At 43.7% G+C, this 288,358-nt stretch overlaps 2 protein-coding genes across 6 annotated transcripts; one reads left to right on the top strand and one right to left on the bottom strand.

The window, feature by feature from the left end:
* Window positions 1-155,223: 155,223 nt before the first annotated feature.
* Window positions 155,224-214,743, bottom strand: Aldh1a2 (aldehyde dehydrogenase 1 family member A2). The gene is made up of 14 exons (XM_069995326.1): window positions 214,578-214,743; window positions 184,676-184,780; window positions 184,391-184,531; window positions 181,838-181,967; window positions 175,954-176,015; window positions 173,013-173,141; window positions 172,790-172,903; window positions 163,816-163,918; window positions 161,684-161,868; window positions 161,428-161,592; window positions 160,647-160,804; window positions 159,680-159,754; window positions 157,009-157,097; window positions 155,224-155,867 (listed from the first exon to the last, which is right to left on the bottom strand). The coding sequence occupies exons 1-13, from the start codon at window positions 214,692-214,694 to the stop codon at window positions 157,025-157,027; spliced, it is 1,557 nt and encodes a 518-aa protein (XP_069851427.1). The 5' UTR covers window positions 214,695-214,743; the 3' UTR covers window positions 155,224-155,867; window positions 157,009-157,024.
* Window positions 214,744-235,999: 21,256 nt separating this feature from the next.
* On the top strand, window positions 236,000-269,580 carry Aqp9 (aquaporin 9). 5 transcript variants are annotated; one of them, XM_069995321.1, is made up of 10 exons: window positions 236,001-236,161; window positions 236,348-236,591; window positions 236,692-236,806; window positions 237,942-238,043; window positions 238,303-238,477; window positions 253,540-253,666; window positions 258,946-259,083; window positions 260,615-260,733; window positions 263,363-263,580; window positions 267,489-269,580. In XM_069995321.1, the coding sequence occupies exons 5-10, from the start codon at window positions 238,367-238,369 to the stop codon at window positions 267,664-267,666; spliced, it is 891 nt and encodes a 296-aa protein (XP_069851422.1). In that variant the 5' UTR covers window positions 236,001-236,161; window positions 236,348-236,591; window positions 236,692-236,806; window positions 237,942-238,043; window positions 238,303-238,366; the 3' UTR covers window positions 267,667-269,580. The 5 variants fall into 5 exon arrangements, with proteins under 5 accessions (XP_069851426.1, XP_069851422.1, XP_069851424.1 ...); XM_069995325.1 differs by lacking the exon at window positions 236,348-236,591 and having other exon boundaries at window positions 236,000-236,161; window positions 238,308-238,477; XM_069995323.1 differs by lacking the exon at window positions 236,348-236,591 and having other exon boundaries at window positions 236,699-236,806.
* The last annotated feature ends 18,778 nt before the right edge of the window (window positions 269,581-288,358 follow it).

Here is a 288,358-nt window from a genome sequence, read left to right as displayed (position 1 = left end):
TTCATTGGAAACAGGATCGTTTTCTCTCAGCCAAGTGTGGTGGTGCACACCTGTAATCCCTGAACCAAGGAGGCTGACTCAGAAGAATCTTGAGTTTTAGGATAGCCTGAACCATACAGCAAGGCTTTGTCTCAAACAAACAAACAAAAATCTGGGCACTGGTGGCTCAAACCTATAATCCTAACTACTCAGGAAGCTGAGATAAAAGGCTTGTGGTTCAAAGCCAGTCTAGGCAGGAAAGTCCATGAGACTTTTTTTTTTTTTTTTTTTTTTTTTAATCTCCAAGAACCCACTAGAAAACCAGAAGTTGAGCTGTGGTTCAAAGTGGTAGAGCACTATCCTTGGGCAGAAAAGCTCAGGGACAATGCCCAGGCCCCACATTCAAACCCCACAATTGACAAAAAATAGTTTGCTCTTTCAGTCTTCTGAAGCTGATATTATAGAAGAAGGCCTATCTATTTTCTTTCTCATCGAGCTGAGGAGTTGTCTAAAGCAAGACACAATTGGTTTGATTGGTTGCTCATTCAGTCATTCATGACACTAATGTTCACATACCTAGTACATACCGTATGCTAGATTGCACCTTTAGTACCTTTAATAATTCCTTGGCCCTTTACGTGAAAAGTCTAGTGTTCTAACACTAATAATTATGAATATGGATGCATAATGAAAGCTAGTCATCCCCACTCCACACAAAAAAAATTAACTGATCTTCACTTCCTTCCAAACACCATTTAGTGTTAAAAATCACTTGAGAATCCTGTATGCCCTCAAATTGGGGGCTTAAGATTCTCCTCTTTGTGTTCAACTTTAAATAAAAATAAGTCTGTTAGCAAGAAAGCAAGTGAAGTGCTCTGAGGCTGAGTTCTGTGCTCCTGGGGACAGGAATCAAGATGAACTGGGTGATGAAGATGGAGATGGGTTAGGGGGTGAAGGTGGAGGGTGGTAGAATTCTTGCTCCGCTATTAACAAATGAAATAATTAGCCAAGGCAGGTCATTTAATTTCTGAGGGTTCATATTGTCCATTGTTTAAAATGTAGGTATTAGAACTGGCCCACACAATCCAAAATGTGTCTATTCAAACAAACATCCAGAGATAAACAAAATATGGTGGCAATAGAACTTTGGAAAATACAGCATAATCACTGTTCCTTCTCAAAATGCTTGAGCATATTATAAGTTTTGAAAGGTCTGAAGGTAAGGAGCCCTTTTAACTTTGTTTAACCAGGCATTTCCCAAATGTATTTGCCCGAAAATCCAATTTTAGGTAATAGCTATTAATATAGAAATGTTGGACTGTATATTCCTTGCAAAGCCAATAAACATATATTGAGTGACTACTTTGTGCGAGGAAGTTATCTCTTGGACTGTGTTACATGAGTTTATGAATCTTATGATTTAATCAAACCAACAGTAGAGCTGGAAGTTTTCCTGGAGGTCACATTTTCTGATTAATCTGTCCATAGTTTCCAGAACTAACTTCCTTCCTTTCGGAGTGCACTGTTTAGCATCATTACTGGTTTTTCGATCCAGTGCCAAAGTTTTTCTTCACTTAGTACTGGAGTTCAGGTTCAATTTAATTCTTTGTAATGAACCTGGTGAACAGCCAAGAATAAATAGAATTTATCTCCAGCGGTCCTTACCCTCCTCCCCACAATCTGCTTGTAGCTTTGAAGATGTTTTTTAAAAAAAAAAACAAAAACACAAACAGACAGTCATTAGACTGTTCTTGAATATCCATGAATATTCATTCTCTTAGGGACTTTCTTTTCGTTCTAGGTACTTTATAACAATGTGGATACATATCAGTTCGTTCTGGGAAGGAGGAACTCTGGGTATATATTTCTTTTTGTGCAGCTGGTCCCCTCAAAAAAAGAACTCAGTCTGTCTTTTGCTATTTTCACACAACGGGAAAGGACGTCATATAATACACCATTAAAATGTTCTCCTGGGTGACTTATTCTGCAGAAAATATAGGAAGTGATTTTTTTTTTTTTTTGCAGAGAGCCTGGTTTTCTTTAAAGTCATTTTACCTCAAGTTTTCAAAAGAAGACAGGGTATGTTTGTGTGAGAAAGAGCTGCACCTGTGTTCATGGTGAGAAAAATCCCATCAACTTCTCCTAACTTTGCTTAGCTACAGTTAGCTGGAGCAGGAGTTAAAAAAGGAAAAAGAATAGACAGGAGGTTAGAATGTATAAGTTAGGCATGCTAAAATCAAGATTCTGGATTCCTTTTATTCTCTTAAGCTGACCCAAGGCTAGGGTTGTGATGCTAAGTGATAGGTGCTGATAAATATTATCTTTGTGGAGATGGAGGATATCATTGTATGTCAAATCTGCAGATTAAAATTTTATGCCAGCCCAGCAGATTTCTGCGGATAGGGGCCAGGAATTTTAATGAAAGCAAACATCAAAGATGTGGAAGAAATGAGAATATTGGTCAGGGAAGATACACGGCGATGCTCCCTGATAACCCCTCGTATTGACATTAGAACTCTGTGGGAGAAACTTAAATAAACATCTGGACACTGAGTTTAGACATTTTCAGTGACAAACCCCAGACAGATCTTTTTGACTTGCAATAATAAATATTTCAGAAGGTATATGAATCAACTGAAAATCCTGTTTTCAATTATTCCAGTTTTATAAATAGGGCATAGTTAATTATTCAAGTATAGAATTTCTTTTTTTGAAGATTAGGTGAATTTTATATTTCCTTTGTCCATGTTATACTTCAGTTTTATTATTCATATCAAATGTATGTCTCTGTATTCAAAAATAATATAGTTAGCTTGCCAGATACTATTAAATCAGAATCCAGCTGAGCTTGATTTTTATTATTATTATTTTATTTTCAGGAAAGACTCTTTTACAACACTCAGAACTGCAGTCTCGTGATTCTGTTCAGTGTAGCCAGCCCAAACTTAAAAACCTCAGTAGAAGTAAAAGGGAAAGAACATATTTCCTATCTCCCCCGCCCCCCAGCCCACTTTTACTTTGTACTATCTAATTCTGATTGTTTAGAGTAGTCTGGCAGAACACTGGTAGGCTGGGGGTGGTACTTCAAGTGAGCCTGGCTTCATATAAAACTTGATGAAGTAAAAATACATATGCAAGGCTGGGAAGTTGGCTCAGTGGTAGAGCGCTTGCCTTGCATGCATGAGGCCTGGGTTCAATTCCTCAGCACCACATAAGCAGAAAAAGCCAGAAGTGGTACTGTGGCTCAAGTGGTAGAGCGCTAGCCTTGAGCAAGGTTGCTAAATAATTATGCTTATAATGTCATTGCTTCATTTTAAAAATAGACATTGTCAGTAGGCTGTGTTTTTTTTCCCTCTTGTCCCATCATTCCCCATCCCTTTCCATTCCTCTCCCCTCATCCTTCCAAATTTTAATCCAATATTCACTATTTTTCTATTGACAGCAGTTTCAAAATATCACCCATTCCTCAAGGTACCGGTGGCTCGCACCTGTAATCCTAGCTACTCAGGAGGGTGAGAGCTGAGGGTCACAGTTCAAAGCCAGCCCAGGCAGGAAAGTCTGTGAAACTCTTATCTCCAATATGCCACCAGAAAACCAGAAGTGGCACTGTGGCTCAAGTGACAGAGCACGTTCCTTGAGCTGAAGAGCTGAGGGACAGCACCCAGGCCCAGAGTTCAAGTCCTATGACCAACCAAAAAATAAAATAAATCACCCATTCCTTTCTTTATGTGGCTCTGCTTTGTTCTAGAATCCAGACATTTCATTCATTTGCTTCATTTCTAGAAGATGATACATCAGCTTTCCTCACAGAAGCATAAGGTTTCTCTCCATCTAAGTCAAGCAAACTGTCATTCTGTCTCCTCTTCTTGGACACAGGGTGACAGAGTCCTGCTGGAAATTGTCTCCACTTCAGTCCCACATCAGGACTGACTTCTGCATCCCTTTTTCTCTCAAGTGTTGGTGGAATGCATCTCCCATCAAATATGGAGGCAGCCCCAAGGAAGTATAAGAGATGAGTTTTTTGTTTTGCTTATGTTTTTGTTTTTAATACCTTCAGACAATCCCACTGTCTACACTTCTGAAACTCATAGTATGTAAGGGGTGTAAATCCACTGGCTTGTTTTGGATTTCTCCCTTTTGTGGGTGATTCTATCATTGGCTTTTTCTATTCTAGAGAGTGGGATTATGAGTGAATACAAGTGGACAAGTTTTATCTTTCCATCATTTCAGCAGAGGGTTTCAGTGTGTGTGTGTGTGTGTGTGTGTGTGTGTGTGTGTGTGTGTGTGTGTGTGTGTGTGTGTGTGTGTGTGTGTGTGTGTGTGTGTGTGTGTGTGTGTGTGTGTGTGTGTGTGTGTGTGTGTGTGTGTGTGTGCGCGCGCGTCAGTCCTGCAGCTTGAACTCAAGGGCTGGGTACTGCTCTTGAGCTTTTGTGCTCAAGGCTAGCTACTCTACCATTTGAGCCACAGCTCCACTTTGGGCGCTTTGTGATAGTTAATTGAACATAAGAGTCTCATGAACTTTCCTGCCTGGGCTGGCTTTGAACCTCAGTCCTCAGATCTCAACCTCCTAAGTAGCTAGAGAAACAAGCCATGAGCCAGTTGCCTGGCTCCCACACACATATTTAATCTGCAGTGGAAGTCTTAAGCAGTACAACCACCTTGTACTGTAGGAGCAGCAGGTATCCCTGGCTTCACAGATGGTAAAAGACACTCAACTTGGGCATGTCAGATTTTAAACCCAGCTCAGTCTCATCCTCTGCCCCAGAGGACCAGACTTTGGGATCACCTAAGCTGTGGTTCTTCACTGACATTAAAATCACCCAGGGAGCTTTAAATATGCTAATACTTAGGCCACGAGGTAACCAATTCAATCAGAGTCTGCAATGGGGGGCTCCGTGCATAGCTAAGTTTTAACAGCCCCCCTGAGAGGTTTTAATGGGCACAGGGGAATGAAAACCCCTGCCCTGAATCTTTCTGGGGATCCAGGATTCTCTCATTTTTCTTTTAGACAGTCTGCATCTCTGTGAATCTCCTCAGGCCCATTTCTCTCCAACTTTCTAGCCTTCTCCCTTTTAAAAAACAAACAAACAACCACAAAACACTCCAGTTCTATTCACATATAATTGCTAGAATTAGTAAATTAAAAAAAAAAATACAAGACACACTGTCAAGACACACTGGTAGCTCACATCTGAAATCCTATCTACTCAGGAAGTTGAGATCCACTTTTGTCAAGGCCAGCCCTGAGGAAAAATTAGCAAGATCCCTTATTCCAACAGACACACTGGAAGTGGTGGTTCTATTTGTGATGTTCGCTGCATAGGAGGCTTAGGAAGGAGAACTTCAGTCTGAGGCTAGCCTGGGAAAGAAAAACAAAACCTGTGAGGCCCATTTTTTAAAAGAGCTATAGCAAAAAGGACTGGAGGCATGATTCAAGTGATCGAACACTGGCTTAGCAAGTAGGAAACACACACACACACAGAAAACCTATTTAAATGAGAACTTCAGTTAAATGGCAAATGCTTCTATTCAAAAACCATCTCCTGATTTGTTTTGAAATTCAAATGAAACCAGTGTCCTGTGTTTTACCTACACACTTTATTCAGAGCCACAGCTATAGCCACGGGGCTGGCTGTCTGTTCATCTGGAAAGCAGCCCATTGGTCGTCCTTCCAGGTCTCCAGGCACCTGCTGGTTTTTGCACAAAGATGCTTTGGAACTGCTCCTTCTCTTAGGCTTCCTACCACCCCCTCGATTTGGCAAATCTCCTCTTTGGGTAAGTACAGTAGCCCAAAAGGGACTAAGGTAAACTGTGGTTTTACTTTATCCTAGCCTAGCTCTGACACTGCAGGACTCAGCATTCACTCAGGCATTAGAGCATCTAAGAAGCCTCGAGTGCTTGGCCTTTGTCACTTGGCTTACCCACAGCATGTGGACACAGAGGCCTGGGTCCTGGCTCCATAGGGTGCCAGTACATGCCAATACATGACAAGCATGGTTGTGCCCTGAAGGGTCTTCTAAAGCCTTCCTGAAAGCTGCGGACACTAGGAAAATGGAGTAAATCAATTCTTGCTTTCAAGTGGTCTCTGTTGGGTAAGTATCTTAAGTTACAACTGTATGTCTCTATTCATAACAATATTTCCTCTTAAAAAGAATCACCAATTCCTTGTGCAAAGTCTTTGGTGAAAAGAAGGTTGTTGATGCTATTTGACTGGCCAGGTTGTGGAAGGAGGCCCCGTTTGTAAGATGACAGGGACCCTATAAAAACCATCTCCAAGACCCCACTGTATTTTAAGACTTACAAAGTTTCTCCATCTGAGTATTTCATTTCCTCCTAAACTAGAAGTTCTCTCCAATGAATTGACAAAATGATTTCCATTTTGGACATCTTTCTTGGTTGATCACTTCTTTTCATATAGTTCTCTATCTTACCACACTGCTTTGTCTAAAACCCATATTTAAAAACATTTTTTAAATGCAATTTATCCTTTATAACTCTTTTTCACGTCCCATAAAAATGATGGATAAGGGAAGCTAGATATAGCTACAGATCAATCTTAGATTCTGATAATCTAATAAATGCTTTGGGCACCAACCTCGCAGTTTATGACCTCTTGCCAATTGATTTATGGCCTGGTAGTAAATTTTCTCTCCCACTTACCCAATATTTATTGGAACATCTTGTTCTTAACAGACAAAGTACTGTATAAAACATCTGTCCAAACAAAAGCCAATTCAATTAAATATCTTTTACTTCCAAATCTTACTTTTCTCGTTCTCTCCAGCACTCTAGTGGCAAAACAACATGTTATACACAACCTTAGAGAAGAGTTTAGGAATGTAAAATATACTTGAATGTCATTAGAAGATAAATTATTCTGAAGGAGGTGGGAAAAAAAATCCCTATTTACTCCACTTGAAGGCCTGCACACCCAGTGTTAGTGCTTTCTGTTACTTATTTTCCCCTCATTGATTCCATCGTGAAAAGATTGTCTTGAGAGACAAATTTTATCAACTCAGACTTGATAGCATTCCAGCCTAAATGAAATAAATTTACATGTAATTTTTTGAAAGCGTTTTGAAATAGTAACACAATCAGAGTCAGGTGCTGGTGGTTCATGTGTATAATCCTATACCTGTTAGTAGCTGCACCAGGTAACTGAGATCTGAGGTTTAAGATTTGAAGCCAACACAGGTAGATACATCCAAGAGACTCTTATCTCTGGTTAACCAGCAAAAATTGGGGAATGGAGGTGAGGCTGATGTGGTAGAGCTCCAGGCTTAAGCAAGAAAAGCTAAGGAAGAGTATGAGGCCCCGAGTTTAAGCACCAGTATTGGTGTGCGTGTGCACATGCACGCGCGTGCACATGCCCCCCCCCCCCCCCAGTCTATTACTGTCTTTGAAGGAACCATTAAAGCAAATGTCAACTGAGAACACTTGCACTCATTTGGATCCTGTTTTTATTCTGCCCTGAAGTCTCACAGGGAGTAGAACCGGCCAGTTCTTGTAGCAAAGATTCTCACATCTGTATTTCTCCTAACATTTTACTTGTAGAAGAGTGAGAAGCGCTCAGATGAGTGTCCCCCAATCCATTCTCTCTCTAACCTGCAAACCTCTGAGCTCCCTTTTGAGGCACAGTTTGTAGATGCTTACCCTGTGGGACTTAGGGAGCTCCCACTCAGTTTCCCATACTTGAATGTTCTCTAGAATTCAATTTCATTGTTGTTGCTCAAGTTCCCCACATGCCACACAGGTTGATGACATATTGAAATCATATATATGGTTATCTCCATGTGGCTGTCATTTCCCATAACACCAGGAATTGTAAATGCACGAGGGTGGGGTAGGAACGGGCAGATCTAAACAGCAGAAGCAAATGCCAAATGTATTCCAGGAGTGGACACTGTAAGCTGTTGGATGGTAAGATGAAACTGGGAAGAGATGCTTACTTTAAGGGAGAAAAGATGTGGCTGAATATGCAAAGTGGCCTGAGCCATTTTCTTTTCTGTGTATGCATGTGCTTTTTTTCGTAGGCAGTGTTGGAAAAGATCTTAACTAGAGACTCCTATGAACAGCTTACAGAGGTGACTACTTTATGCCCAGACTGAAATTCAATCCTGACATCTCTACATTCACAGGAAATAGGGACAGAATCAATGACTCTACTCAACAGAATCTCAATCTTAGCCAGGTGCTGGTGGCTCATGCCTATAATCCTAGCTACTCAGGAGGCTGAGTCCTAGAGGATCATGGTTTGAAGCCAGCTTGGGCAGGAAAGTCTGTGAGACTCTTATCTCCAATTAACCAGTAAAAGTCAGGATGGGAGGTATAACTCGTAGGTTAGAGCACTAGTCATGAGCAAGCAAGCCAAGCAAGAATGGAAAGCCCTGAGCTCAAGCCCCAATAGGACAAAAACAAACAAACAAAAAACCCCAAACAAACCCACAAAAAGCAAGGAGAAAAATCCCCACCACCGCTAACAACAACAACAACAAATAAATCCAGAATCTTTTGGTCTCTTCTTGGTCTTTTCCATAAGTTCCTTTAGTGACAGATGAAGGGAAAAGAAGGAAAAACGCAGAACAGAATAATAAAGGAATGGTGTTTTACGAATGATTGATTTTTGCCATCTCTGGCCTGGAGGTTCCCATTTCCTCGGCGGACTGAGTGCCTTTTAAGTCTCATCTTTAAAACTCAGCCAAGGGAGGGTCCAAAATAGCTTTTAAAACCTTGCAAATTGCCCTTGCACATTTATCATTTTAAATAGTAGCTCCGAGGGCTGAGAATTAGGCTTAGTGGTAGAGTGCTGGCCTAGCATGCATGAAGCCCTGGGTGAGTGTATCCAATACTGAAGAAGAAGAAGAAGAAGGAGGAGGAGGAGAAGAAAAAAAAAACTGCTCTGGAAGTAGGAAGACCTACAGGGGTCCCCCGTTTGCCTCACATGTCCCTCCCTGCCAGTTGTCAGAGCAAGGCTACACCAAAACCATAAGGAAGCTGTTAATGTAGGGAGATTCCCCCAAACCATGACTTGCTATGTCCCTCATGCCTCATTTCCCTGCCTTCTTCAAGAGTAAAGCAGTATATGGAAACACATAGTTTTACACATCAGTCTCCTTGAATTGGCTTTGTGCAGATAAAATGATAGGACGAATGCAAGCATTAATGACAGGGCTCAGCAGGGTACAGGTTTTTTGTTTGTTTCGGTTGGGTTTTGGGGGACAGTATTGGGGAGTGAACTCAGGGCCTTTCACTTGCAAGGTAGACGCTCTACCACTTGAGTCACAACTCCAGCCAGGTGGGTCTGTGAGTTCAAAGTCATAGCATTGATTACTTGCAATAATGTCTGGCTTTATGCCCCAAACCACTTGGGCTTCCATCTTTCTACTGACTTGTGTTCCATGTATGGCTGGAGATATCTCACTCTAGTACCCAAACATGATGCTCCCCCCAAAGCTGGAAAGAAGGTTGTGCATCGCTGTACCCAGCCATTGAATGAGATGGAGTTTCATGAACTTGTATGCCTGGGCTGGCCTCTAAATGCAATCACATTCTCTACCAATCTCCCAAGTTGTTAACATTATAAGCCTGAGCCACGTGGTTTAGTCAGTTTTAATCAGGCTTCAGAGAAAGTGAGCCAGTGTGATAACGCCTGAACAATTGCCTTCCCATTTCTACCCCTTCCCCACCTTGATTCCCACCTTAAATCCCGGGTGGAAGGCCTGAGGCTGGATGGTTGAAAAGGGAAGGCGACCTTGGTCGCCTTTGACAGCCAGAGCTGGAAAGGCCACAAGATGGCGGTGAAATCCACCAAAGAGCAAAGTCTCAGGCAGGTTCCAGTAGCTGTTCTGGGTGCAGTGCGTGGGGACACAAAGGCTCAACACAGAACCCACTCTGACCTCAGGGTGCCAAGGGAGAGAGTTACAGGCACATAGCTGCTGCCCCCTAGGCCCCCACAGAGGTGTGTTTGGTTTTCTCTGTGTTGCTGGCTACACAAAGTTGCTCCAGGGGCTGGGAAGGTGGCTCAGTGGTAGAGTGCTTGCCTTGCATGCCTGAGGCCCTGGGTTCGATTCCTCAGCACCACATAAGCAAAAAGAAAAAAGCCGGAAGTGGCACTGTGGCTCAAGTGGTAGAGCACTAGCCTTGAACTGAAGAGCTCAGGGACAGCGCCCAGGCCCAGAGTTCAGGCCCCACGACTGGACCCCCCCCCCAAAAAAAAAAACCCAAACAAAGTTGCTCCACTCAGCCTAACCCTGGGCTGAATTCTGGACCATTTCTCATGGTTGTCTCCTGATCCTTCTCTATCATAGGCCCCCTACTCTTTGGCTATGACCTTGAACTCACAGACCCACCTGACAAAGCCTGGTTCTGGCAGCTAGCCTGCAGTCACTTAGTATCCAAAGAGCAGAGAGAATGTGTTTGGTCTGGTAGATACTTTTTTTTTTGCCAGTCCTGGGGCTTGACCTCACGGCCTAGGAACTATCCCTGAGCCTCTTCATGCTCAAGGCTAACACTCTACCACTTGAGCCACAGCACTGCTTTTCTGAGTAGTTTTTGGAGATAAGAGTCTCACGGGATTTTGCTGCCTAGGCTGGCTTTAAACTTCAATCCTCAAATCTCAGCTTCCTGAGTAGCTAAGATTATAGGTGTGAGGCATCCAGCAACCAGCTAGTCTGGCAGATTCTTTTTTTTTTTTTTTAATTTTTTTATTGTAAAGATACTATACAGAGGGTTACAGTTACATGAGTGAGGTAATGAGTACACTTCCTCTTGAACATTGTTACCCCCTCCATTGTTTCCCTCCTACCATCCCCTCCCTCCCTCCCTTTCTGGCAGATTCTTAATGAGATATCTCAGTCTGGATAGCCTGGTCTCTTATGATTAGGGCCCAGTGTGGACACTCCTGTCTCTGGGTGTTCTACTGATTCACAGTAGTTTCTGCAAATTCAGATGACACTGATTGAATTATTTGTTAACGTTTCCTGTTAACAAACCAGACTCCCTTAGTTCTTAGTTGACCTTCTAAATCTGCATTTACAGATACCCTGATTTTATAGATGAGGAAACTGAGATTTTCTAAGCTGTCTTCCAGCAGCAGAGCTAGGATCTGAACTGATTCATCATCTCTCTCCTGCTCCACACAGCTTCTGTGAAGATTACAGGTCCTTCTTCCCTGGCTTGAAGTTTCTCCTTGTTCTGTCTTCTAGCTTATCCCAAGCCTCGTACTTTGTGTGATATTAAAGGCCTTCCTCAACCACAGACCAGCCCAGCCCCTTAGAACCTGCTGTTTCCTGCCCACTTCCCCTCAAGTCATCCCAGCCTGTCCTCCCACTGGTTTCTTGTGCCTGGCTAGAGGCCCAGATCCCACCTCTACCAGATATGTAAGCGCATGTCAGCGCCTCAGGAGACTTTCAGCACTGCACAGTGAACTGAGGCAGTGGGCCCATACCAAGATTCCCATCCAATCTTTTGGACCGGGTAGAAAAGCTTAGCCATGTGTAAGCTAGCGATCTGGCCGTGCTGTTACTGCTTGCCTGAGTTTCACACATTGACCATCCAGAAGACAAGTATCCCAAAGAATGGTTTTCATACACTGCGGCATGATACTATCTTTAACAAATTACATAAATGTGCACTATGTGTTGATTGTGTTACCTCTTCTTTTTTTTTTTTTTTGTCAGGCATGGGAGTTGAACTTAGGGCCTGGGTACCATCCCTGAGCTCTTTTGCTCAAGGCTAGCACTCTACCACTTGGAGCCACAGCACCACTTCTGGTTTTCTAGTGGTTAATTGGAAATAAGAGTCGGACCCTCAAATCTCAGCCTCCTGAGTAGCTAGAATTACAGGCAGGAGCCACTGGTGCCTGGCAATATTAACTCTTTTCATTGTGCCTTTGTGAGCCCAGTGAGCTGTCCCCCATCTTTCAGGGCCTTCATTCATCCTCGGATGTAGCCAAGTGACAGACTTCATCTTGTTCCAACTGGACCCAAATCCAAAAAAGTTCCATGGAGGGACTGAGGCACCCAGGGGACCCAAATTCACCCCTCATGTTGATATTCTCTCCTCTAAGAGATGATTTTCTGCAGAAAGCTCTCCAGATGAGATCAGATGGGTTTTCCTGGGTCCCTGGCTGGTAGACTTCCTGTGCCAGCTGATAAATGTGTCTGTCAGCCACCAAAGATTGGGTCGCCCCATAGCCAGCCAGCCCTCGCTCTTCTCCCCTTACCTCCTGAGCTGCTGCAGCCAGGCTCCCCTCTCCTTCCTCACCCTCTCCAACAATGGACTTCTTTCAGCCCCAGCCCAGTCTCCTGCCATTCTCCTCTCTCGAAGGAAACTCATCTCTTCTCATGATTCCATTAGCACCTCTTTGCACTTGACCTTTTCAGCCATGACCCGGTCTCTTGCCCCAGACTGCATTTTCTCCCTGCTGACAGGACATCTCCGCTCTCACATCCTGCAGGCCTCTCCTGCTTCCGCTCAGCGGGCTTCCACCGTTGACTCCCTCCAAGATGGCTGCCTTCTCTGGTGTCCATAGCAAACATCAGCTCCTGCCCAGGCTTTCCCGATTTCCCAACAAGGACTTTGAGGATCACATGCTTCATGTTGGGCCGAGAGCTTGAGCTCAGGGTACAGAGATGAGTGAAGTGGCCCCCAAACTTTAAGAGCTCATGTTAAAAAGAAGGGGTGGGGGAGGAGGAGATGCATCAACAGTTCAAGCCAAGCGTGAGATGAAGAGGAGTGCTGGGTGCTGTGCACGGTAGTGCTGCCTGGCACGGTCTCCATCTTTGCTCGTGTTGTTCCTTCTTGATCACCTTGCCACCATCTGGGTTCAGCCTGCTGTCCCCATGGCTAGATTGCTCTGCCTGTCCCCTGGCCCTCTCTGTCTAGACCCACATCCCTCTCTAGCATCTCTCCCTTTCCCAATACTACTCTCATCAAGTTACCCCAACTCTTAAGGAAAAACAAAGAAATCAGCCTGTCCAATGCTGTATCTGAAGAATCATTTTAGCAAATTGCTTAAGTACATAGCATCTAGCACCAGGCTAGATGTGCTAGCAATCTGCTAGCAAACTCTGCAAACTTTGGCAAGTTACTTAGTCTGTCTCTGCTTCAGGTTCCTCATGAGTAAAATGGAAGTAAAGTGGCCCAGAATGAGCAAATACAAGCAAAATTTGTAATAGTACTGAGCAAGCCATCAACATTACTACAGTGTTCTTCTACATCTTGCAAGTGCTAAGAGCTCTGTGCTCCTCTGAGCACTTCTCTCAGGCCTTGGTGATTTCTCTTTCCGATGTTGACACACTTGCTTGAACTGAACCCCTTTAGCTTTTCTGGTTTATGTCTCTCCCTTCTGTAATCAACTCAACTCTCTTAACCAGTACTGAGTGTCCCTCTGACACCCAATCCTAATGACCTCTCTCTTTTTCTCATCTGGGCTTAGATCACAGATAGAGGTTTTTGAATACATTTCTGGCCAAGCCTGGTAGTACATGTTCATAATCTCTGCACTCAAGAGGCTGAGGCTGGAGATTTGAAAGTTCAAGGTCAGCCTGGACTATAAGAGTGTGACCCTGTCTTAAAAAGAAACAATATTCTTAATAGCTTCCCTCTCTAATGATATCACTCTTCTCTCTAGCAGGTCAATGTATTGTCCCATATCCCACTGCTGTCTCCTCAGATCTCTGGGATGGACAAACTTTTCTTGTAAAACACTGTGTAGTAGAGGCTTCGTGGGCCACAGACCTGCCAGTCTACTTTCCGTCTCTCAGCTCTGCCCTTGTGTGCAGAAGCAGCTACCACCAATATGTGACCATCTTCCAGAAGTTTCCATCTCAAGAACACCTGGCTGGCCAGATTCAGTGTAGAGCTGCGGTTCACCAATTGCTGCTCTGAGATGAGACCGATTTCCTGGACAAACCCCCACAAACTCCAGAACCTTTCCAGGTTTCCCTCCCAGATCAGAAGGTTTTGGTGGCCATCAGCAATTGTTCTAATTGTTTTAATGTCCTCAGGGGAGGGAGCAGTCAGGGACTGACAGCGTTGTTTCTGAGATCAGCCAGAGCACAGGAGGAGAGGACCCCAGAGACGGCAGACATTTCAACAAAAAGAAAACCAGAAAATTCTCCTCATCCCTCGCTTCCTCCCCAACCCACAGTCCATTCATGCTGCCCCTCAGCCTTAATCCCAGAGGTCCATAAATATACATTTTATAACTACCTCGGACAGATTTTTGTTATTAGGAAAGGAAATTAAAAGTCTCTTAAGTATAGATAATATTGACAATAGCCAGGAAATGTGAAACGTGGTGCTTGCGTGAGTACATCTGATGTGTGATGGGAAGGAAGGTCTGGCTTCAGGGTGTGGTTGGGAAAGTCTGGAAAGTTCTGTCAGTATCTGTGGGCTAGTCTCTATTACCCAGCACTAGTTTAGCATTTGTGAGGATCTTGCTTGAGGTTCTGGCCTCCTCTTTGCCTCCTAAGGATGAAGGGGAAAGTAACCTGTTCCTCAGTCTTAACCATTAGCTCTGGATCACCCTCTCTTAACAGAATACTCTCTTCAGGGAGAGAGAAACGTTTGTCTAGGGACTGTCCTTGCCTGTCAAGCTCCACAACCCCTGAACTGTCAACAGGGGAGTAATTATAATTTAAATCGATGGGTACTTGAGAGAAGGTGAACTTTTTGCCCTCTCCTAGCACTTGAAGACAATGAAAGGTGACTTTGTTTATTTATTGAGCTATTATGGCTTCGTGCTAAAAGAGGTTCCTGCCAAGAACTGAGAGAAACCTCCATTTTTTTTTGAGGGTGGGGGAGGGTTATATCTTTAAGCACAAATTGCTTTTGTTTCTGGTCAATATTCGTGGGGGGGGGGGAGAAAAGAAAAGAAAAAAAAACCATACAGTGGAAGCCATATTCATTTGATATTGTGTACATTCTGCTCTATCTCCATGGGTATGCCGAAAGAAATCCTTTTCCAGTATTTCCAACATCTGGTCTTAATATTGCAAAGGCTTTGTTACATAGACTTTTGATAGACAACATTTGTGTGTGTGTGTGTGTGTGTGTGTGTGTGTAGCATTTTGTTATTAGACTCTATGAAATGTTGATATTAATCTGAGCTGACCCTGTCTTCATGGAACATGAGGGCTGTCGGAAACTATTCTTGAGAGCATCGTTGGGAGAGTATTTGGGGGATCAAGCTGTGTATTTTGATATCCTTTCAGCGACGTTTGACTTTTTTTTTGTGTGTGGGAATATAGTGTCTACATTGAACCCAGGGGACCACCAGGCAGGCTTGCTGCCCATTCCAGCTTTCTCCAACTAATGAACCCACTGCTGCTCCCCATCCAGGGCACTGGCAGGTAAAAGGAGAGCTGTCCAGACTTCTACTCAGTGTTCCTAGACCCCAACGAACCAAATGATGTTGTAATTAGAGGGCTGAGTTATGTTTCCAAGGGCCTTCAATAGTTTCTGCTATAATCCTAGCTACTCAGGAGGCTGAGATCTGAGGATCATAGTTCAAAGCCAGCCTAGGCAAGAAAGTCCATAAGGCTCTTATCTCCAATAAACTATTAGAAAAGACTCAAGTGGAGCTGTGTCTCAGGTGGTAGAGCACTAGCCTTTGAGTAAAAGCTCAGTGCTCAGGAGGACAGTGCTCAGGCCCTGAGTTCAAGCCCCAGGGCTGGCACAAAACAAAAACAAAAACAAAAAACAACATCTTCCCTCCCCCCCAAACCTAAATAAAGCCCAAATGGAAATCATTAGTATGCCCCCTTTTCCCAAAACACCCATTGTCTAATAGGATGGCCCAGGAATATATTAACAGACAAAGCTACTCTTATCTATAAACCAGGTCAGGCCTGATGACACAGGGCTGGAATGATGGTAGAGAATTTAGAATAAGAAACTGAGGCCAAATTGCAAGAAGGAGAGCTCAGCATTTCAGACCTGGAAAATCTGCGATTTGCCTAAGGCCACAGCACAAGTTAGTATTATGACATCATGAATCCAAAGTTGATGTCTCCACTCACAAGTCATCTGGGGATGGTACAGACTCCATTTTCCTCATGAGAAATGTTGGTTGCATTTACACACACCCTTTTTTTTTTCTCTTTCTCATCCAAATAAATACAGCATCAATAGAACTTTATAGATTGCCTGAACAGACTCTAAGAACCTATGAGATCTAGTCATGTACCAAAGTGATTCTTGGCTCAATCTTTTCATTTGTTGGTTGTGGGGCTTGAACTCAGCTTGGGTGTTATCCCTGAGTCTCAAGGCTAGTGCTCTACCACTTTGAGCCACAGTACCACTTCTGGATTTCTGGTGGCTTATTTGAGATTAGAGTCTTTCAGACTTTCCTGCCTGGGCTGGCTTTGGACCATGATCCTCAGATCTCAGTCTCCTGAGTAGCTAGGGTTACAGGCATGAGCCACCAGTGCCTGGCATTGGCTCAATCTTTTTTATAGCACCTGCTCTACTCCCAAGAAGATGTATGCCACAGGCATTTGCATTCACCTACAAGATTTTGCTGGGAACTAACTCTGACTACTGAGTTTTCAGACCAAGGTGCTTTCTCTTTCCTCTGAAGTTCACTGGAGAAGAAAATTCAATTGAGATCCACACAATGCGAAAGAAATTGGTCATCCAATCTAATAAATGAGGATAGAATTAGAAACTGTGGATGAGAGACATCCCAGAGCATTCCCAGACACAGGCCTCAAAAGAGAAAAGATCTTTTAATCCTGGGAATGAACATTCATTTTGGCAACTACTTTGAAGGCTTATAAGGTTATGGGGGGTTCTGGGAGCTGCAGGGGGGCTTGTCTGCTTTCTTTAGATTCTCCTTACACCAACAGAAGGATTTCCAAGATATAGCAGAATGATAGATGAGCAAGTTGTAAGGACAGACAGGTTATAGATTGTGCTGTTGTGTGGTAGAACAACTGTGGGTATGTACAGAATAAATCTGAAAGGAAGACACTGTGTTAGGGAAGATGTGCTGATTGTCCAAGGTCTGGAGTTAGGAGAGGGATTTTTTTTTTATTGTAAAGTCTCGAAGAATTTTCTGAAATGTATATGATGTGCATGCATTATCACTTCAAATTTTTCGTTAACATAGGTAGCCGAAAAAGTAACAGCTGGCACTCTATTCAGTATCGTCAACCCAGATATCTTAAAGAAAACAAAATGTACTGAACCAATGTTTAGAAATAAGTATTTTTAGCCCCTGGCTCCTTTCTATCCCACTGGCTGACCGGCCCTCAAAATCTTCCATGTTGGTGTTTTTGTTTTTTAATGGTAGAATGGAGCTTGATATAAGGGCCTAGCACTTGCTAGGCAGACATTCTAGCATTTAAACCACACTGATGGCTCTTTGCATTCATTTTTTAAAAAGTAGAATCTGCTTTTAACACCAGGACAGAACCACAGTCCTCCTGTTTATGTTTCTCATGTAGCTGGGATGACAGGTGGGTCCCACTGTGATCAGCTTTTAATTGCTTGAGATGGAATTTCAAGCGCTTTGTACACTTGCTGATGCTGAATCTCAGTCTTCCTAACCTCAGCCTCTTGAGCAGACAGGATTGAAGGTGAAGGTGTGAGCCACTGTGCCTAGGTCCACTACCATGATTTTTTTTTTTTAAAGAGGTAAAATCAGATGGTCACTGGCAGCTTGTTCTTGTAATGCTACCAACTCAGGAGGCTGAGATCAGAGGATCATGGTTTGAAACCAGCCAGGGCAGAAAAGTTCTGGAGACTTCATCTCTAAAATAACCAGCAAGAAACTGGTCTGGAGCTATGACTCATGTAGAAAACAACTAAGCCCAGCAATCACAAGGCCATGAGTTCAAAAGGAAAAATCTTTCACAATTCCCCTAGCTCAACCCCTCTTTTATTTTAAGGGAGGGAAAAGAAATAGTCCACAGGATGACAGCTCTCAAAAACAGATTTGCATTTTAAGCTGATGGTTTATAATATTTATAAACAGGAGCCTGTGAATTTGAACAGGAGATTTGCTCAATTATTGGGGGTTTCTCTGCTGTGGGACAAGCTTACTACAGATGATTTTAACCTACGGGCAGTCTGCATTGAAGACCAGGGTTAATGCATGTGGCTAATGATAAAAATAGATGGTCATGATTTTCTAAAAATGTCACGGGGGAGAAGGAAACAAGGGTGGAGGGCAACTAGCCTCTGTAATCTCTTCATATCCCAAGTATAACTGCCATCTGACTCATCTTCTCGAAGGTAACAGGGCAGAGATGTGTGTGTGTGTGTGTGTGTGTGTGTGTGTGTGTGTGTGTGTGTGTGTGTGTGTGTGTGTGTGTGTGCATGTGCATGTGTGTGTCCTAGCTTTGTCACCAAATACATAATAATTTGGAGGAAATTATTTCACCCAAGACTCTAAATTCCTCCGTGACTATCTCATTTTCCTCCACAGACCCATAGATATCTCCTAGGAGTGAAGCAGAATCAATGTATTTCCTGACTTTGCATGTTGGAGGTGGGGATGGGGAGGGGAGGTCTGGTTTATGTCTATCACCTTGCTCTCTTGGCGACAAGAACTATGGACAGGAACATGAGCACAGAGGCAGGCTGCTCAGTATCCTTTCCTTGTTCTACCCCTGGTTGGTTTTGAGTTTTGGTTTTCTCAACTGTAAAATGGAGTTGCTAACTCTGACTTGGAAGGGCTGCTGTGCGCATCAAATATAAAAATGGGCTATAGTCAGCACAGAGAGCTGTGTGGTTACAGACCACTGTTCGTGTACCACAGCCCCCTTCATTTATTTGAGGGAGGGGGGAGTGTGCCAGTACTGGGACTTCAACTCAAGGCCTGGACACTGTCCCTTAGCTTTTTCTATTCAAGGCTGGTACTCTACTACTTGAGCTACACCTCCACTTCCAGTTATTATTATTATTATTTAATTCTTTTGCTGGTTAATTGAAGATAAGAGTCTCACAGTTTTTTTTTTTTTTTGACCTGGACTGCTTTTGCTTTGAGCTGTGATCCTCAGATCTCAGCATAGCTAGGATGACAGAGGTGAGTCTGACTCTCTTCATTTTGTGGGCTGCCCAGGCAGGTGTCCCAGGCTCTTATTTCCAGAAATGCTATATCATACTTGCTCAGTAGGTGTCAGCAGTACAGCAAACATCTCTGTGTCCAGTGAGGTAGGAGATTGGCTTGGAAACAAACTTTTCCAATTAGAAACAACAACAATGAAAATAAATTCTTCCCTTTGCAATTCTCTTCTAAGTTCCAGAATCAAAAAAGGTGACATCTATTGGCCTCAAACTGCCAGTAAATTCTTTCAGAGGGTTACTAAGAATGGGTTTGCATTTAAAGACAACCTTTAATTCTCTGTAATGAAAACATCATCTCTTGAGAAGTTAGGGATTAAAACAGCTTTTTTTTTTTTTTAAAGAATTTTCTACAAATTTATCTCTGTTTACCCTCCAGGCAAGAGTGAAATAATAGATGTCCAATATTTTTGCTTTTTTTTTTCCCTCCTGTAAAGTAAATCAAAACCGTGGGAATGTTTCCTTCCAATTTAATTTACTGCTGTCTCCTCAAATATATCTTTAATAATCCTGTTCAGTTTAACCCTCTGATCGCAGCCACTGACCTTCAGTGAGGTCAAATACAAGAGTTTTCTTGTTAGAATAAAAGTAACAATAAGCCAGGCTCACTCCTAGAATCCTAGCTACTCAGGAGATCTCAGATCTTGAGATCTGAGACTCACCATTCAAAGACAGCCAGGCAGGAAAGTCCATGAGACTTTCATCTACCATTAGCCAGCAAAAAAAGTCCGAGGTGTACTTGTGGCTCAGGTGGTAGAGTACCAGTTTTGAGGGAAAAAGCTAAGGGACAGTGCCCAGGCCCTGAGTTCAAGCTCCAGTACCACCCCTCCCCAACTCCTCTCCATCCCACCCCCCAGACTGAAAGAGATGATTCAAATTTGTGGCACAGCAATATTGTTACATGGACATCAAACAAGGGCTTTGTTCAAGATATTCACTATCTCAACCAACTCTTTCCCACACTTCATTCCATTCTTATCTGTCTATCCCAAGTGACATGTGAACAAGGACAGTTCTGCTAAGATGTGGGATATCTGTTTATTTACCATTTTGTACACAATAATATATATATACACATATAAATTATAAGTAAAATAAAAATTATAAATAAATAAATATTATATACACATGTATGTATACATATATACACACTTTACTTTCTGCAACACTCTACTCCAAACCAGATTGGTTAGTGGGGTTTATATTTGCCTTGCTTCCTTTCCCTTAGCTTACTACCAAAGCTGAAGTCAACAGCGATTTCCTGTCACCCTGGAGTCAGCCTAGGTTTGGGTAGAAAAGAAAGAGGTAGGGGTAGGGGTAGGGGTGGAGATATATAGCTGACATCTTTAAGTGGCAAGTAGTTATGTGATTAAAAGTATTTGTTGGGTGGTTGTTTTCAGCCAACACTGTACATGGGGAAGCAAAGATGAGGGTAGCCAGTGATTCCAAGTAGCCCAGGACTCAGTGGTGATAGTGGTTAAAAACAAACAAAAAAATCCCATGTCTTAGGAGAACTGTTCTGTTCTGGGCCAAGCGAGATGCTTTACCACTTCAGGATGCTGCGTTCCTTTCCCAGCGTTATTCATTTAAGTGAGCCTTGGAATTCCTTAAAAAAAAAAAAAATGTCCTGAGTGTATCTAATGTACAGCCGAGATGTAGACCAACCAAGCTTGAGGTCCAAGGACTGAGGGCAGGAATGTTCTCCTGGGATGGGGCTCTGTGCTGCGTGAGCAGTAGGAATAGGTGGAATTGGACATTTTCTATACCTGTCAGAGAGTTCCCCTGGGATGTCACATTGTGTCCAACACAATGCTTTTGGCTGTACACGGGACCATGTGGGCAAACCTCTGTGATCTATATTAGAAGGTGTGTGTGTGTGTGTGTGTGTGTGTGTGTGTGTGTGTGTGTGTGTGTGTGTGTGTGTGTGTGTGTGTGTGTGTGTGCGCGCGTATGCTGGTCCGTGTGTGTGCGTGTGTGTGTGTGTGTGTGTGTGTGTGTGTGTGTGTGTGTGTGTGTGTGTGTGTGTGTGTGTGTGTGTGTGTGTGTGTGTGTGTGCTGGTCCTGGGGCTTGAACTCAGTGCCTGGGGACTGTTCCTGTTTCTTTTGTTCAAGGTTAGTTAGCACTCTACCACCTGAGCCACAGCTCCACATCTAGAGGTTTTTTTTTTTTTAAAGTAGTTTATTGGAGATAAGGATCTCACTGACTTTCCTGTCCAGGCTGCTTCAAACTGTGATCCTCAGATCTCAGCCTCTTGAGTAGCTAGGATTACAAGCGTGAGCCACCAGTACCTGACTTTAAAAAGAGACATTTGAGACAAAATAATGGCATTTGCAGGGAAATGGATGGAGCTAGAAGGAATCATGTTGAGCGAGGTAAGCCAAGAACGAAGAGACAAACAGTATATGGTCTCCCTGATAAGTGGATGATGAATCCAAAATGTTAGGTGATATGACAAAACTAACAGGACTTAAGAAACAAAGAACTCCCACTCATCTGGTTGAACCACTACTAAATATCCCCATGCTGCTGATCACATATATGGTATATAACATATGAGCACCATTATATATTACAGACTGTGATAGACAATTTGCTCCAGGAAAGTTAGAATGAACTTGTGACTTTAAATGAGCATCATTATTCCACAATACTGTGAATTTCTGGAAATTAAGTAATCACTTAATCACAATCAAAAAAAAAAAAAAAGAACCTTGGGGAAGGGAGGGAGGGAGGGGATGGTAGGGGGAAAACAATGGAGGGGGTAACAATGTTCAAGAGGAAGTGGAAGTATACTCATTACCTCACTCATGTAACTGTAACCCTCTGTATAGTATCTTTACAATAAAAAAAAAAAGCCTAAAAAAAAAAAAAAAAAAAAAGAGACATTTGACATCATCTTTTCAAAAATAATAAAAAAAAAAGTCGATCCACACTGAGGCCATGGTTAAACATAACATGAATCCAGTCTTAGAAGTTTAATCTTTGGTTAGTCACTGCTTTTTTTTTTTTGGGTCCGGTCGTGGGGCCTGAACTCTGGGCCTGGGCGCTGTCCCTCAGCTCTTCAGCTCAAGGCTAGCGCTCTACCACTTGAGCCACAGCGCCACTTCCGGCTTTTTTCTTTTTGCCTATGTGGTGTTGAGGAATCGAACCCAGGGCCTCGAACATGCAAGGCAAGCGCTCTACCACTGGGCCACCTTCCCAGCCCCTCACTGCTTTTTGTATATTAAAATGTTACATTTAAATCATATGTATCTTGATTACTGAGGTTTATTATTATTTTTTAAGTTGTTATGCTCTGTATCTTCTGTTGACCCCCGAGGAGGAAGCCTGTATTCCCTTCCCGCAGTCCTAGCCCTGGAAAAGATGTACCTGCAGGGATCTTGAAGCCAGAGTGAGACCCCTTGGGCTTACAGATGGGCAGTGCTGTCTCTCTCCACTACCATCAGAAGGGAGGGGGCTTCCTGGGCGTGAGGCTAGAGCTCCTGTGCAGTCCTGAGCGGGTAGAATTCCCAGAGCCCTGTCAGGGGGCCTGGAGTCTGTGGTGCTTCCGTTCATGAACCAGGGTAGCAGGCAGGTTCAAATCACCCACTGAAGGAAATGCTAGGTGACTTGCAGTTTTCAGGCAACTTAAAACTCCTACATAGCCTTTGTGGTAAGAAAACAGAAGAACAGGGGGGGAAAAAAAGTATGTTTCTCTATTTCCAACATTAAAATTAAGCAAAACCAGATTTTTTTTTTTAAAGTAAAACTTGTCTGAGGCAGCAGAAATGGGGATCGAGAGGAGCTTGCTGGCAGCTACTCATTGGCCCTAGGCCAGGACATGTCCATGCTATCAGCAGGGAAAGAGCTGAGTCAGCTCATGATGCTAGAGATTGCATTCAAAGGTCTCTACAGGGGCTGAGACAGCCGACAGGGAGGGATGCCTCCTCCCTTCTTCCCTCCTTCCTGCTCCTCTAGATCAGGAACTGCACAGAGCATACTTCTTGGAGAGATTTCTTTTTGAAAAAGACCCCAAGGTTTTTAATGTGAACAACATGGTCCAGAGAGAAAGTCAGACCGGATTTGATTCCTTCCAGTGCCTTGAACAAGTCTGACTCTTGTCAAACTCTGCGACTTCCTTTCTTCATCTGAAAAATGGGCAAGTTAAAATGATATATGCTCAATACTACTTTTTTTTGGGGGGGTGCTGATCCAAAATTCAGGGCTTCAATTCAGGACCTGGGCACTGTCCCACTTAAGCTACAGTTCTACTTCTGGAATTGTGGTGATTAATTGGAGATAAGAATCTCATGGACTTTCCTATTGGGGTTGGCTTTGAACTGTGATCCTCAGATCTTAAGCCTCCTGAGTATCTAGGATTACAGGAGGGAGCTCCAAGCCCCCAGCAGCACTACATTTTCAAGTTTGGATAGAGGAATCATTCAGGGGCATATTAAAAGCTTTTTCCTTTTAGTCGTCATTATTTTACTATGCTGCTAGTGGCTAGGATAAGACCTGCTCTTTCCTCTTCCTTTCTCTCCCCTCCTTTCCCTTCTCTTCTCCTCTCCCGTCTCCTTTCCTCCCTTGCCAGGGGTCTTCCATTGTGTGAAGGATCCAGCATGCATATTACACTGTCAGTAATCATCTTGTTCCCACAGATATCCATTAAACGAAAAACATTGTTTTCAGCACTCTCTCCACTTCCTCTGAACTCTCAACCAAGTAAAGACCTTCCTTAACCCAGGATCAATTTTGTTTGGGCTTAGATGATTCTGGTAATGTATACACAGTCTGAACCTCCAAGAAGGGACGCTGGCATGTTACTAATCCTCCTCAAAATGTGTAATGTCACATACATTTTCCAATTCATAATCACATGTGTCAGTTTATGGATTGCTGTGTGGCATGTGGGATTCCATTTGTACTTCTCAGCCATGTCTTTTACCGGGTCGGGAGTCAGGATGAATTAGGTTTGATTTGATGATGCTTGCGGGAAGGGCTCGGTGATAAATGAAAGCTAGACCATCAAGATGACTCTGATTACATGATTAAGGCAAATGTTATTCTCTTCTTTTTAAATTTTTGTTGGTTGTGGGGCCAGAAATCTGGGCCTGGCCGCTGTTCCTCAGCTCTTAAGCTCAAGGCTAGCACTCTACCACTTGAGCCACAATGCCACTTCCGCCTTTTTTCTTTTTTCTTATGTGGTGCTGAGGAATCCAACCCAGGGCCTCAGGCGTGCAAGGCAAGCACTCTACCACTGAGCCACCTTCCCAGGCCCTCCTCTTCTTTTTTAAATGGGTATTTTGGAATCTATAATATTGATTGATCTTAGTAACTAGGGTTGGGCACGGCATGAAAATTTCCATTTCATAGCAACATGTTCTTTTTTTTTTTTTTTTTTTTGGTCGGTTGTGGGGCCTGAACTCTGGGCCTGGGTGCTGTCCCTTAGCTCCTCAGCTCAAGGCTAGCACTGTACCACTTGAGCTACAGCACCACTTCTGGCTTTTTTTGCTTATGTGGTGCTGAGAAATCGAACCCAGGGCCTCAGGCATGCAAGGCAAGCACTCTACCACTGAGCCACCTTCCCAGCCCCATCATAGCAACATGTTCTATTTATAAGATATCAATGAAAAATAAAGAGAGATGGAGCCATGTTACCAAAGATCATTTGAAATTGCTGACTATGGAGGATATGTAGTGGGAAGTAAATCTGAAGGATGTCCATAGCATTACATATGTTGTGCAGGGCTTGAAATCCTAGGCCAACTACTGATGCTTTAGCTCATGATCAGGGATCACCCATCTGAATTTCCTAGGAGCAGGCAGAATCATAAAAACCAGCAGAGCGATTTACTATCAGAATGATATCCGTTTTTTTTTTGTCAGTCGTGGGGCTTGAACTCTGGGCTTGGGCGCTGTCATTACGCTCTTCAGCTCAAGGTGAGCGCTCTAGCGCTTGAGCCACAGCACCATTTCCAGTTTTCTAGTGTTCTAGTGGTTTATTGGAGATAAGAATCTCACGGACTTTCCTGCTGGGGCTGGCTTTGAACCACAATCCTCAGATCTCAGCCTCCTGAGTAGCTAGGATTACAGGCATGAACCACCAGCACCTGGCAGAAATGATATCCTTGATTGTCCTTTTTTCTAATCTGACACAATTGGCTCACAAAAAATATGTTAGAAAAAGTTTCATGTTCACAAAGCACAATGCACTCATGTTTTTTTAAATGTGACCTTTGTAAATTCTATTTATTCGTGTTCTCTCTTTTTCATTGGTGGTACTGTGGCTTGAACTCAGGACCTTGTACTTGCTACGCAAGTGCTCTTGCTGCTGAGCTATGACTCCAGCTTTGTTTTTTTTTTTTTTTTGAGTAGAGTCTTACTTCCTGTCTGAGAATGTCCCTCACTGCCATCTACTTATGTTTAGGCTACAATCATAGGCACATGCCACTGAATCTGGCTCTGTATTGTCTCTACCCAGAAGCAATAGATGTAGCTGACCATGAATCAAAACAAACCTTCCCTCCCTTTAATTGTTGTTCTCAGGTGCTTTGTCATTGTGATGGAAAGCTGAGTAGCACGCATGTGGATCACTCACATCTGGAAGCTGAATTCCATTCTAGAGGACTGCCAGTTTGAGACCACTGCCAACCACAAAAAGAGCTTTAAAGATGTAAGTGATACAATCAATTTACATCATAGGAAGACACATGCATCTGCATCTTCATTCAAAGGGTGACCGTGGGTTAAGGAAGTCTCATGAGCATCTTTATTTTTAAACCATGGGTATTAGCAAATACCCATATGGTGTTAACTGAGGTTTAGAAGCTGTTTTAAATGCTTGGTCAGCATTTCCCTCCTCTAACAGACATATGTGATCAGCCTGTGATTCGCATGTGAGGACTGAGGTACAAGGTCACACCCGCGGCCAAAGCAAATGGCTGGGATTTGAACTCAGGCAGTGTGGATCTCAGATGTGGCATTTAATTACTATGTCACACTGTCCATTAACAAGAACTAAAACGTATTGGTAATATGCCCAGAAGATTGCGTATGTATATGGGTGGGGGGAATGAGTACAAATTTTGACACATTTTGATTGAGGGTTAAGGAATTCACTGAGGTACCTTGGTTAAAAACTGGTTACAACCATTTCTAAAGGACAGTAACATTGGTCCAGCCAGAGCAATAAATATCAGTTGAGGTATCTTCCAAGAGACAGTAGGAAATAAAGTTTTAATAATATGTTCACATGTTCTTCTCCACTGGTAGTTATTCATAAAATTCCTTCAATTAGCCAGGTGTAGTGGCTCACGCCTATAATCCTAGCTACCCAGGAGGCTGAGATCTGAGGATCCTAGTTCAAATCCAGCCTCAGCAGGCAAGTCTGTGAGGCTCTTATCTCCAAGAAATCACAGAAAAGGCCAGAAGTGACCCAGTGGCTCAAGTGGTAGAATGCTATCCTTGAGCATGAAAGCTCAGAGAAAGTTCCAGGCCCTGAATTCAAAAAGTGATTTTAATAGGCTTCATTATTCTGTGCTCATACATACATGTAAATATTTAGATCATACTTAGCTCCTGTGCCCTTTCCTTTCACCCACTACCTCCCTCCTGGTCTTCTCCCGACAGTCCTCTTTAAACTCTCAATTTCCATAGAGACCCACCCTTGATTTTTATGGTAAGGGCAGGAGACGTGAGCAGGGAGGGTTTGGGGAGTGGATATAAAAGCTCAGGTGGTCTGTGCCTTTACCTTGGTTGTCTGATGAAGCTCACATTCTGTGGAGTCATCACAAGTAGATCCAAATTTATGAAGAATTCAAATACAAGAGAATAGACTTAACACTGAACACATAGACCAGACACAGTCAAAGGCTTCCTTGGTGGTTCAGAAAGCATTGGAGATTCTTCAGGATCCACATCACAGGCACCAGTAGGTGTGGGCAATACACAGAAGCCTTGGCTTTCCTTCTTGTCTAAAAGGAACAGAACGTCTTGATTTCCGATCATCTATCTGGCTGGCCTTTCGGTGGACTTCCATTAAGAGATTATCACGGCCATCATAAATAGGGTACAAATGACCCCTGTAACTGGGCCCTTCAAATCTTCGCTTCTTACTTTTTAATCCTTCACAAGAATCTGTATGTAATCATTTTTAATGAGGCACTGGCTAGAAATGTTCCAAGCACAGTAGAAAAAGAGGGATCATGATTCCTCACCAATGGGCTGGGCATGTAGCTTAGTGATAGAGTGCTTGCCTAGCATACATGAAGCCCTGGGTTTGATTCTTAGTACCATATAAGTGCTAGCCTTGAGCAAAAAGAAGCTCAGGAACAGTGCCCAAGCCCTGAGTTCAAGCCCCAGGACTGGCACACAAAAAAATGCCTCACCATGCTGGGCAAAGATTCTATCTAGGTTTATCTGGGAGCAGAAGATGGGTTGAGTGAAAAATGGGTCGTGACCCACAGGGATGAGCTCACATGGGAAATGTGGCCCAGTAAGTGTGCAGGCATGATTGGAGAAAATTCGTGTCTCCTTTTCTTGGACAGGAGAGAGAATCTGGAGAGTGGGACAGAGAGAAAGAGAGAGAGAGAGAGAGAGAAAGAGAGAGAGAGAGAGAGAGAGAGAGAGAGAGAGAGAGAGAGAGAGAGAGAGAGAGAGTCCCTCTTGGCATCTTGGAAAAGCTGCTTATAAACTTTGGCTTTAGCTCTGCTCCCTGCTGAATAGCTCATTCATTATTTGTACTAATTGCAATAGGATTGTGATTAGTAGTGTTTTCAGCAAATGTTTTAAAGTTGAAGAAGACAGATCTGTATTGCACCCAACAAGAGGGATGGATACAACCTTGTATATCTACTACAAGAACACTACAGAGATAGCACAGAAAAAGCAACAAATAGAGTTTATTTCTCTATGGTCCATACTTCACTTGGATTTATGTCCTGCACTGCAACACAACTTTTATTTATTTGTCAAGTCAATGATTTTTTTAAAAAGAGATACTAAGGTTCGAGCTCAAGGCCTTGTGCTTGCTAGGAGGTGCTCTATCATTTGACTTACATCCCTAACCCTTTTTTATTCTTGATATTTTTCAGGTAGGGTCTTGTGCTTTTACCTCTGACTACCTCTTCCTCCTGCGTAGCTGGGATGGTATGTGAAGGACATCACATCTGGGAAAGCCAATGATTTATTGAGAGCCTTTTATGAGTCAGGCTCATGCTAAGCACTAGAGTCTATCCACAATGAATTGTAGCTGTGGGGCCTACCAGCAAATGACCTTGATTGTCATTGACTGCAGTGGAAAGGGTATGACTTATACCCTTCTCAGCCTGGACAAATGTGGCCATCTCTTTTCTCCCCTCTAACTTGAAGAAGAATTCCTCTCACTTGAAGGAGAACTCCATTCTCTTGATTGTCCATCTAGCAACATTCTTTTGGAACTCTGTGGATCATTAGGTCTTGTAAATTATGTGGGAATTTGGGTCTTACTTTTACAACTATGTAGGTAAATTGCCACAAAATTACTAAGAACTGAAGCCTGCTAAATGACAGCTTGAAGTGCTTGGGGCGGATTTTTTTCCACATCCCCCAAGTCTCAGATGGGGGGCACAGTTTTCAGTTCACACGAGTCCTTTTTTATTCTAGCTAATTAGGGCCCAAGTGACATATCCAATGTCACGGTGAAACTCATCCAGATAGGGCACATTCATAATCCATGGTTTGAAGGCACCCGTTGAATCCCAGCCCTTATTTCTTCTCTTTGTTTATTCAAAAAACATGAACACAATGTCTGAAAATACCCTTAATCCTTTCTTTGGTCCCACTGTTCACATTCAAGAGAAAACCAGATTTTTTTTTTTTTTAGGAGCTTGCACATGTGGACCATTCCTGAGAGTCATTTTCTTGATGTATCTTTTGAATCGAGCCATGTCCACATTTCTTTAGGGAAAATTCCTTCACATTAGTGGATTCTTGCTGGAGAGCTCGTGGCGAGCGACATAAGTACTTCCATTCAATGTTGCTCTAGGATTGTAGGTTTTACTGTGCAGTTTGGGATGAGATGATTTTCTTTCCTCAGGGAAAGCTTCTGCAGCCTCCGTGTAGGAAGTTAGTAGAGGATTCCATTTCTCTGGAGGATAACTGAGAACACTGCTCCTAAAGGTGACTAGAAGCAAGCTCAGTTGGTCACTGAGATTATTTCACTATATCCCTGCTGCTCACTCATCCAGTTCACCACTTGGGGCTTTTGTTTTTCTATTCTTTTCTTTGTCAAACATGTCTTCCCATTTTCCCAAAGCAAGCTCAAACACTGCCTTCTCTGAGCAATCCTCTAAATATATGTGCTCTGTTTCTTCCTTATCCCCAGTTCCTTCTATTTGCCCTTGCCTCTAGGCACTAACCAAGATGCTGAAGACGCAGGTCTCACTCTGTGTTGGTATATCAAGATACCAGAGACTGGATAATTGATAAACCATAGAAGTTTATTTGGCTCATGGTTCTGGAGGTTGAGAAGGCTAAGAACAGGGTACATTCTTTTATCAAGAGCTTAGTCTTGCCATGGTGACAGGAATACGTTCATGAAAGCAGAAAGATGCCATCTGTCAACATTTGCACTGGGACTAAATTTCCAACATATGAATTTCTTAGGGTATTCAAACCATGGCCATGACAAGCCACAAATGTCACTAGGCACTTGCAGGCTTGGAATATGGATGTGGTTCCATCAGTAAGAATACTCGCTTCTGGTTAACTCCAGACCCTACCTGCTTGTGAAAAAGAAGAAAAGCCTACATCTCACAACATCTCTCGTCTTATAGACTCCCTCTACTAAGGATAGCAGGTAGTAATTTGTCTTACATAGTGCCCCCGTGGCACCAGGAAAGGCAGCCATGTACTGTCACACTGGATTCCACTCTGTGAGCCTAGCTTCTGCTGGTCCAAATAAGGCCAGAATGGTTTTGTCTTATGCTGCATGGGCCTCCTAGGGTACTGAGACTTTCCAGCTAATCTGACTTGGCCTGACCAAACACTCAGCTCTCTGCTAAACACCAGGGCACAAGCCCAGCCAGGAGAGCTGGGTAGGATCAGGTTCAAAGTACCCTCATTTCCCATCAACACACTATCCCCAGACCCTTAGATTCAGCTGTAGAATCGGGCTCATATAGGATTTTTTTTTTTTTTTTTTTTTTTTTTTTGTCAGTTGTGGGGCTTGAACTCAGGGTGGAGGCACTGGGCACTATCTCTGAGTTCTTTTGCTCAAGGCTAGCACTCTACCACTTTGAGTCACAGTGCCACTTCTGGTTTTCTGGTGGTTAATTGGAGATAACAGTCTCATAGGCTTTCCTGCCTTGGCTGGCTTTGAACCACAGTCCTCAGATCTCTGCCTCTTGAGTAGCTAGGAAAGGTTTTCTCCCATTCTTAATCCTTCCATTTCTCTTCTCCACGTGCATGGACCTGGCCATCTCTCTCTCTCCTTCTAGCTGTCTCTTTAGCATATATTAGTTGTATAAGGGGTTTTTACTGTGATATTTTCAAATATGGATAGAATATACTTTGACCAAATTTGCCTCATTTATTCCTCATAGTCCCTCTTCTCACCCTTTTAAAACATGTTGTAATGGATTTCAATATTCTTTTTTTTTTTTTTTTGTCTGTCATGGGACCTGAACTCTGGGCTTGGATGCTGTCCCTCAGCTCTTCAACTCAAGGTGAGCACAATAAGAGCTCAAGGCAAGCACAATATCACTTGAGCCACAGCACCACTCCTGTTTTTTCCTGCTTATGTGGTGCTGAGGAATGGAACCCAGGACCTCATGCATGCAAGGCAAGTGCTCTACCACTGAGCCACCTTCCATGCCCTGGATTTCAATATTCTACTCTAATACATGCATATGAAGAATTTAGATCCTAGATACTCACCCCTTCACCTCTCCTTTGACTCTCCCCCTTCCCACTCCTAAAGGTATTATTATTATTATTATTATTATTTAGATTACATGTACAAGGAGCTATGTAGCAAAATGACAATGCCTTTGGAGAACAAAATCAGTTTCAGAGCAGGCTTTATTTTTGTTACCATGCAAAGATGCTTTAAAGGGCCAGCAATGCAGCAGGGCTATGTTCTATTTTGTAGCAATAGCCTATCAGACAGAGACTCAAAATAACCTGACTCAAATGCCCTAGCTCAGTTTTTGGGAGGTTTAGAATATATATTTTTTTTCCTGCTGAAGGTAAAGTTCTATTCTCTAAGCATCTTGCTCATTTTTCAGAGGTGAAAGCAATGTGGGCTAGATCAACCAGGATCCTGACAAAGCCCAGCATCCCTGAGCTCAGAGCCCTATGTTTATTTTAAAACAATTAGAAGCACACAGGCTCCTTTGCAGACAGGTTAATACATCAGGCAAACTTGTGCAATGCCCTTACTCAGACATGCCTGGTGCAAGGACCTGGAACCTAGCTTTACAACTTACCTTGCCAATACCATGTTGAGAGGCACTTTTCCTTATTTTTTAAAGAAACAGTCATGAAGGCCCTATACTGGGATTTTGAAAGAAAGCTCCCCATCACTGGAGTTAAACTGCCTTCTAGGGCTTCCTAAGGGGCAGGGCTCGCTAACCACAGCCAATCAGCTTCTCTCTTACCCTCAAGCAGAGAAGTGAGGAAAATGGAGAAAGATCCTTGGTGCTCTGGAATTGTACTTGCATAGTTGGCTGCTCCCTTCCTCTGCTCACCTTAAATATAATGCAAGTAGTTAAAAGAAAAACAAGGAGAGACCAGCACCTTGTTATTCAGTTGTATATCTGCTTGGGCAACCAGCCTTTGTTAGTATCTGGGGTCCTTTTTTGATTGTCATCACTAGAAGATCCTCTAGATATTTCGTGTGTAGAGGCCAGGGATGCTACAAAGCATTTAACTGCGTGTAAGATGGTGAGCCGCTATGAGGAAGGACCTGGCTCCCAGTGACAGCAGTAGAGAAATCCTGGTATAAAATGTCTATTGCTCAAAAGGAAAAGGACATTTGTTAATGTATTTTTAGGGGCTATCACATTCTCATTGCATCCTCTGTGTGTCTGTACTCTTCTGTAAAATATTCAGGCTGTGACCCCACAGCCTAGAGACTTGTAAGATCTTTACACATTTTCTTACACAAGAATCACTCCAGGCTGGGCACTCGTCACTCATGACTATAATCCTAGCTACTCAGGAGGCTGAGATCTGAGGATTGTGGTTTGAAGCTAGCTCAGGCAGTTAAGTCCATGAGATTCTTTTTTTTGGGGGGGGAGGGGTCCGGTTGTGGGGCCTGAACTCTGGGCCTGGGCGCTGTCCCTCCGCTCTTCAGCTCAAGGCTAGTGCTCTACCACTTGAGCCACAGCGCCACTTCCGGCTTTTTTCTTTTTGCTTATGTAGTGCTGAGGAATCTAACCCAGGGCCTCATGCATACAAGGCAAGCGCTCTACCACTGAGTTACCTTCCCAGCCCAAGTCCATGAGATTCTTATGTGCAAGTAGTCACCAGAAAACAGGAAGTGGCAATGTGGCCTCAACATAGTAGAGCACTAGCCTTGAGCAAAAGAGTTCAGGGACAGTGCCCGGGCCCTGAGTTCAAGTCTCATAACTACCACCATCAACAACAACGAAAAAGAAATCACTCCAGACCAAGGTTTTTCAAATGTTAAACATGACTTGGGTCTTGGGAAAATGGGGGTTCTGATTCAGTTATTGTGGAGACAAGCCCAAACACGGGAAGGGGACAGCACTGAACAGGCAGGAACTTGACAATCCTCTCCCCTAAGTTTCCATTCCCTTAGCGGATAAGACAAAGAATACATCTGATCCAGTGTTTGTTCAAGGAAAGAGCATCATGTTTGCAGGGTCAGCTGAAATGCTTGACCAAGTGAATGTGTCTCCCCTTAATGAAGTTATTCTATCTTTTGGGCCAAGGTTTTTGTGTTTGACAAGTACCAGGGACTTTAATTGAAAATTACTTCGGGAATCTTGCCAGACATTACAAACTGAAAATATAAAAACCCTTCTGGGTCAGAAGTACAACCAGCCCCATGTCAAATGTCATTACCCAACATGCATTTTAGGACTGTGCAGGTGGGAAGCTAAGTGTTGATTGCATATTTTAGCCCAAGAATAATTTCCTGACCGGCAATTTGTTCCTTTATTTGATGAAACTGAGGTTTTCAACAGCAGTAAAATGCAATCTTTCCAAAGTATATTTCCGTGGGTTATGAAGATTGATTATGCTGCTTTGTGAGAGATTCATTATTTGGTTATTTAGACCATAATTTATTTTTTAAAAAAAGTAAAAGAAGAAAAAAAAAAAAAGCTAATGATTTCCAGTTAGAAAGATTTCTCCCCTGAACAGTGGTATTTTGTTCATCATTGCTACAAATGGATCATCTGAGGCCTGAGGGAGGAGCTGGGGAAGGGGGGAAAAATACCCAAAAGGACTAAGCCTGTTTGAGGCTGGACCAATGGCATTTTCATGGACAAAAATTCCCTCCTTTCTCTGGGTTTCAGGACTGCACCTCCCATCCCATCCCTCTCTCTGCCCAAGCCCAAGGGAACGAATTTTAATGATTGTGCAATCAAGTAAGTGCACAGGACAGGGAAAATACATAGCCAGAGGCAAAACAGGGCCAGAGAAGACCAAAAGCATGGGCAAGAACTCTTGGAAACATTAAGGGCAAATAGGTGTGAAGAAGAAAGGCAAGGAAATTACCCAATGCTTCGAGCTGGACCAGCCACTGGGCGGGTGGGTTTGGAGAGAGAGAATCTGCTCATCTCACTATAGGTGGCCATCTTGGGCTCTTGCATGTCTGCGTTCACTCCCTTTCTCAAGGTTTCAAGTACGCCTGTGTGAGTCTGGAAGTTGTAGAACTCTGCCCAGGCATACATCCTTGAACAGACACTTCCAGGGGCAGTAACCCTAAGTAAATTAAAAAAAAAAACCCAATACCCCGAAACAAGAGCATGGAAACTTGAGAAGACATGAACACAGGATGGCTAGATTAATAGGTCCCTAGCCATTCCTCTGAGCTGATAATATATCCCTGTTCATGCTTGTCATACTCCAGACACAGGCCCTCTATGGCCACATTCATGTTGTCTGACCCTAGGGGGACATGGGAGCCTAGAGGCAGAGCCTTGTTCCTGGAGCCTCCTCTAAGGAGGCCTCTACAATGGCCACAGGAAGTCCTTTGTCTTGTGATGGGAACCAGGCTGAGGTAGAAAAATTCTAAGAACACTCCCAGAGAAGGAGCTGGATGATGATCATGGTTCCAACCAGACTGTCTTATTCCCTTGTCAACTTTGTAGGAATCAGAGACAAGTGGCCTCATCCACAGATGAGGAAACCAAGATGGCAGAGAGAGCTAGGATGGTGTCAAGGCCTCCACCCTGGTTGGTAATGAGCCACGTGGGCTCTAAATCCTCTTTTCTCCACACCTTGGGGTCTTCCAGTCTCTCCAACCAATCTCTCCCCCCGCCCCACTGAGTACCCACATGGAAATGTATTTAAATCAGATGTGATATCTACTTACCAAGACTATATACCAAGGCTTTCACCTTGGGTGGAGCATACTTGGCATCGCCATGCCAATGTGTGAGAGGAGTTTCAGGAAGGAACTAAATGAGATCTCAGGAGTCTGGACACCTATGGCTAGCTGCTAAATCTCAGGTAGAATACCTCAGACCCTGCCCTATAACGAAACACTGGGATACTGTTTGAAGAGGGGAGCTTTTATTGTGTTCCCACTAGGCTACAAGAGAGCAAATAAACCATCCATGTTCTTCTAGAGGGGGAAAAATGGCACATGTGGTGGGGTTCTACTAGACAACTCCCCATGGGAACTTCAAAGAGATCCACAAGAGGAAAAGCACAGTCAGTGTGGGGGCTGAGGAGGGCAGGGGGACCGTCCCTCACCGTTCCTTTGGAGAAAGCCCCAACCCAGTTTCCACAAAGTCATGTTTCACATTCTTTCAGCATCCTTACATTTCCTTATTATCGTGTCTCCTGGGATCTCATTTCCAAAGATTTCAAAGATACCCAGTCATAAAGCCCATTCCAGTGGTTCTTGAAAAAAAAAAAAAAGAAAAGAGAGAATTGATTTTCCAAAAATAGTACTCTCTGCAATGACAAATTAACACAAGTCCCCGTTTTGTCACATGCCTCTCTTAAGATTCACAGTAAATACATTCTTTTTCTTTTTTTAAAGTCCACATGGGATGGACAGATTTTTTTTTCCCCTGCATCCTTTATGACAGGTTATCGTTTACTGTGGAGGAAGTGGATTTGAAGAAGAATCCTTTGGATCTGAGAAATGTGGAATTTTTACTTGGCACTTGACACCAGGCAGTGATAATATAGTGATGACACTTTGTTGTGTAGTCCCCGTCTGATTGTGTTTCATTAATTGAACTGTAATTGGGAGACGTGAATTGCAAAGCACAGAGAAGGAGAGAATGTATCTTGCAATGATTTCCAAAATTGTGTCTGTTTTATGACCTTTGTTAGCTAGGTGGTTAAGACCTGATTAAGAACTGAGGGGCTGGACATGGGTGGCTCATGCCTGTAATCCTAGCTACTCAGGAGGCTGAGATCTAAGGATCGAGGTTCAAAGCCAGCCCAGGCAGGAAAGTCCATGAGACTCTTATCTCCAATAAACCATGAGAAAATCAGAAGTGGCGCTGTGGCTCAAATGGTAGAGCATTCGCCTTGAGCTGAAGAGGTTCTGGAAAGCGCCCAAGCCCAGAGTTCAAGCCCCATGACCGACAAAATATTGATGCAGGCTAAGACTGTGACCTTTTGGGAGCATTGTTCTATCCTCCTAAGCCCTGGCACTTAGGCCTTCTTCTAATGCTGGACAGTCTCTACCTGGTCAAAGAGTTGGAAATGCTGCTTGGCTTTCCAAGTCAAGAGGTCTGGGTCTTCCTTCTTGAATCTAGCTCATGTCAGTCTGGTTTAGTGGAACGTCTGCCTATCATAGCGTACATAGTATGTGGCACTTGAATTATTCAAAACAATTTTCTAGCTGATCTTGTACAAGCTATACAGACCATCTCCCATCAATGAGATTTGGGTTTTCTTTTCTGTATGACTGATACTTAAGTTTATAGGATAATGGTGAAGTTTAGATGAAAACAGAAGTTTTTATTTTATTTTTATTTTTGCCAGTCCTTGGGCTTGAACTCAGGGCCTGGGTACTGTCCCTGAGCTTCTTTTACTCAAGGCTAGCACACTACCACTTGAGCCACAGCACCACTTCCAGCTTTTTCTGTTTATGTGGTACTGAGGAATCAAACCCAGGGTTTCCTGCATGCAAGGCAAGCACTCTATCACTAAGCCATATTCCCAGCCCAGAAGAGTTTTTATAAAGTTCTGTATGAGGACTAGGTAACAAAACATTCAAGGCCCCTGGCATATCAATGAGCTAATCGACTATCTACACATTCTCAACACTTCCAGCTCCATGTATGCCCAGAACTTTTGATTATCAAGGAAGAAAGAGGCCAAATTCCAACCAACTCACCTATCAGTCCCATTAACCAAACCCATAGGCCATTGCTCGTTCTTTTCTCGTTGTTGTATATTGCTGGTGGTTCAAGTTGGAACTCTTAAGGCCAGCTTCTCTGAGACCATTGCTCCGTTGCCATATTTGAAATATTTCAATAGTGAAAGCTTTGGAAAAGCTTTACCTTTTAAATACTTAAACCAAATAATAAATAAGCCCTTGTGATTAATGTTTCCAGAAGGGACGATTAACATTATCCTCACAGCTGTTCATGATATAATATCAAAATGAAAACCATGCATGGGGGGAGGGGGGTAGAAGGAGGGGGGGAGGTCGGGAAGCAGCAAACCCATGCTGGCTTTGTGTTGCTTCCTTTTCCAGAGACCTCTAATGTGGAGACATCCTTGGTTAAGACTCCACCAGCGATATTTCATCTGGTCATCATTTAGCCAAACCACAACAATGCTCCTGAGGCCTCTTCAATTTCACTGACAGTGTGTGTCATTTCGGCTAGGACACATGGAATCTTTTGTCATGATACTAGCTGAGGCTCTCTGACTGGCAAGGAAATTAAACAAAGTTAATGTTTTCTTTTTAAAGTAGGAAGAGAGGTGTGTTCCTTTGATGATGATGATGATGATATTTTAGTTTTTATTTTTTTGCTGGTTTGTAGTGGACACGGGTAAGTGCATGTGTTCTTGATTTAACTATGGACGTGAGCTTCTAAATGGCAAGAATGCCTGTTTACATCAAAGGTGCTTTAAAAGAACAGAAGGTAGAACTATAACTTAAAAAAATCCATAATCTTAGTAGCCAATAATTGATTGGCAGAATTCCCCAGCCACTTATAATTTTATGAGAATAATAACTCCCAGATGTAGCAGCTTGCTCAGTGCCAAGCTCATTGGTTAGGTGGCCTTAAATTTAGCTTAATCTGACATGGTCCTTGTGACCATCCCCTGAAGTGTTATTCTTCTGATTTTGAAACAGAGGAACCTGAAGTTGGTTTTGCAAACCAAACCTGAAGTTAGGTTTTGAAGTTGGGTTGCAACACTGAGAAGAATACAGGCTCAAGGTGCCTGACTATTCTTGTTATCCCTAGAAGTTTACATGGCACCTCAAGAATGTACAAACAAGCTAAGGGCTGGTGACTCATGCCTATAATCTTAGCTACTCAGGAGGCTGAGATCTGAGGATCACTGTTCAAAACCACCCTGGCAAGAAGGTCCTATTAACCACTAGAAAATCGGAAGTGGAGCTGTGGCTCAAAGTGTCTACTTAAGAGTGCCAGCCTTGAGCAGAAGAACTGAGGGGCAGTGTCCAGGCAAAAACCAAACAAAACAACAACAAAAGATTATAGAAAGAGTTGGTGATGACATGGTTAGCTATCGCTATCCATAGGGTTAAGTAGTGAATATGAATTCCTCTTCTTAGTGCTCCTTGACCCATTGCTTTCCTTTGAAGTGGGTCTTCCTATGTGGTGGTCTAGGGTGGAAGGTGAAAATGCTCTCCTGACACCTAGCAGTTGTGTTTCACCTTCCCCCAGATTCATTTAAAAAAAAAAATGGCATCCCCCTGGGAATCAGCCCATTCCCTGGCTCCGATTGGCTAACAAACCCCTGCTAATCTAGGAGTGCCCTTTGATTTTGGACAAATGTGCTGTGATCGATGGGCTTGGCTCACACACGTTCCCCACTTGGGCTCCGAAGTGAGAGGGAGAAAGAAGGCTGGAGGTGCCAGCTCCAGGCAGGTGGGGACACCTGGAATGTTAGCTCCTGTCAGCTGCTTCTGTCACCCCCTTGACATATCCATTCATCAAGTGACATGTGGAGCTCCAGGGGTGTGGGAATGAAGGACTTGCCTCCTATCCAAGAATGAGCGAGTTCTCCTGCATTGGGGGTGGGAGGATGGCAGGAATCAAGCTTGCTAACTACCACCTGAGCATCCATGCCTGTTTATGCAAGAGAATGCTCTCAAGTGATTCTGGTCCACATAGATCCCCAAAGGGAGGCAGGGCTAAAGTCAACAGAGATGTGAAATTAAAGGATGGAGATGAATGACAGCCCTCCAGAGGCACTAGATTTGTGACAGGCTATCATTCATGCTGTCTACTGCTTCTAGAATTCTTCCCAGACTTTCTGATTTTAGGAAGCTTCCTTCTGAATAATGAAATATCTGGATTCTAAGCCCTCCAAATCCCCTGTGTCATTAGCTCAGTCTAATTTATGGTTTGGAACGTACACACCATTCCTTTCCTGCAGTCTTCCTTCAGCCCCCAGTGCTGTGTGAATTCTTCCACTAATAGTTGCTACACAGCCGGGCACTGGTGGCTCACACCTATAATCTTAGCTACTCAGAAGGCTGAGATCTGTCCCTAAATTTTTTTTTCCTCAGGGCTAGTGCTCTACTACTTGAGCCACAGATCCATTTCTGGCTTTTGGGTAGATAACTACAGATAAGACGATTATGGACTTTCCTGCCTGGGCTGACTTTGAACTAAGGTTCTCAGATCTCAGCCTCCTGAGTAGTTAGGATTGTAGGCTTGAGCCACTGGGGCCTGGCTCAAAGTCCAGGTTCTTTAAAGACACTGTGAGGAGCACCAGGAACAGAAAATGTAACAAGAGTGGTTTTGAAGCCGCATCAAGACGCACATGGCTGGAACCTTTTGGAAATGGGAGTGTCCACATTCCCTGTAGGGCTTTGTAGCTCATATATCCCTCAAGAGTAACAATCTAGAAGCTCACAGTCTGTTAAGCACAGTGAGAAGAATGAAGCAAGACTTCTATCATATAGCTATTTTGCTGTCACCCTATAAGAGAACAAACAAAGCAGACCCCTGCAGGGCAGAGTTATATTTTCCCATGTGTCCATGATAGAGAAAGATATCCTCCTGGTCTTTTGATTGTTAATAACATTATACATCTTAGGCAATTGCCAAAGGAATTCTGGAATAGTAATAATACCTCCTTAAGAAAATGTACACATACATGAAAGCAGTCACACCCATTCATAATACCCCTCGAAGAAAGTACTCTTAGCTTCTTACATTTCTACACTTTACCCTGTTGCACAACTATGTGAATATCTGTGCTTTCTAAAAGTGAAAATTAACTGGTTTCCTTTATTCATATGTTTTTTTTTTTTGTTTGAGCTTCAACTTACGGCCAGTATCCTCATTTCACGCATGCAGATCTGTTACACATTGGAATAGCTGAGTGAGGTATTAAGTCTCCTAGGCCTAAGTTCCAGCGACATTTCACTTAAACAATACTGAGGTACATATTCTCACTGTTGGTCTGGATGGGTAGGGAGGGCTGTGGCTGATGAGGGTAGGAGACAGTTTGGGGGAGCCTTGGAACCTGAGAACTCAAGCTGGCTGAGCACCTCTGGGAACCAGTCAGTTGTAAGGCCAAACTATGTGTTGAGTCAGCGCTGGAGAAGAGCTGATGGGTGTTGGAACTGCCTTCATCTCCAGGGAACCTTTATGAGTAGAAATGACCTCAAACTAGGACATATTTCCTGGAACTGTGTATTTCCAGTGAGCTAAAGCTCCAGTGTCTGTCAGACAACTGATACTTTACCCAAAGAGCAAAAATGACTCCCTTTGGAACTTGAGAACTTCTTGCATAGGAACACAGTGATGTTCTCATGTTTGGAGTCCATTAGAGCCAGCTCTTTATGCTGAAGCCTTCGAGGAGATGCGGAGGAGAGGAAGGACTCAGAGGAAGCCATCTGAGGCTCAACCTTTTGAGGAGAAGCTGCTTGGTGGTGGGAAGAAAGGAACCCAGGACTTGTGGAATGTCCTAGCCGTTTTATGCCCGTTCTTTCAGAAGAATTTTTATTAGCATCAATTAGTTGTACCAAGAGGTTTCATTATAACATGTCCATTGACGTAAATAATACCTCTTGATCTGGCTCATCATTTTTCTTCCTTTCCTTCTCCCTTCCCAAAGCAATTTTCATGGTCCCTTTTCATGTATGTACATAAAGTCTTTTGATTATCTTCATTCTCCCTCCCCTCCTATTTGTCCACCCCCTCCCACTAACAGAACCCTGAGTCATCAAATTCAGAGAGACAAAGAGTCCAATGAGGGTGTCCATGAACTAAGGGAAGAAGAATGGAGAATGACTGTTTAATGGACACAGAGTTTCCATTTGGCAAGTCTTGGAGACAGATGGTGAAGAGGGATGCACAACGATGCAAATATACTTAATGCCACCAAACCATACACTTCCAAATGTAACACGGTGAATTTTGTGTATGTTTTACTACCACTAAAAATTAAATGGAGCCAGGCATTGTTGGCTCATGCCTATAGCTACTCAGGAGGCTGAGATCTGAGAATCATGGTTCAAAGCCAGCCCAGGCAGGAAAGTCCATGAGACTCTTGTCTCCAATTAACGAGTCAGAAAAAGTTGGAAGTAGAGCTGTGGCTCAAATGGGTAGAGCCCTATCCTTGAGCACAAAGATGTTCAGGGACAGTGCCAAGGCCTTTAGTAGAAGCCCCAGGATTGGTGCAGGCAAGGTGTGCACATACATGCACATGCATGCATGTGCGCACACACATATACACTCACAGAGACTTGTGTAGAGCTTTAAGTTAATGGGTGGACATTTAAGATCCAGGCCACTCAGAGCACAGCCCCCCAGAGCAGCCGTCTGCCCATACTCCCCAGTGCTCCTGGGAGCTGAGTCCACGGCAGCTTTAGCTCTCTAGGATCCTGACTTCTTATCTGGTGATTTTGCCCCTTACTCTCTGAAGAACAGAAAAGTGTCTGGAAAAATAGATAGAAGGAAAGGAAACAAAACTGTATTGAGTGCTCTCCACAGGCCAGAACTAGGCAACATTTTACCCCTACACAGAAACTTTAAACTAGAGATGGCAGTATATCTGCTTTAGGAAAGAGGAGGGAAAGATGGATTTCGGGATTGGCAAGATCCATTAGCCGGATGCAGCAGGAATACAGGGCAGATCACTCTGGGCGTGGCTGGGGGAATAAATGCCAAACCAAGCAGGCATACATGGTGATTTGGGGGTTGTGATAAATCCAGCAAGTGGGGGTGGTGGTGACGGGAGACACAGGGTGATCCCATAAAGAGAGTAGCCTGAGTAATTAAATAGATCTTAAGGATGTGATAGTTCAGTACTGATCCAAGAGAACACAGATAAAGAGCAAAGGGGGAGAAGTCCCAGGCAGGGACATCAAATGCATGTGACCTCCTGCTGGACACAGCATGGAGAGAAGGAGGCCAGTGTCCCTGCGTGGAGAGGGGCACTGGCCCCAGAAAGGGAAGCCTTGCAGGCCATCGTTCAGAGTTTATGGGAGCAGTGAGAATTTTATATGTGTATAAGGGTGACGGGTCCCACTACGCTGGCCTCCAACAGCTCAAACCTCACAAAGGAAGCTGAGGAAATTTCCCTGGTCTCTGCTTTGTTCATGGACACGGGCCAGCTTATCCCCTCTCCAAAATATTTCTATTACCCATATGGAAAAAATCTAATCAGCATATTTTAGGAGTTATGGGATGCATGCATTTTTTCAGTATTGTTGTGTGTTTTTTTTAGGGACTATAAACCTTCAATTTTATGATGAGTTAATATTGATGCTGAACTATAAACAGAGCTAGGCCTATTTGATTAGAAAAGTAGTGACTTTATGCCAAATAGGTAATGAGTTCTTTTGCCTTCCCTTCCCCTTTCCTTTCCCCTTCCTCCTCTCCTTTCCTTTCCTTTCTTTCCCTCTCTCTTCTTCCCTCCCCTCCTCTCCCTTCCTCTTTCCTTTCTTCCCCTCCTGTCCTTCCCTTTCCATTTCCCCTCTCCTCGTTTCCTTTCCCCTCCTCTCTTGTTCTCTCTTCCCTTCCCCTCCCCTCCTCACTCCTTTCTTTCCTTCCTTTTCTTGTAGGTATGATTGAATGTGTATGCTAGGGCAGGAGAGCTATCTGTCTTTTGGAAGTCACAGTTTTCAGTGTCTATTGGACCCTGCGTCCTGAAATGTGGGGGCAAATTCCAATTTATCAGTAGCCAACCTGAGCAAGGCACTGCCTATCTGGGAACATGGCCCATTTGGGGCTGCTTTGTACAGCACCCCATGGGGGAAAGGCTACAAAAACACACCACTAGTGAAGAAGTCTGTCGTCCCCGCCCCCCCCCCCCCCAGCCCAACACTTCTCCTAGAACAGAGGCTTTGCTAGGACCAGCAACAGGAAGGCAGGCAGCCCACCGTGCCAAAACCTGGGGAAAGAAAAGATGATGAAAAATAACTTCCGGAAGAAGTGAACTCACGTTTGAAATAGAAACTGTAAAGAAAAATAGAGCCAAAGAAATTTCCCAAACATTCTCTCCAACAGGAAATTACTATCAGCTTTAAGAAATTCCATGGAGAGTACTCTGGGACAGTTGAAAAATTGGCATGAAGACATTAATTGGGCTGAGGAAGAGTTGAGGATGGGTTGACAAGCCTTCCCACCCCTTCCCCCAAACATCTGGGGAGAGGGGGTGCACCTGGAACTTGACACTCCCCATTATTCCCTGACATTCTGAGGACCCCTAGGATGTCAGTGGTACATAAGAACAGCCTGGTGATGGTGGCTTGGACATTGCTACATGGTCTCCTGCTGTCGGTTGATCTTTACTATGCATGTCCTACGGGCCAGATGTCCTTCTAGGCACTGGGTATACTGTATGAGCAACAAGCCTGAGTCCCTTACATGGTTGCCCATCCATGGCTTGGGGAACACTGCCTTGCAAGTGGAGGTGCCAGTGATTGGGGCACCTGCCCTCCCCCAGCACGGGGGAAAGGAAAACAATCCAAGCTGCATCATTGGATATACCCATTCTGAAAATCAAATGCTAAGGAGCGAGGGAAAGGGTAGGAGCAGAATTGTTTGTGGTCTTCCGACTCCCCCACAATGATTGCCAATTACTTAAAGCCTTATCACCATCATTATTCAAAGCTAGCTTTTTGTAAGCTGCTGAAAAGCCACAGGACAAACTGTAGTTCTGCCCAGATTGGTCAGTCATTGTCTTTGTGACTATTAACTACTACCAGTGATCCTTGACTAAGACCAGGTAGCCAGTAGGAAGGACTAGGGGCATAAATGAAAGCTTAGAAATGGACATTGGCTACCAGCAAATTTTTTGTTTTCCTATCTTCCATGCTCTTTCCTAAATCGTTCAAAGACCTCTTCTAGTCTCCTTACCTTGTTCCCTCCCACCCTTTCCCAGGATCTCCTGGGACTTCCATCCAAGGAATTACTTTCAAATATTTCCTTAATTCTTATTGGCCTCTTTAGCCTGGTAGGCTAGCCCTCCAATATCTGGTCTTTCCAACTTCCTAGCTTGTTCCTAACCTCCTTACATATACAAAGTAGGGGTAACTAGTCATTTCCTAGTACTCAGTAGAGAGCCTTGCCTCGGTGCCTTTAAACCAGCTCTTCCCTCAGGCAGGATTTTCTCTCTGTGTGGGAGTCAGTCTTGTAGCTTGAACTCAGGTCCTGGGCGCTGTCCTTAAGCTTTTTGACTCAAATCTAGTTCTCCACCACTTTCAGTCACAGCTCCACTTCTGGTTTACTGGTGGTTAATTGAAGATAAGAGTCTCACAGACTTTTCTGTCTGGGCTAGGTTTGAACTGCGATCCTCAGATCTCAGCCTCTTAAGTAGCTAGGATTATAGACGGGAGCCACTGATGCCCAGCACTGGGTTCTTTCACTTAGAGGAGTCTTCAACATCCAGCATCAAGGGAGAAAGGCCTCCACAGAGACTGCTACCTCTGCACTGGGGGCTTTGCTATCCATCATTAAACTAGATGGAACCTAGCAATGGTAATCCAGGCATGCCATAGGTGAACTCAATTGAGGTCTACACTCCACTGTGGCCACCACAGAGAGAACAAGAAGTCCCAGGCAATGGCCTTTGCAGACATGAGTTTAGTCATAGAGATCTAGAAGCTCCTTTCCATTCATGTGATTTCACCATGAGTCCAGGGTACTTCAGTGCTCCTTCTCCAACCCTTCCAGGTAGGTAAAGGGGAGGCCTGAAGGCCCACAGCATTCTTGTAGCTCTCTGGGCTGAGCAAAAAAGCAGCGGCTGGCACTTTAAAGGAGGCAGGAGATGCCCCGCACAGAGGCTCTCAAATGGGGCTCCTGCAGACAGCTGTGACCAAGCTTTTGAAATCTTTCTAGCCTCTGTTTTCCTGCTGTGAAGTCTTTGGAGAAACAGCTCAGGAGCAGGAGCTGTTTGCTTTCTGGGCAGTGGGTGTGCAGATGAAAGGGCAGATGGGTGGGGGAGGATCCATTCCCCCCCAAACGCCCATAAAATTTTTGATCTTTGGCCCCTGCTGTAAAGTGACTCTGGGAAATGTGGGAAGGCCGAGCTCCACAGCTTTGGAACCTTCTATGAGACCTGTATGTCTGTCCAGGCACCTGGGACACAGCCTTTGTCACCCAGGGCAACAAGATGGAGCCTTGTAGGATCCTGGTACCTGGGAGAATTCAGAATACTGTTTTAACACATAGGCCCAATCTAGATGATAGGTGTAAATATGGAAATATTTGACCAGCAAAGCAAAATGTTGCCAACTGGTTCAGCTCAGGAGAGCTGGGATGGTGTTAAATCTGGGCTGAGCCGGTCACTCACTTACCACTAGGTGACCAGCCACAAAATGAGCCAACTTTGTCTTACTTCTGAACCCTGGAAAAATGGGGGCTTTGGACCATTTGTTCTAGGAATTACCTTTCCAGCCCAAGAGTGGTATTTACCTTTGCAGACAAAGAAGGATCTGGGAAATTTTTTTTTTCCCTCATGTATTCTCTGTACTGAGTGACTTCCTAAGTTCTATGTTTCTTTAATTGACAGTAGCTTTTATTTAGGGCTGGAGATTTGAACTTTGCGAGTCAACGTAGATTGAAGTTCAGTCCTAGCTTGGTCCCAAATGACCCTATGACCTTGAGTGTGTACTGGTTAGCCCACTGACCCTCAGTTTCCAAATCTATGATAGGGAGAATTAAATGAAATAATGGGGCTTGAGCCAGCTCAGGGAGAACCTCCACAAGCAGGAACTGACTGACTTCTCTCTGGAGTCTCCAGAAGCCATGGCTGGGGCAGGCACAGACTGCAATCCTCTTTCATGGGAACTCTGTGTTTGGCAGTGGGTGAAGAAGAAGGACAAGGCCTAGTCACGATGACCTGAAGTAGCTCCACTGTGACCCAAGAGCAGGCCTCCGGCATGTGGGGTGGGGTCAGAGGCAGAGTGGTAGAGGTTATTATTACTTCCATTTGGGAGACAGCTGTGGTACAATGGGAAAGGGGCTGGATTTGCAGTGTGGTTGGACAAAGACTCTCTTTAATGTGACTTAATGGCCTAGGAGTGACTGAATAAATATGTGTTTAATGAACAGAGGAAGGAAGGAAGGAGGAAAGACAGGAGGAGGGAAGTTAGTTAGTTATGGCTTATGAGAAAGGCTGACACAGAAGCAATTACAGTAGTGGAAACTGCTCACATACTAATTGTTTGGTTGATTTTCAGTAATTATGCAAAGGAGATTCTTTGGGGTTAACTATGAAATAACCCACCAGGGAGGAGGAGAGAGAAGGAAAGAAATGAGGGAAGAAAGGCTAAGCATGATTCCTTGCTTTGTCACAGAGAGCTGACGTGGGTGATAACATTTACTGCAGTTTTTTAAAATGAGGATTCACTGTAATACAATGTTTTAATGTATAAAGCCTTATCTGCCTATCTATCATCTATTATTAATTATCTAGCCCTATCTGTCTGTCTGTCTATCTATCTATCTATCTATCTATCTATCTATCTATCTATCTATCTATCTATCTATCTATCTATCTTCCATTCATCCATCTAACATCTTCTAGTTAATAGCAGGAACAACAAACCCAGAGCTGATAGTTGCAGGAAATGGTAAGAAACTGATTCTGGAAATCAAGACAGATGGCAATTACTGTGGGTTTGAAAGCAATGCCATCTTCATGTTGTTTGGCCAACTACAAAAAGAATTCCCAACTGTATTTTCATTTGGCAGGGATATTGATCCTTTGGGTTCATTTTCTTGCCCTGTTGCTTTTGTTTGTTTGTTTGGATTTTCTCTGGAATATTATGACTCTGCCTATTGATTCTCATGTATCATAAAGATGCTGAAGTGAAGACTAATTTGACTTCATGGCTTTGTGATTAGTAACCTGTCCTTTATCTGGGACTGAGATTACGCCATGAATAAGACCCAGGTTTTGCCCTGAAGAGAGTTACAGCCTAGCAAGGGAGACAGACAAAGACATTCTAATAGCTGCGATTTCTCCCATATGAATTGTTTGGTTGTTTTAAATCATCATTAAAAGAAAATTGTTTTGGGATACCTAAGAAATAACTCACAAATACAATTAAGCAGCCCTTTTTTGAGTAGTGCCTATGTATTCACATGTATCATTTTAGGCCCTTCCTCCTCCTCAGCGCTTCAGAGAGACAGCAGATTGCCATTTGGCAGCAGGGATAATCAAGACACAGAGAAGTTTGGTGCAGTGGTCCCCCCACTTTCCACAGGAGATATGTTCTAAGGACCCTCATTAGATGCCTGAGACCTTGGATAGTGGCAAACCCTACATACACACACACACACATATGAACATATGTGTATACACATTCACATATATACATGTGTACATATAAATATGTATATAGACACGTACTCAATGATAATAAAGTTTGATATACAAATTAGGCATGCTAAGATATAAGCTAAAGTAATGTAACAGAACAGTGATAAGACTATAGCACTCCTGCAACAGTCCATCTGATCAATAACGTGCCTACTCAGTGGGTAAGAAGTAGTGCTACAGTTTGGGTAGGTTTTGAGTCCTCCCACCCCCACCAAGACTTTGTGTGTTGAAATGTAATCTCCAGGTAGGCATTTTGATGTTTAGAGGTAGGGCCTTCAGGGGAGGTGATTAGAATTAGGGTAGAGCCCCCATGATTGACTCCTGGTGGATTTCTAAGAAGACACATTTAGAGTTGGAGGTGTAGCTCAAGTGGTGAAGTATCTGCCTGGTAAGCACAAAGCCCTGAGTTCAAACCCCAGGACCGCCATCAAAAACAACAACAACAAAACACACCCCCACCCACCCACATACAATACACACACATGCTCTTGTCACTTGATCTGCTTTAAAACTCTGTAATGTCGATCAGGCCAATCAAATGCAGCCCTATACTTTGCCCCTCCCAGAACCACAGCCAATGAGGCCTGAATCCCAACTGTGGTTTTATGTCATTAGGACAGAAAATAAAGTCCTATGGATAGATGGGTCATAGAGTCCAGATATACTAGAGAAAATGTTGGTTCACGGTCCAGGTGGGAGGAAGTGAGATGGTGTTAAGACCTTACTTAGGCTCAGAATTGGATGCCATTTAATGACCATGAATTGCTTATTTCTGGAATCTTCCATTTAATAGTTTGGGACTGTGGTTGACGACAGATAATGAGAACTGTAGAAAATAAAACCAGGAGTTAAGGAGAGAACTCATGGTTACTACACTTACAATGGCGCTGTACACTCAAATTTTGCTGTGCCTATTATTCCATAATACAGTTGAGCAATGTGTCCATAAACAAAAGATTTTGTCCCATCCCTTACATGACTTAGGAAATTCCTGAGGGCATAGTCAGGATGCTTTGAAGGAGGCATTTGAGGTGGACTCAGTCTGGAGCAGAGCCTGGCCACCATGCTCTGGCTTTTTTTGTGTGTGTGCAGTGGGTTAAGAGTGTTGTCTTTGGAGCATCAACCTCTGATGATGTTGATGTTCATGTTCTTGGCAGTAGGAAGAAGTAGTTAAGGCCACATCTGGCTTCAACAGTACTAACTCTAAGTTCCACATCTGCCTGTGACTCAAGCAAATTCCCCATCAATAAACCAGACTGCAACTCACAGGATCACTGCATTAAATCAGATAATATCTATAAAGTGCTCATCAGGGCATGAGACCCAGAAATGGCTATTAGTCTTTAAAAAACAAAACAAAACAAAGGAGCCTCCAGGCATTTTCAAAGACGGGAAAGGCCATCTCTAGATTTCTTTAGTGTTCATTTCGCAGTGCCTAGCAGAATCACAAAATAGTACTCATAAATGACCAGCTAGGAATGCACGGTGCTATCTATGTACCTCAATGGAAATGAAAACCACGCCCCTTCCACTATGACACTGCCTTAGGAATGCCAATTTAGCAGCTTACAACACTGGCAAGATGCAGGACAAGATCGGCTAGGCATCCTAGGGGTTGTCTTAGAAAGTGGTTCACCCTTCTTTTTAGGGTATACCCCAACAGAAGTCAAGATCCTAATTCCATGAAAGGATCCATGAAAATAATAACATCCCTACTTCTTCCACTCAATTCTGGCTTCCGTGACTCTACCTGTCGGTGTGAGTTGTGCTTGAACAGAGGTGCACCCCATCAGCACCCCAAACATCAGGAATGCCTCTAAGGAGCCAATTCTCGAATGCCAATTATGTCCATGAAGATGCTCTCCATGAAGAAATCTGTGACGCAGATGTTCTCATTTACTTCTAACATCAAGTTACCAGTCTTATCCTCTCTTTGTGTCCCATCCCCACCCCACTCCATCTGCTGACATGCCTGATTCATTGTTTTTAGAGGGTAGTATGTTTTAGGAGAAGTTATGTGTACTGAAGGTGCTTTTGATTGGTAGGCAAGACAAGGCAGGATGTAACACTGGCTGGGATGGTTTGGGTGTGTACTCTGTCCCATCACAAGCTCTAGCAGCAGGGTGGGACCCAGAGCCCATTCAGCCACTCATGATGGTGACATCCTTGGGGATTCCAGCTCTCCAGGATTGCTCAGCCTCTATTACTTTCTGTGAGTCAGCTTTGATCTCCTCATCTGGACAAGATAACAGTTGGAGGAAGAAGAAATGGATGTCTTTGTGCGTCAATATTTTATGGCTCAAGTAGCTGGTAGCTTCCTTGGCACATGTATTTGGCTAGGATGGTGTCTCATGCCCATTCTCAAGGAAGTGGGATGGTGGATGATCATTGGTCTGGACGGATGGACTGGAGTGAGGATAGAATGGGGGTCAGACTGGGAAGCCACAGATGATCCCATGCCATTGTCAAGGCATGATTTCAAACTTGCCATATTATGTTGGTACCTACCCTAGTAGCATGCGGGCAATAAGGTTTTTGTTGTTGTTGTTTTTTACACTAAGCTAACCTAAAAGATTTAGGTTTTCCCCCTCAAATTTGTTTATTCCTACTGCTGTAGGTCCTATAGTCCAAAAGCAGAAGTGACCCCAAGCTCCACTCTGGTTTGTCCTATCTCCAGAAGTTCTGGTCCACATCCCTCCCTGAGGTCCAGGATGGAGTTTGAGTGTGGAATTGGCTTCCTCCATGATGGAAGTCCCAAGATGCCTTGCTTCTCGCAGGCCTTGGTTTCTGGGGCTTCTCTTGCTCACAGGTTAACTGTGAGTACCAGATGAAGCCCAGAGGATATGCCACAGCCATTTGAATAATAAAAGCAAGTTATTCCATCATTTCACTTTTCCCTTTGAGGGAGGAAAAAAAAAACCACATTTGGAGCACAAGGTTCCTCAAGACCTTTCCTGATGTTTCTATCACAGACGTGGCTGCAAAGATTAAATGTTTTGGATGACAAAATGTACATTATATGGGGGTCTTCCTATAAATCAACAAGGCAGGTATGTTAAACACAGAAAAATATCTACAGCTGTTCTCTTACTCATCCTGCTTGTTATTGAACTCAGTCTGGGCCCTCAGGAACATTTTTAGTTGTACTGACAACAGTTTCAAAACAAAGAAGAAACTGTAACAGGCAAATGAGGAACCCAGCTGGCCTTGTGTTTAGACTCCCAGTGCATATACTTTAATCCTGACACCTGTAAGCTATTTAATCAGGATTTACAATTGAACATGAAGGATGAGGGGTCCTCAGGGCTGTGTTCCTAGTGTTTGGATAGCAAATGATGGAGAAAAACTTTGTTATCGGATGTTGTAGTTATTTGAAGTTGGATGCCCTCTAACCCATGGCGAACCCAGCATCATTTATCACTTCCCAGAAGGGGGAAAAAAAATAAAAAAACCCTCAACTCAGGCACCCGCTGCCCCTTCCAGCTTCACATTCTATTTTTGCTTTTCCTGTATTCTAGAGTAAACAAACTTGGGACTTAGGAACAATGAAAAAAAACTCATTTCCAGAGCGCATATGGCAGGGCAAAAAAAAAAATTGCAATTTGAAGGGAAACAATGAAGCCACCTTTGTGATTTAGACACAAAGCAAAATGTTCACAGGGACACTGATCTACAAGGTGTGCAGGATTTGTGGTCTCTACGTACAGGCGTAACCTACTGTCAATAGCACAGAGCAAAGCTGGGGAATTTTGCCCAGTACAACAGATGGAATGAATGGATGGTTACTTGTAAATGAACAGATCAGCCAAATAATTTTTAAAAGGCATTAATTTTAGCCCTAGGAAAAGCAGTCCAAGTTTAGAATGGAAACTTTCTGTAAGTTGAGGAGCTTCTGTTATTACGGGATTAATTCAAAGAAGCCTACAGAAATGTCAGCCTATTAGTGCTTACTGAGGGCTCTCTGGACTGAGTGTTTCAGGAAAGAAGAAAATGAAAACTGAGTTCCTGATGCTCATTTGAGAACCTGTAGTCTACTTACTGTGTATTCTAAATTGTTGTCTAGTCTACTGGGGGGAGAGAAGGCCTCAGTTAGACAATAAGCAAATGGGTTAGAACAGTGCACAATAAAAAGAATTTGGGGGCCCAGTAAAGTGTCCTCATGCCTGTAATCTCAGCTACTTGGGAGGGGGTGATAAGAGGATCACAGCTCTAGGCTAGCCTGGAGGAAAAAGTTAGCATGATTCTATCTCAAAGAAAAAGCTGGAGGTGATATTACATGCCTTTAATGGAGCTACTAGGGAAATGTAAAAAGGAATATTGGAGTCTCCAGCTGGCCTTGACAAAAGGTATGAGACTCTGTTTAAAGAATACCTAAAACAAAAAGGCTAGGAAGGTGGCCCAGCAAGCACAAAACCCAGAGTTCAACCCTTAGAACCACCAAAATGTTTTCTTTTTTTTTCCAAAGAAGAGATGATCACTGTTGAATAGAGGCGTTATGAACAAAATAAAACTTTCTGAAGGACTCAGAGTTCGAGCTGAAAATGAAAGAAATTTTGACAGTGGCTCCCCAAATTAGGGAGTACAAAGAGATCCAAAGGATGGCAGTCACTGCACATCTGTCTTCAGACTTCATTAATTGAGAAATACTCATTGAAAAGCTACTATGAATTCATTTCCATGGAAAATTAAATAGGTTTACATTTTTCTCATGCATTTGGAAAACGGGACAAATAGGTACTGGCTCTTCCAGCCAGTGTTGAAGATATGCTCTGTCAGTAGGCTTCATTGCTTATGCTGGTAACAGCTTTATGCTTCTTAATTGCAGTGGCTTAAAAACAAAACAAAACAAAACCCAAACCGCTGGCTTAAAAAAACAGGTCTGGGTGCTTGTGAGATTGGACCTGAGAACTGGGAGTGTGGCTGAGTGGTAGGACGTGTGGCTCAAGCCATAGGAGATGTGGCTCGAGTTGTAGAGACCTGTCTAGGATGTCTAGGAAGTATGAGGCCCAAGGTCCTGCATTCAAAGCCCTAGTATTAAAAAAAAAAAAAAAAGTAAAATGAAAGAGAGAGAAAGAAGAGGAAGAGAAAGGAAAAAAAAAGGAAAGGGAAAAGAAGAAAAAAGAAAAGAAAAATGGAATTAGAAAAAGTAGATGAGGGGCTGGGAAGGTGGCTCAGTGGTAGAGCACTTGCCTTGCATGACTGAGGCCCTGGGTTCGATTCCTCAGCACCACATAAACAAAAAGAAAAAAGCCGGAAGTGGCGCTGTGGCTCAAGTGGTAGAGCGCTAGCCTTGAGCTGAAGAGCTGAGGGACAGTGCCCAGGCCCAGAGTTCAGGCCCCACAACCGGACCCTCCCCCCAAAAAAAACAAAAAAAGAAAAGAAAAAGTAGGTGATAAGTTGGACTGATAGTCCTATGGCTAAAAAGGTTTTGGCTAAGGCTTGGCTGTAGCTTTAGTTAAAACCTTTATGAGAAGTACAAAATGTCATGTCAAAACCAGCTTTACAATGTCGGTGGGGGGGGGGGAGGGGGGTATGATTGGGTGGGGGGGAGGGGGGAGGCTGGGAAGGGAGGTGAAGGGTAAACAAAGGAGGAGGCTGCAATGCTTGGTAAGAAATGTATGCATTATCCCGCCCATGTAATTGTAACCCCTCTGTACAGTATGTTCTCAAATAAAATAAAATAAAATATAAAAAATAAAAATAAAACCTTTTCTCCTATATCTCAGTAAGTCAACACTGCCAACAATGTCGTTCTTCCCATTCACTATTGCAGTGTATTCAAGCTGGTGCATGGCATAAATTAAAAAGAATCCACCATGCACGACAATCCATTGACTCTTATTCCCCCCAATTAAACACACACACACAAAAATCCAGAAGTGGTAGAGTGTCACCCATTATCTAAAAAGCAAAGGGACAGTACCTAGGCACTGAATTCATGACCTGGTACCAGCACATGAGCCTGCGCGCGCGCGCGCACACACACACACACACACTCTCTCTCTAGAGAGGTAAGGCTAAGAATGATGGAGCAAGATATTTAACATCTATTGGCTCTAAAGCAGTTGACACCAAGAATTCCTTGCCTGCCAAAACCCCATGTGACCATAAAAGACTGGCAGAGAACCAGACTTAATAGTCCTTCTCAGAAACTCCTTATCAAACTAGAGGAAGAAAATGTGCTATTTTTTCTAGTTGTTAAAGTTACATATGTTTATTTAGGTTTATACATATTCAAAATATAGAAAAATATATATTATTCCACTCTGATTATTTACTTTGTGTGGGTCCTGGGACTTGAACTCTGGGCCTGGGCACTTTCCCTGAGCTCTTCAATTCAAGGTGAGTGCTCTACCACTCTACCACGTGAGCCATAGGGCCACTTCTGGTTTTCTGAGTGGTTTATTGGAGATAAGAGTCTCATGGACTTTCCTGCCCAGGCTGGCTTTGAACCATGATGCTCAGATCTCAGCCTCCTGAATAGCTAGGATCACAGGTGTGAGCCATTGGTGCCCCAGCTCCACTGTGATCAATTTGCCACATAGTAGCATTTTATAATCTATTTTTTGGTGGGGTGGTTAGTTTCATTGACAGTATATACAAACTTTCTAACTCATGAGTTTTGATGGCTGCCTATTGACTTTCCCATATATGTTTAATCCCTTTTTGTTACATATCTGGGTTGTTTCCTTCTTTGTGAACTTTAATAAGCTATGCAGTTGTGAGTATTTAATAAATAAATCTTTAGTAAGAAAATGTAACTTCATTGTTCAAATGTACTGAACTTTATTTATTTTTTCTGGTCCTGGGGCTTGAAATCAGGGCCCAGGCGTTGTCACTGAACCTCATTGTACTCAAGGCTAGTGCTCTACCACTTGAGCCACAGCATCACTTCCAGTTTTCTGGTGGTTATTTGGATATGAGTCCCATGGACTTTCCTGCCTGGGCTGGCTTTGAACTGTGAGCCTCAGATCTCAGCATACGGAGTAGCTAAGACTTTAGGTGTGAGCCACCAGTGCCCAGCTCTCCTGAACTTTAATTTGGGACATTTAATTTCCATCTCATTTTGGCTTCTCACTAGTTTTAATTTTCTCTTTTTTTCTAGCTTTATTGAAGAATAATTTACCAGTAAAAATTGAAAGTGATGAAGGTATTACAATGTAACTATTTGATAGACCTACATATTCTATAATGCCAACCACAACCAAATTAACATACCCATTATCATCTAAGGTTACTGTGTGTGTATGTGTGTGTGTGTGTGTGTGTGTGTATGTGTATAGGACACCTAAAATATACTATTCTTAAAAATCAAATTTCAAGTAAACAGTCTAGTATAATTAGCTATAACACATGTTAGGTCTTCAAAACGTACTCATAAATTATACCCTTTCATAAAATCCTCTTCCCAGACATTGGCAATCTCCATCCTATTTTCTGGTTTTTATGACTTCAACTTTTGAAGTCCCTAAATGTAAGAGCAATCATATAGTATCTTTCTGTGTCAGGCTAATTTCACTTAGCAAAATGTTCTTAGCTCATCAATACTGTCACAATGATGAGATTTCCTCCCTTTTGTGGCTGAATGATATCAATATTATATATACATGTATATGTATATACATCACTTTTTCTTTATCCATGAATCTGTTGATAAGTGTTTAGATGGTTTTCATATCTTGGCTAATGTGAATAATTCTTCAGTGAACATGGTGATGTGGTATCTCTTCAAGATACTAATTTCATTTGGAGACAGCTGGCTGTAGGACTCTTGGATCATATGGAAGTTCTAGTTTTGATTTTGATTTTTTAGAACATTTTCTACAGTTTTCCATCATGACTGTGTCAATTTACAAGCCTACCAGTAGGGAAAAAAGGTTTCTCACCTCCTGTGCCCATACCTTTGCTAACACTATCTCTTGCCTTTTTGATAATAGCCAGCTTATCAGGAGGCCTGAGGCTGAGTTTTAGCACCTAGAAAGATCCCAGAAAGAGCATCACAGTGAACACACCCAGCCCTTTTCCTGTACCTCAGTAGAACTATTTTATAGGTGCCATATTTTATTGTTTTTGGAGGTAGGTTACATATTCCATTCCTGAGAGCAGGAATGGAATTGCATAGATCTTTATTATCCTACACCAAGCTAAGAATATAGACTGTACTGAACGTTTGTACAGGCTCTCAATATCTTTTTTTTTGGGGGGGGGGGTCCAGTCGTGGGGCCTGAACTCTGGGTCTGGGCGCTGTCCCTCAGCTCTTCAGCTCAAGGCTAGCACTCTACCACTTGAGCCACAGCACCACTTCCGGCTTTTTTCTTATGTGGTGCTGAGGAATTGAATCCAGGGCCTCGAGCATGCAAGGCAAGTGCTCTACCACTGAGCCACCTTCCCAGCCCCTCTCAATATCTTTTGTTTTGAGTATATGAATAATAATGCGTGGAATATACATATAGGCATATGTGCATATGTGATACATATGTATATATGTGATATGTATATGTGATGTGTGTACATATATGTGTGTATATTACACATGTATTTCCATATAGTGTAAAGAAGGCCGATAAACAAAAAGAGAGAAAACATTTTAAAATAATCACTTCCTTCCTTGCTAATTAGCATTTAACTCTTGTAGTATACATACATACACACATGCATGCATATATAAAATACCTGTGAATTAGGAAGAAAGGCGAGGTCATATTTCACAGGCTTCCCTGTAAGTTATTTTTCTCATTGGACAATCTATCTCATAAATGTGGTCTTAAATTGAAAATGATACAATTAAATGACTTGCATTTATTGGGCTCACGTTGCACTATATCTGGAAATGCTGGTATGATCCACAGCTGTATCAAGTTCTATAGCTTGGCATGCTACCCACTTTGTGTAATTGACCGGTTGTGTTTTCTTTTTTGAAGTAAATGCAAGTGATATAACTTGTTCCAGAACACAGCCAAAGAAGGGCAGCTACCTGGCTCATAACATAAAACACACATAGTTCAAAAACATATTTCATAACACAAAGCATGATAACATTTCAAAACAATACATTTCTACTTAAAATCAGGTTCAAAGCATGGAATTTTCACTCTCACCTAGTAGTAACCAAATATATAGATCACCTCAGCATGCTATTTTTGAAATAACCAGCAAAAAGCAGGGCTGGGGCATGTCTCAAGTGGTAGAACACCAGCCACAAACAAGCAAAGCCAAGCAAGTACAATGCCCTGAGTTCAAACCCTAGTTACCACCACCACCACCACAAATAATAATAATAAAATAAATATAATAGTTAAAGCACTAACCACCCACATTCATTTCTAAATTGTGTTCAGAGAAAGAGAAAAGGTCTTTCCATCAGCTGATAAAGCCTCATGTAATTCAAGGATGCAGCAACCTCTTCCTCCCTTCTTTTAATGAAATGCTTTAGTTAAACATCTGTATACAAATTTGCTTGTTCATTTCCCACAAGGCCTTCTTTTCCATTTCCACAGTGAAGGACCCAACAGTCACTAGCTATGTTGTCCTTACGCTTCATTTCCTCTCTCCTATCACATAGATATATTTTCCTCTGTGTGCTTTAAAAGCACAGCTAACTTTTAGAGGAACAGACTGGCACACAAATCAAGGATACATGCAGAATGGAGGAGCAGCTTCATGCAGCCAGGGGAAATTGTGTGATTTTTAAAGGACTAAGGACTATAGGGGTGAGCTGCAGTGTGGCTAGCTCGGCTGTGTTAAGAGTTTGCTGCAGCAGCAGCAGAAGGAGAAGGAGAAGGTGGAGGAGGGGGAGGAGGAAGAAGAAGAAGAAAAAGCAAAGAGACCCTGAAACTCAGAATATTTTTAAATACCAGGGATTACACTCTTTCCTGGCTGCTCTTGTTTGAAACCTGCTCTCAAGGACACTCGGTCAGTGAATGAAAACACAAGTTCATTTGCCTGAGCCCATTTGTGGGGAATTTCCCACTCTAATGCTGCTTGACAGGCATTTTCATTTAAAGAATAATTTGAAAGAAGGACACCAGCAATACATAATGTATATGTATATGGGGGGGGGGGGGAGGGATACAGACCGAAAGAGATAGAGATGGAGACAGAGATCGACAAGACAGAGAGGGACAGAGAGATAGAAAGAGACAGAGAGTGAAACAGACAGACAGAGGCAAGGACAGAGAATGAGAGACAGACAAAGGGACAGAGAGATAGAAAGAGACAGAGGGAGAGAGAGAGAGAGAGAGGTTCTTACACACAGCAAGCAAACTAGTTGGCATCAACACCCAGGCTCTGAATTCAAAGCAAGAGCTTCGTAGAGTTCCTACTCAAACCCACTTGAAGAGGACTCTGGCTCTCTTTGAAGTACTTCCTTGGAAGGTCAAGGTGAAGGGGCCAGGTTGACTCAAGAGATTTCTAATCTGGCTGGGTACCAGTGGTTCATGCCTATAATCCTAGCTATTCAGGAGGTTGAGCTCTGAGGATCACGGTTCAAAGCCAGCCCAGGCAGGAAGGTCTATGAGACTCTTATCTCCAATAAGCCACTAGAAAACCGGAAGTTGTGCTGTGGCTCACTTGGTAGAGCGCTTGCCTGGAGCTGAAGAGCGCAGGGACAACGCCCAGGCCCAGAGTTCAAGCCCCATGACCACCACCACCAACAACAACAACCAAAAAAATTCTAATCTGTAGAAGAAGGTGGCCTTTACTCCATCACACATTTGTAATGTTCACATGAGATTAACAAAATGAATGGTTGTGACTGTCACGTCTAAGCTGGAGCCAGGCTTTCTTCCCAACTTGTCCCTGACACAAGAATATTTGTCTAGAATTAGGAAGGATGTAGGCTAGGAAAGAACCTCTAAACCATCCCTGAGTTTGTTTCACATCTTATCAATGCGAATGGCCATTCAGTCATTTGCCCAGATGATGCAAAACTGGACTTGGGGTTGTAAGACCTGGCTCCTCACTTCTTGTCCCTTCTTTAACAGTGTCACCCTTGGCCAGTCTCCTCAAAGTTATTATTATTATTATTATTACTTTTGTTAGTCATGGGGCTTGAACTCAGGGCCTGGGCACCGTTCCTGAGCCTCTTTTTGCTTAAGGCTGAAGCTCTATCACTTTGAGCCACAGCTCCACTTCCAGTTTTTTTAGGGAAGTTCATTGGAGATAAGAGTCTCAAGGACTTTCCTGCCCAGGCTAGCTTCAAGCTATGATCCTCAGATCTCAGCCTTCTGAATAGCTAGGATTATAGGCGTGAACCACTGGTACCCAGCCAGATTAGAAATCTCTTGAGTCAACCTGGCCTCCAAGTTATTCTTCTTAACCTGCCTCATGCTAATTCTGGCCAAAGCATCTCTTCAAACCAGTTTAGAACAATGGGAAAAAAAAATCCCAATACTTTCTGAAACATTTTTGGATAATGGAGGCCAAGAAGAGGAGGAGTTGCTAAATTCTAATAGGTAGATGGAGTCCATGTATAGCAGACTTACTTGTAATAACAATAACAACAACAACAAACCAAATCAAAAGCGAAAAACCCTCTCTCAATGAGGTGACAAACTTCACTGGGAATATTTGCTACCAACCTGTCATTTTATTTGGCTATTTCTCATACCTAACACTGGTCTGAGCATCCAGTGTTAGTTGAATCTAGGAGTTAGAAATTGTATCAAGGGTTCTTCACACTCATTCCTATCCCTGACCACATAAGTACTTAGGCCTGAATTATAGTCAACTAAAAATGTGCTTCCTTTGGAGCAAATGGGATCCCGTGAAAGAATCAGAAACCTGGAAATAGTATATAAAGAACGTTAATCAAATGTTTTGTTTTGGGTTTGGTGTGCAGGTAACACAACTCTCACCACCACCTCCTCTCTAATAAGGTCCCTCTTGGTATCTGGAATGGATGATGCATATGGCAGCCACCAAATGGCCTGCCTCAGAGCCCAAAGGGTCATCTGTTTGGATAAAGTCCCTCCGGCCTCTCTGTTGTTGTTTATTTCGAGTCCTAAGTCAGAAGGCTCCTTCCAATCTCACTCCTCCCCCCACCTCCCGGAAATGCCACCCAGAGAGCTGGAGATCAACAGCAGTGTGTGTTTGGGGGGGGGGGGTGGATGGGGAGAGATGGTGCCATTTTCAAAGGGTTAATGAAGACACAAGCTGGGCGCTAAAAGAGTTGATTTTTGACTCCTGTCAGTTAGGACTTTGTATGCAAATATGAATCTTGAGAAACAGATATTATATATACAAACATATCCACATACAACTCAATCTATCTAATCTATATCAACTATCTATTAGCTTTATCATCTATCTGTATCTATCATCTATCTCTATTAGCTAGATCTACATATAATCTAGTATTATCTATAAGTCTATTTTATCTATCCCTATTCTCTATATCTATAATCTATTATCTCATCTATCTATCTATCTATCTATCTATCTATCTATCTATCTATCTATCTATCTATCTATCATCTATCCATGCTCCTATATCTGGGAATAGTCTTACGGAGTTTAGAAATTACATTTTTACAGCTATCTATGTGGTAGGCCACAAGAATCCTATTTTCACCCTATTTGTAGTATTTTGTAAAAAAATCTTCTCAATGCACTAAGTTCACTTCCTCCAAATCGCATCCCCTATGAGTAGCTAAGCTAGTATTCCTGCATGACTTTGGCGAGACGGAATCTTTCCTCACCCAGGAATACACTAGCCCAAGCCAGACAGAACATCTCCCCAGCCTCCTTGAGGAAGGTCGAGAATGCCCTTTGTCCCATTCCTCCAGATGTTCTCTCAGGTGGGCGGTGGGCTTGACACCCAGCAGCCTTTTCGGGCCCTCATGTGAAGGAAAGCCCCGACAGAACTCTGAGAGCTGTCAGGAGAAGGTTGCTGAAAGCCAAGGGTGGGTGCTGGGTGTGCCAGTGATGTGGCCACCATTTGGTCACCTCAAGAGATGTTGGTTCAGCTGCTTTGGGATGGGGATAGAGCACCCGAGGCCCAGATTGTTTCTGAGGCATAGACTGATGATTGTGATTAATTGGGGAGACTGAGTCAAAACACTTTTTTTTTTTTAATTTAATTTAATTTTATTTGAGAACATACTGTACAGAGGGGCTACAATTACATGGGCAGGATAATGTATACATTTCTTACCAAGCATTGCAGCCTCCTCCTTTGTTTACCCTTCACCTCCCTTCCCAGCCTCCCCCCTCCCCCCCACCCAATCATACCCCCCTCCCCCCCCCCACACCGACATTGTAAAGCTGGTTTTGACATGACATTTTGTACTTCTCATTGTTGCAACAGGTCCACCTGAATCCTTAAACGACTTGTTTGTCCCCATCTCCTCCACATGTTATACTGACATCAAATATAGTGAAAGCAGGGGTTACACTGTGGGGGAGGGACATATAAAGCAACAAAGAAATAATCTTATAAATGCGTTAGAAACACATGCATGAAAGAAACGAAAACATTAAAATACATATTTAAGGGTTCATTTTCCTAACATCACATTATCTGACCTTTTCCGCTTGACTCATACCTATACTAGATATTGCAAATAAGGGAAACCATGGGACCTATGCTTCTTTGGGCCTGGCTTACTTCACTTAATATAATTTTTTCCAAACCTTTCCATTTCCTAACAAATGGGGAAATGTCATTCTTTCTGATGGAGGCATAGAATTCCATTGTGTATATATACCACATTTTCTTGATCCATTCATCTACTGAGGGGCATCTGGGTTGGTTCCATATCTTAGCTATGGTAAATAATGCTGCAATAAACATAGTTGTGCTGGTAGCTTTAGTGTGGTCTTGTTTGTAAACATTTGGGTAAATGCCCAAAAGTGGGATTGCTGGATCATAGGGGAGATCTATGTGAAGTCTTTTGAGGAACCTCCATACTGCTTTCCAAAGTGGTTGAACAAGTTTACATTCCCACCAACAATGAAGTAAGGTTCCTTTCTGTCCACATCCCCTCCAGCATCTGTTGTTGTTAGAGTTCTTGATTTTTGCTGTTCTAACTGGAGTGAGGTGATATCTCAATGTTGTTTTGATTTGCATTTCTTTTATGGCTAGGGATGTTGAACATTTCTTCATGTGTCTATTGGCCATCCTTCTTTCTTCTTCAGAGAAGCTTCTCTTTAAGTCTTTCGCCCACTTATTTATTGGGCAGTTGTTTCTTTGAGGATTTGTTGTTGGGTGGTTTAATTTTTTGAGTTCCAAGTATATTTTAGATATGAGACCCTTGTCCATTGTATGGCTAGTAAAGATCTTCTCCCAATCGGTGGACTTTCTATTGATCTTGCTAGCTATGTCCTTTGCCATGCAGAAGCTCTGCAATTTCATGCAATCCCATTTGTCCAACCTTTCTTTGATTTGTTGTGCTTCCGGGTTTCTATTCAGAAAATTTCGGCCTGAGCCAAGGAGACCTAGGGTTTCTCCTATTCCATCCTGTAATGTTTTCAGAGTGTCTGCTTTGAGTTCAAGGTCTTTGATCCATTTGGAGTTGATTCTGGTGCAGGGTGATATATAAGGATCTAGCTTTAGTTTTCTACATGTAGTTAACCAATTTTGCCAGCACCATTTACTGAAGAGGCTGTCTTTCTTCCATTCTATTGTTTTAGCTTCCTTATCGAAGATTAGATGGCTATAGGTCTGTAGGTTCATTTCTGGGTTTTCAATTCTATTCCATTGGTCCTGAGGTCTGTTCTTATGCCAATACCAAGCTGTTTTGATTACTATGGCTTTATAGTAGAGTTTGAAATTTGGTATTGATATTCCTCCAGCAGTGTTCTTTCCGTTGAGGAGCGTTTTTGCTATTCGGGGTCTTTTATTGTTCCATATGAATTTTTGGATTGCCTCTTCTATTTCCTTGAAGAATGAGGGTGGAATTTTGATAGGTATCACATTGAATTTGTAGATAGCCTTGGGAAGTATTGCCATTTTCACGATGTTAATCTTGCCAATCCAGGAGCATGGGAGGTTTTGCCATTTTTTAAGTTCTGTGTTGATTTCCTTTTTCAAGATTTTAAAGTTTTCATCATAGAGGTCCTTTACTTCTTTGGTTAAGTTAATTCCTAGGTATTTTATTTTTTGTGGGGCTATTACAAATGGAGTTGCTTTCCTAATTTCAGCCACACTTTTCTCATTGTTGGTATATAGAAAAGCCATTGATTTTGGGGGGTTAATTTTATAACCTGCTACTTTGCCAAAGTTTTGAATCAGCTTGAGTAATTTGGGAGTGGAGTCTATGGGATTCTTTAAATACAAGATCATGTCATCTGCAGAGAGGGAGAGTTCAAAACACTTTTGTAGGAGATAAAGGGGCTGATGTCTTAAGAGGCCTGGGAAGGTAATAAGCAATTTGCTCAAACTTTCAGCATTAAAAAGGAATATTCACTAGTAGAACACTTGTCTAGCACGTGTTAAGGTCCTGGGTTTATTCCTAGCATTGCAAGAAAATTAAGCCACACACACACACACACACACACACACACACACACACACACACACACACACACACACACACACACACACACACACACACACACACACACACACAGAGGTTCCATAGCAATTGTGCTTTATGCTCCCATTCTCCTTTTCTTTCCATACTGCAACTAGAAACAAGAAGCCAGGTATAGTGAACAGTCTTTATTAGAATCCTTCAGTAGGGGAAGATAGGAGAAGGAATATTCTTTAGGTAGTAATCAAACACTGGAGAATTTCTCTTCTTCTTCTTTCTACTCGTCTATTTCTTTTACATATTGTCGACAAAGACCCAAGTAAGTAGTTATTCACAATATTTGAAATGGATTATAAAAGAAATCCTCTTACATATTTCTTTGCTCTTAGGATACAGTGTGATGCATTTTTCACTAAATGTGTTTCTCTCAGGGAGTGACATCCATACGCCAGTCTAAGCAGGACTACTTGCCACCTCCCCTTCCTGTCTCTCCAGCCTTCCTTCTTGGACTCTTGCCCATGGGGTTTTACACAGAAGCACTGACTCCTGCATCTGCCTGGCTAACCTTTCTCATCTTCTACATCCTTTAATATATACCAAGTATTTCCCAATTAATACCAATTCTGTCTTGAGTGGCAGGTGCTCAACATAGCCCATGTTTGCTACAAGGTTGGTTCTGGTGGCATTTGTTCCCAGAACCCAGTCTTACCCTCAGACGTTGTTGATACTAAGCTATGATTCCTCCACCCTGCTCATGGGCAATGTGGAGCTCACATGTACATTAAGTCCCAGAGAACTTTAGTAAAACATTTCCCCTCCCTATAGGACCTGTCAAGATCTATGTATCGAGAATCTACTCCTGCCAATTACCAAAATTTGTGGTGACTTGCAGATTTCTTTCTTCTATACCTTTATGCAAGACATTAATTGAAGATAACAACAACCAAACCCTTCCCCTAGTTTAACTTCTGTCCATTTACTATTCATGTTCAATTCTTTAAACATTCTAATTGTTTGTTATTCCAGTTGATTATTCTCCTATCTGTCTGTCTGTCTGTCTGTTGGTTTGATTTGTATCACTATGACAAAATACCAGAGGTAATTAACTTATAGCAGGAAAAGGCTTATTTTAGCGGACAGTTCTGGAGAAGCTCATTCGTGATGAACTGCTGTATTGGGGAGCTCATCAGTGACAGACCTCATCTTTCAGATCTAACTTCAGGGCTCTATTCATTATCTTTCCTAGGTTCCCATTTTTGCCCATTCAGTAGATACTGAATGTAAAAAAGGAATCACCTAGGAGGGGCTAGTGGGAGTATGGGGGGAAAGAAGGAGTGGACACTGAGCAGTGATGAGGATAGAAGGGTATTGCACCCTCATAGATACATATATACACGTGAAGATAACATAATGAACCCCACTGAAAGTTACTTGAAAAAGAAAAGGACAGAGAAAAGAAGGGAGGAGAAAGAACAAAGCAAAGTGAGCTAGGTTGTTGAAAGAGTACTGTGTGCATGCCCATAGATATGACAGTGACACGCTTTCATAATACACGTGTATGATCATTCAAACATAAAATAAAAATGAAATAACAATAAAATCCACAAACACAAAACTTTGGGAAAATAAGAATGGAGGATATTAAGGTGTTATAATGGACTTATGAACAGTGTGATTCTGGTTCAAAAATCAGATCAGTAGAATAGAGGAAATGGTTTAGGAAGAGGCTTTCGATTATTTAGATTATTAGGTGAAGACAATATGTCAATAGAAATGATCAGTGATACCATAAGAATTGATAGTTACGGGCTGGGAACGTGGCTCAGTGGTAGAGGACTTGCCTTGCATGCATGAGGCCCTGGGTTCGATTCCTCAGCACCACATAAGCAAGAAAAGAAAAAAGCCGGAAGTGGCACTGTGGCTCAAGAGGTAGAGCGCTAGCCTTGAGCTGAAGAGCTGAGGGACAGCGCCCAGGCCCAGAGTTCAGGCCCCACGACTGGACCAAAAAATAAATAAATAAATAAATAAAAAATTGATTAGTTACTTGAAAAATGTGAAAGTTTGGAACCTACAGACCTATAGCCATCTAATCTTTGATAAGGAAGGTAAAACAATAGAATGGAAGAAAGACAGCCTCTTCAGTAAATGGTGCTGGCAAAATTGGTTAACTACATGTAGAAAACTAAAGCTAGATCCTTATATATCACCCTGCACCAGAATCAACTCCAAATGGATCAAAGACCTTGAACTCAAAGCAGACACTCTGAAAACATTACAGGATGGAATAGGAGAAACCCTAGGTCTCCTTGGCTCAGGCCGAAATTTTCTGAATAGAGACCCGGAAGCACAACAAATCAAAGAAAGGTTGGACAAATGGGATTGCATGAAATTGCAGAGCTTCTGCATGGCAAAGGACATAGCTAGCAAGATCAATAGAAAGTCCACCGATTGGGAGAAGATCTTTACTAGCCATACAACGGACAAAGGTCTCATATCTAAAATATACTTGGAACTCAAAAAATTAAACCACCCAACAACAAATCCTCAAAGAAACAACTGCCCAATAAATAAGTGGGCGAAAGACTTAAAGAGAAGCTTCTCTGAAGAAGAAAGAAGGATGGCCAATAGACACATGAAGAAATGTTCAACATCCCTAGCCATAAAAGAAATGCAAATCAAAACAACATTGAGATATCACCTCACTCCAGTTAGAACAGCAAAAATCAAGAACTCTAACAACAACAGATGCTGGAGGGGATGTGGACAGAAAGGAACCTTACTTCATTGTTGGTGGGAATGTAAACTTGTTCAACCACTTTGGAAAGCAGTATGGAGGTTCCTCAAAAGACTTCACATAGATCTCCCCTATGATCCAGCAATCCCACTTTTGGGCATTTACCCAAATGTTTACAAACAAGACCACACTAAAGCTACCAGCACGACTATGTTTATTGCAGCATTATTTACCATAGCTAAGATATGGAACCAACCCAGATGCCCCTCAGTAGATGAATGGATCAAGAAAATGTGGTATATATACACAATGGAATTCTATGCCTCCATCAGAAAGAATGACATTTCCCCATTTGTTAGGAAATGGAAAGGTTTGGAAAAAATTATATTAAGTGAAGTAAGCCAGGCCCAAAGAAGCATAGGTCCCATGGTTTCCCTTATTTGCAATATCTAGTATAGGTATGAGTCAAGCAGAAAAGGTCAGATAATGTGATGTTAGGAAAATGAACCCTTAAATATGTATTTTAATGTTTTCGTTTCTTTCATGCATGTGTTTCTAACGCATTTATAAGATTATTTCTTTGTTGCTTTGTATGTCCCTCCCCCACAGTGTAACCCCTGCTTTCACTATATTTGATGTCAGTATAACATGTGGAGGAGATGGGGACAAAAAAGTCGTTTAAGGATTCAGGTGGACCTGTTGCAACAATGAGAAGTACAAAATGTCATGTCAAAACCAGCTTTACAATGTCGGTGTGGGGGGGGGAGGGGGGTATGATTGGGTGGGGGGGAGGGGGGAGGCTGGGAAGGGAGGTGAAGGGTAAACAAAGGAGGAGGCTGCAATGCTTGGTAAGAAATGTATGCATTATCCTGCCCATGTAATTGTAGCCCCTCTGTACAGTATGTTCTCAAATAAAATAAAATTTAATTTTAAAAAAAAGAAAATAATAAAAAAAAATTGATTAGTTACTTGAAAAATGTGAAAGTTTGGAATTTTCCACGTCAACCAAAAAGAATGCTTAATAAAAGAGTTATATATATATATATATATATATACACATGTATATAAACATATTTAATGTATATATATATTCTTTTTCTGACATATTTATATACATATGTATGTATGTCAGAAAACAAAACCAGAAGAAAACACATGTAAATAATTGTTGCTATGTGATTGAGAGAAGCTTGCAAGCCCGAAAGTAACAGGACAAACTAATTTGGAAGATTATATAAAAAGAAAGTCATGGCATACATACAAATTCAAAATTCAGTATATGGAAAAAAAAGAAACTAAAAGACAAACTGAAGGAAAACATTTGCAGCAAATGACAAAGGATGAAGGACCTCAATTCATTTTTTAAAAAAATGTTCTTACAAGAAAAAAAAAATCAAAGTCACAAAACGAAAATGATCTAAAGACATTTGGTGGGAGGTGGAGAGGAACTCTTAAAAATACACAGAGATCAAGAAAATGTCTTAAGCCTCACTTTGGAATCCAAGAAATACAAAGACAAGCTGTGGGGTACCACTTTTAATTTATCAATTGTCACAATTAAAACAAAACAAAACAGGACTGTACTAACGGAGGGAGGGTTTTGTGACAACCAGACAGATCCTGCTGGAACCATTCAGACCAGCATCTTTTTCCTTTGTAGAGGAAATTGACAATATACACCCAGAATCTTAAAAGGTTTGTTTTCCTCTGACACATAATTCATCCCCTTACAAATAAGAAATGACTTAGTAAAAAAAAAAAAAATTGAGGCAACAGAAATACTTAGAAGGAAAGAAACAAATAAGCTAACAAAAGCACATGGTGGAACTCTGCCACATGGATCTCATGCCTGTAGTCAAATAAAAATATTCTTTTGCATATATATACATATATTTATTTATTTATTTTTGTCGGTCATGTGGCTTGAATTCTGGGCCTGAGCAGTGTCCCTCAGCTTTTCAGCTCAAGACTAGCACTCCACCACTTGAGTCACAGCACCACTTCCAGTTTTCTAAGTGATTCATTGGAGATAAAGGGTCTCACAATTTTCATGCCCGGGCTGGCTTTGAACGGCGATCCTCAGATCTCAGCCACCTGAGTAGCTAGGATTACAGGCATGAGCCACCAGCGCTGGGCTAACACATATTTCCTTAGAAGTGAAAAAAGATGCCACAACTTCAGTGGTGACATGTAGTGGATTCTTTTTCTACTTTAAGTTGCTTTTAATTTAAGTACTTTTATAATCATTAATTTTATAATCAGGAATTAAAAAAATAATAAAAGATAGACCAATGGCTAATATCTACCAAAGTTCCCATGTATAAGAACATCAGAAACACATGTGAAAAGAACAAAATAATCTATTCAAAGGGTCACTAGTATTATACACATTAAAAGTGGCTGATATCTAACTTTACTAGTAATAAAACAAAATACAAGTTAAAGTAACTCAAGGCACTGATTGGTGACTAAATTAAAAACAACTTGAAATCACCTCCAGTGTTGAACAGCTTAGAGTGAACCTAGTTGCATGCATAAAGGACAGGGTAAATTAATTGAATGCTCATGTAAAAATCAATTTGGACTGACATATCCTGATGGCAATAATGTACATAAGCTTTGAAAAGTCTGATCTCATATGAGGATAAGTTCCTAAGGACATTATTCAAAAGGCAAAAGAAAAATGAAGATATCCTCTGTAGTTTAATTAGAATATTAAATCAGAATATATCATAATGCACAGAATCCATCATGCGACATCAAACTCCTGGGATGCTTTGGAAGAAAAGGCCAATGGGTGTTTCTCCCTTGAGTAGGGAATAAATGTAGAAGGCAAATTGTGTATAGACTGTTTGTGGTACTAAAAAAACAGAAATTTCTGGGGATCCAGCTATATGAAGATGGTGAAATTATGAATGCATTTCATTTTGTAAGTATGTAAAACAATGAAATACATGCATTATAAATGATCATTGAATAATGCAACATATACATCTTACATATGAAAATTATGTGTGATTGTTATACCAATGCATGGAAATTAAAGGGAAAAGTATTAAAAGAAGAGAACAATGAGGAAAATAGTATTTGTACATTAATTATGTGGCAATTGAAATTAGTTGTAGATACAGCTGAGACACACACACATATACATATATAAAATGACCTATATCATGATTATATACATGACATGTGATATATATCATGATATATACATTTATACATGATATAGATCATATGTTATCTATAGATGATCTTCCTTCTTATATTATGATACATTTCATATAAATGTTATATACCATGGTGTATGTGTGTACATGGTATATATAATGGTATATCATATATATGGTATACATGATGTATATCATAATATACCATGATATATATATCATATCAGAGTATCAGAATATATTATATTTTTCATGTATATGTGTAGATCTATACATGGAGTGCTCATTCATTACCTGAGTATCCACACAGAGCCTTTGTCTACTAAGTATGATTCTGGTGTTATATTGACCCCTTTATTTTTTTAATTTTTTTTATTTTTTGTCAGTTGTGGGACTTGAACTCTGGGCCTGGGCGCTGTCCCTCAGCTCTTCAGCTCAAGGTGAGCGCTCTACCACTTGAGCTACAGCACCACTTCCGGTTTTCTGGTGAGTTATTGGAGATAAGAGTTTCACGGACTTTCCTGCCTGTGCTGGCTTTGAACCGTGATCCTCAGATCTCATCCTCCTCAGTAGCTAGGATTACAGGTGTGAGCCACCATCGCCTGGCAACCCCTTTATTTCAGACAATCAGCAAGACTGGTCAGACAGTGGGAGGGTGTCTCTATTCCCTCTGACTCCATTTTTCCTCTTCTTTTATTGTTGGTATCTTCATTTACTAATTCAAAGACAATTGCTATAGATTTGAAGATGGAGCCACACACAAGCCCTTTCTGAACACGGAGACTGGGTGGGAACGTGCAGATTGTATGCCCATGAATCCAGCTTTGGCAAAGGCATAAAACTAGTAAAGTACTTGGCTCAAGGACATGATTAATCTTGTCTATCCTAAGGGATAAGATAGAAAAACCTAAAAAGAATAAGTTGGACCAGATTCTAGGGCACCTCAAATGCTGTAGGCTGGAGTAGGGGCTTTACTTTATATTGCAAAAGTAGAAAAAAAATAGTAACACTATATGCAATGGTGTGGGTAGAAGGTGACATGACCTGCCAGGTACCTTAGACAGTAGCATGTAGGATAGACTGTAGAAGGCAATATTGATAAATAGGGGGAAAATAAAAAGAACAGAGGAGAATCTAATTCTGGACTGTGCCTAGAGGAACAAAGAACAGGTCCCAGACACACAGACACACTTTGATGTTCAATTTTGGAGTAGATCTTTTCTACTCTGCTTGTCTGGTTTTGTTTTCGAACTTAAAAAAAAAAAAGTTTATTTTAAAAATAAAGCTCTCTTTTCCCGTCGGATTTCTGAAATCTCACATGTCTCTGAAAAGAAAAAAAAATTACTTGGGTTTTAAAATTTTACTTTGGAAGCTTAAAGCTGTCAATCAATGTACAAGCTCTATCCAAAGGCCTTGCTATACTCCACACTGCTCTTCCCCAACTGCCATGTTAATGACATTCCCTGCACCGGTGATTATCTTAAAAGGCTATACATGTTACAAGTGAGATTTAAATGTTTCTACCCCAAGTACACTCCTTTTGTCTCTTTCAGACCATATGGAAATAATATTATAAGGGTAAAACAAAAGTCTAACTGAAAAAGTCCTTTGGGGCATTAAGAGGATTAAGGACTACCTTCAACCAGTCGTAGCCAACTTTTGGAGGTGACCCTGGGAAAGTGGACCGTGTTCTGCAGAGATCTAGGTGTAAGTTAGTGAGAGGAAAACTTAGCATGGCCTTGACTTAGATAAGGTAGAGTCACATCTGCATTTATTTAATGCATTGAAAAGATACAAGGGAGGAGGTGGGCAGAGTTTTCTAGTTCACACCTTATCCGGAATATTCTTTGATGATGGGTGGGTCGAAACAAGAATGATGGACAGTCATCAAATACCCAGCGAGGTTTGCTCTAGAAACTCAAAACATTTGCCAAGACCCAAGGGCCAGCTACTTTCCAACATAAAATGTGCTTATTGTCAGGACAGAAGCCAATATTTCACCCTGGCTTTGAGGAAGGGTAGGTTTTCTTTTGCAAAATATGTCATCCATGACTTCAAGCAAGGACAAGAAACCTGACAAGAAATGCAACTCACAACCAAATTCTTTGTCTAAAGATACTCTATGGCTCTCTATTCCTTTGTCTTTCTGGAACCTAGATGACAGGATGTCATTTCTTCCTCTTATGTTCCAGAACAGTCTGGTTGCTCTGATCTCTCCATGCACAAAGAGGCACAGGAAAAGCTGTTGTGTAGCTATTATAGTCCTTCCAATGGAGGAAGTGTCCAGTGTGTGTGTGTGTGTGTGTGTGTGTGTGTGTGTGTGTGTGTGTGTGTGTGTGTGTGTGTGTGTGTGTGTGTGTGTGTGTGTGTGTGTGTGTGTGTGTGTGTGTGTGTGTGTGTGTTGAATTTGCTTAGCACTCCAGTACACAGACACTCCAGGCTAGAAAGGTGGGGTCAGACAATGGTAAGGAGTAAGCAGAGTACAGAAAAGAGCTGACACAGCAGGTTGAGGGTGTCCACTGCAGTGTATGCAGGGCCTTGAGGCCCTTGGAGTTGGCATGGTATGACAGAGCATCCTTATCTTGTACAAACCAGTGACTCTTAACAAGGGATGGCATTTAACAGGGCCTGGACATATTCCTGATCGTCAAGAGTGAAGTAAAGATGGAGATGATACTGGCAACTAGTGGGGAGAAACCAAGGAAGCTGCTGACCATGCTACCTGGAGTGGAGCAGGCCCTCACCTGCCACAATGAAACAGCCATCCCCACATGTCCACAGTGCTGAGATTGAGAAACTCTGATCGAGATGCCTAACTATGGCATTTGGTTCTAACAGCTGTGGCACGTACAGGAACTGATGTTCTGGATGACGAAAAAGAAACTGACTTCTAGAAGTATAATGCACCTTCCAGAAATCTATTCTTCCCCCTTGTAGGAAAATGCATTTTTGACTGACAACTGCAGATGTCTTTGTAGCAGCTCCCTGTTATCTTTGTCTGTCTATTGTCCTTCTTTTTTCCCATCTGGGGCTGACACCTGGATTAGGAATGACTTCTCTTCATCCTGTCCACAGTAGACAGCTCAGTCTCCATCCCAGAAAGTAAATGGATGAGCCAATTCATTCCTAAAGCAATGTCCCTTGTGATGTAGCAGTGTAGTTAGCTTTCCAATGCTGTGACAAAACACCTGAGATAAACACCTTGGAGAAGGGAAGATCTATTTGGGCTCATAGTTTCAGAGTTTCCAATCCAAGGTTACTTGGCCCCAGTGTTCTGGGCCTGTGGTAAAACAGCCCATTATGGTAGGGAACATGTGCACCAGCAGAGCTACTCACCTCATGGCAGCCCAGAAACAGAGGGAAGAAGGACCCAGGGTCTTAATAGCCTCTCTAAGGGCATTTCCCCTAAAACCTATCGTCCTTCTACTAGACTCTAACTCCAAAAGGTTTTCACCACCTCCCAGATGCCCCATAGGCAGGAGACTAAGTCTTTAGCAGGTGGGGGCGGGGGGCGGGGGGGAGGGAAGAAAGATCTAAGCTGTTCTAAGCACTTAGATCTCCAGAGCAGCTCCTTTGCAAAATCTGTTAGCATCACTTTTCTTGTATTTTTCCAGTGAATTTCTGCTACAGATTGAATGTGTGTTCCCTAAATATTTGTAAAATGCCCTCATCTCCAATGTGGAATAATTAGAATGTGGGGACTTGTGGGAGGTTATGAATACCTTTATAATTAATATCCTTTCCTCCCTTCTCTCTTTCACTCCTTCCTTCCCTCACCCCTTCTCTCTCTACTGTGTAAAGATAGAAAAAGGTGACTATCTGTAAACCAGAAAGAAGAAGCTGGGTGCTGGTGGCTCATGCCTGCAATCCTAGCTACTCAGAAGGCTGAGATCTGAGGATCCTGGCTCAAAGCCAGCCCAGGCAAGAAAGTCCATGAGACTCTTGTCTCAATTAACCACTAGAAAACCAGAAGTGGAACTGTGGCTCAAAGTATTACAGCACTAGCCTTAAGCAGAAAAAGCTCAGGGATAGCACCCAGGCCCCGAGTTCAAGCCCCATGACTGAATAAAAAGCAAAAAAAGAAAACAAGGTCACACTATACATATTTTAAGCACTTTTTTTACCCCCCCACCCCAATCTCCCTCGGACATCCTTTTATGTCAATGCCTATACATTTTATCTCATCACATTTAAAAAATTGTGTACACATATATGTTTTTCTCAGGATGACTGCTTCATTTCTGAATCACTCATAAGAACTGATTCCAAAGTAATAGTATTTCCAGATCACCTCTGTTAGTCTGCATTTCCCTTCTGGGTGGAGATACCTTGGCCTGCTGCCTATGCTATGTGGTTGCTCTTGTTACAAGAGACCAGAAATGTGCTGCAGTTATTTCCTTCCACCCTCAAACATCAGTGCAAGAGGAAGGTCCTGAGTGAATGCTCAGTAAAGGAAGGCGGAATGTCCTAGAAATACAGTCCTGCACCAGAAATAACAAGGAAGCCAATTTCACCCTCACATCCCTTCCTTAAGCCTGCAATCAGCTATCATTTTGAAAAAAGGAAAGCAAATGGATGGCTATATTGCTACACATCTACTGCACTTGTGTCTCCTCTGTAGGACCTACTCAGGACCAACTGTATGGCAAAGAAGAGTTGGCCACAGTGTTTCCCTCCCTTCCTCCCTCCCTCTCCCTCTTTCTTTCTTTTTCTTTCTTTCTCCCTCCTTCCCTCTTCCTTCCTACTTTCTTCCTTCATTTCTTCTTTCTTTCTTTTGCTTTCTTTCCCTCCTTCCCTCCCTCCCTTCTCTCTTTCTTTCTTTCTCTTTTTTCTTTCTTTCCTTTCTTTCTTCCCTCCCTTCTCTCCCTTTCTCCTTTCCTTTCCCCCTCTCTTTCCTCTTCCTTTATCTTCCTCTCTTCCCTTCCCCTTCCTTCCTTGCTTCCTCCCTCCCTCTCTTTTCTTCCTTCTAAAAATGCTATTCTGCTTCATTTGCAAAATAGAAGAAAAAATATATCCAACCTCCTTCCAATAAAAATCTTCTTTGACCAAAATTTCCAACTTATTTCTCTATTTACTTGTTTATTTATAGACAGGGGTTTGTGCTTTGCCCATATGTAGTTACACATGCTGAATCCTCTTTATAAACCACTGAGGTATGAAGAAAAGAATTTAAAAGGTAAACATTTAAAGGCCTATTTTCTTCCAAATGAGTGAGTCCTTTGCATGGGGATTAACTCTGGGATTCTTGGCTTTTGAGGGTTCAGAGCCCTGAGCGGGTTCCCAGACTGCTTGTTTCCTCAGAGGTGAATTCCCATGTGGGCCCACAGCATTACCACTGATTATGACAAGTGTTTCCCAGAGTCTGCCTCAGTGTTTGGGTTGAGCATGTACAACCTTGGCCTTCCTTTCAGTCCCTACAATTGCTGGCTTCTCTTCTAGCAGAGTAGTAGCAGGCATCAGGTTACAGGGAATTCGGTCTGTATCTTCTGAAGTACAGCTGGCAGTGGGGCCCAGTTCAGCCTTTCTGCCCTCCAGCTGCATTGGAGCTCAGAGAAGAGCAGGCCAACGAGAAGTCACTTGCCTTGTCTCAGTGTTGGACCTTCTCCGTGTATAATCATCACCTTCCTCCCTGCCCTCATATCCTGGCAAAGTGCTCGTTCTTCAAAGATCAAGGTCTCTTTCATTCTAAAAAATGCTTTCCACAATTTTTTCCTCTTACCTTTCCTGGGCAGAATTAAGTAACTATCACCAAGTATCTCTCTCTCTACATATATATGTATGTTTATAGATACTTATACACACATATATGTATAGGTGTATATATGCATACACACACACGCACTCACACACACACACACACACACACACATATATATACAGTATTGGGCCTCACACTTGCTAAGCTGGTACATTACCATTGAGCCACACCTCCAGCCCTATTTCTCACTGGTTATGTTATGTTTAGGATAGCCCCGGATGAAAGGCAAACACATCACTCTACTTGAGTGGCCACCCCTCCCCCATCCCTGTTGCTTTAGTTATTTTTTCAGATACAGTCTTGTGTTTTTGTCCCCAGGCTGGCCTGGGATTTGGACTGTTCCACCTCTGACTCCCACATAGATGGGATTACAGGCAGGTACCACCATACCCAGCCCTTGAGACCTGGTGGCCTGCTATGATCATTGGCACCGAGCCTGACATAGAGCAGGTACCCAACAAAACACAACTGAATGAACTCATCATACCTTAGAAGCCAAGATGGATTTTTAAATCTCTGGCTGTTAGAACACCAAAGTCCTCATGTACTTTGCATGTTTTCTGAAGTAAGGAGGGATTTGAGTGGTAATTGGTCCTCATATCAGCCAAAATCCAATACCTTCCCCCCTCCAAGGTTAAAATCTAATTGCTAAAGTACTTTTAGTATCATCAAGTATGAGAGATGAATGATTTTGTATTAAAAACAAAACCACCCTGCGTTTTGTGGTAAACTACATAGGAAACTTTCCAAAGCAAAGTTGCTTTCCTTAGGAAAGCTAATAATTTTATACCAACTCTTAAGCAGAGCAAACTTAAGCAGGAAAGCCTCCCGTGTTCAGTCCTTCCTCCCTGGAGGCAGAAGGATTCATACCCGGATTTCTTCAGGACTAAACAACCATCATCACCTTGTTGAGCCCTTCAGGGCTATTTCCTTTCAGTGTCAGGGCATCTGTTCATTTGGGGATCTTTATTTTATGGCTTGGTTTTCTGGGATTCCAGGTGACCCCCTTCTACACATGCACAAACCAAGTTGAATTTAGTGATGATAACATTGTTCTTGGTATCACGGAGGCCCTAGTGTTAATTCATTAAAGACACAACTGAGCTGGAGATGAGCTAGGTAGTTGTGGAGCTTGCCTGGCATGCTAGAGGTCTTGGGTTTGATCTACCTCACAAAATGAAATAAAATAATACCATCACCACAACCTATCCTGTACGTCTGCAATTGCAGATATTAATTACCCCTTGGGTAATTAATTACAAGTCGGACTTGATTTTAACAAAACACTTGGCTGAAAAAATATATATATACATATATGACTTCATGAGTTGGGGGAAGGGACGGATGCCCTAACGATGAATTTAATTGTCCACATTTTCTATTCCATTTTCGTGCCAAACACTGCTCGTGTTTTCCATTTCCTTACCTTGCGCTGCCAAGGCTCATTGAAAGGAGTTTGTGGTTTGGGTGAATGACAGCGCGGGTCATGCCAGCCATGAGCTCTGATAGATGGTGAGGGATGTGACATCGTAGGATAAATGATGGATGACAGAGAATTGCTTTTCTTGACACCAATTCTAAATTGGGAAGAAATTCGAACCCTGGAGTACTCGGTTCTTACATGCCTTCTCTGAAGGATGTTACTGTTATGAAGGAAGCCTTTGAAATGTTAACTAGATGCTTGTGGTTTCCAAACATTTTCTCCTTTCTGGTGCGGTCTCTCCCAGCTGTCTCTACCACCGCTCCTTCCTCCAGCCCTTAAGAGTTTGCTCAACATTGGCTCTTCCTCCAACCACTCCACGCCCTGCACAGCAGCAACAATCATCCCACTAACACACTACGGAGGTCTTGAAGCCCAAAAGTTCTCAGGATCTTAGACATCTCTGTTTAAAAACCTTAGAACAAGCAGGTATTGGTGGCTCATGCCTGTAATCCTAGCTAGTCAAGAGGCTGAGATATGAGGATTACAGTTCAAAGCCAGGTTGGTGAGGAAAATCTGTGAGACTCTTATCTCCAATTAACTACCAAAAGCCAAGTAAGTGGAGCTGTGACTCTACTGGTAGAGCTCAGGGACAGCCCCTAAGTTAAAGCCCCAGGACCAGCACAATAATACTAACAGTAATAATAATAATAGAACTGTAGAACAACTTCTTACAGTTAGACAACTGTTGACATCATTAATATCTTTTAATTCCCATTCAGAGATAATCAGTTAAGACCCAAGATAAATATAGTTCCTTTTTCTCCACATCTGACCTTAGGAGTTCCTATCTTTTGAGCTCTCCTCCAAAATTATATAGCCTTTGTATTTTTCTCTGTCCAGAAGGGAAAATTTTTCTAAAATTATTTTTAAAAACATAATACTTCCAACTCTAATAATTAGTTTTTAGCCAGGTACCTGTGGCTCATGCCTGTAATCCTAGCTACTCAGGAGGCTGAGATCTGAGAATCACAGTTCAAAACCAGCCTAGGAAGGAAAAGCCCTTGAGACTCTTATCTCCAATTAACCACCGGAAAACCAGAATGATGCTCAAAGTGGCAGAGTACTAGCCTTGAGGGAAAAAGCTCGGGGATAGTACCCAGGCCCTGAGTTCAAGCCCCACAACCGGCCAAAAAAAGTACTAGTGTATTAGAAGATAGATGATATTACAACAACTCTAGCCTTTTGATCAAGCTCTGGAACCCTGACAGGAATTTCTTGACCTTTTTACAGTTGATTTCTTTATTTAAAAGATAGAGTTAATATAATCTCTTTCTTTTTTTCATAGTTACTGCAAAAGTTAAATAAGGTACTATATTTAAGATGCTTATAGAAGTCTTCCAGGCATATAGTGATACTTAGAGATCCCCTGGTTCGTGTGTGTGTGTGTGTGTGTGTGTGTGTGTGTGTGTGTGTGTGTGTGTGTGTGTGTGTGTGTGTGTGTGTGTGTGTGTGTGTGTGTGTGTGTGTGTGTGTGTGTGTGTGTGTGTGTGTGTGTGTACATGTACCAGGCTTGAAACCTTGCGTTCTTGTTTTTTTCATTCTTGGCTTGGTGCTCTACCACTTGAAACCACACCTCCATTTCTACCTTTTTGCTAGTAACAAAAGATAGAGTTTCATAGATTTATCTGTCTGGGCTGACTTCAAACTGAGATTCCCAGGCTCCTGAGTAGCTAGGATTATAGGCATTAAGACACCAGTACCTGGCCCAATTCTTAATTTCCATTCAACTCGTGACTTTTTATTTTGAAATGGGCTCGTACATATTCCTCAATTAGCTTTCTTCATGTTAACATTTTTTAATACCTAAAATCAAGCCCAGAAACTTATGAACTAAATAATGTTTAATGTACAAATCTTATTTAAATCTCACCAGTGTTCCCCACTCATGTCCTTTAATAGGTTGAATCCAGACTCCTGACTCTATGTTTAGTTGTTATGTCTCTTGAATGTGTATCAATGTGTTTCTGTCTTTTGTGTCACTTTGAAGAGTACTGGCCGATTATTTTTCATAGTGTCATTCAATCTGGATTCTTTCTATGATGCCTTAGGAATGAGGCCAAGGTTATACATATGTGATGAATATCATAGATGTTTTCTTTGATTCTTCCCAGTGTATCATCTCTTGATATGTCTTGATCACGTAACCTCATTGGTTAAGGTGCCACTCAGAGTTTTTTCCACTACAAAACTGCTTTGTCCTTTATAAATTAATATGTTTCTTATGGGGGAGATATTTTGGGACAGTGCAATGATTTTATTTAATTCACTTATAATGGATTATCAAAACTTGTATACAGGGAGAGGATGGGAAGGGATGGGAAGAGGAAACAAAGGAGGAGGCTACAATGCTTGATAAGAAATGTACTCATTATCTTGCCCATGAAATTGTAACCCCTCTGTACAGTATTTTCACAATAAAAAAAAAAACTTGTATCCACTAATTTTGACAATCACTGTTGGCTCTTGCCAACACTGTACCGTTATTAAGGTATTTGCTTCATTTCTTATTCAATTTTCAATATTCCATCTATGTTTACTAATTGGAAGTGTACTATAGGAAGAGTTGGTTTTAGCTGTCTATGTGACTTCAATCAGTCAGATTCATGGCTTTTCTTTTATAACCATTCTTATATATCCTGTTGCTCAGATGGTTCTGGCTTTAGTTACAGAGAGTTCTTGTTAGTTCTTTCCAGCATTCTTCTTTCAACATGCAGTCAACTATTTGTATGTATGTATATATATATATATGTATATATATATATATATATATATATATATATATATATATATATATATATATGGTACCATGAGATGTCTTCAGCTCATCTTAGATATATTTTTTACTCCAACCCTGGTGTTAACTACTTCTTGAAGGAATTCTGGTTTTTTTTTTTAAATGCCTATACTCAGGGTTTGAGTTCAAGGCCTGGACACTAGCCCTTAGCTTTTTCACTCAAGACTGATGCTCTACCACTTGAGTCATAGATCTACTTCTGGTTTCTTGCTGATTAATTGGAGTTAAGAGTTACTTGACTTGGCCTGCCTAAGATGGTTTCAAACCACAGTCCTCAGATGTCAGCCTCCTGAGTAGCTAGGATTACAGGCATGAACCATTAACACCTTTTTCTTTCTTTTTTTTCCTTTTTATTATTGTGAAAATTCTGTACAGAGGGGTTACAATTCCATGGGCAAGATAATGAGTATACTTCTTATCAAGCATTGTTGCCTCCTCCTTTGTTTCCCCTTCCCATCCCTTCCCATCCTCTCCCCCACCCCTACCAAAGTTGTAAAGTTCGTTTTTGACATAACGACTTGTACATCTCATTGTTGCAATGGGTCCACCTGTATCCCTAGTTAAATGATTTGTTTTTTCCCTTCCCCTCCACAAATTATACCAACATCAAATACAGTGAAAACAGAGGTTATACCATGGGGGAGGGGCATACAAAGCAACAAAGAAATAATCTTATAAATGTGTTAGAAACAATCGCATGAAAGAAAAAAACATTTGAATACATATCTTAGGGTTCATTTCCCTAACATCACCTTATCTGACCGTTTCTGCTTGTCTCAGACATATACTAGTTATTGCAAATAAGGGAAACCATGGAACCTATGTTTCTTTGGGCCTGGCTTACTTCACTAAATATAATTTTTTCCAAGTCTTTCCATTTCCTAACAAATGGGGCAATGTCATTCTTTCTGACAGAGGCATAGAATTCCATTGTGTATATATACCACATTTTCTTGATCCATTCATCTACTGAGGGGCATCTGGGTTGGTTCCATATCTTAGCTATGGTAAATAATACTGCAATAAACATAGTCGTGCTGGTAGCTTTAGTGTGGTCTTGTTTGACCAACAGCTTTTTCTTTTAAGTATTTAGTAGCTGAGATATGATTCTCGTGTGTGTGTGTGTGTGTGTGTGTGTGTGTGTGTGTGTGTGTGTGTGTGTGTATGCTTTCTATTGAAATATCATTTACTTCTAGTTCTTCTCGGGGTACAGTTAGAAAATTCATGGATGTAAAATTGAACACATTTGGACACATTTCTTTGAATTTAGATACTTAAGAAGAGATTTAGCTTTGTATGTCCCTCCCCCACAGTATAACCCCTGCTTTCACTATATTTGATGTCAGTATAACTTGTGGAGGAGATGGGGAAAAAACCAGTTGTTTAAGGATACAGGTAGACCTGTTGCATCAATGAGAAGTACAAGTTGTCATGTCCAAAACAAGTTTTACAAAGTTGGTGTGGGGGGGGGGGGGGGGAAGAAGGAGAAGGATTGGGATGGGGGGGAGGGGGAAAGCTGGGAAGGGATGTGAAGGGTAAACAAAGGAGGAGGCTGCAATGCTTGGTAAGAAATGTACGCATTATCCTGCCCATGTAATTGTAACTCCTCTGTACAGTATGTTCACAAATAAAATTAAATTAAATTAAAAAAAAGAGATTTATTTTATGTCCTTTTCTGAGATATTCTGCAAACTGACACAGAGTAAGGGCCAACAGCTTATACGTAGTTCTACATATTTGCTTATGGCTTCAGTTATGAGAGCTCTTCAATGGCTCAAGAAGAATTAATGCTGTTGACTGGAGAAAAAAGGAAATGAAAAGGTTTTGCTCCCTCTAGCGGTCCAAGTGGGTAACTTGCATGAATCATGACCTTGGGACAAGAGTTGGATGTTATGAATGGCATATCAAAGTAACAAGCAATGTGTTACACATACTGTTCTATATAATCTTATAGAATGATCACATGACTGTCCCGTAGCATGAATGAACCTAAAGGGGCTAATATATAGCAAATGCTTAGCTAAGGTTACTTAAAAATCCTAATATAAACAATGTTGTACCAAAAATGCAGACACCTAGGTCATCTCACTGGAGCCCCACAATAATCTAGAGACAGCTGGAACTGATTTTTATGATCACAACTTTACAAACAAGGAACCAGTCTCAAAGAGGTTAAAGAAGTTGCCTCGGTTAATTTAAAAAAAAAAAAAGTGTTTGGAACAGCCCTGGAGTTTGGATTGACTTCATGTGGTAAGGAAGAGTGTCTGTCATTATTTGCACTTCCTGCTAAAGGACGTTTAAAACATGTTAAACATTTCATTACAACTGGGAAGGAGGGGGTGAAGGCCAATGAAACAAGAATCCAGAAAATCTTCACCATCTCCACCCCCAGGTCACTGCAAAAGGAAGGCAGGAAAGAAAGCAAAATGTCTCCCACATTGGGACTCTTGGAAATATTTTTAACAGTTCATAAAAGTGAGAAAAAGACAATCCTGACTATCAGTAGAGTGCTTTATCAAGTTAACACCTAGTTAAAACAGGTAATAGAAGACTTATAAATACGAACTCCAGACTCTCAATAAACTTCCTACCACCAGATGTGAATGGAGATAGACCAGTCTGGGAAGCTGGTCACCATAAACTCTCGAGGGCCAGGGAGGAACTCACATAACCACCTCTCTCCACACAATCCCTGGGCTTTGTATTCTTATCCTTGCTGGAGCTGAATAGAGATATCACCATCAATCGTCCCCTCACTAAAAGGATATCTCTTCTCGCTTTCATTTAGACAGACTTGAAAATAGGGGAGAGATTGATCAATATACTCATCTTTCGGCAATCATCTGAGAGACCAAAATGGCCTCGCGGATGATGTACAACCCACACAATGTGAATCCCTAAAAGCTTCTTTCTCAAGGTCATTATGGTGACAACCATGGGAAGTAATAAAGCTTGGCGTTTATTTAAAGTGAGGGACTTCATCTTGTCTCCCTGGTACTTTCTTTGTTATTTTTTTTTTCTTTCCCTATTTTGAAAATGCTGACTGGGCACTTTGAAAGCAAAGAAAGGTGTCAATTTCAAACCCTCAGGAAATCCATTTGGTGAATTGATTCTAGGAAGAGAAAAAAAATCTATCAAATATTTGACAAATGTAAGTTGGTGTTAGGTTAACTTTTGAACCAATGCCAGACTTAAGGCTTGAAATGTGCCATTTATTATTATTATTATTACTTTTTTTTTTTTTTTGCCTATCATGCAGCCTGAACTCTGGGCCTGGGCTCTGTCCCTCAGCTCTTCACATCAAGGCTAGTGCTACCACTTGAGCCACAGCGCCACTTCCAGCTTTTTCTGCTTATGTGGTGCTGAAGAATTGAACCTAGGGCTTCATGCATGCAAGGCAAGCACTCTACCACTGAGCCACCTTCCCAGCCCTATTATTATTTTTAATCCAAGCTATCATGCAAGGGTGACACAGAAAAATGTCCCCTTCTCTCCCACTGGGGCCTACAGGATTCCAGGCAGAGCTGTTGCATTATTTGAACTGAGTTGGTGGTTTGCATGGAGTTCCCTAGAAACGCCTTTGTATCTCTAATGTACTGTGAAATGCAATTGCTAAATCTGGTTTGGAAAACCAAAATGAATGAACTATGCCGTGAGATAAAACTTCCAAGGCTATTTGAGAAAAAGGAAAGAAAAAAAAAGAAAAAGAAGAACTGCGAAAACACATGTATCGGATTCTCTTTGAGGTCAAGGTTGTAAAGGGAACTCACAGGTTCTATAAAGTTCTTCTCATTGTCCCTTCCCCCTGGTCCTCAGCTAGCCAGCGAACAGACAAAGAGCAGACGCCTGTCAACATCTGGCTAGAGTCTAGCATATGAGCAGCCATCCTCTCCTCCCACATGCAGGTGTGGCCATGTGAAGCCTGGTGGCCACATGGCACAAGCTCAAAGAAGGGATCCCGGAAGAGAATGGGTGTGCCCTCTATTATGGTCCACTGCACTGGCACTGGACACTGGGCATGGTCCCCAGAGTGACATACAGAATGAAGGAAGCTTGTCTGCAGCCAGTTCTATGTATCGAGAAACTGGCTACAGCCAGTTTCCCTCGATACTGGGAAAGCAGTAGGAGAGTGTCTTTCATTCAAATACCACCCCCCCACACACACACACCAATCTGTAGATCATGAAGAAGTCACCTTCTGGGGTGAATTCATCTAAAACACAACATGGATTGGATGAGAAGAGCTAACCTCAGGAGGAACCACACTATAATATGGCCAGTAAGCTTGCTGGGCCATGGGACCTGGCTTACTTTTCCTCATCACTTTCCTTATCATCTGGTTCAACACCAATCTCCAGCTTCTGCTATTGTGTGCATTCTGGCTTGTGCATGCACAGTCCAGAATACATAAACCAAGTTTCTTCTGCTCTGAGACTTTGCCACAAACTCCTCCTTTAAAATCATGTCACCTAGCTAGGTGCTGGTGGCTCACGCCTGTAATCCTAGCTGCTCAGGAAGCTGAGATCTGAAGATCCCAGACCGAAGCCAGTCTGGACAGGAAAATCTGAGACTTTTATCTCCAATTAAGCACCCAAAACTAAAGCCAGACCTGGAGCTGTGGCTCAAGTGGTTGAGTCCTAGCCTTGAATAACATAAAACAGGGACAGCATCTTGGCCTGAGTTCAAGCCCTAGGACTGGTACACACACACACACACACACACACACACACACACACACGTCACTTGACTTCTCCAAGTCCCTATTCTTTAACTATTAAAGTCAACAAGAATCAGATTTCATAAAATTGCCATTGAAGTTTCTACATACATGTCATAGTACTTAAACATAATGCTTAAATAAAGAAGCTCATATTCAGCCTGGCCATGGGCACATTATATGTGGCGGAATTTGGAGACACTGGGTTTGCATCCAGGGTCTGTGACCACAAGGCCTTCTTTTTTTTTTTTTTTTTTTTTAATTTTTTTATTGTAGAGATACTATACAGAGGGTTACAGTTACATGAGTGAGGTAATGAGTACACTTCCACTTCCTCTTGAACATTGTTACCCCCTCCATTGTTTTCCCACTACCATCCCCTCCCTCCCTCCCTTCCTCAAGGTTCTTTTTTTTTTTTTTTTTTTGATCGTGATTAAGTGATTACTTAATTTCCGGAAATTCACAGTATTGTGGAATAATGATGCTCATTTAAAGTCACAAGTTCATTCTAACTTTCCTGGAGCAAATTGTCTATCACAGTCTGTAATATATAATGGTGCTCATATGTTATATACCATATATGTGATCAGCAGCATGGGGATATTTAGTAGTGGTTCAACCAGATGAGTGGGAGTTCTTTGTTTCTTAAGTCCTGTTAGTTTTGTCATATCACCTAACATTTTGGATTCATCATCCACTTATCAGGGAGACCATGTACTGTTTGTCTCTTCGTTCTTGGCTTACCTCGCTCAACATGATTCCTTCTAGCTCCATCCATTTCCCTGCAAATGCCATTATTTTGTCATTTCTAATGGCTGCATAATATTCCATTGTGTATAGATACCACAATTTTTGGATCCATTCATCTGTGGTGGGGCATCTAGGTTGTTTCCATATCCTAGCTATTGCGAACAGTGCTGCAATAAACATGGAGGTGCATGTGTCTTTGTATATTGGTTCCCGTTGTTCAGGGTAGATGCCTAGAAGTGGTATGACTGGGTCATAAGGGAGGTCAATCTTTAGCTTTCTAAGGACCCTCCAGACTGCTTTCCAAAGTGGTTGTATGAGTGTACATTCCCACCAGCAGTGTAATAGCGTTCCTCGTTCTCCACATCCCCTCCAGCATTTGTCGTTGGCTGATTTGTGGATGTGGGACATTCTGACTGGGGTAAGGTGGTATCTCAGGGTTGTCTTTATTTGCATTTCCTTCACCACCAGGGATGATGAACATTTCCTCATGTGTTTCTTTGCCATTTTTATTTCTTCATTTGAGAAGTCCCTCTTTAGTTCCCTTGCCCATTTAGTAATTGGTTTGTTGGGTTTGGGAGGGATTAGTTTCTTGAGTTCCCTGTATATACAGGATGTTAACCCCTTGTCTGATATATTGCTGGTAAATAGTTTTTCCCAATTAGTTGGTTGTCTTTCTAGCTTGGTTGCGATAGCTTTATCTGTGCAGAAGCTTTTTATTTTAAGGTAGTCCCATTTGTCGAGTCTCTCTCCAATTTGTTGTGACCCTGGGACTCTGTTCAGGAAGTTCCTTCCTGTGCCTATTAGTTCAAGTGTCTCTCCTACTCTGTCCTGCAGTAGTTTCAGAGATTCAGGTTTAATGTTAAGGTCTCTAATCCATTTTGAGTTGATGTTGGTGCATGGTGATAGGCTGGGGTCCACTTTTAGTTTTCTGCATGTGGCTGCCCAGTTTTCCCAGCACCAGTGGTTGAAGAGGCTGTGTTTCTTCCATTGTATGTCTTTGGCTCCTTTGTCGAATATCAGCTGGCTGTAGGCCTGTGGATTTATTTCTGGATCTTCTATTCTGTTCCATTGGTCTTCAGGTCTGTTTTTGTGCCAGTACCATGCTGTCTTTGTTATTATAGCTCTGTAGTAGAGTTTGAAGTTCGGCATGGATAGCCCTCCCATATTGTCTTTATCCCCTAGAATTGTTTTGGCTATTCTAGGTCTTTTGTTGTTCCATATGAATTTTTGGACTGTTTTCTGTATTTCAGAGATGTACGTCATTGGGATTTTAATAGGAATTGCGTTGAATTTGTATATTAGTTTTGGAAGTATTACCATCTTTACTATATTAAGTCGGCCTATCCAGGAGCATGGGAGGTCTTTCCATTTCCTAGTGTCTTCTGCAATTTCTTTCTTTAACTTTTTATAGTTCTCATTAAATAGTTCTTTTACATCTTTGGTTAGGTTAATTCCTAAATATTTTATTTTTCGGGAGGTTATTGTGAATGGGGTTGCTCCCTTTATTTCCCTCTCTTCCTGTACATTATCAGTGTATAGGAAGGCAACTGATTTTTGTGGGTTTATTTTGTATCCTGCTATTTTGCCGAAGTGATTTATGATTTCTAAGAGTTTGGGGATGGAGTTTTTGGGATCTTGGAGGTATAGTATCATGTCGTCTGCAAAAAGGGATAGTTTAACTTCTTCTTTTCCTATGCGGATCCCTTTAATGTCTTTTTCTTGCCTTATTGCCCTGGCTAAGGGTTCTAGGACTATATTGAAGAGGAGTGGAGACAGGACCACAAGGCCTTCTTTAAGGGAACATGGTCTCCCTTGTTCAACCTGTTCCCTGTACTCTCTCCATTTTCATCTCCAGAAGGGAGGCTGGTAAGGAAAGGTCTACTGGGGGGACAGGGGGAAGGTACCCTCTTCACCCACTCCCCAGTTAGCCCACAGTAGAATAAAAAGGATCCTAGTGACAAAGCTGGCAAAATGCCAGAAATGATTCCTCCAGGAAATGTTTCTGATTTCTCCGCCCTCTTCTATTCCCTCTGTGCCACATAGTGGTCCCCATGTCTCTGCCCCTGAGCAAAAATGGTGGAGTGGAACTGGAGACCCTAACTGCCTCTTTCCTCCTCTACCCAGACTGGGACCTCAACCTCCACAAGCCACTGGTGTACTTGATCGCTCTGATCTGAAATGAGTTCAGGGCACCCAGAAATGCTCATGGCCTTGCAATGGAGGTGGATGTGGCATGCAGAGCCCTGGCTGTGAGGATGAAGATTTACATTTCCAGTCCTTTGGAAGTGGACCTGGCCTGATGTCAGCCCAGCACAATCATTCTACAGATCACGATTAAGTACCACCCTCCATGGCAAGCTGAAAGGAATGACAGCTCAGCAAATTTTGGGACTTTCCCTGAAATCCCTGTTGAGGAGGGAAAATCTGAGTTGGATATGACAAGAGTGAGAATTAACATGCACCCTTATTATGGAGCTTTTTTGTTTTTAAGGAGGAGCCCAAGGCACATACAAGTAGTCACTGCTAGCTTCCCAGATCTCGATCGCAGCAACAGAATGTGTGTGGGATTAATAACAAGCATTGGCTGTCAGATGCAGGTAGTCTGGCGTGAGCGCTCACATTCTTACATAGCATATGCGTACTGCCTGTGTTGCCAACCATTGCTATCTTTGTGGGCACCTACAATCTGTGAGGTCCACTGTGGAATGCTCTTGCATGTATGAACTTAGAATCTGGTGCCAAGAAAGATCTAAGAGGTGAGGCAGGAATTCTGAGAGGAGGGCCATTTTTCAGAGACTGCTTCATAGACAATTGGTTTTTAAATGGTTGTTTCACATGTTAAGATCTAACTCACAAGCCCAAGTTTTCATGGGGTGTTTCTGATTAAATCCATCTGATTAAACTCCAAAGTTGGAATCCCAGCATAGAAGTGATTACATGAAGGTATGTGCAGGCTCGTTTGAAGCACTGCTTGACAATTTCAGAAGCAGTGAAGAAACATAGAAGCCTAATGATACTTTTAACTTGAAATCCAGCTAGAATCTTTAGAGTTTCTGGGCTAGAGCTCTGGAACGGATAGTATAAAGAACACTGAAACTTTTTTTTTCCTGGTCATGGGGCCTGAACTCTGGGCCTGGGTGCTGTCCCTCAGCTCTTCAGCTCAAGGCTAGTGCTCTACCACTTGAGCCACAGCGCTACTTCCAGCTTTTTCTGCTTATGTGGTGCTGAGGAATTGAACCCAGGGCCTCATGCATGCAAGGCAAGTGCTCTACCACTCAACCACCTTCCCAGCCCCTGAAACAGATTTTTTAAAAAGCTCCTAATTCATCTGTGAACTCTCAGGCAAGCCACTTAAGTTTGATAGGACTCAGTCTCTCATGTATAAGCTAAAAGGAGCTGGTGGCTCACATCTGTAATCCTAGCTATTCAGGATGCTGAGATCTTAGGATCATGATTAGAAGGCAGCCTGGGCCATAAAGACTGGGAGACTCTTCTCTCCAAATAACCACCCAAAAGCTGGAACTGGAGCTGTGGTTCAAGTGGTAGAGCACTAGTCTTGAGTGAGAAAGCTAAGCAAAAGAACAATGCCCTATTTTCAAGCCCCTGTATCAGTCCAATAAAATAAATAAGTAAAAAATGTAAAGGGAGTTTTCTCTAAGACACCAGTATAATTTGTTACAATACTCTGACATATTTCTATCCTTGGAAGAAACAAGACAGAACTGCTGTCTAACTCACAGCCTATCTTGTCTAGGCTGCAGGCTTTCAATCTAAGCACCAGCCCTGTGCCAAGTATGTGGCTGCTATTCATCTTTGTTTTTGTTTTTGGTTGCAGTTCTGGAGCTTGAACTCAAATCCTGGTAGCTGTCCCTCAGCTTTTTTGTTGTTGTTGCTCAACATTAGCACTCTACCACGTAAGCCACAGCTCCACTTCTGGCTTTTTTTTTTTCTGGTTAAATGCAAATAAGAGTCTCACAGATGTTTTCCTGCCCCAGGCTGGCTTTGAACTGCAGTTCTCAGATCTCAGCCTTCTGAGTAGCTAGGATTACAGCCTTGAACCACTGGTGTCCAGGTTTGCTATTCATCTTTATTCTATGTCTTTAAAGGCAGAGGTTAAGGGATTGCTGGGCTGGATGATCTTCCAGGCTCTTTCTGGGATTCAGTTTGCATTTAAATGTCTCTGTACTGGTATCTGACAGGACACCTGCCACACCCACTTGGAAATGGTTCCTTCTCCAAAAATCACTATCATGAAAACCCAAATATTACCAGAAGGTGGTTTTGATTGTGTGTCATTCCCAGGTTTGTAGTGTCTGGAACAAAGAACTGAGCGAAACACATACCGTAATGAGAGAAGTATAGGATTACAGAAAGCACATAGAAATGACAACAGGGATGCATATTGTGGGGTGGGCCTGAGTGAGGCCACCAAGGAATGGTATCTGGCACCATTGAAGGCTGAGAGGAGTTGAGAGGAAGGTTAAAACATACAGGGTTGTGGATGAATCTTCAGCGTGAAGAAAGTCAGTCCCCCTAAGTAACATACATGCATTTCTACAGCACAGTTGAAACTGGGTGGCAATAGCTCATGCCTGTAATCCTAGCTACTCAGGAGGCTGAGCTCTGATCACAGTTCGAAGCCAGCCTGGGCAGGAAAGTCTGTGAGACTCTGATCTCCAATTAAATCATATAAAAAGCCAGAAGTAGCAATGTGGCTCAAGTGGTAGGTTGCTAGCATTGACCAAAAGGAACTCAAGGGCAGGGCCCAGGCCCAGAGTTCAAGCACCAGGGCCACCACAAACAAACAAACAAACAAAAAACAACCTGATAGCTGTAGAGCATAGTCGAAATAGCAAAATTATAGATATGATGACCAGATTAGTAGTTGCCAGGAGGTTACAGAAGGGTGTCATGATTGTGTCTATACAACAATACATAAGGGCTCCGAGTGGTGATGGAAATACTGTGTATTTTTTGCCATCCTCACATCCATATCCTGGTTGTGATGTACTAATTATTACCATTAGGAGAAGCTAGATGAAGGGCAGCTGGAATCCTATCTGAATTCTTTCTTGTAACTGTGTGTGAATGCAAGGCCCCTGGTTTGTTCTCCAGTCCATCAAAAGAAAAATCAAATTAAATTAAAATATAATATAAAGGCATCTTGCAAAAAGGTAGGGAAAATGCTAGATGAGGGAGAAAAAACTTAGGTCTGGGCCTAAGCTTTGCTCTAAACTCACTTTTTTGGCTTCCAGCCATGAAACAACTCTGAACCTGAAGTTTCCCATGGTAAAATGAGAAGAATGAAGTTGCCCTTCTCTCTCTCCCTCCTTTCCTCCCTCCCTTTCTTCCTTCCTCCCTTCCTTCCTTCCTTCCTTCCTTCCTCTTTTCTTTTTCCTTTCTTTCTTTTTTCCTTTCTTTCTTTTTTCCTTCCTTCCTTCCTTCCTTCCTTCCTTCCTTCCTTCCTCTTTTCTTTCTTTCTTTCTTTCTTTCTTTCTTTCTTTCTTTCTTTCTTTCTTTCTTTCTTTCTTTCTTTCTTTCTTTCTTTCTTTCTTTCTTTTTCTTCCTGTCTTCCTCTGAACTGTGGAGGGCTAAACCCAGCTTGTGTTTGTACTTAACCATTTGAGCTATACCCAAGCCCTTGATGCATCCATTTTCTCTGTAGCATTTTCCTTAAGCACATATACATAGAAAAAAAATTAAGTGTATACTTTTACACCACACACACACACACACATACACACACACGTATTTTCTATAGTTTGTGTGCAATTTGGCCCCTGACTTTCTTACCTGATATAATATGGTAAGCATCTTAGAGATTAAAATTGGTCAAAAAGGCAATTCTTGACGATTTTATAATATTCATCAAACGGAAGATCTGTACTTTACATAATCTGGAGCCTCATCCTCTGAGCGTACCTCTTTGTTATTCAGAAGGAAATGGCTACTGATTTGTGCCTGATGCATCAAACAGCAATTACAGGCTTTTTGTGGGTGCCTGCCCCAACACCTCCCTTTGCTCAGGGTTAGAACTGAGGCGAGAAGAGGGTCTGACCTGACAACAACCCTGCTACCTCCCTAGAGCCCAAGGTCCCAACTGCTGGCAGAAAATGGGCTCATGGATAGATGAATGCACATTTCCAGGCCACAGGCTGCAGCAGCAGCTGAGAGAAGCAGGAGTCCCTGAGGAAGGAGAACGGCAGAGGGAGGGAAGGCCTCTGTCTGGGCATCCACTGGGGCTTCTCATCACTCACCTCCAGGCTTTCCAAAGGCACCTTCACCTACCTTCTGCTCCCCAAGACTTCCTTGGGTATGCACCACCACCTACACACACACACACACACACACACACACACACACACACACACACACACACACACACACACACACACACACACACACACACTATTCAACAGGTGTGCTCAGAGAACGTAGCATCAAAACCACAGACGGGATCCATGGGGGAAGATGGCCAGGTGTAGCAACAGTCAATCCCCCTAGCTCTCCCTGATCAAATGGGAGATGTGGGGTCCTAACGTGCACTTTACCTCTCGAGAACAACAACATGGAAAAGGTAAACAGAGAATCACAAGAACGAAGAACTTATACTGACGGCACACAAGGCCGGAAAACTCCCTCTCTCCCCCCCACCCAGCGAAGCGGCCCCACGGCTCTGCCCTGACCCACCTGAAGCTCCAGTTTCCAAACAGGAACGTGAGACCCCAACATCCAGACGTAGAAAACTTTCAAGTGTTTGGCCCAGATCCCCTTCCTTCCACCTGAGAATGGGCGCCATAGTTGAAGAGGGCAGAGAAGCCAGATCCCTTTCTCCCACCCCTTCCGTTTCCCTGCTTCCTGCAGAAGACAGAACACAACCTCGCCCCTCCCACTCCCAGCCAGAGGACTACAAGGTCCAGCAGCCACCGAGACACAGTGCTCCCCCCCACACATACACCAAGCCAGAGAACTACAAAACCCAGCAGCCACCGGGCTCAACTCCGCTTCAGGCCCTGCGTTCTTACCACCACTGTTATGGCCGCGGACCTGCTGGAAGTCAGCATGGACAATCTCCCTGCATAGCCCAGCGGGAACCCACCCCCGCTCTGGGACTCCCACCTGGTTCAGAGGCTGGAATGAAGCAGACGCCAGTCCAGGACTTGGCATGGGCTGACCTCCCCGGTAAGGCTTGCAGGAATCCTACTCCAGATGCAGATTTGGGCCTGGACACTGTGCCCCACATAGCAGGAAGCCGTTGGGCCTAAACCCAGGCCAGGACACCAGACCTCCCCGTCCCCCATGACACTGTTTGCACCACCCTGTGCTGAAAGCTGCCACAGGCAAAGTCTGACAGAGATCCATCCAGTGAGCCACACCCCGGAACTTAACACACAGTCTGAAATGACCCCTAGGATTCCCGGACCCAAATGTGTAAATCACAAGGAGAGATTACAAAATTTGCAAACAAGACAACATACCAAATTCAAAAGCCAATAACGATCTAAGGAAGGCGCTTAGTGAGAGCGAAGAAGAGGTGGAGAACAAACGGACCATTAAAGCAATGATAAGGGAGTCAGCTGATAGAAATAAAAGAGGTGATCCCAAAATAAAAAATAGAAGGAGGACATGGACAAGAATATATAGGACGGTCGAAAAGATATGGAGTGAAAGATAGAAACGCTATACTCCTCATTAAAGATGAAACTAATGCCCTGAGAACTGACATTAACTAATAACTTGGAAACACAAAAGGCTCTATTTTCCTAATGCAAGCTATAGTCGAAAGGGTTGACAATAGAATAAGTGAAATTAAAAAATAGGGTACTAAAGTCAAGGAAACACAACATTAAACAAGAATCACTAGAGGGCTAATTTAGTAAACACAGAAAGAGGAAAGAAACAAACTACAAGAAATCAAGAAAATGTCAGGAAACATGACACAATTCTTCATAGTAAACTTAAACATTAACATTAACAGACTCAACTCTCCAACTAAAAGACTGGGCAGCAGATTGGATCAAAAAACAAGACCCAACCATTTGCTGTCACCAAGAAACCCATCTCTCAGACAAACTCTGAATGAAGTGATGGAAAAAGATCTTTCATGCAACTACATCCCACAAGAAGGCAGGAATAGCCATTTTGTTATCTGATAAAGTAGACTTTTCATTAAAATCAGTATGAAGAGATAAGGAAAGTCATTACATATCAATAATGGAAATGATCCATGAAGAAATCACAGTAATTAATATTTGTGCACCAAACAATGGAGCACTTAAATACATTAAGTATTTAAGTATGTTTACAGAACATAATATACCCTAACAATAATAGTGGAAGATTTTAACATGCCACTCTCACCAAAGCATAGGTCAACCAAATGAAAAAAAGAGCAAACAAGTCTCTGAATTAAATGACATCATAACCCAAATGGACTTATTAGATAGCCACAAAATACTTTGTCCAACAATGACCCAATTCACATTCTTCTCATCAGCCTATGGAACATCCTCCAAAAGCAATCGTATCATAGAAGATACAATGAACCTAAGCAAATTCAAGAGGAGCAAGATAATCCTTGCATCCTATCTGACCACAGTGGAGTTACACTAATTCTCAACAACAAAACATACTGCACAAAACACTGAAACACATGGAAGCTAAATAACACACAGTCACCAAAGAAATAAAGGAGGAAATTAGGAGGTTCTTACAATTCAATGAAAATGAAAACACATCACATCGGAACCTCTGGGATACAGCAAAAGCAGTGCTGAGAGGAAAGTTCATACCCTTAACACACACTTAAAACAGAAACTGCTCAAGTAAATAACCTCATGATTCAACTAAAGCTGCTAGAAAAACAAGAACAAACCAAACCTAAACTACTAGATGAAGAGAGAGAGCAAAGGTTAGGGCAAAAATTAATAGAGACAACAATCATATACATAAAATTAGCGAAACAAAAAGCTGTTTCTTTAAAAAGAAATCAATAAAATTGGCAGACCACTAGCTAGACTGACAAAGGAAAGAAGAGAAGAGATTCAAGTGAACAAAATCAGACATTCCAAAAGAAACATTACAACAAACATTCAAGAAATCTAAATGACTATGAAGGACTACTTTCAAAACATATACTCAAATAAGATGGAAAACCTGGTAGAAATGGACAAATTCCTAGAGACATACAAACTGTGTAAGCTGCGCCAAGAAGATATAAACCAATTACACAGGATAATAGCATGCAACAAGATTGTTGATGGTTCTATTTTCATTTGAGTGATGGCTTCAGGAGGGTTGTGGGGAGGGCACAGGTCTCAAGGGAAAGCGGTGAAAAAGTGCAGCAGTGGAGCTCACTGGACACAGATGAAAGTGAACTATATACCTCGTGGGTGGAAATGGGAGGGAAGGATTGGAAGGGAATGAGGGAATGAAAGACACTGTACAAAAGGGAATGTACTTATTACCTGACTCATATAATTGTAATCCCTCTGTACATCACCTTTATAATAACAATAATGTAAATTAAACAGAATACTGTTCAATATCAAGGTAAGACATGCTTTCTATTTTAAAAATAGCGAAGAGACAGGAGCCAGTGGCTCACACCTATAATCCTAGCTACTCAGGAGGCTGAGATCTGAAGATCATGGTTCAAAGCCAGCCAGGGCAGAAAAGTTCCCCTGAGACACTTATCTCCAATTAACCACTCAAAAACCAGAAGTGGCACTGTGGCTTAAGTGGTACAGTGGAAGTCTTGAGCACAGAGAGGTTCAGGGACAATATCCAGGCCCTGAGTTCAAGCCTCACAACTGACAAAAGAAAAAACAGAGAAGAATGTGCACCTAAAGCTGAGGAGCTAAGCATGTATATGTCATATATTTATTTTTTAACCCTATGTACAGATAATTGCTATTTGCTTTAGACAATGTATTCCCAGAAAGACATCTACAAAAACAAGTATTATCTTTTCTTAAGAAATCAAAACTCCAAACACCAACAGTTTTTCATTTTTCCTCTTTTTAGAAGTACATAGATCATGTATGCTGCTTGAGATTTATAAACAAAATAAATTAATACAATACCCTTCTGGGAAAAAGAAAACCCACAGATGGAGGCCCCAACTCAGCAGATGTAGGGGTACAGCACACAGATGTGCAGGAGATGATAGTGCACTCATGAAAACCACTGGAGACCCTTGTTCTCACAGGATGCATCTGCCCCCACAGACTATATCTGCCAGGCCTACTGCAGGACAGAGATGGCCCATGTTGTGTGCTGCAGGGATTCAGTGTGTATGGGGGGAGGAGGCAGTAATTGATTTTTTTTAAACTTCTAACATTCAAGTTTCTAGTACCATTGTGTGTGTGTGTGTGTGTGTGTGTGTGTGTGTGTGTGTGTGTGTGTGTGTGTGTGTGTGGCTGGAAATCAGGGCCTATGTGCTATCCCTGAGCTCTTTTTGCTCAAAACTAGTGCTCTTCCAGTTGAGCCACAACTCCACTTCCAGCTTTTCTGGTAGTTAATTGGAGATGGGGCACCGGTGACCCACGCCTGTAATCCTAGCTACTTGGGAGGCTGAGATCTGAGGATCGCATGTCAAAGCCAGCCCAGGCAGGAAAGTCAGTGAGATTCTTGCCTCCAAAAAACCAGAAGTGGTGCCGAAGCTCAAAGTGATAAAGCACTAGCTTTGAGCAAAAGAGCTCAGGGACAGTACTCAGGCTTTGAGTTCAAGCCTCACCACTAACAAAAAAAAGAAAAAAAAAGAGAACCTCATGGACTTTATTGCCCAGGTGGGCTTCAAACTTGGATCCTCAGATCTCATCCTACTAAGTAACTGAGATTACAAGTGTGAACTATCAGCACCCAAGTGTTAATTGTTGTTTTTAACTTACTTCTAACATTCACATGGCCAGTCCCATTTTATGTTTTATCTTTCTGGGAAAGAAATCCTCACAGATTCTCACATGCCCCTGCCCTCTAGGGGACCCAAGTCATCCAAGATCTGCACTTTTGCATCCTTCTTTGTGGGAGGCCAAGGAAGAAGAACTCTTCCTCCTTCCATTCCTACTAGCAGGATGCCAGCAGCATTCCAAAGACATCTTTCCCATGAGCCCACATTCCTCTCCTACTCTTTCATTGCCTTCTTCTTCTTCTTCTTCTTCTTCTTCTTCTTCTTCTTCTTCTTCTTCTTCTTCTTCTTCTTCTTCTTCTTCTTCTTCTTCTTCTCCTTCTTCTTCTTCTGCCTCCTCCTCCTCCTCCTCCTCCTCCTCCTCCTCCTCCTCCTCCTCCTCCTCCTCCTCCTCCTCCTCCTCCTCCTCCTCCTCCTCCTCCTCCTCTTTTGTTGGTTGTGGGGCTTGAACTCTGGGCCAAGGTGCTGTCTCTGAGCTCTTCAGCTCAAGGTGAGCACTCTACCACTTGAGCCACACTGACACTTCCAGTTTTCTGGTGGTTAATTGGAGCTAAGAGTCTCACAGACTTTCCTGCCCGAGTTGGATTTGAAGTGGGATCCTCAGATCTCAGCCTCCTGAGCAGCTAGGATTACAGGTGTGAGATACTAGTACCCAGCCATATTCTTCTTGTTTGAACATTTACCTGCAGATATTGAACTTCCTTTATAGCTCTATTAGCTTCATTCACAGGTTGATCTCCAGCTATGCCATAATGTTTTAATGTTTTTGTCCTTCCTATTTATGTGAGCAAGCTCTCTATTACATTCTCAAGTAATTCCCAGTTTTAGAGGCATGCCCACATAAGCTTTCTGCACCCAGGGTCAGCTTCATGGGGGAACATGAGCTTCAGAGTTGAACAGAGCCTCAGGAATAGTTTCATGCGTTTGTGATTTTGCATTAAAACCATATAAAATTTCTAGTAAAGGGTATGAGATTTTCACAATGCATCACATACTGAAAATTATGCACTGGTATTGTGTAGAGACAGTCAGAGATAGTTATAAAACAAAAAAAAAAAACTCTAAGTAAATAAATCATCCAAGTAGAATTTCTCTTCAGGGCCTTACCTTTTCTGGAGTGGAAAGCATCTCTTTTTCTTTTACTTTCTTTCTTTCTTTCTTTTTTTTTTCTGGTCCTGGGATTTGAACTCTTGGACTGGGCACTGTCCCCAAGGATTTTAAGATCAAGGCTAGTGCACTACTACTTGAGTCACAGCTCCACTTCCAGCTTTTGGATGGTTAATGGAAGAGTCTTACCAACCTACCAACTTTCCTACCTGAGCTGGCTCTGAACCATGATTCTCAGATCTCAGCTCCCCTGAATAGCTAGGATTACATGTGTGAGCCACCAGTGCCCCGCTTGAAAGTATCTCTCAATTAACATGTTGGAGCTATATTTTTATCCTCCTTCCTAAAATGCATTACATAAGACTTGATTTGTTTTTTTTTAAGTCCTCTTATTTCGGCATTAATATGTTCTAAGTGACTTTGTGGCTGAGTCTAAAATGCAGTGGACTGTGAGACACCAGTTTTTCCAATGACTTCAGAGATCAAGTCATTCCAGTTTGGGTCTTTAGTAGAGGAAAATCAAGATGGCGAACATGGAAACCATTGCAGAAGAGTCTGTTGGTCAATGATTCCCTTTGCGAGCTTGAAGATCTCATGGATGCTCACCAGCATATTAATTCTTGTTCCCTTTTATTGGCTTCTGGGAATCCAAGGGAGTTAATGAAGTGAGGCTGCTGTCTCTGCCTTGGGGCAGTCCTAAGAAGCTCTGCGTCCTCATTCCTGTGCCATGTTTATAAGATTCCTGTGAAAAGTTACTTCCAGGAATGATGTTTGCTTGATTCTATGAGACATTGGGGTGGGTCTGTTAATGATTTCTGTAAGGGAAGAAGACTTATGGCCCAGGGGAATCATGGAAGAGACCAGAGCTCCATCTCTAGGCATTTGGCTGACCCTGGCATGGAGTTTGGCTGACAGCTGGTAGCTGACCCCTCCTTGGAATCCACTTTGCACAAAGGTACAGAAGCAACCTGGAGGGCTGCCTCCTCTCCACTGGTCAAAGGGATGCCCACCACTAGCAGAGGGTGGAGGTGGAAGCCCTGGATAGGATCAAAAATGAGAGTCTGTTGGTGGTGGTTCATGTTTGTCATCCTAGCTACTCAGGAGGCTGAGATCTGAGGATTGTGATTTGCAGCCAGCTCAGGCAGGGGAGTCCATGACACTCATCTACAATTAACCATCAAAAAAAAGCTGGAAGTGGAGCTGTGGCTCAAGTGGTAGAGCACCACTAGGCGCTGACTAACCTCAGGATTAGTACAAAACAAAACAAAACAGAAATGAGGTGAATAAAAACAAAAATTCGAACCAGCTGACAAGAATCAACTTAAGTCCTGTCCCATGAAGAGGACTCTTCTCTGCATCTTGCAGTTGTAGAACAAAGACTAGATCCCACCAAGAGGGACTGAGGAGTTATGAAAGCTCAACATACAACACAGGATTATTCCTGCCTTAGGTACTAAAAGGAAAGCAAAGGGCCCCAGGACAGAAGGCCCACATGCTCCAAAAGCCATTTCCCAGAATCTAATGAAAGAACAGCCACCCAGCATCAGTAGCTCATGCCTGTAATCATAGCTACTTAGGAAGTCGAGATCTGAGGATTGTGATTTGAAGCCAGCCCTGGCAGAAGCTAGACTCTTATCTCCAGTTAATCACCACAAAGCTGAAAGTGGATCTGTGGCTCAAGCACTAGCTTTGAGCACAAAAGCTCAGAGACAGTGCCCAGGCCCTGAGTTCAAGCCCAGGACTGGCATAAAAAGAAGGAGGAGGAGGAAGAAGAGAAAAGAAAGGAAAGAAAGAAAGAAAGAAAGAAAGAAAGAAAGAAAGAAAGAAAGAAAGAAAGAAAGAAAGAAAGAAAGAAAGAAAGGAAGAAAGAAAGGAAGGAAGGAAGGAAGAAAGGAAGGAAGGAAGGAAGGAAGGAAGGAAGGAAGGAAGGAAGGAAGGAAGGAAGGAAGGAATTTTTGGAGACAGCCCAGACCTCTTCTTAAATAATCATTTCTACTGAGAAGGGTTGAGTCCCTTGACTTGTTTTCTGAGAGATTTTGAAAAGAATCAAGAAAGGAAGAGGAGGAGCTTAGTAGCAAAGAACTTAGAAGCAGAGAAAGAACATCCAGTTTGCCCTTGCCTCTCAGCTACGGCCTTAAGCTTAGACCTTGCTACCTCAGCCACCTCCCCACAAAAATCACAGGCTTAGCCTTGACTCCTCAGATTTTGCTCAGAACTGAGGGCCCATATTCCCCAGGAGAAGATCATAGACATGTTTCCTTCACCTTCCCCTGGGGGGGGGGGGGGGCTGCCACCTCTCCCCTGACTTCTCTATCTGGATTCTCAGTCCGATCTTTTCCACCTCTAGCCCTCCTCCCTGCAACCTCCTTCTCTACTTTTCTCCAAAACAAGAATTATTTTGCACATTTTTTTTCTTTCCAAATCCAAAAATAGGAAAAAGACGGGAACAGCTAATCTAGCCCAGCTGCTGGCTTTGCTACTTAACAAAGATGTTTTTCACAGTCATTTTTCTCTCTGGTTTTTGTTTTTTTGTTGTTGGGGTTTTTTTTTTCCTTCTTCCCCTCACATCTAAATAATCTCCCACCTCTCACTCCACACATAGACCTACCTTTTCTAAAACCACCCTCTCTGGAACCCAGAGACTGTTTCCCTCAGCTACCCATAGTTTGGGACTCACCCCTACAGAAAGGGGCTTTGCTTAGAAGTGCCAGCCTAGAGGCCTACTGGCCTCTGCTCTCCCTGTCTGTGTATATTCTGTCCCATTGCTGCTGCTGCCTATGAGTTTCCGCACAATCTCACCCCTTGGGGGTGTCCTGGCCTTCTGATATCACAGGAAGTCTGAAGTGAAGGCAGAAGTGGCAAAAAGAACTCCCTCACCCCCAACCCTACCCAACCACCACCAAAACACAGCTTTAGGGGAGCAGGCCATCTGGGAAGTGACTTTGGTTTCTCTGTGCATTTCCATATCCTAAAGGATTCATGTGTCCATTCATTTTTGCAACCTCCGGCTCCCAAGGGTCTAATGGATGGCAGGCTTGGTGCTGGGTGTGGATGCAGACATGGCCGCCATGTTGCTTGCATTGAAGAAGTTCATGCTGGAGGCTGGTAAGAAAGAGAGCTTTCAGGATCCTATTCTATGATCACCCACTACAGAGCGCTTCCAGGAATAAAACGTGCCATGGACAAATTATGGGATGGCAGGCACGAACTGGAACTATTCTGGCCAAGTGGGGAGTATCTCTAGGGGTAAGAATTTTACTCATCACCTAGTGGCTGTGGACATGGAATTCCCAGGGTCCTCTGAACACAGTCCCCTGTCTGTAACCAAACTCATAGGTGAAAAGGAGAAAATTGTGGTCATAGGAAAGCAATGTCCAATCCCACTTTCTCCAGCAAGTAGACTCAGCCTCACCTTCTGCCCTGCCCTCAAACCTCTGTCTTCCTCGTGCTGGGTCCAGCGCAGGTGAGGAGGGAAGAAAGCTACTCTCAGCTGGCAGAGTCACATCTGTACCACATGAGTGATCCGTAGGTCACTTACTACTAAGGTTGTAGATGGAAGCTTGGTCCCCAAATAGTTCATTAGATGTCACATGGTCTCTACGCATGTGGACTGTTTTCAATGAAGCGGCTGGATTGCTTTTTAAAAGTCATGCTCAGCCAAGCAGCCTTGGGAAGGAAATTTCATATCCAGGTCCATGTCACACTTGCCTGAAAAGCTTATAGGAAGGGATTTTTCTTCTTTCTTTTCTTTTCTTTTTTTTTTTTTTTTTTTTTTTTTTTTTTTGGCCATGAGGTTTGAACTCTGGCCCAGGGCACTGTCCCTCAGCTCTTCAGCTCAATTTGAGCCACAGCGCCACTTCCAGTTTTCTGGTAGTTTCAAGGACATTCCTGCCCGGGCTGGCTTTGTACCGCTATCCTCAGATCTGAGCCTCCTGAGTAGCTAGGATTACAGGCGTGAGCCACTGGCACCCAGCTGGGATTTTTCTTTAAGAGAATTGTCTCTTTTTTTTTCTTTTTGGTAGCAGAAAATGTAGTGCCAGGATCTCTGTCTCTGTCTGTCTGTCTGTCTCTGTCTGTCTGTCTGTCTCTGTCTCTGTCTCTCTCTATCTCACACACACACACACACACACACACACACACACACACACACACACACACACACACACACACACACACACAGAGATCATCTATGAAGCCTTTTCACCCTTGATTTTTGCTCCAGATCTGGTAGGAGAGAAAATCCAGAAAGTAAATGAAATTGCATGTGGAGAGAATAATTCTAAAGTCAGTAAGTTCTGAAAGAGGGTTACCTGCTTTATTTACCTGTGTGTCTCCTATTGTCAGCATCTTCTAAGTCTCAGTGGGGAATGAAGTTGGGGTAAAAGAAAAGAAATCAGGCCGGGCGCTGGTGGCTCACGCCTGTAATCCTAGCTACTCAGGAGGCTGAGATCTGAGGATCGCGGTTCAAAGCCAGCCCGGGCAGGAGAGACCGTGAGACTCCTATCTCCAATAAACCACCAGAAAACCGGAAGTGGCGCTGTAGCTCAAGTGGTAGAGCGCTCGCCTTGAGCTGAAGAGCTGAGGGACAGCGCCCAGGCCCGGAGTTCAAGCCCCATGACCGACAAAAAACAAACAAACAAAAGAAAAGAAATCAGATTATTTTTGTTTGGTATTTGAGAAGCACCAAGAAAAGATAAATCCTTTAAAGAAACTTTTTTTTTAATGTTGGAGGATGCCCCTCAAATAAAGGAGAGAATCCATGGTTTCTTGGATTGGTTTTTAGCCAAGGGGCTGCCATATAGTCTCTATGCATCAATATGGTAGCCACAATGAAGGCTTGCTCAGCAGCTGTGGAAGGACATGGGCTTAGACTTCTTTGTAGCATCCACAACTGGTGATTCTGAGAATGTATCCAAGGGGGAGAGCTATTGCCTGCCAGCTCAGGCTCTACCTCATCTTCTATTGCTAAGGTCTCATCAGCCTTCTCCTAAGGATCCAGCTCCCACTTCTTGGAGCTACCTACCACTGGTCACGTGATCTAGATACATCCACTCCAAATTATAGTGATTTGTTTAGAGATGGGGCAATGGTCCAGTTTGACTCAGTCTCTGTAACTTTGCTATAACAATGAGCAGAGGCCTCACTACCATTCTTTTGCAGTTTTCAGGCTGCCTAAGGACCCCCATGGGTCATGAAATAGGAAAAGTCAACTAATGAGCTGTTATATTCTATTTTTGACTTTTTGTCTTTCTGTTCTGAATACAGTGAAGTTGGTTTAGTGCTTCTTGAAGAGATCTATGTCTAGGATGTGATTTCCATGGACGTAAGATCTGAGGATTGCAGTTCAAAGCCAGTTTGGGCAGGAAAGTCTGTGAGACTCTGATCTCCAACTAACCACCAGAAAACCGGAAGTAGTGCTGTGTCTCGGAGTGGTTGAGTGCTAGCCTTGAGTAAAAAAGTTCAGAGACAGCACCCAGACCTTGAGTTCAAGCTCCATGACCACCACCACCAACCAAAAAATGTGGCTCAAAGTATCACCTACCTCATAAAGAAAGTCTTTGGACAAAAAAATAATTTAATGATATGGTTGTTTTCTATGATACCACAAGTTCCTTGAGGATCAGTAAAGAGAAAATTCATGGACTAGCAGTGTCCTGACATGTAAATGAACATGTTAAATACAAATTTACTTGTACACTTGTATGTGAAGATAGAAAGAAGGCCTCTCAGGAAGTTTCAGACTTTTTCTTTCTTTCTTTCTTTCTTTCTTTCTTTCTTTCTTTCTTTCTTTCTTTCTTTCTTTCTTTCTTTCTTTCTTTCTTTCTTTCTTTCTTTCTTTCTTCCTTCCTTCCTTCCTTCCTTTCTCTTTTTTTTTTTTGGGGGGGGGATAGTACTGGGACTTGAATTCAGAGTCTAGGCACTAGTGGTACTTGAGCTTTTTGGCTCAAGTCTAGTGTTTACTCTATCACTAGTGGAGTCACAACTCCACTTTCCCTGGCTTTTTGATGGTTAATTGAAGATTCTCATGAACTTTTTTCCTCAGGCTGGCTTCAAACCATGATCCTCAGATCTCATCTGAGTGGCTAGTATTACAGGTATGAGCCACCAGCACTTGGCTAGTTTCAGACTCCTTAAATTTTATTTTAAATTTATGTGGTACTGGGAAATCAAACCCAGGGCCTCATGCATGCTAGGCAAACACTCTAAGACACATTGCCAGGTCCATTTCAGACTTCTTGACAGGGATCATTGACTCTTCTCTGCCTCCATGCCCTTTCATTTGAAGAGCTCATACTTGCTAAAGGCCATCAGATAACAGTGGCTGGATATTTTCTTTTTTTTTTTTTTCTTTTTTTTTTAGTCCAGTCGTGGGGCCTGAACTCTGGGCCTGGGTGCTGTCCCTCAGCTCTTCAGCTCAAGGCTAGCACTCTACCACTTGAGCCACAGCACCACTTCCGGCTTTTTTCTTTTTGTTTATGTGGTGCTGAGGAATCGAACCCAGGGCCTCAGGCATGCAAGGCAAGCGCTGCTCTACCACTGAGCCATCTTCCCAGCCCCTGGATATTTTCTTTTAAAGCCAGCATTGTTAGCATTGTTTTGATTCTTACAATGAACATCTACTACGTTAGCCATGACAAAAGAAAAGAGAACTTAATCTCTTATTCCTATGAGGATCCTCAGGAAAAACGGGGAGATAGAAACAAAATGTTCTGCCACAAGACCATTGTCCCTCAAAAAGTGCCTGGTTCAAAAAAGAAAAGATTGTGTATACCTTTAACAAGTAAAGAGACTTGCAGAGTTGTGATCATTGTTGCTTGGCCTTATCTCTTTCTGAGTCCTTGAGCTCAGTTTCTAGCTCATTTTGCAGACAACCCCATCCAATATGGAGACAATGAGTAGAATGGCAGTTCAATTATCTACGTATCCTTATGATTCTCTCCTCTGTTGCTTCAGGTTCTCTTGTGGAAGTATGGTGCCGGTGCAGGGACTTGAACTTGTGCACTGTTCCTGAGATTCTGTGCTCAAAATAGCATTCCATCACTTAAACCACAGCTCCATTCCCAGTTGTTGTTTTTGTTTTTTGTTTTTTTGTAGGGTTTTTTTGCTGGCTAATTTCCTACTCAGGTTAGCTTTGAACCACAATCTTCATATCTCAATCTCCTGAATAGCTAGGATTACAGGTGTGAGCCCCCAGAGCCTGGCTTTCTATTGCTTGCTTCACTGGCCATTCTTCTTCTTTTTTGGGGGGGGGGTCCGGTCATGGGGCCTGAACTCTGGGCCTGGGCACTGTCCCTCAGCTCTTCAGCTCAAGGCTAGCACTCTACCACTGGAGCCACAGTGCCACTTTCAGCTTTTTTCTTTTTGCTTATGTGATGCTGAGGAATTGAACCCAGGGCCTCGAGCATGCAAGGCAAGCACTTTACCACTGAGCCACCTTCCCAGCCCTGGCCATTCTTCTTTAGTCTCTGATCCCATACCCCCTCATCTCATTGACATCTCAACATTAATGAACTCAGTTTTTGGAATTCCTCTCTGGTTTTTCTGCACTCTCTTGGTGGTCTTATTCAATTTCATAGTTGTCCTGTCCCTCCTCCTTCAAGCCCCCCAAACTTAGCCCATGGAATTTTTTTTAACCATACCTACTGCTATCCTCTCCTCCACACTTTTATCACCTCTTGCCTGGATGATCATAATAGCTTCCTAATAGTATTCATGTTTCTATCTTTGTCCCCTTCCAGTCTCTTCTCAACAGACCAGCCAGAAATATCCATTTTTAATTGTGAGTCAGGTCATGTTTACTACTCTGCTCAAAAGAAAGCCATGTTTCCCCAATGCAGAGTGTGTTAGATTTTGTTTCCCAAAGATGGGCCCAAACAGTATTTTAGCATTGGTAAGAAAGATTGCCTGGGGAGAGCAAGAAAATGCTGCAATTGATTGGTGATGCCTGTGAGGGGTGGGAAAGTAGTTATGAAGTTCTGCTTGCCACATATTTGCCTCCTTGATTTGCTCCTTCAGACACATCTTTCCTTCAGACACATTTCACATGGTATCTCCCTGAACCAACGTGGCCACAGAGGCTATATTTTGTCAGAGAGAGCAACTATGTATTTCCAGATAGAGCAACTCACATGGTAATTTAACACTCACCACATTAGGGGAAAAACGGTTCTATATTGCTAGTTCTCAACCTAAGCACCAAGATTCAATTTGTCTGTTGGCTCCTTGTGTTCTTCTGCGGAGGGAAAGCATAACTGGTTACCATTATCTTTGAGACAGCTCTATATAAACCACAGAAAATAAACATTAAGTCCTAAGAACCATAAAGCTATACAGTCAGGGAATTTTAACCTTGAAAATTGTCCAGCAATAGAATTCAGAGATTGTGTAGGAGTTTGAAAGTATTTGCAAAGTGAGTGAAATAGTTACGCAGCCCATGAGAATTCCAGCGGCTCTGCTAAGAAATTGCAAGATGGAATGTAACCTTCCCGGATGTTAAATTTGCAGTGTTGCTCGGTCCCCTTGGAAAACATCACCTTTGTCTATCAATTGAGCCTTTTTATTTTCTGGCAGCCTACTATGTGCTGGACATTGCTTTAGAATACTGGGAATTCAGCAAGGAATTAAACAGAGTCCTTGCCTCAAACCCTTTGCATTCACTTAAAAAATAGCATGATTTTTTTTTTTCTGGCTGGCAAAGATCCCACCAGCTTGACAGTAAGGACCCAAGGGCCTAAAAGATTTCCGCATTCAGCATCATCTCTTTCTCTTCCATCACACAACCAGAGAATAAGAGAATCTGTGTAGTATTCTTCAGCCACAGAACTATTTTATTGGTTGTCTTCATATCCAGTGAGCCTTTTTTCTTTCATGACCAAGACCAAAGTGATCGAATTTTCTATTTCGACGTCCAAGCCCAAGCATTCTTTTTGCAGGATCTGGATTTTTGTTGATCATTTTTTTTAAAAAAGGAAATAATTATCTAGTTCTTCATGGTGTACACCAATGAGTTCAAAGCCCTACTGCTCAGATTGGACCCTGAGTGCAGCATAAGTATGAATGGCAGGTTGGGGTAGGTTCAATTTTTACTTTATTTATCATAACTGGAAAAAATCCATTTGGCAGTAGGAAATGGTCAATTGATCAGTCATTGATTAGCATTTGCATTGATTAGCATTTGCAATGATTAGCAACCTATCATGTATGATGTCAACAGCTGACATGGAAAGATGACAGAGGCTGGAATCCCCAGACATTGTCTCATTTAACCTTCATAGTAACCATAGCTATCATGCAGAAATAGCGATTGCTGGCATCTTCTTTGAGGGGTGAGAGGAAAGAAGCTCTGAGAAATTGGGGGTTTGTCCAAGGTCTCATGGACTTTGCTGTCAGGAAATGGCCCTGAGGGGCTTTCTTTGGAGACATTATTATTCTATGATATGGCTTTCTAGAGGGAAAGACGTTGTTAATATAATCAAACTTTTGTTCCTTCTACATTCTTGATGGCCACTCTGGAAACTTCCATCTGTGACAGAGAGGAAAAAGTTGCAGCCATGTAGATTTCCTTTGCCTGCTGTAGATGAAGCCCACGAACACATATGTATCTAACTTCACCCCCCCCCGCAGTAGACAGCCCTCCATCTCTAATCTCTTCTCCACTCTACCCTTATATCCACGCCAGAGACATCCAAGCCAGCTGAAACTCTGATAAGTTAAATATACTTTGTGTAACAGAGTTTCAGACAAAGATGAATAGATTTCAGCAAAAACAACTTTTTTTTTAGTAAAACAAATTAGAAGTAATTTCTCCTTCGCAAATGCAGAGCTTCACCTCTGTGTGCCTTTTGAAATTCTTTGGCAACAGGTTTAATTTGTGGGGGGGGGGGCGGGGGGAATCTGAGTTTATGAAAGGAATGTTGGGAGGAGACAGTTTACCTGCCCTTCTAGCTCAGAGGTTCAGCCAGCAAAGTCTGCCCTTTTGTTGGAAATGTCATAATAATAATCAGATATTCCAAGGGCTTGTGTGTCTCCCTAGTTTATGCTTATGAAGACTGAAGAATAAGGTGTTTGTCTTTTTGTGGGGTGCTTTTGGTTTTGTTTTGTTTTGTTTTTTGTGCCAGTCCTGGGCGCTATCCCTGAGCTTCTTTTGCTCTACCACTTGAGCCAAGTGCCACTTCTGAGTAGTTTGTTGGAGATAAGAGCCTCATGGACTGACTCTGAAACATAGTCCTCAGATCTCCACCTCCTGAGCAGCTAGGATGACAGGTGTGAGCCACCAGTGCCTGACTTACATCTTCTTCTTCTTCATTTTTTATTTTTCTTTGTAATTAATCCACTTTATTGTTGTCATAAACGTGATGGATAAGGTTTTCTTGTCTTTCCAGTATGCTTCATTACCTCCTAAAAAATACAGTTCTTAGGCTGGGATGGAGCTCAATGGCAAAGTGCTGGCCTAGCAAGTGTAACATCCTAGGTTCAATCCCCAGGACCAAAAAAAGAAAAGACAAAAACAATACAGTTAAGAAAACATGGAGCCAGGCACTAGTGGCTCATGCTTATAATCCTAGCTACTCAGGAGGCTAATTTCTGAGGACTGCATTTGGAAGCTAGCCCCAGAAGGAAAAGTCCACGAGACTTTTTATCTCCAACAAACCAGCAAAAAGCTGGAAGTAGAGATGTGGCTTAAGTGGTAGAATAGTAGCTTGAGCAAAAGAAGTTTAGGGATAGTGGCCAGGCCCTGAGTTCAAGCCCCAGGACCCAAACAAAAAGAAAGAGAAAGAAGAAAGAAAGAAAGAAAGAAAGAAAGAAAGAAAGAAAGAAAGAAAGAAAGAAAGAAAGAAAGAAAGAAAGAAAGAAAGAAAGAAAGAAAGAGAAAGAAAGAAAGAAGGAAGGAAGGAAGAAAGAAAGAAAGAAAGAAAGAAGAAAGAAAAGGAAAGGAGAGCGAAGAAAGGAGAAAAGAAAAGAGAAGAAGTTGCTCTAAAGAGGGTTTATGGACATCTGAAAGATTTTTATTAAAATTATGAAAATGTGACATTCGTTTTTACTTGCTGTGTATATGACTAGTAGAATGCATGACCCATTTATTAGCTGGTCAATGTTTATGCCAGAATACAATCTCCCATGAGACTTTTCTCCATTTTGTTCAGTGCATTTGTCTGGACACTAAGAACAATTTGAGGGCATCGTAGATGTCTGATTAACAGGTGATCATGTGTGCTAGTTTTTCCAGAATCCTCTTATGACCTAGTCCTCTTCCCATGCCGTTTCACTGTAAGCTTGGAGTACCCGTATCACAAAGTTGTGAATAAATAATTTATGAAGGTGGCTATGGGTTTGTGTTTATTTTCTTCTTACTGATTCATCTGCACTTTCTAAAATTTGAACAAGGAACTTGTTTCTCTCTGTGATGGGAAAATGGATGTTTTGTGGGTGTTTTTAAGATTAAACAACCTAAAATTTGGATGTTCACCTTCAGCTATCCAGAATATTGGGTTAAATAATCCTTTTTGTTTCCTGATGATAATCTGCACATGGCAATTTATCTCCAAGACACAGAATTAAAAAAAATTAGTTTACATGTAAATGTAAACTATAGTTTAGAACACTATAGTAAAAATGCAAGTTGCAGGGTTTTTTGGTTTTTAGACTGCAAATCACACCTCTTCTCTTTTACACTGTAACTGGGCATCTCTGCAATGTATAACTAAGCAAGCTTGTTAAGTATATTGATGTTTTAGGTTAATTTTTGGTTGTGAATTATGCCATAGGAGAGTTCAAAACACAGTCTTTTCTCATTCGAATTTAGCTTTAGAAATGAAAATTATATTTATTTATTTATTTGCCAGTCCTGGGGCTTGAACTCAGGCCCTGGGCACTGTCCTTGAGCTTCTTTTGCTCAAGGCTAGTACTCTACCACTTGAGCTACTGTGCCATTTCTGGCTTTTTTTTTGGTTTGTTTATGCGGTACTGAGGAATTGAACTCAGGGCTTTATGCATGCTAGGCAAGCACTCTACCACTAAGCCACCTTCCCAGCCCATGATTTTTTTTTTTAATTGTATTTTATTTTATTTGAGAACATACTGTACAGAGGGGCTACAATTACATGGGCAGGATAATGCATACATTTCTTACCAAGCATTGCAGCCTCCTCCTTTGTTTACCCTTCACTTCCCTTCCCCGCCTCCCCCCTCCCCCCACCCAATTTTACCCCCCTCCCCCCACCCAATTATACCCCCCTCCCCCCCCCCCACCGACATTGTAAAGCTGGTTTTGACATGACATTTTGTATTTCTCATTGTTGCAACAGGTCCACCTGAATCCTTAAACGACTTGTTTGTCCCCATCTCCTCCACATGTTATACTGACATCAAATATAGTGAAAGCGGGGGTTACACTGTGGGGGAGGGACATACAAAGCAACAAAGAAATAATCTTATAAATGCGTTAGAAACACATGCATGAAAGAAACGAAAACATTAAAATACATATTTAAGGGTTCATTTTCCTAACATCACATTATCTGACCTTTTCCGCTTGACTCATACCTATACTAGATATTGCAAATAAGGGAAACCATGGGACCTATGCCCCATGATTTTTTTAAAACAATAATCATAACACATTTACACTGTGAGAGAATCACATGGAAAGGAGAGAAAAGGACAGTGAATGTTGAGAAAAATAAAAGCAGAGGAACAAGAGGGAAACTATTTATTCTCCATCCTCCTCAGAGAACCTGATACAATGGAAGAGAAAACACTGTTGAGCTTTGGATGACATGGAAGACTTCTTCAAGAATGGAGCCTAGAATATTGTGTCCCTCCAGATACTGTCACCTCCTGACTTCTGGATTCTATGTTCTTTGATCCTGCAACTCATCAAGCCTGAGTTCTGTCCTTACCACCCCCTCCCTGAGCTTAGTCCTTAGCATCCTTGCAGTCTTGGCTCTTAAAGGCTCCTCCTTCCCTGGAGTATCATATTCCCCTATTGGTTCAGTCATCTGTCAGTAAATCTTCACCTTCCCCAGCCCCACCCTGAAAGCATCTCATGTTTTCAAAGCCTTTGATGACCTTTGTAGACCTACCACACTGGCGCTGGATTAGAAAAAGATTAAAAATGGAACCATGCACACCTACTATGTGCAAGCTGCCGTAGGCAGATGCATCTCGGTCCTTTTACATCATCACAGTTAATTGGAGGAAATACAGACCAGTACTGGCTCTGTGAGGGGCTGAGAGTGGACCGCACCTGGACAGAGCACATGTGCATGGGACCCATTTACTGCTTTCATCACTTGCCTTCGTGGGACCCAGCCACATCTGGATCCCATTACAATTACCAAAGGTGCAGGCTTCATGCTTGCTCTAAAGCCGGGCTCTGATTTCACAACCAGCTTGGAGAAGCAGGAGGCAAGTAAATACTTCCTGTTCCAGTTGTAATCAACATGCACTTGACATCAATAAACTGGGATAATTACATTATCATTATCATTACCATCATTATTATTGGACACAGTTGAGGAGATGTTAATAGAGATTTTTGCAAAAAAAAAACAAAACAAAACAAAAAAAACAACCCAACAACTCATAAACTCTTGGGACAGATGGGACTAAATTTGGCAAGCAGCGGGTAGAGGGGAGGTGTTATTTGTTTCTTTCCTTAGCCAGGTTAGAGGAGGTAACTTTAATATTATTAGTTTTTTAAAGGACATTTCCTAGAATTCTCCTGTCTCTGTCTCTCCAGAGGCAATGGGACAGGGTGACCCATGGCACTGTGAAAAATCCCTCTTTCTAGCAAGGATCAATGAGAGAATAGAGCTGGGACACAGATGCTTTTCCTATCCCCTGGGAGAATTTCTGAGTTACCATCACCAAAAGGATATTGGTGGTGGTTTTGGGGATAGGATCCTGGAAGAAGGGATTTTTGTAATCCTGAATGGGTTGGATCGTATATCTGCTCCAGTTCTCTTGTCCCAAAGATTGAAACAGAAAATCAGTGTGGGCTGGCAGTTCTGCTGGGTAGCTCTCAGCCAGATAGCCGAGATAACATTTGAAATTGCTTCTCCAAGAGCCATGATTGGAGACAGAAGTAATAGGATAGCAATGGGAAATGACAAGATCTCTAGGCTGGACTGTTAGTCGAAGAGGAGGGCACTTTTAGAGATAGCAAAGCCCATATTGATCCCCGCTCCTCTCTCTGTTGAGGATATAATGGAAGCCCAAGGAACATGTTGGCATATTAGCTGGTAGAAATCTAACTTTGACCTCTCCATTTTCTCCCTTCCCTGGTGAAGAAGGTAATTTCCCAACTGGCTTTGTATTTCTCAATGATTCAGTAGTCTTCATTTTGGCCCTAATTATGCCTTCTTTCTACAATCCCTTATCGAATGTAACATAAATTTTTGGGAAACAGATCCTTGACCCCTTCTCTGAAGACAGAATTGTGATGAGTAAACTTGATTGAAAAAAATCCTCTAGGTAGGATGACTTGAGGAAGACTGGAAAGAATTGTAGAGTTTTCTTTTTCCTTTTTGAAAAAAAAAATTGATGTATTAGATGAAATACAGTTGACTCTTTCGTATATGGTTTCCTTGACATGGCATAAACTCCAAGGTGGCGTTCATTGTCTGCCTCCATTTCCCACTCAGTCATTTAAAAAAATGTACACACACAATGGTCACCTGGGACCCAGTAGCTGGAATTAACCTGGAATATATCCCTAACCTTTTGAGGCTTTGATTACTAATTTTTGTTGTTGTTGTTGGTTGTGGAGCTTGAACTCTGGGCCTCGGCACTGTCCCTCAGCTCTTCAGCACAAGGCTCTTCACCACTTGAGCCATAGCACCACTTCTGGCTTTTTCTGCTTATGTGGTGCTCAAGAATCGAACCCAGGGCCTCATGAATGGGAGGCAAGCACTCTACCACTGAGCCACCTTCCCAGCCCCACTATTGGTGTTTTAAAATTATTTAAATTCTAATTAGAAACCAAATATGGTTAACAAATAGTTACTTACCCAGTTACTTACTTCTTAAGTCACTGCTCTAGTGAGTGCTTATTGTTATGATCATTATGTATGTGGTACTGGGTTTTGTTTTTCTAAATAGAATTCTATTGTTATTATTAAGGTATCATACCAAGGGGTTACCATTTCGTAAGTCAGGTAATGAGCACATTTCTTACTTGGGACAAGGTCACCCCCTTCCTTCCAGCTTTTGCTTTTCCCCAGTTTCCCCCTCCTATTCCTACCCACAAGTTGCATCCTTTTTTTCCCCCATAGTGTCTACTGAATAGCATGGTTGCATTTTTGTTCACCCTCTCTCCCTCCCTTTCTTCCCTCCTCCAAAAAGAAAAAGCAAAAACAAATACCACCACCACCATCACCAGGTACTTGGTTTTGAACAAAAGGCCTTGCCCTTGTATTCTACCATTTGAGTCATGTGATTTTTTTTTTTCAATGGAGAACCCATGCCTTGGGTGGCCTCAGACCATGATCCCTCTACCAATGAGTCTCACCTCGCTAGGATTACAGGTATGCACCACTGAGCCTAGCCTGGCAACTGTTTTTGTTGTGTGTGTGTGGTTTGTTTGTTTGTTTTGGTCTGGTCTTGGGGCCTGAACTCTGGGCCTGGGCGCTGTCCCTCAGCTCTTCAGCTCAAGGCTAGCGCTCTACCACTTGAGCCACAGAGCCACTTCCGGCTTTTTTCTTTTTGCTTATGTGGTGCTGAGGAATCGAACCCAGGGCCTCAGGCATGCAAGGCAAGCGCTCTACCACTGAGCCACCTTCCCAGCCCTGTTTTTTTTTTTTTGAGAAGGTTTTCTTTTTTTTTTTTTATTGTGAAAATATTGTACAGAGGAGTTACAATTACATGGTCAAGATAATGAGTACATGCCATGCCACGTACACTTGGTTGAAACTTTTGGAATGAAAGGTTCTGGACAGGAGTGGAGCCTGGCATAGACTCAAGCCCCAGGCATCCCCCAGGAGTTGGTGGAGAACTGGATTCCCTAAAAAAGACAATCTGGTCAGAATTAACCCGTTGTTCTCTGAGAAAGAGAAGTTCCAGTGTGACTGCTGCTCACCACAGTGACCCAGGGCCCAGTGGCAGGATGCCTGCCCTGTGCCCTGACAAGTCCCACCTGGGAGAGCGTCTGTCCTGCCTCCAGGCCAATTCAGGCCTGCCATTGTGTACAACTCTTGTTTTCTCCTCTAACAAGCAGCTCAGTATCCAACCACTATGGGAACCCAGTCCGAGAGGCACAATGGAGAGGAAGCTGCCGAAGCAAGCGTTTGGAAAGGAGCAGAGATCACAGTAGGCAAAGCAGCCATGAATATGTGTCTACAAGGAGTCCTTAGCTGGGTTCAGCAAAGAGAAGCCAGCGCAGGTGGGCGGAACACTTCCATAAAGCTGCCTGTGGTGGACGGATGGCTTCTGATTTGACCTCGACAACAAAATAAGGGACTGCAAGTTCAATAAATAGTCTCTGGCCAGAGAAACAAGGTCAAACACTTAAGTTTCTTCATTTCCAGTGGTTCCTGGTATTTCCAGCTGAGTGGACATCTTTCTGTGACCAATGGGTGCCACGTCACCTTCTGCGGAGTCTGCGTGAGAGATTGTGTTGGACAAAGAGCTTCAAGGAAGCATGCCCCCAGGAAGGGGGTGTTGGTTCAAGGCTTCCCATACACTTGGCTGCACCTTTATAGCCTCTACCTTTATTCTTACTATATTCTTCTTGGCTGTACATTCGTTGTCTTTATTCTCATTTTGGCTATTTTTCCATTGATCCGTGAACAGAGCATGTTGTATTTTTCCAGTCCAATAGAGATGGCTTCTCTAAGTAATAAAGACTAAGGCCAAAGATTAAATGTGGGCAATCCCCCAATCAATCTATCATCTGATGTGACATTGCCTCCAGAAACTCCTACAACTTCACAAGCGGTTTTGCAGCTCATGAATAGTAAATATAAAGACTTAAAATTTCTAGATATGTCTAATAGACAAAATCAATGAACTAAACTAAGTTAGAAAGAGTTATCCCAGTAGTTTAGAGAGTTCTAAAAAGAAGGGACCTCTGATTATAAAAGAAAAAGAAAGATTCTCCCAACAGTTATGATTAAGTTTAGTCCAACTTACATTATAGGGAATAGATGGTGTTTTCACACAAAATATAAAGTTAGTAACATATTTCCTGAACCAACCAAGAACCATTTCCTTATACAGGAGCTTATAAAGATGAAATTAGTTGGATAAAATTAAAAAGAGTATAATGTAAGTACAGCCCTGTCTTAGGTTTGTTAATTATTAAACATAAAAAAGGCTGAATAGATGACGTATTCTATTAAACAATATGCTAGACTTGTTTCGCACCACTTAGCTTAAACAGTTGGTGGGATAGTCATTAATTTTCATGTAATTCATCAATGCTTTGCCTTTAAAAAATTGATTACGTGCTTAAATAAACAAAGAATCTATGTCACAATCACACACTGTATAAAAATGTTAATTCTCCTCAATAAAGATACACTCAGATGCAACTCTTTTGAGTCTGTGTCTGTTTGTCACTTCGCCGACTCCTTTGCCCACCTATCCCGAGATCCCTGTCCCGTCGGTCCCAGTGCTCCGGCCGAGCTGGTCCGTCGCAAGTACATTTCTTATCAAGCATTGTAGCTACCTCCTTTGTTTCCCCTTCCTATCCTTTCCTATCCTCCCCACCTCCCCTGTCTCCTCCCTTCCCCCCCCACCGCCAAAGTTGTAAAGTTCGTTTTTCAACATAATGACTTGTACATCTCGTTGTTGCAATGGGTCCACCTGTATCCCTATTTAAATGATTTGTTTTTTCCCTTCCCCTCCACAAATTATACCAACATCAAATACAGTGAAAGCAGGGGTTATATTGTGGGGGAGGGACATACAAAGCAACAAAGAAATCATCTTATAGATATGTTAGAAACAATCACATGAAAGAAAAAAACATTTGAGTACTTATCTTGGGGTTCATTTCACCTAACATCAACTTATCTGACCATTTCTGCTTGTCTCAGACATATTCTAGTTATTGCAAATAAGGGAAACCATGGGGCCTATGTTTCTTTGGGCCTGGCTTACTTCACTTAATATAATTTTTTCCAAGTCTTTCCATTTCCTAACAAGTGGGGCAATGTCATTCTTTCTGATGGAGGCATAGAATTCCGTTGTGTATATATACCACATTTTCTTGATCCATTCATCTACTGAGGGGCATCTGGGTTGGTTCCATATCTTAGTTATGGTAAATAATGCTGCAATAAACATAGTTGTGCTGATAGCTTTAGTAAATGGTCTTGTTTGTGATCATTTAGGTAAATGCCCAAAAGTGGGATTGCTGTGTCATAGGGGAGCATTATGTGGAGTCTTTTGAGGAACCTCCATACTGCTTTCCAAAGTGGTTGAACAAGTTTACACTCCCACCAACAATGCAGTAAGGTTCCCTTCTGTCCACATCCCCTCCAGCATCTGTTCTTATTAGAGTTCTTGATTTTTGTCATTCTAACTGGGGTGAGGTGGTATCTCAATGTTGTTTTGATTCGCATTTCTTTTATGGCTAGGGAGGTTGAGCATTTCTTCATGTGTCTATTGGCCATCCTTCTTTCCTCTTCAGAGAAGTTTCTCTTTAAGTCTTTAGTGCGTTTATTTTTGGGGAAGTTCTTTCTTTGAAGATTTGTTGTTGGGGGTTTTAATTTTTTGAGTTCCAGGTATATTTTAGATATGAGACCCTTATCCGTTCTATGGCTAGTGAAGATCTTCTCCCAATCTGTGGGCTTTCTATTGATCTTGCTAGCTATGTCCTTTGCCATGCAGAAGCTCTGCAATTTCATGCAATCCCATTTGCCCAACCTTTCTTTGATTTGTTGTGTTTCTGAGTCTCTATTAAGAAAATTTGGGCCTGTGCCAAGGAAACCTAGGGTTTCTCCGATTCGATCCTGTAATGTTTTCAGAGTGTGTGTTTTAACTCCGAGGTCTTTGATCCATTTGGAGTTGATTCTGGTGCAGGGTGATATATAAGGATCTAGCTTTAGTTTTCTACAAGTAGTTAGCCAATTTCTGGCAACTATTTTTTAAAAGCCATCCTTGATGTTTGTATAGGTCCACTGCAATGATGAATCATGGTCCAATGATGATTATTCTTTCAAAAGCAGTTTTTCCACATCAGAAAAAGCGGCAAAAAAGATAGTTCAGGGTAGCTGTCTGGGCAAGAGGAGAAATGTGTCCTTCTCCAAATTTGAATCTTGAGTTCATTGCATTCAGTTTGATTACTTTTTTTTTTTTTTTTTGGTGCTGGTCCTGGGGATTGAATTCAGGATACTGTCTCTGTTGTTTTTTTTCCCCTCAAGGATAGTGCTCTGGTACTTGAATGACAGCTCCACTCACGGCTTTTTTCTGGTAGTTAATTGGAGATGAGAGTCCCATGGACTTTTCTGCCCAGGCTGGCTATGAACTGCTATCCCTAGATCTCAGCCTCCTGAGTAATTAGGGTAACAGGTGTGAGCCACCAGGACCTGGCTACTCACTTTCTCTATATGAAATGACTTTCTGATTTTCTTCAGTATCTTGGTGATTTATTGTACCTAAAGGTTATTTATAAGAAGAACCTCTTCTAGAGGAATAGCAAAATTATATCATGGCTTCTAAGAGGCCAGCTTGACATTGCTGCTCCCTTTCCTCCAATTCAGTACAGAAGTAAGAAATAAAACCCCAGGAAACTATTTATTTAACCCAAATAAACTTGACTCCAGGGCCTTCCAAGGTTTTACAGTGCCAGAGGCAAGAGGGTAGGAAATAGAAAGGGAAGGGAGGAGAGAGATTTGTAAGGTGAGGGGAAGTGAGGGAAAAAATAACTCGCAAAGCCAGAGAGCTTCCTGCCTCCTCAGACTGTGAAATTGGAGCTAACACCTGGATACAAAATGGATAGAAAAGAAAAATATAACCTGAAGTCACTTCCTGATTTCTCCACTGTGTTCTCACCTTCTTCTGGTGGGCTCCCTCATACTGTGTTATTTCCCAGCCCCTTTTGTTCCTGAGTTCAGAGGAGTTATGTACAGGAAAGGATTCCCCCTTCCTACCCACAGAAGATCATCTGGTTGACCTCTCTACCTTTAGGTAGTACAAGGCCTAAACATTGAAGATTGCATATTTTCTTTTTGGAATATTCCAAGCACAAGCTCTTTTGGTAATCTATTTCAAGATTGAACCATTTTGCTTCCAAAGATTTTCCCACTTACTAACAAGAAAGAAGGAATGCTATTAAATAAAAGCAAGCCACACTTTATATTCCTTGCTCATGCTCTTCTGTACATTGTCTCAAGAGTTTATTCCCCATTCTCCCAATCTTATGGGATAAGTAGGACAAATAATGACACTGTTTATGCTGTGGTCAAAGCCCATTCCAATTATATCCTTTCTGGCTACACAGTAGCAGACAGACCACTAGTAATCATTAGGGCTTATTACAATGCAGCAGGCAGTGCCTACTGGTGCTGTAGGTTAACTGCTGGTTGCTGCCACTGTGGCCATTTCAGGTTTTAAATGAATGAGGTCTACAGACAACAAAGGGTGAGTATAAACAACTTCACTCCAGAGACAAATGTCTCTTTGTTAAAGACTGTTGATGCTCTGCTCTTCAAGTGGCTGAGTCTAGGGGTTTTGATATACAGGACTGTGCTCTGATTGGTTGTCTGTAAACAAATGAGGCATAAGACAACTGACCAATCAGAGCACATCAGTTCTTTCTCAGTAAGGTCTATCTTGAGCATCCCAGCCCCAAGACTATGCAGAACTAGTAAAGATGAAGGTGGAAGATTCTTTTCTCTGCATCTGGCATATTTGAAATCATCTTGCATTTTCCACAGTCTGATCTCTACCTATTCATCAGGCTAGCAAAGCTTTCCACTGTCTACCAAACTTACAGAAACTTTTCAACGTTCAGTAGTGTGAATTTATTACATGGAGACTGGGGTATTAAATGGTTTGTCTCAACAGGACAGCTCTAGGGTTTATGTTTCCTAGTTTGTTGATGTTTCATTTTGTTACTTCTACTTACCTATAGCAAATTCATAGAGGAGAATATGAGACCCTGTTAAACTGAACATGACAACTGGATTTCAATGATGAAAATGAAGAGAAGAACGGGAAATCCAGCCATTTTCCATCTAAGCAGCTATGCATGGCCTACTGTCAACCCTCCTGTATAAACAATAAGGTAAGAAATGATATATACCATGTTCATGGATTAGAACATTTATAATACCATAAATATGTTCATTCATTCCAGATGGATCTATAGACTAAACTAAATTAAATTAAAATTAAAATTTCTTAGACGTAGGCTACTTAACAATCTATCCCATACTTAATTTATCTAGGTAATTACTGGTGTGAAATAATGATTGCTGTTCACACAAGTAATATATATGCAAATGTTTACAACAGCTTCATGCATAATTGACCAAAAAACTGGCAAATGAATACACACACCAGGAAAGACCACTGCTGAGTAACATAAGGAATAAGTTACAGATAGGAGAGTTGGAGTGGGTCTTTTGGTGTTTTATTTCAACTCAAACTCAACACTATATAGTGTATGACGCCACCCCTATGACATTCTTACAATAGAAAATTACAAGGATAGGAAATAGTTTAATGGTTGCCAGGAACCAAGATTCGAGGAAGAGTCAGCTATACTAATACGGAGGGGCAGGGGCGGGGGGGGAATCTTTAGAGTGGAAAGACCTGTTTTATATTCAAATTACGGTGGTCTGAACTTGTGAACATATACAGAGCTGTGTACTAACGAGGATTCATTTATTATATGTACAGTATGTCTTTCTTTAAAAACGAAGCAAGGCAGAGAGGTTGAGTTGTAGCATTTGAGTGCTATCTGATCTCAAAGTGGGCTCTAACCATCATGGCAGAGACAATTAGCATTCCCACACCAGGTCCCCCAGCCTTTCTTATTTTAATGAGGCCATGATTGTGCTACAAGATCACACCACAATACAGTCTGAGCCTTTATCAGTCTGAGTTCCCATAAGGGCTAAATAACAGATATGGGACAAACACTTGCTCATGAAGCCACTGGAACTGTGGGGCTGTTTGTTACTGCGGCATAACATATCCTATGCTGAATGATACAACCACTGTCCTGCATTCCTTGGTAGCTTCTCTTTCCAAGACCCAAGGGTCTATGGAAGAACTTTGGGTTATCACCATGCAACTATAAAGGGAACTATAAAGGAGAGACTTGTTAAGGATCTTACATCCCAGACTCAAGAGGATTAGATTGCACTGAATTTGGTAAATGGACCTTCTCCACAGCTTGACAGCTGGGATGCAGTCTTTTTTTTTTTTTTTCAGTCGTGGAGTCTGAATTCTTGGCCTGGACACTGTCCCTCAGCTCTTCAGCTCAAGGCGAGCACTCTACCCTTTGAGCCACAGCGCCACTTCCGGCTTTTTCTGCTTATGTGGTCCTGAGGAATCAAACCCAGGGCCTCATGCATGCAAGGCAAGCGCTCTACCACTGAGTCACCTTCCCATCCCTGGGATGCAGTCTTAAGGCATGGAAAGGCAATGGTGCAGTTGTAACACTGTGCTGACTCAGACTTGGCCCCTATGGCTCTGCCCAACAGCCATTTTCCTTGGTATTAAAAAAAAAAAGCTACATTCCTCACCAGCAATCTCTCCAAAGCCTGGGCCCTTTGGGCCACAAGCGCATCCAGAGCCTTCTTGTATGAGACCTCATGCCCAGGCTAGCTCTGCACTTGCAGACAATATTTTCCTGTGCAGGTTGCAGTGTTCTGTGGAAAATGTGAAGCAGAAATTGTTGTGATAAGCCCAGAGCTTCGGGGGCCTCTGGGGAACAGACCCTGTAAGCCGGGTCACCTCATTTCATGAGGGCCAGCCCTGGGGGAGGCTCCACAGGCTTAATTAAAGCCAGCAGGAGTCGGTTGGAATCAAGTAGAGCAAAAGAATGAGTGTAGAAAAGAGCAGATTCCGACAAACCCACCTCCTCCTGCAGGAAACCAACCTGGGGAATCTTACAAACTTGAATCCATTCATAGTCAATGGGACAGGATGTGTGCATTGGCAGGGGAGCGAGGGAGATGGGACAAGGGCATTCTGGGTAAAATGCCATGTGCCATTAGGAAAGCAGAAAGGCAAGAAGGATGACTTGTGAGGAGATTCAGCAGCTCTTCTTCTGGAAACTCTTTCCTGGGAAGAGCTGACAGTTAATCACCAGAGTAAGCAGTGAAGGCATGTGGGTTGAGGAACACAGGCATCCCAAACAAATGTGCTCATCCTCAAAGGAACATTTTTAAGTCAGACACTTATCACCTTTTGAGAGGTTTTACTGACCTGGCCCTCTCTCCCTACCCAGCCCAGATAAACCTCTTCTTTTCAGGGGAGAGTCTTTCTGTGGTTGGCAATTCATGGACTCCTGAGCAAATGGCTAGGTGGCAGATTCCTGTGTATCCATCCTTGAGCATGGTTGTTCCAGACCTAGCAGGTCCTGCCTCTCTGCCACACACCATGGGAGCACAATAGACAAAGAAGTGAGATGCTCATTGCGCTAGATAGGCCTGATCCTCGACCTCTCATTCACACTCATCCTGAGGGTCTCACTCAGTTCTCTGAGCCCCCAACACAACACCAGGATTAGTGCTGTGCACACGGTCCCAGAGAGGTGCTCCACATTTAGGATAATCAATATTCAAGCACTGGTCAGTCTATTATCATGTATTACCTTATTGTGCTATTTCCTCATATAATGTTCCTGTTGTAATGATATAGTTATAGATCTATAACATGATGATATGATGATACATGGTTATATGTTATGCTACTACACGTGGAGCACCCATAATCAAAAGTCTGATATCCTGGCTTGGTGCGGAAGCTCATAGCTGTAAATCTCAGCTTCGTGGGAGATGGAGGTAGGAAGATCACATTGGAGGCTAGCCTGTGTAAAACCTTAGTGTGGCCCTATCTCATTACGCAGGTGGTATGTGGTATGACATGAATGTAACTCCAGCCTTACAGTAGGCAGAGGTAAGAGGAGGATCATGGTGTGAGGCTCACCCTGGGCAGAAATGCTGGCACTCTATCTGAAAATTAGCTTAAGTGGCTCAAGTGATAGAACACCTGCTTACCCAAGGAGACCTTGAGTTTAGAACCCTAGTATGGCCAAAAACAATAACAATAATCTGATATCGAAATGCTCAAACACCTGAAACTTACTGAGACTTGCCACGACAGAAGTGGAAAATGTCATGCATTAGACTTTGTTCCACGTGCAAAATTACTAAAATATCATATAGAATTGCCTTCAAGCTATGTGTATAAGATGTGTATGCAACACAAATGAACTTCATGTTTAGACTTGAGTCCCATACCCTAAACACCTCATCTTAGCAATACAAGTATCCTCAAATCTGAAAGAAAAAAAAAAGTCCAAAAGAAGAAACACTTCTGATGCAAAGTATTTCAGATAATGGCTACTCAACTTTTATTATATTACAGATGTGGGGGTTATTAATTGACTTGGTTAATACATACCAACATCCCTGCTCATTTGTGGAGGTCCAAACCTCAAAGGAGACAGAAAAAGACCTTGGGTAATATATTCTTTAGAAGAAAGAAAGCTAAATTTCAAGACTATTTCCCCTGATGTTTTTTATTAATTTTATTTATTTATCTAGTCCATTGTGGGGTTTGAACTTGGAGCCTGAGCTCTGTCCTTGAGCTTTTTTTCTCACGGCTAGCACTCTACCCCTAGTGGAGGCACAGTGTCACTTGGGTTCTGGTGGCTCATTGGAGATAAGAGTCTCACGGGAGCTTTCCTGGCTGGGCTGGCTTTGAACTGTGATCTTCAGATCTTAGCCTCTTGAGTAGCTAGGATTACAGGCATGAGTCACTGGTGCCCGGCTGCTTTTCATTTATTTCCTTTTTTAAGTCTCCAATACTTTAAAGACTCTTTAGAACTCTCTTTCTCTTTGGTTTCCTGAACCCGTTTTTGATCAGCTAATTTATGTTTATTTTTTTAGTGCTGGTCCTGTGGGTAGAAACTCAGGGCGCTGGGCACTGGGCACTGTCCCTGAGCTGCTTTTGCTCAAGGCTAGCACTCTACCCCTTGAGCCACAGCACCACTTCAGTCTGAAAGGAATTTTTGAAATGGAAACATACAAGCTCCTGTCATGCTATAGAAGAACCTCACCTACAAGATTCTGCTTCCTGGATAAACCAAACAGGCACCAATGGCAAGCCAGGGGTTAGCTGGGAGCATCGGTCTCAGTGTTCTGCAAGAATTCTACTTGGAAAATCCCCCCCACGCCCCCCGAGTGTCCAAGGGCTAGAAGGATGAGCACTAGTAAGGTCTACCTCTTGCATCACCCCTTTTATGAGTCTCGATTGATTCACCTGCAACAGGGCACTGAAATCATTATTCCTCACCTCGGGCCTGTGAGAAACAATTAGGGAAACATCGCACCATGTTTGCACGCACGAACTCATCGGAGAAAACCCCTTGAATGGGTCTCTGGGGAACCACAAAGAGCTTTTTTTACAAGTTCACAGTTACTTAGCTAAGATCGGGTGATGATATTTTATTTCAGGAAAAAGAAAAACACCATGTGTTCAGCCGAGTTGCTCATGCATGGGCCGGGTGAGGACCAGCTGGGGAGGAGGGTGATGAGGGCTGCCCTAGGTTAGCCCCAACTTCTAGAGGAGAATAGTAACCCTTCCTGGTCAGGTACTAAGAGAGTCCTTGCTGGTACCCTCCCAGAGTCCCAGGTGGTTGGCTTTATCTTGATACTTCTTTCCCTTGTCTCCTTTTAAATAATTATCAGAGGAGGGCAAAAATGTATCACAAGAGCTCAGTATTTAACTCTGATGTAAGGTGGGAGCTGCCTCAAAGTCTCCTCTTCTTCATTTTACATTTTCCAGAACATTCTTCGGCAATAAGAGAATCACTTGTCCTAGTTAGAAAATGTGTTTTTCCCCCTTCCTTAGAAAATGTGTTTTTCCCTCCCTCCCCTTTCCTTTTCCCCTCCCTCCCCCTCCCTGCTTCCTTCCTTTTTGTTTCCTTTTTCTTTCTCTCCTTCCTTCTCCCCTCGTTCCCTCCCCTTCCCTGTCCTCCCTCCCCTCCCCCTCCCTGCTTCCTTCCTTTTTGTTTTCTCCCTTCCTTCTTCCCTCCCTCTCCTTCCTTCCCTCCCTCCCTCCCTCTATCCCTCCCTCCCTTCCTTTCCTTCCTTCCTTCCTTCCCTCCTTCCTTCCTTCCTTCTTTCCTTGCTTCCTTCTCCCTCCCTCCCTCCCTCCCTCCCTCCCTCCCTCCCTCCCTCCCTCCCTCCTTCCTTCCTTCCTTCCTTCCTTCCTTCCTTCCTTCCTTCCTTCCTTCCTTCCTTCCTTCCTCTCTCCCTCTGTGCATTGTGTCTAGCACTGGGTCTAAGGGAAGTCTATCTCTAGAGCGTGTATCTGGGGGTGGCTTTGTCACCCCATCAGTTTAGACAAGAATATTAACCACGTTTATCCAAGGGCATTTGACCATTGGACTCTAGACCTGAGAAGGAATAGCTTTATGTTTTGGAAAGCCAAAACAGGCCTTCTGCCTTAAGTCGTTGAGTGTGAGAGCCAGAGGGAAGGACAGAGATGAGAGGTTCACCCCTCTTCCCAAATGAGCTCATGTGATCCCCCGCCCTCCTATCACAGGGAATCTAAGTGGGGGAGGGGTGTCTGAGAACCAAGGAGGAGCCCATCAGCCATGGCTGTGTTATTTTGACTCATCAGTCCACTTCCTGAGGCCTGAGTGTATTCATAAATAAAACATGAAAGGCTTGGCCTACCTCGGTGGACCTCACGTTCTTCTTGATTTTTTAAGCCATGGGATCCTGTCCTCAAAATCTGGCAACCATCACCTCATTGTAGGAAACACACTAGAGGGCTTGAATTCCCTGGCTCCAAGGGGTTGAGACATTTGCTCCCCAAACCTTCTCTTGGGCCCAAGCAAAGGACTGGAGGGCGACGAATTGGAGTGGGGCTCTGCTTCCACTCTCGATGGTGTTGGCACCCGTGGGCACACAGGCCCCTGGTTCCACTTCAGGAAGCAAGCATGGCCAGGCCTGCTCACTCCTTTGTCCCAGCCTTCCCAAATGGTCTTCTTGGTAGACCAGTAGCTGGTTGGAAATAGGAACCTTTGATGCAGTGTGGCATCGTGTAAGAGCTGGGCCAGTCTACCCCTGCTAGCCTTCAATCTCTCAGTCTCTCTGCTTCCCAGCCCCTGGTGAATGTGCCGGCTACCCTGGGACCTGGGAGAAGGCCTTGTGCGTGTGTGTGTTGGGGGGGGACTCTGGTGACCACACAGGGGAGGATCCAGGTTCTAGGTCCTACCTGATTTCCTTCCCCTACCCTCTTAGTTCTTTTTTGTGTCAGTCCTGGTCTCTATTTCTGAGGTTGTTTTACTCCAGGCTAGCGCTCTACCCCTTGAGCCACAGCTTCACTTCCTCCCCTTTTTTTTTTTCTGCTAATGTGGTGCTGAGGAATCAAACCCAGGGCCTCATGCATGTGAGGCGAGCGCTCTACCACTGAGCCACCTTCCCAGCTCATTCACTTCCCCGTTTTTTACTGGTTCATTGGATGTAAGTATCTCACAGACTTTCCTGCCCAGGCTGGCTTTGAACTGTGATCCTCAGATCTCCATCACCTGAGTAGCTAAGACTCCAGTGTTTGTTTGGTTTGGTTTTCTGCTTATGTGGTGCTGAGGAATCGAACCCAGGGCCTCATGCATGCAAGGCAAGCGCTCTACCACTGAGCCACCTTCCCAGCCCTGTTTTGTGTCTTATCACTGATTTCTCGCCCTGTCTGCCTCTCCCACCTCCTCAGACTTTATAGGAAATCTGAGTTATCCAGCACACCCTCTTCCTCTCAGACTGTACCTCATTTCTCACATTCCATTTCGGGGCCTGGGTTCACTAAGCCTGCTGCCCCAATTAACCTAGGTGAGATATTAAACCCACCCCTGGGGCCACCCAGCATCCTCTGGGAGCCCCAGCTCCCTCCTGGTAAGCCGGAGGCGATAACAGTTCTCATGCTATTTTCAATTAAAAATTCCTGAAATGTTTCCAGCCTCCGCCCGCCAGAGAGGAGGGTGGCAGAGAACTAATGATGACAAGGAGAGAAGGAGAGCAGGAGAGAGGAAGAGGGGAGGAGGAGGGGGAGAGCTGGGGGAAGAAGAAGCAGCCAGAAGTGAGCAAGGAATGATGGAGGACAGAGCACAGATCCCCCAAGAGGGAGAAGGGATACCAGGGTTGCTGTTCAGGGAGAATGGGGGACAGCATAAAGAATTCGGGTGCAGAGTTGGAAAAAGACAACAAAGTTAGCTTGCACTTATTAGACATTTGTTAGACAAGTTCAATGTAATGCTTTACATTATTCTTCCGTTATTACCCTCCCCTTCCCTTCCATCTTTCTTTCCTTCTTCCCTCCCTTTCCTCCCTCCCTCTTCTCCCTCCTTTCTCTCCCTTCCTTCCTCCCTCCCTCCCTCCCTCCCTCCCTCCCTCCCTCCCTTCCTTCCTTCCTTCCTTCCTTCCTTCCTTCCTTCCTTCCTTCCTTCCTTCCTTCCTTCCTTCCTTCCTTCCTTCCTACCAGTAATAGAGTTGGAACTCAAAGTTTTTCACTTGCTAGACAGGTTCTCTACCACTTGGGCCTTGCCTCTAGCCCTTATTGCTTTAGTTGTTTACTTTTTTCCCAAATAGAGTCACATGATTTTTGCTCAGTGCTAGACTGAGACCACAATCCTCCTACCTCTGTCTCCCAAATAGCTGGGATCATAGGTGTAAGCCACAACTCCTGATTATTGTAACGATGATGATGATGATGATAATGATGATACTGGGGTTTGCACTCAGAACCTTATACTTGTTAGGCAAGTAACTCTACTGTTGAATACTTTTTCACTCTGTCCCCCCACCCCAACCTGGTCATTTTTGAGATAGAGTCTAACCTAGCATGGGCTTGGACTGTGATCTGCCTATTTTAGGCTTCCCATGTAGCTGAGGTGACAGGTAAGCACCACCACACTACACTGAAGATTGAGAAGGAGTCTTTAGAACTTTTCACCCTGAGCTGGTCAGAATTCCTGATCCTCCTACTATCAGCCTCCCAAGTAGCTAGGATCAGAGGTGAGAGCTACAGGTGCACAATCTTGGTTATTTTTTGTGTGTATGTGTATGTGCTGGTCCTAGAACTTGAACTCAGGGCCTGAGAGCTGTCCCTGAGCTTCTTGCTGGAATTCTATCACTTGAACTACAGCTTTTTCCCAGCTTTTCCTTCCCTTTCCTTCCCTTCCCTTCCTTCCTTCCTTCCTTCCTTCCTTCCTTCCTTCCTTCCTTCCTTCCTTCCTTCCTTCCTTCCTTTCCTCCTTCCCTCCTTCCTTCCTATCTTCCTTCCTTCCTTTTCTTTCTCTCTCTTTCTGTCTGTCTGTCTTTAGTTCATTAGAAGTAAGAGTCTCACAGTCTTTCCTTCCCAATCCTCAGATCTCATCCTTTTGAGTAACTAGCATTACAGACATGAGCTACCTGCACCTGGCTATTCATTAGTATAGTTTTATTATTCTAATACCCATTAGAGGATCTGAACTGAAACTCTATCTGGGATCCTGTGAAGGAGCCACAGAGTAAAGCCTTTTTAGGAAGGAGAACTTTTCCATGGCCAAGTCTTTTGAGCAACAGCAGAGAACTAAGCCCAGCCATGCTCTCTACGTCAGATACCTAGTACATTTGTTCTGTTGAATCCAAAGCATGCATCCGTCCTATTGGGGAAGGGAAACCATAGGCACAGATCACTGTGAATGAGATGAAGAAGGGGTGCCATGTCACCTTCCCAAACACAACTTGAGAAAGCATGTGGAGGAAGGAATGAGCACCAGTCATTTCACAAACAAAAGTGCAACCCAGAAACCCTCCAGGAACCCTCTTCCATACAAAACCACCCAGAGGGGCAGTCACTGACTTAAGCAAGGCCACAACCTACAGAGGGCTGTGTGTGTGTGTGATTCTGCTGAGGTAAAGAGCCACACACATGACATACTCTGGAATTTGCCTCCATTCTAAGAGCTAAGGGGAGACACGGAGACTCTAGGTGTGGGGTGTCCAAAGGAAGAGAAACAGAGGCCAAAGGAAGAAGAGCAGCATAACCAGGCTATCCTTTTATAACAGAATGGTGGCTGCACCATGTACAATGGATGGTAGAGTCCAATGTGGATGTGAATAGATTCAGAAGCCATCACGACAAGTAGAATTACTAGTAGACATATCTGCAGAAAATGATGGAAGTAGAGCTGGGGGCACTGGTGGCGCATGTCTGTGATCCTAGCTACTCCAGGGGCTGAGATCTGAGGATCATGGTTCAAAGCCAGCCTAGGCAGGAAAGTTCATGAGACTCTTACCTCCAATTAACCACCAGAAAACTGGAAGTGATGCTGTGACTCAAAGTGGTAGAGCACTAGCCTTGAGCAAAAAAGCTCAGGGACAGTGCTCAGGTCCTGAGTTCGAGCCCCATAACCAACGAAAGAGGAAGAGAAAGGAGAGAGAGAGAGAAAGAAAGAAAAAGAAATTGATGAAAAGAAATCTATTGGCAACAGAGAATGAGGTGCGAGAAGCTTCTAGATTTTTGCTTTTGGTTTCTATGCTGGTAGGGCAGAGGTTGGATGAGCACTGTTGCATTCATCATTATATTTGGGTAACTTTGTGTTTAGTATTTGAATGTCCAGGAAAGTGATCCGTTTCACAAGGGACCTGAGTTTGTTTAATTCACCAGGAAATCTGCAAGGCTGGACTTGCTGGCATCCAGCAAGGGTTTGTGGAATACATTTGTGACCATCTGCCTTGCTCCATTAGCCCCTGGGACTCGCCATTTGAAACCTCCAAGCTTCACACATCCCAAACAGAACTGGTTACTAGGCTTCTCATGCTGGAATTGAAAAGCACTGGGCTTGGAATCAAAAGATCTGGGTTGAAGTCCCGCTAGCTATGTGCTGTGCCAGCAAAAGCCTACAAATGAGGAAGAGGCATTTAGAAGTCTCTTTGCTCTGAGTTTGAGGCCACGCCGGAAAGCTAGGCCATCACAAAGCAACCCAACAAACCGAGCCAGCAAGTGTCATTCTGAAGGTGTTAGCAATAGTAGGCTCAATAATGGATCATTTTATTTTAATTTTATTTTTGTAGGTTGTGGTGCTGTCCCTGAGCTTTTCTGCTCAAGGCTAGTGCTCTAACACTGAGCTACAGCACTATTTCTGTTTTTCTGGTGGTTAATTGAAGTTAAGAGTCTCACAGACTTTCCTTCGAAACAGGATCCTCCGATCTCAACCTCCTGAGTAGCTAGGATTACAAATGTGAGCCGCTGACACCCAGTAATTTTATGTATTTCATTTCATTTTATTTGTTTTATTTTAAATGGGCCTGAATTCTGGGCCTGGGCACTGTCCCTCAGCTCTTCAGCCAAAGGCTAGTGCTCTACCACTTGAGCCACAGCACCACTTCCAGCTTTTTCTGCTTATTTGGTGCTGAGGAATCGAACCTGGGGCCTCATGCATGCAAGGAAAGCACTCTACCACTGAGCCAACTTCCCAGCCCTGTATTTTATTTCCTGTATTTTATTTATTATTTTGTGTGTGTGTGTGTGCACATGTGTATACTGGTCCTTGGGCTTGAACTCTAGACCTGGGTACTGTACCTGAGCTTTTGTGCATAAGATTAGCACTCTACCACTTGAACAACAGCTCCACTTCCAGCTCTTTTTTGGTGATTAATTGTAGTTAAGAGTCTCATTGGACTTTCCTGCCTGGGCTGATTTCAAACCATAACCTCAGAATTCAGCCTTCTAGGATTACAGGTCTGAGCCACCAGCGCCTAGCTGCTATTCTAACTTTTTTTTTTTTTTTTTTTTTTTTTGCCGGTCATGGGGCCTGAACTCTGGGTCTGGGCGCTGTCCCTCACTCTACCACTGGAGCCACAGTGCCACTTCCGGCTTTTTCTGTTTATGTGGTGCTGAGGAATCGAATCCAGGGCCTCATGCTTGCAAGGCATGCACTCTACCGCTGAGCTACCTTCCCAGCCCTATTCTAACTTTTATGCATAAAAAAAGCTCTGGAAGCTGGGTGAGCCAGATGGCTCACACCTATAATCCTAGCTATTCAGGAGGCTGAGATCTGAGGATCATAGTTCAAAGCTAGCCTGGGCAGGAAAGTCTGTAAGGCTCTTATCTCCAATAAACCACCAGAAAATAGGAAATGGCACTGTGGCTCAAGTGGTAGAGCACTAGCTTTAAGCTGAAGAGCTGAGGGACAGTGCTCAGGTCCAGAGTTCAAGCCCCACAACCAACCAAAAAAATAAAAAAGGTTTGGAAATATTAGTGCATTTCTAAACTTTGCCTTGGGACACTAGCTATCACTCCATTCCTGCAATAAATTTGTCAAGATCTTTAAGACCACTGTGGCTGACTACTGTTTCCTAAACCATTCATCTTCCCAACTACCCAGTGCAGTGATATAGACACTATTTTCCCCCCATTTCTCAGTCACGGGCACAGAATGATCTTGTCCAAGCTCACACAAACAGCAGTGGGCTTTAGATTTGCATCCAGGAACTCTTTGAGTATGGAGACCATGCTGGTAACTAAGGCTATAGACTTCCTCTTGTCCGAAGGGTCTGTTCTTTGCAGCCTCCTTGTGCTCCAGCTGTGAAGATTTCTAGGCGAAGACTCATATTGAGTACCCAAATGATGCCCAGTTGCAAAACAGGCTATGTGGAGGGGGTGATTGTGTCCCGGGGAGAGGAAATATTTTGATTGCTTTTTTTTTTTTTTTTTGAGTGCAAATGGTGCATACAAGTTCTACAAATTGTCCTCTGGGGGCTGTAGGCTGTGTTTTCAGGAAATGCTTAAGTTGTCCACTCTGGACTCAGACTCCATCCAGGGAGGAGGGGCCAGTACTCAGTTCCTATCTGCCAGGTTTGTTGGGTAAGTGGTCCAGACAGGGGCAAATCCCAGATCTTAGCTCCCTCCACACAGAGCCGATGCTGCTGAAGCTCTAATTTGGCAGAACTAAGATCTCTTTCAGCAAATCTCAATCTTAAACAACAAAAGTTAAAAAAATAAAAGTATGCAGAATTTAGGAATGAAATTTCAAAGTGTGCTACGCCGCCAGCCACCATAGATAGAGGATCAATAATCAAATCCTGCCATAACGTGTAACAGGACCGCTTCCAAGTTAACACTTTGAAACCCTCTCCCCCTCTTTTTTTCTTATAAAATTGCTTGGATTAAAATCAACTTTCAAGCAAGCCTGGACCCAAGATGCTGTTGTTTCTCCTGTTTATATCAATTTTACAGCTGTTGCTTTGCTCGGATTAATTTGTCTCTGAGGGGTTTCAACACCATCCTCTCTGGTGTATTTTCAGAGACCGTAATGTCATGTAATCGGGACCATGTTATTTTTTTGTCCGAATCTCTAAGAGTGAGGTAAGAGGAAAAAGGAAACTAGTTAACTCCCAGCCATTTGACCAAAGGTTAAATTAGTCTTGGCCTTTTTCCCAGCTGGACAGAACATTTCTCAAACATTTATTCCATCCAGCCAGGCAGAATGGAAAGCCAACTTCCTTTCTTCTTGAATTGTTTTCCCTAAGATATCTTTCCCCATCGTGCCTTCCAAAGAATGGACCAGTCCCTCCAGCCCTCTCACACCCCACCATCTCTAGACGGCTCTGTATGGATCTTTTAATGCAGAGGAGAAATTCAGAGAACCGTCACAGTGGTGAAAGTTGAGTGTGAGGAAGGAATTGGAGATGTGGAAAAAGAATTCATCTGGTCAGTGGATGTTTGGAGAATGCACTGTTTGTGCCTTGGCCTCCTCATCAATGCAGATGCTGGGTGTCTCTAAAGGCTCTGTCTGTTTGTTCCCCTGAACTGTCACACATCATAACCCCAAATCCCTGCCCAGCTCAGTAGCTGCCCTCCTGGAAGACACTAAGGCATTCTACTATTTCTCTATCCATCCTGGCTTCTGCCAAGAACACAGCACAAGGCTACGTGGGACCCAGGCAGGTGTCATAAAAATTGCTCTCTCTGCCAGGTGCCAGTGGCTCATGCCTGTAATCCTAGCTACTCAGGAGGCTGAGATCTGAGGATCATGGCTTGAAGCAGCTCAGGCAGGAAAGTCTATGACTCTTATCTCCAATAAACTATTCAAAAAAAACCCACAGAAGTAGCCCTGTGGCTCAAGTGGTAGAGTACTAGCCTTGAGCAAAAGAAGCTCAGGGACAGCATCCAGGCCCAGAGTTCAGACTCCAGGACTGGCAAAAAAAAAAAAAAAAAAAAAAAGACACTATTCAGTGACATTAACTACTCTGTATATTTTAGGTGTATGCCTGTCCCAGGTTTTGAACTCATGGCCTGAATCTGTCTCTGGGCCATTTAGCCCAAAGCTAGCACACTACCACTTGAGCCACAGTTCCACTTCTGGCTTCTTGGTGGCTAATGAAAATAAGAGTCCCGTGCCCAGGCTTGCTGTGAACCATGATCCTCAGATCCCAGTCTCCTAAATAGCTAGGATTACACGAGTGAGCCACTGGCAGCAGGCCTCTGTATTTTAAGTAACTTCAGTTGTGGCTATTAGATGACATGGCAGGCTTGGCGAACAATTCTGTTTCATTTGGACATTTCCTCTGTCCCAAGTGATCTTTTTTTTTTTTTTTTTTTTTTTTTTTTTTTTTTTTAAATTTTTTTTATTGTAGAGATACTATACAGAGGGTTACAGTTACATGAGTGAGGTAATGAGTACACTCCTCTTGAACATTGTTACCCCCTCCATTGTTTTCCCCCTACCATCCCCTCCCTCCCTCCCTTCCCCAAGGTTCTTTTTTTTTTTTTTTTTTTTTTTATCGTGATTAAGTGATTACTTAATTTCCGGAAATTCACAGTATTGTGGAATAATGATGCTCATTTAAAGTCACAAGTTCATTCTAACTTTCCTGGAGCAAATTGTCTATCACAGTCTGTAATATATAACGGTGCTCATATGTTATGTACCATATATGTGATCAGCAGCATGGGGATATTTAGTAGTGGTTCAACCAGATGAGTGGGAGTTCTTTGTTTCTTAAGTCCTGTTAGTTTTGTCATATCACCTAACATTTTGGATTCATCATCCACTTATCAGGGAAACCATGTACTGTTTGTCTCTTCGTTCTTGGCTTACCTCGCTCAACATGATTCCTTCTAGCTCCATCCATTTCCCTGCAAATGCCATTATTTTGTCATTTCTAATGGCTGCATAATATTCCATTGTGTATAGATACCACAATTTTTGGATCCATTCATCTGTGGTGGGGCATCTAGGTTGTTTCCATATCCTAGCTATTGCGAACAGTGCTGCAATAAACATGGAGGTGCACGTGTCCTTGTATATTGGTTCCTGTTGTTCAGGGTAGATGCCTAGAAGTGGTATGACTGGGTCGTAAGGGAGGTCAATCTTTAGCTTTCTAAGGACCCTCCAGACTGCTTTCCAAAGTGGTTGTATGAGTGTACATTCCCACCAGCAGTGTAATAGCGTTCCTCGTTCTCCACATCCCCTCCAGCATTTGTCGTTGGCTGATTTGTGGATGTGGGACATTCTGACTGGGGTAAGGTGGTATCTCAGGGTTGTCTTTATTTGCATTTCCTTCACCACCAGGGATGATGAACATTTCCTCATGTGTTTCTTTGCCATTTTTATTTCTTCATTTGAGAAGTCCCTCTTTAGTTCCCTTGCCCATTTAGTAATTGGTGTGTTGGGTTTGGGAGGGATTAGTTTCTTGAGTTCCCTGTATATACAGGATGTTAACCCCTTGTCTGATATATTGCTGGTAAATATTTTTTCCCAATTAGTTGGTTGTCTTTCTAGCTTGGTTGCGATAGGTTTATCTGTGCAGAAGCTTTTTATTTTAAGGTAGTCCCATTTGTCGAGTCTCTCTCCAATTTGTTGTGACCCTGGGACTCTGTTCAGGAAGTTCCTTCCTGTGCCTATTAGTTCAAGTGTCTCTCCTACTCTGTCCTGCAGTAGTTTCAGAGATTCAGGTTTAATGTTAAGGTCTTTAATCCATTTTGAGTTGATGTTGGTGCATGGTGATAGGCTGGGGTCCACTTTTAGTTTTCTGCATGTGGCTGCCCAGTTTTCCCAGCACCAGTGGTTGAAGAGGCTGTGTTTCTTCCATTGTATGTCTTTGGCTCCTTTGTCGAATATCAGCTGGCTGTAGGCCTGTGGATTTATTTCTGGATCTTCTATTCTGTTCCATTGGTCTTCGGGTCTGTTTTTGTGCCAGTACCATGCTGTCTTTGTTATTATAGCTCTGTAGTAGAGTTTGAAGTTCGGCATGGATAGCCCTCCCATATTGTCTTTATCCCCTAGAATTGTTTTGGCTATTCTAGGTCTTTTGTTGTTCCATATGAATTTTTGGACTGTTTTCTGTATTTCAGTGATGTACGTCATTGGGATTTTAATAGGAATTGCGTTGAATTTGTATATTAGTTTTGGAAGTATTACCATCTTTACTATATTAAGTCGGCCTATCCAGGAGCATGGGAGGTCTTTCCATTTCCTAGTGTCTTCTGCAATTTCTTTCTTTAACTTTTTATAGTTCTCATTAAATAGTTCTTTTACATCTTTGGTTAGGTTAATTCCTAAATATTTTATTTTTCGGGAGGTTATTGTGAATGGGGTTGCTCCCTTTATTTCCCTCTCTTCCTGTACATTATCAGTGTATAGGAAGGCAACTGATTTTTGTGGGTTTATTTTGTATCCTGCTATTTTGCCAAAGTGATTTATGATTTCTAAGAGTTTGGGGATGGAGTTTTTGGGATCGTGGAGGTATAGTATCATGTCGTCTGCAAAAAGGGATAGTTTAACTTCTTCTTTTCCTATGAGGATCCCTTTAATGTCTTTTTCTTGCCTTATTGCCCTAGCTAAGGGTTCTAGGACTATATTGAAGAGGAGTGGAGACAGTGGGCATCCTTGCCTTGTTCCTGATTTTAGGAGAATTGGTTGTAGCTTTTCCCCATTAAGTATAATATTGGCTATTGGTCTGTCATAAATGGCTTTTATTGTTTTTAGAAATGTTCCTTCTATTCCTATTTTCTCCAGAGCTTTTAGCATGAATGAATGTTGAATTTTGTCAAAGGCCTTTTCTGCATCTGTAGCGATAATCATGTGATTCTTGACCTTGGCTCTGTTGATATGTTGGATTACATTTATTGACTTACGTATGTTAAACCATCCCTGTGTCTCTGGGATGAAGCCTACCTGGTCATAGTGAATTATTTTTTTTATGTGTTTCTGGATTCTGTTAGCTAGAATCTTGTTAAGGATCTTTGCATCTGTGTTCATCAAGGAGATTGGCCTGTAATTCTCCTTTTTGGTTGGGTCTTTGCCTGGTTTGGGGATGAGTGTGATATTGGCTTCGTAGAATGAGTTTGGGATAGCTCCTTCCTTCTCTGTTTCTCTGAAGAGCTTGAGGAGTATGGGTATTAGTTCTTGTTTAAAGGTCTTATAGAATTCTGCTGTGAATCCATCTGGTCCTGGGCTTTTTTTTGTTGGAAGACTTTTGATAGCTTCCTGTATCTCATTATAGGATATTGGCTTATTTAATTGGTTAACTTCTTCTTTGCTCAGTTTGGGCAACTTGTATTTCTCTAAAAATGCATCCATTTCTGCCCGATTTTCTTCCTTTAGAGAGTATAGCTTTTGAAAGTAGTCTGTTAGAATTGTTTGGATATCTTGGGTACGTGTGGTGATGTTTCCCGTGGCATCCCTAATCCTATTAATATGGGTTTCCTCTCTTCTTTTTTTAATTAATCTAGCCAATGGGCCATCAATTTTGTTTATTTTTTCAAAGAACCAGCTTTTTGTTTGGTTTATTTTGGTTATGGTTTTCTGATTTTCTAATTGGTTAATCTCTGCTTTTAATTTGGTTATCTGGCTTCTTCTAGTAGCTTTAGGTTCCATTTTTTCCTGTTTTTCTAGCTGTTTTAATTGCAACATGAGATTATTTACTTGGTCTGTCTCCATTCTCTTGATGTGGGCACTGAGGGCAATAAATTTGCCCCTCAGGACTGCTTTTGCTGTGTCCCACAAGTTTCTTTGTGAGGTGTTTTCATTTTCATTGAGTTGTAGGAAATGCTTTATTTCTTCTCTGATCTCTTCTGTTATCCAGGCATTGTTAAGGAGTGTGCTGTTCAATTTCCATGTATTGGAGAAATTTCTGCGGTATGCTTTGTTATTGAGAGCTAGCTTGATTCCACTGTGGTCAGATAGGATACAGGGGATTATGTCGATCCCTTTGTATTTGCTTAAGTTCCTTGCATGAACTATGATATGGTCTATTTTGGAGAAAGTTCCATGAGCTGCTGAGAAGAATGTGTACTGTGTTGTTTTAGGGTGAAATACTCGGTAGATGTCAGTTAATTCCGCTTGCAGCATGGCCTCTCTTAATTCGGTAGCTTCTTTGCCAATCCTCTGGTTGGTAGACCTGTCCTTTGGTGAGAGTGGTGTGTTAAAGTCTCCTAGTATTATCGTATTGGGATCTATTTTATTCTGTAAGTTTGAGAGCATTTGTTTGACATATCTGGGTGCACCAATATTTGGGGCATATAAGTTGATGATGGTTATATCCTCCTCTTGGATTGTTCCCTTTATTAATATGTAGTGTCCGTCCTTGTCTTTCTGTACTGATTTTAATGAAAAGTTTATTTTGTCAGATATCAGGATAGCTACACCTGCTTTCTTACTGGGGGCGTTTGATTGGTAGATCCTTTTCCACCCCTTCACTCTGAGTTTGTTTGTATGTTTGGCTGAGAGGTGGGTCTCCTGAAGGCAACAGATGGATGGGTCTTGTTTTCTTATCCAGTCCTCAGTTCGTTTTCTTTTAATTGGCGAATTCAGCCCATTTATATTAAGAGAAAGTATAGAGAGATGCATTGTTGTCCCTGCCATTCCGTTTTCCTAAGTTTTTCTTTTTTCCTTTCCTCCTGTGCTTGCTCAGTTAGACTTTGAGTAATGCCTGTTTGGGGCAGGCCCCAGTTCCTGGCTGCTTTCTTCAGGTTGTGTCCCCCCTCTTAGAATTCTTTGTAATGCTGGCTTAATGTTTATGAATTCATTTAGTTTTTCTTTGCTATTAAAAGTTTTCAGTTCTCCATCAAATGTGAATGCTAGCTTTGCCGGGTAGATCAGTCTGGGTTGGCAGTTATTGGCTCTCAGGGCTCATATGGTGCTTTCCCAGGCTTTTCTTGCATTCATTGTTTGTGTGGAGAGATCTGCAGTAATTCTTATTTTTTTCCCATTGTAGTATAGCTCCTTCTTCATTTTTGCTGCATGCAGGATTGTTTCCTTATTATTCAGATCTATCATTTTTACTATAATGTGTCTAGAAGTGTTTCTCCTGGGGTCTTGCTTGTTGGGTGTTCGATAAGCTTTTGTGATGTAGTTAAGATGGTCGTTTTTGAGGTGGGGAAAATTTTCATTGATTATCTTGTTAAATAGGTGTTGCATTCCCTTGCTCTGGAATTCCTCACCTTCGTCCACTCCAATTATGCGAAGGTTAAATTTTTTAGCATTATCTGCTTGCTCTTGAATATCCCTTTGGTTTAATTTGAGTAATTTTTCCATATCTGTCACTTTTTGGTCCAGTTGGTGTATTCTGTCTTCTGTATCTGACACTCGACCTTCCATTTCATTCACTCTGTTGACAGTGGCTTCTATTGTGGTTTGCATGGAGGAAATGGATCCCTTTATGGATTCAATGTTGGTTCTCAGAGTACTGATCTCACCTCTCAATGAGGTATGCATTACCTCTAATTTGGCGTTTATCTCACTTCTTATTGAGGTTTGTGCAGCTTCTATTTTTGCATGCATCTCTTGTTTGATACCCTGTATCTCTTTGGATAGTTCATCCTTGTGCTCTTTCAATTTCTGATAAATTTCTCGCTTTATTTCTTGAGTCATTGCCTCCAGCAACCCTTGGAAGTAGCCTTTGTCTTCCATTCCTGCTTTGCTCCCACTGGGGCTCTCCCCTGTGTGGCTGCTGGCTTTTGAGGTGAGCTTGCTGTCCTGGGTGGTAGTAAACCTTGTGATTTTTCTCTGTGATTTTCGCATGGAGGTTCAGGAGACTGCTCTTCAATTTTGTTTTGGTGTGTCTGTCTTTGCTTGGTTGCTGATTCTGTATTGGTAGAGAGAGTCTGTGCCTGATCTGGGTTCTGTTGGGAGCCTATTTCCAGCTGCTATTCTGACTTACTTAGGATTCTCAGCTCTCTGCTGTAGATTGCTGACAGTTCCCGCCTTTGGAAGGGTTGAGCAGCCTAGACTGCTTGTGTTTGCTCCTACCGGTGCTCTTGTGAAGAACAGATGCTCTGGATGCACTCTCCCAAATGCTGGAGTCTGCTATGGGCTCCTGATGTGTTTTTGTTTATTTGTTTTGGGCTGGTTGTGGGCTTGAACTCTAGGTTTGGGTGCTGTCCCCCAGCTTTTCAGCTCAAGGCTGGCACCCTACCGTTTGAGCCACAGCACCACTTCTGACCCTTTTTGCTTTTGTGAGGCTGAGGAATCAGATGCAGGGCCTCATACATCCAAGACTATCACTCTATTGCTGAGCCGCCTTAACAGTCTGAGCTCCTGCTTACTATCAGGTGCTGGCAGCCTGTGTTGCCCAATTCCCAGTCTAGGGTATATGGGTGGAGTTTTGGTGGGGTTTGGGCTTCTCTTGTCCTGGGCCTCCAGGTCTTTTGTTGTCACAGGCGTGCTTCCCGGGGGAGTGTTGTTTCCTGGTTTTCTCCCCTCTGTTGAGGCGTATGCTCAGCTTTTTACTTCAATTGGGAGGAGTTGGTTGTGTTGTTCAGGCTCCGGATCCCCGGGCTTGGTTTCGGCCCCAGCCTGGAGCGCGCTTGTTAGGCCTGTGCTGATGTGTATACCCCCTAGGTTATACAGCCTGGGGGACACAGTTCAAATTTCTTCTACTGTTGGTAGTCTTGACCCAGGGGCGCTGTTCCTGGCTTGGGCATTTAAGCTCCCTTCCAGGGGTGCTCTTGCTCTAGCCTGGCCAGCTGAGTGTGCTCCACGGGCTGGTGGAGCTCTCAAACAGTTCCCAGTTTTAGTGGGTCCTGTGGTCCGGGTGCTGGGGTAGGGAGTCTAGGTCAGGGTCTGGGGATTCCCTCCAGCTCTGGTCTCCCTTGAGGGATACACTTCCCCTGTGGGGTACTCACCCTGGAGCTGGTTGTTTCTGTGTGGTGTAGGTCGTCAGTTGTTGTTGCAATCCGGGCTGGGTTGGGCGGTGGTGGCTCTGTGTGATTCTTTTCTGTCTCTGCCTCTGTCGAAGCTGTTGGGTCAAGAGTGTCCACGCTCAGGCAGCTTCTTCTCGGTACCTCTGGGGCCCAAGTGACCCCGCCGGGTTGTTGCGATCGTGATCGGGCGGGCGGGTGGTCTGCAGACAGGACCCTTTGTCGCGCCGAGCGGCTTTGGCGGGATGGAACCTCTCTGCTCGGGTGGAGAGTGCTGGATCGTTGCGATCGCGATCAGGCAGGCCGGGTGGTCTGCCGCAGGTCCTTTTGTCACTCTGCTGATGCCGAGCGTCTTTGGCGGGATGGAGCCTCTCTGCTCGGGTGGAGAGTGAGGGGTGGGGGTGGGATCCTCGTGGAGACTCCCGGCTGGTAGGTTTCTCTGTTCCTGGCGATCTGCTGTTCTGCAAACCAGTACCTGATGTTCTGAAAGTGGCCCCCTGTGTCTCTGCTGTTTCTCTGGGGCTCCCACAGCCCCCGCCGGGCCGGCTGGCCGGCGGCTTGGCGCGCTGCCGCGCGGCCAGTAAAGGTTGGGGGAGGGGTCTTCGCTTTTCTCTGTTTTGAAATTCTTTTCCTCTTTCTTTTTTGTTATTCTCCGCCTCTGGTTTTTCTCTGAGTGTTCGTCTTTTTGTTGTTGTCGGTCTCTTGGGGAGATTAAGCGTTGGAACTCGAACTCTCTTTTTGGTTGGAGAGAGCTGTGGCGTTTCCCTACTGCCCCGTCGCCATCTTGGTCCCCCCTCCCCAAGTGATCTTAAGGCAAATACAACCTTCTGAAGATAAAATCTCCTCTCTGGGGCAAGAGACACTGTAACACACAGGATACACTGGGATTTGGGAGCTAGAAGAACTGTTACAGCAGTTGTGGGCATTTATTGAGACTTCTCCATGTCGGAGCCAAAGCCCACAAGGCAAATACTTTCATTGTCCCAATTTCACAGGCGGAATCCACCCAGGGACAGTTGGGGTCCAGAGGATGTGGGTGGGAAACCATTGTGGGATGGGCAAGTCTGGCTTTAGAGGCTGATAGATAACACTTCCTTAGCTGTGGGCTATTTCCTCTCTGTAAAGGAAGCATTGGTCTTCTCCGTGGACAAGGGTAGTTGTGAGACTTAAAGGAGAAAAGGCTTGTTTGGGCTCAATGGTTCAGGAGGTTTCAGTGCATGATTCCATGATCTGTTGTATTGGGTCTGTGGCAGCCCATAATATAGTGAAAGAATTTGGTAGAAGATGCCTATTCACCTCATGGTGGCCAGGAAGTAAAGGACAGAGGAAGAGACCAGTGTTCTGATAACCTCTTTCTTTCTTTTTTTTTTTTTTTTTTTTGCCAGTCTTGGGGCTTAAACTCAGGGCCTGGGCACCATCCCTAAACTTCTTTTGCTCAAGGCTATCACACTACTACTTGAGCCACAGCACCACTTCTGGCCTTTTCTGTTTATGTGGTACTGAGGAATTAAACCCAGGGCTTCATGCATGTTAGGTAAGCACTCTACCACTAAGTCACATTCCCTCCCAATGATCTAACTTCCTACCACCAGGCTCCACCTCCTAAAGGTAGCTCCACCTTCCACTGGTATCACAGGCCAATGATCATACCATGGAAGTGATGGGGGTGGCTCCAGATTTAAACTACAGCACCTCGTAAACTCTGATTTCCCCCTGCAAAATCCAGTTCACAACTGTTCCTCTGTATATTCTCATTGTCTCATGTTCAAATTATCTGATAACATTGCCATTACTTATGACCTGACACCTGTTCTTCGGGATGCCTTAGTTTAGACTAGTCATCTATTAATCCCAAGTCTTGGTGTCTGATACACAGAAAACACTTATGGGCTGTTTGAAAACCTGGGTAACCCTCTGTGTGGAACTGGACTCAGTGGCCAGCTGAGTTCTGAAGTTGTCATGTTTGACAGCCACAGAGATGGTATTCTTTGCCTCATGGCATGGTATAGCTACGTCTGATTTCTTCCCAAATTGGAGAACTGGTGTGGTATGTAAAACAGCTGATGGCAAGCAAACAACACATTTTCTTCTCTTTCAATCTGAAGTTTTTATTCAAGCAAATACTTTTACTGAACCCCTGAGAACCTCAGAAAAGATTGTGTTTCAGTGCAGGGTTTGAACAAGGTCTCTGCTAGCAAATGAATCCAGAGTAACAAACCTCCACACCTCCTTATTCTGCACTTCTCATTGGTTCAACAGAGAGGATTGGAATGTTGTAGACAATATCTTATTCTTCAAAGGAGTAATATTGAGAGCTATCTTTTTTTCAATGCAAGTTCGGCAAGCACAGGCATATTTCCATTATTATTATTTTTTTCAAGAAAACCTCCAATTTAGCAGAGTTAACCACAGCTATTTGGGAGATATGCTGTATTAAGTATGCAAACTCCAAAGCCAAGATGTCATAGACAAATCGATTATTGCAATTAACTCGCCTTTGTTGATTTATATATTTATTTTCTAGTATATATAGAGCCTATATATAGGAACTGATTTTACTTATTTTTTTTAGTAGACTCATTACAAATGGGGATTCATTCATACAGGGTTAAAAAGCAACAGAAATAACTAAGCCAAGTTCAAACGAAGAGTTTCCCAGAAAGCTTCTCCTTAGAAATATTTCTTGGGCTAAGCCCAGATTTCTAGAAGAAGTCAACTTGTTTTCAGAATATTACTATGCTAAGAATAATGACCCCAGTCAATGGTTCCCTTACATAAGGACCAGTATAAGGTTTGCGGCCTGTGGATCTCAAAAGACGATGTTTGAAGTGTTATCCTAGACTCCAGCTTAAGTAGACTCCTGATAAGAAGAACTACTAAGGAGATTTGTATTAATGGTAACTATCATTTCAAAACCTCCCCCACCCCAACTTTTCCCTATCCCAGATATTTCTAGAATTATATAGATGTGTGTTCAAGAGGCATTCATTCTTCTAGGCAAAAAAAATGCATCTTTTTTTTTTTTTTGGTCAGCTGTGGGGCTTGAACTCAGGGCCTGGGCACTGTTCCTGAGCTCTATGTGTTCAAGGCTAGCACTCTACCGCTTTGATCCACAGCACCACTTTGGTTTTCTGGTGGTTAAGTGAAGATAAAGAGTCTCACAGATTTTCTTTCCTACCCAGACTGGCTTTGAACCTCGATCCTTAGATCTCAGCCTCCTGAGTAGCTTCAGGATGACAGGCATTGAGCTACCACCACCCCGGTTAAGATGAATCTTGCTGGCAAGCTGCTGTCATCCATCCTTGAGTTTACAGAGGAGATGCCAAAGCCCGGAGGAGTTGTTTGCTGTCTCCTGCCACCAGGTGTGTGCTGGCTTTGGAACTTGGGATGGCATCAACACACCTGTGCTCTCCTCTTCTTCAACTGTGATTGGTTAACCCTGGAGCAAGACATGAAAACCCTGCCCAAAGCAGGTATCTGTGTACCTGACCTGTGCTATTGCCATGCACTTCTCTTCAGGGTCTCGAGGCTCACCTCCATCTCAGAACTTAGCCATTAGCTCTTGTCTTATACCATATTCATATCTAGTAACTCTCCAGATGGCTCCAGTGAACTAAGGTCTTCCCATGAGCCCCATGACCTGAAAGGTCCCTTATCTCCCAGTCGCAATCTTAAAAATCTAGTCTTTGGGAGACATTCAATATTGAAGCTATAGTACTTTGTCACTCCCTCTCTCTCACCTTTCCTTCTATTCCTCTCTCTCTTCTTCCTCCCTTCCACCTTTCCATAAGAACCCCCGTGAGGATATTTATCCATTTTCCCCAGTCTCCACTCTGTCCACTGGACAAGACCTGTTTCTTTCACAACTTCAGACAGCTCATGGTTTTCTTGGGCTGCTTTTAGAACACAGACACACACACAGACACAGACATACACAGACACACAGACACACACAGACATACACACAGACACACACACAGACACAGACACACAGACACAGACACACACACACACACACACACACACACACACACACACACACACACACACACACACACACAGAGTCTTCCTGACTGCCTGTGTTACTCAGCTCTCCATCACTGTAACAAAATATCTGAGGCAATTATCTTAAGAAGTGAAAAGCGTTTGGGGACCATGGTTTCAGAGGCTCCAGTCCACAATCAGGTTGCTGGATGGCAACAGAAGGAAATACATGGGGCAGCACAATGCTTACCTAATTGGCAGAAAGCAAAAGAAGGTCCTGCGGTAGGGGGAAACATGGTCTTAACAGTGCTTGGGAAGGACATGTCTGCAGAGAATGAAGGACTTCACAATTGCCCCTGTGAACTAAGCTTCTGGTAGCACCCAACAGCCCTACCATGGCAACTAAACCTTCAACATGTATGCCTTTGGGAGACATTTAACAAACAAACTATGGTGCTTCTTGTCACCATTTCTCTTCCTTCTGTTCACCACCATTCTCCCTTCCTTGTTTCTCCTACAACTCAAAAGTACTGACAACTAGCACTAATCAGGTACCAGTGGCTCATGCCTGTAAATCCTAGCTAACTCAGGAGACTGAGAGCTGATGATCCAAGTTCAAAGCCAATCCTGGGCAGGAAAGTCCATGAGCATCTTGTTTCCAATTAACCACCAGAAAAGAGAAAGTGGAACTGTGGCTCAAAGTGGTGGAGTGCCAGCCTTGAGCACAAAAGCTCAGGGACTATACTTAAGACCTGAGTTCAAGCTCCAAGACAGATTTTTTTTAAAAAGTACTAGCCAGGCACTGGTGGTTCATGCCTATAATTCTATATTAAGGAGGCTGAGATCTGAGGATCATGGTTCAAAGCCAGAGCAGGCAGGAAAGTCCATGAGACTCTTATCTCCAATAAACCACCAGAAAACCGGAAGTGGCACTGTGGCTCAAGTGGTAGAGCTCTTGCCTTGAGCTGAAGAGCTTAGGGACAGCGCCCAGGCCCAGAGTTCAAGTCCCATGACCACCACCACCACAAACAACAACAACAACAGTACTAACCACTATGTAGTCATGGTGAGCCACAGACCTGGTAGCCCTTCCTTGTCTCTTTCCTTCACTTCCTTTATTTCAAGAAAGACAGGTATCCGAACCTCCAGTATATTGGATGGGCGCCATATGCACGGAGGTAGCTGGAGGTTTCCCTCACCTCATTATTTCATCTTCCGCCGGCCACAGTGTGGACCACAGTTCGCCACTATCAGGACACGTTGCCAGATGAATTTCTTGTCTAGAGTTGACAGCGTGAGGTAAGCACTCTGTCTATGGTGAGATTCCATCTGTGGTTGTCTTAGCACACATTTTCCTCCACACCCTCTGTACTGTACTCTTTCTTTTTGCACATTATGTGGTGATGGATTCCCTCATAGGCCCTGGTGTTGGGATGTAAGCCACCCCCAGAATGTATGAGTTCTTCATCAGGCCCAAAGAGAATTCACTTCATTAACAAGCTTCTAAAATAGGTACTGGCCTTGATGGCATTCACTGGTTATTATTACAACTGTATATGGTTTTATTTTTAATATTTAATATTTTAATATTTTGTATTAATATTGTTTAGTAGTTTTAAATTGTCTTTAAGTAGTCAGACCAAGGGGTTTCAATTCAACATATCAGTTTATGAATACAACGCATCTTCATCAATGTCACCCCTTTCTTCATCCTCCCCCATCTCTCCCAACCTCTCCCATCCCCTCAATTTTCCTAGGTCCATTTTTGTATACACAGAATACCATGACTGCATCCTCCTAGCCCGACTCTCTCCATTTGACTGCCTCCTTCCCTTGACCCCCTCCATGATACCACAGGCTCCAGCTTTGTGGTATTCATTTTGTTAGACTGTGAGTTCATTGTTCAAAGGAACAACAAATAGACCATACGTTAGCTGATACATTTGTACATCTATGAATACACCCCTGTGGATGTTTGCAGAAATATTTATAATTTGTATCTAACTTCCATGAAAACACAGACCTTTTGTTTCTCTGAGTCTGACTTACTTCACATAATTTTCTGTAGGTCCATCCATAATATCAGTTTTTGACGGACGAGCAACATTTACATATATATAAGTGCATGTGTGTATATATACATGCACATATAGGCCTATATATGGGTACATTTGTGTATATAAATATATATTATGCACATACACATATGTGTGTATATATGTGTATGTGTATATATAATACATATATGTGTATACAATACATATGTGTATATATGTATATACATGTATGCATATATATGTATATATCCCATTTTCTTAATCTATTTGTCCATTGAAGGACATCTATGCTATTTCCATAACTTGGCTTTGGTGAACAGCCCAACAATGGACGTGTTTGTGCAAGTCTTTCTTACAGCAACCTTTTTTTAAGATTCCCCCTGAACATATCTACTGATCTCATCAGTTAAGCACTCTGAATTGAGGGGAGCGATGTGGGCAGAACACCATGCACCAGTGTGTGCACTCCACCATGCCTACAAGCCCTGAGACTTGGAGGAAGAAAGCCGTGCCACTTACATGCTCCCAGCTGTGCTGAAGAGATGCTAGAGCTAGAAAAATAACAAAACTGCTCAGAGGCAACTGTGAGAATCTCACCACCCCAAGTCCTCCAGGAGGCAGTTGGGAGTCTGGCGCTGGCTGGGCTGAGAGCCTGGACTCCATCCATCACCTTCAAAGCCTAGTCTTGAGCAGGGGCTCTCTCCTGGGGTGGGCTGTGCCCAGGCAAACAGACATGCCATTTGCATTTCTTTGTTGCAATGTTTGCATTTTGCACTTTACCACCTGCTGGGCCCAAAGGTAAGTGTTTATTAAACTATGCCAGCCAGGAGCGCATCCTTCACCAAAGACCCTCCTGTTTTCCCACAGGACTCTTCTCCCAGATCCAAGCCTTCCTCAGGAGAACAAGGGTTAACCCAATCAGCTTTGCTTCCTTGGATACCCACTTGTTACTTCTCTCAGTTTAACTTTGTGAAATGCCTGACTTGAATCACGCAAGGTTACAGATGGACAATGGGCCTGCGTGGACCGAGTCAGGGTAAATCCACACGTCTGTGCAGATTCACATGGCCAGCATTTGAGAGTGGAGGGGTTTTGTTCCCAAAATCTTCCTTGAGGCAGTGAGCACCGACTCCCATGGAGAGGAGTATTTTTCTTTAATATTTCTATGTCATCTCACGCCATATCTACAGAGGGACCCCCTGTGTAGTTGGGCCCCAGACATAGCTTTTGGGTTGTTTGGATGAGTTTTTGAAGCTTTTCTTAAGAGGTAGCCAGGCCATATTTATCAAGTTAGATTTTTCTTCCACCCAAAGTATAACATTGTAAGTTGCTTTTAACTTTTAATATACTTTGAATTAAAACTTTTTTTTAACAAAAAATGGTATTTTTTGGAACAAACATCAGAATGCATGCTATGTAATAAGAGAAAATGTTTGGGAGTGTGTTTTTGATGGAATATTTTAGATAGATGTGGCGGCTGGACATACATAATCACAATGGCTCTTTGGATCTGCCTGTATTCTAACTCCAGCAAAGCAAGGGAAATAATATTTTTTTAATTGGGAGGGGAGAGGGCAAGACTGGGATTTGAACTCAGGACTTTGTGCTTGCTTTGTTCGGCTAGAGTTTGACTAGTTGAACAGCACTGCTTTTTGCTGGTTTTTTTTTAGGGATGGAATTTCACGGACTTTTCTGCCCAGGCTAGTTTCAAACCTAGATCCTCTGGATCTCAGAAGAGTAGCTAGGATTATAGGCATGAGCCACTGGGTCTAAACTTGTTCAACTGTTAATTTTTTAAATTGATTTTCAAGTTAATAATTCAATTTAATTTAAAAATAGAACAACTAAGCTCTCTCTAAAACCATTGGGCAAGCTCCTTAAGCACTCAGAGTCTCTATTTTGCTCTCTGATCCTTTGAGATAAAGAAGAAGACTTAGCTCATCAGGTCTTGGGGACCCATGAAATAATGTATACAAGTTCTTTGAAATACAAATGATAGGTGTTAGTGATTTGTCCCCCCTTGAAACACTGGGCTGGGCTCTGTGGCACTTTTCTGTCATCTCAACTAAGCAGGAGGTTGAGATCAGAAGGGTACATTTCCAGACTAGCCTGGATGAAATATTTATGCGTCCCCCATCCCCCCCTCATCTCAACAGAAAATAAAATTGAGTCTGGTGGTGTGTACTCTTCATCTCAGCTGTGGTGGAAGGGTAAATAGGAGAACCGCAGTCCATCCAAGCTGCTCAGATACAAAACAAGGACACTATCTCAAAAATAGCTTCATGTGGACTGGGAATATGGCTTTAGTGGTAGAGCGCTTGCCTAGCATGCATGAAGCCCTGGGTTCCATTCCTCAGGACCACATACACAGAAAAAAACGCAAGTGGCACTGTGGCTCAAGTGGAATATCTTTGAGTTCAAATCCTAGCACTGCCATAAAGCTAAACATGAAAAGAAACTGCACAGCTGTAGTTAACAGGGTGAGAATCTGCTCATAATTGAGTAGCTCTTTTACATTCATTATCCCATAAATTACCTTATCTGTATTCTTTGTTCAGTTTTCTATTGCCTGTCTTTTTTTTTCTTGTTGGTTGCTGGGAGCTCTTTACTTATTCTCAATACTGATAATTTGCTACCCATATTGCAAATATATTCTTCTAGTCTGTTGTGTGCATCCTTTAAAAAAACAAAACAAAACAATGCCATCTCTCGAAAGCTAACCATTCTCTCGGCCCTAACCTGCACTGGGAACCATCCCTGCAACCCTGGCACCATGTAGTATGATCTTCCTCCCTTTTAGAGGAGTGGAGTATTAGATGCTTAGGACAAACACAGTGCTCCGAGTGCCACATAAACGACCGAGCCAGACTTGAGGCCTGGCTGTTAAACCTCCAACCTACTAAGAGTAGGTGGACCTCCGGTCTAGTCTCATGACCTCCACTCAGCCAAATGCAAGGATGACTGCTTGAAATTCCAGATCATTTTATGATAAGACTATGAAAAGAAACGCATTCATTCCACTCCTAAATTCTCATCTCTTTCCCACCAATGTCATTTGGTGTGACGGCACATAGAGAGTAGAAATCAAGCCATAAGTCCCAGAGAGGCAGGAGTGAAATCTTGTTTCCAGAGCCCCCTGCAAGGTCGGGGCTATGGCAGATTGGGAACCAATGGGGCAAGAGGCCTCGTATCTCACAGGAAGATTTCTGCTTGTAGGTTCTTGGTGCTAGGCAGGGATCTGTGTTCCCTGGTGTCTTTGGGAATGCCTGTCCCCAGCTGTCCTCTGTCCCTTGTCCCCCTCTGGACCCTGGGTTGCATGCAACCCCCCCATCCTCTTCTTCATGACTGCTACAGATGTGCCCAGATGTGCCAGCCGGGCACCCTGGAGAAGCCTTGGCAGAAATCGGTATCCTATGATGACAAAAAAAAAAAAAAAAAGCCAGCTGTCATGCTGAGCTGACCTCCAAGAGCTCCGCTTCCAGAGTGTGCGTCCACCCCTGTGCAAGGCCCATTCAGGACTTCCTAAGTGAGCGTTAGCACTGTACTCTCTTCATTGTCAGAAAATATTCCCGGCCACCTTTCCCTCACTTTGGGGATTTATCTTCACAGCACTGCCTTCCATACTGCAGAGTCTACCCTTGGCTGATGGATGCTTTGCTTTTTCCCTCCTTCCCTCCCTCCCTCCCTCCCTCCCTCCTTCCCTCCCTCCTTCCCTCCCTCTCTTCCTCCCTTCCTTCCTTCCTTCCTTCCTTCCTTCCTTCCTGCCTGCCTGCCTGCCTGCCTTCCCTTCCCTTCCTTCCTACCCTCTCACCTTCCCTTCTTCCTTCCTTCCTTCCTTCTTTCCTTTCTTCCTCTTTCTTTTTTTCTTTCTTTCCTTTCTTTCTTTCTTTCTTTCTTTCTTTCTTTCTTTCTTTCTTTCTTTCTTTCTTTCTTTCTTTCTTTCTTTCTTTCTTTCTTTCTTTCTTTCTTTCCTTTCTTCCTTCTTTTGTCCCCTTCCTTCCTTCCTTCCTTCCTTCCTTCCTTCCTTCCTTCCTTCCTTCCTTCCTTCCTTCTTTCCTTCTTTCTTTTCTTCTTTCCTTTCTCTTTTTGGTGAGGGTCCTGGGGCTTGAACTCAGGGCCTGGGCACTGTCCCTGAGCTTCTTCTGCTCAAGGCTAATGCTCTACCAATTGAGTCACAGCTCTATTTCTGACTTCTTGGCAGCAGGGGGTGGGGGGTGGGGTAGTTTAGAAGGAGATAAGAGTCTCACAGACTTTCCTGCCTAGATTGGCTTTGAACTGTGATCCTCAGATCTCAGCCTTCTAAGGAGCTAGGATTAAAGGTGTGAGCCTTCAGTACCCAGATGAATGCTTTTCTTTTGAAGTTGCTTCTGTGTCTTTTGCTTTAGGGTTTTCTTTTGTAGCTTATTTGTGATTTGTTTTTTAGGAAACTTGATTTATGGACTTGTAACCTCTTTGTACTGAGTAACTAATAATTTGGCTTGCTGTCAGTTTGATGGAGTCAATCATATGTCGCTCCCAGGGGAGCGATGAGGCTTTGGGACAACCTGGAGTGAAAGGAAGAGGAACAGGAGGATTTTCTGGCCAAGGGTGTGGAGTCTACACACAGCTGGGACCAGAATCTGCCCTCCTAGTCCAAGATTGCACAGCATGGGGGGGGGGCACCACCCCCTCTCCCCCTCCCCCCCAGGGGAAGCACTAGATGGAGGAACACAGGGGTTTTCAGCAATGCAAAGGAATTCTTCCTACAACTGCACACAGAGCCCGCACTCAGGTCCAGCTCCGAGGCAAGCCAATTGCATGCTGAGACACACAGGAAGTAAGTCGATCCAAGTGCTGAAAAGATAATTTGTCCAAAACCAGAGCCCAGCTGAAGCTTCACTGGAATATTAGCTAAGGGGAGGAGAATGTGGGAATGCAAACGGGGGGCTGGGAGCATATCCAGAAGATCTGCAAGGCCATTACTGATTCAAACACCACAAATGAAGAGTCTTTCCTCTCTAGAACCCCCAGCCCCTTTCCAGCTAGTCAATCAGTCAAACTCGGGAAGTAATTTCTGCCCTCCAAGGTGCCTTTGCCTTTGACTGCTTTCCTTCTGAAGTCCACACCAACCTTGAACTCAAGGTCCTTAGTGGCTCAGTTCCATGCCACAGCATATGCCTATGGGAGAAGAGAGGCTCTGGGCATGCGCACAGCTTTTGTCCACTAGGCCTTGACCAGGACTGGCCTTTAGCCAGGCTGTACCAGCCAAACCATGTCCCAAAGCTGGACCCCTGAGGCATAGCACGCCCGGAGCACTGTGCACAGCAAGTGCGGTCATTTTCCAAACATACCAAGCCTCAATGCATGGGCCTGTTAGAGGAAGAGATTTAGAGCAGGTCCCAGGCCTAACCCAAGACTGGTTGTAGCGCAAATATTGGATCCAAATGCAGATGGTATCTTTGGAAAGATACCCAGAATTGACAGTGGGTTTGTTTCTAGAAAGAGGACCAATGGACAAGGATGGGCTACTAATGCACGAATACATTCTCTTTTATTTATTTATTTGGCCATGCTGGGTGTTGAACTCAGGGCTTTGTGCTTGCTAGGCAGGTCTTCTACCACTTGACCAGTCCCTTTGCATGTTGGCTGTTAAGACAGTGTCTTGTTTTATAGCTAGGCTGGCCAGAATTGTGATCTTCCTATTTCTAGGTCTCTGAGTTATTGAGATGGTAGGTACATCATGCCGCCAGATCTTGTCAGTGGCGGAGATGGAGTCTCACAAACCTTGTTGGGGTTTTTTTGTTTGTTTGTTTGTTTTTGTCCAGGATGGTCATAAACTTCAACCCCCAGATCTCTGCCTACTAAGTAGCTAGGATTACTGGAGGCTTGAAACATGGTGACTTTCTCTTTTGAACTTTGGTTCTAATGGAGACAATGAATTACTCAGTAATAACATTTACATTAAAATAAATGACAAGTATAGCTTTCAGGATTCTACCATAGTCCAATAGAATCCAAATATCCAGAGAGGATATAGGGCTTGAAAACAAGTGTCCAAAGGGATTCTAATTCCAAAAACACTGCCTATCAGGATGGTGCCTCCTGCCCAGTCAGAGGCTAGTCTTATAAGTAAGAAAACAGCTCTAGCCAGTGCCAGTTGCTCACGCCTGTAATCCCAGCTACTCAGGAGGCTGAGATGTGCACACACAGTTCAAAGCTAGCCTGGATAAGAAAGTAGGTGACACTACCTCCAATTAACTACCAAAAAGTTAGAAATACAGCTGTGTCTCAAGTGGTAGAGCACTTAGCCTTGAGCACAAACACTCAGGGACAGTGTCCAGGCCCTGAGTTCAAGCCCCAGGACTGGCACAGAAAATGAAATCAAAACAAAACAAAATAAAACACCCCGAGTTCCAGGAAAGTGGAGACTAAGCCAGTCACACGGTTTCTTAAGAGCAGAACAACTAGCCAAAGCCAGGCTCCCAATGTACAGATTTCCAAATTATAGTAACTGCTGACCTCTCCTCCTTACAACCCCCAGCATCTTGGCCCTTCCATACAACAAAGGCTTTTCCTGTACCAGGTGTCATACCCTTCAAAACCTCTGCTTTCTTCAAGCTCATTTGGCCAGCTGAGTGATGGCATGTTTGACTGAGCGCTCACAGCCTTCAGAGATATTCCGGGAAGCTTTCTGGAGAAACTCTACAGCTATCTAGTGATATAAGGGATTGAGTAGGGTGCTATTTTCTTCCCAAATCATACCCCAAGAGATAGAGGAAAAATAGCATTGGACTAAAGTCTATTCCAAGACCTGGCTTTGAAGGTTTGCCCAGTGGAAGGTGTTTCCTACTGTGGCTTCTTTTCTATCGGGGGCGGGGGGAGAGGCAGAGGGGAGTTGGCATTAGATTCAATGATCCCCAAGTCCTTTGTACCTCTTAAGATTCTATTATACAGGCACTATGGCTCACGCCTGTAATCCTAGCAATTCAGGGGGCTGAGATCTGAGGATCCTGGTTCAAAGCCAGCCCAGGCAGGAAAGTCCATGAGACTCTCATCTCCAATTATTACCACCAGAAAACTGGAAGTGGAGCTGTAGCTCAAAGTGGTAGAGAACTAGCTTCAAGCTAAAGAGTTCAGGGACAATGCCCAGGCCCTGAGTTCAAGCCCCACAACTGACCAGAATAAGAAAAGTATACATACTATTTATAGTATACATTATATATATTTATATTATTTTATATTTATATAAGATATATTATACAATCACTGCCTAGATCATTTTTCTGTAAGTTTTTGTTTTAAACATGGGCACCTGTTGCCTAGGAACATGGGGGGTAGGGTAGTGCCCAGCTGTGAGGCTCTCTCCTGCGAGCAAGTCTGGGTGGACCACATCTGGCAGATTGGGACACAGGACAAACTCCTGTACCTTCCACCCTCCTGGATGCCCAGTTCACACCTGGACCTGGACTCCACAGGCTGAGCCCTACCACCCCCTGTGAGGCCCCCTAGTGGGCAGCCATGGCCAATGCCACACGTGGGCTCTCTTTTCCTTCCAGCCCAGTTTGGTGGCACTGTGGAACCATTGCTGTCATACAGATGTGTGACTCAACCCAGTGGAAGTAAGCCTCATCTCGCAAAGCCATAATGACCTTCAAAGTGGGAAAGAATTTAAGTGGAAGGTCTGGGAACACCTCTAACTAGAGCAACAGGCTCAGAAGGTTACCCAAACATTTCTGGAGAATGTGTTGAATTGACAAGACTGGAACTGTGGTTTAAGTTTCCTGAAAAGAATTCCTGACAAGCTTATTTATGACAAAGCCCTTCATATTACTGAGAGGAAGTGGGGGGGGGGCAGGGAATTAGACAAGTGTTTCTAATATGCATGTGGTTTGGGCACTGGTATATTTGTTATCTTTGGGGGAGGGAATCAAACGTCAAATCACAATCTTGGGTCATCATACATTCAAGCCAAGCCCTCAAAAATGGAGTGAGTTTCCAATGTGAGTTTATTTTCCTTCGGGTTTGAAAGGTTATCAATAAGTCTTGTGGGCAAGCCTGGTATCTAGCTTGCAAGAATAACAGTCTCTTGTGGGAATGAAACAAAACAAACAAGCAAGAGAACTATCCTGGCCACTTTTTAGTTTTTCTATCCAGCCCGCATTAGGTGTGGTCAATGTGACTTCACCTCTTCTGGGGAGAAGGTCCCAGCTACAACATCTGGCCACAGGAACCCCTGGCTGCTACTGCTGTAAAGTCATTTCTCTGGCTTTGTGGATGGCTGGTTGTTTGGTTTGTTTGGTTGGTTTTTTTTAGAACATTCTTTCTCTAGAAGAGGATACTCTTAGGAGAGAAACACAAAAGCATGCAATGCCTTGTGTGCCTCTCCGTGGTTATACAAAATAATATATAGCCGGGTGCTGGTGGCTCACGCCTGTAATCCTAGCTACTCAGGAGGCTGAGATCTGAGGATCGCCGTTCAAAGCCAGCCTGGGTAAGGAAAGTCTGAGAGACTCTTATCTCCAATTAATCACCAGAAAACCGGAAGTGGCGCTGTGGATCAAGTGGTAGAGCTCTTGTTTTGAGCTGAAGAGCTTAGGGACAGTGCCCAGGCCCAGAGTTCAAGCCCCATGACCAACAAAAGAATAAATTATATATATATATATATATATATATATATATATATATATGAATATATACACACACATATATATATCAAATCTAACACTAAGATATAGAAACAAGATGTCTCTTTTTTAAAATTTATTTTTGATGATTCTGTCTTCTATTCAAGTGCATAGCTTCAGGAGGGTTGGAGGGAAGGGTACAGAACTTGAAGGAAAAAGGGTGAAAAAGTGCATCTGTAGCACTCACTGGACACTGATGAAAGTGAACTATACAGCCCATGAGCAGAGATAGGAGGGAGAGACTGAAGGGAAGATAGTATACAAAAGGAAATGTACTCATACCTGACTCCTGTACATCACCTTTATAATAACAATAAATTATTTTTTTAAAAAGAGAATCACCCAGATATCTTCCTAAGGACTGTTTAATATTTAAAAATTCATACCAGACAAATGATTGTCACCCCCTAAATAAAGAGCTACCATGTTTCTCAACAGTCTCTTGTGTGTTAAGAAAGCCCTGGATCTCAGCAGGTGGACAGGCAATGCTGAACTGACTAGGCACAGACATGTGGTTTTCTTTCTTCGCTGATTTACTGGTTTCGCTGATTTACTGGTTCCAATCTTAGTTCTAAGTGAATCTGAATACAGGTAATCCTCTGCCTGCCATTCACGCAGAGTCTGTCCCCTAAGAAAATGTGACAGGTACAACTTCTTCAGGAGTACTAGTTTACTTATTTCGATTTATTCTAGTATTTGCTTGGGCTTACCGTGGGAGAAGGTTCTCATGTCCATTGACAGGTACATGAGGTAGGTAATTTTGCCACCCAAACTGAAGGATTTCCATTGGCTAAATTTTTTTAAGATAAGAGGCAGAGCACTTTGGAATTCTCTGGTCCACTGGGAAACTGCTTATATTATTGACATGTTCTTCTCTCCAGAATTAAGAGTGCTTCGGATCTGAAGTTAGGAGACTGAGAGGCTTGCTGCGTGGATGACCCCATCTCCACGTCTGTCCCCAGCCTTTGTCTGACAAGCTTGTCTGCGCAGGCCCAGGCCAATGCTGGGCGGGGACAATGCTTCAGGCTCTGATAGTGTTTGTGGGCATCATACTCCCCTCAGGGACACCAGGGAACATGAGCTAATTGTATGAACAAGGGGCATGTGGATTTGATTCCAGCTTACACAGATCATGTTGTGTGTGAAGAAAGCCAATTTAAGGAACGGACACTGGGGCCTCAGCTGGGCAACAGACTCTCCCTTTGGGTTTGCTGAACTCTGCCAAGCCAAGCGCTATTGGTTCTTGTTCTTTATACCCAGCTCCCTCTGCGGGGTTCTTATGAGTTGTCGCTCTATGTTACCGAACTAGAAGAGCTGGAGAAAGTAGACTCTCAGTTTATAAGTTGGATGAATTTATCTGGAATCAGAAAGAGGTCTTCCCAGGGCCCCCAGAATCCCTGCATTTAGCTGCAATTAGAACAGGGACTGGAGGACTATTATATTTTCCAGCCCACCCAGCCCACAAGTGCCTGAGTTGTTATACTAGTGTGTATGTGTGTTTGTGTATGTGTGTGGTGTGTGCGTGTATGGGGGTCCTGGGGCTTGAATTTCGGGCCTAGTGCTCTCCTTGAGCTTTTCTGCTCCAGGCTTGCACAGTATCCTTTGAGCCACAGCTCCACTTCCAGCTTTTTGGTGCTTAATTGGAGATGAGAGTCTTAGACTCCCCTGCCAGTCTTCCACAGTCCTCAGATCTCAGCCTCCTGAGTAGCTAGGATGACAGGTCTGAACCATCAGTGCCTGGGTAGAGTTGGTATACTTTTAATAATGCCCAGGATAGAAAAAATATGGATCCAAAAGACACGGAAAGCTATGCTGTAAATTAGGCAAGTCAAGCCTATTCAAAAAAGACCACCAAGGAAGTGGCACTGTAGCTCAAGTGGTAGAGCGCTCGCCTTGAGCTGAAGAGCTGAGGGACAGCGCCCAAGCCCAGAGTTCAAGCCCCACGACCGACAAAAAAAAAAAAAAAAAAAAGATCACCAATTTCTCAATGGCAGGAAGGTGTCATATTGCTGGACTAGAATTTGGATGGCAACTGCAAGGATTGCAAGTGGGGGAATGTGCTAGCTCAAAATGTGGGGACACTCCCCAATAACTCACCTCTGAGAAGACAGAGAAAGCCAGTAAGTGATGGCTGACCTTGCAGTTCCTAGTTACAACTGCAAAACATATCCTGTAAGGTTGTCAGTCTTTTTTTGGGGGGGGGGGTCCGGTCGTGGGGCCTAAACTCTGGACCTGGGCACTGTCCCTCAGCTCCTCAGCTCAAGGCTAGAGCTCTACCACTTGAGCCACAGCGCCACTTTCGGGTTTTTTCTTTTTGCTAATGTGGTGCTGAGGAATCGAAACCAGGGCCTCGGGCATGCAAGGCAAGCGCTCTACCACTGAGCCACCTTCCCAGCACCCAGGTTGTCAGCCTTTGACTTCATTTAAATTCAATAGGAACAGAGCTACTGTGCAAAGCCAGGAGTCTCTCAAACTTGAGTCATACTGCCCAGGGCATTGACAACAGGCCTGGCCAACTCTACATTTCAGTCTCCATCACGCACTTTGAATGACATCTGTCAATCGAAGTGCATCCATGGAGTTAAATTTGCCACACAAAACTGGATGCATATGGATTTTTAAATGATGCAAACAAACAGGGTTTGCATTGACCTGGTTGCCTTCTACTAGAACATACCCCCTAACCTGGGCGCTGGTGGCTCACGCCTGTAATCCTAACTACATGGGAAGCTGAGATCTGAGGACTGAAGGTTAGAAGCCAGTCTGTGCAAGAAAGCGCATGAGAATCTGTATCTCCAATTAACCATCACTGAGCTGGAAGTAGAGCTCTGGCTCAAGTGGTAGAGCACTAGCCTTGAGAAATACAAGTTCAGGGAAAGCATCTAAGCCTTGAGTTCAAGCCCCAGGACCAGCGTGCACAAGCACGCGCACACACACACACACACACACACACACACACACACACACACACACACACACACACACACACACACACACACACACACACCCTCCAGCAACCCAGCACGGCACCCAACAGTACTCTGTGTGACACAGACTTAACAAACACAGTCCAGTACTCCAAAGGGGTACACAATATAAATGCTTTATTGCTAGCACAGAGGTTTCTTTTGAAGTAAATTAAAAGAAATAAATCTTCATTTTTCACATTGTATACTGTAGTTCAAAGTAACTAGTTGGTTAGTGGTGGGTGCACTCGGCCGCGCTAAAGAAGGAGCGCGTACATCCAAAGCCATGGGCTGCCTGGTGCACTGTCGTGTGTAGAGAACGGGGGAGGGGGTGAGGGGGAGGGGGCGGAGTCCTTTAAAACACGGTGGATAAACACGGGTTATAAATAGCAAACCAGTATGGTTAGAAAGCAGGAAACCATTAAATACAGAAGGCTATACATATGTATATATCTATGTCGCCCCGATTCCACATACTGGAGGTTACCTTAGGTCTTTTTTTAAATAGCTGATCTTCATCTAGATTAGGGACTGGCATGGAAGTGGCAGGTGGAGAGAGAAGAAGGGGAGGATGCTAATGCTGCCCACACCAAACTAGGGGGTTTACTGGAAAGCGGAGGCGTGAGGCTGGGAAGGAAGGGAGACATCTTGGTTCACACCTCTCCCGCCGCTGAAGCTCACTTGTTGAGGCAAGCACGTGCATGGATGAGGCCCTGTTTGTGACACGGCTCTGCTGACACATGCCATTCATGGCACACTGCAACCCTGCAAGCGCAGAAGGAAATCCACAGGCTTGGCCAGGTTGCCCAAGGTCACTGGGAAGGACTGAGGGTACGGGATTTGGGCATGCTGGGCGGGAACTGCACCACAGGGTTGGAAACGGCAGGTGCAGAGGAAGGCGTAGAAATAACGCCAGACATAATCCACTTAAGAATTGTCAGCCAGCACTGGAAGCTGGGTGATTTCTGCAGGGCATCCGGGCTCCCCAGTTTCTCAAAGCTACTTAAAGATTATTTGGAGGGGGAGAGGGGGTGATTTGCAGAGAAGCTCTGGGAAAGATCCATCTATGAAAAACAAGGTCTATGGTCTTTGCTTTATTCTAGAATAACCAAGAAAGGGTAGAAAGGGTAACACACACACACACACACACACACACACACACACACACACACACACACACACACACACACACACACACACACACACACACACACACACACACACACACACACAGAGCAAAGCTCAGAAGCTGTGAACGCTGCCTGATGACCTCTCATCTCCATCATCACCATCTTTCCCTCGTGTTATTTACGGGCAAGAGAAAACCAGGCCAGCTCAGGACGGGCCCAAGTTCTGACTGCTTCGGATGTCTGCAGGGTACCAGCTCCTGGCAGTTTTTGTCTGGTCTGGCTCTAACTAAAAACCATCGCATGTTTTGCTTTGAAGCAATGGATAACATGAAATGGTAATTTGGCTGCAAAACCTTGGAAAATTGTTCCCGGCCCAAACATCTGCCCCAAATGAGCTCAGGGCGAGAGGGAGGGCTGGTGAGCTGGGGGAGGGGGGGGAGTGGAAGGGAATCTTCAGTCCAAAGCCCCCTTTCCTTCTCTATCCGAAGTGTCAAAGGGTGTAGCTCTCTTCTCTGTCCTGGGTGGCCCTGAAGATACTTTCTCCCCTCCCCTCCCCCCACCCCCAGCATCTGGTGTCATTAAGGTGAATCCTTCCAGAATGACAGAATCCCTGCCCAGCTGCTTTGCTGCAGGGTGCTAGATTCTGCCTGCTCTAGAACACCATTTCAATCTCAATAGAAAGGCCAGGGCTCCACATGTGTTCCTGAGAACCTGGGCCCTACTGGGGGGGGGGGGGGGAGGGGGAAAGCAGAGGGAGCCGTGTGGGCCGCCTTCACCTTCTCCTCGGCTTGCTTATGAGTTCTTCTGGGGGATCTTCACCGTCACCGTCTTCACTTCCGAGTACTCTCGCAAGCCAAACTCACCCCTGAAACACAGATGTGTGCAGTCAGACACCAAGGCCCACACGCCCGCGCCTCGGTGGGGCCTAGTGCTCCTGGGTAGAAGGTAGAGTCCATTACCTGTGACTAGCAGCAGCTACTGGAGCTTTCCTACAACAAGACTGAGTGAGTGGATGCACAGCCTGGCCTTCTCCCTAAGAAGCATTTAGGACCCATTCCTAAAGTTGAGAGGTGAATTGCCTTCCTATGCCAACAGCCCAGCTGCTCTGAGAGCCAAGTCAGATGATCCAATGCGCTGTCCCAAGCACTGTGGCCGCAGGAAGCCAGGTCCCATATCTGCAAATACCTGGGCCATGTTACCACCTGCAGGCATGGTTCATTAGGACGGAGCCTGCTGTCCACCTCGTGGAACCCAGCTCCTGCGTGTGCAGACCTGGGAGATCTCTCCTGATGGATTGCCTGACTACAGCTGCTCGCTTCAACTGAGAGCAAAGGCTGAGGCGAAGCCAGACTCCCCTCCGTCTGGTAGCCTCAATTCTTCATTCCTTAGATTTCATAAATGGGAAGCAGACGCGGTCTGCAGTGCGTTACACCCACTGTCTTGAAGACGCACAGTCCATGGCCCCACAGCCAGGGGGGGAAAGGTACAGGAAGTATAACTGACTAAAATGAACCAGAAATGGTTAGTCAACTTTCTTCCTCCAGAGTCTCCTTTCCCCACGTCCCCTGTGAAACTTGGTTATGATCCAAGACTGTCATTCATTTGGCCAAGGAGCATGTGCTGAGAGCCATTTCTATGGAGTGGTGCTGTGCGGGGCTCTGGATGAGGAACTTGGTCTTGCAGGTAGTTGGGACAGAGAGAGAAAACAGAAGTGGGGTCAGTCTCTAGACAGGACAGGAGAGAACCAGCCCCCTACAGCCTCTCCAGGAGCAAAAGGGCTGGAAGGTAGCAAAGCCCTGATCTTTTCTATTCTCTCATTTTTTTTTTTTTTGGTCAGTCATGGGGCTTGAACTCAGGGCCTGGACACTGTCCCTGAGCTCTTTTGCTCAAGGCTAGTGCTCCACCACTTGAGCCACAGCACTACTTTCAGTTTGGAGGTGGTTAATTGGAGATAAGAGTCTCATGGACTTTCCTTCCCAACTGCCCCCTTCTCCCAGGTCCACCCCGCTGTCACTCTGTCTCCACTGGGGAAAAAAGAAAAGAATATTAGGGACTGAGTACGAAAGAACTAGGAATGGCCAGTTCCTGTGCCAGGATCCCTGCGAAGGGGAAGAGCTCCTGAGACCGGGCACGTAAGGGAGACAGAGGACTCCACGCAGGACTAGAACTCAGGTGGCTTTGTGAGCAGCAACTCTGAGCACCGCGGGGCACCAGAGCTGTTGGTGCTGCCAGGACACGGGAGGGGCCTGGGCAGCTTGCTGTTCTCGGTCTGGGTCATTCCACGCAGAGGAATGAGAAGAGGGAAGGGGAAGCCATCTTCTCGTGACAGGGCGCCCTCGTTAGCTTGGTCCCAGCCTTGAGTGTCTTTACTGCCGGCTCAGCTGTGGCTCTGGCTCTCTCTGGACTGTCTTCCTGCCTTAGGGCAGTTCTGAACGTGCCTCCTCACCCAGGCCACCGCCACGTGCTTCCGCCAGAAGTGAGGTCGCTACCATCCCCAAGCTCATTCCCTGGCTTGTGCGCGTTCTTGGAGGGGACTTTGGACCACGCTTCCCTCCTACTCCCATCTCCAACCCGGCCGTGAGGTTGTGAAGGAGTCTGTGGAGTCATGAACCCTGTGGTGTGGGACCCCGAGTCCTAGGGGGTTCCATGTGGCAGCCTGCTGGTCTGGGGTGATCTCCTCCCAGAAGCCCGGGCAGAGATAGATGCCCTCAGTGGGCTCAAAGACAGAAGAGGCCGGCCAGGTGTGGTGGCTCATACCTGTAGTCCCAGCTACTCGGGTGGGGGGGAGGGGGGGGACTGAGATCTGAGGACGATGGCTCGAAGCTAGCCTGGGCAGCAAAGTCTGTAAGACTCTTATCTCTAGTTAACCACCAAAAAGCTGGAAGTGGAGCTGTGACTCAAGTGGTAGTGCTAGCCTTGAGCATAAAAAGCCCAGGGACAGTGCCCAGGCCCTGAGTTCAAGCCCCAGGACAAGTCACCCCTGCCCTCTGGTGTACCAGACACCTCCTGGGTGCCAGTTCCTGACCCTCCGCACACAGAGCTAGTGCCAAAGGATGTCGCTTGAGTGTGGTTTCTTGACCCTCCTGTCACCGAAGGTGACAGAATCCATTTACTTAACAAGACTCTAAGTGTCTTTGTGAGCTGCCGGCTCCCCTCACAGACCACATGCAATGCTGTGTGCATAGGTTATGCTCAATACAAAAGTGGAATCGCAGCAGGTTAGTGTTTCTCTATTCCCTTGTCACAAAGGGAGTTGTGTCTCAGTCATTTTCGTCCAGGTAACACCTAACCTACGATCGGATATGCTCAACCACATGTTAGTCTAGTGAGTGGAGGGGGATGTAAGGTTAGTGAATGGATGGGGGTATAAGGGAGTTAAGCTGTGCTGTGAGCGGTGGTATTCATTGTTGCTATTTCTCTGCCAGCATCAGCAACTTTCACACTTACATTTCTCTCCCATTTCCAGACATCTTGAACCCTCCAAAGGGGCTCTGGGCATTTAAGGCGTTGTAACAATTGATCCTGCAGTGAGAAAACAAAACTGTGAGATGGCATGAATTCTACCTGCACAGAAATCATCATTGTCACGATATACTTTCAAAGGTGATTTTTTTAATGTTTTATCTTTCCAAATGAAAAAAAAAATTCTAATTTACAGTTCATTTCAGCTTCCTGATCTAGCATGCAAGATGTGTAAACCTTTCCCCCTTCTCTATTTAACAGTCCTGGGGCTTGAACTCAGGGCCTAGGTGCTGACCCTGAGCTTCTTTTCTTGAAAGCTAGTGCTCTACCACGTGAGCCACAGATCCATTTCTGGACTTTCCTGCTGGTTAGAGATGAGACTTTAAATTGTCTTGTCCAGGCTGGCTTTGAACCACCATCATCAGACCTCAGCCTCCTGAGAAGCTAGGATTACAGATGTGAACCACCAGCACCTGGTCTGTCTGTTTTACCCTGGTCACTGAGAAGTACAAGGCCCTGTAATATTTTGTATGTGGGTTTCTCTCAAAGGTCCATGTGCTGAAGGAATGGTCCCCAGTGTGGCGATGTTTGGCAGGTGGGAGGCCCTCTGGTTACTGGGGGAGTGGCACTCATAAGGAATGCAACCCATGAGTTCTTGTGGGCGTAAGCAGTCCTGAGCACAATCCCAGCCCCTGAGTTTTCCTCTCTGGCTTCCTTCTTGGCAATGTGTGAAATCTCTCCTTCCACAGGTATTGCTACCTTAGGCCAGGAGGATTCTCTTACCAGAGTCTCTATTATGCTGGGTGGACTGTCAGCCTCCAGAACTGTGGGGCAAAGTAAACCTTTAAAAAAAAAAAGTCTGCCTCGGGCATTTCATGATAATAAAGAAAAATGAACAAATACAGGCCTGTATACCATGCATGGAATCTGCAAGGGCCAGAACAGAGCTTACCAGACAGTCCCGGCTTGCATGGCAGAAGAGACAGTCAGGGCCTTGTTGATGTCGTTAGTAAACACAGCTGCCACCAGTCCAAAGTCCGAGTTATTGGCTCTTTCGATGACCTCATCCATGGTCTTAAACCTCAGAATTTCCTGCACGGGACCAAAGATCTGCAACAAACAGTCTGACTTAAGGCAATGGTGGTGGTGCTGGTATCCTTCCTTTGCCTGCCGAGAGTCTCCTCATTTTAACACGTGTTTGCTCTGCCTTGATTGTTTACCTGATATTTAACTTCAGCAGCGCACACCTCTAAACTATCTCCAATTTTTCCAGAATCAGGTCTGTGGGAGTTTACCTGTTTGACTCCCTGCCCACCTCCCCCCTGCTCCCCGACATCACTGGTGGCTGACCTGTCCCCGGTTCTCGCCTGAAGACCCTTGAAGGTTTCCTCTTTTCTTCCCGAACCAGCTGAGTGACCATATTGGGGGGGGGGAGGTGTAGGGGGGTGGGGGGAACTGAACTAATGCCAGTGTGTTATTGACACCAGGACTTGCTATTATAATTTTTCTGTTGGCTAATGATAATCACAGTCTCCTTCTGGTCTTAGAACTGTGATTTCTGCAGCTATTTATTTAATAATAATAATAATAGTTATTATTATTATTATTATATTATTGTGGAATGTATGAATGTAAGATACCAAATGCTGAAACTCTAAGACCATCCCCTAGAAATTCCCTGGAAACCACCTCAAGAGAAGATGTGGGTGTGGCGAGCCCGCCATGTTGGCTACCTCTTCCTTGGCGATGCGCATGTCGTCCGTGACGTTGGAGAACACGGTGGGCTCAATGAAGAAGCCCTTTCGGCCCAGGCCTTTGCCTCCGCACTCCAGCTTGGCCCCCTCGGCCACACCGCTTTGGATGAGGTCCAGGATCTTGTTGTACTGTTTCTTATCAATCTACCAGAGGAGAAACATCTGGTTGGGTCCCACTAAGTGTCTGTAACCAGCTGGAGCTAAGGGAGCAAAGGAATGATCGCGAATGCTCTACCTGAGGGCCCTGCTCCGTGGTGGGGTCAAAGGGACTCCCCACAATGCGCCTCTTGGCCCGCTCCACGCTTCTCCTCACAAACTCCTCGTAGATGGACTCCTCCACAAAGATGCGGGAGCCTGCGGTGCAGCACTGGCCTTGGTTGAAGAACACACCCTGGTGAGCCTGCTCCACGGCGTAGTCCACTGCAAGAGGAGACCACCAAGTTCTCAGCACTGCCCTGACTGTGGAGGGGCATGGGTGGTGGAGGGGCCTTCCTCCTATCTCCAGAGCCCCAGAGAAAAGAACCTGCGGATTGAGTCCTTAGCACCAAGAGCTTTGGATAGAGAACAAAATCTAGCTGAGTGCTAGCTAGACCCTGACATCATTTGCCATGTTACTCACTTGGAGTCCCTTTCTTATTCTGGGACCAGAGGAACTGGCCCATGTTCTCTGTAGAAATCACAAACCACCCTGTGTAGAAGGGATAGGGAGAAAACATCAAGGGTGAATATGGTTGAGTGAAAGGATGGAGACCAAGGGTCAAGGTAGGGGCCACCACACTTGGCTGTGGCCATATGGGAATATAAAGCTCAGCACTCACCAGATCTTTCTAATTTTTCAGGAAAACCAGAGCCCATTGCTGCTTTTGTTCTTTTAGGTAAGGTGTAATGTTTACACAAGTCAATTTGTGCATATTCTGTGTTTTGCCTGTGACCGCCAATCACAGCCCTTGAATCTGTAGGGTCTGATGGGTATATGTGTCATTAGCATTTGGGTGATTAATTGTAACAGCAGCAGATCTCCTTGAAGAAACTAAATTGCCTCTATGTTGGTATCAAATGGACAGCATCAGCGGGTAGTTCCTTCATTTTCAAGTTCCTGTCTTACAGTTTGGCTGCATCTGATGGGTGCTAATGACGAATGACTGACTGAACCAATGGCGTGACCCTGGAGAGTGCCCACCTTACAAGGGATGAGTATAAGAGTTCTAATCTTAGGTGGGCATTGGTGGTGCATGACTCTAATCCTAGCTCCTCGTGGTTTGAAGCCAGCCCAGACAGGGAAGTCCATGAGACTCTTATCGCCAATATACTGCCAAAATGCCAGAAGTGGAGTTGTGGCTCAAGTGGTAGTATGCTAGCCTTGAGAATAAAAAAAAAAAAGCTCAAGGACCAGAGCCCAGGCCCTGAGCTCAAGCCCCAGAACTAGAAACCAATAAATAAAAAATAAAATTAAAAAGAGAGGGAAAAAGAAAAGAGTTTTGAGCATGTCAACCCATACAAAGCTCAAGTGGAACTCTGCAGGTTCCAAGCTGGAGATGCCACCCATGTCACCTTCTTTTTCCTTTTCTTGATCCTCAAGTGGCGGACATAAGGAAGACAGGGAATATGTGAGGAGCTTTGGGGATTTTCTTTACTGGAGAGCTTTCTCAGGCAGAGGACCAGCACCAGGCAACATGGCTGAAGTGGTCTTTCCACAAGGCTTCCAGGGTAACTGTTCTAAGTCTCTGAAAAGTTCTCCTGGAAAAGTCTATTTACCCGGAACCACCCAAGTGAGCTGTCATCCTAGCTGAAAATCTTGGAAGCAGCAGAAAGGAGCTAGAATGACTAACCGGGGAAAGCTTTATGGACGTGGTGAAGTAGAATGAATTCTGAGTGATCTGCCAGCTGCCAAGGCCAGTTAGAGAAGTCTTAGCTTTCTTGAATCTGGGCAGAGAAGCTATAACGCAGGTGTTCAGAAGCTTAGAACATTGCTCTCTCCATTCCTGGCAAGCCTTCCCGCCTTCCCTTCAACTCTCTCTTACATCACAGTCAAGATGGCTCAGTGTCCAGAAAACAAACTGTTCAGAAATCAACTGGTGGGAAGGTTGAAAGGGGTGACCCTGATTTATGCATGCGTTGATAAATGCACTGCATTCATAAACTGCTTTGTTGAATGGCAACGCCTTAATAAAAAAATACTTAAAAAGAAATCAACTGGAAAGTGCTATTTCTCTTCAGTTAGGCTATTTTCTCCTGAGAAGGCTTTCTTGATGTCCCTTAGCTTCAAAGCGCTTTTTTCCTTATGGTTTCTCAAGAAGGGGTGCATACAAGAAAAGGGCGCTGCAGGGTATGGGGCTGGGACTTGCATGGGCCCTGTGGTTGACTTACGATCTGCATCTGCAAAAATGATATTGGGGCTTTTCCCTCCAAGTTCCAGAGTCACTCTCTTCAAGTTACTTCTTCCAGCTGCTTCTTGGATAAGCTTTCCAACCTGTAAAGGAAAGAGATGGAAGGGGAGGGAAATGACAACACCTTGGAGCTGAGGCAATCAGTAGCTAAAGCCAGCTCGGAGCAATAATAAGGACACTGAGGGGCAGAGGACCAAGTGAAGGACCCTGCGATACCTTCTCTGGTCAACGTGGGTAGACAAGGTGTAAGGCAGTTGGATGCAGTTGGTGCCCGTGAGGGAGGACTGTGTTCACTTCATCGTGAAAAGTACATGAGAGTCGGGTGCTGGTGGCTCACGCCTGTAATCCTAGCTACTAAGGAGGCTGAGATCTGAGGATCTCGGTTCAAAGCCAGCCCAGGCAGGAAAGTCCATGAGACTCCTATCTCCAATAAACTGGAAGTGGCGCTGTGGTTCAAGTAGTAGAGCACACTAGGCTTGAGCTGAAGAGCTGAGGGACAGCACCCAGGCCCAGAGTTCAAGCCCCACAACCAACCAAAGAGGGGAGGGGGGGAAGGTACAAGAGAAAGTGACTTCTCTAGAGTCAATACTGATGGGGTCGGAAGCATGGCTCAGGTAGTAGAGCCCCCAGCCAATGATCAAAAACATCAGATACCTAGCCAAGAAAGAAAGAAAGAAAGAAAGAAAGAAAGAAAGAAAGAAAGAAAGAAAGAAAGAAAGAAAGAAAGAAAGAAAGAAAGAAAGAAAGAAAGAAAGAAAGAAAGAAAGAAAGAAAGAAAAAAAGAAGAGGAAGGAAGGAAGGAAGGAAGGAAGGAAGGAAGGGAAAGAAAGAAAGGAAGGAAGGAAAGAAAGAAAGAAAGAAAGAAAGAAAGAGAGAAAGAAAGAAAGAAAAAAGAAGGAAAGAAAGAAGAAAAGAAAAGCAATCCTGAACAATTTCTCTAAAGATAAATGGCAAAGCAGAGGTGACTCAAGATTTCCACCACTAAATAGTGCCCTTTGAGGCTCTGGCCTGCAGAAAATAAAAGGCATTTGGCTCCACTTGAAAGACATGATGAAGGTAAAACAAATTGTTCAAGTTTCTCCAAAAATGCCAGGTGTGGTTTTCAATTGCATGGTCTGAAAACCTCTCGGAAGTAGCGAGTTGCTCATTTTAGACAAGAGCAGATGTAAGTTAGCAGTTCATGAAAATTACCAGGTTACCCAGTTGGCCAATGGCAAAATGCATTAGACTCCTTACAGGTAACCCTAGGACACAGGCCTGGGATCACTCCCTTCCCCTTTCCTTGATTCCTGAATTCTGTCCTCCTTTCTGCCCTGCTTTGTATATCTGCTGAGCGTCTAGTATGGGCCTCATAACATCAAATCTTATTCCTGCTCGAAACAAAGTGGGAAAGAAAAAGGAAGAACCATTTGTGTTTATAAATTGTCAGCTATAAAATCTATCTTATGCCTTCAGATTTACATTTCAGAAACAAGCAACACCAAGGAGAAATCAGGGTTTTCACATGTTGTGAGAGGCTGGGTACATTTTTCTTAGCTCTTCTCCTCCACGTGCATCACATGATTTTATTGGTTCACTGTTTTAGTTTTGGGTTTTGGATATTTTTTTTTTTTTGGCTACTAGAAATGTCCAGTAATTCGTTTCCTGGCTACAGTTAACTACACAAAAGTTTCACTCAATCTATGATCATCTGAGAAGACTTCCTGAGAATTTTTTTTTCCTGTGTCCAGCTTTGCCATCCTTTCCTTCGACAACTAAATGGATGCTGAGCACTGCAAGATAAACCTCAGATGAAGGCCTTTTCCCTTCAGACTGGAGGGGGTCACGTGAAGGCTTGCCTCACAAGAGCTGGCTGTGTGAGCCAGGGGAGAACCACTTCCACCTGCAGTGGCCTCAGGACAGAACATTCCCGAAATCCCCAGTCTTCACCAATCTCCCTCATTCAACATTTTCACAGGCCCACAATGCAACCAGGTGTGATGCTGGACTTAGTCCCTAAGCAACAAGAAATCATAGCTAGGATGCCTGTGTAAACCTAGCAAGTGCTCAACAGTATGGCTGGCTTTACATTTCATTTAGGGGGAAAAAAAAAAAAAGAAATCTGTGTCTAATTTAAGATCAGATCCAGATTGTAGCTCTGTAGTATATTTACTATGGAGAGAGTCAGACCCTCCCATCCTTACCTACAGAAGTGGATGAGGGGAGGCATAGACTCCATTAATACCAGGGCTAGGGTCATATGCCTTCCTAAGTTTCTAGGCCTAACTCTCTTTGGAAAATATATTATTCCTGTTTATGTCTCCGCCCTGAGAATGGTTAAGTGACCCTAACAGAAAGTGTTTGAGAGGGAAAAGTGAAATAGATGTAACTCGTAAGCAGCGCTCTCTGTCTGTCTCTGTCTCTCTCTGCCTCTCTCTGTCTCTGTCTCTCTGTCTGTCTGTCTGTCTGTCTCTCTTTCACACACACACACACACACCCCCAACAAGTATTCAGTGAGAACTGGTTCTCACATGCTTCATTACAAAACCCAGTAGTTTCTATGCAAACCAAACTACAGCAGCACTTAGACACTTCCAGTGCAAAGGATTCCAAATCCACACTCCACAGGATTAGAAAATGTAAGGAAGAATGTCCTGAAAACATGCAACATACAACACATGCCTGAAAACAATAAACTCTTGGTAATTGGGAAAGTTTGGGTGTGGTTCCTTGGGGATATGAGCTAGACTGGCCATATTTCACCTTTCTTTGCATGAGTGCTTGGTGAGATAAAGGAGACTTCAAGGTCAAGCTGGTAGGGACAAGCTTCATTTCTATAGTAAGGAACTAAATGAGGCGGCTTGTAAGCTAAAATAAATAACTATACAGTTGGAAAAACTCCATCCTGTCTGTGGCATGAACACAGACAATAAGCTGACGGCATAGAGACCCAATCTGAATTCATTATTCTTCTATTTTTTTTTTCCTATAAAAGAAGGTTTCAAAGAGCCAAGCGCTGGTGGCTCATCTCTGTAATCCTAGCTACTCAGGAGGCTGAGACCTGAGGATCACTGGTTGGAAGCCAGTTGGAGCCAACTTGTAAGTCTGCGAGACTCATTTCCAAATAACCACCCAAAAAACTGAAGTAGTGCCATGGCTCAAGTGGTAGGGCACCATCCTTGACTGAAAAAGCTAAGCAAGATCACAAAGTCTTGGGTTCAAGCTCAAGTACTGGCACACACACATACACTCCCAACCCTTGTGCTCATGTGTGCGTGCGTGCGCGCACACACGCACACACACACACACACACACACACACACACACACACACACACACACACACACACACAGGCTTCCTAATGTGCTCCTATGATTTCTCCCCTCTCATCACTGACAGCTTGATGATGATGATTCTAGTTTGGCCCACCGGGGGTCAGAAGACCCCCATGCACTGCAAACTCTGGCTTAGTTCCTAGTGAATATTGAAAATTCTAGAAAGCCACTTCATCTTCCCTGGGGCTCAGCTTCTTCATGTGCAGAGTGAAGGGCCCCAAGCAGCTGCTCATCTGTTAGTACTTGGACGAACTGGAAAAGTTATGAAGGACAGGTGGGGGTTAGGGGTGGAATCTCCCAGACCCCAGCTCGCTCTGAGAGCCAGTCTACCATCTTGTGCTTGACTTGCCTCGCGGAGCAGAGCTATCTTTTTCTCAAGGAGCACCGCAGCTGCTTGGAATTGTAGAGCGCTTGCTCTGTTTTTAGTTTCCCCACAGCTCGTTATGAAAGAAGTAAATGATAGCAGTTCCTTAAACTCTGCACTCCCTGCAGAGATCCAGCTCGCTCGGTGCACCCCCAAACAGGCAAGCCTGGTGCACTGGGGGGGCTCCCCCACACATCTGAAACGGGGCTAATTCTCAGCAGGAATGTTGGCACCGACCAACTCTGCCTCCCATCCTCGTTTGAAAAGGCTTCAAGATTGATATCTAGAGTGTCCTTGGAAGGGCCCCAGTGTGCCCAGACCATGTGGGAGAGCAGGCCTAAGCAGTGCAGGGGGAAAGTAATTTGGATCTTTGCAAGGAAAATAATTTGTTATACAAGACAAAACAGAACACAAAAGGCTTTTCATGCCTTCTTTATTCAAGGCAGGTGGCTCTCTTAGTAAAGTTACTGAAAAGTATGGAGGAAAAAAAAACCATTTTTTTTTCCTGTTTATTAAGTAGGGGCCCAAATAAGAATGGATTCCTTCTCAGAGATATGATGCCCTTTTAGAGACAAGAACATAAATCTCTCCTGGAGATCTCAGTGCGCGGGCTGAAATGACTGCTTTGTGCAGGTTCTTTCTATTTCTGAAGCTAAACCCCAAATTGAAGGCGTCTAAGTGTCTTCCCTCCCCTTTCTTCATTTTTAGCGTTGTGTTGGTTGGTTCCAACAGAGATGGAAATTCAAACAGGTAATTCTTGTCTTTCTGAAACATTTCCAGAAAGAGGCCAAATCATCCTGGTTCAGATTCTTTACCCCCCCCCCCCATTGGAGATTCAGACTCGAACTCACTGTCTGAAGCTTTATGATCATTGGCAGGCACTCTACTACCTGAACCACACCTCCAAGCCCTGCTCAAATTCTCACACTAGAATGCAACAGGACTTCTATGTAGTAAGAGCAACCTCCAAACGTCATCTGGAAAACTCAGATCATGAGCACCAATCTGGTACTTGGGGCTTGAACTCGAGTTCTTGAGTTCTTGCTTAGCTTTTATGGCTCAAGGTTGGCACTCACCAGTTGAGCCACAGCTTTTTGGTAGCTAACTGGAGGTAAGAGTCTTATGGACATTTCTGCCTGGGCTGACTTCAAACCGCAATCTTCAGATCTCAGCTTCCTGAGTTAGCTGGGATTCCAGGTATCAGCCACCAGTAGCTGGTTGAACATCCATCTAAGTACTAAGTATGTTTTCAGCCTTTTTCCACACTACTGCCACTGCCAGGCACACCCACCGCTCCAACCTCCCAAAACCATGTGCCTTTCCTCGAGTAGTCTCTGTAGCTTCTTCTCCTTCTTTCAGACCTTTCTCTCCACACCTCCTTTGAGATGCTAGCTTTTCTCCTTTCCAGATTCTGGCTCATTTTAACTAGGTTGAGCTGTGCCCGTACCTCATGCCCTGTACTGGCTTTTTGGCTGTGAATCTTCATCACTAGACTGATTTGCTAACAAAAACACTTCATCAGATATTTTTTTTGGGGGGGGGAGGCAGTATGGAATTTGAACTCAGGGCTTTATGCTTGCTACTAAATGCTCTACCTCTAAGCTATGTTTGCAACCCTGGTTGTTTTGCATTAGTTATTTTGAGATAGGGTCTCCCTTTGTGCCTGGGACCACACCTGGATCATGATCCACCTTTTTAGCTGGCATGGTTAAGTACATGCTACCATACCCAGTTTCTTCTATTGAAATGTAACTAAGCTCCCACCAATCTCAAACTCTCACACAGCAAGAATGACAGGCATAGACTGCCATATCTAGCTATCTAGCAAACTTTGCTGCCTTGGTGGGCCTCAAGCCATGATCCTCCTATTCTCAGCCTCCTAACTAGATAAAAGTATAGGCATGAGCCACTAATGCCTGACTTCTGGTTTCTTTGTATATGCATTTGTACAAGAGAAGATTTCAATAATGCTTGCCAAGTCAGTGAGCCAGAGCAAGACAGCTGCTCTTCAGGTCTCTGGAAATGAAGGCAGCAGAGGGGAGAGAACATAGCATATCCATCCCTGGCATGGTTTTGTTGCAGTAAGTAGGAAAGTCCTGAGTTTTTCTCTTCTTTATCTTTGGCTTTAATTGGAGCACTGGGTGTACAATGGAATTCCAAGAGACTTAAACACTTTGTTGTTGTTGTTGTTGTTTGGACTCTACTTTCAGAGATCCTCATCAGCTCAGTCCTGAGTGGTTATTTCTCCAAAAGTTCCCAAGAATATTCAAATATGATGCTAGGGTTATGAACCAGGATGAAAAAAAAAAGAGGCATTTGTCACATACTCCTCTATTTAACCAACTTCATCCCTGGCTTCATTCTTTATCACTGACTGCACATCTCCTAGTGCGGGCTACTTGTTCTAACCAACACCTGAATTTTCACCACAATCCTAAGAGGCAAGAATTTGGGGGAAGAAATAAAAACCCAAACACAAACCCAAACCAGTCACCAGTTGTTCCTGTCTGTAATCCTAGCTACTCAGGAGGATGAGATCTGAGGATCGTGGTTCACAGGTAGTCCGGGGAAGGAAATTCCTCAGTATCTCTGTTTTTAAGGGGGGGGAAAAAAAAAGGGAAAGAGAGCTTCGAATTTGAAGTGTGTACATCTATAAAGTTCCATCCCATGAAACTGGGATTTGTTAGCTGGCTCATTTATGGGTTCCATAACTTTAGCAAAGGGCTGACACTGTAGCAAGCCACTTCCCCCGCCCTCCAAGAGAAGCAGGCTTGCGTCAGGCGCCATGACACGCATCTCGCTGAGGCAAGGAAAGCAGAGCGCCCCTGGGACAATTAGGCTCCGTGATGACACAGCTGCTCGCTGCAAACATTTTCTTGGCATGAATCAACCCGGCCCCTCCTGTCGTTTGCTTTGATGGTCTCTCCTACTATCTTGTTGACTAATGGTGAGATCATGGTTTGTTCATCTAACTGAATAAAATAAATAAATAAATAAAACACTGTAACCCCAGCGTTAAATACAAACGGTGTCCCTGTACTTTATGGAGGTTGTTTATTGATCCTGTGTTTATTAAGAGCCCTTTCGTAGCCACTTATTAAATATTTATATGTATCGTTGGTGTATGTAGCTGCAATCAGGAGAAGTTAATCCTATCTTTAATCTTAGTGACTTTGTTTGCTTTCTGAAGACCTTTGGCTAAAGTAAAATGGAAAGCAGCTACCTCGGAGCAGCTTCTTAGCCAGGCATTCTGAGAAGTACCAATAGCTTTCCTCTCTCCCGAGTAACCAAACCAGGAGCAGATTCAAATCCACATGGAAGGGAAATGTTCAATCTAGAAGAATCTATGTAATTTCCCAAGTAGTTGGCAAAAGTTAGAAAAGAGTGGATAAAATAGAGAGGTAAATAACTATACATTCAAAGGGTTTGGGATTACGGGATCATTTGGGTTGCCTATGAAATTACTTCACCTGCCACTACAAATATGTATAATAACCAGTTATTTTTCATAGGCTAGACAGATGTTTCTTTCAGAGGTTCTCTAGCATCTGCCACTTACATCATACAAAGAAAGAAACCAGAAGATTGCTGTCTCAGATGCTGCAGAATCGATTCCTCTCCTCTTGAAAGAAGTATGGGAATGTGGACACTGGAAATTTTAGCTGAAATTGCATCTATGCACACCACAGTAAAACTGTCTCACTCTTGTGACTATTCCTAACAGAGAAACACTTTACTAGACCACCTTCTATCCTTCTTCCCAAATTTCCTCCTTTCCCTTCCTCTTCTTCCTTTTCCTTCCCCTTCCCTCTTCCTTCTCCTTTTCTTTTCCTCCTTCATTTTCTCTCTCACTTCCTTCCTTGCTTCCTTTCTCCCTCCACCTCTTACTCTTTATCCTTTTTCTTTAAAAAGTACATGTTTCATTGTCAATGTTCTTCTTATGAAACTAGAGAGTTCCTTGTGTTAATAGAAGGCTACAGTAATCCAAAGAGTGAGGTATGGATGAATCAGCAGATACCCAGATAAGTGAACCAGAATAGAGAGTCGAGAAATAAACTCAAACAGCCATGGACAACTCATACTTCAAAAAGACACAATGGCAATTCAGTGGCAGCAAGTCTTTTCAAGAAATGGTACCAAATGACAGTCATCAAAAACAAAAAAAAAGGAAAAGAAAAGCCTCGTCTATGCCGCATAACATATACAAAATTAGCTCAAAGTAGATCATATGCCTAAATGTAAAACAAAAACAAAAAGACACCCCATAAGGTTCCTAGAAGGAAACCTAGGAGATCTTTGGGCTTTTAAATTAGGCAAAGGTTTTCCAGACCCAGCACAAAAACCTTGATCCACAAGAGAAAATACTGATGAACTAGATAGCAACAAATTAAGACCATCTGCTCTTCCAAAGACACTGTTGAGAGAAAGACAAGATGACCCACAAGTCTTGGAGAAAATATTTGCAAATCACAAAGGACTTGCATCCAAAAAACACAGAGAGATCTTTCCAAATTCAGCAGTATGGAAACAAACAATGCCACTCCCAAGGCAAAGATGAAAAGATACCCCACCAAAGAAAACAACAGTGGCAAGATACACTAATGAAAAGATACTCAGTAACACAGAACTGGAAATAACCCAGTTATATAAATGATATAACCCCGTATGCATATTTCAATGATTGAACTTAAAAAGAATACTGACCAAACCAAATGATGGTGAAGATGAAATTGAGTTGGCAGTTTTTCATTTTGCTGGTAGGAATGGAAAATGGTAGAACCACTTTGGAAAACATACCAGTTGTTGAACTACCATAGGATGCGGTCATCCATTCCTGGGTATTTGAGACATTTGATTCTAAACAAATGTTTATAGAGGCTTCGAATCAAAAAGCCAGCTGAAAGATGAGGCCAGCGGCTGACACCTGTAATCCTAGCTACTCAGGAGGCTGAGATCTGAGGACTGTAGTTCAAAGCCAGGCTGAGCAGACTTACTTGAGAGACTCTTATCTCCAACGAACCACCAAAAGCTGGAAATGGAGGTGAGACTCAAGTGGTAGGGCACTAGCCTAGAGCACAAAAGCTCAGGGACAGTATCCAAGCCATGAATACAGCCCAGGAACTACAGGAAAATGAAAACAAAAACACTCAGAGACGTCTTCCCTCGAGGGGTCCACAGGCACCCCTGCTTTCCCATTCACTGGTGTTCTACCAATGTGATCCTCTGAGGATCTGAGTGCTCGCTACCCTGAGGGTTCAGGTCTCTCAGGGACCTACCTCAGTAGAGCCTGTGAATGCGATCTTGTCTATGCCAGTGTGAGAAGCTATGGCTGCCCCAGCTGTTGGCCCAAATCCTGGCAGAATATTGATGACTCCAGGTGGAAAACCAGCCTGAGAAAACAGGATTGGAGGAGATGAGTCTCGTGTAAGCGCATGCATTGCGTTAGCCAGGTTATGTTCCACAGGCTCCAAGGGCGGGGATGAAGTCAGTGTCTCCTACCTCCTTGATGAGGGCTCCCATATAGAGCGCACTGAGCGGTGTCTGCTCGGCTGGTTTAATAACCACTGTGTTACCACAGCACAGCGCGGGGGCAATTTTCCAGGCAAACATCAGCAGGGGGAAGTTCCACTGAAAGGAAAACACAAGAACCAAGGTTGATAGATGGAAAAAAAGATTTCTCCATGACTGTGTTTTCAAGCTGTGACATCTTAAGAGTTCTCAAATCAGTCTTCAACGTAAATCTTGTCTACCATAAAGTCTAGATGTTTGGGGGTGGGGTGGGCGTGTCTTAATGATTTCATTAAGGATAGAACAGCTGGGCACCAGTGGCTCACACCTATAATCCTAGCCACTCAGGAGGCTGAGATCTGAGGATTGAGGTTCGAAGCCAGCCAGGGCAGGCAAGGCCATGAAACTCTGATCTCCAGTTTAGAAGTGGCCCTGTGGCTCAAGGTGGTACAGCACTAACCTTGAGCAAAAATGCTCAGGGACAGCACCCAGGCCCTGAGTTCAAGCCCTATGAAGAAGAAGAATAACAACAGAATAGAATAATGCTGGCCTTGAAAAAACATCTCCTTTACTTTCTCTTCCACAAAATTGCTCTATTCCAACTACCCATCAAAAGAAATCTCATGACATAAGAGAGTTTCTGTGTGTGTGTGTGTGTGTGTGTGTGTGTGTGTGTGTGTGTGTGTGTGTGTGTGTGTGTGTGTGTGTGTGTGTGTGTGTGTGTGTGTGTGTGTGTGTGTGTGTGTGTGTGTGTGTGTGTGTGTGTGTGTGTGTGTGTGTGTGTGTCTCCCAGGACTTGAACTCAGGCTCTGGCCACTGTCCCTGAGCTTTTATGCTTAAGTCTCATGCTCTACCACTTGAGCCAAAGCTCCACTTCCTTTTCCTTTGTTTTGGTTTTCATGCCTGCTATTTTACGTATTTTCTGTCATTAGAGTTTCCTTCTAAGAAGTTCTCAGATGGGAAAATTTTGTCTTGAATTTTTTTTTTTGGGGGGGGGGGGCGGGGTCCAGTTGTGGGACCTGAACTCTGGGCTTGGGCGCTGTCCCTCAGCTCTTCAGCTCAAGGCTAGTGCTCTACCACTTGAGCCACAGCGCCACTTCCACCTTTTTTCTTTTTGCTTATGTGGTGCTGAGGAATCGAACCCAGGGCCTCTGGTTTGCAAGGCAAGCACTCTACCACTGAGCCACCTTCCCAGCCCCTTGAATTTTTTTTTAAACACCAGGATTTTCACACTGATGTGTGCCGTTCACTGTGGGAAAACTAGAAAGAAAATTCTAGCTGTGAATTCTATTGGAGTCAACGTGCCTTTCAAAGCAGCATGTCTTCATAAGTGTATTACCATGAAACACATGATTATAATGAAACGCATCTACTGGCAAGTATGGGGGAAAAAATATCTGCGTCCTTCTCACTTCCAAAGAAGTTCAAGAAAACCAAACCATACTTCTGAGAGCCTATCAATTTGGGGCCTAAAATGATTAAAGCTGAATCTTAGCAAGTTATTACTCTTGTATTGTTAGAAGCTCGGGGATGAGACTCATTACTATCAGGTGTCATTGAGCATTTCATTAAAGAGGAAAAGAATATTTCTGGTCCCCTGGCTCCAGCCCTTGACCACAACGTGTTTCTGCCTGAATCATCTCAGCTGCCAGCCTTGAAGGATTCTTACTGGTTCTGGCAAGGCTGCAAAAATATACAAGTGTCTTGCCTTCACCAAACACCCAATTTCTTTTCCTCGTAGTTGTTTATAAACTTGGGAGTCCTCGGTGATGTTTTAATTCCATCTACAGTGTATAAATCTTGGCGTGCAGTAAGTGAGCCGAGCTAGCTGACAGGCTTTTCCCCTGTCAGGAAGCTGCAGCTCTGAGGGTCTGGGGAAGAGCAAGAGATGCAGGTTTGGGCCTTGCAAGAAAGGTGACAGACCCACCCCTGAGCAGATCTAAAGGAGACTTCACTGTGTGTGTGTGTGTGTGTGTGTGTGTGTGTGTGTGTGTGTGTGTGTGTGTGTGTGTGTGTAATAAAAGCACAAGAATATCAACCAACCCTCTTAGTTCCCCCCAATTCATTCCCTAATAAACTGATATATTGATCATTTAAGTAAATATTAATAACGCCATAAAACCTTTGTTATCCCTCCCCAAAGCCAAAGCTTTGAGCCTCCCTTTTGGAAGCCCTGGCCAGTACTATTAGCTAGGCCTGTTAGAAGATACAGTGATGTTTTATATCATGCCAAGGATGTGTATGAGAAAGAGAGAGAAAGAGCGCAGCGCAAAGGACAATGTTTAATGTTCCAATCCAAACACTAAGCGCTACATCTATTTCCCTTTACAGCCCGGCATGGTTTCAATTACAACTGTGACATTAATGGTATGGCTGCGTCTTCTGTAGCGTCTATCTTCTAGAATCTTGTGAGGAGAAACAGTGGGAAAGGATAGGGTTGAAAAACCATATTAAATACACACACACACACACACACACACACACACACACACACACACACACACACACACACACACACACACACACACACACACACACACACACACACACGCTTGCCTGGGGAGAAAAAAAAAAAAGGTGAGTCACAGACCTTAAAACTAAACAAGCAAATAGAGCAAAGCACTAATTTTCCATGAGCAGAAGGGACACCCACAACCAAGGGTAGGTTATTAATACACGGGGCTTGGCTTATTTTAATCATGAGAATTCTATGACTCGAGAACTCAAATCCTGGTAACAGAGCTGAAAGCCTAAGAACCTGTTCAAATAAGCATTCGCAGGGAGGCTGTTCAAGATATGTCAACAACATGAGTTTAGTTCTTTTTCTTCCCAGTAATGGAAAACACACATTCACCAAGGACCATGTTTTATGTGTCGTTAAGGGAACTGAGTCAAATGAAAATAAATAGGAGGTGTGAGGAGATACACTCACTGGGATGATCTGTCCACACACTCCGATGGGCTCGTGTCTTGTAAAGGTGAAGTAATCTCCATCTGAAAGAAATAAGTGTGAAAGGGTAAGAACCGAGGAAGAGGAGGAAGAGGGAGAACTTTGGTAGCTGTAAAATTAGAAGTGAAGTTGAAAAGAACCATCCTACTGAGCCACAAACAAAAGAGCTCTGTTTGGGCCTAAGCAACCTTGGGGTATGTCTTGCACAGAGCCAGAGTCATGACAGGATGACCTCTGAGGCAAATGAAGGACACATTGGCTAATGGGCCCTACTAGAAGCCTTTGGAGTCAAGAACAAATGGGCACTAGAAATACTCAAAATTCAGCCAGGTGCAAATGGCTCAGAGGAAGCTGAGATCTGAGGATCACAGTTCAAAGCCAGCCTGGACAGGAAAGTCCATGAGACTTTTATCTCCAATTAACCACCAAAAAGCCAAAAGTAGAGTTGTGGTTCAAGCAGTAGAATGCTAGCCTTGAGCAAAAAAGCTCAGGGACAGTACCCAGGCCCTAAGTTCAAGCCCTGGGATCAACACACACACACACACACACACACACACACACACACACACACACACACACACACACACACACACACACACACACACACACACACACACACACACACACACACACACACACACACACACAGATTCAATTTTATATTAATATTAAAATAAGCTGTAGGACAGTTTTTGATTTAAAAATGGGAGAGGCTGAAACCTTTAAATAACTTTCTAAATCTTTTTTTTTTAATGGCAAAGAAAATATTACTGAGCAAATTTAAAATGCTGGGCAACTGGAGGGGGGAAAAAAAGATGTGGAGTAAAAAGTAAGATACATGCCATAACTCAATCCAGCTGTCAAAATGCACTCCATGCATACTGGTGGAACATAGGCAGGCCCAGGGCTATTTAAAGAAGGCAGAAGTCCACTTCAAAGGAGGAGTCCATCAATAACCCAAAGCCACCACCCTACACTGCATACAGAAATGAGGACCCATGCTTGGATCCCAGGGGGCTAGCAGGAGAAGCGCTGGATGGGAATTTTATAACCGTGTTGTTCTTATAGGCATCATAGGCAATTGGAATAATCAGCCAGAAAGTCCAAACCACAATTCTTCTTCTTTAGAAAAACAGCATGGCCTTTATCTGAACAAGTTCACAAAGTTAACTGAATGCACTAAAGAATGGATTGCTTTTAGGCCATGGCTTTTGTTTCTGGAATTGGCAAAAAAAAAAAAAAAAAAAAAAATCCCTCTTGCTGGCCCTTTGACCACTAGAGAGTGTCTGTCTGTCTGTCTGTCTCTCTCTCTCTCTCTCTCCTCTCTTTCTCCTCTCTCTCTCTCTTTCCCCCCTTTCTCTTTCTCTCTCCTTTCCTCTCCTTCACCACCTCCCCCCCCCCCAAATATAGAGTCCTCAGGGAACAAAACGATACTCAGCTAATGCTTAGAGAAGTACAATGGTTAAGGACTGAGGATGGAAGTGTGTGGGTTTGGGAAAGACAAATGAGGTCCATCATTGTCTGTCAACACACCTTAATAGCTAACATTGACCATCCATTGCTATTTAAAATGAATTCAAAATTATACATTTAAAAATTAAACAACATGCCAGGCGCTGTTAGCTCACGCCTGTAATCCTAGCTACTCAGGAGGCTGAGATCTGAGGATCACGGTTTAAAGCCAGCCCGGGCAGGTACCTCTGTAAGACTCTTATTTCCAATTAACCACCAGAAAGCTGGAAGTGGTACTGTGTTTCAAGCAGTAGAGCATTTGCCTTGAGCTGAAGAGCTGAGGAACAGCACCCAGGCCCAGAGTTCAAGACCCACGACTGACAAATAAATATACAACTAAAATTAAGGTGCTCCTCTCCCTCTCTCTATTTCTCTCTTTGGCCTCAGACCTCTGATTTCTCTTCCCAGTATTAGCCATTGTCTGTTTCTGGTACATACTTTCAAGGAACTTCTATTCATGGACAAATCTTTTAATGACCTTCTCTTTTCTTTTTTTCTAAATACAAATGGAACTGTGGTATCTAGTCTTATATTTCATTCTTCTCTCCTTTCTGTATATAGCTAGTCCATCATAATGGCTGCATGTTATTGCATGGCCTGAACAAGTAACAGTAATTTTGTCCCATTCCTGAAGATCATCAAAATAACTTTCAGTGTTGTCTATTATAAATAATGCTACAAAGACGATCATTTTATATATAACTGAGGAATTTCTTGAACAAAGTATATGCACATTTCACAGAAAACATAGACAAAAATCTTTAAAAAGCTGACCACGATAAGGAATTGAACTTGACTTCAAAATAATGTCCCAACAGAAACTGAACTATTGGAAATAAGCCTTCTTCCTAGGGCTGGGAAGGTGGCTCAGAGGTAGAGAGCTTGCCTTGCATGCATGAGGCCCTGGGTTCGATTCCTCAGCTCCACATAAGCAAAAAGAAAAAAGCCGGAAGTGGTGCTGTGGCTCAAGTGGTAGAGCGCTAGCCTTGAGCTGAAGAGCTGAGGGACAGCGCCCAGGCCCAGAGTTCAAGCCCCATGACCAGATCCCCCCCCCAAAAAAGACTTCTTCCTAGGATACTCTGTTCTCTGATTTGATAAATATTGACCTGAGGGAGTGCACAATAGGGACCAGATCTGCCCCCCAAGGGTCACATTGAAAACTTCTGCCATATGCAAATGGCGCATACACTACCATGTGCACAGTACCTTCTGTTAAATCAACTCATCTTTAACAAATATGAACATAGCTACTTGTTAGATTCATTTAAAAAAATCTAGAAAATAACAAGAAAATCTAGAAAATAACAAGAGTTAAGTTAGGTTTTCTTTTCACATTCTTCAAATCCAAAGATTTGAAGATGCTTACTAGTTTACTGTTTTGTACCACCTGGCATGTTACCACTGTTATAGGGGAGCTGTCTAGTGCTTCTCAAATTTACATGAGAACCGGAAGCATCTGACTGTGTTCTGAATGCAGACTCAGACTCCACAGGCCTGGGAAGACATCAAAGACTCTATCACCTGAGACACACCCCCAGTTCTTTTGTTTATCACTAACTTTTCCCTGACTGTCCTCAAATTCGAGGTCTTTCTACCTCTACTTCTTGAGTGGCTAGGATGATAGGTGTGTGACATCTAGCCCAGTTTGAACATTGCCCTTAATACTTTTTAATGATAAATTAAGAATACCACAATATGTTTCTATAGAAACTTACAAAATGACTTTCACATCCTTATTTCATTTTATACTCAAAATGAGCCCAGAGGCTCATGCCTATAATCCTAACTACTCAGGAGACTGAGATCGGAGGATCATGGTTCGAAGCCAGCTTGTGTAGGAAAGTCTGTGACACTCTTAGGTCCAGTTAATCACAGAAAAAGTTGGAAGAGGTGTTATGGCTCACAGGGAGAAGCACTAGCCTTGAGCAAAAGGAGTTTAGGGACTGTGCCTGGGCCCAGAGTTCAAGAAAAATAAATGAATACATATCAGAAAAAAATGAATATATATCAGCAGAAAAAATAAATGAATATATACCACAATCAGAACATTTCCTTGACCATCCTGGGACTGAAACTTGGGGCCACATGCTTGCTAAACAAGAACTCTACCATTGGAGCCACATTTCCAACCCTTTTTTCATTTTGAGTTTATTTTTTCAGATAATGTCTTACACTTGTCCCTAGGCTAGCCTTGGACTGTGAGCCCCACACTTTCTCCTCGTGCCCAGCTGTAATTACAGGCCTGTGCCATCAGAGCTGATGTTGTGTGCATGGGTGGGTATGTGTTGAGATCGGGTCTGGCTAACCACATCTGCCTTTGAAGGTATATCTCAGTTTTACCACTATTCCATTCCATGGTCTTGAAGAAAGTCATCTTATTTCCCTGGATCCTTCGGGGTTCCTGGGGGTCCTTGAAGCTTCAGCTGAAGTCTCTCGCTGGGCCTGACTTCATTGCCACTGACAGTTCAGACCCCACTGACACTCCTTGGTGAAAGGCAGGGTGGACACAGGACACAGCCCCTCACTCCTGTTTGGACTGCATGCTTTCCACTACCCTTTCACTGGGGAGAGCACTGACCAGGGCAAGCAGATCGAAGGCAAAGCCTGAAGACCCAAGTCAGTAAAGTGTCCATGTTTTAGCCTATTCTTCAGCATTAACAGGTAAAACTGGAAAAAGCTCCAAGATAAATAATGAAATGTGACCCGAGTCGTTTTTAACCTCCTTTTGTTGAATGATACATCCTAAGGTTCAACATAAAGCATAGGCTAAATTTGTTCACATACCCTAAAAAAAAATCAATAAGATTAGCACTCAATACAGAGAAAAATCTAAGGTGACATAAGCCCATTAGCTTCCATTTCTCCGTCACAAAAACTGAACACAAGCTTGGACTTGTCCTCCATCGTTAGGGGGTTGTAGATAGGAGAGGAGCAGAGGATTCTGATATAGGTAAAATAATAAGAATAATCAAAATGAGAAAATACTTCTCCTGGGGACTGCTGTGAGATACAAATGAGCATGAAGAAAGCCTTCCACAAATCACAGTAATGGTTATTATTTATCATCATAACTGGGGCTTGCCGTAGTAAAGGGTCAAAGCTCAGGATTTATGGTCAGAGAGAATGGCTCCATTGGGTAATGGCAGGAAATAATGGAGAGTGTAGGAAAGGAAATAACATCAAGACCCTTGTGAATCAAGTTCACGTTGCCTTTAATTCTGCAATCACATCCCATGGTGGGATGGAATGGATAGAAGTGGGACAAACTCCCAATTCAGAGGAGGAGGCCACTGGTAAATGGCTCAGAAGTGAGTATCCTAGCCAGGTGTCAGTGGCTCACACCTGTAATCCTAGCTACTCTGAGACAGATCCTGAGGAATATGGTTCAAAGCCAACCTGGGCATAAAAATCTTTGAGGGGGCTGGGAAGGTGGCTCAGTGGTAGAGCGCTTGCCTTGCATGCCTGAGGCCCTGGGTTCAACTCCTCAGCACCACATAAGCAAAAAGAAAAAAGCCGGAAGTAGCGCTGTGGTAGAGTGCTAGCCTTGAGTTGAAGAGCTGAAGGCCAGAGTTCAGGCCCCACGACCGGACCCAAAAAAAAATTTTAAAAAGTCTTTGAGACTCCATCTCTAAAATAACCAGCAAAAGGGAAATGTGGAGGCATAGTTTAAGAAGTAGATAAGCATGCAGGTAAGCTGAACGCGTATGAATCCCTGAGTTCAAACCCTGAGTTCAAAGCGAGCATCCTTTCTCCTCTTTCAAAGACTTTTGGTTAGAAGCTCCTTCAGGGGAACAAAGAATAGACAGTTTTTTACATACATTACCCCTCTGCAGTCAAAGTACTTTCTCTAAGTGTGATTTTGATCAAAGCATTCATCTGTTGGAAGCAATTCAGTGTCTCAGCATTGATGGTGAAATAAAACTTGTAGCCTGGCTGACCCAGGCTCCAACTATGCTCTCAGACCCAGCAGTGCATCGTAGAATATTTCCTTCTGAGGAGTGGATGTTATGGTTCAAGAGGGCGAAGGCCAAGTCTCGGAATTTTCCCTGACATCCCAATGCCCACCATACTTTCAAACTCCCGGCCCCTAGCCAAGCACTTAGTGGTTGGTTAATAGACATAGACCTATTCATAGATGGATTCAAGTTGCTTGTCCCTACATGTACTTGTAGAATGTCTACACACAGAAGGAGGGACCGTGTCAGAGTCAGCGATGCTTTGGTTCTAGGCGCAGCTCAAGTTGCTAGACTCGTCTGAGAGCTACGCTGAGTAGCTGCTACCCATTTGGGGTGATGAGACTGAGTTTCTGGATGAACCCCCCATTCCCTTTCTGACACAGTTGTGTTTCACCTACCTACAGGAATGGTCATTCCATGAATCTTATCAGCCCAACCTGCATAATACCGCAGAGTTTTGATGACGCCCTGCAAATCCACATAAAAAGCTTGCAGGAATGGTTTGCCACCATTTAAGGATTCCATAGTCTGTAGGAAAAGAAAGGAAGAGGAATTTAATCGCATGCATTTTTCCAGGTATAAAGAGTTTCTGAAGCAAAGGAAAAGAGGGAAAAGACCTGTAATCCTAACTACTCAGGAGACTGAGATCTGAGGATTAAGGTTCAACGCCAGCCAGCCCAGGCAGGAAAACCTGTGAAACTCTAATCTCCGATTAACCACCAAAAAGCTAGAAGTTCAAGTGGTAGAATGCTAGCATCAAGCAAAAAAGCTCAGGCACAGCACCCAAGCCCAAAGGGCAAGCCTCAGAACTGGTGCATGCACGGGGAAGGGGGGGAAAGGGGGAAGGGAAGAACATGCAAATGGCTATGAATGGTGATGCATACTCGTTTAACTCCGATTTTCCAAATAGAAATGTCTAGTATGCAAGTGTGGTTTGAGTTTCTAGTAAAATCCACAATGAGCACATACATGCTTGTGTCTGTGTATTTTCAATGACTACTGTCCAAATACATAAGCGCGGCACTCCTTTAACTGACAAGAAGGAAATGTTCGGCTTGTCAAACTACCTTCTGGTATATTAATAACCAGAGCTGAAGAGGGATTTGTTTTTTGGAGTCTACACTAGTAACCTGAATCCATAAAGAGGAATGGGGACATAGATTTTTTTTTTATGCAATTGAGGAGAAAATAAAATGTTCTCCACAGCTGCCAGGACCCCCACCGAGAGAAAGAATACTCACAGTGCACAGCAAGTTTATTTATTACCATCAAATAAACAAGATCGCCCTTAGGGAAGCCCACACTTTTAACAACTTAAAGGCTGGTTTCAAGTAAACATTTAGATTAACAACCATTATGTATTAACAGCAAAGAATCTGGTCCATTTAATTAAAAAAATCGCAATATTAAGCAGTTTTACATTCTAACCATTATGATTTTTTTTTTATGGCATGTTCCTACACAGATTAAACCTGTAAGGAAAACAATGAGAAACAAGGAGTTCTTCTGACTTGAGATAGATTAAAGGTATTACAGGCTTAACAAATGTAAGTATATTTTTAATAACTTTCATGGTTTCCCCTCCAAGGACATTTTATAACACAGCCTGGTATAAAAATGATGGGATTACTGACAAAGCTACCATTGAATTGTTTTCCACTCATTATTTACAGTGCAGTTTATTTATTAAATGGACAAGATGAAACTCATCATAGAATGTCTCATGTCTACTGTTCACTGGTACTTTTAGGAACTTAATACGTTTTTAAGATGGTATTACAAGCTGCATTACAGGTGTGGGTGTGTCATCTTAGATAGTCAGGAGGCTGAGATCTGAGGATTGAGGTTTAAAGCCAGCTTGGGGAGGAAAGTCGGTGGGACTCTTATCTCCAAAAAAACTGCCCAAAAGCTGCAAATAGAGGTGTGGTAGAGTGCTGGCCTTGAGCAAAAGAAGTCCATTGACAGTACCCAGGCACTGAGTTCAAGCCCCAGGACCAGACCAAAACAAAAAATGAAAACAAAAGGTGGGCATTACATTCTCTGTGCAGCTAGCATAGAGCCAAGCTGTACACAACACAGAATGAAGTACAAGTCAACCAAGAGACAGTTTTCATCTCCCCAGAACTCTGAATTCTCTAAAAAGCTGCCATATACTTAAAGAGCAGCAATAACAAAATCATCTAGAGCTGGGCACCAGTGGCCCACACTTTTAATGCTAGCTGCTCAAGAGGCTGAGACTGAGGATTGTGGTTCAACACCAGCCTGGACAGAAAAATCCTGAGGAGAGTCTTATCTCCAATTAGCCACGCAAAACAAAACAAAACAAAACAAAAAAACGCAAGCAGAGCTGTGGGCTCAAAGTGGTGGAGTGCTAGCCTTGAGCAAAAGACCTCAGGGACTGCATTCAGACCCTGGGTTCAGGCCTTATAGCCAACAGTAACAACAACAACAACAAAAATGCTCTAGGGTGGGGTAAGGTCCTGGGAGAAAGATTGCTCTGATTGCTCTAGTGAAAAGAAAGTTAGTGTCTCTCTTTCCTTGTGTATCTAAAAAAATGATAGGACAAACAAAGCCTAAGAGCAAAGGTCTGCAGCCCTCTGCTTCGGAAGGGTAACCAGAATTTGCAGGGGGTAGTGGTCCTATCAGATCCTCCAGAGTATTGCTGGGGATAGGTTTATGCAAGCTGCCTGGTGCTTGATAGGTTTTATAGGCAGGGGAAAGTAAAGGACTTACTAATCTCGCAGTGTTACAGTCGTTCTTCAAAATGCAAAGAGGAGAGACACTCAGATGATTCTCTACTTCCCCCACTTTATCCCCAAGTATACACCGCTCCCATTTCCTAGGTGTATTCTGCACATCCTATCTTCCCTGCAGATCTGCCTCCCGGCCCATGTTCCTAAAGACCGAAGAACCGTGATTCTGGAGTAAAGACTCCTCCTTAGGCTACTTACTGCAAGAACTGCCCTGTCTCGTTCCACTAAGTCTGCAAGCTTGTCCAACAGACGTCCTCTCTCTGAAGCATCCATCCTTCTCCACACTGAGCCAAGGGAGAAAGCCAGGCGGGCTGCCTGCACTGCTTTGTCTATATCCGCCTGTTAGGGAAGAGGTACAATGAAAGGGAGAGGAACCATCGGCTCTTGGGCTCCCAAGGTAAGTGATGGTGTCTGATCGAGTGCATGTCTACTGCTCCCCTGACTTGACAGGTGTTACTTCGTAGAGAATCTGGAAGCACATACCTTGTCGGCCTCTTGGACTTCACACAGCTGCTCTCCTGTGGCTGGGTTGTAGACAGGGAACACTCGCCCGCTGTCTGAGTTCTGCCACTCATTGTTAATAAAGATCTAGGAAAGGAGACAATACAATGGGATCTGTGATGCAGGCGATCAGAAGCCAAGCAGTGTGGCAGTCGCCTGGTAATAATACTAGAGCTGTACACTTGAGGGTGTCAGGCAAGTGTAAACCTTGAAGCATTACAAGACACCCTAAACAGAGTCCTGTCTCACCCCACTCCCTCTCAATCCGGGAATTCCCTCCAAGTTGTTTTGGTTTTGATGTTGTCCAAAGACTTAAGAGTGTTTAGCTTTAGCTGAACATGTCAACCAGCAAGAGAGACAATGTCTGATTAGCACTGGGACAAATGGGCACCATGTGCTCCTGATACAACGCACTAAAAAAAGATCATTTTACATTCCCATCAGCAATTAAGAAGTGCTTCTGGGGCTGGGAAGGTGGCTCAGTGGTAGAGCGCTTGCCTTGCATGCCTGAGGCCCTGGGTTCGATTCCTCAGCACCACATAAGAAAAAAGAAAAAAGCCAGAAGTGGCGCTGTGGCTCAAGTGGTAGAGTGCTAGCCTTGAGCTGAAGAGCTGAGGGACAGCGCCCAGGCCCAGAGTTCAGGCCCCACGACCAGACCCCCACCCCCCACCTGACCCCCCCAAAAAAGAAGTGCTTCTGCTCCACAGTCTTCGGCTTTTTGGCTTTTAACCATTCAGACTGGTTTGTAGTAGAAACTCACTGTCCTTTCAGTTTGTAATTCTCTAGTCTTAACTATTCTCAATTTAACTCATTTCTGCTTGCATATTTGTGATTTTCTTCTAATACTCTAGGTTTGCATTATTCATTTTCTAGTTTCCTAAAACAGAAGTTCAGGCTATTTCCTCTCTTCTAATATATGCACTTAATGCCATGACATTAAAAATACTGCTTTAGCTGCATCTCACAGATTTTGAATAAGCTTTATTTTCATTTAATTCTAAATACTTTTAGTTTAGGACTTGTTCATAGGCAGATGTATTACTTATAAGTATGTGGTTTAATATCCAAGTATTGTGGAAGGTTTCCAGATAGCTCTTCAGTTCTAGTTTAATTCTACTGAACCAGAAACCTATTTTTATATGATTTCTAGTAGTTCACATTTGTTAGCATGTGTTTTACAGCCCAGAATGAGGCCTATATCTTGGAGAATATTCTATGTAAGCCTGAGAATAATAAATACGCTGCTGGAGATTTAGTTTTACAATTCCTGGAACTAATATTGGCACTATTCTCTAGAGAAAATCCAGTATTTGTATTTTCATTCAGCTTCCTATTCATTTTGAGATCACTGCTCTTTTAATTAATCAATATAGTAGAAGTAATATATAAATATATGAAGATATGTATTCACTGTTTCTACTTAATATTGTAATATTTGATATTGTAACATAATAAGAAGGAAGGAAGGAAGGAGAGAAAGAAAGAGAGAGAGAAAGCAAGCAAAGCTTGGAAATAAAGGATATCCTCTTACTTTTCAGATGATATGATAACCATGTAGAAATCTATTAAAAAATTACCAGACATATAAATTTGGGAAAGTTGCAAGATATAAGATCAATAGTTAATCAATGTACTATCAAGAGTCACAGAAAAATGAAACTTAAAAAGTATTTTTATAAATATTTGCATACATATATGTGTATATGTAAATATACATATATATGTATACATCTGTATCCTTATATGTGTGTATATATGTGTATATATACATCTATGGATACATAGATGTATATATATGTATATATGCATATACCCATGCATGTATATCTCCAAGATCTAGTGTATTATGACAGAGGGGCCTTGAAAGTAGGTCGTTTATTACCAAAAATGAGAATCCTGTGCAGCAACATTTGGCCACAACTACTAACCTTTGAAAACAGAAAGATTAAAAATAATAGCCCACAGGAAAGTCTAAAGAAGACTTATAGCCCTTGGTTTCATTACAAGCCCCTCATAAGATTAAAGGACCCACAAAGTCTTCCTCCTCATCCTCCTTTGTAGAACAAGTTTCTAGCACATAAATAGCACAGGGAGTATCTGAGCAGAAATTCGGTTTTACAGAAAGAAACCCACGAAATATTTATGTAAGGCCCCGTCTAAGCAAAGAATGGTTTGTAGGAACTACTGAGAAGCCACAGCCTATGTACACACTGCCGTTCTGGAACGTATGATAATATTTCAAAGACAAGATTACTTTCAGGGAAGTTAAATGAGGTAAGACACTGTGATTTAGTGCCTAGATGGAGGGCAGAGATAAGAGTTGCTGGAGTTTGCTTCGGAGCAGGGAGGGCTTTGGTGTGGTGTGGCTGATATGTTAAAAGAACACTTCAGAAAAACGAGAAATAATGAGGGAGTGTGACCTGGGGTAGGGAGAGGGGAAGGCAGAAGAAAGAAATTCTATCCCTAATAAAACCATTCTGCTGGCCTGATCTGCCTCTCTTCCTTGACATTAACTCCTTTCTGAAGCTCATCTGATACCCTGGTTGCAGAAGTGTGACAGAAAAGAAAGAAACATGAGGTTAGGCTATCTCACTCCCATGTACAAGTTCCTCTGATGATTGAGCGGCCCTGACCTGTCAGGGCCGGTGTCTGCCAGAGTAAGTTGAATCCATTCGGGAGATCAAGGCTGGAAAATTACAGAAATCTCTAAAAAAAAAAAAAAAATGAGAGTAGGTAAATCAGAAAGCAGAGTTATAGAAAATAGGAAGACACTAGAAAAGAGAGAAAGATCATTTTTAAGAGATGTCATAAACTAACCACATATTTTAAAAGAGCACTGATTTTTTTTCAAAGTGATTTTTTAAAAAAGAGGAGATTCTAAAAGATAAGGAAAATCGACATTTAAAAAAAAGTATTTGCAGAGCTGGAATGTGGCTTAGTGGTAGAGTGCTTGCCTAGCATGTGTGAAGCCCTGGGTTCGATTCTTGAGTACCACATAAGCAGAAAAAGCCAGAGGTGATGCTATGGCTCAAGTGGTAGAGGGATAACCTTGAGCAAAAGGAGCCCAGAAACTGCACCCGGGCCCAGAGTTCAAGCCCCAGGACCACCTCTCCCACCAAAAAGAATGTATTGTTGTAGAAGAATTAAAGCAAGTAACAGAAAACACAAATAGTCTAATGCATACACTTGGGGCATCTGAATCCTTTATTTGCAGACATGGGATCATGCTCTTGGTTGTAGAAAGTTTCTATCTGGGCTAGTACCCTACACTATGGAGAAGGAATGGTGTTGTAGAGACAATGTGGGAGCCCTTGGGTAGCATCATTCTAGTATTCATATGCATATGTATTTCGGTCAAAGCGGTCTGAGAAGCCCAGCATAAAAGAATAAAGACAGACTTCATCACAGGAGATCACCAATCAGACAACATTTGAAAAGGACTTTGGGCCAGGTGCCGGAGTCTCATGCCTGTAATCCTAGTTATTTAGGAGGCTGAGATCTGAGAACCGAAGTTCCAAGCCAGCTCAGGCAGGAAAGTCAGTGAGAGCAAAACGCTGCAAATGGAGCTGTGGCTCAAGTGGTAGAATGCTACAGTACCCTGAGTTCAAGCCCCAGGAGACACACACACACACACACACACACACACACACACACACACACACACACGCACGCACGCACGCACGCACGCACGCATGCACGCGCACACACACACACACACACACACACACACACACACACACACACACACACACACACAGACTTTCAATCGATATGACTCAGAAAAACAGACTCTACTTCCTTCACAGCGATGTCTTTCTGTCCATGCTTGCTCGTGTCTATTAACTTGCATTCCCTATGTGGCCTCTGCTTTCTTCTGTGTCCTTGAATTAGAAACACAGCTAAATTCATGAGGACCTATCTCTTAAGACAACAACTTTTAATGCTCTCTTCTTATTGCCGCTCCCCTTCCCTCTTCCCCCCTTCTTTCTCTCCTCTCCCGTAACAGTATTTGCTGAATGTCTACTTTCTTCTAGACAAAGTGCTTTCTAGGAAACCCCTTCCTAGAATATTTAATTTTCTTTCTTCTCTACATGTTGTTTTGTGATCTAAACACAAATTTAGCATAGGATCTCAGCTTAGGGAGGTCACCCCAAGCCACAAAGACCCACTGCATACTTAGATACTTTTGAAGAGAAAATAAATGACTTCTATGGCTGGTTTCCCTTGTAGAAAACATCCTTGGCTAAATCAACGCCTCCCCCCACACCCCAATTACTACACACACACACACACACACACACACACACACACACACACACACACACGATCAGGGGGTACATACTCACTCTACTGTTCCACACTTCCTTTTTCTGTGCTACTGATATCTGTTTTAGGAAAGCCAAGGGACAGCCGGTGCACTGTCTTGATCACACGCTGGGTCATGGCGTGGGCTGCTCTGGTGGAGGGAAGGACACGCCAATGATAGCGGTGACACATCCCTATCCATGTTGTGGAAGAAAGGCCGGGGGGCGGGGGGACTTGCTACTGGTAATGGTTAATGTTCATTTCTTCCTGTTCCACTTTCTATAAACAAGGTAATGCCTATACAAGCTCATTGCTGTAAACTGAGCACATTTAAATTGGCAGTAAAACCCGGCGTATTTACTCTAGTGGGCGTATAAAGTGCCTCATCCAATGTTTTGGAAATGTTTCAAGTTTTGAAACCAAGCAGCTGGCAGCTTTACAAGGCAACCCTTACACTTCAATCACTCACTCTGCAAAAGTTCTTGGTGTCCCGTGTCAGGGAGTACCACTCACCGAGCATCCATTCCCCCACCCCTCGGATTCTTTCCCAGTCAATTTGCATTCGCCAGGCTCTTATAAACTCTCCAAGAGCCACAGACTCCGATGGCTGTGGAGTAAATGTATATATCTTGTGCATTGAATCTGACTTTCATTTATGGTCACTTCGTAAAAATGCCACAGACTGGACGAGTGATGATACATAGCAAGAACTTGGGATCCCTGCGAAGTCTCAGATTAAGTTTTTTTTAATCCCTTCTCCCTTCCGTCTTTATTCATAAATGACCATTTTTGAGGCCTAGCTCTAAATCAGCCGAAGTATTTGACAGCAAATGTTCCTATCTATGGATTATATATAACCTGTCTTAAAGACACGATGAAAAAAAAAAGCAGGGGGGGGAGTCACCCCAGGAAGGGCAGGTCTTGCTTCTGTGTAAATCATGCTACAAATTGGACAATACCCAGAGAGTTCATTGTTCACCTTCAATTGTGAGGGCCATTCCCACTTACCATTCCCCCAGAATCAATGTTCATTAAGGCCGATGGCAACCATAAATCAACCTGGATTTTCCAAGGTAATTTAGTGCTAAGCATATGTATTTAAATAAAATGTAACTGATTAACTACTCGCTTTTTTTTTTCAATCCAGAAGTAGCTGAGGCCATTTCTTTATAATAGAGACATGCTACTTTTCATTTTTGCAAAGACAGGAAATGAAAGAAATATGATCTTCTAAAGAGGTGAGTGAAGGCTAGTTCGGTGGCTCACAGCACAGTGTGTGTTAGGAGAGAGATGGGGCTAAGATAGAAGAGGGAGGAAGAGAGAACAAAAAGGAAAGAGCCAGGCACTGGAGGCTCATGCTTATGATCCTAACTACTCAGGGGGCTGAGATCTAAGCCCGTGAGACTCCTTTTCCCAAAAAGCTATCAAAAAGACAGATGTGCTGGGCTGGGAAGGTGGCTCAGTGGTAGAGTACTTGCCTCGCATGCATGAGGCCCTGGGTTCGATTCCTCAGTACCATATACACAGAAAAGGCTGGAAGTGGCGCTGTGGCTCAAGTTGTAGAGAGCTCGCCTTGAGCTGAAGAGCTGAGGGACAGCGCCCAGGCCCAGAGTTCAAGCCCCAAAACCAACCAAAAAAAAAAAAAAAGAGAGAGAGAGAGACAGATGTGGGGCTGGGAATGTGGCTTAGTGGTAGAGTGCTTACATAGCATGCATGAAGCCCTGGGTTCCATTCCTCAGTACCACATTGACAGAAAAAGCTGGAAATGGCATTGTGGCTCAAGTGGTAGAGTGCTAGCCTTGAGCAAAAGAACCTCAGGGACAGTGCCTAGACCCTGAGTTCAAGCCCCAGGACCAGCACACACACACAAAAAGAAAAAAATGATAAGAAAGGAAGGGGGAAGAAGTAGTTGACATTGGTCCATCTCCTTAGAAGTCATTCATTCTCCCTTTATTCACAGCCATTTATTATATACCTACTACCTACTAGATGAGCAGGCAATGAGAGACAGAGAAATAAATAGCAACTGGGTCTTTCTCCTGTTCAGCATGGGGGTGATGGAGGTTCATTAAACCAGATCCAATACCGGGAGGTGTAGCAACATTCAGAAGTACTTAGTGCTGCTACCTGATGGCTCACACCTATAATCCTAAATACTCAGGAGGCTGAGATCCGAGGACTGTGATTCAAAGCCAGCCCACGCAGGAAAGTCCATGAGACTCTTATTGCCAATTAAACAGCAAAAAAAAAAAAAAAAGCCGGAAGTGGAGCTGTGACTCAAGTGGCAGAATACCAGCCTTGAGTGGAAAAAGCTAAAAGACAACATCCCGGCCCTGAGTTCAAACCACCTGACACACACACACACACACACAAGTATTTAATACCTACTATATGTCTAGACATATACTCCCAAAGTAAAATACTTTAGGTCTTAATGTTATATAATACCAGAGAGAAAAGTTTGTGCCTCAGAGAGATTCAATCAAAGCAACCATACGTGCCTGCCAGAAACCAACAAGAAAGAAAGGCCAGGGGCTTCAGGCTTCATCAGGGAAAGCCCTCTGAAGAGAAGTGAAGATGAGCTGTCGTCCTTCAAGAGCTGTGTTCACTCTGCCTTGCCTACTAAAGCAACCAGGAGAGGGCCACCTAGGAGGATTTGTGTTTACATTCAGTAAATCATTCCAATATCACTAACATCATGAAGTACCCCACTTAGTGTGGGTACTGAGAACCTTCACTATTTCTTTTCGTTTGTGATGAAGCCATCGTTTTCTTTTCCAGGGAAATGAACTAAGGTTTCTGTTACAAGTCCAAACTTTCGCCACCAACAATTTACAGGGCCAAAACTTGGAAGTTAGGCCTCCTAATGTATATACACATATATGTTGATTGATACATGATAGATACATATATCATGTTGGTGTATACATACATATGTATCATGTATATATCATATAGATATGTGTATAGATACATTATAAACATATATCATATCTAGCTGATAGATATAATATAAACATATCTATATGACATCGATATGATCAACCGGATTAAAGTATAGTATATGCATGTATTCGACACCTTTGAATAGGTAATATGCGCTTTAACAAAAATAAATATTAAGAAGTTGAAACACATCCTGTGTTTGATACAGGTACTAGTGGGAAGGAGAAGGCAAATAGTGAATGAAGGATGGTGAATATATCCAAAATATTATGTGTATGTGCGTGAAAAGGGAACAGTGGAGGTTTCTACGTCTAGTTTGGAATAGAGGAGAAAGGAGGGGCTTGATGGACGTGTTTAAATGGACATGTTATAATCCAACTCCTTGAACAACTAACTGATGCTAACTAGCAAAAGAAAATAAAAAAATCAACCCCGGGAATTGAGGTTCTGAGAATCCCAAAACCATCTTCATTTCCCAGCCTGGAAAGGATGTCCCTCTGTCTATACTGAATACCATCTCGTTTGTAGCACATGTTTCCTTACCTTTTTCTTGTCTGGAATGAGGTTAAAAGCAGTTTTCATTGAAAATGTGGTTTTAAATGGACTGTAACCCCTAGAACAATGGCGTTTATGTCTTAACTGGATGCAGTACCACTTGTATCTTGTGAAATCCCTGGTAAGCACAGGTGGTTTGCAAGGCCCTGGTTACCTCTGTGGTACTGGACCATATGCCCGAGTGCTCTTTAGTGGTCTGCTATATGGAAGGCCAAACTGGAACTGCCATGCCCTCAGCTGACTTCTTCCAAGCATGTCATGGGGCCATTTTACTGTTTATTACTTAAGGTGACTGTGTCTTAGACGTTTATTTGTAAAGGGATAGCACTTTAAAGGTGTATTTTCTTTCGTAACACAAAGAAAGAGTAAAGGAGTAGGAGGAAGAGGAGAGGGGCTTGTGTTCCAGTCCTGGTTTCATGCTGCATGTCTGATAAGTCACTCAGCCTTCCCGTTGCCTGTATCTCTCTCCATGATGTGCCAGAGGAAGACATTACTTAATACAAATCCTTCCTGCCCTTGACAGACATCAGTAATCAATTGTTGACACTTCCCAACTGAACTTCTGAATACCTTTTTCAACATGGCACTTTGGAAGATACCATTTACTTGGTATGGACAGAGTTCTAAGACTGTACACCTGAGGTCCTAGACAAATAGCATACGTGGCCACCAGTGGGCGCTCAGTGAGAAGGTGGCTCAAAAGTTTTTTGTGATTCAGGTTTTTTCCTACTCCTTGTCTAAGTGTGTGTTTAAGGTCTCTTAACCATTGGCAATAAATCTGACCCCTGTAGAATACATCCTCTGCTTCCAAAGATGATGGCCTCCTTTCCCAATTATTTCTAGTTGTGGGTTTTTTTGTGTGTGTTTTTTTTTGTTTGTTTGTTGTTTGTTTTGGCCAATCCTGGGGCTTGAACTTGAGAATGGCACTGTCCCTGAGGGGTTTTTTTGGTCGTGGGGCTTGAACTCTGGGCCTGGGCACTGTCCCTCAGCTCTTCAGCTCAAGTGCTCTACAACTTGAGCCACAGCGTCACTTCCGGTTTTCTGGTGGTTAACTGGAGATAAGAGTCTCATGGACTTTCCTGCCCGGGGTTGGTTTTGAACTGCGATTATCAGATCTCAGCCTCCTGAGTAGCTAGGATTACAGGTGTGAGCCACTAGTGCCCGGCTTGTCCCTGAGCTTTTGTGCCCAAGGTTAATGCTCCACAGCTTCAGCCCACAGGTCCATTTGGAAATAAGAGTCTCATGGACTTTCCTGCCCAGGCTGGCTTTGAACTGTGATCCTTAGATCTCAGCTTCCTGAGCAGCTAGGATTATAGATGTGAGCCACCGGCCCCTGGCTATGTCTAGCATTTTAATGCACAATGAATGTACTAGAAACACACTATATGGAAATGCAAGGTTTAGGAAGAAGCGTCCTAAAACACACACTTCTTAAAAATCTGTACAAAGTCATTACCATGAACAGAGAGAAATCCTTTTTGCAGAAAGGGGAGAGATTTGTTTCCTGGTATGGTACATGTATTCAGTAGATCAAGATCATACTTTGAACAGCCAAGTCCTATTAAAGCATCATTGTGCTGGTTTGGTTAGGAAGAGACAGATGCGCAGAGCTAGAAGGGGCCTCCAGCAGAACCCGTGTAACACACTTCATAAGCTTGTCAGAAGAAATCCACAACATATGCACCCCCCAATTAGTGGCAGAATAGGAACTTGAATCTCCATGCCCTGAATCACACCCCAATTCGATTTATTGATTTGCCATTTGGAAAGCAGGCTCAAGAGCTGACCGGGAATGTGAGAAACTTCCACTGCATCTTTTCACAAGCTTTCCTAGAAAGTATTCAGCAGAAATTGTGGTTGAGTGCCTTCTTCCTTTAGCACAGTCCACACAGGTAAGTAGAATGGTTTTGCTTTTCATTTCCTTTCTTGAAGGCCAACGGGTGTTAGGCAAACTGTTGATTTCTCTGACTAATGTGACATCATCGCAAGATGAGATCTGTTCTACAATACGCGCAGGTGCAGGACTGGGAACGGGTGCCAGAGAATAGCAGCCAAACTATTCAAATTCTCCAGTCACACATTCTTTTTCTGGGCTTCCTAAAGAGTCATTCTGTGCTCTGCCAACTACTGGGCTCTATCTGAGGGGCTTAGAAGGGGGGCTTCCAAAACAAAACAATCATCTCCTAATGACTTCTCTCAGGAAGGCTGATTTTGGATGAGCAGAGAAGGAAAGGGATTGCCAACTTCTACTGCTTTAGGAGATGGTTACAATTTCATTCCATCTAAAATAAATGCTTTTTCATCTGTCTGTTTCTCTGTAGAATATCAGTATCCAAGGCTAAAAGAATGAAGCTTTATGAAATAGTCACAGATGTTGGATCATAGTTTTCTCTCTCAGCTAAGAGAATTAAAATTAAAATTCAGAATGCCACTTTATTAGACACACTCTCCATGTAAGCATTTGCAAAAAGAAAAAAAAAGACCCATAAGTATAATCTCCTTCTGCAAATATTTCATAGCATCCTATGTTCTCAGCACCTGGGCAGGAAATGTCATACATAGTCTTTGCCTGGCTTGGAAATTCCACCTTCCCAGTGGAATGCTTTTCAGAACTCTAATGAAGAGGATGCTCCACCCCCCACCCCCACCCCCTACCAAGGCTTTCTACCAATCAGAAGTTGTAAAGACATAGATACATCATAGTCTCCAAAGGAGCTGGGCAGACACAGGAGAGGAGAATATGGTTAAAACAGGAAAGATTATAAAGGGGGTGGTTTCTTTGGAGTCCAATTCAATTTTTCTTTCTTGAAAGAGACCACTAGGAACCATGTAACAAATGGACCACTCACTGTCTGGGAGATGTTGAGACTGGATGATCACAGGCCATTAGTTCTATGATTCAGAATGGCTGAGACCGTGCGTGTGTTGGGGGACAAAAGCTTTATGGAAGTTCTCTTTTACATTTAAGCGATCTAAAAGTGAAATGTATGAATAAGAAAAGTAGATTGCCAGGATAACAAGGTAATGTGCAAGTCATTTCCTGCCAAGGTTAAGTGTACAGTTGCTGAGTTAATCCATGTTTGATGGCTAACTATTCTGAGTGTTGAGTCTATGTATATAAAACAAAGAAATAGGGAAATGAATGAAGGATGGAGAGATGTAGCCAAGAGTTCAATGTAGGCTGGGAAGGTTGGCTCAGTGGTACAGTGCTTGCCTAGCATGCATGAAACCCTGGGTTTGATTCCTTAGAACCACACACACAGAAAAAGCCACAAGTGGCACTGTGGCTCAAGTGGTAGAGTGCTAGCCTTGAGCAAAAGAAGCTCAGGGACAGTGCCCAGACCCTGAGTTCCAACCCCAGGATTGGAGGGAAAAAAAAAAGAGTTCAATGTATATCCTACAAAATTAAGTGAAGAAACAGGTGGGTTGGGAGGATGGGTGAGAAGATTGAAAAGGTGACACTGATCAAGATGCATTGGATTCATAAACTGATTTGTTGGATAGCAACTCCTTTGCACAACTACTTAAAGATTAAAAAGAAAAAGAAATGGAAATTCACTCAGGACTGAGGTGATGAACCTTGAAAATATTTCTTCATGTTCCTATACAACACTGTAGGACAGAGATACTAGAATGGAAAAGATCAGTCTACCTTTTACCACTTGTGCAAGTCCTGAGCAAACAAGCTTTCTGAGCTTCCTTTCCTCCTCCACAAAAGAAATAAAAATTTAAATTAAAAAAAAAAGCAAACAGAAATAAGACCTTTGCATCTTACAGAGCCGTGAGGCAGAGTGTGCATGTGCCCTAGTCTTTTAGTAGAAGTCTGTCTTCTCCTTAGGTTCCCTGAAGAAAGGTCTCCTAGCTTCAGCTGCTGCCTCTTATGGCCTAATAGAGCTAGAGCATGCAGTAAATGCTCTGAAGATGTACTAAGACACACTCCTGGAGAAAGAGGCAGGGACAGGAAAGCCAATCCAGACTGGCTGTCAACAGGGATCAGATTCACCTAAAGCTTTTAGTTGCTTTATAACCTCAGAGGGTATTTGGATAAAAACACAAAGCAGGGAAGCTTAGCCACATAGACTGTATCTTGACCACTTGAGGAACAGGTAGCTGAATCCGGCTCAGCTGTGCAGTTCTTCAACCCTCAGCAAAGTGGCCTTGACTACAGTAGACAGAGAAAATGCCATGAATTTTCTAACTGGGAAATCTCAAAGCAGTAGATATTAATAGGAGTTAGGTATAAAATAGTTTCTTTCTTATCTTCAATGAATCTTTGGCATAAAGCTGCCATGTTTTATTTCTGTCATAAAAGATTTTGTTATTTTAAAAATAGGAAATGTTTGGAATGATTTGTGTATTAACCCCTGTAGTATGTGGTACTTTGGAGAGTCGACTACTACTCAGCTGGCGGCTAAATTGCTTTTTGGGTCATCCTAGGAAAATATTAAGTTGCATAGCAAGAGCCAGGTTAATTGACTAAATATGAAAAAGCTCAGCTATGTTTCATTAAATATGCAACATATAGCTTGAGGATTTGTCAGATGATAATTATCCCCTTTTACAGGATGACTTCAGTAGTTGTCTTGATAACCTTTAAAGAGATTTATGAACGAACGACAGCACTACCAATATAGTATACATCCAAATTTAAAAATCGTATTGATGACTATCTCAGTATAGAATCCTGTAAATCTAGTAGACTTCAAATATTATAATTTTTTTTAAAAAGTCATGTTTACCTTTGAGGGGAAAAAAAATATCCCCAATCTTAGTTTACTTCTAAGTAAGAGGCTTCAGAAAGAAAAATAATGAAAGCACCTATCCGATCCTTTCTGGGGAAGGTGAACAAGCTCTTTCTTGAAATATCTGTATTCCTGTAGAGATTTGTCAGGGTCTGACACATGACACCAATGTGCAGTGACCACACAAATTGTGTTCATGTTGTAAAGAGAAAACAACGAAGGACATTAATGATTAGTGACAATCCACCCAATTCTCACACAGCTGTATCTGAAAACAAGAGGACACTATTACTTATGGGCTCTCTTGGATGGTTCAGAGTAAAGGTCCCTGGGGAATCCCAAGGCCCTCAGTTTCCCAAGTTCAGGCAAGACCTGGTGCTTCATTCATACTTCCACTTTGCTCCTATAACAGGTCTCAGTGGTCCAATTTTCCTCTCCTCCCTCAGGACTGGGGCTCCTGAAGGCCCTTCTGGTCTTCCTGAACCATAAATACACGTGAAGGATCTGAAGATCCAGTTCTGCCTCTATTCCTCTTTAAAATTCCCCCTCCCCTCCCCTCCCCCCCGCCCCGCCCCGCAATATTGGGACTTGAACTTAAAACCTGGATGCTGTCCCTTGGCGTTTTCATTCAAGGCTAGTGCTCTACTATTTGACCAACAGCTCCATGTTCAGCTTTTTGGTGGTTCATTGGCGATAAGAGTTTCATGAACTTTCCTGCCTGGGCTGGCTTTCAATTGTAATTCTCAGATCTCAGCCTCCCAAATAGCTAGGATTATGGGTGTGAGCCCCAGGCACCTGGGTCACATAATTTCCTAATACATCTAATGCCTACATGTATAAAGATGGGTATATGGCTCAGCTTTCTCTCACCTGTAAAATTAAGATAATAAAACCACCTTACAAAGGGTTCTAGGGGTTATCAGATTACTGAAAAGCCAGGCTTTTTATTGACCCTGATTCTAAACGTAAACAATCCATTCAAGGCAATTTATTAGTGTTCTTATAAAGCTAATCACCCATGCCCTCTGTGTGTATGTGTGTGTGTGTTCATTCATGTCACTGTTGCTATTTAAGACCCTTTGTGAAATCTTTAGACACAGCATGAAAGAACAGAGGAAGCAAGTGAAAGTGGTGAAGACCTTCCAGAAGATTCACTGGGCTCCCAGAATCTCCGATGACTCTAGTGACTCATGTGATGGCTCACATGAAGGAAGAGAGATGCTACCCCAAGCTGGTTCAAACACGCCCAGGCTGCCTGGCCCAGAGAAGGTCTGGGAAATTTGCTTTGAAGAGAAAGCTCAGGGAACAGGGGTTTAATGCCCTCTTGTCAGACTTGAGAAAGCAGAATGTAACTGGCTTTCTTTTGTGTGTTCTATGTAGAAACAAATGTTCCTTTGCCCATCTTCCCTAGGTTTAATTAGTCTGTTGTCTTTCTCAGCATTCAGTCAGTTCATTTGCAAATAGAGGACTTCGGAAAGGTTGGGGGGGGGGAGCGGGCGTGTTGGGGTAGAATGAGGTTGAAGTGTTTGTTTTCAAAGCCCCAGGGGTCTGCATTTGAAATAGCACACCCGCTTATCTGAATGTTTTTGTTTGTATGATTTTGAATTAGAAGTTTGGAACAATTCACTTAGAAGATTAAGTTGTCTTCACAATGGGCTTAGTTCTCCCATTTATACAATAGTTAGGCTAGGGTTAAAAAAAAAAAGTCTTTCTATCTCAGTGTTCCTCATTCCAATCCAACAATTTTAAAAGACTAAGTCTTCTTTCATTGAATGCCAATTAATTTTATGTTAACTGATGGCCACAAATAAAAATCACAAACCCTCTGCCTGACAGTTTTAGAGTTGCCAGGTCTAAGAGATTAAAAAAAAAAATAAAAATACAGTAAGCTCAGTGCAATGGGATTTTTTTAAATGAATAAAATTTGTCTGTGCATGTTTCAAATCAGTGGGATATTATGGGATCTACTACACTAAACGTCATTTATTTCTTCACAGGTTCAAATTTAACTAGATACCCTATCCTTTCTTAACTGGCAATCTTACCTGGTTTTCATGGACGTGGTACACATTCCAAGAATGCCAAGTAAAAAAAATGTGGTCAATTCCCTCTCATTATATTATTCTTCACGCCTAACTCTGCAGACAAGCTGTGTTTCAACAGTTCAGAATAATTCCCAACGTAGGGGCAGATGAAGTCAGACCTCAGGAAATCAAGTTAACGTTTAATTTACAGGGGAGAGCTGCTTATATAGCCACTGGAGCAATATTCTGCTTATGGAACTCTCCCTCCTCACACACAAAGTCAAGCCAAAAGAGGCAAACTGGCATCTTCCACTAAGTTAGAAATTAATGTCTTGAACGACTGTGCTTAAAATTAAACATCATCTTCCATTTATGTTACAAAGCAAGCATCCTGTGGAAGAGAGGCTGCCTGATCCCTGGTTGAAGAGGCCTTTGAAGCCATAACTGATTTCTCCATAGGAGACTAAACACTGGTTGAGAGTGGGTGTCAGTGGTTCATGCCTATAATCCTAACTACTCAGGAGGTTGGGATGTGAGGATCATGGTTCAAAGCCAGCCTGGTCAGGAAGCCAAGCCTGGACAGGAAAGGTCATAAGACTTATCTCCAATTAAACACCAAAATTAATTAATTCATTAATTAAAGAGCTGGGGGTGGGGAGCTGGGAATGTGGCTTAGTGGTAGTGCTTTGCCTAGCATGCACGAAGCCCTGGGTTTCATTTCTGAGTACCTCATAAACAGAAAAAGCTAGAAGTGGCATTGTGGCTCAGGCGGTAGAACACTAGTCTTGAACAAAAGAAGCTCAGGGATAGTGAGTGTACAATCCTAAGTTCAAGCTCCAGGACTGACAAAAAAAAAAAAAAGGATTACTGAATTTTTCTTTGGGGAAAAGAAAACACTTTTTTGCCCTTGACTCAAATCTTAGTAAATAATTTTAAATGTATTTCTTTGGTTTGGGTTTTGAGAAATACACCAAAAGGTCTATGTGACACTGAATTGTAATATTAGTTATGGTAACTCACTCCTAAAGCCCCCTGATAAACTGTGATGATAAATTTCTAAGTGTGCATAAGCTATGGATCTATTTTATTATATTTGTGGGGGGTGGGGGGGTAGGGGGGTGGGTGGGTGTGTGCCAGTCCTGGGACTTGAAGTTAAGGCCTGGGTACTGTCCTTTAAGCATTTATGCTCTAGGCTAGAGTTCTATTACTTGAGCCACTGCTCCATTTCTGGCTTTTTCATTAGAGATTAAGGTCTCACGGACTTTCCTGCCTGGACTGGCTTTGAACCGTGATCCTCGTATCTGAGCTTCCTGAGTAGCTAGGTTTATAGGCATAAGTCACTGGTACTCACTATCTATTTAAAATTACTGTAATGTTTAAAAAGAAAAATGAAGGGTATTTTTGTTTTTTGTAGATGTCAAAACTCAATTTTTCCTTCTTTTCTTTTTTCTCTCACCCTTCCTTCCTTTTCTTCCTTCTTTCCTTCATGACTCCTTCCTTCTCTCCCTCCTCCTCCCCCTTTCTTCCTTTCCTTTTCTTTTTTCCTTTTTCTTTTTCCCTTTATCTCCTTCCTTCCTTCCTTCCTTCTTTCTTTCCTTCCTTCCTTCCTTCCTTCCTTCCTTCCTTCCTTCCTTTCTTCCTTCCTTCCCTCTTTCCCTCCCTCCCCCCTCTCTCTTTCTTTCTTCTTTCTATTTCTATCTTTCTTTCTGTATTTTCCCAAGGAGGAGGAAGGCAAAGACTTCCTGCAAGGCTCTAATTAATATTTATTTGGTCAAGAAATCTCTACGTGCCATTAACTATCAGAAAGCCCTTGTGAGGATTTGATGTCAAAATGAAGCTCACATTAGTGCTGAGTCCTGCTAGGAAATACCACTGAAAGCTGCCACTTGACCCGGAATTCCTCTACAAGAAAAACTAGCCATAACTACATGAGAAGCCTATATGAGAAACGGCCGGAATGTCAACTTCATTTGCAGTGGCCCCATATGGCCTGCTCACTCTTCCTGGCATGATAAATTACTGGCAGAATCCTTACCTTCCTTACGTTTGATCTCCTCTCAGCAAGATGTGGTTTTGATGTGAAGAACTCCAGATCTCTTAGGTCAGAGACAAATAGCAGTGGCACTGACCTGCCAAGTGCTGTCTCTATTAGACTCAGTGAAAAGCTGTAAGTCCGGGACAAGTTCCCTGGCCTCGGACTTTCTCAGCCCTCTGTGCTGCCCTGGGCTTCGCTTGGCAGAAAAGCTGTTGGAATAGCTTGGAGGAGAAACAGCCAACCTTTCCTTCTTATCCCTGTTATCAAGTTACAGGCAATTGTTCCTGAAACAAGGAATTCTCTTACCCTAATTTCTACTACTATAAATCTCACAATCATGAAACACGTTTTGCTGTTTTTTTGTGCCAGTCCTGGGGCTTGAACTCAAAGCCTGGGAGCTATCCCTGAGCTTTTTTATTTTTACTCAAGGCTAGTGCTCTACTACTTGAGCCAGAGATCTGCTTCTGGCTTTTTGGTGGTTCTTTGGAGATAAAGAGTCTCAAGGACCTTTCTGTCTGGGCTGGCTTTGAACCTTGATCCTCAGATCCCAGCCTCCTTAGTAATTAGGATTACAGGCACGAACTACTGACTCCTAGCTCATGAAACATTTTGATTTTGGTTTCCAGTGGGTCTTTAGGATACTACTTATCATTAATCTATAAGAGAATTATTCGTGGATGATTCAGTGGCCTGCTGTTTGGTATTATCAATATAGTCCTGAGAAGTATTTTTAACAAAATTGTCTGAGTACAAAGACTGCAAATAGTTGTCGTGCCCCGTTTCCTGATCTCACATTCAGGGCATTCTTAGGCTGTGCATCTGATTCTACACTTTCACTGCATAGGTAATAATATTTATGTCCAAGGAATTTAAACATGTTACCCAATCTCACAAAGTAGTTTCCTATCTCCAGTGCCTAATATAAAGGAAATACTCAATAAGTGATCAAAGAATACTGCTCAGTTATTAGTTCAATAAGAATGTTTTTTTGTGAAGAGCTGGGACTAGTGCTCAGTCCACAGCCTTCATTGCCTTTCAATGCAGCCTGAGGGGTTTCTAGTTCAGAGGCAGGGGTGAAGAGAAACACAGGAATCTAATGGAAATATGTAAAAAAGAAGTTATTTCAAAACACTTTACGGTGGAGTTTACTTAGTAGTCTAGGCACTTTATCTATTACTCCACTATGCCTGATCTTATTCTCTAATACACACACACACACACACACACACACACACACACACACACACACACACACACACACACACACAAATTCATTTATTCATCTGCCCAAACAAAGATGTACGGACCACACAATGTGTCGAAGCAGCCATCATTACCAGCTCTCCGGAAAACTTCAAGTCCAGGAAGGAAACTAATCTAAGCATTAAGAATATTCCCGGGTGTGACATTATCGAACACAGACATTATTTAATAGTAGTAATAAAAATAATAGGAATTCCAAGGAAGCAAAGAGTAGTAAGCTATCACATTAACTTACTTTAATACGTTTAATACATACTAAATATTTTATTTTAATCCTCTTCCTCTTTCTACAATATAGAATTCAAATCACAAATAAGCCCCACATCATCTCTCTCTACAGCTGAATTATTAGTGACTTGGTGAGCATTCACTGAAAGCAAACATGTTTGATTTCTGTTATGGTAGAATGTCACTCCTGTTCCCACACATTTGTGTGTGTGTGTGTATTCTCCATGCTGTGGTGCAATCTCTGCTTAATTCAGACCATTGAGAGTTGCAAATTCCACTGCTCTGTGTTCTGCTTTTGCTAAGCTTTCTCTTTTTCTCGGTTGGAGCTCCTGGTAATGACACCAGAATGTGGGCAAATCTCATTAGTCTCCCTGCTGTTTACAAGACAGGATTTATGCTCAATGTGTCGAATGCAACGACACACATCACTAAATGGCTAAAGCCACCACCCAGGCGTCAATCGGAGAAACGTTTCACTCACAGGACAAATACCGACCAGCACAGAGAAACGTGCAAGAGCAATTACAGCCAACACATGTAGTCTTTCAAGAGTACACCAATAAATACCCATTTGTGAAGGTTAATTTAATGCAACCCAGCCTGTTATCTGGAATAGCGTGTGTCACCGATTCAATCCATTAAGTAATTACTCAATTCTCGAGAGGGATCGCAGAAGTCAAATGTGGATACTGCAGGTTCGCTGCTTCTGCTTTCCCTAAGGACCCTTTAGGCCAACAGCTGGACCAGCGAGCCAAGGTTCCCAAGCATTCCTAAGCATTGTGTGGAAGTAGGAGAGTCTAAGCAGGCACTCGGCAGCCTCTCAGGCCTGTCCTGAGAGGATATCTGGACAGGCACGAGACAGAGACACCTGGGGGAAATTTTTAAAAAGAGACAGAAGGGCTGGAGGGTGTTGGCACTTGATAGAGTTTTTGTTCCACGCCCCAGTACCACCATTAAAAAATGAGGAAGGAAGGAAGGAAGGAAGGAAGGAAGGAAGGAAGGAAGGAAGGAAGGAAGGAAGGAAGGAAGGAAGGAAGGAAGGAAGGGAGGGAGGGAAGGAGGGGGGAGGGAGGGGGAGGGAAAGGCAAAGAGGAAAGGATGGAGGGAGGGAGGAAAAGGATTAAAAGGAGGAGCTAGTCCACTCGGGAAGTAAAGGAGGAAGAGAAATGTATTCCCTCTGAAAGTGAAAACCGAAATCTGAAGCCTACAAGATCCAACTTAACGAAAACACACTCTGTCGGTATTTTCTGGTAGGAACATCATGCCCTGGAATGCTGATTATTTAAAAGGTTTTGGAGACCGTGTGAATTTCCCATTATGCATTCCCACTGAGGTCAGTGGGACTTGACAGCTGCTCAGCCGTGGGGGGAGATGACTGCTCAGAACAGGCGCCGTAGGACGTGGTGGCAGGTGTGGCTCCCACATAGGTAATAATCAAATTATACAAAATGATGGCTAGGAGAGGGGAGGGAGCAGGAGACTGTGAAGCATGTATCTGCATTCAACACCCTCACACATCCTTACCCCACACGAATCTGAATCTTCAATTCCATGACTGAGAAAACCACTTTTTAAATGCAAGACGAGTAAGCCAACAGGTGTTATTAGGGGTGGTGTGTGACTAACTGGTGAGGATACAAAGCTCCGTGGCATGGTCAAAAGGATCACACTTACCCAGGTGATTCAAACCTCAAGTACCAGATGGCTTCAGCCCATCCCGCTACCTTTCTTCATGGTTCACACTGCTGCTGGTGGCAGTTGAGCTTAATACTGACTTTAGTTTGGCAACAGCGGTCAAAGCACTTGGTTTGGGGTCTGGGAAGGTGGCTTAGTGGCAGGGTGCTTGCCTAGCATGCATAGAGCCCTGGGTTTGATTCCTCAGTACCACATACACAGAAGCCGGAAGTGGCACTGTGGCTCAAGTGGTAAAATGCTAGCCTTGAGCAATAGAAGCTCAGGGACAGTGTCCAGGCTGTAAGATCAAGCCCCAGGACTGGCGAAAGAAAGAGAAAGAAAGAAAGAAAGAAAGAAAGAAAGAAAGAAAGAAAGAAAGAAAGAAAGAAAGAAAGAAAGAAAGAAAGAAAGAAAGAAAGAAAGAAAGAAAGAAAGAGAGAGAGAGGAAGGAAGGAAGGGAGGGAGGGAGGGAGGGAGGAAGGAAGGAAGGAAGGAAGGAAGGAAGGAAGGAAGGAAGGAAGGAAGGAAGGAAAGAAGGAAGGAAAGTTGAATACTGGTGTTGCTACCTTCTATTATTACTGAGCCTGGAAAAATTACTAAACTTTAATATGATTGATTTTCTCCTTATAAAAGGGAGATATTAGCCAGATGCTGGTGGCTCACACCTGTAATCCTAGCTATTCAAGAGGCTGAGATCTGAGGATCCCAGTTTGAAGCTAGCCCACACAGGAAATACTGTGAGACCCTTATCTACAATTAACTACCAAAAAGTCAGAAGTGGAGCTGTGGCTCAAGTGGTAGAGCATCAGCCTTGAACAAAACAAAACAAAAAACCCATGGGCAGCCCTGAGGCCTTGAGTTCAAACCCCAAGATGGCACACAAAAAAAGAAACACATACATACACACACAGAGTATTCGTGCACTGGACATTTCTGAAGAATTTCCACTGCTGAGCTATGTGCTTCAAAAATACCAAGATGAGTGGGTTATATATAAGCTAGTACTGGCAGAGGAGTGGAGAGTTACCCAGAAAATACAAGCAACACAGCAAAACTGCACCATCCATAAACACAAGCAACTACTATAGTTACTCAAAGAACATAAGTTCACTTAAAAACAAGTTATGCAAGCAACATGGTTAGGCATTTATTCACACAGAGTTATAGACACAGAGGGGTGGATTCCACCCTTCATGTACAATAGCTCTGTAGAATTTGAGGAACACATACCTAGCTCAAACGACCTATGAAATCCAAACACAAAGGTAAATGTGTAACAGCAGCTCTAACTCCAACTGGAGTTACAACAGGAACAAAACACGAAGTACTGTGCTACATGCCAAGCCTGATATAAGGGATAAGGAAAATTCTCCAGGATGTTAACAGGCTAAAGCACAGCACGAAATCAGTTATTCAAGAAGATATGTTCCCCAAGGAATTCTTTTTTTCAGAATGTCAACTATAGATGTCTTCTCCACACTTATAAACAACACACAATGAAGAACTCATCTGTTTGACTCGACCTTTCAAAATTGTGGTCTCTTCGACCTTTCAAAATTGTGGTCTGTGTGTGTGTGTGTGTGAGAGTGAGAGAGAGAGACAGAGACAGAGACAGAGACAGAGAGAGACAGAGAGAGAGACAGAGAGAGACAGAGACAGCGACAGAGACAGAGACAGACAGACAGACAGAGACAGAGAGGGAGGGAAAGAGAGAAAGGGAGGAGAAAGTTAGGAAAAAGATGTTGGCACAATATAGCTGACAATGGACTGCGATGCTGGACTGCGATGCTGATTTTTTTTTAAATCACTACAAACCCAAAACACCTGTGGCTCATGCCTGTAATCCTAGCTATTCAGGAAGCTGAGATCTGAGTAGCAAGGTTCAAAGCCAGCCTGGGAAGGAAAGCCCATGAGACTCTTGTCTTCAATTAACCACCAAAAAAGCTGGAAACAGAGCAGTGGCTCAAGTAGTAAAGCACTAATCGAGCAAAAAAAGCTCAGGGACAGCACCCAAGCCCTAAGTTCAACACACACACACACACACACACACACACACACACACACACACACACACACACACACACACACACACACACACACACATATCACTACAAATCAGCAGTAAAGCACATACACAACAAATAAATAAGCAAATGATAAACTAGGCAATTTACAAGAAAGGATGTAAAATGGAATACAGATAGGAAAAGATTCTTGATCTCACAGAAATCAAGGAAATAAAAGTAAAATGATAAGGAGAGATCCCTTCACATTGATCCAATTGGCAAAGTCTGATAAGTACAAGAACTCCAAGTCTGGTGAGGACATAGAATGCTGGACAGCAGGATAACCATGTGAGCCAGAAATTTGACAATTCCTAATTCAGTTTCAGAGACAATATATTCCATAAGCTGGCAGTCTCTTTTGTACGCGTATGTTCTAGAAGCTGGAGAGCACCAGGCATGTAGCGGGCCACGCCCAGCGGCAATCAGTATAAACACCATTAACAGCAATCCGTTAGGATTGTCTTCAATGTCCATGGCAGAATGATTGAAATTGGATACACTCATAGAATGGAATATGCAACAATGGCAATGGCTAGCAAAAAATAAACAACACGGATTAGCCTTGAACATACATGACGCTAAGAATAAAGTGCCTTGAAGAAAGAGATAGATGGCTGACAGCTACTGCTTAAGCAAAATAGCCTGTGAAACAGTAACACCTAATGTGTATTAATACTAATGGATATATGGCTGTATACACCTATTAGAAAGATAAATGCTTCCTTTGAGGAAAGCAAGGGAGGAAAGGAAGAAAATAAGGATAGTTTATAGGAAAATTAGCATGGTGTGTGTGTGTGTGTGTGTGTGGTTGTGTGTGTGTGTGTGTGTGTGTGTGTGTGTGTGTGTGTGTGTGTGTGTGTGTGTGTGTGTGTGTGTGTGTGTGTGTGTGTGTGTGTGTGTGTGTGTGTGTGTGTGTGTGTTGGTCCTGGGGCTTGAACTCAGGACCTGGGAGCAATCCTTGAGCTTTGTTGCTCAAGGCTAGCTCTTTCCCACTTGAGCCACAGCTCCACTCCCATATACATCATTTTTAAAAATTATTTCGAACCACCTCCCTTATCTTTTTTTTTGCTTGAAAGAGACTTGTTTTTTCCTATCAGTGATACCCTACATTCTTATAGATAAGATTACAGGTATTTCCATGTCCACCTAGACAGTAGGAGGCTTTTTTCTTTCCCAAGACTTGGGGAATAAAGAATCTGCTCATTTGGCTCTCCAAAAGCCAGACAGTAGGGAAGAAAGAAAGCAGGACATAGCTTCTTCTGGAGGCAATAGAGCTGAACTGAAGCAAATAGACTACAATTAAGAGTGTTTACTCCCAGACATTCTAATTTTTAACCACATTGTTTTGAGGGCAATTAACCCCCCCTCCCCCGTTTACCCCCAGGGAAGTTGAGCGGCCAGCAGAAGTCAGGGTGCTGCAATCACCCCCATTATTATTCCAGGGGGCATTTTCAAAGCCTGAAGTGTCTTCAAATTATGTGACTCCATAGAGCCTTGCTGTAAATACACTGGAAAGAGTCAAGATTTGGGTAGCTCAGTGCTTCCGTTGCATTAAGAAAAAAGTTTTTAAACAATAAATGCATCTGAAAGTACGACAAACAAGTAACAGGGAAATGCTAAAGAGGAAAAGCTTCCCATCTGGAGAATGCCATGCATCTAAAAAGTTCAGTGGGATGGAGCATGGAGATAATTCTGCAAGGCAATTAAAAATTAACCAAGGTGACATTATGGCAGTCAACTCTGTGCACTCGATGTGGTGCTTCTGGAGAATTGAATGACTCTGAAATGACCTGTCACGGGGAATAAAGAAATTAAGGAAATGCAGCAGAGCGCCCATGGCTCCTGCCAGTAGTCCTAGTTACAGGAGAAGCTGAGATCTGAGAATCAAAGTTCAAAGCCAGCTTGGTACGGAAAGTCTGTGAGACTCTTACCTCCCATTAAACAGGAGAAAAGGCTGGAAGTGGAGCTGTGGGCTCATGTGGTAGTGTGCTAACCTAAGGCCTCGGTGCCATCTCTAAGCTTTTTATTTGCTCAAGGCTGACAATCACTTGAGTCACAGCTCCACTTCCAGCTTTTTGGTGATTAACTGGAAATAAGACTCTCACGGACTTTTCTGCCCCAGCTGGCTTTGAATCCTGAATCTCTAATCTCAACCTCCTGAGTAGCTAGGATTATAGGCATAAACCACCAGTGCCTGGCTCAAAGCCTATTTTAATTCATAATGCAGGTCTTTTCTTGTTTTCAAAGTCAAGAACTTGCCAACTTTCTCTAAAATGGACTCCACTACAACTCTGCCATTGTAGTCCCAAAGAAGCCACGGATAAGATGATAGGCTACTGAATGGATGTGGCTGTGTTACAATAAAACTTTATTTACAAAAGTGGGGCAGACAATCTGTTAGGTGTTTCCCCCCCATAAAATGCCAGTAAAACGCCGAAAAGAGAAACATGTATGTTTCATTATCCAACTGAGACTCAGAACTGCGACCATGTGTTGAGGCTTGAGATGCTTGTTGGCCCTGACCCTCTTGGCCATTATGCTTCATTGATAAGGGAGAGGAATAGGCAATTCTGGCTGGTGGGAAGCCTGGCTACACAGGGAAATCAGGTCTTACAGAATAGACTCCTCAGAGAATCTTCAGGCTTCTCACAGAAAAACAAAAACAAAAGCAAAAAACCCACCCTTCATCATTTTATAGAAGGATGGAACCAGAAGGGTCTCAGCAAATGATCATTCCATATGGTAACTGAAAGCTATGTTACAGAAGGCCCTGGGGGTGGGGGAGGGGGGAGGGGCGGAGCTCTCGGGAGAAATATCAAATCCAAATCTTACCGTGAAATTGTCTAGCTTTCCTGGGGTTAGAGATTATACAAACAGCAAAACGATATATAGTTCCAAAAATGTGTGTGTGTGCGTGCACATGCGTGTGTGCATGTGTGCATGTGCTGATCCTAAGGCGGGGCTCTGTCCCTAAGCTTTTCTGCTCAACACTAGTGCCCTTCTACTGGAGCCACAGGGCCACTTCTGGTTTTCTGGTGGTTAACTGGAGATTATAGAGTCTCGTGAACTTTCCTGCCCCAACTGGCTTAGAACCTGGATCTTCAGATCTCGGCCTCCTGAGTAGCTAGGATTACAGGCACGAGCCACCAGTGCCCAGCTCAAAAATATTTTTTTAAAAAAATTAAACTGTTATTATGAAAGTGATGTACAAAGGGGTTAATTACATAAATCAGGCGAAGAGTACATTTCTTTTTGGACAATGTCACCCCTTCTCTCAATCTCTCTAAAAATAATTTTTATAAGCCTGAAGTCCCCTAAAAACAAGCAATTTGATCCACAATTTATTATCAAAATGGACAAAACATGGTAAAGGTTTGAAATGAAACACCTGGACTGATAGCACATCTTTTTAATGAAAATTATGCTCTGGATAGGCAAAAATCGTGCCCTAGAACTTGAAAAAAAATCCCACAGAAAAATAAAAGGTGGTAAAGTCAGAAGTGGCTCAAATGGTAAAGCCCTAGCCTTTAGCATAAAAAGCTAAAGGACAGCACCCAGGCCCCGAGTTTAATCTGCCCCCAAGACCAGCATAAATACATATAAACGTCAAGGAAACAAAACCACCTTAAGTTGGTTAGTGTCATAACCTCTCAATATTTGTAACAGAAATAACACAAAAATAAAGATTTAAGCTCATTCTCTGAAAAAATGCAGGCAAGAAAAGTGAGGTATATGGTAAGAAAATCTTCGTCTTTAAAAAGTCAAAGCCAAGCTATTCCGTATCAATGATTTCTATTGCTTTCTACTCTTGTCTTTCCTTCAAAAGGTTTTGCCATCATTAAATAAAATATACATGAAAATTTTGGCCTTATATAAAATAAAGGTACCTATAAAACTGTCTGTGACATTAGAAGGGTTATTACCATTATTTATTACTAATTGATCAACTAACCTATTGCCAGACATCAGTTTTAGGCACTCCATCTTTCCACTAAGACCTTTAAGCTCCAGCCAGGTGCTAATGCCTCACCCCAGCTCCTCCTTGCTTCTTAGGAGGTTGAGAAAGAACTCAGGATTTAGGTTTGAAGCCAGCCCAGGCAAGGAAAGTCTGTGGTACTCTTACATCCATTAATTAATCAGCAAAAAGTTAGAAATGGAGGTATGGCTCAAGTGACAGGGCTTCAGCCTTGAGCCAAGAAGCCAAGAAAGCTGAAGAGGCATGAGTTCAAGCCCTAATACTAGCACACGCATGTGTGCATGCGTGACCTTAAACTCATAGAAGACATTTGTTCCCATAGTCCAAATGGAGCAGAAGGAAGTCTGGATTGGTAGAAAGCGTGTGACCCTTCCATGTGAACTCACACCCCAGAAAACGGTCTGTGCTGAGCAAAAAGTTGGTAAATGAATACAAAAGAGAAATGAAGGGTAGGCAACCAATGCATATTAGCTTTGCTTTTTCAGCTGATTGCCTTTTATTTTTCTCTACTATGGGAGATTAGTACTTGATACAGGTCCCCTTCTTCCCAGTGCTCTAGTTCCCCACATCAGAGCACTCAACCCTTTGTTAAGTTGAAATGAGTGTGTGTGTGTGTGTGTGTGTGTGTGTGTGTGTGTGTGTGTGTGTGTAAGGGGTGCTAGGAGATCCAGAAGATGCAGCCAACAGAAAAGGATAAATAGAACACATTTCAAGATGCACTGTAGTTATAAACTGCCCTGTAGGATTGAAAGCCTTTTGTATAACTACTTTAAAGACAATTAAAAAAATAAATTGAGAGAGACAGTGAGACAGAGACAGAGAGTTACAAAGACCCCAAGAAGCTGTAGGAGATGTTTTCTGAAATCAAGGACAGTCAGTTGATGGCTAAGCCTTGATTTTACAATGCTGTAATAATTTGGTCAACCACACCAAATTCGAACAACTAGATGGGATAAAATAGTGACAACTCAGGAAAAACTCAATTCACAAAGGCACAGCTAAAAGCAATCAGAATTGGCTATGCGCGCTGTTTTGAGTTTCACCATCTCCTTAGGACACAACCAATGGTGTGCATTCACACACGTTCAGCTCCCAACGGAGACCCTCCACAGTTCCAGCCACTTACTACTCTTCCTAACAGTCCTGAAGACAAAAAACATGTTCTTTTGGCACACATCACATTTGTAAAAGCCTCGGGTCTCGCTCACAGTAGTAGAAAATCAGAAATAGACATATTAAGTGAGGTCTCGCCACTTACCTTCAGTCTAAAGTGGACATTAACCCTTGAGAAAAGTGAACAGATTTTTTTTTTTAAACAACGGAATATAATTGCCTAGAAAACAATACAAAGTCATGGGTTTGGCAGCTTCGCCCTACTGGAAAACTCAACTCTCATTCTGTAGTACTTCCTGTGGATCACTGACAGGGAAAAGCAGTAACTTTTAATTCTGGTTCCCTAGACAAGTTCACGGGTGTAACGTATTCAACACACACTTGTTAAAATTCTCATCGGATGCATTATTTGTAAGTAATGACTTTATAAACACACTGGAAAGCCATGGAGAAAATCCTACTGGAATATCTTGCAGTAAAGACCTATTGAACATGACACTTGAACGGTGCACGATAAAATGGTTCTCTGATAAAGACGCTGTTTGTTTTCTATGTGTTTTCCAACAGATATTAAGGCATACTAAAATTTTTTACCCCATTACCTTAAATTTTTTTTACCTAATATAATATGGCATGGTTAGTCTAAAGGAGTGTGAATCCAAGAATTCTGCCTTCTTTGTTCTGTTTGAAAATATTCATTTCCTCCCTTCCTAACATAAGTGAATTTCAAAAATTCTCTCAATTTTTTTCCTTTCAGGTTAAAAAACGAACAAAAAAAAAAGCAAACCAAAAAAACAGCCGTTACCTTGGGCTATCAAAAATACAACCTTCCCTGTCAATGTTAAATAATAAAAACAAACTGCACATCCAAGATTCTTGTCTTAGGAAATTTAGTAAGTCTCTCTAAAGACCTGGGAAGGGAACTGAAGGCACTGGTCACAATTACCTGATTTTACAAGTTCTCGTGAAAGAGCTCGATTTTCGTTTAGTGCCAGTCAGTGTTTATGAGGGTTGTTTGTCAAGACAAAAATAAGGTGCCCCCTCCCCACAAATTTAAGAATCGAATTACAATCCATTATTTCATTTCCGATTGTTTTTCTTTGTAATAAGAGGGAAAGAGGATACTAGATTTAAAAAAAAAAAAAAAGTCTTTCCCGACTATAAGATTCCACACTGAAGGCTCCAATTAGCTATAAATCAGCTGCCAAAGGGGAGAAAGAGAGGAGACAGTTGTTGGTTTTTGGAATATTGGAACCGCTTTTCGTTGAAATTCTTAAGACACCCAGTGAATACCTTTTTAAAAAGATTTAAAATTCAAAAACACAAAACCAAACGACTTCCAGTGGCTAGGAGGAAAATCTGATCTAAAGTCAGATGAAAACAAACCCTCCTAAACCTGGGGCGGGTCAGGCCCTCCTTTTCACACGTAGACCCTCCCCCCCCCCCCCGCCCCATCCCAGACCTCTGAAGAGCCCCTGAAGAGGTTAGAGACCCTCATAAAACTCAACTTTTTATGTCGCAGGCTTTCTCTGCCTGTTTTTAAGCCCGCAGCGCAGGCACCCAATACCAGCATTGTTATGCAAACAAGGCCTAAAGGGCTATAACCATTAATGACCTGTCATTAAGGCGGCTTTCAAAAAAATTTGTCACACCATCTCCAAAGAGCTAACAGGTACCTTAAATCCCTCTAAATCGGCCTAGGGACGCACGAATCCTCCTGATGGTGTCCTAACACTCAATCAAAGTGACAATTTCATGTTTCTGATTTTTTTTTGGGGGGGGTAGGGGGGAGAAGGGTAGGGAGTGGAAGGAAAAGAAGTCTTTTTCCTCCAACCACGGAAGCCACAACCAAACCATTTACTTCTCCACCAACTCCAGTGGATCTCGGAGTCGGCAGGATGGCCAGATGCCTTCCAGCCAAATCCGATGCCTGCACAATGTATTTACGCTCGCTGGTTTGTGGTGGGAATAGAAAAAGAGGAATAAAATCCAATCTAGACCTGCAACACGAGGCGCACCTCCCACACGCACCCCAGCCCGAGTGTGCACACAACTGACCCCCTTTTTTCCCCCTATGTCGAATTTGTGGAAAGCCAGCACATTCACTTTCCATTGGATAGCAGCCGTGTACTTTCTTTTGCTTGACTTCTCTTTTCTTTTTCTTCTCTCCCTCTTTCTCACCCCCCCTCCTTTTTTAAATTTTTGGTGGTGCAACCACCAACATTCTTGCCAAATCAACCACCACAAGAAACCAGATGCCCGGGTTTGTTATACAAAGAAGAAAGAAGAAGAAAGAAGGAGAAAGGAGAAAGGAGGAGGAGGAGGAGGAGGAGGAGGAGGAGGAGGAGGAGGAGGAGGAGGAGGAGGAGGAGGAGGAGGAGGAGGAGGAGGAGTGATGATGGTGATGATGATGGTGATGATGATGATGATGATTTCACTGCAAACGCGAACTCTCTAACTTGCACACGGTGCGCCCTTTGCGCGTTTCCGGGGTGGGGTGGGGTGGGGGGTCCCTGGGACACTCTGCCTTCACCACATTCAAGCGAAGACCCCGACACCGACCCGGGCTCCGCGGTGGCTGGGGCCGGGGCCGGGTGAGATCTGTCCGGTCCGCCGCCGTCCTCGCCCAGCCCGGCCCGCCCCAGGGACCCCCGGGAGCCCAGCGAGCTGCGGGGCGGCCGGGGGAGGAAAGCGGCCCGCGGCGGCGGGAGCCGGGCCCTCGAGGGGGCGGCGCCGGGCACCACGACAACCGAAGCCGCCCGCCCGCCCGCCCGCCCGCCCGCCCGCGCCGGAGCCGTTGCCGGCGATCGCGCGCGCGCGGCCCGCGGCCCGGAGCCGGGTCGCGGGCGGCGTCCGGGGGGCCCCGCGCGGGCGGGCGGGCGGGCGGCCGGCCGGCCGGGGCGGGCCCGCGGCGCCCGCGGCGGTGAGGCGGGGTCGGGGTCCCGCGGCCGCCGTACCTGGGTGTACTTGATCTCCAGGTTGGGCGTGGGCGACGGCCGGAGCTGCAGGGACGCCATGAGCGCCGCGGCGTCGGGCGGCGCGGCTCCGGGCAGCGCGATCTGGCTGGAGGTCATGATGGGCCCCCGCGGTGCGGGGCGCGGGGCGGCGCGGGGCGCGGGCGGAGCGGGCGGCGGCGGTGCGCGCGGGGCGGCCGGGCGCCCGGATTCTAGGCAGGTGTCAGGCCCCGGGGCTGCTCTTATTGGACGTGCGCGGGGGGGCCGGGGCGCGGGGCGGGGGGGGGGCCGGGCCCGTCCCACCTGGGCCGCCCCGATTTACATAGAGTCCGCGCCCCCCCTCCTCCTCCTCCTGCGCGCGCCTCCCCGCACGGCCGCCCCCGCGCGCGCGCGCCCCTCCCGTCCCCCCCACCTCGTCCTCCCCCCACACACACCCCGCCCGGGGCCGGGCCTGGGGCTGGAACTCAGGACCCTGCGTCCTGTCCCTGAGATTTAACCTTCGCCCCCTCCCCGCTCATGGCTGGGGCGCTAACCACTTGAGCCACAGCTCCACGTCCAGCTTTGGGGTGGGGATGAGGCTCACAGACTTTCCACCCCCACCCCACCCCCGTCCCCTCCGGGCTGGTTTCGAACCACAATGTTCAGACTGAGCCTGCCGAGGAGGAGGAGCTGGGATTAGAGGCGTGAGCACCGGTGCCCGGCAGCTCTGGTTGTTGACAGCAGCTGCATGCCCAGCTTGGATTGGGGGGCGCGGGGCGCGGTTACCCCTGGCGCTGTGCAGCCGCCCGGCCTTGGGACACCCACCCTTGGGATCTGAATTCACCTCCGGAAGTTTCTCTGTGCTGGGTGGGCGGAATCCGTGTTCCTGCACCGTCTCTCTCCGTCTGAGGATCTGAAAGAGGCACGTGGTTTGACGTATTATAAACAAACAAACAAATAAGTTAGGGACCTGAGGTGGGACGCAGAGCAACCCCCGCGCTTCCCTGCAGACACCGGGGCGCGCCAGGGGCCCCACTCCGCTCCAACGGGACGTGCTGGCCCCTGGACTCGCCTCCAATCAAGTTTTCTCCTGAAAACTCTTGTAACCCGGGCGGGCTCCATGCGAGGTGTGTTTCTAGAGACACTTATGGAGAGCTGTCCGTGCTGCTGCTGCTGTTTGGCCAGCCAGGCTGAGTTTAGGATGCTGGGACCCCTCATGAGCACTTTCTATAAAGTAAATTCACTTGTTTTTCATGTAAGGTCGACACTCACTGTTTACTTGAGATCCAAACGCTCATTTAATTATCCTTGCCCTCTTAACATCCAGAAGAAGAAGAGGCAAGAGACTGTGGCCTTTCTGAACCATAAGAATCCCTGCGCTGTTAGTTACCTGCGTCTTTCCTTTGCCCAGCCTCTGGCGGCCTCGTTCCCTGCTGGGGACACTTGCAGCGTCAGAGCAGACTGCTCACTGGTCATCGTTCCCAAACCCTCCCTTTGTCAGGGAATACCATTCTTTAATTTTAAAATAGGATCTTCCGCTTTGGGGATGGGGATGAGGGGGGGAACCCCTGAAAACGACATTAAAAATGAGAACTCGATATGCCTTTGATCTAGGACCCAGAGTCCACTTCATCCACATTCTAGAATCTTCTATCTGGGTACAGGGATGAGCTCAGTATTTCATCTCTGGGACTGGAGGAAATTCCAACACCAGCCAGGCAGCCAGTCCCTGCGCCCGAGGAAAAGGCACTGGCGCCCTCTGCAGCTGACGGGGCGCATGTGCAGGCGAGGGTTCCTACTGAACACATCAGCGCTTACTTGGAGGTGTTGGATTCCAGAGTAGTAAATCATCTTTGGGAAATTGGAACTTTGGGGAGGGGCATCATCTTGGGACTTCAGATAAGTGTTAGACAGAGGTCAGTTTACAGGAAAGACTTTCTCTAAAGGACCTTTTTTTTTAATTTGGGGAGAGAAAAGTACAATAGTGTTGAATCAGTTAAATGGGCCACAGAAAAAGTCCTGCGCCTAGAACCTAAGTACCACTCAGGGTGCTGAGAGTGTGAGGCACTCAGTACCTCTGAGCAAGTGGCAGGGGTGTGCTTATGGCTTTTGTGCTTCTACAAGCATTCCACTCTGGGGAACTTTGGGCCTGAAGAATTCTGTGAGAATTCTTGGGACAGAAACCACGTTCCTATGAACTAGAAAACCAAAGCGAATGAGGAGTCCCTGTGTCCCCCTTCCCTCTGTGACCGAAAGACAGTGAGGAAGGAAGGCCAGACAGAGGTGTTAACAACAGATGGGGAAAGCGAACCTCTTCTCAACCACACGATTTGCTGTGTGAAAGGCACAGGACAAAAAAGGGAGACACGCAAGGCTGGGGACACGGGTATCCAGTTTTAACACTCCGAACTAAAGAGGGGGTTCTTAGGCAGGTGTATGTCCCCTTTCTTAGAGCATCTGTGAGTCTCTGGTTGCTGGTACCAACCCTGGAATTCAAAGCAAACAAGTTCAGTATTTTAAAACAAAATTCACTGATGCCGGGTGTGGTGGCTCATGCCTGTAATCCTAGCTATTCAGGAGGCTGAGATCTGAGGATGGCGGTTCAAAGCCAGCCCAGGCAAGAAAGTCCGTGAGACTCTTATCTCCGATAAACCACTCCGAAAACTGCAAGTGGTGCGGTGGCTCGAGTGGTAGAGTGCTAGCCTTGAGCTAAAGAGCTGAGGGACAGTGCCCAGGCCCAGAGTTCAAGCCCCATGACCGATGAGAGAGAGAGAGAGAGAGAGAGAGAGAGAGAGAGAGAGAGAGAGAGAGAGAGAGAGAGAGAGAGAGAGAGAGAGAGAGAGAGAGAGAGAGAGAGAGAGAGAGAGAGGAGAGAGAGAGAGAAGACAGACAGAGAGAGAGAGACAGACAGACAGAATCACTGACTCAGGCATAGAGAGTATAAAGAACACAAAAACCCACGGCAGTGCCCCATTCCACAGTGAGCCTGGAATGAATCCACTCCAGGACTATTGGAAACACAGAAGAGGATCCAAGCTGAAAGACAGTGACTGATTTTCTTTATTCTCTACTAGGTGCCATAGAAGTTATAAAGCACTAGCCAGGTGCCAGTGGCTCACGCCTGCAAGCCTAGCTATTCAGGAGGCTGAGACCTGAGGATCATGGTTCAAAACCAGCCCAGGCAGGACAGTCTGGTAGACTCTAACCTCCAATTAAACACCAAAAAGCCTAATGTGGAGCTGCGGCTCAAGTGGTAGAGCACTGGCCTTGAGCAAAAAAAGCTAAGAGACGGTGTCCAGGCCCTGAGTTCAAGCTCCAGTGCAGCCCCACCCCCACACACCCTCCAACACACCAAGATATAAAGCACAAAAGATCAAGAGGACATTTTCGGAAACATGATACCATGAAGAACTTCTCTGATACTTTTAAATGTGGCGATGACTCATGTTGTCCGGTAAGCTCATTTTATAAAACGGGGATTTCTAAACCCAAATGCTTTGGAATGCTGTGATTGCATCCTATTTTTTAAATTCCAATTTCTATTATCTCAAATGTGTGACTCTTTGGTAGATGCCAGAAAGATGTGAAAACAGAGGAAAAACCAAAGGCATTTAAATGTCCACCCTGCCCCCCACCCCTTCAAGAAAACTAAAGGATCACATGATACAGACAGATGTCACCTTACTCCTGCTTGGACGGGGGTGGGGGGTTGACGGGCTTTCCACCCATTCATGGAATAATCCAAAGGTTTTTCAACCTCAGCCCCAATTACAATCATTTAGGGAGCTTGAAAAAAATATGATGTCACTGGGTATGGGTGGCTTATGCCCTATAATCCTAGCCACTCAGAAGGCTGAGATCTGTGAATGGAGCCAGCCTGGGCAGGCAAATCTGAGAGACTCCCATCTCCAGTTAACCAGCAAAAATCAACTGGAATGGAGGCATGGTTCAAGTGGTAGAGCACCAACCGTGAATGAAAAAAGCCAAGTGAAAGCATGAGGCATTGAATTCAAGCCCAGTACACATACACATGTACACATACACACACACACACACACACACACGCGTGCGCACACACACACACACACACATACACACAGAGGCAGAATGGAATGCCCCCCCCCCCGCAGCCTTCCATCTGTCTGTTGATCCAAGGTATTGATAACTCTTTGCAAAGACTCCTGGTGTCTGTAAGACATAGCTTGGTTTGAGGGCCACAGTTAAGCTCAAGGGGTCACAGTGTAAGGTTACTCTGTAACCTCTGATTTGGTGAGTTCTACTCCTTTACACTTTCCAGTGCTCTCACTTTGCTACTTTTAATTTAGTATTTGAAAAACACATCAAGCCTCAAATGGGCTGACCTTTCCACTAATGTGTTTCACCTAAATTAACCAAGGCAATTAGAATCGTGCACTTTCCAGGTCACATTTATCAAGTCTTAAATGCTTGGTTTGGTGGCATGGTTTAACTTTTTTTTTATTATTACCCTTTAAATCTGTAGAAATGTCGTCCATCTAATTAGTCCACCTTACATATTCAATTAATAGATTCATTACGGGCTAATGAATGTGGAGATGCATGGCAGCATCTGTCTGACAAAGAGTTTCTTTCCTGCTAGGAAAAAGGGAAATAATACATTATGTAAGTTAATCAGCATGAACTTCCCTTTGGGAGGGGGGAGCAATACTGGGGCTTGAACTCAGGTCTTGGGTGCTTCATTTAGCTGCCATTCTGTGACTTGAACCACAGCTCCACATCCGGCTTTTTGTTGATTAATTGGAAAGAAAAGTCTTACAAACTTTCCTGCCCGGGTTGGCTTGGAACTGTGATCCTCAGATCTCAGCTTCCTGACTAGCTAGGATTACAGGCATGAACAACCACCAGTACTGGGCCTAAAGATCTGTTTTTAAATGGGATCTTCTGAAATAGAAAGGTACTGTCAAAAGCACTGTAAACACCGCCATTTTCTGCACTTCTGTGGGCCATGTGTCTCTTGGGATCCCAGTGGCTCATCTGTCGTGCAAGATATTGGAACTCCCATGGTTTCCCCCAAACACCTGAGTACAAGAATCTCTTGGGGTGGGGGTGGGGGACTGACATCACTAAACACAGGTCCTGGGACCCCAGCTTAGGAGATGAATCTGGTGGAGCAAGGTTCAATCCGGTGATCTGCTTTGTGGCAAGTAATGGAAGATGCTAAGGAAGTCTGTGCTCGATGACCTGTGAGTTCCACGCCGGACTTGACTGCATGGCCCACTGGAGTCACGACTCGCATTTGGCTATGCTGTGCCAAGGGGTTGAGGTAAGGTTGAGGAGAAGAGGCGTACAGTCACATGCAGAATGTAAAAGGGCCGCCCGCTCATCAGTACAATAGGTAGAAAGGGGTTCGAGGCCAGCAACAGAAAAGGTCAACTTTGGGGCTGGGAAGATGGCTCAGGGATAGAGTGCATGCCTGGCATGCATGAGGCCTTGGGTTCGATTCCTCAGCACCACATAAACTGAAAAAGCCAGAAGTGGTGCTATGGCTCAAGTGGTAGAGTGCTAGCCTTGATTTGAAAAGCTCAGGGACAGTGCCCAGGCCCAGAGTTCAAGCCCCACAACTGACAAAAAAAGAAAAAGAAAAAGATCAACTTTATCCCAACCATCCACACATCTTCCCCCTCACTAGGGACTCAAACTACTCCTGCTCCCCGCTCCCCGTAGGAATTCATCGGGTACCCTTTACTTGTCCCTGAAATTCAGGGCTACATTATGTTGTTCGAGAGATACCCAAGGCTAGGACCAAAACGGGAGGACAGGGAGAAGGGCAGGGAGAAGGACAGTGAGGAAGAAGGTAGAAGATGAAGAGCTTGGTGAGGAAAGGGTTAAGCCCACGGCCACCCTTGTGGCATCGCTAGCCCCTTCTTAGTGGCCCTGTGTGGCATATCACAGCCCTTTCCTTTTCATCGGCCTCCTCCCCAGCCTTTGGAGGGCTCTAGGGATTTCTCCCACCCTTAAGTTCCCTTTGATTTCAGAAGGATCCTTTTTCGGGGCCCTCTTCTGCATTTGTCTACTTGACAAGGTTGACAGTCAGTGACTTACACACCACAGCCCTTGTAATCATGCTAGCGTGGGGAAGTGACCTTGAATGTATTCGTGAGAGAGGCCAAGAGTTGTAGGATACGTGACTTTCCCCTGCAACAGATGTTTAAGGGAAAAGGAATGATGCAGTTATTGCAGAAAGATCATAGAGGATGAACACTGAGAATGAGCTGTAGGATCTGAAAACAGACTAGTGGCCTTTAAATGGGCCTCTCACACCCGTAATTCTAGCTGAGATAGGAGGATCACAGTTCCAAGCCAGCAGGAGCAGAAAAGTCCATGAAGACTCATATCTCCAATTAGATACCAAAAAAAAATCCAGAAGTGTAGTTCAAGTGCTAGAGTGCTAGCCTTAAGCACAAAAGCTTGGGGAAAGGGCCCAGGCCCTGAGTTCAAGCCCCAGGACCAAGCCCACAAATAAATAAATAAATAAGCAAATAGGGACTGGGAAAGTGGATCAGCGGTACAGTGCTTGCCTTGCATGCATGAGGCCGTGGGTTCGATTCCTCAGCACCACATAAGCAGAAAAAGCCAGAAGTGGCGCTGTGGCTCAAGTGGTAGGGCTTTGAGCTGAAGAGCTGAGGGACAGCGCCCAGGCCCAGAGTTCAGGCCCCATAACCGCCAATAAACAAACAAACAAACAAACATAAATAAAAAAAATAAAGGAAACCAAAGAAATACGAAAACTAGGCAGCTTTCCAGGACTATAGAGGCTTCTTTGTTGGAAGATACTGAAATAAGTGAAAATAATGGAACATAATTTTTTCATTCTAATTTGAAGGTTCCATTTTTTCACTTAATTCAGGATTTTTAAAAATACGTTATGTCTGAATGCTTTGCCTGTTTTGTTTCTTAGGCTTTGTCCAATAGACATAGCAATTTCCCTTATGTTGGGTTGATTATAGTTTATAGCTTTCTCTCTGATCACTTTATTATCTCTCCTTTCTCGTTCACTCTCCTCTCTCTTCTTCCCGTCCCCCTCTACATTTTAAGACTTTTATCCACACAACCAATTAGAATTTTTAGTCATGCTGGTTTGTCCCTTGCTGTTCCCAATTATCGTTGTACAAGTTGCAATGATGTTTTCTTCTCAATTTAGCATCCTTAAAAAAAATCCCCTGTGACTTTTTTTTTTGAGGGGGGGGAGTCCAGTCTTGGGGCTTGAACTCAGGGACTGGGTGTTATTCCTGAGTCTCTTTGTGCTCAAGGCTGGCACTCCACCTCCTTGAGCCACAGTGCCTCTTCCAGCTTTTTCTGAGTAGTTTATTGGAGATAAGAGTCTCACGGACTTTTTCCACCTGGGCTAGCTTCGAACTGCGATCCTCAGATCTCAGGCTCGGGAGTAGCTTGGATTACAGGCGTGAGCTCCTGTGACTTTTGAAAGTTGTTTCTCCTCTGAATGCCTGTCTACTTGAACTCATCATTCTACTGAGTCCTTTGATACCTTGGAGCCTGTGTAGTTGACCTCTAAGATGGTGAAGTAGCCAAGGGTTGAACTCTGCACTGCTTATTTTATTGTACAGGTGATATACAGGTGATATTCAGTTACATAAGGTAATGAGTACATTTCTTTTTGAAGTGTTACCCTCCCTCACTCATTTTCTACCACTTTCCCTCCCCCCAGGTTGTACAATGTAGTTACTAGTGAGTATTGCTATTGCATTGGTTCACTTTTGTCCCACTGTTTCCGTGATTCCCCCTCCCTTCTCCAAATCAGATAAACTTATATACAAGACAAAGGGTACCAAAATCAGAAACAGAAACCACAGGGAATAAACCAGAGGAAGAAAAAAAAAGTGAAAGACAAAAGTCATAACTGCAGGCTGGGAATGTGGCTTAGTGGCAGAGTGCTTGCCTAGCATGCATGAAGCCTTGGGTTCGATTCCTCAGTACCACATAAACAGAAAAAGCTGGAAGTGGCGCTGTGGCTCAACTGGTAGAGTGCTAGCCTTGAGCAAAAGAGGCTCAGGGACAGTGCCCAGGCCCTGAGTTCAAGCCCTATGACTGGCAGAAAGAAAGGAAGAAAGGAAGAAAGGAAGGAAGGAAGGAAGGAAGGAAGGAAGGAAGAAAGAAAGAAAGAAAGAAAGAAAGAAAGAAAGAAAGAAAGAAGGTGGCTCACGCCTGTAATCCTAGCTGCTCAGGAGGCTGAGATTTGAGGATCATGGTTCAAAGCCAGCCCGGGCAAGAGAGACCGTGAGACTCCTATCTCCAATAAAACCATCAGAAAACCGGAAGTGGCGCTGTAGCTCAAGTGGTAGAGCGCTCGCCTTGAGCTGAAGAGCTGAGGGACAGCGCCCAGGCCCAGAGTTCAAGCCCTTGTTTCCACATCATAAAGTTCATCTCAATTTGTATCATTTTATATGGTCATATGTACATGGCTAGTGGGCTATTGTGATCCTACGCTACAATTATCCTAGGTGTATACTAATTATTACAAATGAGGGAAACCATGGAACCTTTGTTTCTTTGGGTCTGCTTACTTCACTTAATATTTTTTTCCCTAGTGTTTCTATTTCCTTACAAATGGGGTAATGTCATTCTTTCTGATGGAAGCATTGTGTATATGTACCACATTTTTCTGATCCATTCATCTACTGAGGGGCATCTGGGTTGATTCCATATCTTAGCTATGGTAAATAAAGCTACAATTAACATATAGTTTCTGCACTTCTTTTTTGATGTTCATTCATTCCATCCAGCCTTGTGGCTCCAGTATGAAGTGATGCTTGTAGACAGCTTCGAGTTTTTGCCAGACTGTCCAGACGGGGGCGCAAGAGAGCTTACTTGAGCGGGGGACAGTTTTCGCGAAGAGGCCTGCTTGTCTTGCTCTTTCAATCTCATTATGGTACAGAGGACAGACGAATGATCCATGAAGACGTTCATACCCAATTTCCCCAAACTGTGACTATCTACCATCCAGGAAAAGAGAGGACAATGCAGGTGTGCTTAAGGTAAAGATCTTGGGAGGAATATCCTGGAACAGCCTGAGAGGAATGTAATCACACACTTGTAAGAGAGTCAGGGAGAAGAGAGAAGGGAGGAAAGCACAGGTGGACTAATGTGCTTTGAAGATGGAGGAAGGGGTCATGAGCCAAGGAATGCAGGAAGCCTCTGGAGCTTGAGAAGGTGAAGAAACAGATTGTCCTCAAGAGCCTGTAGAAACAGCACAGCTCTGCAGGTAACTTGATTCTAGTCCTGTAAGGCACATCTTGGACCTTTGCCCACCAGAACTGTAACATGCTAAAATCTGTGTTAAGTCATAGACTTATGGTAGTTTGTGGTGGTTATAACAATGTAACTGTTATATCGCTGGGGTCACAGGACTGTCACCATGTGTGGACATATTTTTTTGACATAAAGTATCTTCATAGAACAATCTTTCCCCTTGATCTGCATTATATCAGATCAACTGGATCTATATGGTATCATACATATCAGGAGTGGATCATCGTAGAACTCCAAGGCGAATCTCCCAGTAACTCTCACAGGAAGACTTTTAGCCCTGAATGCTCCACTATTCATAGATGAGGATCAGCCGAAGAGCCAGTAAAATCAGTACATTCCCAAAGGGAAGACAAGGAATTAGAGCTCACATCCTAACTTTGTCACACGCTAGCTCTTGGGGAGTTATCAACCCCCCTGCACCTTATTTAGTCTCTGTGTTCTGTGATCGTCTGGATTTCTCTACAAGAAAGATGATCCTATTATATTAACTACCTTGGAGACAGACATGCCAAACAAAGTACCTAATACCAGCCAGGGAAGATAAACGATGTATAAATTTACCAAACTTAGCAAAACTCTCTGTGACTTCTGATTTTGAGTGAGACTATCCTGAGAGACAGGGCTTCTTTCTATTCACTTTCTTGGACCCTGGATCTACTCCAGTGCTAACCACATATTCATTAAGAAAAAAAAAAGAAAGAAATTTGCTGGCACCACTGGTTCATGCCTGTAATCCTAGCTACTTAGGAGGCTGAGATCTGAGGATCGTGGTCCAAAGCCAGCTCAGGCAGGAAAGTCTGTGAGACTCTTATCTCCAGTAAACCACCAGAAATCCAGAAGTGGTGCTGTGGCTCAAGTGGTAGAGTGCTAGCCTTGAGCAAAGGAAGCTCAGAGAAAGTGTGCAGGCTTTGAGTTCAAGCCCCAGGACTGGTTTAAAAAAAATCCTTGCTGATCAAGAGGCTAAGATCCTCAGATCTTAGATCAAAACCAACCTGGGCAGAAAAGTGTGAGACATTCTATCTCCAATTAACTAACGGAAAAAAACTGAGTCGGAGATGTGGCTCAAATAGTAGAAAACCAACTGTGTGCAAATGCACACATACACACAAACAGTTTGGCTCAACAAGGTAGATAGGAAAACAATCTTTCATTCTATAAAGTTAATGTAGACAACATGCCCTATCATTATGGGGTTTTGTTTGTTTGTTTTGTTTTATTGTTGTTGCTGGTCATAGAGCTTGAACCCTGGGCCTGGGCACTGTCCCTCAGCTCTTCAGCTCAAGGCAAGCGCTCTACCACTTGAACCACAGCACTACTTCTGGTTTTCTGGTAGTTTATTGAAGATAAGAGTCTCACAGCTTTTCCTGCCCAGGCTGGCTTTGAACCGTGATCCTTAGATCTCAGCATCCTGAGTAGCTAGGATTACAGGTGTGAGCCACCAGCACCCGGCTCCTATCAGTATGTTTTGAGACAGTGGGTTAAATGCTTTCAAGATACTCCTTTACCACTTTCCATGTATCTCGTGTAAAACCTGTTTAAAAACTATGGATAAAATGCTCCTTTGAAAGTGTCCTTTAGCAGCACACCAAATTTCAACAGTCGAGAAATCCTTTGATATTATGGAAGAACAACAGAAATAATATTGCTTCACTTGGTCAACACACTTTCCCTTAAACAAATTCTCCCTGAGCAAATGTTTGAGTAAACAGATGGTCATCATTTTTGAGCTCAAGAGATCAGTGAACTCAGCTCAAAGAGGACATGAAAGTCATGGACTCAAAACAAGATAGGCCCCAAATAGGCCTGATTCAGATCACCAGTCAAAATGGAGTTGACTTTCAAACAATCCTGTTCTGCTTATTTGCTTATTAACTGATGGTTGACTTTTATCAATCCACCTGTCGAAGCCATTGAGTTAACTAGGGACTCCATCAATTATTCAGACTAATAATCTAAGACAGATCTACCTGAGCAGATATAATCAGTGTCCAGATTCTCTGTTATAAGCCAGGAGATGTTTTCAGTGCTCTTGACAATATCCTTCTATCAAAAAAATGTCACATTTAAAAACACACCTTTAACCAGGCACTGGTGGCTCAAGTCTGTAATCCTAGCAACTCAGGAGGCTGAGAGCTGAGGATCGTGGTTCAAAGTCAGTCCAGGCAGGAAAATCTGAGACTCTGATCTCCAATTAGCCAGCAAAAAGCCACAAATAGAGCTATGGCTCAAATAATAAGAGTATGCCAGCTTTGCACAAAAAAGCAAAGAGACAGAGTCCAGGTCCTGAGGTCAAGTACCAGTACTGGTGTGCATACATGTGTACATGCATATGCATACACATATACTTACACACTTTTACTTTACCACCAAGAACAAAGATGAGACCAGCATGTTCGGTAGTGAATTCCTTGGGAAGGATGCCAGGCGTTTTCTGAGGATAAAGTGTGGAGAAGGTTCTGCAAGTAGAGCCTTCTGATGTAGTGCTCAGATGGACAGGACTGATGGTATAAATGACTGAAGAAGTGACAGTTGCAGGCTGGGAAGGTGGCTTAGTGGTAGAGTGCTTGCCTTGCATGCATGAGGTCCTGGTTAGATTCCTCAATACCACATACACAGAAAAAGCTGGAAATGGCGCTATGGCTCAAGTGGTAGAGCACTAGCCTAGTACCCAGGCCCTGAGTTCAAACCCCAAGTCTGGCCAAAAAAAAAATAAAAGTGACAGTTGCTTGCTTCAGTGAGGGAGTCTTCAAGTTCTTGGGGTTGAGTAGCACAGCATACACCAACCATAGGCCTGATGACTGGGATGTATGGCATTGTCTCCACTGGCAAAGCTAGAGAGAGAAAAGCAAACACTGGACTACGGTCTCAGCCCTGAGGCATCCAGGAGACCTCAGCGCCTTTCTCAGGAGTTTTGTGTTCATGCCAGGTGGCAAGGAAGAGGCAGCAGGGGGAGAATGTGTGATATTCCAGGAGAATTTGTGCCAGTCCCCAGACTTGAACTCAGCACTTTGGTGCTGCTGTCCCTGAGCATTTTTTTTTTGCTCAAGACTAGAATTCTACCACTTGAGCCTACACCTCCAATTCCATCTTTTTGGTGGTTCGTTGGAGATAAGAATCTCACAGACCTGCCTGTCCAGGCTGGCTTCAAACCAGGATCCTCAGATCTCAGCCTCCTGAGTCGCTAGGATCACAGGTGTGAGCCACCAGAGCCTAGCTCAGTGATGAGTCATTTTGATCTCTCACCTGCTGAAGATCTGTGGTTCCTATAATACTCACACCGCAGTTACGGTGTTTACCATCTTGGTACACAGTCCATCATCACTATTGCTAAGGCCTTCCCAATAGGATTTCTGCCTTTGTAATTTTTTGTTGGGTTTATTTTTGTTTCTGGCTTTTTTTTTAAGCTCCAGGATAAATTTGCATCCGATCACTCTTGTCCTATCTGACTGGCGGGATGACTGGGATTCATGCGTGGGCTGCGGAGTCCATCCAGGTCAAATGTCACAGGTAAGACTCAATCTTTGACCTCAGCTCCACTGTCCCAGCGAGCTGTCACCTACCTAAGAAACTTCTCCCCAACTTTAGCATGGGGTATTTTGTGAGTTATCATAGAGAAGTTTTGGAAAGGTGAACAGAAATCTATCCGTTACACAGAATCAATCTCCTTTCAGTCTTGGCAAAAAGGGAGTTCTCTTCCGTGGCTTGAGCAATCATAGGAGGTATACTGGATCCAAAGTCCAAAGGTTTAGGTTTGAATCCTCCCTTTCCCATTTCCCTACTGCCTGACTTGGGACAGGCCTCTGTTCCTGTTCGTGTACACTCTGTAACTATATGTGAACTTACTTAAAGATTAGACAATATGGACCATACTAAAGCTACCAGCACAACTATGTTCATTGCAGCATTATTCACCATAGCTAAGATATGGAACCAACCCAGATGCCCCTCAGTAGATGAATGGATCAAAAAATGTGATAACAACAGATGCTGGAGGGGATGTGGACAGAAGGGAACCTTACTGCATTGTTGGTGGAAGTGTGAACTTGTTCAACCACTGGAAAGCAGTATGGAGGTTTCTCAAAAGACTCCACATAGAGCTCCCCTATGACCCAGCAATCCCACTTTTGGGCATTTACCCAAATGATCACAAACAAGACCACACTAAAGCTACCAGCACGACTATGTTTACTGCAGCATTATTTACCATAGCTAAGATATGGAACCAACCCAGATGCCCCTCAGTAGATGAATGGATCAAGAAAATGTGGTATATATACACAACGGAATTCTATGCCTCCATCAGAAAGAATGACATTGCCCCATTTGTTAGGAAATGGAAAGACTTGGAAAAAATTATCTTAAGTGAAGTAAGCCAGGCCCAAAGAAACTTAGGTCCCATGGTTTCCCTTATTTGCCATAACTAGCATATGTCTGAGTCAAGCAGAAAAGAAAGGTCAGATAAGTTGATGTTAGGGAAATGAACCCTAAGATATGTATTCAAATGGTTTTTTTTCTTTCAGAGGATTGTTCTAACACATTTATAAGATTATTTCTTTGTTGCTTTGTATGTCCCTCCCCCATGTATAACCCCTGCTTTCACTGTATTTGATGTTGGTATAATTTGTGGAGGGGAAGGGAAAAAACAAATTGTTTAAATAGGGATACAGGTGGATCCATTGCAACAATGAGATGTACAAGTCGTTATGTGGAAAAACGAATTTTACAACTCTGGTGGGGGTGGAGGAGGTTTGGGGGGGAGGTGGGGAGGATGGGAAGGGATGGGAAGGGGAAACAAAGGAGGAAGCTAAAGTGCTTGAAAAGAAAGGTACTCATTATCTTGCCCATGTAGTTGTAACCCCTCTGTACAGTATTTTCATAATAAAAATAAAAAAGCCCACAAAAAGTAAAATAAAATAAAGAATGTGGTATATATACACAATGGAATTCTATGCCTCCATCAGAAAGAATGACATTGTCCCATTTGTTAGGAAATAGAAAGACTTGGAAAAAATTCTATTAAGTGAAGTAAGCCAGGCCCAAAGAAACATAGGTCCCATGGTTTCCCTTATTTGCAATAACTAGTATATGTCTGAGACAGGCAGAAAAGGTCAGATAAATTGATGTTAGGCAAAATGAACCCCAAGTAAGGACTCAAATGGTTTTTCTTTCTTGCTATTGTTTCTAACATATTTATGAGATATTTCTTTGTTGCTTTGAATGTACCTCCCCCACGGTATAACCCGTTTTCAGTGTATTTGATGTTGGTATAATTTGTGGAGGGGAAGGTGGACCCATTGCCACAATGAGATGTACAAGACCTTATGTTGAAAAACGAACTTTACAACTTTGGTACAGGGGATGGGGGCGGGGAAGCGGAGATGGGAAAGGTTGGTAAGGGGAAACAAAGGAGGAGGCAACAATGCTTGCTAAGAAATGTACTCATTGCCTTGCTCATGTAATTATAACCCTTCTGTATGGTATTTTCACAATAAAAAAAAAGATTAGACAATATGGATACATTAGGTACTGGGTAGTGATAGTTTTTCTTTATTTTTCACTTTTTGTCTATTTATTTTAGAGTGTACTTTCAGGACAAATCTTTTTGAAAAATGTATGAAAAATAATTCATTTGTGCAGCTTCAATCTTTCATAGGATTATCATAAACATGTATTTCAGCCACATCCATAGTACCCTCAAAAGTTAAGAATTGTGTGTGTGTGTGTGTGTGTGTGTGTGTGTGTGTGTGTGTGTCCTGGGGCTTGAACTCAGGGCCTAGGCACTGTCCCTGAGCTGTTTCTGCTCTATTTTTTTTAGTGCTCTATCACTTGAGACACAGCTCCACTTCCAGGTTTTTGGCGGTTAATTGGGACAAGAATCCCATGGACTTATCTGTCTGGTCTGGCTTTGAACCACAGCTCTCAGATCTCAGCCTCCTGAGTAGCTAGGATTAGAGGCATAAATCATTTGGTGCCCAGCAAAAATCAAGAATATGGCTCCTGGAGCTTCTGCTCTCCAAGAGCTCAGAATGAGGCTGCAGATTGGTTGTGGGCTGAGGTAGCTCGAACTGGTACTCAGCATCCAGGGTTCCACTGGCACGAAGATGCCTAAGAGAGGAGATGTTGACAATGGGTAAAAAGTAGAGGGAGGGGCCTGGGAAGGTGGCTCAGTGGTAGAGTGCTTGCCTTGCATGCATGAGGCCCTGGGTTTGATTTTTCAAGTACCATATTAGTAGAAAAAGCCAGAAGTGGCACTGTGGCTCAAGTAGTGAAGTGCTAGCCTTGAGCTGAAGAGCTGAGGGACAGTGCCCAGGCCCAGAGTTCAGGCCCCACGACTGACAACAACAACAACAACAACAACAACAACAACCAGAATAAGGAACCAGAAAGACTATGTCTTTCCTTAGGTTCTGTGGCAATTGATTCTAAAGTTATGTCACTGAATTATCCATTCCACACCTGACTCCAAACGACAGGAACAGATTTGCTAGCTGAAACATGTACACGAGAAAAGGAGCTCGATTTGAGTAATTTCATATGGCAAGCACTGTATGCATTTGACTGTGGACGATTCTGCTGATTGTGAGGGTTGGGTTCATAAATGAATTAGAAAGTAGGACTGGTTCACAGAAGGTGAGCCTGGATTTAAAGACAGGCATGAGAAGGACAATCTAGGTGAGAAGATAAACATGAGAACTTCTTGTGGGCAGAAACAAGCAGAGGGTATCACATGATGAGACTAAGCAAGCATTCAAGAGAAAGCTAGCTTTCATAACAGAGCTATGTATATAAATGCATACCTAGTACATATATACATATACAAACAGAATATATAGAATACACATATACATCTATGCATATGTATACATATACATACACGCATACGTTCATCTTTACAAACATCAGGAATCTGTTTTGGGAACTCGGCCTTCCACAATTTGGGGAGTAAACCATCGAGATGGGAATCTATGAGCGTGAGCAAACACCTGCCAAAACTTAAGTCAGTTCTAGCTGCCTCTGACCTTGATGGCTATAGGAGTCCTCCAGAAGCTGGAAGCCTTCGTTATGGAATGAGATCTCCATACACCTGGTGTAGGAGTCGGAAAAACTGAAGGAGAAGTAGGAATGGTGGAGAAGCTGAAAGACCGGAAGTGGCCTCATACCAAGAATGTGAGCCAGCAGATAAGCAGTGACGTGTGATGGCTAAGTATCTATCTGCTGCTTCAGTTCTGCCCTCTGTATCTTGCATGAGAATCTCCCCTGTGGCCCAGAAATACAGTTAAAAAAAAGATCTGGTGTGTGTGTATGTGTGTGTGTGTGTGTGTGTGTGTGTGTGTGTGTGTGTGTGTGTGTGTGTGTGTGTGTGTGTGTGTGTGTGTGTGTGTGTGTGTGTGTGTGTGTGTGTGTGTGTGTGTGTGTGTGTTGTGTTTCCTGGTCCTGGGGCTTGAACTCACACTGGGACTCGTGGAGCTTTCTTAGAGGGAATGGATAATTCTTGTTCTATTCACATTGTTCCATGGTTAGAGCCCTGAAGCAATGGTACGGTTCTGTTAATGGCTGGGATTAATCTGACATCTAAATCTGTCATGTAAGTCATAGTTCATATCCTAATTTATTTTGAAACCCTAGGGTAACCAAACAGAGTATTCTAACATTGTAATTCACAAATGTCCCATTCAAACTGGCTTTAAAAAGTGTGATTTAAAATGTTTTTAAATTTATTTTTTCATCTATTTATTTTGTGTGTGGGTCTTGGGCCTTGAACTCAGGGTCCGGACATTGTTCCTGAGTTGTTAGGGTTGTATTTTGCTAAAAGCTTGGCACTCTACCACTTAAGCTACAGCTTCACTTCTGGCTTTTTGTTGGTTAATTGGAGATAAGAGACTCATGGACTTTGATGTCCATCTGGCTTTCCTCAGATCTCAGCCTCCCGAGTAGCTAGGATTACAGGCATGAGCCACTGATGCCAGGCTAAGGCTGTTACTTCTGACGGGGGAAAAAATATCTAATATTACAACTTGCTCCTTAAAGTTAATGCTTGGCTTCGTTAACTATAGTCAATGGTTTTGTAGATATCATTCAGGACCCCAAGAAAAAGAAATGTCCACTCACAAGAAGCCATGATAATGGGGCCCCAGGATAGATGGGATGGCTGGAGGGGTGCTTCTCCCAGAGAAGGATGAGGGTTGACTTAGGGGGCTCCCTGTGATGCAGCAACCTCAGGTATGATCAAGTCCTATGGAACCTGCAAGTACCCAGGAGAGCTCTGTAGCTGGGGCAGTAGTGGTCCACATCCTGGCTAGTGTCCATACAGAAGCAGGCCCTAGACATCCCAAATGGCAGAGGCTGCCATAGGAGAGTCACACAGCATTGCAGCACAACTGGCTCACTGTCAAACAGGATGCTCCCTGTCAGTGACTTGACCTTGAGGACCAGCACTGGCTTACTGTATGAGACAGAGGCAGATCCGTGACCTTCCCATTCAGTGGGACTGGAGCCTTGTGACGGCATAGGTGTGGGGTAGAGGAAGGAGAGGCCATCCACTGGGTGATAACTGTAAATGGTCACCACCTCTTCATAGGATGTGGGCATGGGCAGCTCAGAGGCAGGAAGTCCACAGTGCTATTTTAATGGCACATTTATACTGAGGACTATTACAAAGCCACTCCAAAAAAAAAAAAAGAATTGTACTCAGGAGACTGAGGTCTGAGGATCACGGTTCAAAGCCAGCCCAGGCAGGAAAGTCTCTGAGACTCCTTTTTTTTGGGGGGGAGAGTCCGGTCGTGGGGCCTGAACTCTGGGCCTGGGCACTGTCCCTCAGCTCTTCAGCTCAAGGCTAGCGCTCTACCACTTGAGCCACAGCGCCACTTCTGGCTTTTTTTCTTGCTTATGTGGTGCTGAGGAATAGAACCCAGGGCCTCATGCATGCAAGGCAAGCACTCTACCACTGAGCCACCTTTCCAGTGCTCTCTGAGACTCTTATCTCCAATAAACCACCAGAAAACCAAAATTGGAGCTGAAGCTCACAGTAGTAGAGTGCTAGCCTACCACTGTGAAAAAAAGCTCAAAGATAGTACCCAGGCCCTGAGTTCAAGCCCCATGACTGACAAAAAAAACAAAACAAAACAAGAAGAATTGTATATTGGCATAGAAAAGTGAACAGAATGTGTTAAATGAGGAAAACCTCCATTTCATCTAATGCATATACGTGGGGGGTGGAGGGAGGAGTTTTTATATAAATCTATTAAAATAATCTAGAAGGATAGATTCCAGCTTGTTATTTGTAATCTCAGCATTCAAGGACTGTGAGAGAGTTTAATATACACTTAAACATTTCTGAATTCTCTGTATTCATTTTAAAACATGATCACTAAACTCAAGGGGGAAAGACTATCATTTCCCCAAAGGGAAAGGAGAGAAAAGTAGAAGAATCCAATGTTGGTAGCTCATGCCTACAATCCTAGCAACTCAGGAGACTGAGACCTGATGATCTGTAAGGTCCAGGATCAAGGTTGAGACAAATCTAAGAGACTCTTCTCTCCAGTTAACCACCAAAAAGCCAGAAGTGGAGCTGTGGCCCAAGGGGTAGAACATTAGCCTTGAGCAAACAAAGCTTAGGAATAATGTGTAGGCCATGAATTCAAGCCCTAAGACTCCTCCATGCCCCCCCCCAAAAGGCAGAAGAGCTACATCCCCCCCCAACCCAAGAGGCCTTGAGCTTCAGGCCCTGAGAGAAATGTCGATGTAGGAAAGAGACTGGTCATGTATGTGAGAAGCTTGTTGATTGACCAAGGTCCTGAGGGGCTAGAACAAAGCTTTAGATTAAGGAGTAAGGACAGAGGACAGGGTTTAGCAAGAAGGGGAACCAGAAAGGAGAACACAGACATAAAAGTGGAGCCACTTTCTCAGGAAGAGGAGGAGCCTGAATGGAATGATAGCCAATGGAGTCTTGTTTCCCTAATGAACTGGGAAAGAAAAAGAAAGAAAGAGAAGAAAAGATGGGGCCCGAGAGGGTGGGACACAGAAGAGAGGTGTGTGGTGGCTGCCTGAGTGGAATCTATGAGATTCCTGGACTCGACTGGATCTCAGGTCTTCAGAATCCGTCTCCGAGGATGTGGTGATTCTAATGCATGATAACATCTGGAACCGTTACAATAAAAAGTTCCCTCCAGATGCATGGGACCAGTGCTGAGCTGATGGCACAATTATTGCAGTAGGGACAATGAATATATTTATCTGAATTTCCTTAGCACGGTTCAGCATTGTGGGAAGAGAACTCTTGGGAAGAATAGATGGCTGAACATACAGAATGGAGCTTGGGCATCGTGGGCACGAGATGCAGGTAAGGGCATCTCCATTTAACCTGGCTAACCACAAGTAACAGCTCCGTTGGTAGCGAGGGAGGTGAGGCTGGAATTTATGAGGAGCAGGAAAAGCAGATTCTAGAAAGTCTGACTGGATGAAATAGAAAAACTGGACATTTTAATTTCTGTGTGTGTGTCCGTCCTGGGGCTTGAACTCAGGGCCTGGGCACTGTCCTTCAGCTTTTGTGCTCAAGGCGAGGAATCTACCACTTGAGCCAAATCTCCACTTATGTGAGGTATTCATTAGAAACTCATTGTTGCTTAAACTGTTAATTCCTTAATAGTCGATAGATACCTTTAAAATCCTTCTTGCTTAATACGGCTTCAGACAAGTGACTAGTCTTGAATGAAAGCTTTTACTGTGAGGGTGGATAAATGAAAGCAGTTTGGGCTTCTAATTAAGCTGTGGGAGGGAGGGTGGGTCTGGGTGGAGCCAGGGAAGGTTGGTAGTCATTACTTATCCTCTTCATGTGTCTCAGAATGCTTTGCTTATGTGTTTGTGTGTATGCTGGTCCTGGGGCTGGAACTTAGGGCCTGGGCACTGTCTCTGAGCTGTTTTTTTGTTTTGTTTTGTTTTGCTCAAGGCTAGCACTCTATTATTTGAGCCACAGCTCCACCTATGACGCGCGCGTGCGCACGTGTGTGTGTGTGTGTGTGTGTGTGTGTGTGTGTGTATGTGTGTGTGTGTGTGTGTTTAACTGGAGATAAGATTCTCAAGGGCTGGGCATCCTTGGCTCATACTTGTAATCCTACTCAGGAGGCTGAGATCTGAGGATTGTAGTTCAAAGCCAGCCTGGGCAGGAAAGTCTGTGAGAGTTATCTCCAATTAATCACCAGAAAACCAGAAGTAGCACTGTGGCTCAAGTGGTAGAGTGCTAGCCTTGAGCTGAAGAGCTGAGGGACAGCGCCCAGGCCCAGAGTTCAAGCCTCACAACCGACAAAAAAAAAAAAAAAAAAAAAAGGTTCTCCTGGACTTCCCTACCTGGGTTGGCTTTGAACCTTGATCTTCTGATCTGAGCCTGAGCAGCTAGGATTACAGGCTTGAGCCTCTAGTGCCTGGAGAATGCTTTGGTGATAGCTGAAGGATGGGAGCAGGCTGTGGTTGGTGAGGTGTTGTTTATGGTAATGAAGTGGAAAGTAAGACAATCGACTGAAGGTAAGATAAAGTAAGTAATACTCTCTCCTTCCCCTCCTTGAACATGAAATAAGTGTTCGGTAGCTCAAGCTCTCTCCAGACTCCAAAGAGGGAACCTAATCTGTCCTCATGTCTGCAATTGTCATCTCTAGGAAGACATGGGCAATTTCACTGTACTTGGATCCACAGCTCTCCTTACTTTGCCTGAGGCTCAACTTCATTCGAGAACACTTTAAAGGTTCTCCACAGATTTCTTTCCCCGGGCTCGGTGCCACTTTCCTTGAGTCCCTTCTCATCTTCCACATCCAATCCACCAATTTTAGGACACAGAGGATTCTTGAATCCTTGTACAGCTATGCTGTTGGAGCTGTCACTCAATTCTGTGGGTCTATAATACTCTGAACGACTGATCTATGCCCATCTCCGTTTCCCTCCAAAGCCCTCGATCTGTCACAGCTAAGAGGATCTCTTCAAAACTCAAAGATCAGGAGATGTCATCTTCCTGTCAAATCCACTCCAATGATTTAAACTGCTTAGGTCTAACCCTAAAACTCAATTTACAAGGCTCAGTATGGTCTGATCCCACCTGTCCCGCCCACAGCTCCAGGCTCATTCTGCACCAGCATGAGAGTAGGTGTTGCTTTCATTCTGCGATAAGTATCTAGCTGACCCACCCTGCCCCTCAAAACTTTTGTACAAACACTTCCTTCCCCATTTCACCGCGTTCACCTCCAGTCTATCATCTGAGCTGATCTCAGTTCTGACAGGATTTCCTTGAAAACACCTTCCGAGATCTCTCTGCCAAGGTAATACCTTCTTGTATTTGCTCATAGGAATCTAGCATCTTTCTCTATAGAATGGATCTCACTGGTGACTGTACCTCAGTACATCCATGATTCGTTCTCTTACATTCTTCTCTTTGTTCTTTCACTTTCTCCCTCTTTCTCTTTCCTCTCTCTCTCTCACTCTCTCTCGCTCTCTCACTCTCCTAGGCTCCGAGAAGAATGAGAATCTTGTGTGCTTTTTGCTGAGAGTCAGTGCTTAGCACACAATGATTATGCCATAAATACTTGTCAGATGAATGAACGACCGAACTCAGAACAACCCTTGTGTATTGCTACCTGGGTTGCAGTAATGAAGTCCTGTTTCTCTGGTCTGTCCACTGGGATTTGGGGAACTATGTGGTCAGAAGAAACTCTTCAAACACAATAGTGGCCATGATCATTTAAGCGAGAGGTAAAGGCCAAAACGCTGGGGTGTCTCCTGAGTCTCTAACCGTGTAGATGCCAGAAAGTCTGATAACATTTCTGAGATCTAAATTCTACATTTTACCTAGAGATTAGGTGGTGTCTGCTGCCATTGGGATCTTTCCAGCAATTCCCCCCACATCTTCCTCTCCTTCCTTGCTGCCTACCTCCTCAGCTGGAAATGACTGAGGGCCTCCTGCAAAGGTAGGGGAGGGCCTGGCCTGGCCCAAATCTCTGTGGGAGCCTTGGAAAGGGAGTGCTCGGCGTGGGTATTCATTTCATGGGACTGCCTAGGCATTTTGAAACTACTACTGGGTTCTGTTTCTTCACACACACACATACCAGCTTTGTGAAACAAGGCTTGAGTTCTCTGGCTGAACAAAGAAGCTAGTGCCAAATACATCCCTTGCCTTTAAGGATGTTAAGCGCTAGTGGCTCACACCTATCATCTTAGCCTACTCAGAAGGCTGATATCTGAAGATCACAGTTCAAAGAAAGCCAGGGCAGGAAAGCCCATGAGACTTTTTTTTTTTTTCTTTTTGGTGGTTGTGGGGTTTGAACTCTGGGCCTGGGCACTGTCCCTGAGCTCTTCAGCCCAAGGCAAGTGCTCTACCACTTGAGCCACAGTGCCACTTCTGGTTTTCTGGTGGTTAATTGGAAATGAGAGTCTTATAGACTTTCCTGCCAGGGCTGGCTTTGAACTGTGACCTTCAGATCTCAGCCTCCTGAGTAGTTAGGATGACAGGTGTGAGCCACTGGCACCTGGTCCATGAGACTCTTATCTCCAATTGACCCCAAAAAGCCTTAAGTGGGCTATGGTTGAAGGGGTAGAGCACCAGCCTTAAGGGAAAAAAAAAAACCTCAGGGGCCGGGAATGTGGCTTAGTGGTAGAGTGCTTGCCTAGCATGCATGAAACCCTGGGTTCGATTCATCAGTACCACATACAGAGAAAAAGCCAGAAGTGGAGATGTGGCTCAAATGATAGAATGCTAGCCTTGAACAAAAGAAACTCGGGGGACAGTTCCTGAGTTCAAGCCCTGGAACTAGTACCACCACCCCTCTCCCCTGGGGAAAAAAAAAAAAAGACAGGGATTAACTTTGGTAGAACAATGAACTAATGTTTTCTTCATTTTTCTCCAGCTTGGATTAAAAAACAAACAAACAAAATTCTTCTTTTGTAAAGAATCTTTACACTAGAGGTATTCATATCTGATTTGAAAATTCCAAGTTATACCCCAACCACTCACTGCTGAATAGGACCAAAAAACAAAATAAAACAAAACAAAACAAAAAGCAGAAGCCTTGCAATTGGGTAACATGCAAATCTCTTCTGGAACAGGGCCTATCGCTGTGGTTTGGCAACACAACCTGCACAACATCTCTTTTCTCATCTCCTGGAAACCAAAAAGCTCGGCAAAGAAAAAATACCTAGAGCATAAAGGTAATGATTAATCTATTGGGCACACACACACACACACACACACACACACACACACACACACACACACACAAATACAAAGATTAAGGACTTCAGGTTGTAACTCTCTAATTGAAACAAACACGGCAGAGAAGAAGGGATAAAGGTGGCACCAGCCCTAACTGGGAAGGCATTTGCATAATCAGAGAAATCTCATCAGACACCGCCAGGAATCTGTGAGGAGTTATTTAAGTTGTCTTAAGTCTCTATTTGCATGTGCTAGTAAAGGTGAAGAGCAGCAGCAGCAGATACCAGCGCGGGAGCGTGTTGCTCACAGGAGCCCCAAGATGCAGCCTGACAAGGAACAGGAAAAGAAGACCTTGACGCAGAGACTGGCCTTGAAGAGCAGCCTGGCTAAGGAGACACTCTCCGAGTTCCTGGGCACGTTTATAATGATCGTGAGTATTTTCTGTTTTCCTGAATTCTGATCTAGTGCTGTCTTCCAAGTCACCTGCCACACTGCTGGAGAAGAGTTTTGGTTTGGTTTCTTTATAAATTATCCAATTGATCTCTTCCAAGAAGCCATACACTAAGTTTTCATTTACTTGTAACAGGTTGGCTCCTGTCCCCACTTCTCAACTGCCCCCCCCCCCAACAGTGGGTGGATATAAAACAAGCAAGCCAGTGCTTTCTTCACTGACTGACTTACTCAGAATCTAAAGTGGTTTGGGGATGAAAAGTGAATTGTTAGACATTTTGCTTGTTAAGTAATTGATTTGTACCTTGCTTGCTTTCCACAAGCATTGGGGTGACTTGGGGTCATCTAGAGTAAGGACTGATAGCCAGTAAATTTGAATCTCCTCACTACAAGAGGGCTTAACAGCAACTGTGCTGCCAGATCACGTAACTTTTACTAAATCAGAAATTGTGCCAGGTAGGGTTGGTGTAGCCTAGCTTTGGTCTTGTGTCATTTAGCTCTTTATTCAACTCAAACAAATCACTAGAGGTGATTATAATAGAGGTAGTTATAATAACTTGCTAGAAAGCCAGGTGCTGGGATGGCTACTCAGGATGCAGAGATCTGAGGACTGTAGTTTGTGACCAGGCTAGGCAGAAAAGTCCACGAGACTCTTATCTCCAATTAACCACCAAAAAGCTGGATGTGAAGCTGTGGCTCAAATGGTAGAACACTAGCCTTGAGCGGAAAAGCTAAGGGACAGCTCCAAGGCCATAAGTTGAAGCCCCAGTACTGGCACAAAACCAAACCAAGAACTTTCTAGCTAGAAAGGGCCAATTCTAAGATGCTTTTGAGGATTCACAAGATATTTTCTCAGCGATTGGAAAGTTTGTGTAAGTAGCTGGGGCATGTCCTAGCATTCTCTGAATCCTGAAGTTTGGAGTCCAACCATTTGTAGATGGAAAATTGCTGTCTTGTGTCAATTATTGATTTCAACCTGGTTTTAAAAAGCAAAGATTTCCTAGTCCAGCTATAAGTAATTTCATTTCTTTAAGATTATCGAGGAGGGTCATAAATTTTTATACAATGAAAAGCTGCTTGCTTTACTTTAGAAGAAGCTAAGTCAAAAATTGACTCAGACAGTTTTGGATCTCTGAGATTCTTTTCCCTTCGTTTGCTAAAGTACTTCTTTGGGGTGGGGGAAGCTATAGATCATTGCTTTTATTTCTTAGGTTCCCCTGCAGGAGTCCTGAGCTTCTCTGACCACAGACAGTCTCAGAATTTAGGTAGAGGGAGTTAGGAAAAAAAGAAAGAAAATAAAAGCCAACAGGTTTCTAATTGTAGGCTTACTGGAAGTCTTCCTCAGTGACTCAGACTCTTGAGACTTAGTTGTCACCCTAGACTTTAATTTGAGTTCTCTGATGATCTTATTACTTGTAAAGAAATGAAGCAGTTTTTGTGTGAAGTTTTAGTGTTCTGCAGAAAGCAAAGAGGAAGAAATGGACTAAACATCCGTTTGCAGCTGGGAAAGGTTAAAGCCTTATTTCTTAACAAGAATGTTTCATAATCCCATTCTTTTTAAAATTGAAGGTTGCTTTAAGCCAGTTACTGTTTTGTTTATGTGACTAGTGGTAGCTCTCCCTCAGTTTAGAGTATGATACAGGTGTGTGTATTTGTTGTTGTTGTTGTTTTACCTCCGCTATTCTCACCTCTCCCTCCCTAAGGCAGGTCTTAGAAATTCTAATCTTTCTCTAACTTTATCTTCAAGCTAGCTGGTCGGAAACCAGCAGATAGTAGGTCAGAAAACCAATATTTTAGAAGAGTCCTCCCATACCCTGGAGGAAGGGGAATTCTTCTTGGAAAGATCTAGAAAAAGCTGAACAGATAGGCCTGGTTGGTTTTGGTTTTTCTCCACTGTGTGTGTGTGTGTGTGTGTGTGTGTGTGTGTGTGTGTGTGTGTGTGTGTGATTCCTGGGGCTTGAACTCAGAGTATGGGTTTTGGTTTTTCTCGTGTGTGTGTGTGTGTGTGTGTGTGTGTGTGTGTGTGTGTGTGTGTGTGTGTGTGTGTGTGTGTGTGTGTGTGTGTGTGTGTGTGTGTGTGTGTGTGTGTGTGTGTGTGTGTGTGTGTGTGTGTGTGTGTGATTCCTGGGGCTTGAACTCAGAGTACGGGCCCTGTCTGAGCTCTTTTTTTTTTTTTGGTCAGTTGTGGGGCTTGAACTCTGGGCCTGGGCACTGTCCCAGAGCTCTTCAGCTCAAGGCAAGTGCTCTACCACTTGAGCCACCGCACCACTTGTGGTTTTCTGATGGTTGATTGAAAATAAGAGTCTCACAGACTTTGCTGCCCTGCTGCCCAGGCTGGCTTTGAACCTCGATCCTCAGATCTCAGCCTGCAGAATAGCTAGGATTATAGGTGTGAGCCACCAGTGTGCAGTTCCCTGAACATTATTGTTGCTCTAGCCTAGCACTCTACCACTTGGGCCACATCTCCATTTTCAGCTTTTTTTCTGGTTAATAAGAATCTCAGACTTGTCCACCTAGACTGGCTTCCAATCTGATTCACAGATCTCAGCCTCCTGAGTAGCTAGGATTACAGGGATGGGCCATAGGTGCCTGGCTTCCCACCCTATCTTTTGTAATACTTTGTTTTGGTGCTGAGTATCCAACCCAGGGTCCCAGGTTAGCTAACCTAATCCTCACAGCCCACACATAGTCTTTAAGCCTTAAGTCATAGTCTTTATCCAATTACATTTTGCACATGGTTGTCTTTGCTTCAACCACGTCTAAGCCATGAAGTCTCCACAGAAATCTCGAGAAGATTCTGGAGGTGTTGCATCCAGGGAGGACATGGAAGCTAAGCTAGGCCCCTCCCTCCATGCCTCTTCATCTCTTCATCTTGATAATAAACCTGTCATTCCTTGAGTTCTGTGAGGTGCACAGCAAGTTAATTAAACCCATAGAGGGGGTTGTAGGAAATCTGCATTGTGGCTAACCTGTCCAGAGCGTGGGTAGGACAACCTGGAGCTTACCGGTGGCATGTAAAGAGGAAGCCCTGGCGTGCTCTCCAGGTAGATTTTGTCAGAGCTGTTGCTGGTAGGGAGAAAATGTCACACCTTTTGGGGTCACAGATCTTCTGTGTTGGTGATTGTGGTACGAGTGCAGAAGAGAAAGAAGGTTGTTTTTCTTTTTTCTTTTTTTTTTTGGTCAGTCATGGGGCTTGAACTCTGGGCCTGGGCACTGTCCCTCAGCTCTTCAGCTCAAGGCGAGCACTCTACCGCTTGAGCCACTGCACCACTTCCAGTTTTCTGAGTGGTTTAATGGAGGTAAGAGTCTCATGGACTTTCCTGCCCAGGCTGGCTTTGAACCGTGACCCTTAGATCTCAGCCTCCCAAGTAGCTAGGATTATAGGTATGAGCCACCGGTGCCCGGCTGAAGGTTTTTCTTACACAAAGATGTAGGAGTTAAAGACACACAATCTTAATATTTATCTGTTGAAAAATTAACCTTTCTGGATAAACCATTCATTTCATCAAAGGCTCAATTTCTAGTTCTATCATGTATTTCTTTTCTAAAGTGAACCCTAATTAAACTCTAATTGTGATTATTATCTTCAATTTTGTTAAGGTTTCTGGGGATATACAGACAAGTTTCTGCACAAGCATAAGGTTTGTGTGTGTGCTCGTGCAAACAGATGCACACACGTGCCAGTCCTGGGCTTGAACGCAGGACCTGGGCACTGTCCCTGAGCTTTTTTGCAAAAGGCTAGCACTGGAACACTTGAGTCAGAGCTCCACTTTCAGATTTTTGGCAGTCAATTGGAGAGCAGAGTCTCACAGACTTTCCTGCCTGGGCTGGCTTTGAACCGTGATCCTCATAGATCTCAGCCTCCTGAGTAAATAGGATGACAAGCATGAGCCACCAGTGCCTGGAAAGATGTATTTTTTTTAACCAAGGAATCCACATGGTTTTGCTCAGAGGATATCCACAGTAATTATCCCTTGTTTATTGAGAATGTTCATTTCATCTTGCACAAAAGCTTTCCCGGCTGGTAAACCCTGGGAGAAGGAACACTAAGCCAATGGCAGAGGGTGTGCTCTTAAGTTGATAGGGTTAGTTTCTCCCCTAGATGCTGGGAGCCTGGTATGATGTCATTTTTCTCATCTTCTCAAAAATCAGCATGGAGGGGAAATATCTCCAACCTCATTCACACTCTAGTATAAGTGGCTGGTGAGGGTTACTGATGTCATTAAAGGAAGAGAAAGTCCATGAACAATTCTTTGTAAACTACAACTAAAACTGGCAATAATTACATCATAGGCCAATGAACTAGCTCTACTTTGGCCTTTCAGATGCTGGAATAGATGGCTGTCATCTGTACTCCTGTCAGGCAGAAAGTCTACACAATGCATCTCGCTTCTCTCATAGAAAAGTTTCAAAGAGTTGAGGTGCCAAGGAAGGGAGTATGAATTAAATATCTAATATAGGCCAGGCTCTTTAGATACATTTGTTTAGTCTCTGTGATGGCCATACTACTCATAATTACTTTTGTAATAATTAAAGTGCAAATTGGCTTCTTTATTGTTATAAATAACTCAGATAAAAAAAAAATAGGACGGCTCAAAGAGATACAAGTAACTGGCCCAAACCAAGAAAGCACCAAATTAGATTTCTTTTTAAATTTAGCATGTACAGCTTCCTTCCATTTCCCATCCATTGCTGGAACAAGTCAGACTCCCTCGGCTCCATCCTTCCACAGAAGTGGGGTGAGAAGGAGCTGGTGATTTGCCTGTGGCTGTAAGAGCTAAGCAGATGGGTCCTGCTGTGGAGCAGAAGAGTGCTCTGTGCAGGTGGAAAGGTGTGAGGTGTGGAGATGCAGGTAGAATCTGGTGATGGCTTGATGGATGGCACACACCAAAAGCTAAACTAACACTAAGACTGCTCCCCCAGGGGAAGTAACACTGTCACGTGCCTGCTCCTATGTTACTTGACAGAACTATGGCTTTGTGCAATGAATTTAGTCTTCCTTAGATCTCTGATTCCTCAAAGGCAGCTCACACTTCACAGTGATTTTGTGGAAATAGAATACCTATTGTGTCTGCGAAAGTTTTAACTAAGGATGCTCAGTAAAGGATTCCTCACAGTGCCTTTCGTTCTCTTTGTGAGAGTTTCTAGTACCTGACCACAGGAGTTGCTTTGTGCTCTCCTGGCCATCTTGAGCTATTTTCCTCCCAGCATCTGCCATGCAGCTGTGGAAAACACAAATGAGACCCTCTCAAAAAGGTGCACAGAATTTCAAATGTCTCCTTTGGGGATGAACTTTTATGTCTACTCCTCGTTTTATATATGCTCTTCATGAAACTGATGGTTAGTCCACTGAAATGGATGGCATCTTTCTGGATGGGAATTACAAGTAGGTAACATCTTGTGAAGTGAGCAAGACCCTTGATCTATGTCCTGAAGAGATACAGAAGAGTAAGTAAGGAACTATCCTGAGTCAGCTACTGATGGCTCATGCCTATTATCCTAGCTACTCAGGTGGTGGAGATCTGAGGATCCAGGTTTGAAGCCAGCCTGAGCAGGAAAGTCCATGAGACTCTTATCTCCAATTAACCACCAAAAAGCCAGAAGTATATCTGTGGCTCAAGGGGTAGAACACTAGCCCTGAACAAAAAATAGAAAGGGACAGTGCCCAGGCCCTGATTTCAAGCCCCAGTACTGGCACCTAAAATAAATAATGAAAATAAAAGGATCTTCAGGGTAGAGAAGATGGGGAACAGGCAGTATGGGAGGGAGTCAGGAAGGGAGGCAGAGAAGGAGGGGTTGATGGTATATAAGAATTTAGACACTGCTGTGTTTTGTGCTTCCTTTCCTGCTCTCTTTCTAGACCTATGACCAGGGTTTCCCCCTGACCAGGGTCACAGAGTTTACAGTTCTAGTCTAGGAGGAATCTCAGCTATAGTAACTATAGAAGTTTTATGGTCTTAAAAATATCTTGATTCTATTCATTCTGATCTAAAGGGAATATACGGTCAGCATTTAGAATGAAATAGGGCAGTGTTTTTTAAAAGTCAAGGGAGACATCTGCTTTGTAGTGTGATCTGAGCTACGTGTAGTGGCCTGCTTCATTATTTGAATTCCCAGGTGCTGGCTGGGCAGCTCTGAGACAGGGGTGGGCAGATGTCATTGGCTCGTTTTATTGATGGAGGAGCTGAGTTCCAGGCTGATGCAATCCTGTGTCCTCTGAACCAGCCCAGAACACAGCTGTCTTGCCTTAGGCCCTTGAGCTTCCTCTGTGCTTTTCCTCCAGAGAATACAGCATGTACTCATCTAAATTCAGCTTTTGTTCCTATCTTTCCTGGAAGAGAGGGGAAAGGCTGATGACCAACTCCATTCTTCCAGATGGGGAAACAGGTGTAACATGCCCGAGATCACCCAGCCTTTGAACCCAAGACTCGATATCCTGACCCCAGTCCCAGTTTTAATGTGTGAATATTTGCTGAGAATGAACCCTTCTGTGTGAAAGTCCAAATAGAAATCTGATCCATGTTTGTAGCCTAAAATATATTAAGAGTTGCCAAGATGGTTACATAGAACAATCACAATCATGTTGAGGACATTAATTACATTAATTATTAGGGGATCTACTGCCTCAAAAATGTATTCAAAATTCTTGTAAACACCAGGATTCTGAGGTGGTCTAGACATCACTTCATGAACCTGATGAACACACCGCCCTGCGCAGCAGTTTTGTTTTTTTCTCTCCTAGTGTTTCTATTTTCTAGGTTTCTTTTTTAGAGACTGCCCTTTGGGCCCAGAGTAAAGTACCAATAATACAGTGGGCCTCAAGAGACCCTAAAACTCTTTTTTGCTTTCTGACTCAATAATTCCCTGCTCTTCCTTGCTTGCATTTTTCTCGTTTCCACTGCTTCCCAGAACCACTCCTACTGAGTAAATCTAGGATGATCAAGACCTTGAGTTTGGCCTGAAGATAACAAGTCAGAAGCCCCTGCCATCAGCAGCACCCTTGGCTGCTTCTGGTCAGAGACCGTGCTTCTGAATCTTGAATGTCCTTTCAAGGCCTATGTGTTTATAATGGCTTAGTTAGCAGCCTGTGGTGATGGTGGTAAGAACCTTTAAGGAGGAAGTGAGGTCCTTGGGGGGGGGGGTGTGCCCTTGAGGGAACACTACAGCTCTTCTTCTTGCTTCCTGGCTGCCATGAGGTGAATAGCTTCCTCCACCCTCTACTCCCCACCATGGTGTACTGTCTCACCACAGGCCCTAGGGCAACCCAAGCCAGGTAAAATATCTGAAACTCTATGCGTAATTTACCATAGGTATTTGACGATGGTCATTCAAAGCTGACTGATAGGCTCCATTGTTCTCTGATTTTCACACAGGGCTTTGGAAGGCAACCCTACCTTATTTTTTCTTGTTCTTACTTTCTGTGCCATTCTTCAGTCCTCCAGAGGTGTACACTTTTTGCATCTGGATGTTCTTTTACCTTTAAGAAGAACTCCAAAGACCTAAATCAGAATGTATGGAAGAGCTAGACACTCAAGGTTCCCTGCTGGGGGCCGGGGAGAGTTGCCTTGATGGTTACAGTGGGTGTTAGGGGGCCTGAAGCAGGTGTTTAAAGGTTGCAGGCTGTCTGTTTCAAATATGGTGATAAGGGGGTGTAGACTTATGGCTCATACTGTACCAGATACTTTTTAATCCTTAAAGAAAAGAAAAACACACACAAACTCACAGGTAAGGGAACTTTTCTCATTTCATGCATGAAAACATTAAGGGTCAGTATGGTTCAGTGACTTACTACCCACAAGCCAGCATTCAGCAGTGCTGGGATTAGATCTAATCCCTCCGACTTGGTCTTTGCAATGCTCAAGTGAACATTGCCACATATGCTTCTTAACTACTGTGTTGGCTTCATATACCCCGTGTATCTTTGACCACCCGAGATTTTCCTCAAAGACAGTTTTAGGGACTTACCCACACAGGTGTTGGTTCATTGTAGCTGTCCTGCAGCATGGCTGCAGCTGGTTTATAAATCCACATCCCTTGGTGAACTGTTACGTTGGAAGCTGTTGGACACACACACACACACACACACACACACACACACACACACACACACACTCACACACACACACACACACACACACACACACACACACACACACACACACCACTATTACAATGAGCCCCTTTGCACAAGTTTCCCTGTATGTATTTCAAGAAAGGCACAGTGGGATATCAGGTGCTCCCACCTGTAATCCTAGCTATTCAGGAGGCTGAGATCTAGATGATGGTTGGAAATCAGCTTGGGAAGCAAAGCCGTTGGAGATGCTATCTCCATTAAGTAAAAAGCCAGGCTGGAAGCATGGCTCCAGAGATAGAGTACCAGCCATGTGCAAGAAAGCTGAGCAAATTGAAGGCCCTAAATTCAAACCCCTGTACTGCCAAGAAAAAATAATCAAGAAAGCTTCCCTTGAATTTATTCCTAGAACTGGGTGTCTTGGTCTTAGAGGATGTATGTATGTCTTCCAGTCTTAGATAACTGCTTTTCAATGTAGTTTCAAAATTTGTACTTCTATTAGCCACACACATAGTCAATGGCTCTTGGTATTCTCAACTTTTGTATTATAGTTTTGCTCGCTTGACAGCTAATTCTTTTCTGTATTACTCTGAATTATTACTGTTCTATACTCATGCCCTCAACAGAATTTTCTTCAGTATTTTGTCATTTTGCTGAACAGTTATAAGATATTAGCGGTTTCTTGTAGATACGGATGCTAAAAAAAAAAAAAAAAAAGTCCTGTTTGGGGGTTTAGGATTTTGCCTTTTTAATTTGGAACTTGCAATCATTAGACTTCATTTCGATGGATGATATGGAGTGGGTACTTGTTGTGATGTCTGGAAAGAGTCAATTGTCTGGGCTCTTGTTTCTGACCTGTCTCATCCCTCAGCTATGCAGTTTTACAGCTCACTTTTTTTTTCTTTTTTGTATGTAGGGTTTCTACATCTAGAAATTCAGTTCCAATGATCTATTTGTCCAAACTTTGAGCAAAGCTATATTTTTTGGACATCACTTTCTAATTGTCTCCCCCCCCCCCCGATATTTGTTATCATTTCTTTCAACATTGTTTTGGCTGTTTTTAATCTTTTTTTTTTTTTTTTGCCAGTCCTGGGGCTTGAACTCAGGGACTGGGCACTGTCCCTGAGCCTCTGTGCTCAAGGCTAGCACTCTACCACTTGAGCCACAATGACACTTCTGGCCTTTTCTGTTTGTGTGGTACTGAGGAATTGAACCCAGGGCTTCATGCATGCTAGTCAAGCACTCTACCACTAAGCCACATTCCCAGCCCCTGTTTTCAACCTTTAAACCCTCCTTGTAAATTATGTTTATCAAGTTCTGTAAGGCCACTATGGAAAGATTGGCTGGAATTATATTGAATTTATATAATATTCTAGGTAGACCTAATGTTTTCAGAACTTTTAATTTCCTCAGTATAAAACAGATCTTTCATAGGTGTGCTTGTTATATATTTCTGTCAAGTTTTATGACTTCATGTTAGTCATATATATCTTTTGTTAGATATACAGATAGCTTGGGTTTTTTATTTCTTGAAATTTACAAATAAATATTGTTTATGGCATACAACATGATGGTTTAAAATGTGTGTGTGATATAGAATGGCTAACTACAGATAATTAACATTTATATTACCCTAAATAGCTTTTTTGTTGGGGAAAACACTTAGAAATCTGAATTCAGTGATTAGTAACAACACATTGTTACCAAGTATGGTCATCATATCCTACAGTAGAGCTACTGAACTTGTCTCCTGTCTTTTGGTATATTCTAACCAACATCTCCTGCTCTGAGCCACACCCCCAGCCCCTTAATACCCAGGATTCCACTCTTTGCATCCAAGTTCAACTCTTTAAGATTCTTCATAGAAGTGAAGTTATGTTTTTGTCTTTCTATTCCTGGCTTATTTCATTTACTATAATGAATTTCCTTCTTTTTTTTTAAAGGCTAAGTAGTACATTTTATTTGTCCTGTTCATCTGTTATGGACAGTTTGGGTCCGTATCTTTTTTTTTTTTTTTGGTCAGTCGTGGGGCTTGAACTCTGGGCCTGGGTGCTATCCCTGAGCTCTTCAGCTCAAGGCTAGCACTCTACCACTTGTGGCTCCATATCTTGACTACTGTGCACAGTACTTCAATAAACATGGGAGTGCCCTTGTCTCCCCCACCTCCCTGGGATGTACATCCAGCAGGGGCATTGCTGGATCATATATTAGGTTTCCAGGAGAAGTCTCCATACTGTTTTCCATAATTAATCTACAGTCCCACAAACAGCGTGCAAGGGCTCTCTTTTCTCCACAGGAGTGGTATCTTCTTACAATTATATTTTAATTGGTTATTATTAGTTTGGTTTATGTGTGCTGATCCATTTTCAGGGGTCTTCCAGACTGAGTGTGATCCAAGGAGCACTTGATATTGTTGGGAATTGTGGGTGGACAACTACCTTCAGGGATGTCATCTGCACATTCAGACCCATGGTTACCCGGATGCAAACACACATGCCTTTAAAACATAATTATGATTATTTTGTTTTTCTGGCCCCTAAGATTACAATAACCTTTTTGTCCAGCTAAGTATTTGGGATGAGTTGAGGGCAGGTCAGAATAGGGCAGTGTTGTTCTCAGTACAGTAGAGATAACAGAGTTTAATCACCTCTCATTTCTGGGGCTTGTGATACTGCCTTGGAGAAGGAGCACTGGGGTTGGCTGTTGGCCTAGCCACCTGGCTTCCAAACCGCCTCACCATGGTCTCCTTTCGAGAACAGCTGGTTCTTGTGGGGTGACTGATCACATCCTAATATTCCCTCAGGTTGCAAGACACCAACTATTTACCTTCCATCAGAAAGTCCAAGTTGCAGTCTTTGCAGTTCTTGTGTGCTTATTTTTGTTCTGATTGAGAAAGTTTTATTCTCCTACTGGAAACTAACTGCTTGGAAAGCGGTGCGTAAATACACATTATGTCCTTGTAAAGAGAACACGGAAGAGCCGCAGGAGATGCAGTGTCGGGAATCAGAGGACTTGCTTCGGGTTTGGGTACTGTCACTTAAGATATGTCACTTGGACATGATTTTTGTGAAGTCACTCAGGCTTCCGGTTTTCAAATAGTTGTAAGTATTGGGAGGAATGATAAGGAACGTATGAGGCTGTGTGACCCAGGGTGGCCAGGCTATAAGGGCTCCTCTTTTGCCCATCAAGTGGTTAAAATGATCCCAACCACACACTGCTTGCTACTTCTACAAAAACCTTCCTTTCCATATTAGTGAAGTGGAGACAGTAGGAGAACTTTTCTTGCTGTCACTGTTCGGGTTAGTGTATGGAATGCACTTAGCTCACAAAACCACTCAATAAATATTTGTTGTTGTTGTATGTCTGAGTGAAAAACACAGTGGGAGCAGACAGGCAGAAGTGGGAATGACAAACAGCAGCTCAAAGGACTCAAGCACCTGGCATGTAACCTGGCTGATGATTCATGTCATGACCACAGGTGTGCTCCAGGGATGGCAAGTGAGTAGTGGTAAGGATGCAGGTTAGATGGGAAGTTCAGCAAGACATGGGGACATTGGCTATATGTGCAACCAAGCAACAGGCAAGAAAGGGATATCAGATGACTCTGGAATGTATGGCGTGGGGGACTGGAAATGGTGGAAAGTCCTTTACATATTGAACGTGCATCATTTCTGCCTTTTCTTTTCCTCTGAAGGGCAAGGAATGCAATAATAAATGCAGCATCTGCCCTCTTCTGTTCTTAAAACATGGAAAGTATAAACCAAGTATAAACTATATGTCAGGGGGCTGGGAAGTGGCTCAGTGGTAGAGCGCTTGCCTTGCATGCATGAGGCCCTGGGTTCGATTCCTCAGCACTACATAAGCAGAAAAAGCTGGAAGTGGCGCTGTGGCTCAAGTGGTAGAGCAGGAGCCTTGAGCTGAAGAGCTGAGGGACAGCGCCCAGACCCAGAGTTCAGGCTCCATGACTATATATGTATATATATGTATATGTATATATGTCATCTTTGGAAAGTCATTACAAAGAGGCAAGGTCTTGTCACCTTCCCACTTCCATTCTCCCTCCACCAGAAGGAATTTAGCAGCAGTATCTGTGGTTACTCTGTGGGGGTTATATTTTTAATCTCCTGTGTGTATCCCCAGGAAGTGAGTGTAGTGGTTTAAGTTCATTGGTGCAATTGTCTAAAGTCACTCAACCTAGAAGCTTTTCTTTTGAGTTTACACTGTAGACAATAATATCCTGCACTTAGCTCCTTTTTCTGTTTAAATAGTACCTTTGTTAATATCATCTCATTTGAACCCTGATTGAAAAGGCTTATGGAGCAAGTCTGGCAGACACATTTTTTTTGCCATTTAATAGAAGAGCAAGCTAAGACTTCAATAGAGAAGCAACATGTTCACTTACCCAGCCACCAAGCAGAAAAAAAACCCTATATAATCTGATTCTATCACTTCCTCAAATATACCAGAAAATGTGACCAAAACAAAGAAATAGGGTAGACCATCTTAAATGTTTCCTTATAAAATTATGAAGACCAGGAATAAATATGTGAACAATTAAAGTATATCCTCAAGCTAAATGCTCCTCAAGATGACAATGGAAACTATAAATCAGCCGGGCACCTACAATCCTGTGCATCATGGTTTAAAGCCAGCCTAGGTAGGAAAGTCTGTGAGACTTATCTCCAACTAACTACCAAAAAGCTAGAAATGGAGAAGTGGCTCAAGTGGTAGAAGCCTAGACTTGAGCAAAAAAAAAAACTCCGAGGACTTGGCCCTGAGTTCAAGCTCCAGGACTGGCAGAAAACAAACTCTAAGTGAGAGACATGGGATTAGTTGATGGGGCATGGTGTGATGCCAAATACTGGAGGATGTCCATTTCCGACAGCTTAGAGCTTATCTAGATAAGCCTCGCTGGAAGTCTGAGGAGCTCCAGGGATGAAGGGACAGATGTCCAAAAGAGGACTCAGGGAGGACAAGATGCTACTTCTGTTTATTGGATGCCTGATGGGTGGAAGAGTCCATGGTCCCCCCCCCCCATATCCCCAAAAGTAGATCTGGAAGTCACAGGAAGTAAGCCTCCATCTTCATACGTGAAAGGACTCCTAAAGCCTTAGACCAGTCAAAGAAATCTATAGACCAAGTTCCTACTTCCCCTTGCAGCGGTTGGAAGTAAGAGAAGGGGATGTGGCCCAGAACTGGGGGTAGATGGACAGCCAAAGGCAACTGATCCTTGTACCATGTGTCCTCCTCTGACTTCAGGGAGCAGTAAACTGAAATCCTTCTCTTTGTATTAAATAGTTACAAATTGGTTTCTCTGAGGGGATTCAAGACGAACCCCTTGGGACTGTTAAATTATCTGCAGACTTTCATTCTTAATCTTGAGCTCTGCCTTTTTCTTCTCATATGTGAAGAAACATGATGGCTGGTTAGGACTTCTTGATAAGGAAACTTCACAGTCATAGTCACCTTTTCCTACAATTTGTGTGTGAAAAGTGTTCTTCTACCTTGTCCTTAGATAATACTTAGAGCTTCATATTCAGCTTTCCTTATAGTTATAAAATATAACCTCTTCCTTGCCTAATTTATAAGTTAAACTTTTTAATAGGCATGTATGAAAAACACAGTACATGTAGAATTTGGGAACAGCTCATGGTTTCAGACATCTACTTCAGATCTTGGCTGGCGTATATCCTGCAGATAAGTGTGAAGACCTAAGATTGTTGCTCTTCTTCAGCAGGGTGGCTAATTTGACATATAAAGAGCTATCATCTAATGATTCCTATAGGCCAAAACTACCACAGTAGCTTTTCAAACTACATATAGTCATGTGCTACCTTCTTTCACTGCCAAACTTGTATGTGACTCCTCCATCTTTCCCAAGAACTCTACTTCAGTTTTTTTTCTTTAATTTTTAACTCTACACTTTTAAAAACTTGAATAATAAACCTTGGAATCATGTTTGTTATGCACGCATCTCTCATGTTGTGGCTGTATAGTAGTCTACTGAATAGATACGCCATCACGTAGGCAAGCTTTTCTGAATACGGATTCCATTCTCCAAATACCCTTTACTAGAGTGTTCATTGTTGTACTTTCTTGGGCAGCTGCTCACAGATTCTTACTATAAGCACGAAGCAGTGAGTTTGGAAGCCTTGGCTCTCCAGGATACTGCAGTCTCATTAGGGACCAAAGACATAGGGACATGGAGGGCATGACTGTCAAATCTATTCTTTTATGGTTTTCCTTTAGTTTCTTCACCATCAGACAGACTTGCTAAATACAAGCTACAAATGGCCTCTCCACTAACTAACTGGATTTATATTCAAGTGTCTAGCTGGGTGCCAGTAGCTCAGACCTGTAATCCTAGCAACTCAGGAAACTGAGATCTGAGGATCAAAGTTCAAAAACTAGCCCAGGCAGGAAAGTCCATGAGACCCTTATCTTCAATTAACCACCAACAAGCTAGATGTGGAGTTGTGGCTGAAGTGGTAGGCAATCCAAGTGGGAAGACCTAGTTTTGTTTACAGGGAGAAGCCAACAGCTAATCTGGTCTAGAGGATAATTTCCCTGGAAGCTACCAGAGCTTCTGATTAATTTGAAGGGACCAATGGATCAAGAGGACATAGGGTCTTTCTGAGTTATTTCTTACAATCTCACATGGATCTATAATGATCTCAAAGAGTGTAGTTCTTAATCCTGAAACCTAAATCATTGTGTGAACACAGCTGATTTTAAAAGTCTTAGGCAAGACTTTCACATTGTGCAATCCCAGCAAAACACATCCAACGTTAGATGTAACCTTGGGTCTGCCATTTCGCTATCTGTGAATAGCTTGAATATCAAATTTTGATCTGGATAATAAAGTCATGGAAACCCATGCCATGCATCTGCTTAAAGAGTACTTGGTACTGTGAATATCTGTTGTCTTTGACAGTGGCCGTCCCATTTAGGTAAGCTTTCCTCCCTTCCAGGTCCTCGGATGTGGCTGTATTGCCCAAGCTGTCCTCAGCCGAGGTGTCTTGGGAGGAATCGTCACTATCAATGTCGGATTTGCTATGGCAGTCGTCACGGCCATTTATGTGACGGGAGGTGTCTCAGGTAAGCAGTGGATGAATACAGTAGTAGTATTCATCCACTCAACAATTCCCAATCTGCGGCACAGTGCTGAGTACGTTTACCTTCATTGATACCTATCTCTGTAATCCAGAAAGAGAACATATTTGATCCCTTTTTCACAACTGATTAAGTTAAAATGGCCAACAATTGCTAAATGATAGTATATGAAGCCAGCACTTAGCAAGAGACAAGAGATAGAACTGAGAACCCACAATTGATCCATTCCTAAGCCTAACCACTATATCAGTGTCTTTAGGAGTCAATGTGGTCTTTAACGCACTCTATCTTAAACTTGTAAAGCCTCTTCCCAGAAACCTTGTAAATAGCTTGCAAAGGTTATGCAAACAGACGCAAGTTCCCCGACCTTTATTGCCCAGCCCAGAGAATCCAGAATCTTGTAAAATGGAAGTGCACATCTGATCTAGAAAGTCTTCATCAAATGCTTCCCTGAGGGGCGTAGGTTGAGCAAGAGCTTTTTGCAAGGTTCTGAGAAGCAAAATGAAATGCTGATATTGAATGCAGCCCAGAAACCTAAGAAGGGACTGTAGAAGGAGCGCTGAATCCTTCAGCAGCCCGATATGGGTACGGAGTCCTGAGACTACTGGTGACAGGGGAAGAAAGGGAACCGAGAAACCAATGCTGACTGGCCCCTGAGCTGGGTCCTGGACATCCTTCATCTCCCTTCTCCTTCACAATAACACTCTGAGGCAGGTATTATTGTCTTCACTCAACAGAAGAAAAAAATACTGGGGCTGAGAGATGGGTAAATTGCTCCAGTCCTGCAGGGTGGGGAGAGGGGTAAAGAAATGGAGCAAAGATTTGACCCAGGTCAGCATGATGATAAAGCTCACATTCTTACATAACTTCCCAATGGTCTATTGTGGTTTAAAGGGTCCAGACAGAGGACGGTGCAGGTGAGCTGGCTACCTTGGTCTGTGCGATGATTGTGTGGACTCCCTGGAGCCTCGCAAAGCATGATACCTCAGATGCTTTTTTTTTTTTTTTTCTGGCTGACTTCCTCAGTCAGACTCAAGTGCCATGGTCCAGTAAGACCTTGCTGTGTTTGCTCTTGGTTTGGCATGAGCAGTGTCTCCACATAAGCCCTTGTTGAGTTTTGTTCTGAAACAAAATCCAACACAATAGCAGACTTGAGGTAGGGCACATGAATAACCCAGGGATCTTTTCTGAATATACCAAGGCTAGATTGGAGTATGGGCCTTGGACATAAAACACATTCTTGGTTGAAAACTTAGCATGCAGGGGGCTCACAGCTCTCTCCCCTACAAGCTCAGGTAAGGGTGGTTTCTTACTAACTGCAGGGTGGAGAACGGGCATATTTCCATTGATTTTGATTTATGAGTTTGGAGTATTTTACCTGAATGACAATCAGAACTGAATGAACCTTGTCATGTAATTAGCTAAGATTAATTGGTACCAGACTCTGCAATGCCATTACCATTTTTCGCCTATATACCTGTGTTCATGACTGATGTACTTAAGGATGGAGTTATCACGGGAGGAAAAGTGAAAAGTGTAGGGATGCGGTGGGAAGGGTTAAGAGAGAGTGAGACAATGACATGGAGCCTTCTCACCCATGACTGAACTGGAATTTAAATTCGGGGATAGAGGGATAAGGGCCAGAAAGGAGGAAACTTTTCACAACAGGTTGCATTTCTAGGTGAGAGTTAGGGCCTAATCAAATTGTTTAGGAGACTGAGACCCCAAATAGAAACAGAGCAGTGTCTGAGGTCGGCTGAAAAATATAGCACTGAGTTGGAATGGGAGCCCCTGTCACCCTGTTTCTGTTTGAAACCTACCGTGTGTGTGTGTGTGTGTGTGTGTGTGTGTGTGTGTGTGTGTGTGTGTGTGTGTGTGTGTGTGTGTCCATCCATCCTGGGGCTTGAACTCAGGGGCTGGATGTTGTCCCTAAGCTTTTTTCTCTCTCTCTCAAGGTTAGCACTCTTTGTACTTTTGGTACTTAATTGGAGATAAGAGCATTCATGGTCTTTCTTGTCCCGGCTGGCTTCTAAGGATCCTCAGATCTCAGCCTCCTGAGTGGCAAGGATTACAGGCATGAGCCTCCCACACCTGCCCTTAGAGACCAGTAGCTTGGAAATACGTAGCAGCCACAGAGACAACCAATACACCAGGCAGAAACAGAAATGTGATTCATTTTGACTGGGAAAGTCAACTGACATTTCTCTCTCTCTCTCTCTCTCTCTCTCTCTCTCTCTCTCTCTCTCTCTCTCTCTCTCTCACTCTCACTCTCACTCTCTCTCTTTCTCTGTTAAACTACATTAACTATAGAAAGGGAATTTATTGGGATATTTACATAAATGGATATATAAATATCTTTGGTTCTTTTGATAGTACTGGGATTTGAACTCAAGACTCCACATTTGTTAGGCAGGTGCTCTACTACTAGTTGGGCCACATGCCCAGTTGGCATTGGGTATTTATTTAATTCATCTTTTTAAAATTTATTTTCTCATATCAAGTGTTTCATATAATCAGGTGGAGAGCACCAATGAATCTTGGTGCTCACTACTGTAGTTCTATGTATGTTATCAAAGTGAAAATTCTTAACATAGATATTTCTAAAGCACTGGGTTATGAAATAGAAGCTATCCCCTTACTGTAAAGAAGCTCAGCCATCCTGGTTTCTTGTGAAGGTGTCAATCTGAAGCAATCACTCAGAGCGCAGATACACCCTGTCTCTGTAGCCTCTAGGTGGTAGTTATTTTTGACACAGACTTTTGCGAGTAAAATTCATCACAAAAGCAAAATGGGCTTTGCTTAATGACAGATAAACTATAGGGTATCTCTATCTCAGAATTATCTATGGGTGGTAGGGAGGAGGAAGATCTGCTTGGAGCTTAGAACCAAATCTTCAAAGAGTTCATGCCACTCACCCAAGACTTTCATCTTGTGCCTTTTGGGCTCAGCTGTGCCCCCTGGGACTCTTTATTTGAATACTTGTGATCACCAACATGACCTTCTTGTGCTCATGTTCTTTCCACCACAGTGCTCTGCTCTGCCCCTGTGGAAAGCCACGGGTGACCACGCATCTCTGCAGAGAGAAATACCTAGAAGCCACTTGGCCCCCAGCCAAGAAGGGGGTAGAGGGCCACGGGTTCCTCTCTTTTTCTGAGCCCTTCTACCCCCTCTCAGATCCTTTTCCTGGTGGCTCCCCGGAGCCTCTGGTCAGGCCCACCCTTCTAACCATCCCACAACTTTCCTTTTCCCAGAGTGTAACCTAAAATAAAGCCTCTAGCTATTTCTCAAACTTCCTTAGGTGAGAACTAAGTTGTCCCTTGCTTTGTGTGAAGAATGTTTCTAGCCTGGGGTGCTTGGGAGGGTCTAAACAGCTAAAACCTACCTAAGGGCAATTTGATTTTAGGAGAGGGCCCAGGGGGAGGTGGGAGTCAGCCTCTATTGGAGATGCCTTCCCAGAGCTCCCTCCCTCCAGCTTTAGTGATGGAAGAAGCTTCTAGAAGAACGCGGCTGGCTTCGGGAACATCCCACTCCCCTGGGTGTCCCTGTCCTAGCCAATGTTTCCAGCCTGGCTGGTAAGATGTCTCCCACCACCCTTCAGGATTCAAGCTCTCTTGGATTTAAAAGCAAAACACAGCAGTTGAGAGTGTGAGTAGAGTTTTAGAAAGTCCTCTGTGCTCTGATATTGTTACCAGAAGGTCCATTCACCTACCTCAAATCTTGCCAGATTTCAGGCAAGATGCGTACTGAGCAGTGTTTATAGAGAATGATCATGTTAAGTAAGAATAGAGCAACTCTCTCAGAGGTGAAAGTGGGTCATCTCAGAATTTTCAGCATAGGTTTGAATGAAGCATCATAGGCTTGGGGCTTCAAGTCCCTCCCTAGGACCAGCCCACAGAGCGTGATTGACAGGAAGGATGTGAAAGAATTTCTGGAAGGATGTGAAAGAATTTCTGGTCTCAAACACTCGGCAAATGTGACTCCTCATGACCACCTAAGGAAGTCTCACCCACAGGGGGAGAAGAAACCCCATAATCGCCACTTGATTAAAATGACATGTTAATGACCCAAAGGGTAACTTTGGATCACTCCAACTGATTTGGGCTGGAGCCTGGACAGTGGGCCTTGATAACCCTTGTTCTCTTTTCTACAGCTGGATAGGATGATCTGTGTAACTTTGTGTAGTGGGTTGTTTTTGCCCTCAGGAATATGTCGCTAGGCATGAGGCAAGGAGTCTCTTATATTTCCTTGACTCGTGGCTTATAGTTGCCTTTATATTTACCCCCATCTCCAGCTGAAGAACCCTTCATTTTAGGTTCTCGTTGCAAATCTCCATCACTCCAATTAACTGCCAGTCAAGATGGCGGAGGCAGGCAAGAAATAAAGGACCCTTGTGGTTTATTTAGCCAGCAGCCATAATCTGCTCACAAGAACACTGTAGCTTGGAAATTCAGGAAAAGCATGGTTTCCTCCATGAAGGGAGGTGGCTTCCAGATATAAACTCACCAGCCCTCTGAGAAGCGCAAACGACACAGGATTGTGATGGCCATCATGATATTCACCATCACCATCATGGTCACTTGGCACCTCTCTTGTCTTACAACTATGTTCACAACCTGAAGGTCTACATTTCACTTCAACTGGTCCCCATCCAGGGACCCTGAGTGTCTCCCCTCCTCCCAGGCATAGTGTTATATGGTGTTCCTCAAAAGAATAGCTTTCTCCTTTAGGAAGTAAGAATGCTAAGAAAGGCCAGGCACTAGTGCTCAGGCCTGTAATCCTAGCTACTCAGGAGGCTGAGATCTGAGGATCATGGTTCAAAGCCAGCCCTGGCAGGAAAGTCCATGAGACTCTTATCTCCAATAAACCACTAGAAAACTGGAAGTGGTGCTGTGGCTCAAGCGGTAGACTGCTCGCCTTGAGCTGAAGAGCTCAGGGACAGCGCCCAGGCCCAGAGTTCAAGTCCCATGACCGACAAGACAAAAAAAAAAAAAAAAAAAAAAAAAGGAGGCCTCATCTCAGGGAGAAGAGAAGAGCATCAACTTGGGGCCTGGCTTCCAGAGATTTCCATTGCCAACCCTTTTGTTTTTATGTGTGTGTGTTTGTTTGTTTGGGACTGGGTACTTACTATCTCTGAACTTTTGTGTTCAAAGCTTGCATTCTGCCACTTGAGCCGCAGCTCTACTTCTAGCTTTTGGTAAGAGGTAAAGGTGTTCTTGTTCCTGGCCTGCCCTCCGACATCCCTAACCACCTTCTCTTTCTTTCAGGAGGTCACATCAACCCAGCTGTGTCTTTGGCAATGTGTGTCTTTGGAAGGATGAGATGGTACAAACTGCCATTTTATGTGGGAGCCCAGTTTTTGGGAGCCTTTGTGGGATCCGCAACTGTCTTCGGTGTTTACTATGGTGAGCAGGACCCTGACCCCAAAGCGATGGAGAGCTGGGTGTTAAAATCGAAAGCCAGAGTCCCTTGGTAGGAAGAAGTGAAGTAAATCAAGGACAGGGAGCATTCTATAATCAACAGGAAACTCTTCAGTAATTAGTCTAACATTAGGTGAGCAAATTTATGAAGACTCTGCCAGGTACTGGTAGCTCCCTTCTGTAATCCTAGCTACTCAGGAGGCTGAGATCTAAGGACCACAGTTTGAAGTCAGCCTGGCTAGGACAGTCTGAGACACTTATCTCAGCTGAAAAGGCATGCCAAGCAAATGTGAGGCCCTGAGTTCAAATCCAGCTGCTAGCAGAAAAGAAAAAGGAAGTGGTAATGGGGTTGGAGGAGCATATGGAAGCCTATCTTTAGACATAACCTACACTACACTGTGAACACACACCAAACAAGCAATTGGCCAATGTCTTCTCTGATCCTCTCTGTGATTAGCTGGGAAAGGAGGTATTGCCTAGGGCAAAGAAGATGCCCAGTGAGCATTTAGAATTTGGGACAAGGTCTTTGAAGGAAGTAGCATGTGGAGAAAGGAGAAGCCTTGTTCACCTCTACCCAGCACCGAGGGCTTCCAATCTGCAGAAGTCTTCAGTGAAACATGGTACATAGTACATGTGATCAAAGACTCTAACTTGAGTTCTGGCTGTATCAGTCAGGAGCTGTGTGATTTAAATAAGTCATCTGACCTAAGAGAAGACAGTTTCCTCATCTGAAAAAGGAAGCACTTGAACCAGCTGACCTCCAACTGAGGGTCTCCAAACTAAGAAGTCTTGGGGTTGCATGAAATCAGTCTTAATGCATGATGACTGTTCAACTGAAGACCTCAGAATCTGGAACTGGGAATAGGCTGTGGGAAGAGACAGCTCACAGAGTATTTCTTTGAGAATTAAAATCTAAGAGAATGAAGGGGAATTCAAGGAAAGATCAGAAATTCAGAAAGTCAGCTGCAGTTTGTGGCTAATATCTCATTGGCTGTGAGGGTCCTAATAGCCATTCCCCAGATACTCTTAAATGCTGACATGTAGCTAGTAAGAACCCCTGGGAACTATGAATTTTTTCTACAGCAAATCAATGCCTCCCACTTTGGCTCTAGGATGATTTTGAAATTTTCTTCTCCGCCCCCCCTGTCCCCCCATCCAAGACCAGGACTCAAACTTGGTACCTGATTCTTTTGCTATTGGCTAGCACTTACCCAATTGAACCATGCCTCCAACAACTAGGGTGGATTCATTTTCTTTCTTTCCTTTTTTTTTTTTTGAAAATTCTAAATTCCATAAAATGATTGATTCTTGAGACTCTACTGCTTAAGGATTCAGTCCAGGTTTGGGGCAGCCAAAGCCTTCCAACTCTGAATCACTATTGTGGGATTTCCGAGGGCATCTCAAACTATTGCACTCCAGAGTCAAGAGAGGAAAGTTGTGTTTAGCCTAAGTCCTGGCTTAGGCTTCCCTCGACTTTCCTGACAACCCTAATAGACCAGATTTCTGTCTTCCACAGACGGACTCATGTCCTTTGCTGGAGGAAAACTGATCATCACGGGAGAAAACGCAACAGCTTTCATTTTTGCAACCTACCCAGCTCCGTATCTCTCTTTGGCGAATGCATTTGCAGACCAAGTAAGTGTAGATTCAATAAAGGCCTGACTTGGTCTTTGACATGACTTTGAAGAAGGGAAATGTATTGGACCATTATTGCCCCAGCAGAAAGGAAGGGTTATGTTTCCAGTCAGAGGTCACTGGGGTATAACCTACTCTTTTCCGAACAGTGTTTTGTCTCGGCAGGAGTCGATATCACTAGAATTTTTGGCTTCTATGCAGAGGCAACAGTTATTTATTTCCCTCACTATTGTTGTCCCTTTCATGCATGTGTAGGCTACAAGTGAAGAAATTTCTATTTCAATGCAAAGACTGAAGTACGGTAGGTGGAGCCTGAGATGTTATGGATCATAGCTGCTCTCCATGAGCCTAGGTTCAGCCAAACTCTCAAGACAGCTAGATAGTTTCTCTGCTTTACTGACATGTAAACTAACTGCAGGCACCTCAGCATTAGTGATGTAGCCAATAGCACAACTATTCTGGTTAGTGTGTGGTGAGATCAACATGGCCAGGGGGACTCTTCCTCCCTCCTTGTGTCCTGAGGTGACTGGTCATGTTTGTCAGGCTGGAGAGCGGGAAGAAAGGCAGGAAAAGGAAGATGGAAGGAAAGGAAAGGAGGAAGACAGGTAGGGAAAAAGGAAGGAGAGAGGGAGGGAGGGAGGGAGGGAGGGAGGGAGGGAGGGAGGAAGGAAGGAAGGAAGGAAGGAAGGAAGGGGAGGGAGGGAGGGAGGAAGGAGAGGGAGGGAGGGAGGGAGGAAAGAAGGAAGGAAGGAAGGAAGGAAGGGGAGGGAGGAAGGAAGGAGAGGGAGGGAGGGAGGAAGGAGAGGGAGGGAGGGAGGGAGGGAGGAGAGGGAGGGAGGGAGGGAGGGAAGGAAAGAAAGAATAAAAGGAAAAATGGGTGAAGCTGGTAGACAAAGGAAGGAAAGAAGGGAGAGAAGAAAAGAAGAAAGAGAAAGAGAGGGAGGGAGGGCAAGAAGAAGAGAAAGAAGGAGGGGCTGGGAAGGTGGCTCAGCGGTAGAGCGCTTGCCTTGCATGCCTGAGGCCCTGGGTTTGATTCCTCAGCACCACATAAGCAAAAAGAAAAAACCTGGAAGTGGCGCTGTGGCTCAAGTGGTAGGGCACTAGCCTTGAGCTGAAGAGCTGAGGGACAGTGCTCAGGCCCAGAGTTCAGGCCCCACAACTGGACCAAAAAAAAAAAAAAAAAAAAAGAAGAGAAAGAAGGAAAAGGAGGGAAAAGGGGAAGGAGAGAGGGAAAAGGACAACTGTTGACTGACATGATTATATTTCTGGGCTACTCAATTTCCAGATCATTTATTGTGTTTGCTCTAAATATTATTCAAACATATTTAATAAGTTAATAGTCCATCATCTATGTAACCAAGAAATATTTACTGGGAAGCTCCGAAGGCAGATACAGCTCCCAAGCTTTCTTTCCAGGGTCAGATGTTTGTAAACAGATAGTTCCTTTGCTAGGCGATAAGGCCAAGGACAGAAATCAAGATGGAATGCAATGGGAATGCAGAGACGTTTCTACCCTGCCAAAGACAGCCAGAAAGACTCTGCAGAGAAGGATGCTCTTGGGAAGAGATGTCCTTCTGAATACAAATTCTTTTAATACTATATTGGAAAGCTGATGAAATAGCCAAAAAAAAAAAAAAAAAAGATTAAACCCTAAAATCAACTCCCTAGTTCCTGTTCTGACTCTTCAGCTTATGAGCTAGGCAGCTGGGTAGTTATTGATCAAGTTTCTTGACCTCTATGTACATTTCCTCATTGATAAACTGACGGAATTTACCTCACAGTGTTACTATGAAATTTTAATGAGATACAGAATATGAATGCTTGTGGGTGAAGGATACAAGATGTCTATTTAGTGCATTTGAAACATCCTAACTAACAGCCACTAGTGGGTATGGGTGGCTTCGATCTATAATCCCAGTTACTCAGGAAACTAAGATCTGGAACACTGCAAATTCCAAGCCAGAGTCGGTGGGAAAAAAAATTGCAAGATTCCACCTCCAAAATAACAGGCCAAGCAAAAAGCCAGGCTGGAAACATGGTTCAAGTGGTAGAACACCATCTGTGAACAAGCAAACTTAGAGAGAGTAGGGAAGCCTTTTGAGTTCAAGCCCTAGAACTGGAAAAAAGTCAGTCAGAGTAGCTATCATTTAGCTATTTAGGTAAAATAATAGTTTTAAAAGCCAAGAAAACATAGAGGGGGAAAACATCAGTTATAACATAACTATTTCAGAATACCTGTTACCATTTTGTATAATCTCTTACAGTTTTTCTTTTATGTGTTTTAAAATATCAGAACAATATACATACAACTCTTGTTCTTTCATTTAGTGTCATCCAATAGGACAGTGCTCTTACCAAATATGTATTTAGGAGATTTCCAGTTTTCAGTACTACAAATAACATATAAGTGAGCACGCCGATTTTATCAATGTCCAGTTCCCCAAAGAGCCAGCAGTATCAAAGTATATGCGAGGCCTGTGTTTTAAACGCATAGGGCTAGATCACTGGAGAGCCCTTTCAAAGTATAGTATGCAGGTTTCCTTTTTTGAAAAGGAAAGGTAGATTTTGCAGTGGGCAGATAGGCAGAGCACAGACTCACCTAACCACCTGTCTTCTTCTTCCTCTCTAGGTATTGTCCACCATGTTCCTCCTCATGGTTGTCTTTGCCATATTTGACTCCAGAAACTTGGGTGTCCCCAGAGGCCTGGAGCCCGTCGTCGTCGGCCTCCTGATTATTGCCCTGTCCTCTTCTCTGGGGCTCAACTGTGGCTGTGCCATGAACCCCGCTCGTGACCTGAGCCCCAGGCTTTTCACTGCTTTGGCAGGGTGGGGGTTTGAGGTGTTCACGTAAGTACTGGCGAGGGTGACCGCGGGAGGAGGGGTTCGTGCTGCCCCTCAGTGGGGGTGGGAGGGCGCAGTGATTGGAGATCTGGGGGGGAACATTAAAAGAGCAGAGCTTGATACACAGTGGTCATGAGTGTGGAACACTCCGTTGGTGTTTTCTGGCACAATGTGGGTAAATATGTGAGGGAAGGGGGAGGGGGAGAGGGAATGAGAGGAAGGGAGAGAGAGGGAGAGGAGGAAGAGGAGGGAGAGGGAAGGCGGAGAAAGGCTCTAGGTAAATTCAGTAGTGGTAGGTTTGTCTCCTGTAATAATCCCTAAATTGGTCTATGGCTTTATGTGCACATTCTTGTTGTATTACTTGCCTGCTTTGTGTTGAAGTCAGGACCAAAATTTACATCTTTATTGGGTACTATCTGTTCTGTAGTGACTGTACTAAGCAAGGGAGTTTCAAAGACACTAGCCTTGAGCAATGTAAGAAGTTCTCTTTCAACCTTAAAAGTGCCGAAGGAATTGGCAGAACGGACTGACTAACTCTGCCAGAAAGGTTGGGAAAGACTGGTCTGAAGAAGTGAGAGCTGAGTTGGGTGTTGAGGTGTGAGTAGGAAATTCCTGATGGAACAGTCAGAAACACAGAGCCTGCTCCCGGGATGTGACAAGACCCGGCACTGTCTGCTTCAGAAAGCAGTGGCTGTTGGCACCAAGCTCTGAGGACAAACTGTCCCATGACTCCCTCCTACTTTCTCTTCAGAAACCACAGGGCCCCATCCCCATTCGTGCATGTCCCCTCCCCTATGGGCAAGGGCAAGGAACTCACATTGCTTCATCAAGAAACCAGGGATGAGGGCTGGGAAGGTGGCTCAGTGGTAGAGCACTTGCCTTGCATGCCTGAGGCCCTGGGTTCGATTCCTCGGCACCACGTAAGCAAAAAGAAAAAAGCCAGAAGTGGCGCTGTGGCTCAAGTGGTAGAGTGCTAGCCTTGAGCTGAAGAGCTGAGGGACAGCGCCCAGGCCCAGGGTTCAGGCCCCATGACCGACCAAAAAAGCAAGCAAGCAAGCAAGAAAGAAAAGGAAGTAAGTAAAAACATGTGAGCAAATCTTGGTAGCCTGCTGTGAAAAGAAAGGACTTGTGTTTCAAATATCTGACCTATAGTCATATAGCATCTGTAATTAGATGCTGGCCAGATGGTCAGATTACATCATGACTTTATTTAAATGTGGGGGGCAGTGTGAGGAAGAAACTGTTACAATAACTGGCACTGTTCAGACCACCACCACAGACACTGAGAGTTTCTAGAGTCTTAAGTGCCAAGAGGACCTTGAAAGACCAAGTACCAGCATTTCCCTTGCCGTAACCACTGTGCTTACAGCAGAGCATGACCCATGCGTGGAAAGGCTCAATGAAACACTATTAAATAGAGGAATGAATAGATGCTATGTGCCAGGCATCTTTTTGGAGTTGAAGGACACAGAGTCAGGTTCCTTTATCCTCAATCTGCTGCATTTGGAGTTTCTAGAGCAGTAGTTTTTTAATTAAAGGTGGACAATTTTGTCCCAAGGATATGTGGCAAATCTGGGCACAAGGGATTGACTGCTGCTGACATCTAGTGGTCGGAGGTCAGAGAAAGCCGCTAAGTATCCTCTGATACTCAAGATGAAATCCCACAACAAGGAACAAGTGATAAGCCCATGGTGGTTAACAGAGCTGTGGTCAAGTAACTGTGTCCTCCAATGGTCACAAGTAGAGTACGCCAAGGCCCCAATTAGGAAGGCTTCTTGAGCTGCTGGTCCTCATTCGCATCAGTGCTTTCCTCCCTTTGCATGCTCACTTACTCATTCACGTGACCATTCAAAAGGCCATGTGCTGGCCACGAGGCCAGCTGCTGCCCTTCAGCTACTGACATTCGAGCTGAGACTTGGCAAATGCCAAGGAGATGAGAAGAGGTTGATAGCTGCAAATCTGGAAGGTAGGAGGTATGAGAGAGGAGCATTTTGTAGTGTTGAGGCATGCTGGAATGAGGAACATGCCGAGAAGCTTCTGTGTTCTGTAAAATTAGCAAGTGATGCAGTATAGTCAGAAAGTACAATCATCCCATCAAACATAATGTGAGCCCCACAGCGAGAGCAGTGGGGACTTCTCTCTCTATTCTGTAGATTATGGGGGGGTCAGCAATGGGCTGGGGCAGAGCTTGGGATACTTGGCAAAATTAACCTGGCATTACCATATAAATGATGAAATTGAAAAAGGAGAAAATAGAGTTGTTGAGTCCTGTTAGGAAAGAAATATTAAGATGTTTCCCGCCAAATGCTGGTGCTATGCCTGTAATTCCAGCTACTCAAAGAGGCTGAGATCTGAGGATTGAAGTTCAAAGCCAGCTGGGGTGGGAAATTCCCTTGAGACTCATCTCCAATTGATCCACAGAAAAAGCTGGAAGTGGCACTGTGGCTCAAGTGGTAGAACTTTAGCCTTGAGCAAAAGGAGTTCAGGGACAGCACTCAGGCCCTGGATTCAAGCGCCAGGACCAGCACCCAACACCCCCCCCCAAAAAAAAAACAACCCAGTTCCCTATCAAAGTTCTCACTGGTATTTCTAGGTAGGATGCCAATGACTTAGTAAGTAAAGAAGCTTTGGAGTATTATTAAATTAAAAAAGTAGTTTGTCCTGAGTAAAGCATCTTTAAAGATGGTCTTTCAGGTCAGGCAGTTAACACAGATGTGTTTGTGACAGCCCCTAACTTGTAGTAGAAGCAACCAGTACCCGGTGTGTATTGGCGATAGGTCCCGGCAGGTGATGCATCTAAACACCTCCATGGTCAATGGGGACCAGGCAGGTGGAGCTCAGCACCCTTTCTCTCCCATGCAGTGAGAGCGACATCTGGTGGCGGCTGTGCTCCACCCACGCTGGTAACTGAAAACACAGGAGAGCGATTCAGTGGTTCCAGGTGGAAGGGATTACACAAATGGCTCAAAGAGCTCAGAGAGCGAGCGCCTTGGCCAAAAAAAGTCACACAGAACAATTGTGAAAAGAACAGGCGATGAGACTCCCAGCTGAGCACAGTGAAATCTTCAGGTGCACCTGCTGCATCGTTCCATATCACCCTCACTTTGTGTTCATCGTTTCTCCTAGGTTTTAAAATGGGTTTCTCGAATATGTATATCCTCCAGCCATAGGGTGTTTGTTTTATTTGTTTAGACGCTTGTAAAAACCGGCCATTTTCTATGGAATTGTCTAAATGGATTTCCTTTCTCTGAAAGTGCTGATGACAATTCACCAGCTACCTGCTCCCTGTCTCTTAACTCCACCTTCAGCAGAAGGTCCCAGTTGAGGATTTCTAGAGGGAAGAGAGTCTCATCACGGAACACTGACTTTGGGTTATGACCTAAAAAAATAAGCACTAAATTTAACCTATGTTTAGTAGATAACTCATAAATCTACCTTTGATTTAATTTTTTTTTTAATTTTTATTGGTACTGGATTTGAATTCAAGGCCTCTCTACCATTTGATCCACGTTCCCAGCCCTTTTTATTGGGGGGTGGGGGGAGGTGCTGTTCTTAAGCCTTAGAATTTTTGTCCAGGGTCATCCTGAGACCATATACTGCTTTCTTTGCCTCCCATGGAGTGGGATGATAGGCATACGCCACCATATCCATCTTATTTGTGGAGACGGGGACCGGCTTAACTTTTTTGCCTAGGCTGGACTTGGACTATGATCCGCTCAATCTCTCCCTTCCAAGTATGTGGAATGACTGGCCTGAGCTACCAGTCCAGGGTGACTGTTTCTGTGCTATACTGAGGGACCTCACACCACTGAGCTCTGAACAGGAGACATCTCAGCTAGTGAGTGAATGATCTGACAGGAAATAGCAAGAGGGAGGTCAACAAGTGTCTCACGGATTTCTTCTCTGGATTTCAGAGTTGGAAATAACTTCTGGTGGATCCCAGTCGTGGGTCCTCTGGTGGGTGGCATCCTTGGAGGTTTCATCTATGTCCTGTTCATCGAAATCCACCATCCTAATGCCCACACAGACTTCGAGGAAGAACAATCGGAGAACAACAAGCCAGAGAAATACGAACTGAGTGTCATCATGTAGTACAGGGCTTGCTGCGGGATTTACACTCTGGTACTCAGCAGGAAAGATGGTGTCTATGTGTCTTGTGTTTCTGTGAGACGGGGAATGTACCCTATTTCCTGCGTGCAGAACACTGAGTAAAGAAGACACCTGTGTGAAGGTTTAGAAACACTGACTTCCTCTCTACCAGCCACTTCCCTTCCTCGGAATAGCACTGACTGTACCTTACACAGCTTTCTCTCCTGCCTTGTTAGACAATCCCTGGTGAGACTTCTTATTTATAGGTGATTGCTAATACAATACTCTGATCATGGCCTTACTTTGTCTTTGCTGTACTAACTATATGAAATAATGTCACCAAAAAACCATTTACCTTCAATGTCTTCAAATGTTACATTCTGAATATAAATCCAAACTGAAAACAAAAGACAAACCATTATTTCAGGTAACATCCACGAATTAGGGAGCTAAAGGATTAACTCTCTAGCTAAGCTGTGCTATTGTCTTTGCGTAAGTACTGATATTCTCCACACCAAGGAGATCTAGACAGTGATGGAAGGCCACCAAATGCCCGGGGAAAGGACACTGTAGCACTGAGAAACCTCAGGACACAAGATAAATTTGGGAAGCCAAATAGAATTTTTTTTAATGGAAACGACTTATCAGATTAATCTCTTGCGCTCTTCTGCATGTTAGGGGAGGAGCATCAATTTCCTGGTCTTTAGTATATAATAATAACCTAAAAAAGAATTGTAACCTATCTTAGGAAAAGTACATCACTCTGACTTTTAGCTCAAATGTGTTTTCCTAACTGCACACTCAAGGACGGGCATTTGACAAGTAAAATGAATGACTACTTTCATCCATTATTTTACTTGTGCCCCAGAAACCAAAACTGAAAGCCAACGGATGCTGCTCCACCAGACTATTCAAGGTGCAAAAAGCCTGTGCAAAGCTAACATCACCTCATTGTGTTTCTACAGCACACAAAACACTTTCATACGCATTATCTAACTTCATGCTAATTAGACTATTTGAGGTGAATACTGAGATGATCGTTGTTCAGATAAACAATGGCTAAAGCAAGTTCCTTGAGTTGTCTGATAGTTCGTGGGCAGTAGATTAATGTCTAATGCCATCTCTCCACCTTTAAGAAGGTCAATAATTGGCTGAGTGTGGTGGTCCACACCTGTAATCCCAGCACTCGGGATGCTGAGACAGGAAGATAAGAGAGCTCAAAGGAAGCCTGGGCTACATAGAGAGACTTGTTACACACACACACACACACACACACACACACACACACACACACACACACACACACACACACACACACACACACACACACACACACACACACACACACACACACACACACACACACGGGGAAGAGGAGGACTTGAAGGAGAAGGATCAATAACTGATTGAAAATATTTGCTAACACTTTCTCCTTCCTGGCTGACCTAAAGAAGAAAGCTTCTAGAATATTCATGCTTTATGGACCTAATGATATAGTATTCCTACAGAAGAAAAGAAATAGTTTCATCACAGCTTTCCTCTGCTAAAAGCCTCCCTACCTGACACCTTGGGCCTTGCTAAGTCTCGATCCTCCTCAAATTACATCAAACATTACATCAGGGACCTTCTTCCTCAGCCTCCTCCCTGTGAAGTTCTCTGAGGTCACTTTCGGCCACAGAGACTCTGAGTTACCAGCTCACATCAAACTCTATGCTTCCGTTGCAGTGCTGAAATCCCAGCATTCCCAGGATGACCCAGGTGCCCAATTGCTTTGTGATAACAGACCAACCAAAACCAAAGGGCAAATGTCTCCCACACTTCCGTTTTAGAACTCATGGATGTATGGAAGTTTTTTCTTGTTCTGATGCTACCCGGATATTCTCTATTTGAAATAAAATTTGGAAATTGTTGTTGGGATTTTTTTTCTGGTGTATGGAGTTTTTTGGTGTGTGTATACACATGTATATACATGTAAATATATATATATATATATATATATATATATATATATATTTGTTAGTCTTCTGTTGTTTGACTTAAAAGATAGGTGTAGGAGCTGGGTATGCCCACAATCTGAACACCTGCAAGGCTGAGCTAGGAGTATCATAAGTTTAAGGTTACCCTAGGCTCCATAGCATTATGCCTCCAACCTCTCCCCCCCCAAAAAAATACAAAAAAAGAAACTAAAATGGTAATTATAGAGCACTATTGATGAGGTCATAATATATAAATATGTAAATAAATGCAGTAAGTAAAATGTGGTGAGTGCTCTCCCCAGCAGTATAGCAACTGGCCACGGTCAGACAGATGGACACATGACACTATAAACAGATCACAGAAACCATTTTGAGGTATATGTATATGTACATATACATATATATTTGGAACAAGACCAAAAGCAATGCTCATTTATGCATATTAAAGTACACAAATGCAATACATTGGGGTGGGGGGGGTTACCAGTCCTGAGCCTTAGCAAACTCAACCTGGGAGCTATCCCTGAGCTTTTGTGCTCAAAGCTAGCACTCTACCATCCGAACCACCAGCTCCACTTTTGGCTTTTTTGGTAGTTCATTGCAGATAAGAATATTACTGTCTTTTCTGCCTAGGCTGGCTTTGAACCTCAATCCTCAGATTTCAGCCTCCTGAGTAGCTAGAATTATAGATGTGAGCCACTGGCACCTGGCTTATATGGCTTTTGATTGACATCTAAGAGACCGTGCCGCTGTGCACCTCCAGAAGCTGTCCTGAGTACCATTCCCTGGGGCCACTGAAGTGACTGCTCTGGGGAACTCATTGCCATCTCTATTCTTAGGTCTATTCTAGGCCTCAGCTGACATTCTGCGTGCTCACAGAGCCAGTGAGCAGCTCAGTGTCACTCGATTATGGCAAGCTCGGTGCTAGACACCCCTGAGGGTTCTCACTGGCTTTGCAATAAGGTCATCTCTCCAAAGCTCTGAAGAAGGGCTCACCGGGATTTAATTCTGAACTAATGGAGGGGGAGGAAAAAACGGAGAGGACAAAGGTCCAGGAATCTTAGCGGCTTCCTTGGAGAACATCTTAGCACACACCTCTCTTGGCTGTCTGCTGGGTGGAGCTAGGAACCTCCACTTGCACTTATTACCAGACTCGGCTCAGAGCTTGGGTATGGCCCTGCCTCCCACAGGGACCTGAGCACGCCTGCGTTTCCTACTGTGTCCACCTGGGGCGAATCTAAGACCAGGTTCCGGAGTCCTTTCTGCTGTGCTGCTCTCTTTTCCCTTCCTGATACCCTGGGTCTCACCACTAGGCTTCTCTCCTGCTTCTCCAAGTCATGCTCCTCATTCCAGATCCCTTCACTTCTCCATGGCGTGGGGTGTCCTACCCCATCTTGGCAGAGCATATCTGGTATGCCCCAGTCCTGGGGATGGCACATCTGTAATGGGCGACTGAAGGCAACAAATACAAGTTGTAGCTGCATTAGGCTCATTTGATACCAATGTAACTCCAAATGGGCTGGACCAGGCGGAACATTGGAGGATCATAAAGTGTGTGAGTTGGGCCTGGGGAGGAGCGATAGGGGTGGGGATACATTGTAATGTTTGTGTGTGAATGCTCGTCTCAAAGCTCGTGCTCTACCAGTGGAGTCACACAACTCCACTTCCAGTGCTTTGGAGATGAGGGTCTTATGGACTTTCCTGCCTAGGCTGGCTTCAAACCTCAATCCTCACATCTCAGCCTCCTGAATAGCTAGGATTACAGGCGTAAGACACCTACATCTGGCCACATTTTAATGTTTTGAACAAGAAGAACCAAAAGAAAATGGCTGGACATAGTCCAGGGCAGATGGTTAGTGTGAACAGATGGGAGACAGAAAGCAACTGCTTTTATTTTTGCTTCTTTCTTCAACACAGAGCCCTAAGAATAGGGATAGGCATGTCTTAGTCCATTTTCCAGAACAGCAAAAAGAAGGAGGTCAGTTTTAAAGACTGTACATAAATGACTTCTCATTATAACAGTACAGTGACATCAATTATAGAGCCTGGCATATATTGACTATTATTTGCCATGCATGGTGCTAATTTGTTTCCCATACATTGTCTTGTGATCGCCACATCAAACCCATGTTTGAAGTTATTCTCTACAGGAGGAGCTAGCTCCTTGGAGTTCAGAGTAGTTCCTATAGCCAACATAACCTTATGTTTAAAACTCACATTCCTACCAGGTGTCAGTGGCTCATACTTGTAATCCTAGCTATTCACGAGGCTAAGAGCAGAGAATCATGGTTCAAAGCCAGCCAGGGCAGGAAAATCTTGAGACTCTTAACTCCAATAAACCATCAAAGAGCTGAAGTAGAGCTGTAGCTCAAGTGGTAGGATGGTAGAGTGCTAGCCTTGAGCACAAAAGCTCAGGGACAGCGCCCAGGAACCCTGAATTCTAGCCCCAGGAACAGCACAAAAGCAACAACAACAACAACAAAAAAACCTCTGATGCTTACAAGATATTATGCTGACTTAGTTTGATTATGATTGTTTCCATAATGTCAAGAAGTGGGGTTTTTCCCCAATCTTCTCAAGAATAGTAAGGAGTTTGAGTACTGGTGAGTTGGGATGTCTGTGAGGAATGACACGGTATTAATGACACAAGGACACAGTGAAGCCCAGGAATTTGAGGTGGGCAACACTGTTGTACTATGTCATATTGACTTCCAGTTCTCTGTCAATTCAATCAACTATTAAACACTAAGGTTCTTAGTTACTCTTCACTTGGGGAAAAGAGTCTCTCTTCTTTAGATATGACACAATATATGATTTATGACAATGAACTGGGCTGTGTGCTCACAGCCTCTGTTCCTCACATATTCAATATGGCAGTGGTGCTCTATTCTAAAGACGATCAACCCGCCCTCCCCCGCCCTCCAAAAAAGGAAAACAAACACTTGGCCCAGTGCAGTTTCTACAGATAAAGGATCTTTGGGGCATGATACACAGGACCTTCTAGGACAAGAGGCCTAATTCCAGCTCTGTAGATCACTGCGGATACAAAACACATACATTTTCCTAGTGACAAGATCTTGAAATCCTCCAGCATTTGGGATGACCTGTTGACCCTGATGCTTATAGGACGAACCCTAATGAGGCAGAAAATGTCACTGGAAATACCGAACACTAAATGATCATAGTGATTTTTCAAGACTTAATATTCCCTGAGCTTCCATCTCTACCTAGCCGGAGTAAAGAAAAACAACACCTACTTCACAGGATGTTTTGTCCAAAAACTGCTGGGTGAATAAGTGAATCACAGAGCTAATTAACTTGCTGAATACATGAGTCACACCCCTGAGCTGTAAGCACTGGGAACCTGAGATGCTGAACTCAGGTACAAGGTGGATCTATGGGCAAGGTACCAAGGAAATCACAGCACCAGCTAGAAGGCAGGTTAATTTTGCCAAGTACCCCAAGCTCTGCCCCAGCCCATTGCTGAGCCCCCCCCCACCATGTTTGATGGGATGATTATACTTTCTGACTATACTGCATCACTTGCTAATTTTACAGAACACAGAAGCTTCTCGGCATGTTCCTCATTCCAGCATGCCTCAATACTACAAAATGCTCCTCTCTCACACCTCCTACCTTCCAGATTTGCAGCTGCAGAAGAGCAGCTGCCACAACCAAACTCTTGCCAAAGAAATGGCAGGTTAAGGCACAGCTCCCCTGTCCTGCTGGACATGCTCTCGTCTCTAGGGTTGTGGGACACTCCTGCCAAAGAGTATAGTAATTGGTGCATGTCCCAGCTTTACCACTAAATGTTGGAGATATGTATCAATGCAACAATGTGAAGGAAGTACACATTTTGTTGTGACTATTTCTTCTACAGGCAAAGCATTTAGATTATGTCCACATTCGGACAAGAACTTGGGCCCTGAGACAGATTAAAATACAGTTCTGGGCTGGGAAGTTGGCTTAGTGGTAGCATGCATGAAACCCTGGGTTTGATTCCTCAGTATCACATAAACAGAAAAAGCCGGAAGTGGCGCTGTGGCTCAAGTGGTAGAGTGCTAGCCTTGAGCAAAAGAACCTCAGGGACAGTGCCCAGGCCCTGAGTTCAAGCCCCAGGACTGGCAAAAATAAAAATTTTTTAAATTAAAAAAATACAGTTCTGCCACTAACAAAAATGGATGGGTGAATACATGGATGGATGCATGGATGGATACATGGACAGTCTATTTAACAACAAAAAAAGAGGAAGTGGCACTGTGGCTCAAGCGGTAGAGCGCTTGCCTTGAGCTGAAGAGCACAGGGACAGCGCCCAAACCCAGAGTTCAAGCCCCATGACTGACCAAAAAAGGAAGAAGAGGAGGAGGAGGAGGAGGAGGAGGAGGAGGAGGAGGAGGAGGAGGAGGAGGAGGAGGAGGAGGAGGAGGAGGAGGAGGAAGAGGAAGAGGAGGAAGAGGAAGAGGAGGAGGAGGAGGAGGAGGAGGAAGAGGAAGAGGAAGAGGAAGAGGAAGAGGAAGAGGAAGAAGAAGAAGAAGAAGAAGAAGAAGAAGAAGAAGAAGAAGAAGAAGAAGAAGAAGAAGAAGAAGAAGAAGAAGAAGAAGGTGGTAATGGAAGCAAAATATAGACACATGGCTTGAGCAGATGAACACATTTAGACAATGAATTTAGCCCATAAGCTATCTGGCACCTAAGACTTCGAAGACAATGTGACAAATTCGGTAGTTTTAATTTTCTCCCTCACAGTAGAATGTTATCTATAGGGACACACGATGGTTTCTGGCAATAATTCCATATCATGAATTTTCCAGCTGTGTTTTACATGTAAGGGGCTAGATGTGATCCTAGTCTCCCCATGACACTTGCTCAAACAGCAAGAGGGTAAAGCTCATGCGCAGAATTTTCTGCAGGTAAATTGCATTTCAGAAGAAGTTTTGGCTGAACACGTAGGGATTAGGACCAGGTGTTCTGGCTCTACCTGAAGAACCCAGCCATGTCCTGGGAGAGGCCTCTCCTCTCAACACCAGCTGTTACGACAATGAGATTGTCCCCAGGCTGTCCCTGCCATGGTGGCAGGTCCTGGTAGGCAGATGGGGGGATGGGTTAGATCCCAGACAGGAAGGCCAGCTGGCATTTTGTTCTGGAAGGTTAAAACCTGTCGTCTGCTCTGCCAGACTACAGCACAGGCTGCAACAGGAGGAGTAATCCATACATGGAAAGGATTTTTTCTTTCTTTTTTTTCTGGAAGAAAATTCAGAAGCTGACCAAGCTTCAGCTTAGTAATGGAACGTCCGTTTTCTGGGAGGAACCTTCCAGAAATACCAACAGTGGGAAGGTCACCAGAAGCAAGGAAGTAAATTTCAAGTGTCAATTTTCTTTATATACAGAAGAGAGTTGGCAGAGGCAATGAAAGTGTACAACAGCAGGGGATTTGAATGATTATTTTTAAAAATGTCAAAGTTCTGGAAACATCAGCTTCCTTCCAAAAGAAGATTTGAGGGAGTTCCCCCCTCCACCCCAGTGTGGGGTGTGTGTGTGTGTGTGTGTGTGTGTGTGTGTGTGTGTGTGTGTGTGTGTGTGTGTGTGTGTGTGTGTGTGTGTGTGTGTGTGTGTGTGTGTGTGTGTGTGTGTGTGTGTGTGTGTGTGTGCGCATTTCCCATGTTAGTAAGAGATTCAGGGGTGTGTGTGTGTGTGTGTGTGTGTGTGTGCGCATTTCCCATGTTAGTAAGAGATTCAGGTGTGTGTGTGTGTGTATGTGTGTGTGTGTGTGTGCATTTCCCATGTTAGTAAGAGATTCAGATGAAGACCAGAAAAAAATGAGGTTGGTAAGATGAAGTCTGGCATCAAAGTGGGTCTTCTGGAAATGCGTGCATGGGATCCTGTTCAAGAACGACCAGTCCTGTTAAGAAAAGCCAGCTGTCTGCCCCGGGCAAAGAGAGAGCTGGCTCAGAGCAGGGGGAAAAGCAGGGGGTGACACAGCCTTTGTCTGCCACGACCACATCCTCTCCCAGTCCCTTCACTGACTCAGCCCTTCTTCTTCCCCAAGACTCAGCTCAGCACTGACAGCCTCTAGGACAATCTCCTTGTTGAATTCTACTTCCCCCACACTCAAGTATCTCTGCAAGGTCCTTGTGGGTTCCCTGAACCTGTAGCTCATTGCTCTCTCTCTCTCTCTCTCTCTCCTCTCTCTCTCTCTCTCTCTCTCTCTCTCTCTCTCTCTCTCTCTCTCTCTCTCTCTCTCTCTTTCCCTCCCTTTCCCTCTCTCCCTTCCTCCTTTCCTCTCACCACCTCCTTTCTTTTCTGCCAGTACTGGGGCTTGAACTCAGGGCCTTATGCTCCACATGCTCTTGCTGAGATTTTATGCTCAAGACTGGTGCTCTACCACCCCTATCTCAACTTCCAGCTTTTTGCTAGTTGCCTGGAGATAAGAATCACTCGGATTGGCTTGTCTGGGCTGGCTTCAAACCATGATCCTTGGTACCTAGGATTATAGGAATGAGCCACTGGTACCCAGCCACTTTGGCTCTTCTTTATAAAAGCATCGAGCAGGTAGAAGAGAGGGTCATGGTATGTGTGTGCCACACAGGGCTAGAAGGCAGGGGCAGGGGCGGGGGGAAGAATCAGACTGTTGCTAAGACTGGAGCTGAAGAGTTGATTACTTTGCTCACAGGAGAGGAGCCAGGCGGAGAGCTGGGAGGGAAAAACACCCCTCCCTCCACATTCATATTCCTCCCATCCCTCCACCTCCTCTCTCCCACTCTGTCTAGGTCTGACACCTAAGGGAAGAGGCTGTGGATATACGAGAGATCCTGGCCAGGCTGAGAACCAGTAGGTCGAGCAAGAATTCACATTTCTAGTTATATCCAGGGAAAATGCCCTGGCTATGAATGGGTGGCAGTGGATAACCACAGGGACAGGTTCTTAAGGACTTTCTCACCCCAGCTCAGAGATATAGAATTATCTCAGTCATATAGACTGGAAAAACATACCCCCAGGAAGGAAAATGACTTTCTTTTTGGGTCGGTCATAGGGCTTGACCTCTGGGCTTGGGAGCTGTTCCTCAGCTCTTCAGTTCAAAGCTCTTGAGCAACAGTACCACTTCCGATTTTCTGGTAGTTAATTGGAGATAAGAGTCTCACAAACTTTCCTGCCCAAGCTGGCTTTGAACCCTGATCCTCAGATGAGGGTAGCTAGGATTATAGGTGTGGCTGGCATTAAAATGACTTTCTTTATCTAAAGAAATAACAAAATATACAAGTAGGTTAGAGTCTTCTGTTCTCAAGTATACGAAGAGAAAATAACCCAGCAAGGTTAGCCATTCTATCAGATGCTACAACGTTTTGATAAAAAGAAAAATATATATAAGAAAAACAATTTGCCTGTGTAAAAGCAGCCACAATTAAATTCCCTGATGTGAATTCCTAATCTTTGTGCTCGCTTGCCATGAACAGTGTGATAATAGATATAATGAACCATGGCTGATCAATAAACTTCTTACACATCTCATTTGATTAGTATAATCTAACGAAATTCATAGAAAATGATATTTCCACAAATTGTGTTTCTCATGGTGTTTGCTTACAATGTTCTTATCTTCTCTAAGTTATTCAATTATTTTATAAAGCTTCCCAAGCTCACAACATGAGGTTATAAAGTAATTATAATTGCCCCAAATGGACCCCGAATTCCAAATGAGGGCAATAGCATCATATGAGACAAATTGGCAGCCTTATAATTAATTGGCTTTTTATTTTATTTTTCACCAGTACTGGGCTTGAACTCAGCTTCCTTTTGCTCAAGGTTAGCACTCTACCCCTTGAGCCACAGCGCCACTTCTGGCTTTTCTGTGTATGTGGTACTGAGGAATCAAACCCAGGGCTTCAAGCATGCAAGTCAAGCACTCTACCACTAAGCTACATTCCCAGCCCTTATAATTAAATTTTTATGATTCAATTTTCTAAAAGGGGCCGGACACCGGTGGCTCACACCTATAATCCTAGCTACTCAGGAGGCTGAGATCTGAGGATCGCGGTTCAAAGCCAGCCCGAGCAGGAAAAGTCTGTGAGACTCTTGTCTCCAATAAACCACTAGAAAACCAGAAGTGGTGCTGTGGCTCAAGTGGAAGGGCGCTAGCCTGGAGCTGAATAGCTGAGGGACAGCCCCACACACACACACACACACACACACACACACACACACACACACACACACGCACACAGACACAGACACACACACACACATGTGGGGGGGCACAATTCAGGTATGCTGCCACTAGATGGAGGCAGAGTGCTATGCACTATACACAAGGCACCAATAGATGGAGACTGCTAAAATTATAGTGGGCGGCTCTGGATTCAAAGCGCACACATTTATAATCACATTCCCCCGTTACTTAAGTATTAGAAACATTTACTGAAATAGCAAAATCCGAATGAGCCGTGTGCATCTTAAATAGCTTACTTTAAGAGAATCTTTACAAAGAAGACATACATTTTCCCCTTCGATCTCCTACTGTTCCCTTTCCTCACGGATACTGCCAGTGGAAAACCACTGGCTTCTTACGTTGTGCACGTGGGAAGCCCTTGGGACCTCTGCGTTGTGTTTGAGATTTCAGGCTATGACCTCTCTCCTAGTCTCTCTCTCAGCCAGTGGAAGAAAGACAGGGGAGCTGGAGGTCAGTAGCAAAGGAAGACTCCGAGTGTGATCGCCTCTCCCCATGCAACCAAAGCTGTCCTAGGGTTTCCTGAGTCCCGAGCAAATCTAAAGAAAAATAGAACAACTTCCTTCAGATCCTCTGCTCCAAGATCTCTCTTTCTTTCCATTAAGAGGGGAGAAAAGGGTAAAACACTGCCACCCTAACCCCCACATTTGATGAGCCCACAAGTCATCCTTCATTGGAAGTTTGGGGGGAGGGGACGGTTTCTGGGACTGGAACTCACTTGCTAAGCTGTCTCTCCACAGCTGTGCCATGCCTCTAGCTTTGTTCTTTTGGCTGGTTAATTTTAGGACAAAGTCTTAACTTCCCATTTGGACATGGACCTGAACAGTAATCCTTTTACTTTAGGGGAGGGCCAGTCATTGGGCTTGAACTCAAAGCATGAGTGCTGTCCCTTAGCTTTATCTGCTCCAAGTTGGCACCGTACCACTTGAGCCACAGCTCCATTTCTGGATTTGTTTTTTGCTGGTTAACTGGAGATAAAAGTCTCATTGGCTTTCCTACTTGGGCTGGCTTTAAATCATGATCCTCAGATCTCAGCCTCCTGAGTGGCTAAGATTACAGGCATGAGCCACTGGTGCCTGGTTATGATCTTCCTACTCCCTGTTGTTGCTGGGGTGATAGGCGAGAACCATGGTGTCTAGCTTCCCTCCATGGAAATGGAGTCTTGTAGACTTCTCTGGAACTAAGAATCTCCCAATCTCAGCCCCCACGTAGCTGGAGAATGATAGCACACAGCACTGTGCCCAACTATGAGTTGAGAAGAAGCCCCTTGAACTTTTCTGTCCATGCTAGTTTCAAACCAGGACCCTCTTGATCCCAGCCTCTCAAGTGGCTAGGATTACAGGTGTGAGCTACTGGTGACTGGCTACCTGGCGTGTCTTGCTGCTCAGCTGGGATTATGTACTTCACCTGGAGGAAGCTCTCATGCACAGCCAAGGCATAAGCGTGTGTGTTCTGGTAAAGTGCCAAGGGAGTTATAGCCCTATCAGGAAATAGGGCTTTTCTGAAGTTTCCAGGCTGCTGCTGCTCCTTCTTCTTTTTCTGCCCCCTCCTCCTCCTCCTTCTCTTCCTCCTCCTCCTCTTCTTCTTTTTGTCAGTCGTGGGACTTGAACTCTGGGCCTGGACTCTGTCCCTCAGCTCTTAGCTCAAGGCTATCACTCTACCACTTGAGCCACAGCGCCACTTCCAGCTTTCTGGCCATTTATTGGAGATAAGTTTCACAAACTTTCCTGCCCAGGCTGGCTTTGAACAGTGATCTTCAGATCTTAGCCTCTGGAGTCGCTAGACTTGCAGGTGTGAGCCACAGGCGCCTGGCTTCTCTGGGCTTCGTTTCTTCTTTTTTTTGGGGGGGGGGTTCCGGTCATGGGGTCTGAACTCTGGGCCTGGGCACTGTCCCTCAGCTCTTCAGCTCAAGGCTAGCGCTCTACCATTTGAGCCATAGCACCACTTCCGGCTTTTTTCTTTTTGCTTATGTGGTGCTGAGGAATCGAACCCGGGGCCTCATGCATGCAAGGCAAGCGCTCTACCACTGAGCCACCTTCCCAGCCCCTTCTCTGGGCTTCTTATGTCAACCACTTGGGGAGGCTGAAATTGACCCTTGAGTCTCCTGATGGAGCTACCTGGTGACAGGAAAGCAGCAGAAAAATCAGGCCCAACTGACAGAGGATGTAACCTGGGAGCAGAGGCTGGAGGACCCTGGATGAGATGTACTCAGCCAGCTCAGGTGACAGCGAAGCCCTTGCATCTCCTCAGCGAGGCAGCAGGCAAGAGTCCATCAGAGGAGGGAAGAAAAGATCTTTAAGGAAATGATCTAAAATAAGGATGACTCCATAGGGAGTGGATGAAAATGTTAATGTGATTTTGTGAATTGCTTTCCTGAGTTGGTTGTTGGTTTGTTTTTTTAAATATGCGTTTCCTGTCTTTTTTCCTGTAATTGGTTCAATCATAATTTAGTTTTTTGGTTTTGTTTTTGTAGGACAGTATTCTCTCTTGAATTCATGTTGTCAGCGATCCAGTGCTAGCAAATCCTGCTCCATACACCTGTCACCTGCCAGTGCCTACGGATGAAGGAAGTTAAAAGGGATGGGTGATGTGCTCCAAAGCCAAGATTGAGTAAGAATTACATCCAAGGAACAGAACAAGAATGCCAACCATGGAGGAAGGTCACACTGGGCTGGCAGGATGCATTATGTGCTGTGTGGGGACCAAGGATCTTGGGAGGGCGGGGTTCTGAGTGCTGATGCCCACAGAGGGTACAAATAATAAACAAGGGTGACACAGTGGCAGAGACACCGTTAGAACAACACTTTTATTTATTGACTCTGGGCAGGGTGACGGAAGACAGCTGAGAAACAGGGCTGAATTCCTACCTTGACAATGAATAAGCAAACTCTAATTTACAATTGCACAGGTGTTAGGCTGCCATATGTTATGTGAATAGCTGTGGGTCCCTTTAAGAAAAGAAATGTTGGGAGACAAGGCCCTTTGGTACTCTGGACTGACACTCTTTTTTTTTTTTTTTTTTTCCTGTCAATCCTGGGGCTTGAACCCAGGACCTGAGCTGCATCCCTCAGCTTTTTTTTTTTTCTCTCAAGGCTAGTGCTCCACCACTTGAGCCACAACTCCACTTACAGCTTTTTTACTTTTTGGTAGTTTACTTAAGATAAGAGTCTCACAGACTTTTCTGCCCAGGCTGACTTTGAAAATTGATCTTTGGATCTCAGCTTCCTAAGTAGCTAGGATTATAGGCAGGGGCCACTGGCACAGAAATTAAGAAATACAGTCCAAACAACAGAACAGTAAAATGAGAACTGAAAGACACACAGACTTGTTAGAGGCAAGGAAGACTGCATGGTTATGAGCAAAAGCCTGACATATGCAAATATTCATGCACAATGGACACAATGGATTATATGGTATGAGAATATCTTTTTTTTTTTTTTTTTGGTCCATCATGGGGCTTAAACTCTGGGTCTGGGCGCTGTCCCTGAACTCTTCATCTCAAGGCCAGCACTCTACCACTTGAGCCACAGCGCCACTTCCGGTTTTCTGGTGGTTTATTGGAGATAAGAGTCTCTTGGTTTTTCCTGCCCAGGCTGTCTTTGAACCTCAATCCTAGATCTCAGTCTCCTGAGTAGCTAGGATTACAGGTATGAGCCACCTGCACCTGGCATGAGACTATCTCAATAAGCTATTAAAACAACAAACATGGGAGACCATACTAGTTAGTCATAGATCCTTTACAAAGGTTCCTCCCTTTTCCCCAGGTTCCTCATTTATAAAATGGGAGGGTGACACCACCTGCCTCTCTCTTTCAAGTGACCCGAGGTCACACCTGTAAGAAGGCTCCTGGATGCATAGTCGACGTGTCAGCTACTTTCCCATTTGCTCCCACATGACCAGTAAGTGGAATACTACCATTTTCATGCTGATGTTTAGAGAAGAGTCTGTGCACCTCCAGTAACTCAAGAACACAGTTGTTGCTGTTCCTCCAGCTATTTTCCTTCAGAAAGCCTGCCTGCCTGCTACAGCGATCAGCGATCGCGGTGGCTAGCAATCAGCCTGCCCCAGCTTGTTAGCAATGTCACTTTCTTTCACCTCGGGTTAGAATTAGCATTAAGGGCATGGTTACATGCCCGTTGGAAGTTTGGGTTTGGCAGTTCTAAAAGCCTTTGATAAATTAATCCATTACTACTTAGTGAATAGTGTTCATTTGGAAGGTAAATCTTTTACACTAGGGGCGAAAGAACGAATTGAAGAGATTTGGGAAAGATGTTGAGCAGCCTGGAACCAGGGGTCTCTTGCCTCTTTCCAGCTCCATTATTTGATTTTTGGGAGGATGCCTCTTTGCTAGAGACAGGGAAGGCAACAGAGGAAAGCTGGGAGCCCCAGAGGTTTGAAGTACATTACGGGAGGGAAGGGATGGTGCTTGACCCCTTTCTGGCAGCTTTTCAATTGCTAAGCTCTAAATTTTGGCTATAGAACCCCTCCCTAGTATTTTGAAAGCCTAAGCCAAGATATTTCAGTTCATATTTCTGTCACTGTGCTCCTCTTTTCTTTAGTGACAAAACTGGGGTCACAGCCATGGCTATAAGTCATTATGATCCAGGGACAAATCCAGGCTTGATGTACCTCCTTTTGTCTCGGATGTCAGCTCTGACAAAAGCCCTCAGAGCCTCCTGCCACAGCAGCAGCAGAGTTCCTTGCTGGGCAGTAGAAAGGGCCACCTGGGATGATGGTTTCGGGGCGGCTGATCCTGACATGTCCCTGGCAGCTGTGCGCACAGCCACATGAGGTGTGAGCACCTTCCCGAACTGCAGGGCTGGCCTCTTTGTCTTGGTGCCAGCTGGCAGGAAGAGATGTGTGCCTCCATAAGAAGAAAGGAAGAAAAGGGCCAGCTGGGAGTGCGGGCTGCCATCTCCCAGGCTTCCCAGAATGGCAGATCCTCAATGACTCCACTCAGGTGTGACCTTGGCGTAGAGGAGAACAGCTGACTGAGGTCGGGAGACTGAGGGGGAAGCTTGGCTATGGAATTGTCATTCTGGGGTTCTTGATCAGGACACAGAGGAGTTAGGAAGGGAGATGATGACAATTGTTAAGATTGTCTGGGGACCGTCATCTCCACAGTGGGATCTGACTTAACAGTAGGATGCCCATGCGTAAAATAATATATATATATATTTGAGTGCTTGTGGGTGCTGGTGGTTCATGTCAACAAATCCTCGCCACTCAGGAGACTGAGATCGAAGGGTCACAGTTCAAAACCAACCCTGGGCAGACAACAGGACAACACATTATCTCCATTTAACTAGCAAAGAGCCAACAACATGGAGATGTGGCTCAAGTGGTCGAGCACCAGTCCTGTGCAAAAGAGTTGGGTGAGAATGAGAGGTCCTGTATTGGCGCGCGCACGCGCGCACGCACGCACACACGCACGCACGCACACACGCACGCACACACGCACGCACACACACACACACACACACACACACAAAGTTGAGTGACGCTCCCCCATGCCAGCTCCACCCAAACAAAATTCACACAGACACTGCCCACTTTTGCCTGAAGGCTTCTCCTTTTTCTTTGTTTCCATGGTAATCATGCCTTTGTGATTGGCCTTATACTATCTTTAAAAGCATTGCAATATTCAATCAAATCCATCAAACCACAGAGGTTTCCAAGTCAGGCCAGGTCTCTCAGACTTTGTGTGTTATCTTCTGGGATCTAGTTGGAGACGTGTAAGACCACCTGATCTCCTTCTTTGAGAGGGTTTCAATATAAATGACAGCAGGCTCACATTTCCTGATGGCCCAGGGCATGCTAGGTGCCACCCTGAGGATTTGGCATGAACTGATTCATTTGATCCTTGTGACCCCCCAGCCCTAGAGGGTTCTGTTACTAACTCCATCTGTTATTAAACCCAAGCTGGGTTCCATGAAGAACCCAGGCAAAGAGAGGTTAAGCAACTTGCCGAAGAGTACATAGAGGAAGTGGACTCAGAGCAAGCATCCAGTCCCCAAGCCAATAATTCTAACACAGTGGAGCACAAATACGACCAATAGATACTGTTTGAAAGAAGTTCCCCAAGGGAATGGAGAAATACTAGACCCCAGATGGAATGTACTGGAGATTCAAGATTCTTGTCTAATGAAGGGAAAATTCTGCATCTAGTCTCTCTCTGAGTAAGTAGACTGCACCTGAGAAGGAGGAGGTGTGCTCAAGTCCTGTGCCGAGTCACTCTCCTCCTGTCTGGTGTGGATTCCCTGTGCCAAGGTCACTCTGGTGACCTCTGTTGTATTGAAGAGGGTGGCTGCCCCAGACGCCCTCCCAGAAATCATTGGAGATCACCATTGGTTTTCATTTGTGGTATCTAGTTATTCTGAAGAATTACCAGGACAAGGACCTAAGCCTGGTGAAACCCAACAGCCCTTATTTGATTGGGAGAACTGTAGCTCTGGAAGATAATGGCTCTGCCCCAGGTCTCCAGTACTTACGCTCACTAGATTTCCAAATCAGGTGCTATTTTGAGTGTTCTATCTTTTTGCTTTCATGCTACAAAGTCCACCCACATGGCCAATCTGTTAGGGAGACTTTACTAGTCATCAATGAAATGAAGAAGAAAAAAAGATGATAGATTTTTTTTCAGTACACTAAATTTCTTCTAACTAAAGAAGTATCTTCTATTCTGAAAGTATATCCTTCCTATTCCTTTTTATAAAATAATGGTAGGGCTTTCTTCTCTTTTTACTGATTTTCATAGCAAAACAATATGTTCATAATTATGCTGGTTTCCAAACCTGCTTGCTGGTCTTTGAACCAGTGAGCTAAAATGTGTATGGTCTCTGGGGTAGAAGAAAAGGCCAACCGGTCATCCAGGGCCAGTGGGAACTCTCTCATACCATTTGCAGTGAAGGGATCCTTCACATCCATCCCAGGGGACCACGCAGAGGCAGGCAGCACAGGAGAACGATTATTACAAGGTTTATTAGAGGAGCCACATTTCCCCCAAGAGGGAGCACATGGCACCTGTCCCCATCCAGGCAGCAGGAGGGTCTGGGGGCAAGAAGTGAGGTAGGTGGGAGCTCAGGTGGGTCTGAATGGAGAGAGGGAGGGGCCAGCTTTATGGCAGGAACTCCAGGGCTGGGAGGAGCTCAGGTCTGGGTGGAGCTGAGGACCAAAGGTGGGCCTAATGCTAACATGCAGTGCCTACAGTGTCTGAGGTCACGGTCCTGACAGGAGGACAGGGGTGCCATGTTGGGAACACAAGGGCGCCATGATGGGAGGGGCAGGGGCGCCATGATGGGAAGGAGCTGTGATATGTTGCGGTCCCTTTACTATGCTGTGAGCCAGACCCACAGCACAGCCAACACAGCCATGGCAACTAGCCCAAATGACAAGGCTGATTCATTTCACAAGTGCATTATTCATGTGTCACCAAATATTGACTCTTATCAACTCCCCTCCCCCAGCCATCTGCCCTGGTGTATCAAATCAAAATAAATCAACAAATATGGAGTGGCAGGCAGATGCCACACCAGGGTGCTGCAGCCAGTGCTAGACTGAGTTCCAGGTGGCTGCTCCAGCTTTCTCCCTCCCTTCTTCCCCAGGTAACCGAGAGTGCATGGGCAGATGTACATATTCAACACAACACACTCACTCACACACACACACACACACACACACACACACATATAAACACATACACATTTAGATAGCACTGCTATAGCTTAGTGAAGGAAATAGTTGAGGATGGCAGTTAGGGTGAAAAAGACCTAAAAGATGCTAGGAAGTGATGAATGACAATACTGACCACTTGTTGAGTTTGGTATATCCCAGACATATAAATATCAATTAATATTTAATCACCACTACAACAGAGAAACAAAGGAGCCATTATTATTTCCTCCTTAGAGATGAAAACTAGAATTCACTTATATCAATCCACTTGTCCCAAGCCAAACATCTACTAATTTAAGATCTGAACTCAAAGTCAATGCTGTTCATCTCTGAATAAGTCACTTTGCTGGTCACTGCTACCTAGCTATGCTCTTCTACCTCTTTGTGCCTCTACTTCCCCATCACAGTAGTGGAATAATTATGAGGCCCACCTTATAAGATTGTGTGAGAACTAAATGAGCTAATACAGTACATGTTTGGAATAATCTTTGGGACTGGGCATGGTAGTACACACCTGTTGTCTCAGTTATGTAATCCCAGGCAGAATCTAAGACTAGCTCCAGTCAAAAATCTCATCTGATAAATAACTAAAGCGTAAAGGGCTAGGAGTATGGCTAAAGTGGTAGAACATCTGCTTAACAAGTAAGAGGCCCTGAGTTCACACCCCAGCATCACAAAGGAGGAGGAGGAGGAGGAAGAAGAGGATGAAGAGGAAGAAGAAGATGAGGAGGAGGAGGAGGAGGAAAGAAATCCCAATAAATGTTCAGTATGTATTAACATTATTATTGATATTATTTTTATTACACACTACTACCTTCTGAATGGAGTGTAGAGGACTCAGAATTTAGGAGCAGAGAACATAATAAAGTATGTAGGTGTTCTCATCTTAGCAGTGTTAAGACAGCTACACTTCTATTAGCAAGTAAAGATTAGTCACTCTGTACACTGGTCCATACCAGTGTAAACGTTGTAAGCTCTGCAGAGTTTTGAGCCTCTTGTTCCTCCCATCTCTTTCCTTTACTCCCTGCCTCTGACAGCTCTCTATAAAAGCCACTCAGGATTGTCCATAGTCTTCCTTCCACTGAATCAAGCTATTAAAACATCTGTTCCCCAAACAGAGGTTAGAAACTACACCAAAGGCTCAGCACCTTGCACTGGCCTGCTCATTTTTATTTTATTAACACTTTGGTGGTATTCAGCCACTACTTGAGCCAAATCTCAACCCCCTTTTTGCATTGATCATTTTTCAGTCAGGGTCTTGCTTTAGAGCCAGGATAGCTACCTTCCTAGTTGTACTTCCCCATGTCACTGGGGATGACAGGCAAGTGCCATTACACTCAGTCATCGTGTTTCCCATGTAGCTGGGATGATAAGCGTGCAACACCGTGCCTAGCCATTGGTTGAGATGGAATCTTGAAAACTTTTATCCCCAGAAGTGGCTGCAAACCACAATCCCCCTATCTCCATCTCCCAAGGAGGTAGGAAAGCAGGTTTAATATATCACACATGGCTGGCCTATTCATTTTTAAAAAAAAAAAAAGCAATTTCCAGCACTTTCCCCACCTCTGCCTCCCACCAAACTATGAAAAACACAAAGATTAATTGACTGTAACATCTCTCACAGCTGCTACTTGTCTCCATTCAGGGTTAGTGGTGCACAGTAATGACTTTAAGCTTAGACTTAGGTTTTGTAACTTGGAAAATATAAACAAGAACCAGTGTGAATGTGAGTGACTCTAGTGATGTGGCTTTTCCAACATCTGAAGCAAAGCACTAAAGTCCCAGTCGCCAGCCAGGACAGCACACAAACCTCTTTCCCACCTGACCAGCCTGCACCACTGACTGAATCTTTTAAAGCTGCCCAAGGCCAGAGAACAGCTGTTTGCTCGTTCTTTCAAGAACGCATTGCAAGTAGTGCATGATTGGTTTCATTCTCTGCTTCTCTGAGGAGCACATTTAAATGTGGAAAGTGGCAGAAAAGAAACACAGAATGGAGAAAAGGAGGCTGAAATGAAAGTGTCCTCAAGGGCCTACGATATGATGGATGAGAGAGTAAAAAAGTGAAGTGTAGATTAAAAATAAACAAGGAGCACCAATTCTGTGGCCCTTTGTCTCGGACTGTTGATTTATTTCCCCTGGACACTGTCGTCCTAGACCCACATTTGTGGAACCTTCTAGATTTGAGAGTACCAAATGCGGTGAGGGGGTGGAGAGTTGGCAAGACAGAAGCAGCCTTTCCTCTCTGGTGGGCCTCTGGGGGTGTAGAGAGGTGAGAGTTAAACACCCCACTTTGCTGTAACCTCCTAGGTAGTAGCCATGAAGAACCGGCCACCTTCCTGAGACTCCCAGGCCTTCCCTGGGTCCAGGAGAATATATGTCCACATTTTTATAGGTTGCTCATCCCAGGGACGGGGCCTTGCAGTCACATAGGAAACAGAGGATAGGCTCAGACACAAACAATATAAAATAGCCTCACACGTCTTTGAGGCGGGAAGGTCCTAGGTGGGAGAAGGAACTGCATGGGTGTTATATTAGGGTCTCCAAAAGAAAGGCCAGGGAGCCACAGCAACCCTTGGGGCTGGTTAGTTGGAATAATTCTAGCAGTTGACTCAGAACTCCAAGAGCAGTCCCTGGTCACAAGGCATCCGGCCCTGTACTGATTAAGGCAGAAGAGCAGAGCCGTCTGGTTGCCTGGACTAGCTGGAGGAGATGCACAAGGCAAGGTCCAGACAGAGCCTTGTGCTGCTTCTAAGAAGGGGCCACCAGCCCAGTTTTGTTTTTTGGCCTTTCCCCAACTAGAAGGATATTTTTGTTCAGATGTCAAAAA

The sequence above is a fragment of the Dipodomys merriami genome, unplaced genomic scaffold (assembly GCF_024711535.1).
Source record: "Dipodomys merriami isolate MVZ:Mamm:240054 unplaced genomic scaffold, mDipMer1.0.p SCAF_48, whole genome shotgun sequence".
NCBI classification, from domain to species: domain Eukaryota; kingdom Metazoa; phylum Chordata; class Mammalia; order Rodentia; family Heteromyidae; genus Dipodomys; species Dipodomys merriami.
The sequence above is the reverse complement of the archived record's forward strand: the minus strand, read 5'-3'. Positions and strand labels throughout refer to the sequence as shown.

What these genes read in the sequence shown, in the direction of transcription:
- Aqp9 (XM_069995325.1), top strand. Translation starts at nt 238,367, where the DNA reads ATGCAGCCTGACAAGGAACAGGAAAAGAAGACCTTGACGCAGAGACTG. An exon ending in CGAATGCATTTGCAGACCAA is followed by an intron (nt 260,734 to 263,362) that starts GTAAGTGTAGAT and finishes CTTCCTCTCTAG; the next exon opens with GTATTGTCCACCATGTTCCT. An exon ending in TGGGGGTTTGAGGTGTTCAC is followed by an intron (nt 263,581 to 267,488) that starts GTAAGTACTGGC and finishes TCTGGATTTCAG; the next exon opens with AGTTGGAAATAACTTCTGGT.
- Aldh1a2 (XM_069995326.1), bottom strand. Translation starts at nt 214,694, where the DNA reads ATGACCTCCAGCCAGATCGCGCTGCCCGGAGCCGCGCCGCCCGACGCC. An exon ending in TGGAGATCAAGTACACCCAG is followed by an intron (nt 184,781 to 214,577) that starts GTACGGCGGCCG and finishes CTCCTTTCCTAG; the next exon opens with ATCTTTATTAACAATGAGTG. An exon ending in CATTCACAGGCTCTACTGAG is followed by an intron (nt 163,919 to 172,789) that starts GTAGGTCCCTGA and finishes TTTCCTTTACAG; the next exon opens with GTTGGAAAGCTTATCCAAGA.